Below are 208,207 nucleotides of genomic sequence, written 5' to 3'. Positions count from 1 at the left end.
GTGCCAGGGGCTGCACTTTGGCCACAACAACCCCAGGCAGAGCTACAGGCTGGGGTCAGAGTGGCTGAGAGCTGCCAAACAGAGAGGGACCTGGGGGTGCTGATTGACAGCTGCCTAAACATGAGCCAGCAGTGTGCCCAGGGGGCCAAGAAGGCCAAGGGCATCCTGGCCTGCATCAGGAACAGTGTGGCCAGCAGGAGCAGGGAGGTCATTGTGCCCTGTACTCTGCACTGGTCAGGCCACACCTTGAGTCCTGTGTCCAGTTCTGGGCCCCTCAGTTTCAGAAGGACATTGAGAGACTTGAAGGTGTCCAGGGAAGGGCAACAAGGCTGGGGAGAGGCCTTGAGCACAGCCCTGTGAGGAGAGGCTGAGGGGGCTGGGGTTGCTTAGCCTGGAGAAGAGGAGGCTCAGGGGAGACCTCATTGCTCTCTACAGCTACCTGAAGGGAGGTTGTGGCCAGGAAGGGGTTGGTCTCTTCTCCCAGGCAAGCAGCACCAGAACAAGAGGACACAGTCTCAAGCTGTGCCAGAGGAGGTTTAGGCTGGAGGTGAGGAGAAATTTCTTCCCAGAGGGAGTTGTTAGCCATTGGGATGTGCTGCCCAGGGAGGTGGTGGAGTCCCCATCCCTGGAGGTGTTCAAGAGGGGATTGGATGTGGCACTTGGTGCCATGCTCTAGTCATGAGGTCTGTGGTGCCAGGTTGGACTCAATGATCTTTGAGGTCTCTTACAGCCTTAGTGATACTGTGATACTTGAAACTGGCTGAAAACCTCCCTCCCAAGCTGGCATTTCATTCTCTAACTTGACTCCAAGCTGCAAAAGGGAATCTCTTGGTAGGTGATTTCATTTTCTTCTAAAGTACTAAAGGAGTGTTAATCATAGAACCACAGATTGCTTTGGGACCTTAAGCATCATCTAGTTCCAAGCCTGCCCCACTATGGGCAGGGACAGCTTCCACTAGACCAGGTTGCTCCTCTAGCCCCATCCAACCTGGCCTTGCACCTGGAGAATGCTGTCCTTCAAGACCTTTCCTAAACCCCTTTGTCCTTCAAAATGGCTCCCATGGGATCCCTGCTCCCCTGCTCTGAGGCAAATCTAGTTTCTGAGGAACTCTTGTCTTCCCAGGGCAGCACAGCCCACCTAGCAGCCTCAGAGAGCAGGAACATCTACCCAGCTTTGCAGAAGCACAGAGTGGGAGGGACAACTAACAACAATCCAAGACAAACATAGAACCATAGAATGGTTTGGCTTGGAAGGGACCTTAAAGCTCATCTAGCTCCAACCCTCCCCCCATGGGCAGGGACTCCTGCCAATAGACCACGCTGCTCAAGGCCCTGACCCTTGAACACCTCCAGGGATGGAACATCCACAGCCTCCCTGGGCAACCTGTTCCAGAGTCTCACCACCCTCACTGGAAGGAATTTCTTCCTAATTTCCAGTCCAAATCTCCCCTCTTCCAGCACAAAGCCATTCCCCCTTGTGCTATCACTACAAGCTGTTGTAAAAGGTCCCTCCCCAGCTTTCCTGTGGGCCCCCTTCCTGGCACAGTGTTGCAGGAATCTCCAGGTGGGACCCACCCTCTGAAGAACTGAAGAAGGGGAACACAACCAAGCAAACCAATCTGTTTTTGTGGAGACTAGGGCTTGTCAAACAAACTTGATTTCACCCTATGATGAGATTACAAATTTGGTTGATAAAGGGAACTGTCCAGATGTAATAGGCTTAGATCTTTGGAGGGCTTTTGACTTAGTATTAAGTGACATTTGGTTTTTCCAACTGCCTACTGCGTAGCATCAATAAGGCATGGACTAAACAGATTAAGATCTGTCTACCTGACAGATACCAAGCAGTAACCAGCCAGGGGGAAAGCAGCATTTAACAGGAGCAGCTCTGGTAAAGTGATAGGAGGAGCATGCCCATGCCCAGGATGGTTTGCTGCTCTCAGCTGTGCTCAGGGGGTTGAGGCAGGTGACGCAAACGCCAGCAGCTCAGCACAGGGCGATGGGAACGAAGCTGCCACACCGAGAGAGCTGGGTCACCAAGGGAGCAGGGACTGCTCACACAGGGGCTGCTTCAGTATGCAGAGTCATGTGTCAGGCAAGCAGCAAAACAGAGCAGAGACTCTCCAAAATCACAGAACTGTCAGGGTTGGAAGGGACCTCAAGGCTCAGCCAGTTCCAGCCCCCTGCCATGGGCAGGGACACCTCACACTGCAGCAGGTTGCTCAGAGCCACATCCAGCCTGGCTGCAAACACCTCCAGGCAGGAGGCTTCCACCACCTCCCTGGGCAACCTGTGCCAGGCTCTCACCACCCTCATGGGGAAGAGCTCCTTCCTAACATCCAAACCACTTCTAGTTTTGCTCCATGAGGGCTGTCATGGCCACAGGACTGGTTGTGACTTCCCACCATGAGGATTTGGCAAAGAGACACAGCCCTTGTCTACCAAGGGAATCATAGGATCTGTAAGGTTGGCAAAGACACCTAAGATCAAGTCAAACCATCGACCCCACAGACCACATGAGAGTTTTTGTGCTATGAGGAGGAGACCAGGAGCCTTCTGGAATCTGAGGATCAAGAAAGCACAGAGAAGTCAAAGAGAGTGAGGGAAAATGCTACCTAAACTATCTAGGGTCTGAGGGGCAGGGAAAGGAGTGCATTAACAAAGAGGCTCAGACAGCTTGAGCTGCCAAGAGCTTTGGGGCAGGCCATCACCACACCTCCTCATTTCTTCTGAGCATTGACCTGCACCTTCAAGGACTCCTCCTTATTCCTACTGGACAGCTAAGATGGTGAGCAAAGGCCATGTCCACGAGCAGCCCAGCTCCCCTGGGCTGAGGGCTGACACAGCCCTGTGAGCATACAGGGTGTGCAGACCAGCCCCAGCCCCTCACACACTGCTCCTCACTGCAGGTAGGGGAAGTCTGCAGATCTTGCTTGGAGTGCCTCAGTGATCTTCAAGCCTCAGCAGTGCGTTGTGTCACACAAGCAGGACAGGGAATAATGGTCTGTGCTGCTTCTCTCTAATTTGCAGCGTGGTAACCCTTCTAATTTGCAGCTTTCCCCAAACGAGACACTGGGATGTCAATTGCCTGTGCTGCCAATTACAAGCTGGGCAGGATGTGCCGTGAAAAAGTAGCAGCAGCCTCTGCTGGGATCATTAAAAGAGAGAGCTGTGATCTCACCCGGGGTTTTTAGGTGCTTAACAAACCACAAAGGGCAGCCTTTCCTCAAGGAAAGCAGCAAGAAGCTGCTAAATGCCTCTTTTAACCCAGTGGAGCTGGCCAAGGTGAGCTTCACAGCCCCATCTCAGGACTATCACGCTGAAATACTTTGAAGATTTCGTTGTTTCTTTGCTTTTGTTACTTTTTCTTTAAGGAGAAAATCAAAAGAAGAAGAACAAGACTAAAATAAAAGAAGAAATGCAGTAAGGATTCAGAGTGGATGTGAGGAAGAAGCTCTTCCCCATGAGGGTGGTGAGAGCCTGGCACAGCTTGCCCAGGGAGGTGGTGGAAGCCTCATCCCTGGAGGTGTTTGCAGCCAGGCTGGAGGTGGCTGTGAGCAACCTGCTGCAGTGTGAGGTGTCCCTGCCCATGGCAGGGGGGTTGGAACTGGCTGATCCTTAAGGTCCCTTCCAACCCTGGCAATTCTGTCTTTGTACAACCCACAGCCCTTCACCCAGAGAGCTGCAGCTCTGATAGAAGTGCAGGCAGGAAGCTTTCTGGAGGATGCACAGCAGCAGCACAAGTTTAGACCCTGAAAACTGTGAAGTGTCCCTTCTGGTGCTGTGCCCCGCTGCCCAGCTGTTAAGCTTCACTTCTCCAGCACACTCTCTACACCCATGTACCCTCCAGGACATGTTTTCCTTGCTTCAAAGCAAGAGGAGTGGAGGAAGGACCCTCTTGCTTTGGGTAGCAGAGCAAGGCTGCATGGCAGGAAGGATGATGTGTGCTTGGGTCCAGCACAGAGCCTACCTGCCTTGCTTGCTTGGGATGTTGTTGCCCCTTGCTCTGTAGAGGAAAACTCAGCTGTGAGGGGACATCCATCTTCCCACAAGGATGGCTTTAAGTTGGGAGCAGCCTTCTCTCCTTCTCCAGGTGCCACAGGGAACCAGGCTTTAGGATCCTCATGTTTGAGGTGAATCTTCCACTCCACTCAGATGCCATGCTCTGCTCCCAGACTCTTGCCCTGCTGGAGAGGATGATGTAAGAAAAATTAGGGCCTCTGTGATCCTCTTAGCAACAGTGGGAGACTTGATGGAGATGGAAGCTGCTTATCAGTGCCTTCTAAAGACCAGGATGATTTTTCAGAGTTCAGCCTGGCTGAGCTCATCTCATCTAAGCCCTGGGCTGTGTGACATTCCTGCTGGGCCAGCTGCTTCCCCAGGAATCTGCAGGTGAGTGTGGCAGCAGCGCTGCAGCTCTTCTTTTGGACTCAAGAGATATAACACACATGCAGCAAACAAAGCTGAACGAGCTCTCCAGCAGCACAAGGAACCAAAATAACTTGGAGTGGCCCAGCAGAGGCTAAAATAAAAGCAGTGCAAATGACAGGGAAAATGAGCACTCTATAGCCAAGCAGCTTCTTCTTCCAATATTTGAGTACAGCAAGGGTGGAGAGGCACTGAAACAAGTTGCCAAGGGGAGCTGTGGATGCCATCCTCCCTGGAAGTCTTCAAGGCCAGGTTGGACAGGCCCTTGGGCAACCTGAGCAGTGGAAGGTGTCCCTGCCCAGGGCAGGGGAGGTGGAACTAGCTAATCTTTTAAGGTCTCTTCCAACTCAAACCATTCTATGAACTAATCTCCTTGTCACAGAGCTGGGCAACAGGAAAAATGAAAGAGCAGAGGAGCTTTACTACCAGGACAACCATGCCCAGGGGGTGTGCTCCTTTAACAGCACAACCAGGGCTAAGGCTCTTCAGGAAGCTTTCCTTGGGGTTTTTCTTGGTCTTTCCTCACCAGCTGTCTGTTTGGTACCCATCAATATCTTTGTCTCCTTTCCCCCTCCAGCACCCACACTGCAGTCAGAGTTATTTATTCAGGCCAAGTCCTCCAGCAGACACCAACCACAGTCTCAGGGAAGGCTAAACTGCAGTTCAGAAGCAAGCAGAGCTCACTGCCCTGCAGGAAGGATCAGGCATCACAGCTTCACAGAATCACTGAATGGGTTTGGCTGGAAAAGACCTCCAAGGTCATGGAGTCCAACCTTCAACCCAGCACCGCCATGGCCACTGAATCATGTCCCACAGTGCCATGGCCACAGGTTCCCTGAGCACCTCCAGAGACAGAGGCTCCCCCACCTCCCTGGGCAGCCTGTTCCAGCGCCTGACCACTCTGGCAGGAAAGAATGTTTCCCTCATCCCCATCCTAAACCTCCCCTGGCACAATTTCAGGCCACTTGCTCTCATTCCATCCCCTGATGCTAGGTGATGACAATCAGGTCTTCTTTGCTGGGTGAACAATGAACTCATCACACTGGAGCATGGGTAGAAAATCTCTCAGAGGCTTTATTAAACTAAAAACCAAACAACCCCCCCCCCCAACATTAGGAAGCTAACAGTTGCCTTATCCCCCACCCACATATCCGCACCCAAAGAGTGGCTGTCCATGGCTCCATGTCCCAGTGGAGGCCAGGGACAAGCAGAGTCCCTCAGGGGTCAGTCCTGGGACCAGGCTTGTTCAACATCCTTGTGGGTGCCATGGACAGTGGCACTGAGTGCACCCTCAGCAGGGTTGCTGATGACACCAAGCTGTGTGGTGCAGCAGACAGCTGGAGGGAAGGGATCCATCCAGAGGGACCTGGACAGGCTGGAGAGGTGGGCACAAGCCAACCTCAGGAGGTTCAACAAGAGCAAGGGCAGGGTCCTGCAGCTGGGTGGAGGCAATCCCAGGCACAAATCCAGGCTGGGCAGGGACTGGCTGGAAAGCAGCCCTGAGGAGAGAGCCTTGGGGGTGCTGGTGGACAAAAAGCTCACCAGGAGCTCTCAGTGTGCACTTGCAGCCCACAAAGCCAATCAGATCCTGGGCTGCAGCAGGAGAAGTGTGGCCAGCAGGGCAAGGGAGGTGATTCTCCCCCTCTGCTCAGCTCTGCTGAGACCCCACCTGGAGTACTGCCTCCAGTTCTGGAGCCCCTATGACAAGAGGGATGTGGAGGTGCTGGAAGGTGTCCAGAGAAGGGTCATGAGGATGATCAGAGGGCTGGAGCTGCTCTGCTGTGAGGACAGACTGAAGGAGTTGGGGCTGTTCAGTCTGCAGAAGAGAAGGCTCCCAGGTGACCTCCTTGTGGCCTTCCAGTATCTGAAGGGGGCCTAGTGTGGGGTGTCCCTGCCCATGGCAGGGGGGTTGGAACTAGACGATCCTTGTGGTCCCTCCCAACCCTGAATGAAACTATGAAACTATGTCTCACAAACTTGGATGCAAGCAGGTCTTCTCCCCAGTGGCCAAGGCAAGTGAAGTTGGCACCAGCACTCAAGGGCCAGGAGATGCAGAAGGGCATTTCACCAGGACTGGGAAAGTCCAGTGGCTGTCCATCAGGAGGTCCCTGGGTGGGAACTGACAGACATCACATGTGAAATCACACAGTGAGGAAAAGCTGTCTGTGGGGATGGCCAGGAGGTCTCCTCTGCTTCTGGAGGAGGGTTGCAATGGGAGCTGTGTGGTGTAGTGCAGCAAGTACTCATAGAATCACAAAGTGGTCTGGGTGGGAAGGGACCTCCAAAGGTCATCTAATCCAACCCCCTCTGCAGTCAGCAGGGACATCCTCAACTAGATCAGGTTGCTCAGAGCCCTGTTGAGCCTCACATTGAGTATCTCCAGGGATGGGGCCTCAACCACCTCCCTGGGCTACCTGTTCAACCACCTGTAAAGAACTTGTCCCTAAGACCCAACCTGAATCTACTCTTTTCTAATTTCAAACCATTGTCCCTCATTCCATCCCTGCAGGCCCCTGTCAACAGTCTCTCCTCAGCCTTCTTGCAGGCCCCCTTCAGGTCCTGGGAGGTCATTCTTAGGTCTCCCCAGAGCCTTCTCGTCTCCAGAAGAGAATGCATGCCTGCATGCTTGGAACCTGACCCACTGCTTGAAGGAAACCTTTGGGATTTTTTTCCTCCCTACCCCTCAAGGGAACAGCACAGCTGCCCTGCAGCCAACCCCAGCTGACACACATCTTCCCTCAGAGACCTCAAAGGTACTGCTGATAGTGCTGAGACAAGAGGTTGTCCTCTGCTTTCAAAACACTGCTTAAAAATTCATCGCAATATTTACAGTGGAAATGTAGAACATAACCATCCCTGCAACCCAGGCCTCCCCTTCTCTCACTCATTTCTTGCTCAGTTTTAAATCTAGCCAACAATATTCACATGGGGAAAATGCCTCAGAGCCACGTTGGAAGTAAACAACTGAACAGGAGCCAGCAGTGTGCTCAGGGGGCCAAGAAAACCACCAGCATCCCAGCCTGGATCACAGCAGGACCAGGCAAGTTAGCCTGGAGAAGAGGAGGCTCAGGGGAGACCTTCTTGCTCTCTACAACTACCTGAAGGGAGGTTGTAGCCAGGTGGGGGTTGGTCTCTTCTTCCAGGCACCCAGCACCAGAACAAGAGGACACAGTCTCAGGCTGTGCCAGGGGAGGTTTAGCCTGGATATGAGAAAGAAGTTCTTCATAGAAAGAGAGATTGGCCATTGGATGTGCTGCCCAGGGAGGTGGTGGAGTCCCCATCCCTGGAGGTGTTTAGGAAGAGACTGGATGAGGCCCTTGGTGCCATGGGTTAGTTGATTAGAGGGTGCTGGGTGATAGGTTGGACTCAATGATCTCGAAGGCCTCTTCCAACCTGATCTGGTCTGGTCTATTCTATTCCATTCCATTCCATTCCATTCCATTCCATTCCATTCCATTCCATTCCATTCCATTCCATTCCATTCCATTCCATTCCATTCCATTCCATTCTATCATGCCCCTGCACTCAGCACTGGTGAGGCTACACCTCAAGTACTGGGTTCAGTTTTGGGGCCCTCACTACGAGAAGGACATTGAGGTGCTGGAGTGTGTCCAGAGAAGGGCAACAAAGCTGATGTGAAGGGTCTGGAGAGCAGGGCTGGTGAGGAGCAGCTGAAGGAAATGGGGTGGTTCAGTCTGGAGAAGAGGAGGCTGAGAGGAGACCTCATTGCTCTCTACAACTACCTGAAAGGAGGTTTGAGCAAGGTGGGGCCCAGCCTCTTCTCCCTAGTATCAGGTGGCAGGAGAAGAGGAAACAGCCTGAAGTTGTGCCAGGGGAGGTTTAGGTTTCCTGAAAGAGTGATCAGGCACTGGAACAGGCTGCCCAGGGAGGGGGGTAGAGCCACTGTCCCTGGGAGTGTTTGAAAGACATTTGGGTGAGGAGCTTAGGGATGTTATCTAACAGTTGTGTACAGGTTGTGGTTGGACTTGATGATCTCAAGGTCTTTTCCAGCCAGGCACCTCTATGATATGATTCTCTGCACATTAGGCACAACTGAGAGTGGCTGCACTGCAGACTCTTCCCCTGCAGCGGCCCCCTGAGAGCCTCCTGAAGGCTGCAGGTTCAGCCAAGCTGAAAATGCCTATTTCTGCCTTTTGTGCTGTTCTTTGCTGCCTGAGGGGGCAGGGGCTGGGCAAAACTGCAGCCTGTATAAAGCTGACTGATGGTCACCCACAAGCAGACAGGACCACAGCTGCTCCTGAGCCACCAAAGAGAGATTGAGAATACAGAATTACAGAATTAACCAGGTTGGAAAAGACCTCTGAGATCATCCAGTCCAACCTAACACCCAACATCATCTCATCAGCTAAGCCATGGCACCAAGTGCCTCAGCCAGGCTCTTCTTCAGCACCTCCAGTGACAGTGACTCCACCACCCCCCTGGGCAGCACATCCCAATGGCCAATCTCTCTTTCTGGGAAGAATTTCCTCCTAACATCCAGCCTAAACCTGCCCTGGCACAGCTTGAGACTGTGTCCTCTTGTTCTGGTGCTGGGTGCCTGGGAGAAGAGACCAACCCTCACCTGGCTACAGCCTCCCTTCAGATGTAGATAGCAATGAGGTCTCCCCTGAGCCTCCTCTTCTCCAGGCCAAGCAACCCCAGCTCCCTCAGCCTCTCCTCACAGGGCTGTGCTCCAGACCCCCTCCCCAGCTTTGTTGCCCTTCTCTGAACACCTTCCAGCAGCTCAACCTCTTTCTTGAATTGAGGAGCCCAGAGCTGGACACAGGACTCAAGGTGTGGCCTAACCAGTGCTGAGCACAGGGCAGAATGACCTCCCTGCTCCTGCTGGCCACACTGTTCCTGATGCAGACCAGGATGCCATTTGCCTTCTTGGCCCCCTGGGCACACTGCTGGCTCATGTTCAGCTGCTGTCAACCAGTACCCCCAGGTCCCTTTCTGCCTGGCCACTCTCCAGCCACTCTGTTCACATCCCTCTCTTAGCAGACAGTTATTTCACTTTCCTGGAAGAATTACCAAACCCACTTTTGGCCACAAACCTCCTTGTACCAGTTAATGTTGATGCCTCCTCTCAAATACACAGAATACATGGATACACAGAACACCCTGCCAGAAACAAGCAGGACCTCCTCAGGTCTGAGGTGCTGCTGGTATTGCAGAGAGGCTGCATCCCACACCACAGCAGTCCATTTGATCAGGGTAAAGACAGTGATGAAAGGAATGGTGGAGGTTTCTGAGCTCAGCATGAATGTTGCACTTTAAATCACTGCAAGAAATTAAATTCTGAGGGAGAGAGACACACACACACAAAATAAAAGGGGCTAGAAGGCCCTCAGCCAGAGTGCCTGAGCTGAAGGGTTGTTTGCACAGTTTCTTTCTTTCAACAAGTTGAGTTTTCTGAGTGAAGCTAAGGCAAATATTCCCTGGAGAAACTAATTTGTAGCAGATCTTGAACGCTATAAAAAACCCCAGCAAAGCAACAAGAGGAAGGCAGAGGATGCCAGACCTGCCAGAAAGAGAGAGCTTCATACAACATCTAAATTATTGATCCACTTCCTTCTGAATCAGCTCTCCAGAAAAATGAACAAAAGGTCAGGCCAGGAAATCCAGAGATGGAGCCTCCCCTTCTGCAGGCTAAGCAACCCCAGCTCCCTCAGCCTCTCCTCACAGGGCTGTGCTCCAAACCCCTCCCCAGCCTCCTTGCCACGCTCAAGTGTCTCAATATCCTTGGAGGGAACCTTTGAGGTGTAAGCTGGCCTTGTTGAACCTCATGAGGTTCCTCTCTGCCCAGCTCTGCAGTCTGTCCAAGTCTCGCTGAAGAGACTTGTCTTGGATGCGAGTCCCTTGAACTTCACTGTGCACACTTGAGTCAAAGTGAAGATCCTAGCAGAGAACAGAGCTCACATGCTAAAAATGTACAGACCTAAGCCAAATGAACAGCTTCTGTGGCTCAGCAGTATTTATGTGACTCCCATGCTCTGAGTGTGCTGAGAACACTCACGCTTTTATGGCCCTAATTATGCAGCCCTCTTCACTGCTTCACTGCCTAGCCCAAGGTTTATGGAGCTCCACAAAATCTGGGGCTGTTAATCCTGGCTCTTAGTTACTGCTTCCATCTCATTTTATCACAATCACAACTGATGGTTATATCTACTACACTTCTCCTGAGGGTTTCACAGCACTTCCTAGGCATGGTTTCAGTCCATCAGCACTGCAAGCAAGCCATCGTCGCTCCTGCTTGGGAGCATCCTTCATGGAATCATAGGATGGTCTGGGTTGGAAGGGGCCTCCAAAGGGTCCAACCATCTCTGCAGTAAGCAGGGACATCCTCAGCCAGAGCAGGTTGCCCAGAGCACAGAACTTCCTAGGCATGGTTTCAATCCATCAGCACTGCAAGCAAACCATCGTCACTCCTGCTTGGGGGCATCCTTCATGGAACCATAGAATGGTCTGGGTTGGAAGGGGCCTCTAAAGGTCATCTGGTCCAACCATCTCTGCAGTAAGCAGAGACATCCTCAACTGGAACAAGTTGCCCAGAGCACAGGACTTCCTAGGCATGGTTTCAATCCATCAGCACTGCAAGCAAACCATTGTCGCTCCTGCTTGGTGGCATCCTTCATGGAATCATAGGATGGTCTGGGTTGGAAGGGGCCTCCAAAGGACATCTAGTCCAACCATCTCTGCAGTAAGCAGGGACATCCTCAACTAGATCAGGCTGCCCAGAGCCCTGTTGAGCCTCATCTTGATTATTGGTTGGACTTGATGAACTTGGAGGTCTCTTCCATCTGGTTGATTCTGTGAATCTCCAGGGATGAGGCCTCAACCATCCTCACCTCAACCATCCTCACCTCAACCTCCACCATCCTCACCTCAACCTCCACCACCCTCATGGTGCAGAACTTGTTCCTAACATCCAGTCTAAATCTACTCCTCTCTAGTTTGAAACCACCTCCCCTCATCCTATCACTGCAGGCCTTTGTAAACAGTCTCTCTCCTGTCTTCATCTTGACAATGGGTTTGGGACTGCCAGCTTCAGAGAGCAGCTCAGATTCCCTATCCCTCAGGGCAGAGCTGCTGGTCAGGCAAAGGCAGTTCACCTTCTTCCACACATTTTGGTGTCCCTGACACTTCCTTTGGATCCAACACTGGGACCTTTTCTTTTCACTTCTGAGATTTACAAGGTGATCTTGAAGGCATCAAGAACTGCTTCATCACTGCTTTGTAAATGGACACTTACCTTTTAATATCATGTGCTGATGGTGTTGCAAACATGTATTGCTCTCTTACATTATCAGCTGCCTCTGATTTATCACCACATTTATTGTAGATCCACAGTGTGCTCAGATTTATGCTCTCATTAACCTTTATGTCTTAAAGGGACCAGCACAGGTTTCACTTCGCTCCTTCCCTGCTCTTCAACTCAAAGGCACTTCTCAGCTGCCTTCCAGAGCTCTCTTCCACACAGCCAACCTCTCCCCTGCTACACACAGAAAGAAACACAGCAACTCAGCACTGTGAGACAAAACTTGGGCTTCACTAACTACAGTGTAATGCTGCTTTTCTGCCCCCAGAAAATCACACAATGGTAGAATGGGTTTGGATGGGAAAGACCTTCAAGAGCAGCTCCAACCATTCTCTAACTCTACCAAAGCCTGGTGTTAACCCATGGCCCTCAGCACCACATCTCTGCCTCTTTTGCAACCCCTGCAGGGATGGGGATTCAGCCCCCTCCCTGGGGAGGCACTTTCAATCTTTAAGAAGGATTGAAGTGGAGAATATTCATCTAATGCACAATCCAAACCTTCCCTGGTGCAACTTCAGGCCATTTCCTCTCACCTTATTGCTTTCTGCTGGGGAGAAGAGACCAACACCCACCTCACCACAACCTCCCTTCAGGGAGTTGTGATGAGTGAGAAGGTCTTCCCTCAGCCTCTTCTTCCCCAGACTAAACCACCCCAGTTCCCTCAGCTGCTGCTCACCAGACCTGTTCTCCAGCCCCTTGAGCAGCTTCATTGCCCTTCTCCAGACCCACTCCAGCACCTGGATGTCTGTCTTGTAGTGAGGACCCCAAAACTGAGCCCAGTACTCAAGGTGTGGCCTGACCAGTGGTACAGCAGCACTGTATCATCAAGGGGTCATCAAGTCCAACCTTTGAACCTACCCTACAAAGTTCACCAAGCTTCTGTTGATGGTGAGAAGAGCTACCTCAACAAAGCACCTTTGCTTTGGATCCTTGAGATGTTTCCTAATGACCTAGGAATGAGGGAGGGCACTCAAAAAAGGGGCCCAGACCACTTCTTGTTTGCTGTGTCTGCTTCATAATGCCAGTACTTGGGGGGAAAAGAAATAACATCATAATCTTCTATGTATTAGATGCTTCAAGGTGAGCCAACTAAATAGGCTGCAAGGACTGCTGCAGGATTTATGATCCAGAAACCTTTTGAGTAGTTGCCAGGTCTGAAGAATGACTTCTAGAAGAGAGCAGATTTAGACTGGGAATGAGGAAGAAATTCTTCCCAGTGAGGGCAGTGAGACACTGCAACAGGTTGCTTAGGAAGGCTGTGGATGGCCCCAGATTGGACAGGGGCTTGGGCAACTTGGGCAACTGGAAGGGGGCCCTGGGCAACCTGTTGCAGTGCTCAACCACCTGTATTGTAAAGAACTTGTTCCTGACATCCAATCTAAATCTGCTCTTCTCTGATTTTAGACCATCCTATCACTCCAGGCCTTTGCAAACAGTCTCTCTCCAGCTTTCTTACAGGCTCCTTTCAGGTATTGGAAGGTTGTTATTAGGTCTCCCCAGAGCCTCCTCTTCCCCAGGCTGAACAGCCCCAGCTCCCCCAGCCTGTTTTTGTAGCAGAGGTGCTCCAATTAGCCTGGAGAGGAGGAGGCTCAGGGGAGACCTTCTTGCACTCTACAGCTACCTGAAGGGAGGTTGTAGCCAGGTGGGGGTTGGTCTCTTCTCTCATGCAAGCAGCACCAGAACAAGAGGACACAGTCTCAAGCTGTGCCGGGGAGGTTTAGGCTGGATGTTAGGAAGAAATTCTACACAGAGAGAGTGATTGCCCATTGGAATGGGCTGCCTGGGGAGGTGGTGGAGTCACCATCCCTGGAGGTGTTCAGGAGGAGGCTTGATAGAGTGCTTGGTGCCATGGGTTAGTTGATTAGGTGGTGTTGGATGATAGGTTGGACTGGATGATCTTGAAGGTCTCTTCCAACCTGGTCTGGTCTGGTCTATTCCCCTCTCCCTCTCCCTCTCCTCTCTCCTCTTCTCTCCTCTTCTCTCCTCTCTCTTCTCTTCTCTTCTCTTCTCTTCTCTTCTCTTCTCTTCTCTTCTCTTCTCTTCTCTTCTCTTCTCTTCTCTTCTCTTCTCTCTTCTCTTCTCTTCTCTTCTCTTCTCTTCTCTCTTCTCTTCTCTTCTCTCTCTTCTCTTCTCTTCTCTTCTCTTCTCTTCTCTTCTCTTCTCTTCTCTTCTCTTCTCTTCTTCTCTTCTCTTCTCTTCTCTTCTCTTCTCTTCTCTTCTCTTCTCTTCTCTTCTCTTCTCTTCTCTTCTCTTCTCTTCTCTTCTCTTCTCTTCTCTTCTCTTCTCTTCTTCCATTCCATTCCAATTCCCTGATCATTTTCATGGCTCTCCTCTGGACCTGCTCCATCAGGTCCACGCGCTCCCTGCACTGAGGGCACCAGTCCACCACCCCCCCCCTTGCCCTATCAGGCACACTTAGATCAGTTAAAATCGTTATGTCAGCCCCTCAGAAGGGGCTGTAGATCTCCCTGCACAGGTAATCCTTCTCCTGCTGAGTGCTGTGCTAACAAATACAGGAGGCATGTGTTAATGGCTATTCTTTGGAGACCACCTACAGCGGTGGGATGAACAATGGGCCTCAAACTCTTCCTGATTTTTATCAACCCAGAAATGTGGCTCAGGGATATTTTTTCCTGAAATGCAAAACCATTAGTCACCCTTAATAGTTTATTTGAGCTAAAACCATCTTATTATCCCCTCATTATTTTACCTGGTGTATTTTAGACCACTTATCTCAGGGGTTGCCATGGCTACACCTGCTGAGTGCCTTTGACTGGAGTGTTTGCAGTAATCAAAGTTAAAGACTTCTTATTAAAGAAAAAGGAGGAAGATGAAGAAGTATTCTCTGACTAAAGAGGAGAACCTGACCTGACTCAGAGCTGCACCTCCTGGGTGAGCAGCAGCTTGGTCCTCCAAAAGCAATGAGTGCTGCTCACCCAACAGATGCAGCTCTGAGGGAAAGAGCACAATTCTGGTCAGGTTCTCCTCTTTAGTCAGAGAATAATACTGCATTCTACTGACCCCTGGAGAATACCACTAGCTACAGGCTACTAGCTTGACACAAGCAAGGTACCTCAGCTTTACAATCCATCCATCCATCCATCCATCCATCCATCCATCCATCCATCCATCCATCCATCCACCCATCCATCCATCCACCCATCCATCCATCCATCCATCCACCCATCCATGCATCCATCTATCCATCCATCCATCCACCCACCCATCCACTCACCCACTCACCCATCCATCCATCCACCCACCCACCCACCCACCCACCCATCCCATAGCAGTGTTTCAGGATACCCTTTGTTTGGTAGGGTTGGTTTTTTTTTTTCCTGTGTAAAGAAGTGAGAGGAAGAAACTTAATACTTTGGAGAAGACATCAGTTTAATCAGAGCTAGCAGAAACCACTGGAGTCATCCAAATCAACTGCAGGCAATTAGACAACTAAAAGGGAGGTCACTAGAAGTCCACACCAAGCAGCCACCCTGGCAGAGCACTCAAGTACAGGAGAGCTGGATACTGCAATTAGAGCAGTGTGCACAGGCAGGGCTCTGTTGGACTAGGGATTGACTCCTCTAAACCCTGCAGGAATAAATCAACAAGGCAACAGGATTCACACTGCTCACACTCAGAAGACTGACTTCTGCCCTGCTGTGGCTAACAGCAGGATTAGGATTTAGTGTATTGGAAGGTCATCAGCTTCTCCCTGATCTACACCACACTCCCAACTCCTACAGAGGTGGAACATCATCTCCTAGCAGGGAAGTTCCTATTTCAATTCCCAATTCCCATCATTTCCTATCAGAGAGATTCCTATTTCTAATCCAAATTCCCATTATTCCCTATCAGGGAAATTCCTCTTTCAATTCCTAATTCCTATTATTTCCTATCAGGGAAATTCCTGTTTCTATTCCAAATTCCCATTATTCCCTAGCAGGGAAGTTCCTATTTCAATTCCCAATTCCCATCATTTTCTATCAGAGAGATTCCTATTTCTAATCCAAATTCCCATTATTCCCTATCAGGGAAATTCCTCTTTCAATTCCTAATTCCTATTATTTCCTATCAGGGAAATTCCTGTTTCTATTCCAAATTCCCATTATTCCCTAGCAGGGAAGTTCCTATTTCAATTCCCAATTCCCATCATTTCCTATCAGAGAGATTCCTCTTTCTATTCTAAATTCCCATCATTTCCTATCAGGGAAATTCCTATCTCTATTCCCAATTCCCATCATTTCCTATCAGAGATATTCCTGTCTCTATTCCTAATTCCCATCATTTCCTATCAGGGAAGTTCCTATTTCAATTCTAATTCCCATTATTTCCTATCAAAGACATTCCCATTTCAATTCCCAATTCCCATCATTCCCTATCAGAGATATTCCTATTTCTATTCCCAACTCCCATTATTTCTCATCAGAGAAATTCCCATTTCAATTCCCAGTTCCCATCATTTCCTATCAGAGGAATTCCCATTTCAATTCCTAATTCCTATTATTTCCTATCAGGGAAATTCCCATTTCAATTCCCATCATTTCCTATCAGAGAAATTCCCATTTCAATTCCCAGTTCCCATTATTTCCTACCAGAGGAATCACTTGCAGCCCAGAAGCCCAATCCCATCCCTGGCAGCATCAAAAGCAGTGTGGCCAGCAGATAGGGAAAGGTCATTCTGCCACTCTGCTCTGCTCTGCTGAGACCTTACCTGTAGTACTGTGCCCAGCTCTGGGCCCCTCGACATAGGAAGGACATGGACCTGCTGGAGTGGGTCCAGAAGAGGGCCACAATTGATGGTTGGACTTGCTGATCTTGGAAGTCTTTCCCAATTGAAACAGTTCCATGGGCCTCTTAATCAGGAGCCAGGATGCTGCTGTGCAATGCATGCAGGCACCTTCCAACGAAGCAAGAGAGCTGCTATGGTCTCCCCTGGACAAACACAACTGGTATCCACGGAAAGACCTCCACAGGCACTGCCTGCATCTATTAAAGCAGCAAGATGTGGAGCTGGATTTTGCCCTCTCCCATTCCAGATCAGCTTGCCTTTGTCAGAACAGTTATCCTGCCCAAGCACCTAGGAAACTCCTCTGCAGAAGCTACAGAGCACTGCTGTTTGCATCATCTCAGCCACACTCAGCCCCCTGCCTGCTTGAAATCTCTCTGTGACAGGCACAACCAATCTGACAGAAACACAGAAGCCTGACAGACACCTGGCAAAGGTCTGGGGCTTGCTAGAGGCTGACAAAGATCAGCTTGGCACCTCTCAGGCATCAACTGGCACTTCCAGACCCAGGCTCTTACCCTGCCTTTTGGTGGCCTTGGCCCTCCAACTAATTAGAACTGACTACACTGCACCCTCAACTTATGGTATAAAAGGAGTCCTGCTACAGAGACCTTTGGAATTAGTCTCCTTGAAGGAGCTGAATCCTCTCCCCTCTATGATGGGTCCTTGTGTGAGTTCTCCCCTCCCCTCTGGTGTGTGTATATTTTGGGTGCCCTGGAGTGGGAGGTTTTCCCTTTGAGAATGAGTCCAGGGACATTTTGGTTCCTTGTCATAGAAAGAATATTCCTTAAAGCCTAAGGTCACAGCTGGACTGGTTGTGCAGCACCACAGCAAGGGCAGAGTAAGAGGAAGTGTGCAGTGCTGCAGCTGGAGAGGAACAGCCCCATGCACCAGCACACATTAGGGGTTGATGTGCTGGAAGGCAGCTCCACGAAGAAGGAGCTGGGAGTTCTGGTGGACAGCAAGTTATCCATGGGACAGGAGTAGCAGAGTTGGCAAAGGATGGAAGAAGGACCTCTCAAAACCAAAGGTTTGAAAGGGACAGCTGTTCAGCACCACCTCTGGAAGGCACACCTGGCAGCAGCAGGCTGGTGGAGAGCCATTGTAGAAGCTTGTGGCCATGGCACTTCTGGAACCAGAACACCTTGTGCCCACACCTGTGCTGTGAGGGCTGCAGTTGTGCCTCTTTACACTCCTGTACTCTCACACCCAGATAAGGTGCAGGCATACTCCAGCAGATGGGCTGCTTGGCTTTGTTTGTGGTGTCTGCTGTCTCACAGCCTCTGTTCTTTCCTGCATCAAATCATCCCCTTCTGCTCCAGACACAGAACAGTGTCTCGACTGGCAAGCTCAGGCCTGGCAGCCTGGTCTCTAGTACCCTCATGCTGCCCTCCCTCACCCTTTCAAAGGCCTTTTTTTCACTGCACAACTGAGGTGTGAAAAAGGGAGCCCTCCAAACAGTGCAGCCAGAATCTTCTCATAGAACCACAGAAAGTTTGGGTTGGGAAAGACCTGTAAGGTCATCAAGTCCAGTCACTAGCTAACCATGCCAAGGCTGGTGCTAAACCATGTCCCTCAGCACCACATCTGTGCCTCTTTGAAACACCTCCAGGGATGGGGGTTCAGGCTCTGGGGAGCCTGTTCCAGCCTTTGAGAACCCCTTCAGAGAAGAATTGTCTTCTAATATCCAACCTAAACCTCCCCTGGTGTAACTTGAGGCTATTGTCCCATCCCTTGTTACCAGGCAGAAGAGTCCAGCACCCCCACCTGGCTCCAAGCTCCTTTCAGGGAGCTGTAGAGAGCAGTGAGGTCTCCCCTCAGCCTCCTCCTCTCCAGACAAAACCACCCCAGTTCCCTCAGCTGCTCCTCACCAGCCCTGTTCTCCAGCTTCACTGCCCTTCTCTGGACCAGCATCTCAATATCCTCCTTGTAGTGAGGGGCCCAAAACTGAACCCAGGACTCAAGGTGTGGCCTCAGCAGCTCTGCCTACAGTGGGGGGGAAATCACTCCTTCAGCTTCCTGGCCCTGTTGGTCACACTAAGCACTTCAAGCACCTCCCAGATTTGCTTTCTGTTGCACAGTCTTCTCAGAAGACCTTTTGGCAACTGGAGGAGGGGGCAGTGTGAAGGGTTTCCTGGGTAATGACAGCTTTGATGACACACTGGCTAACCAAACACTGAGCTGCAGGAGGGAATAACCAACACAAATGAAGGCATTCATTGAACCCCAGGTAAAATTCAGCTGCTGAGTGTTCTGTGCACAGGACAAGAGCACTTCATAAGAATAAATGACACAAGAGTCAGTGGGGGACAAAAAAAAGCCCTATAGATTTGCCCTGGATTCCCAAAGCAAAAGTCTCTCTGCAGTTCAGAAATCACCCAGGTCAGCCTCAGCCCCCCCCAGAACATAAATCAGGTTTTCTCCCCACTTCCAGGGCCTCTGCTCTTGAAGGAGCTGGATCTAATGGCTAATCCTTAAAACAACCTTACACATTTCTCTTAGGGCCCATCACCACAAGCACTGAACCAAATGGCTTTGGAGTGAAACAGAGCCCCTGAAAATCAGCCAGCAGTGGCCCTGGTGAACTGCCAAATGGCATTACCATGGCACTGATCTCAGGGACATTATTTTCTAGTAGTACTACCACTGCAATCTCATCTTCATCAGTTTGTTTTGTTCCACCTCTTGGCTTTCAAGGACAGCAACACATCGAAGTGATTCACAGGGATGGTTATGGGGAAAGAAGTATTGAGCTGCAAAATAGATGGCACAGAGGCACATTTGTTTTCTGGGATGCCTTCCCAGGAGCTAAGGGTGTTCAGCTCAGCTGGGCTGGGATCTGACCCCAGTAGGCCCAGGATCATAGAATCATACACATGTCAGGGTTGGAAGGGACCTCAAGGGTCAGCCAGTTCCAAGCCCCCTGCCGTGGGCAGGGACACCTCACTCTAGAGCAGGTTGCTCAAGGCACTGTCCAACCTGGATTGAACACTTCCAGGGATGGGGCATCCACAGCCTCCCTGGGCAACCTCTTCCAGTGTCTCACCACCCTCAAGGAAAAGAATTTCTTCCCAATCTCCAGTCTGAATCTCCCCTCTTCCAGCTCAAAGCCATTATTCCTCATCCTATCACTACAAGCCCTTGTGAAGAGTCCCTCCCCAGGTTCCTTGTAGGCCCCCTTCAGGTACTGGAAGGCTGCTGTAAGGTCTCCCCACAACCTTCTCCTCTCCAGGCAGCCCCAGCTCCCCCAGCCTGTCCCCATGAATCTGGTCTCCAGCTGTGGTGAAGATCCCAGGAGAAGAGCAGGATCATAGGCTCACAGCAGCACTGCTGGGAAGGACCCCTGCAGGTCTCTACTCCCAAAGCAGCACTAACACCAAACCTACATGGGCTCAGTCACAGCTTTCATAGTTTCATAGTTTCATAGTTTCATTCAGGGTTGGCAGGGACCACAAGGATCATCTGGTTCCAACCCCCCTGCCATGGGCAGGGACACCCCACACTAGATCAGGCTGGCCAGAGCCTCAGCCAGCCTGGGCTTAAACACCTCCAGGGACGGGGCCTCGACCACCTCCCTGCACAACCCATTCCAGGGCTTCACCACTCTCATGGGGAAGAACTTCCTCCTCCCCTCCAGCCTCAATCTCCCCAGCTCCAGCTTCATTCCATTCCCCCTAGTCCTAGCACTGCCTGAGATCCTGAGAAGTCCTTCCCCAGCCTTCCTGTAGCCCCCTTCAGACACTGGAAGGCCACAATGAGGTCACCTCGGAGCCTTCTCTTCTCCAGACTGTACAGCCCCAACTCCTTCAGTCTGTCCTCATAGGAGAGGTGCTCCAGCCCTCTGCTCATCCTTGTGGCCCTTCTCTGGACACCTTCCAGCACCTCCACATCCCTCTTGTCATAGGGGCTCCAGAACTGGACACAGTACTCCAGGTGGGGTCTCACCAGGGCTGAGCAGAGGGGGAGGATCACCTCCCTTGCCCTGCTGGCCACACTTCTCCTGCTGCAGCCCAGGATCTGATTGGCTTTGCGGGCTGCAAGTGCACACCGAGAGCTCCTGTTGAGCTTTTTGTCCCCCAGCACCCCCAAGTCTCTCTCCTCAGGGCTTTGCCTTGAAAATCTTCAAAGGAGGAGAACTACATAATTTTTGGGGTCCTTTTCAGCCCAAACCCTCCCATGATTCTCCTGCCACTCGAGCCCTGCCTCATGGGTGCCCCTGAAGCCAGCTCAGCACATGGACATTGCATCTTTCTATGTTGCTGACCCCATCAACCACACACCTGCCCTTCAAGTAGCTGGTTGGGGAAATGTGACAACAATCAGAAAGTGATGCCTGGGAATAATCCTCATTTACCATGAAACAAGGCTTCCTCACCTGTCAGAGGTGAGGTTAGGACGGGGGGGAGGGGGTTCAGGAGAAGAATTAGCATGTGGCAAGCAACAATCTCAAAGCAGCTAAACATTGTGGCAGGCAATCTGCCTGCACAAAAAGCACTTTGTTTGTATCCCAGCATCAGGGGCTGTAAACACCAGCAGTGCTTGATTTGCTCCACAGCAGAAGGAGAAGACAAAACCTGTGCAGCCTGTTAAGCATCTCCAGGAGAGCATGAAAAGAGCACAGGGAGAGGGAGTGGGGATTTAAAGCAGCCTAACTGTGACACAGCACCCAGATCTTTCTGGCTGCTCATGGGAATGGTTTGGGCACCCAGCCCCACCTGAGACATGCTTATGTCACACTTGATTAGTGCTGATGCCAAAAGAAGTTTCTGAAGTGCAATTAGCTTGACTCTTGGAGGGAAAGAGCCAGCCCCTGAGGAAGGCCCACAGGGAACCTGGGCAAGGACTCTTTACAAGGGCTTCTAGCTGGGGCTGCCTGGAGAAGAAAAGGCTCTGGGGAGACCTTAGAGCAGCCTCCCAGTGCCTGAAGGGGGCCTACAAGGAACCTGGGGAGGGACTCTTGACAAGGGCTTGTAGTGATAGGATGAGGAATAATGGCTTTGAGCTGGGAGAGGGGAGATTTAGACTGGAGATGAGGAAGAGATTCTTTCCAGTGAGGCTGGTGAGTCACTGGAACAGGCTGCCCAGGGAGGCTGTGGATGCTCCCTCCCTGGAGGTGTTCAAGGCCAGGTTGGACAGGGACTTGAGAACCAGATCTAGTGGAAGTTGTCCCTGCCATGGCAGGGGAGTTGGAGCTAGACATTCATTGAGTCCTTTCCAGCTCAGACTACTCCCTGCTTCTCTGCAGGACCATGCCTATTAGGATTTCTACCTGAGGTTTACATTCCATATATATATTTAATGTGGTTCCTCACAGATTATTTTGGGAGCTGTACTAAAGAGCTCTTAAAACCATTAGCCAACCCACCAGCTGCTTTTCCTTCATCAGCCTACAAATGATGTCTCCAAAGACCATGTGGAAGTTATGTTTTTGGGTCTGATTAGCCTGCTAGTCTCGTTGCCATGCTTCTCTCAGTGTAACTCCATGACTCATGTCTCTCCTCTAGCAGGCACTTCCCCAGGAGACAGTGGGAAAGCAACGTATCAGGAACCCCCAGACTAACCAATCTAACAAATCACAGAGCCACAGAAAACATCCAGCTGCAAGAGACCTCAAAGATCACCCAGGTCAGCACTAAACCATGGCCCTAAGCACCAGCTCCACACAGCACTTGCACACCCCCAGGGATGGTGATTCCAACACTGCCCTGGGCAGCCCATGCCAATGCTTGAGAATCCTTCCAGGGAAGAAATATTTCCTAGCATCCAGCCTGAACCTCCCCTGGTGCAGCTTCAAACCATTTCCTCTGGTCCTGTCACTTGCCACCAAGGAGAGGAGGCTGCCCCCTCCTCCCTCCAGCCTCCCTTCAGGTAGCTGCAGAGGGCAATGAGGTCTCCTCTCAGCCTCCTCTTCTCCAGACTGAACAACCCCAGCTCCCTCAGATGCTCCTCACAGGCCATGTGCTCCAGGCCCTTCTCTGGACCTGCTCCAGCCCCTCAATGTCCTTCCTGTAGTGAGGAGCCCAGAACTGGACACAGTACTTGAGATGTGGCCTCAGCAGTGCTGAGCACAGGGGGATGGTCACCTCCCTGTCCCTTGCTGGCCACAGTGTTCCTCATCCAAGCCAGATGCCATTGGCTCTCTTGGCCACCTGGGCACTGCTGACTCATGTTCAGTTGACTGTCAACCAACACCCCCAGGCCCCTCTCCAAGTCACAGCTTTCCAACCACACATCCCCCAGTCTGTAGCTTACCATGGGGTTGCTGTGACCCAGCTGGAGGCCCTGGCACTTGGCCTTGCTGAACCTCATACAACTTGCCTTGGCCCATGGGGTCTAAAACCTGTCCAGAAATGCAACAGCCTCAAAGAAAAGTCATCATTTCCCTGTGCCTTGGCTCTTGCTCTTTCCCTCTTCTTTCCCCCAAGCTTCTCCAGCCTATTTGTTGACATTCTTACAGCAATCCAATGCTCTCTGAGAGCAGATGGCATCGAGCTCTGAAGTCTTACACATGCCATGTTACATTAAGCCCTGACTGGCTGGAAGCTATTCCCAGCATGATATCATTGACTTTCTTGGAGTAAGCAGCAAATTCATCTTTGGAGCCTTTCAGGCTGTTACATTAGCAAGAGCAAGCAAACTCTTAAGCCAGCTTTTCTTGGATGCTGCTCTGTTTACAGAGAGTGTATCTCCACATTTTATTTCTTCAAAGAGCAGCTTGGAGAACATTTTGCCTGCTAATTCCAAGCCTACTTTCCCATTCAGTCCCCTCCCCAAAGAGGGTGGTTGGCTTTCTCATCTCATTATTGCCAGGACAGTGAGGTGCCTGCAGGGGGTTGCTAAGAAGAGAGAGTAAGCTGGTGAAGGGTTTGAACAGGAGTCTTGTGAGGAGTGGCTGAGGTCAGCCTTCAGAAAAGGAGGCTGAGGGGAGACCTCATCACCTCCTATCACTACTTCAAAGGAGGCTGGAGTGAGGTGGAGGTTGGTCTCTTCTCACATGCAACAGTGAGAGGACAGGAGGAAACAGCTTCAAGTGGTGCCAAGGGAGGCTCAGGTTGGACATCAGGAACAATTTCTTCCCATAAAGGGCATGGGAACAGGCTGCTCAGGGAGGTGGTGGAGTCACCATCCCAGGAGGTACTTGAGGAATGTGGTGCTGAGGGACATGGCTTAGTGGCAGTGGCTCAGGAGTAGCTGTGGGACTGTGAGCTCTAGGTGAATGGTTGGACTGGATGGCCTGAAAAATGTCTTCCAACCTCAACAGTTCTATGATTTTATGGCTCTAGGCTCTTCCCTCCTTGTCCTCCACCTCTCTCCTCAGCCATGTTCTCTCTTCTCTCCCTCCTCACCCCAAGAGTCCTCAGTTCCTATGCTTTCATCCACCCTAACCTCTGGGTAGGAACCTTCACTCCTTGAGCCATCACTGTGCAGATGTTGCTCCTTCATTTGCTCTCTGAGAAAGATACCCACAGGACACATCAATATCAGCAAGGTCTGTGCTAGCACACAGGAGAAAACTGTTCTAGTCAGCACCTGCTGCAACAGAGACACCTCTGAAAGACTCCCCAGACAGGAATGAGCCTCTCCTCTTTCTTTGTCAGCTCTGGATGGGACTTCTTCTTTCCCCATTAAATTCCAGCTCAGTTATTGCACTTGTCTACATTCTTTTGCACAGGAGCCATCCAATGTAATGCCCTTAGGAATCAGGGAGGTGGTGGAAGCCTCATCCCTGGAGGTGTTTGCAGCCAGGCTGGAGGTGGCTGTGAGCAACCTGCTGCAGTGTGAGGTGTCCCTGCCCATGGCAGGGGGGTTGGGACTGGCTGAGCCTTGAGGTCCCTTCCAACCCTCACAATTCTGTGGTTCTAAGCAGCAAACTACTCCAGCCCTCTGACCTGCTCTAGTTAGTGCCTTACCAGTGCAGCAGCTAGAGCCATGCTGTGTTAGTCCTGATGAGCCCTGGCCAAGGTTTTGAATGCCAGACAAGCATCTAGGCCTGGGCATTCAACAGTGGCACTGAAATGGAAGTGATGAAAAGGTGGTGAGACTCCATGCAGAGGGATCTGGGCAGCCAGGAGGAGGCTGGAGGAGAATGGACCTGCACTTTGGAGGTGTGACCTTTGAGTCTTCCTCCTACTCCATGATTTCCACGCTCCTGAGCTTGGCAATGAGAAAAGCTTTACATCTCTACCATCTGGAGTCTGCACTGTGTTAGCACAGCACCAAAAGCTGATCTGTGCTGCTGCAACAGAAGGTGCAGACAGATGCACCAATATGCACAGAAGAGCAGGCAGGATGGAGCCAGAAATTCTGCTGAGAGCAGTGTATGTGATGCACCACAAGGTACAGACCAACACCACAGCAGAGCAGCTCCAGCCCTCTGCTCATCCTCATGGCCCTGCTCTGGACACCTTCCAGCACCTCCAGACCCTTCCTGCAATAGAGGCTCCAGACCTGGACACAGTGCTCCAGCTGGGGTCTCAGCAGAGTGGAGCAGAGGGGGAGAATCCCCTCCCTGGCCCTGCTGGCTCTGCTTCTCCTGCTGCAGCCCAGGATGGGATTTGCTCTCTGGGCTGCAAGTGCTCACTGCTGGCTCATCCCCCAGCACCCCCAAGTCCTTTTCTTCAGGGCTGCTCTCAAGGCAGTCCCTGCCCAGCCTGTATCACAAGGGACACTGTGCCTGCTTGCCTGACGCTCCTGCCTTTGTCATCCATGATTACTCTTCCCTCTTTCCCCCTCTTCAATCATTTCCTTTTGTTAGAAACTCCCTGCCATCAGGCTTCCAATGGTGTGAATTTCTTCCCAAACACTGCTTGTCATGCTTCCTTTTGAAGCTCCTGTTAGGGATGTGACACAGCTCTGAACTTCTTTTTTCCACCCCCCCTTTTTTTTTTTGAGGGTGGGGCTTAATCATCAGATTTCAGAGCTTGGCTATTAAAAGCCATCAGACAAGGAATGAACCCAGCTAATGAGATAAGGCTGTCACTTTGTAGGAAGGCAGTGTCAAGGTGTTTTACAAGCACAACCCATTTGCAATCCCATCCCCAGAAAGAAGATGTCTGGGCCACTTCTTTCAGTGCCAAACATTGGCCTCCCAAAGACCACCAAACAGCAGGGCCACAGCATGTGCAGGAGATGAACATCAGCTCCCAGCTGAAGTTTGGGAGAGAGAGTGCTTAGACTTTGAGTGCCAAGATTTTGGGATCATCATAGAATGGTTTAGGTTGGAAAGGATCTTAAAGATCATCCAGTTCCAACCCCCCCCTTGTGATGGGCAAGGACACCTCCCACCAGCCCAGGTTGCTCAAGGCCCTCACCTTGACCACTTCCAGGGATGGGACATCCACAACCTCCCTGGGCAGCCTGTGCCAGTGTCTCACCAGCCTCACTGGAAAGAATCTCTTCCTCATCTCCAGTCTTAATCTCCCCTCTCCCAGCTCAAAGCCATTATTCCTCATCCTATCACTACAAGCCCTTGTGAAAAGTCCCTCCCCAGGTTCCTTGCAGGCTCTCTTCAGGCACTGGAAGGCTGCTGTAAGGTCTCCCCAGAGCCCTCTCTTCTCCAGGCTGAACAGCTCCAACTCTCTCAGCCTGGCTTCACAACAGAAGGGTTTCTGTCACTGTCCAGAGCCCATCACAGGACTTTGCACAGCAAGATGAAGGAGCTCTGTGAGAAGACCCAGGTCAGTTGTCTCCATTCGTGTCACAGTGTGAGGCCCCAGACATAACAGGTCCTTCCTGTGCCAGCAAATTGCTCTCAACACCACCAGTCCACATCCAGCACACTCTCTGCACCTTCTTCCCTCCAAACAATGTTGTTTATTTATCTAGCAAACATTCCTGACCCTCACACTTCCTTTGCCCATGGCTGTGCACCACAGCTGAATTCAGATCAGCTGCCTGCCACCATCAATGAGTCCAGCTAACCACTGCTGTCCCCCTGGACTTGCCTGCTGGCTGCAAGGCAGTCTCTCTGGGCCAGAAGCTGATGTTTTTATTCATGGCCATTTCCTCTCCCCACAGCTTCCTGCAGGCACATTGTAATTCTGACTTCTGCTGCTGCACCTCCAGGGGCATCACAGCTCAAAGTGAAACTCGGGGGGGGGAGGATGCTTGTGCAGGAGAAGTCCCCCTGGAATCAGAATACAGCTCCACAGAGGCTCACCATGCAATACAACATTGTGCATGGATAGAAACCCACCCCCAGGCAAAGGCCCTCTGCTGAGCTGCTAGTGCTGTCCCCATGCCATGGCACAAGTGACTGTCCCAGACAAACTACCACATGGAGCTGGCTGGGTCTTTGGGGACACTGCAGACTCTGCTGCCAGGGAACAGAGAGTTAGGGAGTGAGCAGTGTGATCTGCAAGCAAACAGCCCTCTCAGTTTCAGCGAGCCCAGTATGTGCCTGACCACTGGCATTACCAATGGTTGGCTGAAGATGAGCCAGCAGTGTGTGCCCAGGCGTGAGAGGGCCAACAGCATCCCGGTCTGGATCAGGAATAGCGTGGCCAGGAGGATGGGGAAGGGTGTCCTCAAGGTCACACCTTGGGGATTAGCTTCAGTTTTGGTGCCCTCCCTCCAAGAAAGACACTGAGGTGCTGGAACAGGTCCAGAGAAGGACAACAGAGCTGGTGAAGGGTCTGGAGAACAGGGCTGGTGAGGAGCAGCTGAGGGAACTGGGATATTGAGTTTGGAGAAGAGGAGGCTGAGGAGAGACCTCGTTGCTCTCTGCAACTCCCTGAAAGGAGGTTGGAGCCATGTGGGCATGGGTCTTTTTTTCCCCTAGTAACAAGTGACAGGCCAAAAGGCCTAGAGTTGCACCAGGGGAGGTTTAGGTTGGAGATTAGAAGAAACTTCTGGACTGAAAGGGTTCTCAGAGGCTGGCACAGGCTGCCCAGGGGGGTGGCTGAATCCCCATCCCTGGAGGTGTTTACAAACTGCAGAGATGTGGTGCTGAGGGACATGGTTTAGCATCAGACTTGGTAGAGTCAGAGAATGGCTGCACCTGAGGAGCTTGAAGACCTTGCCCAGCCAAAACAATTCTACAATGCTGCTATTTTGAGAGGCACTACAGAACTAGTGAGTAAAAATAACTTCCTTTAGGTCTATTACCATGAACACTTAGAAGGGACTTTATTGACTGGTAGTTACAACCTCACCCCTTTGGGTACAGCACATGGCAGCTGCAGAAGAGGCATTTTCATTCAGGGTATAGAGCCAAACTGCAGTGGTAATAACTGTGGTTTATCTTCCTTGCAATGCCCCATAAAAGATGCAGCTCTTAGGTCTAAACTTTGGGAAAGGCAGCAGTCATCAAAAGCCAGCACAGAGCCTTCCCAAACATTCATTGCAGAGCTGCTGATACTTCAGGACCTGCTTTTGGGTCTGCCTGTTTGTTTTGAGATGATTTACTTGTCTCCATTCTGATGATCCAGTAGTGAAATGGGGATGGAGGTTGCCCAGAGGCTCTCTGGAAGGTTGCTCATTGTGAGGGGCAGAGAGATGCTCTGTGCTGCATGTGGGTCAGAGTGAGGTTTGGAGTTGATTGTTCTCCATGGGGACACATCAAAGTATCACAGAATCACAGAACTGTCAGGGTTGGAAGGGACCTCAAGGCTCAGCCAGCTCCAACCCCCTGCCATGGGCAGGGACACCTCACACTGCAGCAGGTTGCTCACAGCCACATCCAGCCTGGCTGCAAACACCTCCAGGGATGAGGCTTCCACCATCTCCCTGGGCAACCTGTGCCAGGCTCTCACCACTCTCATGGAGAGAGCTTCTTCCTAACCCAATCTGAATCTACCCATTTCTAGTTTTATTCCATTCTCTCCAGTCCTATCATTACCTGACACCCTCACAGTCCCTCACCTGCCCCATTTTCCCCCTTTTCCCCCTCAAACCCACAGCACCTGGCCTCTGCTGAGTCTCCTCCCACCCCAGCTGTGGCCACTTGGCCCTCCCCACCCACTCCCCTATTTAATCCCAGTAGGAAGGGCTGAAGCCCAAGCTGAGCCCTTCGGGGCTGGAGGATCCTCCTCTGATCACAGGTGAGTGCCCCTGGTGCACACTGGGTGATGGTGGTGGTGACACCAAAGGCCGGGGGGCCTGCTGGCCCCCCGGTTGTTAGGGCTACAATTCATGACTGCTCCCATCCCATCCACGGGTGCTGGCTGGGGCTCCTGCCTGGGGCTGAGCTCCTCTGGGCTGGCTGAGGGTCTTGCCCCTGGCTCTGGGATGGATGGGGGAGCAGGAGCTGTGTAGGCAGGGTGCAGGATGGGGGAGCAGGAGCTGTGTAGGCAGGGTGCAGGATGGGGGAGCAGGAGCTGTGTAGGCAGGGTGCAGGATGGGGGAGCAGGAGCTGTGCAGGCAGGGTGCAGGATGGTGGAGGGGGAGCAGGAGCTGTGCAGGCAGGGTGCAGGATGGGGGAGCAGGAGCTGTGTAGGCAGGGTGCAGGATGGGGGAGCAGGAGCTGTGCAGGCAGGGTGCAGGATGGGGGAGGGGGAGCAGAAGCTGTGCAGGCAGGGTGCAGGATGGTGGAGGGGGAGCAGGAGCTGTGCAGGCAGGGTGCAGGATGGTGGAGGGGGAGCAGGAGCTGTGCAGGCAGGGTGCAGGATGGTGGAGGGGGAGCAGGAGCTGTGCAGGCAGGGTGCAGGATGGTGCAGGGGGAGCAGGAGCTGTGTAGGCAGGGTGCAGGATGGTGGAGGGGGAGCAGGAGCTGTGCAGGCAGGGTGCAGGATGGTGGAGGGGGAGCAGGAGCTGTGCAGGCAGGGTGCAGGATGGGGGAGCAGGAGCTGTGTAGGCAGGGTGCAGGATGGTGGAGGGGGAGCAGGAGCTGTGCAGGCAGGGTGCAGGATGGTGGAGGGGGAGCAGGAGCTGTGCAGGCAGGGTGCAGGATGGTGGAGGGGGAGCAGGAGCTGTGCAGGCAGGGTGCAGGATGGTGGAGGGGGAGCAGGAGCTGTGCAGGCAGGGTGCAGGATGGGGGAGCAGGAGCTGTGTAGGCAGGGTGCAGGATGGTGGAGGGGGAGCAGGAGCTGTGCAGGCAGGGTGCAGGATGGTGGAGGGGGAGCAGGAGCTGCTTTGGGAAGGTGAAGTGGGCTGGTGGTGGGGGCCAAAGGCCTGGTGGCTCCCAGGCTGGGTAGAAAGGCTTTCTGGAGGGAGAGCTTACTGAAGGGAGAAAAGGAACATTGAGGTAGTGCTGAGCTTACAAAGGACTCTTTGCCTCTGCTGCTGCCTTTCCAGCACTTTCTGCCTTCCTGTCTGCTGAGCAGTTGAGAGCCAGCTGCTAACAGGAGTGTTTGAGCAGCAGCTGGAAGCTCCATTTGCAATAACCTTTGTTAGTTTTGTCTGTAGGTATCACTGCACTCTGAGAGGGTCTTCCCTTATGCTCTTCAAACTGCAGCTGGTCAGACACTGCTCTGACATGGAAGTCAGAGTTGAAGTTGAGACCTCAAAGGTCATTCAGTTCCAACCCCCCTGCCATGGGCAGGGACACCTCACACCGCAGCAGGTTGCTCACAGCCACATCCAGCCTGGCTGCAAACACCTCCAGGCAGGAGGCTTCCACCACCTCCCTGGGCAGCCTGTGCCAGGCTCTCACCACCCTCATGGGGAAGAACTTCTTCCTAACCCAATCTGAATCTACCCATTTCTAGTTTTATTCCATTCTCTCCAGTCCTATCATTACCTGACACCCTCACAGTCCCTCACCTGCCCCATTTTCCCCCTTTTCCCCCTCAAACCCACAGCACCTGGCCTCTGCTGAGTCTCCTCCCACCCCAGCTGTGGCCACTTGGCCCTCCCCACCCACTCCCCTATTTAATCCCAGCAGGAAGGGCTGAAGCCTAAGCTGAGCCCTTCGGGGCTGGAGGATCCTCCTCTGATCACAGGTGAGTGCCCCTGGTGCACACTGGGTGATGGTGGTGGTGACACCAAAGGCCGGGGGGCCTGCTGGCCCCCCGGTTGTTAGGGCTACAATTCATGACTGCTCCCATCCCATCCACGGGTGCTGGCTGGGGCTCCTGCCTGGGGCTGAGCTCCTCTGGGCTGGCTGAGGGTCTTGCCCCTGGCTCTGGGATGGATGGTGGAGCAGGAGCTGTGTAGGCAGGGTGCAGGATGGTAGAGGGGGAGCAGGAGCTGTGCAGGCAGGGTGCAGGAGGGTGGAGGGGGAGCAGGAGCTGTGCAGGCAGGGTGCAGGATGGGGGAGCAGGAGCTGTGTAGGCAGGGTGCAGGATGGTGTGGGGGGAGCAGGAGCTGTGCAGGCAGGGTGCAGGATGGTGGAGGGGGAGCAGGAGCTGCTTTGGGAAGGTGAAGTGGGGTGGTGGTGGGGGCCAAAGTCCTGGTGGCTCCCAGGCTGGGTAGAAAGGCTTTCTGGAGGGAGAACTCACTGAAGGGAGAAAAGGAACATTGAGGTAGTGCTGAGCTTACAAAGGACTCTTTGCCTCTGCTGCTGCCTTTCCAGCACTTTCTGCCTTCATGTCTGCTGAGCAGTTGAGAGCCAGCTGCTAACAGGAGTGTTTGAGCAGCAGCTGGAAGCTCCATTTGCAATAACCTTTGTTTGTTTTGTCTGTAGGTATCACTGCACTCTGAGAGGGTCTTCCCTTATGCTCTTCAAACTGCAGCCGGTCAGACACTGCTCTGGCAGGGAAGCTGACGCACTGAACTTAGGGAGTGCAATGCTCAAGCGATGCTCAGCTGATGGAAGGAAATGTTTCAGCCCTTGTAGGCCACAGACCTTGGGGGGAAAATCTGCAACTGTGTAGAGAGGAAAAAAAGCCTTTAGCTGATTACCAACAGGCATTGTGACTCAGGAAGCCACAGAACGACCTGAGAATTAGAGCTGGTAAACATTGCAAGAGTCCTTTGTTGTCTCTCTGAGCTTGGCTAAGAGACGCTTGATGGTTTGCCTTTTGTCTAACACCTGCCTGAGCCTTGCCCGGCGGTGTGTGTGCCCTGGCATTTTCTCCGCAGCCCATCACCCATCTGTAACTGTCGGACGGACACATTTGATTGCCAATCACGAGCTGCTTTTGATTATGTCAGCCTGTATAAAGAACAGACTTTGTACAATAAAGCAGACACTTTGCTTGCACCAAGCTTTGTCTCTGTCTCTCAGTCGCGGTAGGAAGTCAGAATTGTCAGGGTTGAGGTTGGGACCTCAAAGCTGCAGAAACGGTGGTGGTGGAGCAGGAGCTGTTTGTGCAGGGTGGAGGAGGGGGTAGAGGGGAGCAGGAGCTGCTGTGGGGGGATGAAGGGGGGTGGAGGTGGGTAGGAGCAGGAGCTGCTTTGGGGGAGATGAAGAGGGGTGGAGGTGGGAAGGAGCAGGAGCTGCTTTGGGGGGATGAAGGGGGTGGAGGTGGGAAGGAGCAGGAGCTGCTTTGGGGGAGATGAAGGGGGGTGGAGGTGGGTAGGAGCAGGAGCTGCTTTGGGGGAGATGAAGGGGGGTGGAGGTGGGAAGGAACAGGAGCTGCTTTGGGGGGATGAAGAGGGGTGGAGGTGGGAAGGAGCAGGAGCTGCTTTGGGGGAGATGAAGGGGGGTGGAGGTGGGAAGGAGCAGGAGCTGCTTTGGGGGAGATGAAGGGGGGTGGAGGTGGGTAGGAGCAGGAGCTGCTTTGGGGGGATGAAGAGGGGTGGAGGTGGGAAGGAGCAGGAGCTGCTTTGGGGGATGAAGAGGGGTGGAGGTGGGAAGGAGCAGGAGCTGCTTTGGGGAGATGAAGAGGGGTGGAGGTGGGAAGGAGCAGGAGCTGCTTTGGGGGAGATGAAGGGGGTGGAGGTGGGAAGGAGCAGGAGCTGCTTTGGGGAGATGAAGGGGGGTGGAGGTGGGAAGGAGCAGGAGCTGCTTTGGGGAGGTGAAGGGAGGTGGAGGTGGGAAGGAGCAGGAGCTGCTTTGGGGGCATGAAGGTGAGTGGCAGGGGGGGTTAAACTAGATGAGCTTTAGAGGCCACCTCCAGCTCTGTTGATTATTGGGGAATGAATTCTGCCATGTTCAGTGAAAGGGAAGAGTTGTCTGCTGCCATCTGATTTTAAACCTTCCCAAATGCTTTTTTCTCCCTTTTATGAAGCAGGCCTCTCCTCAGACCCTGCCCGCAGAGTCCAGCTCTCCCATTTGCAAAGCTAAGGTATTGCTACCAATAAAAACAAAGAGTCTGCAATTACTAAGGAATTACACTGAGACCAAGGGGGGAGGGGGGAAAGACTGAATTTATTACTCTGTAAATGTGCACAGAATCAAATGCAGCAATGCAAAAGTTTAGGGAGAAAAGGTGGGCAAAGGAAAGTTCTCTCTCTTTTTAGGAACAAGCTGAGCTCAGACCATAAGTGAAGCCTGAAGCTGTAAGTCAACAGCATCTCTCCAAGCACACAGGTCCTGCACAGATCACAGAATGGTTTGGGTTGGAAGGGACCTGAAAGATCTTCTAGTTCCAACTCCCCTGCCATGGGGAGGGACACCTTCCACCAGCTCAGGGTGCTCAAAGCCCTGTCCAGCCTGGCCTTGAACACCTCCAGGGAGGGGGCATCCACAGTATTTCTTCCTAATCTCCAGTCTAAATCTGTCCTCTTCCAGTTCAAAGCCCTCCCTCCCCTCATCCTATCACTACCAGCCCTTGTCTAAAGTCCCTCCCCAGCTTTCTCACAGGCCTCTTTCAAGTGCTGGAAAGCTTCTCTAAGGTCTCCCCAGAGCTTTCATAGTTTCATTCAGGGTTGGAAGGGACCACAAGGATCATCTAGTTCCAACCCCCCTGCCATGGGCAGGGATACCCCACACTACATCAGCCTGGCCACAGCCTCATCCAGCCTGGGCTTAAACACCTCCAGGGACAGGGTCCCAACCACCTCCCTGGACAACCCATTCCAGGGCTTCACCACTCTCATGGGGAAGAACTTCCTCCTCACCTCCAGCCTGAATCTCCCCACCTCCAGCTTCATTCCATCCCCCCTAGTCCTATCACTACCTGAGATCCTGAGCAGTCCCTCCCCAGCCTTCCTGTAGCCCCCTTCAGATCCTGGAAGGCCACAATGAGGTCACCTGGGAGCCTTCTCTTCTCCAGACTGAACAGCCCCAACTCCTTCAGTCTGTCCTCACAGGAGAGCAGCTCCAGCCCTCTGCTCATCCTCCTGGCCCTTCTCTGGACACCTTCCAGCACCTCCAGATCCCTCTTGTAATAGGGGCTCCAGAACTCTCAGCCTGTCCCCCCAGGGGAGGTGCACCAGTCCTCTGCTCACCTTTGTGATGATTCCTCCTCTGGACCTGCTCCAACAGCTCCAAATCCTTCTCGTGCTGGGAACCCCAGAACTGGACACAGTACTCCAGGTGGGGTCTCACAAGAGCAGAGTAGATGGGGAGGGATATTAGAGCAGTTCAGCAAGTGGTACAACACAAAGAGATCAGAAACAACCAGGCATGAAATGAGGATACCAGGCTGGGAAAGGTCCCATGGGAGAGCTGCTTAACTTGATGCTCTACAGCCAGCAGGCTTCATCCAAAGCTCTTTGCACTGATGCACCCTGCCTTTGGCAGACACAAAACTCTTTGCTTTGCCTATTAGGTCTAATTCACAGGATGGTAGGGGTTGGAAGGGACCTCTGGAGATCATTGAGTCCAACACCTCTGCTAGAGCAGGAGCACCCAGAGTAAGTCACAGAGGAACACAGCCAGGTGGGTTTGGAGATGCCTGCAGGGAAGGAGACTCCACAGCCCCTCTGGGCAGCCTGGTCCAGTGGGAAGGGTAAAAGGGCAAAAGTTCTTCCTTTATGTTTACATGGAACCTTCTGGGCTCCAGTGAGTCCTCACTGCCCCTTGTCCTGCCACTGGACACCACTGAGAAGAGTCTGGCTCCATCCTTCTGACACTCACCCTTTAGCTACTGATAAGTATTAACAAGAGCTCTCCTCAGTCTCTCCTTCTCCAGGCTAAACAGCCCCAGCTCTCTCAGTCTCTCTTCATAAGGTAGATGCTCCTGCCCCTCAGCATCTTAGTGGCCCTCCACTGGACTCTCTCCACCAGTTCCCTGTCTCTTTGGAACTGGGGAGCCCAGAAATGGACACAGTATTCCAGCTGAGGCCTTATCAGGGCAGAGTAGAACAGGAGAAGAATCTCCCTTGACCTGCTGGCCACCCTCTTCTTGATGCACCCCAGCATGCCACTGGCCTTTTGGACAAGGCTATCAATCCCCAAAGCACTTCCAACAGCATAATAGGGCCCCTCCAGCTTCAGGAGGCCACAGCAACCATTGATCACTGCATTAATGCCTGTGGGCACCGAGTGCTAGCCAGTAATGTGAGCCAAGCAGTGATACACTCCCACACAGGACAGCTCAGGCCACTTCCAGGTTCATAACAGCAGCTTCCAACACTCTGGGGGTTGGTTTAATACAACAGTTCTAAAACACTGTAGGAATTATATAGAGATATATATATATGGGTGGGGGGGTTTTAAGAGCATCTAAAAGCTGGGAGATTTTTAAATGACAGCTCCTAAAAGTGATCTCTGAAGCTCAAGCTCTCTGCAGGCTTCATCTGGCTGCTGTAGATGGTAGGAGACAAGTGTTTCTCCCAGATGAGGATGGCTTCCTGGTCAGCAGTGGCACTGAAAGGGCTTCCAGGATAAAGATAGAACAGAATAGACCAAACCAGGTTGGAAGAGACCTTCAAGATCATCCAGTCCAACCTATCATCCAACACCACCTAATCAACTAGCCCATGGCACCAAGCACCCTGTCAAGCCTCCTCCTGAACACCTCCAGCGCTGGGGACTCCACCACCTCCCTGGGCAGCCCATTCCAATGGGCAATCACTCTCTCTGTATAGAACTTCTTCCTAACATCCAGACTAAACCTCCCCTGGCACAGCTTGAGACTGTGTCCTCTTGTTCTGGTGCTGGTTGCCTGGGAGAAGAGACCAACCCCCACCTGGCTGCAGCCTCCCTTCAGGTAGTTGTAGAGGGCAATGAGGTCTCCCCTGAGCCTCCTCTTCTCCAGGCTAAGCAACCCCAGCTCCCTCAGCCTCTCCTCCCAGGGCTGTGCTCCAAACCCCTCCCCAGCTGTGTTGCCCTTCTCTGGACACCTTCAAGTCTCTCAGTGTCCTTCTTAAACTGAGGGGCCCAGAACTGGTGGAAAATGATGGAGAGTGGCTTGGCCAGCTCATCTGACAGCTGTCTCAGCACCCTAGGATGGATCCCATCCGCTCCCATGGACTAGGTGGTGTTCCACACAGCACTCCCCTCGACTCTCCAGACAGCACAAGTGCAGAGCCAGCAGGTTCACCTCATGTGAGCCACACTTTCTTGTTCTTGTTTCCCCACTCCAGTCCTGAAGGGTGCCCAGGGAAGAGCAACGAGACTGGTGAGGGGTTTGGAGGGCATGGCCTGCAAGGAGCAGCTGAGGGGACTGGGCTTGTTTAGGCTGGGGAGGAGAAGGCTAATGGGAGATCTCATTGCCCTCTACAACTACCTGAAAGGAGGTTGGAGTGAGGCTGGGGTTGGTCTCCTGCCCAAGCAACAGGACAACAGGAAATGAGCTTAAGTTGTGCTAGGGGAAGTTTAGGCTGGATATTAGGAATTTAGGATATTCTTTCCTGCAAGAGTGGTCAGGCTCTGGCACAGGCTGCCCAGGGAGGTGGTGGAGTCACTGTGCCTGGAGCTGTTCAAGAGGGGGGCAGATTTGCTGCTTCATTATATAGCTTAGTGGTAAGGGTAGCTGGATTAGGGTTGGACTCAATGATCTCAAAGGTCTTTTCCAGCCTTAATGACTCCGTGATTTCTCTCCATTACAGCTCTGGTGTGTTGAAAGAACAATCTCTTCTCTATTAAGCTGATTATCTGCTGTTAAAGGGGAAGAAAGAAGCTGAATGCAGGGAAAATGCTTTTCCAGCTTGCAGGGGGAGCAGAGAGAAAGGAATGAGAGCTGCAGTGAAACAGCTCCTGTGGCATTTTCGGCAGGTAATTAACCCTTGACTGATTCCTCACTTTTGTTGCTGTAGAACTGACTGGAGCAGGGATGGATTTCAGCAGGCAACACTTGTGTGGCCTTTCTGGCCTCTGCCTGAACTGCAGGGGGATGCAGGGTGGGTGGAAAGGGAAGGGGGACTTCATATGCTGCCTTGAGCCTGGGCACCCACAAGTATCCCTCACAGGAGAGGGGCAGCACAAAGCTGTGGCCCTGCCTAGGGTCCTGATGTGCTTGATTTAGATTAGATTCAGGACACAACCATTCTCTGCTCTCTGCAGAACACCACCTTCCACACCTTCCTCCTAGCCCAGGGGTGCATTTTGCACGCATTAACGTTGCCACCACTATGAAATCATAGCTCAGCCTCCCCTCAAAGCAGCTCATGGCTGCTCCTCACAGGTAAGAGCTGGCAGTGGTGCCAGAAGGGGACCCAGCACAGCAGAGGCATCTCAGGGCTATCAGATCCAAATCCCAGCAGTGCTGAGTACCTGGGCCCCTGCCAGATGGAGAAGCTGCGAGGAGTTGTGAATGGGATTCTCCAACAGAGCTCTGGAGAGCAGAGCTTTGCCTTTCCCCCTCCTGGCAGACCTGCAGCACACACTGCATTGCAGGCACAGGCTCACGCTGCAACACCAATCCACCTCCCCCTGCCCTGCGCTTGCCTCCACACAGCCTGTGCCAAGATGAATCACAGAAAGCACTGGGTTGGAAGGGACCCTCAGAAGTCATCTTGTCCAGACCCCCCAGTAGTGAGCAGGGACATCTGCAACTACATCAGGCTGCTCAGGGCCCCATCAAGCATGACCTTGAATGCCTCCAGGGACGGGGCCTCCACCACCTCTCTGGACAACCTGCTCCAGCATTTCACTGCCCTCATTGTGAGGAGCTTCTTCCAAATGTCCAACCTAAACCCACCCTGCTCCAGTCTAAAACCACTGCCCCTCATCCTCTCATTACAAGCCCTTCTAAATAGTGCCCCCCAGCACTCCTGTAGGCCCCCTTCAAATACTGGAAGGCTGCTACAAGGTCTGCCCAGAGCCTTCACTTCCCCAGGCTGAACAGCTCTAACTCTTTCCATCTGTCATAGAATCAACAAGGTTGGAAAAGACCTCAGAGATGATCAAGTCCAACCTGTCACCCAACACCTCCTGACAGCTAAACCATGGCACCAAGTGCCACATCCAATCCCCTTTTGAACATCTCCAGGGATGGGGACTCCACCACCTCCCTGGGCAGGCACATCCCAATGGCCAATCTCTCTTGCTTTCTCCTCATCTCCAGCCTAAACCTCCCCTGGTGCAGCTTGAGACTGTGTCCTCTTGTTCTGGTGCTGGGTGCTAGAGAGGAGACCAATCCCCACCTGGCTACAAGAAGGTCTCCCCTGAGCCTCCTCTTCTCCAGGCTAAGCAACCCCAGCTCCCTCAGCCTCTCCTCACAGGGCTGTGCTCCAGACCCCTCCCCAGCCTTGTTGCCCTTCTCTGGACACCTTCAAGTCTCTCAATGTCCTTCTTAAACTGAGGGGCCCAGAACTGGACACAGGACTCAAGGTGTGGCCTAACCAGTGCAGTGTACAGGGGCACAATGACCTCCTTGCTCCTGCTGGCCACACTGTTCCTGATGCAGGCCAGGATGCCCTTGGCCTTCTTGGCCACCTGGGCACACTGCTGGCTCATGTTCAGCTCCTGTCCACTAGTACCCCCAGGTCCCTTTCTGCCTGGCTGCTCTCCAGCCACTCTGACCCCAGCCTGCAGCACTGCATGGGGTGGTTGTGGCTGAGAGGCAAAAAAGCCTCTCCTTGGCACATCCTTCATTAATGCAAAGGGAACTAAATTGGCTGCCCTGGAAATAAAAAGACTAAAGGCAAACAGGCCCAACTCTTGACACTGGTAAATGTGCCTCACTTAAACCTTTGGAAAGCATGATTTGAACACACCCCAGTCATCCCCCAAGTCCCTGCAAAAACTTAATGACATCAGTTTTTCTTCCAGTCCCCCCACTGATCCATGAAGTGCAAAAGGGGAGTCAGAAATGAAAATGGAAGGTTGGAGTTGCAGAGCCAGCTGCTGATTAGATTTACAGGAGTGTCACTGCAACACATCCTCCTGCACACCCCACTGGCACTACTTCAGGAAGCCATGGTGGTGACTGCTGGGTTGTGCTGTGTGGCAAAAGCTCTGCCTTGAATGTCAGGAGCAAAACATGATGCTCAAGAGCTCTCCCTGATGCAGCAAATCAGGGGCAAAGAGTGATGCTCAAGAGCTCTACCTCATGCAGCAAATCAGGAGCAAAAAGTGATGCTGAAAAGCTTTACCCGATGCAGGAAATGAGGAGCAAAGAGTGATGCTGAAGAGCTCTACCTGATGCAGGAAATCAGGGGCAAAGAGTGATGCTGAAGAGCTCTACCTGGTGCAGGAAATCAGAGGCAGAAAGTGATGCTCAAAAGCTCTACCTGATGCAGGAAATGAGGAGCAAAGAGTGATGCTGAAGAGCTCTACCTGATGCAGGAAATCAGGGGCAAAACTGATGCTGAAGAGCTCTACCTGATGCAGGAAATCAGGGGCAAAGAGTGATGCTCAAGAGCTCTACCTCATGCAGCAAATCAGGAGCAAAAAGTGATGCTGAAGAGCTATACCTGGTGCAGGAAATGAGGGGCAGAAAATGATGCTCAAGAGCTCTATCTGGTGCAGCAAAGCAGGGGCAGAAGTGATGCTGAAGAGCTCTACCTGATGCAGCAAATCAGAGGCAGAAAGTGATGCTCAAAAGCTCTACCTCATGCAGGAAATCAGGAGCAAAAAGTGATGCTCAAGAGCTCTACCTGGTGCAGGAAATCAGGGGCAGAAAGTGATGCTGAAGAACTTCAGCTCCTTCATCAAATGTAATGAAGATCAGTCTTCAGGTAGTGTGGGTTTTGCTGCTTCAGTAGAAAAGGGGAGTATGAGCACACCTTGGCTGTAAGGCTAATAAAAGCTGGGTTTGAATGCTTGGGTACTGGTGTTGTTTTAATCCAAACAAGCTGGGCATGCTCCTGTGCCACCTGATCTGGGTGACTCTGCTTTAGCGTGGGGAGTTGGGAAGGCGTTCAGACGTCCTGTGAAACAGGACCAAAACCCCCAGGGTCTGTAGCCACTGGGGACAGCTCTGCTCTGCGTGAGGTTTGCACTTGCCTTTGGCATCCGGGCAGAGGTACTGCGACAGCAGCTGCTCAGGATGCTCGGCGGGTGCCCGGACCAAGCGGCCTGGGCTCCGGCGCCGTGAATTACCTTCTGGTGCCCTCTAGTGCCAACAGCTACGGAAGGTGGTCTTACAGCTCTGGCACTCAGCCCTCCTCCCACCCGGCTCTGTGCACCTCACCAACCTCTCTGCCTTCATCAGTCATCCTCTCCCCTCACACCAAACCCCACCAAAGGGCTGCTAGTGCTGTCCCAAGGCACCTGTTTCACAACCATAAAATCATTTAAGAGCACAGAGTCCAACCACTCTCGAACTCTGCCAGGCCTGCTGTTAAACCATGTCCCCCAGCACCACATCTCTCTTTTCAACACCTCTGTGGATGGGGATTCAACCTCCTCTGTGAGGAGACTCTTCCACTCTTTGAGAACCCTTCCAGTCCAGAAGGTTCTTCTGATCTCCAACCTAAATCTCCCCTGGAGCAGCCTAAGGCAAGGAAAGAGTCTGTGCTTTAGAAAGGTCTCCCCCAGATCCCTCAGCCTGGCACCCCCTTGACTCAGATCAAAAGGCTGTGAGCTCACCAAGAAGCAAAGAGAGGAGGTCCTGTAGGAAGCTCTGTTCTGAAGCATCATGTGGCAGGATGACAGACAGACTGTTGCAGCACACAAGAGATGCGTTCAGCTCTGGTGACAAGGGTTCCAGCCACCCCTTTCTTGTATGATGAACTCAGCTCCAGGCTCACAAAACCCCTCCCCTCCTCCAGACACTCTCAGTGGGGTCAGAACTGCAGAGTACAGCTCTTGAGGAGAAAGGGAGGGCTGATGATGCTTGATTCAGTCCCTGCCTGTGCCACAGTTCAAGGACAAACTTCTGTGAGAGCTTAAAAAGAAAGTGGAGGAGGAAAGGTTAAAAACCTCCCAGTAGAGCCTCTCTCACTCTCTCTCTCAATGTTTTCCACAGGCTTTGGGGTCTGATTCAGGTGGTCTGCACAAGCAGGTCTGAGGTTAGCTGTGACTCACCATGCTTGCCCCACTCCTTCATGCAGGGACATTTCAGCTGAGGGTTTACCTCATCCCTCCCTACAAGAAAACATTTTCCTCCAGGTTCTTATGCAGCACCCACACTGCCCTGCACCAGCACTCTCCTTCAGGTTATAAGATGCCTTTGCTCAGGAAGGAGGAGTGTTCATTGCTGGGGCAAGTGACAGGCAACCTTTCTGCTCACCTGACACCACTGAGGCCCAGAACTCTCAGGGGAAAGGGAGAAAAAGAAAAAGAAAGGAAGGAAGGAAAGGAAGGGAGGGAAGGAAGGGAGGAAAGGAAGGAAGGAAAGGAAGGAAGGAAAGAAAGGGAGGACAGGAAGGGAGGGAAGGAAGGGAGGAAAGGAAGGAAGGGAGGAAAGGAAGGAAGGAAAGGAAGGAAGGGGAAAGGAAAGAAGGAAAGGAAAAGGAAAGGAGGAAAGGAAAGAAGGAAAGGAAGGAAGGGGAAAGGAAAGAAGGAAAGGAAAAGGAAAGGAGGAAAGGAAGGAAGGGGAAAGGAAAGAAGGAAAGAAGGAAAGGAAAGAAGGAAAGGAAAGAAGGAAAGGAAAGAAGGAAAGGAAAGAAGGAAAGTAAGAGAGAGAGAGAAAGAGAGAAAGAAAATAGAAGGTGAAACAAGACACTGGCCCCATCTTCTCTGCCAGGCTTCTCAGCAGACAGCCACTCACCTAAGCCCAGAACTCCATCCCCAGGGCTCACTGCCCCCTTCTCAGGGCCTGTTTCCCCAGGACTCTTGCAGCACAGGCTGCAGGTCACAGGACTGTTCTCACCCCCACCCCACCGCTCGCTGCTACATCACACTTCTGCCTGTGCTGCTGGCACAACCCCCGAGGGCCAGGAAGCAGAAGTCCCTTGTCTGATGCAGAAGTGGTGCTGCTATCACCCAGCTAGAGCTCTGTGGTTGGGCTTCAAGGAATGTGGTCATCAGCAGGAGACAAAGTCCGCATCAGAGCTGTGATGATTCACGGGGGTTTAGGGTGATGTTTTCTCTCTCCCCCCAGCCAATAAGAGCACTGCCAGAGGCAGATCTGGCCCAGCAGGAAGCAGGGGGGGTCACTCCTCTCACTGGCTCACTCCTGAGGTGGTAGAGATGGCAGGCAGCTTCACCTGCAGCTTCGCAGCTCTTTGCTGCTTAGCCCTTTGGAGCTGCCCCAGGACTTCAGGAGGTAAGAGTGGGAAAGGATTTTGGCTTCCTTTGGGCTTTAGGTGCTGTGAGTGTGGGAGGCTGCTGGCAAGTAACAGCCCTTCTCCAGCTGCAGGGTTCAGACTGCAGCTGCAAATCCAACCACTGTCTCATGAGGGGCAGCTGAGGGAACCAGGGATGTTTAGTCTGGAACAGAGGAGGCTGAGGGGAGACCTCATTGCTCTCTACAATTACCTGAAAGGAGGTTGAAGCGAGGTGGGGTTGATCTCTTCTCTCTAGTATTAGGTCATAAAATGAGAGGAAATGGCCTGAAACTGTGCCAGGGAAGGTTTAGGTTGGGTACCAGGAAAAATTTCTTTATGGAAAGACTAGTCAGAGACTGGAAAGGCTGCTCAGGGAGGTGGTGGAGTCACCATCCTGGGAGGTGCTCAAAAAGCTGTGGGTATGGCACTCTGGGACATGGTTTAATGGCCATGGTGGTGTTGGGTTGACAGCTGGACTTAGAGGTCTTTTCCAACTGAAACAGTTCTGTGTCTCCCCTTCTTGTGAACCCTGTTGTCCAGGGGCATCATCTGAGGACATTAAAGCCAGCTTCTGGGTCTGCTCTATTCTGCCAGTGTTTGAACTCTGTATGACCTTGATCATTACATGTAAAGACCATGGGTACGATCTGACTGCCAAGCACAGATCATAGAATCATAGAACAGCTTGGGTTGGAAGGGAACTTAAAGATCACTTAGTTCCAACCCCCCTGCCTTGGGCAGGGACACCTTCCACTGCACCCGGTTGCTCAACCTGGAATTGAACAGTTCCAGGGAGGGGGCATCTATGACCTCCCTGGGCAACCTGTTCCAGTGCCTCACCACCCTCACTGGAAAGTTTCTTCCTAATCCCCAGTCTACATCTCCCCTCCTCCCTCTTGTCCTATCACTACAAGCCCTTGGAAGAATTCCCTCCCCAGCTCTCTTATAGGCCCCCTTCATGCAGTGGACATTTGAGTGCCAGTGAGTTGACTTCAACAAAACATGACTGTCTGCTTCCCCTCTCTGCTGAGCAAGGAAACCCCTGGCTGCAGCTGCCTGCCAAGGCTTGAGAATGGAAGCTACAGCAGGAGCGTTTTCTCTCGGCAGGTTTTAGCTCTGCGCCGGCCTGACTGCGGCTCCCACCCGGAGCAAAGCGCTCAGGGATGGCACTGGGTTAGCCAAGCAGCTTTTTATTTCAGCTGTGGTTTCCTTTGGGGGTTGCAGAGGCATGCAGGAACTCTGTGGCGGCTGAACTGTGAAGATAAGGCCTAGGCTTGCTTCTGAGAGCGGGGAGGAGGTTCTGAGAGCACCTCGCGCTGAAGGAAAGCAACCCGATGCAATCTACCTATACACCTCACTGCAGGCTGCCAGACAGCATCCCCAGGGCTGCTCTCTCCCCCTGCAGGAACTGGGCCCCCAGATTATTCCTCGTTGAGCAAAGCAACAAAGGCTCTGCATCTTCTCTGCAGGAGCAGCCCTTGCTTGCTTCATAACAGGCAGAGAATCACTTCAGTTGGAAAAGACCTTAAAGGTCACCAAGTCCAACCATTCCCTCGCTCTGCCAAGTCTGGTGCTAGACCATGTCCCTCAGCACCACCTTTCTGCCTCTTTTCAACACCTCCAGGGATGGGGATTCAACCACCTCCCTGGGGAGCCTGTTCCAGTCTTTGAGAAGCCTTTCAGTGCAGAATTCTTTGCAGTGAGGGTGGTGAGACACTGGAACAGGTTGCCCAGGGAGGTTGTGGATGCCCCTTCCCTGAAAGTGTTCAAGGCCAGGTTGGACAGGGTCCCCAGCAACCTGGAGTAGGGGAAACCCCCCATGGCAGGGGATTTCTACCTAGATGATCTTCAAGGTCCCTTCCAAGTCAATCCATTCTATGGTTCCCCCTGAGTCTCCATGTCCTACACACCTTGTTCCTCTACTTCACAGCTGTGACAACAAAATGTTCCTTGGCAGCTGGGTCAGAGAAAGAGCAGTTCAGCACCCACAGCAGCCTGTTCTGTAGGATGGGGGGGAGCTAGTCCAAGTTCTGCCCCAGGCCCTTCCCCACCCAGCTGGAGAACAGGGACACCACATTCTTTGCCAGCCTGTTTAAAGAGCTTTCCCTCAATTTTATCCCCACCTAAATCTCCCTGAAATAAAACTGTGGAGATGCCATCAGAGGCTCAAGAGAGGGTGAGAAAGACTTAATGCCTGCAAGAAAGCCTTGGCATGCCAGGCAAGAGCAGCAGGGCTCTGCCAGCCAGTGTTTGACTTGTTATCAGAATTATTCTGTGCTCTCCACAGCATGACCAAGCTTTACAGCTATGCTCAAACTCAGGCCTCCTATCAGCTGGGAGCTGTGCCACAGAATGGGTTTGGTTGGAAAACACCTGCAAGATCAAGTCCAACCATCAACCTAAGACCACCATGGCCATTAAACCACATCCCAAAGGGCCACAGGGAGGTGGTGGAGTCTCCATCTCTGGAGACATTCAAACCCCTCCCTGGATGTGTTCCTGTGTGACCTTCTCTAGGTGAGCCTGGCTTGGCAATGGGGTTGGACTCTAACTCCAGAGCTCCATTCCAAGCCCTACCATTCTGTGAAGCTGTGAATTCCTGGGGTGGTTTTGCCCCCAGGAAGGACAGGTTCTAAATATTCCCAAGCCCTCATTTGTCCTCCCATCCCAGAGTAAGCACACCACCACCCAGGGGATACAGCAAGCCTCTCAGGAGCTCTGTTGTTTCTGCAGTGCATTCCAGAGGTTCAGTCTGTGTTTAGAACCACAGAATCACAGAACTGTTTCAGTTGGAAAAGACTTCTGAGTCCAACTGACAGCCTAAGGCCACCATGGCCATTAAACCATGTCCCCAGATGCCACCTCCACACGGCCAGGCTGGAGGGGAGGAGGAAGTTCTTCCCCATGAGAGTGGTGAAGCCCTGGAATGGGTTGTGCAGGGAGGTGGGTGAGGCCCCAGCCCTGGAGGTGTTTAAGACCAGGCTGGAGAGGCTCTGGCCAGGCTGAGCTAGTGTGAGGTGTCCCTGCCCATGGCAGGGGGGTTGGAACTGGATGATCCTTGTGGTCCCTTCCAACCCTGACTGATACTGTGATACTATCGCTATGATACTATCACGGCTCTTGAACGCCTCCAGGGACAGTGACTCCACCACCTCCCTAGGCAGCCTTGTTCCAATGCCTGACCACTCTTTGGAGACATTCTAAATAACATTTCATTGTGCTTTGGCTTCTTCAAAGTCAATCTGAGGTCTTCTGTCACTCCTAGCAGCACCTTTGTACATCATTCTCCAGGGTTGTGTCACCGTTCGAAACACAGACAGGAAAAGGCATGAGAGCACAGCGAGGAAGCAAGGAGGTTTAGCATCTGTTCAGGGGGCTGAGGCTTCCACCAGGCCCCTGGGATGTGTTGTGCTCACCTTTTGTGTCGTTTCAGCTGCATCTGTCCCACCACCTCATTCAACCATGAAGCCTGGCTCCCCTGTCCCGATGGGCACCGACGACCCCGGAGTCCGCAGGGCAGCGCGCTTGGGGGTTTACAGATACAACAACAGCTCCAACGACCTCTTCCTCTTCAAGGAATCCCACATTAAAACAGCCATGGTACAGGTAAGAAAAGCCCAGGCTTCTGATGGTCCTCCAAGCCATTTAGCAACTGGCCCTTCCTGCAGGGTACCCACGGCATGACAGCCTCGATCCCCCTCAGGCTTGCTGTGCGTGCCCAAAGATAACCAGCACCAGTCCCTCTGTCCCAACCCACTGCTCTGCACTGGGGCAGTTCTGGCCCTTCAGATTAGGAAGGAGGTTGACTTGCTGGGGTGTGTCCAGAGAAGGGCAACAAAGTTGGTGAGGGGCTTGGAACACAGCCCTGTGAGGAGAGGCTGAGGGAGCTGGGGTTGCTTAGCCTGGAGAAGAGGAGGCTCAGGGGAGACCTCATTGCTCTCTACAACTACCTGAAGGGAGGTTGTAGCCAGGTGGAGGTTGGTCTCTTCTCCCAGGCAAACAGCACCAGAACAAGAGGACACAGTCTCAAGCTGTGCCAGGGGAGGTTAGGCTGGAGGTTAGGAGGAAGTTTTACACAGAGAGAGTGATTGGCCACTGGGATGTGCTGCCCAGGGAGGTGGTGGAGTCACCATCCCTGGAGGTGTTCAGGAGGAGACTTGATGGGGTGCTTGGTGCCATGGGTTAGTTGATTAGGTGGGTGTTGGGTGATAGGTTGGACACGATGATCTTGAAGGTCTCTTCCAACCTGCTCTTCTCTTCTCTTCTCTTCTCTTCTCTTCTCTTCTCTTCTCTTCTCTTCTCTTCTCTTCTCTTCTCTTCTCTTCTCTTTCTCTTCTCTTCTCTTCTCTTCCTCTTCTCTTCTCTTCTCTTCTCTTCTCTTCTCTTCTCTTCTCTTCTCTTCCTCTTCTCTTCTCTTCTCTCTCTCTTCTCTTCTCTTCTCTTCTCTTCTCTCCTCTCCTCTCCTCTCTCTCCTCTCCTCTCCTCTCCTCTCCTCTCCTCTCCTCTCCTCTCCCTCTCCTCTCCTCTCCGAACCTCTCCGAACCTCTCCGAACCTCTCCGAACCTCTCCTCTCCGAACCTCTCCTCTCCGAACCTCTCCGAACCTCTCCTCTCCGAACCTCTCCTCTCTTCTCTTCTCTTCTCCTCCTTCATTTCAGTGGGAAGAGACCCTTCAGATCATCAAGTCCAACCAGTACTCCAGACCCTTCCCCAGCTTTGCTGCACTCCTCTGGACACACTCCAGCACCTCAATGTCTCTCTTGTAGTGAGGGGCCCAAAACTGAACCCAGGATTCAAGATGTGGGCCTCACCAGTGCTGGAGTGCAGGGCAGCAATCCCTTCCCTCCTCCTCCTGGCCACATTGTTTCCTGATCCAGGTCAGGATGCTGTTGGTCTTGGCCACCTGGGCACACTGCTGGCTCCTGTTCAGCTGGCTTTACAACACACACACACCACCCCCAACAGGTCTCTCTCTGTCAGGCCACTTCCCAGCAACTCTGCCCCAAGCCTGGAGCCTTCACGGGGGCTTTCTGACCCAGGTGCAGGATGCAGCACCTCAATCCACACCACCCACACACAAGTCACAGCTGTAATATTGGATTGGGGTTTTTTTTTCAGCCAAACTGTTGGCAACCCTTTCCCCTGGCCCTGCTGTAAAGGGGGCCCTGCTTCCTCCCTAGATTGTCAGAGGGCTGAGGTACATGCTCCACGTGGACATTGGCCGCACCGTGTGTGAGAAGAGGGAGAGCTCCAACCTGGACAGCTGCCACTTCCAGAAGAAGAAGAACCTCCAACAGGTTTGTGTCCAATTCCTTTGGGAGCTACAGGTGACTCTTGGCCATCTCCAGGTCATGCAGTCACCCTCCAGAGCAGCTCTGCCACGTCCCCATAGACGTGCAAGCCTCTGCTGCAGAGTCAGCCGGGGTGAGGCAGGGAGTGGTACCGGCGTGGAGCAGCGCTGTACCCCTCCTGCACCCAAGGCCAGCTCCTTTCTGCAAGGAGGTGAACCCTCTCCACAGCCACCCAGCCCCACTCCTGGGTAAAGCCTGCACAAACAGAGCAGGTGCTAATGGAGAGATCTCCTGGGTGAGGGGAATACTTACACTCAGTCATGGAATGGGTTGGGTTGGAAGGGATCTTGAGGACCATCTCGTTCCAACGCCCCCTGCCATGGGCAGGGACACCTCACACTAGCCCAGATTGCTCAAGGCCCTGTCCAGCCTGGCCTGAACACCTCCAGGATGGGGGCATCCACAGCCTCCCTGGGCAGCCTGTTCCAGTGTCTCACCACCCTCACTGCAAAGAATTTCTTCCTAACATCCAGCCTAAAGCTGCCTTCTCTGACCTATGTCCATCCAGTCCTCCAGGGGAGCTTTCCCACTCAGAGGTGGCTACCTAGCAAACAGCATCTTTGCCTAGGGCCAAGGGGGCAGACAGGAAGATGTTGCTCTCTCCTGCCCCATCATGGACCTAAATGCTGAGCCCAAACCAGCAGCCACCTGATCCTCATCACTAACCTCCCCTTTTATTTGCAGATGCTGAGATGCTATTTTGAGGTCTGGATAACACCTTGGTTACACACAGCTCGTGTTCCTGTTGCTCTCTGTTACTGATTCACCTTGCCCCATGGGAGCCTGACTCACAGGAGATCTATCATCATGAGTTTTTGCCTTGCCTGGACTGTTGAGGCCAAAACTGAAGTGAGGAAGAGCTGCACAGGATCTCCCCAGAGCTCTCCTCTCGGAGCTCATGGCTGCTCTTCTCCCTGAGAAGGATGCTCCAAGGTGACAAAGCTCTGCCTTGCCTGAATTTCTTGCTGTCCAGCTGTCTATCTGTGTTTTTCCCCCAAACTAAAGTGCAGATGAGGCCAATGCTGTCCTTCATTCTGTAGAGGCTGAGTGCCCAAGGCAGTGTGAGCACACCCAGGAGCAGTGCTGGACCTGTGTCACTCAGGGATGAATCCTCACACAGCTAGGACGTGAACAAGGCTAAAGCACAGCACATGGAGCCACAACACTGAGGCAAGCTTCACAGCACAGGGGTAGTTTGCCTGAGGATACACACTCCCAAGTCTTTAAAGAGTCTCCAGTGCTAGAGGAAAGGTTAGACATCTGTGTCAGGAAGGTGGGAGGTCAAGTTGTTCTTTCTTGAAGATCATCTTGTCAGCTCAGATCTGTCACAGAATCACACAATGGCTTAGGTTGAAGGGACCTTAACCATCACCTAGTTCAAACCTCCTGCCATGGGCAGGGACACCTGCCACCAGCCCAGGTTGCTCAAGGCCTCATCCAACCTGGCCTTGAACACCTCCAGGGATGGGGCATCCACAGCCTCCCTGGGCAACCTGTTCCATGTCTCACCACCCTCACTGGAAAGGATTTCTTCCTAATCCCCAGTGTAAATCTCCCCTCTTCCAGCCTCAATCCATTCCCACTCATCCTATCACCACAAGCCCGTGTCAGAAGTCCCTTCCCAGCTTTCTTGCAGACCCCCTTCAAGTACTGCAAGGCTGCTCTAAGGCCTCCCTGGAGCCTTCTCTTCTCTGGGCTGAGCAGCCCCAACTCTCTCAGCCTGTCCCCAGGGGGGAGGTGCTCCAGCCTCTGGTCATCTTTGTGGCCCTTCTCTGGACCAGCTCCAGCAGTTCAGTGCATTTCTGGTGCTGGGGCCCCCAGAACTGGATGCAGTGCTCCAGGTGGGGTCTCAGGAGAGCTGAGCAGAGGGGGAGAATCCCCTCAGCTGTCCTGCAGGTCAGAGTACTTTCCAACGAAGCACAGCCAAGAACAGGGAACATTCTCTATCAGCAGTGGGCACCAGCCCCTGCCTGCCTGTGACCCCCACTCCCAGAACTCCTGCCCACTCTCAGAGCAGAGCCTGCCTTGGGCCTGCCTGCAGTTATGGCTCAAGCAGCTGTAGGTACAGCTGGAGGGCTGTGCCCAGCAGAGCACCCACAGCCCCAGCCAGAAAGGGGTAGTGACTGACCTCCCATGAGATGCCAGAGCCAACAAAGAAGCCAAGTGCCCAAAGCAATAGCTCAGCTTTCTCTGTGCTACAGCTCTAGCATGATGCAGGCACCCTGCTCCCCACAGAAGCAGAGAGCTCTAGTATCTTCATGGTGTCCAGCCTCATTCCTTGGCTGTGGCCCTTGACAGAACAAGCCTGCCTGCTACCACAGGGTTAAGAGAAGAGCTGAGAAGGCAACAGCCCCAGTGAGCAAGGGCATTGGCTACCTTCAGGTTAGAGGAAATCTGCTTCTAAGCTTCTGCTCTGCCATGATGAACCATTTCTAGCTCAAGAGCTCTCAGCCCCTGGCTTGTACAGAAACAAGTCAGCCTGATCCAGCAACCATCAGCTCTGTGCCACAGGACCACTGCAGCCTAGCAGGAGCACAGAACAAGGTGACAGAAGCACTGACAGAAAACACTCACTTGCTTGGTGCTTTTCAGTGTACATCAAGCAAAGCTTCCTTATTTCCTTCTCCAAAGGGAGGAAAGTGAGCAACAGCATGTTTAGGTTTGACTCTCACCCAGTGGCAGGGGAAAGAGAGAGCAGCAGCCTTCAATCCCAAAGCACAAAGCAGAATCAGAGAACCACTGACACTGGAAGAGACCTCTGAGCTCCTCCAGCCCAGCTGCTCACCCAGAGCTCACAATCCACCACTGCTGCTAAGCCACTGCCACTAAACCACAGCCCTCAGCACCACAGCCCTCAGCACCACGGCCCTCAGCACCACAGCCCTCAGCACCACAGCCACACAGCTTTTACACACCTCCAGGGATGGTGACTCCACCATCTCTCTGGGCAGCCTGCTCCCAAGCCTGTACCAAGGTGGAAACAAACTTTGAGACCATCCAGTCCAACCTATCACCCAGCACCATCTAACCAACCAAACCATGGCACCAAGGGCCTCATCCAGGCTCCTCTTAAACACCTCCAGGGGTGGTGACTCCACCACCTCCCTGGGCAGCACATCCCAATGGCCAAGCTCTCTTGCTGGGAAGAATTTCTTCCTCATATCCAGCCTAAACCTCCCTTGGTGTGGCTTAACACTGTGTCCTCTCTTTCTGATCTCCCTCAGAGATCTCTAGAACATAGAATCATAGACCCATAGAGCTGCTAAGGTTGGAGGAGACCTTTGAGCTCCTCCAGTCCAGCTGCTCACCCAGAGCTCACAATACACCACTACTGCTAAGCCACTGCCACTAAGCCACAGCCACACATCTTTTACACACCTCCAGGGGGGTGGTGACTCTACAAGAGGGGATTGGATGTGGCACTTGGTGCCATGGTTTAGTAGTCCTGAGGTGTTGGGTGACAGGCTGGACTTGATGATCTCTGAGGTCTCTTTCAACCTTATTGATTCTATGATTCTATGATCTCTCTGCCTCCCATGCCTGAAATCAAGCCACTAAATCACACAGCTGCTGAAGAACCCCTTCAGTCCTTCATGATGCAAACCTCCCCATGTGAAACAGGACAGCACAGCTTTTCCTTCTGGGACTGACAGAAGAGCATTCCCTGGATTTCCCAGGCAGAGTATCTGCTATCAGCAGTAGCAGATGCCAGGAAGCATCCATTAGCTTCTGCCCCATTCCCAAACCTTCCACAGAAGCCTTCATCATCCACTGTTGCTGGATTTCATAAGAGCCCTTTCAGTCCACATCCACCTTCAGACACCAATCTTCCCCCAGACCCCAAGCATTCCCCATGAAAGCCATGCTGAAGAGGATCATCTCTCTCCTGGGGACAGCCTGAGAGAATTGGGTCTCTTTGGTCTGAGAAAGAGAAGACTGAAGGGGGATTTCATGAATGCTTGGGAATACTGAGAGGGGGAGTGTCAGGAGGATGGCAGCAGGCTGCTCTCAGGGGGAATGGGCACAAACTTGAACAGAAGCTCCATCTGAACATGAGAAGGATGTTCTTCAGTTTAAGGGAGGATGTTCTTCAGTTGAAGGGTGAAGGAGCACAGGAACAGGCTGCCCAGAGAGGTGGTAGAGACTCCACCTTTAGAGACATCCAAAACCAACCTGAACATGTTGCTGTGTGACCTTCTTCAGGTGATCCTGCTCTAGCAGGGGTGCTGGACATGAGTCCAGAGGTCCCTTCCAACCCCTACCACTCTGTGATTCCTGCAGCTGTCCCTCTCTGTCTGGAATGGCCACCTACATACTGAACAGACTTGCAGGACCTGGTAAACACAGAGGGAATACTGCAAGTGACCCTGTTTAAACTCCCTGGAACTACTCTTTAGTAACAGGTTCAATAAGAGGTTCAATAAGAGCAAGGGCAGGGTCCTGCAGCTGGGTCGAGGCATTCCAAGGTACAAATCCAGGCTGGGCAGGGACTGGCTGGAAAGCAGCCCTGAGGAGAGAGCCTTGGGGGTGCTGGGGGAGGAGAAGCTCACCAGGAGCTCTCAGTGTGCACTTGCAGCCCAGAAAGCCAATCAGAGCCTGGGCTGCAGCAGAAGTGTGGCCAGCAGGGCAAGGGAGGTGATTCTCCCCCTCTGCTCAGCTCTGGGGAGACCCCACCTGGAGTACTGCCTCCAGTTCTGGAGCCCCTAGCACAAGAGGGATCTGGAGGTGCTGGAAGGTGTCCAGAGAAGGGCCAGGAGGATGAGCAGAGGGCTGGAGCTGCTCTGCTGTGAGGACAGACTGAGGGAGTTGGGGCTGTTCAGTCTGGAGAAGAGAAGGCTCTGAGGTGACCTCATTGTGGCCTTCCAGTGTCTGAAAGGGGCTCCAGGAAGGCTGGGGAGGGACTGCTCAGGATCTCAGGCAGTGATAGGACTGGGGGGAATGGAATGAAGCTGGAGGTGGGGAGATTCAGGCTGGAGGTGAGGAGGAAGTTCTTCCCCATGAGAGTGGTGAAGCCCTGGAATGTGTTGTCCAGGGAGGTGGTTGGGGCCCTGTCCCTGGAGGTGTTTAAGCCCAGGCTGGATGAGGCTGTGGCCAGGCTGATCTGGTGTGGGGTGTCCCTGCCCATGGCAGGGGGGTTGGAACCAGATGATCCTTGTGGTCCCTTCCAACCCTGACTGATACTGTGATACTATGAACACAGAGAAATGCAGCCTTGGTTCTTCATCTGACTATAAAGGAGCACAGGAGTCCACAGATGAGGCTCAGATTCGATTCTGCATGTTGAGTAACAGTTAATTGCAGTGTCTGGTGGGGGTTACACAGGCTGGAATGGAAGAAATGCTACCACTGGATGTCCAGGCACGTTCTGGATGCTGCTGCCTCTACCACAGCACCATGGTGTGACTTTGGAACATGCACTGCAGCCACTCCTGAGGGGGGGAGGCTCTAAACCATGAATAAACACATGCAAGACACCACCCTCTTCCATCCAAATCACACACAACCAAATGCCATCCATCACAGATCCTTCCAGTTGCCAGGAGACATCCAGTTGCACCCCAGGTGGCAGGTGAGGTCTGGTTAAGGTGACTCCAGAGCAGGGCTGGGCATGGAAGGGCAGTGGCTTTTCTCTAAGGAGCACATAACCACATGGAGATGTCCCACCACCTTCCTCAGCTACTGATAATGATGTGTGCCAACTCCAAGGAACAAGGCTGCAGGGAGGGACTTTGTGCCCTTGGTCACACTCTTCCTTGGTACCTCAGGAGGGCTAGAGGCAGTGGCACTGGGTCATGGCTGGGCAGCTAAACATGCTGGAGGTTAAGTCTGCAGAGAAACGGAGCCCGGAAGGAGCCCAGGTACAGGTATCCATTGTGCTCATGTGCTTCACTAACATAAGCTGCTGTCAGCCCACTGGGATCATGGAAGCTCCTCCTGTAGGATCCTGTCTCACTCAGTTCAACAACCAGGCTGTACTTGGGCACCAGCTTGGTCACCGTTTCCTGGCTCAGCAGCTAAGAGAAGGAGGAAATAAGAGAGGATAAAATTAACAGGGAAAGGTTTTGTTCTCAGATCTCAGACCCTGAAAGCACAAAGAAAATCACTCCCCTTGGAAGAATCACTCCCCTTGGAAGAATCATCCCCCTTGGAAGAATCACTCCCCTTGGAAGAATCATCCCCCTTGGAAGAATCACTCCCCCTTGGAAGAATCATCCCCCTTGGAAGAATCATCCCCCTTGGAAGAATCACTCCCCTTGGAAGAATCATCCCCCTTGGAAGAATCATCCCCCTAGGAAGAATCATCCCCCTAGGAAGAAGCAGCTAGGAGCACAAGCACACAGTTTGAGTGAACAATATTACACAGGCCTAACACCTCAGTGCCTGCAAAGCCAGCTTTAAAACTGCACTAAACAAACCAACCAGGCCAGCAGAAGCAAACTCTGCTCCAGCACTAGGCTGAGAGGATGTCCACACAGCAGATGTCCACCAGCTTGTTCTTGTGTCCTGCAAGCAGCAGACATGGTGCTCTGCTCCCCAGAGCAGCTCTCTGAGCTGGGGTAGGAGCTGGCTGGAGGCTGAGCCCAGAGAGTGGTGGTGAATGGTGCCACAGCCAGCTGGCAGCCAGGCACCAGTGGTGTGCCCCAGGGAGCAGTGCTGGGCCCTGTGCTCTTTAACATCTTCATTGATGATCTGGATGAGGGCATTGAGTCAGTCATCAGCAAGTTTGCAGATGACACCAAGTTAGGAGCAGATGTTGGTCAGTGAGAGGGCAGAAGGGCTCTGCAGAGGGACCTTGCCAGGCTGGGCAGATGGGCAGAGGCCAACAGGATGGCATTCAACAAGTCCAAGTGCCAGGGGCTGCACTTTGGCCACAACAACCCCAGGCAGAGCTACAGGCTGGGGTCAGAGTGGCTGAGAGCTCCCAAACAGAGAGGGACCTGGGGGTGCTGATTGACAGCTGCCTAAACATGAGCCAGCAGTGTGCCCAGGTGGCCAAGAGGGCCAAGGGCATCCTGGCCTGCATCAGGAACAGTGTGGCCAGCAGGAGCAGGGAAGTCATTGTGCCCTGTGCTCAGCACTGGTTAGGCCACACCTTGAGTCCTGTGTCCAGTTCTGGGCCCCTCAGTTTAAGAAGGACATTGAGAGACTTGAAGGTGTCCAGAGAAGGGCAACAAGGCTGGGGAGAGGCCTTGAGCACAGCCCTGTGAGGAGAGGCTGAGGGAGCTGGGGTTGCTTAGCCTGGAGAAGAGGAGGCTCAGGGGTGACCTCATTGCTACCTGAAGGGAGGTTGGGGCCAGATGGGGGTTGGTCTCTTCTCCCAGGCAAGCAGCACCAGAACAAGAGGACACAGTCTCAAGCTGAGCCAGGGGAAGTTCAGGCTGGAGGTGAGGAGAAAGTTCTTCCCAGAGAGAGTTGTTAGCCATTGGAATGTGCTGCCCAGGGAGGTGGTGGAGTCCCCATCCCTGGAGGTGTCCAAGAGGGGATTGGATGTGGCACTTGGTGCCATGGTCTGGTCATGAGGTCTGTGGTGCCAGGTTGGACTTGATGATCTGTGAGGTCTCTTCCAGCCTTGGTGACTCTGTGATACTGTTCAAGGCTCCTGTGCTGCAGCACAAGAGACAGCAGGTTTCAGAGGGACAGCAGAGTTTCAGCTGCAAGGGCACTTCCACTGCAGACACTGCTTGGTGATTGTATTCTCAAGTCCTTGTTTGAAGGGCACCACTGCTGGCTGGAAAGCACCATTCCATTTCTTCAGCACCTTAGGCCTCAGGGATCCCTTACACAATACAGAACTCCTGCTTGCCCTCATCCCACAATGGGGTGTGACATGAGACCAAGCATAATGATGCAGGACAAAGGGTCAGCTAGCAGCACACATGAGACACACATTGCCTCCCAGGATGTCCAGGCCAGTGTGTAGAACAAGGCAGATGCCTCAAACCTTCTCCAGACACCTGGCAGTAAGTAGTTCAGGTACTTTGGGTACAAAGGTGAAGCCTTCATGCATCCAAAATGCAGATCCTGTGCTGCTGCATGGCTAGGGCTGAGAGAGCCTCTTTTTCTTCCCTGACATCCAGATGGGAGGCAACTTAAGAGATGTGGACCTGCTAGTCAGAGAAGCCAATGTAAGTTTTACTACCTAAGAATATAGAGGGAACTCTTCCACCTGGAGACAACCACAACAGCTTTAACCAAGAAAGCCAATGGCATCCTGGCTTGCATTAGGAACACTGCACCCAGCAGGAGCAGGGAAGTGATCATCCCTCTGTCCTCAGCAATGGTGAGGCCACACCTTGAGTAGTGTGCTCAGTTCTGGGCCCCTTGCTATAGGAAGGACATTGAGGAGCTGAAGAGTGTCCAGAGAAGGGCAGTGAGACTCATGAAGGGCCTGGAGCACATGGCCTACAAGGAGGGTCTGAGGGAGCTGGGGGTGTTCAGTCTGGAGAAGAGGAGGCTGAGGGAGACCTCATTGCTCTCTACAGCTACCTGAAGGGAGGTTGGAGCAAGGAGGGGGCAGCTTCCTCTCCTTGGTGTAAAGCAACAGGACCAGAGGAAATGGTTTCAAGCTGCACTGGATATTAGGAAACATTCCTTCACTGCAAGGGTTCTCAAGCAGTGGAATGCTCTGCCCAGGGTGGTGGTGCAGTCACCAGCCCTGGAGGTGTTGAAGCAGCCTGTGGAGCTGCCGCCTGGGGCCATGGTTTAGTGCTGACCCTTCAGTGCTGGGCCAAAGGTGGGACTGGATGAGCTTTGAGGTCTCTTCCAACCAGATGTGTTCTGTGATTATGCAACCAAAAAAAAACAAACCTCAAAACATTTCAAAGTCTTCCTGTGCAGAGGAAGGAGCAGGACAGAAGAAGCAGGGGGGGGTTGGAACTAGATGATGCTTGTGGTCCCTTCCAACCCTGAGTGATACTATGACCAAACAGTACCTATCACTCCCATCCCTGCACTCAAGGTGATTTCTAACATGTTTGTTGGATTGCTTGGTTTTATTTTTACCTTAAATATCAGCCTTTTGATCCATGGCTTCTCAGAGAGGAAATCCAGCACTGAAAATCCAGGATTGGGACGGAGAGCTGACAGAGCCACCCAGTAGCCTCCAGAGCTGCTCAGCCTGATGTTATCTGGAAGGCCAGGGAGATTCTCCACAAAGATATCTGCTCCACCTTTCATCAGCCCAGACACATAATACCTGAAAGTTACAGACAGCAGGGATCAAGACAGCTCCCATCAAGCAGTTTGCATAATAAAAGACCCCAAAAAGAATTCACTTTACAGAAGGAAAAAGCCAACCCAACCCCAGCCCCAAGCCATTCATTTCTTGCCTTATCTGGGTACAGCCACATGCCTCCCCCCAGACAGCATCAGCTTACTCCACTGTTTCATAGTTTCATTCAGGGTTGGAAGGGACCACAAGGATCATCTAGTTCCACCCCCCCTGCCATGGGCAGGGACACCCCACACTAGATCAGCCTGGCCAGAGCCTCACCCAGCCTGGGCTTAAACACCTCCAGGGACAGGGCCCCAACCACCTCCCTGGACAACCCATTCCAGGGCTTCACCACTCTCATGGGGAAGAACTTCCTCCTCCCCTCCAGCCTGAATCTCCCCACCTCCAGCTTCATTCCATTCCCCCCAGTCCTATCACTGCCTGAGATCCTGAGCAGTCCCTCCCCAGCCTTCCTGTAGATCCTGGAAGGCCACAATGAGGTCACCTCTGAGCCTTCTCTTCTGCAGACTGAACAGCCCCAACTCCTTCAGTCTGTCCTCACAGGAGAGCAGCTCCAGCCCTCTGCTCATCCTCCTGGCCCTGCTCTGGACACCTTCCAGCACCTCCAGATCCCTCTTGCAATAGGGGCTCCAGAACTGGAGGCAGTACTCCAGGTGGGGTCTCACCAGAGCTGAGCAGAGGGGGAGAATCACCTCCCTTGCCCTGCTGGCCACACTTCTCCTGATGCAGCCCAGGAGCTGATTGGCTTTGTGGGCTGCAAGTGCACACTGAGAGCTCCTGGTGAGCTTTTTGTCCCCCAGCACCCCCAAGTCCCTCTCCTCAGGGCTGCTTTCCAGCCAGTCACTGCCCAGCCTGGATTTGTGCCTGGGATTGCCTCGACCCAGCTGCAGGACCCTGCACTTGCTCTTATTGAACTTCATGAGGTTGGCTTGTGCCCACCTCTCCAGCCTGTCAAGGTCCCTCTGGATGGATCCCTTCCCTCCAGCCTGTCTGCTGCACCCCACAGCTTGGTGTCATCAGCAAACTTGCTGAGGGTGCACTGTGCTCAGGGAGCCCATGATGTGACTACACCAGTGGACAAAGGAAGACCAAGAGATGTCCTCTACCTGGACTGCTGTGAAGCCTTTGACACAGTGCCCCCCAACATCCTTCTCTCTAAGCTGGAGAGAGATGGACTGGATGGGTTCAGTGGCTAAAGGGTAGTGGTCAACAGCTCAATGTCCACTTGGAGATGGGTGACAACTGGTGTCCCTCAGGGGTCCATACTGGGAGCAGTGCTGTTCAGTATCTTCATCAATGACACAGACAGCAAGACTGAGTGACTCTCAGCCAGTTTGCTGAGGACAGCAAGCTGAGTGGTGTGGTTGATGTGACTGAGGGACAGGATGGCATCCAGAAGGGCCTGGACAGGCTGGAGGGGTGGGCTAAGAACCAGGTCCTGCACCTAGGTCAGGGCAACTCTTGGTATCAATACAGGCTGGGGGATGATGAGACTGAGAGCAGCCCTGCAGAAAAGGACTTGGGGCTGCTGGTGGAGGAGAAGCTGGACATGAACCAGCAATGTGTACCTGCAGGCCAGAAGGCCAAAGGCATCCTGGGCTCCATCAAAAGAAGTGTGGACAACAAACTGGGAGAGGTGATTCTGCCACTCTGCACTGCTCCAGTGAGAACTTACCTGGAGTACTGTGCCCAGCTCTGGGGCCCTCAGCACAAGAAGGGCATGGACCTGACAGAGCAGGTCCAGAGGAGGGCCACAAAAATGATCAGGGGGCTGGAGCCCCTCTCCTCTGAAGGCAGGCTGGAAGAATTGGGGCTGTTCAACCTGGAGAACAGAAGGTTCCAGGGAGACCTAATAGCTGTATTTCACCTGAAGGGACCCTACAGGAAGGCTGGGGAGGGACTGTTTAGAAGGGCCTGTGGTGACAGGATGGGGGGCAATGGTTTGAAACAGAGAAAGGCAGCTTTAGGTTGGACATGAGGAAGTTCTTTGCAACGAGAGTGGTGAAATACTGGCACAGGTTGCCCAGGGATGTGGTGGAGGCCTCATCCCTGGGGATATTCAAGGTCAAACTTGATGGGGCCCTGAGCAACCTGATCTACTTGGAGATGTCTCTGCTCACTGCTGGGTGGTTGGAAAGGATGAGCTTTGAGGGTCCCTTCCTATCCAATGCCTTCTGTGCTGGAAAGGTTATGCAATCCAAGTGTTTACAGTGAAGGGAAAAAAATGCAGTACTGGGGGAGGCCATGGCTGACTAGGCATGAAGAGAGTGCAGGGCTGCTTCTGTCACTCAGGTCATTTCCTAGCTGACAGCAGAGACAATTTCAGCAAGGCCCTACTCACCTTCTGATCCTGGCCATGGTTGTCTCCTGCACGAGGACAAAGTCTTCTGCAGGTGAGAGCTGGACACCATTGGGAAATCTCAGTCCCACCATCAAGACCTTCACTTCTTTTGTTACTGTGTCATACTCCAGCAAGCTGAAAAGCAAGCAGTGCAGATGGTCTTGAGTGAGGGCATTTTACTCATCTTGCTTTCATCCTCCAGGCATTCTGTCTCCTCTCACATGCACTTTGCCCAAGTTAAAAAGGCAGAATAGCCAGGGAGGGTTTATTTATGGAGACAAGGGAAATATGAAGCCACTTGAGACTGGCAGCATTCAGGAAGGAGTTAGGCTGAGTGTAATGCTTACACCTTCACACAGAACCACACATGACAGCAGGGGTAGGAAGGGACCTCTGAAGATTAGAGAGTCCAGCCCCCCTACCAGAGCAGGATCACACAAGAACAAGCCCAGGTGGACCTTGAAAGTATCCAGAGACAGAGACTCCACCATCTCTGGGCAGCCTGTTCCAGTGCTCTGCCACCCCCAAAGTCAAAAAGTTCCTTCTCATGTTTAGACCTAACCTCCTACATTCAGCTTTATGCTCATTACCTCTCGTCCTGTCACTGGAGACCACTGAGAAGAGTCTGGTTCCATCCTCCTGACACCCACCCCTTAGATATTTGTAAGTATAAGATCCCCCTCAGCCTCCTGTTCTCCAGGTTAACCAGCCCCAGCTCTCTCAGCCTCTCCTCATGTGATGGATGTTCCAATCCCCTCAGCATCTCAGTGGTCCTGCACTGGACTCTCTCCAGCAGTTCTTTGTCCTTCTTGAGCTGGGGTGCCCAGAGCTGGACACAGGACTCCAGGTGAGGCCTCACCAGCACAGAGTAGATGGAGAGGAGAACCTCCCTCAATCTGTTTGCCACACTCTCCTTAATGCACCCCAGAACACCCTTAGCCTTCTTTGCCACAAGTGCAGACCACTGGCTCACAGTGAGCTTCTTGGGTACCAGCATTCCCAGGTCTTCACCCAGAGCTGCTCTCCAGCAAGGCAGCCCCCAGTCTGGGCTGTTCTTCCCCAGATGCAGGTCTCTACACTTGTCCCTGTTGAATTCCATTGGGTTTCTCCCTGCCCAGCTCTGCAGCCTGTCCAGGTCATGGTCTAGCCATGAGGTCTGTGGTGCCAGGTTGGACTCGATGATCTGTGAGGTCTCTTCCAACCTTGGTGATGCTGTGATGCTGGATGGCAGTGCAGCCTGAGAGGGCATCAGCCACTCCTCTCAGTGTGGTATCATAGTATCACAGTATCAATCAGGGTTGCAAGGGACCACAAGGATCATTTAGTTCCAACCCCCCTGCCATGGGCAGGGACACCCCACACTACATCAGCCTGGCCACAGCCTCATCCAGCCTGGGCTTAAACACCTCCAGGGACAGGGCCCCAACCACCTCCCTGGACAACCCATTCCAGGGCTTCACCACTCTCAGGGTGAAGAACTTCCTCCTCCCCTCCAGCCTGAATCTCCCCACCTCCAGCTTCATTCCATTCCCCCTAGTCCTAGCACTACCTGAGATCCTGAGCAGTCCCTCCCCAGCCTTCCTGTAGCCCCCTGCAGATCCTGGAAGGCCACAATGAGGTCACCTGGGAGCCTTCTCTTCTCCAGACTGAACAGCCCCAACTCCTTCAGTCTGTGCTCACAGGAGAGCAGCTCCAGCCCTCTGCTCATCCTCCTGGCCCTTCTCTGGACACCTTCCAGCACCTCCAGATCCCTCTTGTCATAGGGGCTCCAGAACTGGAGGCAGTGCTCCAGGTGGGGTCTCAGCAGAGCTGAGCAGAGGGGGAGGATCACCTCCCTTGCCCTGCTGGCCACACTTCTCCTGCTGCAGCCCAGGATCTGATTGGCTTTCTGGGCTGCAAGTGCACACTGAGAACTCCTGTTGAGCTTTTTGTCCCCCAGCACCCCCAAGGCTCTCTCCTCAGGGCTGCTTTCCAGCAAACTTGCTGAGGGTACACCCTGTCCCTGCATCCAGGTCACTGATGAACATATTGAATGGTGCTGGATCCACTGCTAACCCCTGGGGGACACCACAAGCCTGCCTTCCCTTTGGATGCAGGTGCTCCATGCAAGTTCCCCTGAAGGAAGCAGAGGTCTCATTGGAATCAAAGAATCACCTGGGCTGGAAGGGACCCCTAAAGCTCATCTAGTCCAACCCCCCCTGCAGTGAGCTGGGACACTCATACATTCTCTCAGCCTTCCCTGAGCAGGGCAGTGTTTGCAGAGGGGGGTTCCTGAAGTGCAAAAAGCTGAAGATCCCTCAGGGAAGTGGTGCAGCCCACTCCCAGTGCCCTGGGGAGGAGATACTTGCCGCCCATCGTCTGTGCCCTCCATAATCAAGTACAGGTAGTCTCGTCGTTGCCACTTGCTGCTGGAGTCAGTGAAGTAGATCTTCCTCCCATCCTGGGTCACTGTAAGGTCATTCAAGAATGACAGCTTCTGACCTTCAATTGGTGTCTTGGTGGACACAAGCATTTTCGTTTCCCCTGCTCACACAAGGAGAGAGAAACAGAGGCACACATGAGGCAGGCTTTTGTCATGTCCTTCCCTGGAGGTGAGTCAAAGACTGGCAGGGAACCAGCAGGCACTGCACCTTGTAGCCATCTGTGCCTCTGTGAAGTGACAAGGTTTGGGGGTGTAGTGGAGCAACTCCACATTGAATAGATCTTTATCAATGGCCAGGCCAGGGGACGGAGTGCACCCTCGGTAAGGCTGCAGCTGACACTGAAGTGGGAGGGAGCACTCATCTGCTTGAGGGATCTGGACAGGCTGGGTGGATGGGCCAACACCAAGTGCAAGAGCTCCAACAAGGCCAAGTGTTAGATCCTGCACTTGAGTCACAACAACCCCATGCAATAATGCTCCAGGCTTGGGGCAGAGAGGCTGGAAAGGCACCAGGCAGGGAGAAACCTCAGCGTTGATCAACAGCCTGAAGAAGATGAGGCAGCAGTGTACACAGGAACACACCCAGGCAGGTTTGGAAAGTCTCCAGAGAAGGAGACTCCACAACCTCTCTGGGCAGCCTGCTCCAGGGCTCTGGCACCCTCAGAGCAAAGAAGTTCCTGCTCATGTTGAGGGGGAACTCGCTGTGTTTCAGCTTATGCCTGTTGCTCCTTACCTACTGCTGGGCACCACCAAAAAGAGACTGTGACCTTCTTCTTGACACCCACCCCTCAGGTATTGATAGGCATTGATCAGATCCCCTCTCAGCCTGCTCTTCTCAAGAATAAACTGCCCCAGGGCTCTCAGCCTTTCTTCATAGGAGAGATGTTCCACTCCCTTCATCATCCTCATAGCTCTCTGTTGGACTCTCTCCAGCAGGTCTCTGTCCCTCTTGAACTGGGGAGTCCAAAACTGGACACAGTATTGCAGCTGTGGTCTCACCAGGGCAGAGTAGAGGATGAGAACCATCCTGGACCTGCTGGGCACACTTTTCTTGATGCACCCCAGGGTGCCATTTGCCCTCTTGGCCACAAGGGCACATGGCTGTCCCACGGATCACTTACTGCCCACCAGGACTCTGAGGCCTTTCTCCACGGAGCTGCTTTCCAGCAGCCTGACCCCTAGTCTGTGCTGGTGCCTGCTGTTATTCCTTCCCAGATGCAGGACCCTGCACTGGTCCTTACTGAACTTCATGAGGTTTGCCTGCAGCCAGCTCTCAGCCTGTGCAGATTGTGAGGGTTGGCAGCACAGCCTGGCAGGTGTCAGCCACCCCCTCCCAGTTTGGCATCATCAGGAACTTGCTGAGGGTACTCTCAGTTCCCTCATCCATGTCAGGGATCTTCAGCTGCACCAAAATACATCTTTCTTCCCTTGCTATAGATGGAGGTCGCAGTGAGAAGCTCTTAACTTCCCCATCACACCCTGAGATCAAGGCCAAAAGAGAAGTACAGCAAACATGACAAGGAGTTTATGTAACAACATTCCCCCAGCCTGCTCTGCGAGAACTGGAACAGACAGAGCTTTATCCACAGATCCTGAGGCACTCATTTTGACAGCCAGAAGTCTTGTGCAACCAGAAAACAGGCCACTCACCTCTGATACAGACAGAGAGAGGAAATCATTGCTACAAGAAAATGAACACCAAGCCCTTGTATGCCATGTTTCATCCAGACAGCTCCAACCCACCTCACACAGAAGGCAGGCAGCACTCTGCCTGCAGTGCCTGGCAGAGCTGCCAACAACACCCAGAGTTCTCAGTGGAGGAGAACTACTGAGCAGAAAAGTCTTACCTGTGCTAGGGTTGACCTCATAGAGTCCATAATAGGCATCTGCCACGAAGAGGGTGTTATTTGGCCCCACTCTGATGCCCAGTGGCCTTCCACAGGTCGGCTCATCCTCACGGCTCCCTAAGGAAACAATTCGCAACTGGTTCTCCAAAGAGCAATAAACACAAATCACTGAGGCTGCCAACACAGGCAGCCAAGCTGTGGCCTGAAAAATCCCCATGCCCAGCACCACACACATTCACAACAGAAATTCTTCTTGCTTTCAGGGAGTGAGACAGCCCCATGTGTTCACAGAATACATCTGGCTGGAAGAGACCTCAAAGCTCATCCAGTCCAACCCTCGACCCAGCACCGAAGGGTCAGCACTAGACCATGGCCCCAAGCACCAGCTCCACATGTTGCTTAAACACCTCCAGTGATGGTGACTGCACCACCACCCTGGGCAGACCATGCCAATGCTTGAGAACCCTTCCAGGGAAGAAATATTTCCTAGCATCCAGCCTGAACCTCCCCTGGTGCAGCTTCAAACCATTTCCTCTGGTGCTGTCACTTGCCACCAAGGAGAAGAGGCTGCCCCCTCCTCACTCCAACCTCCCTTCAGAGAGCCATGAGGTCTCCCCTCAGCCTCTTCTCCAGACTGAACAACCCCAGCTCCCTCAGACCCTCCTCTTAGGCCATGTGCTCCAGGCCCTTCTCCAGCCTTGCTGCCCTTCTCTGGACCTGCTCCAGCCTCTCAGTGTCCTACCTGTAGTGAGGGGCCCAGAACTGAACACAGCACTTGTGTGTGGCCTCACCAGTGCTGAGCACAGGGGGATGGTCACCTCCCTGTCCCTCCTGGCCACAGTGTTTGTCATCCAAGCCAGATGCCATTGGCTCTCTTGGCCACCTGGGCACTGCTGACTCATGTTCAGTTGACTGTCAACCAAACCCCCCCAGGCCCCTCTCCAAGTCACAGCTTTCCAACCCGAGGTCTGTCGCTTACCATGGGGTTGTTTCACCTGTCACTTCCCAGGCTGGTAGCTAGCTAACAGTTGCCCTAAGTAGGGCTGAATGCCAGAAAATTGGATTTATCTAAAGGCTGCTTCTCAGATGGAATCAGTGTTAGTGTGGGGTGGTTCTTCTTTTCTTTTTTCAACACAAAATAAATATGCAGACATACCTTGGAACTTTGGGGTTTGTTCTGTTATGAAGCAGTTTCTCAAGACACAGGCAGTGAAGACTTCTTTGTGACAAGAAAGAGGAACACTCTAAATCTGAAAAGGTCATTTACTTGAGTCCTGAAGAAGTAAGAACATCTCTGGATAGCCAGGATTCTTTCATATGGCTGTGCTATGGGCATTTGAGGAGGATGGCAGGGATGTGAGGGCACCATCCCAGTAAGACTGGGTCCCTGAGCAACCTGGTCTAGGGGAAGATGTCCCTGCCCATGGCAGGGGGGTTGGAACTAGGTGATCTTTAAGGTCCCAAACCATTCTATGATTCTATGATTTGTAGTTTGAAAGACTAGTGAGAGAAACCTCTGAGTCACCTATGGCCTTTTCACTTCCACCCCCAAGTCAAGGAGGACAAGACAGAAGTCCAGGTTCCCCACTGCTGCTTAGGACCCCCAGAGAAATAAAGCAGAATACTCTTTCCACCTCTCCCAAGCACACCAGAAATCACTGATGCTTCATACCCAACTCAGATTCATAGGTCTGCCTTTGAGTGTAGCAGATCACAGGCTGCCCAGAGAGGCTGCAAGGTTTCCTTCTCTGGAGGCTTTCAAAAGCCACCTGGACATGTCCCTGTGCAACCTGCTTTAGGTGTTGGACTAGATGATCTCTGGAGGTCCCTTCCAGGCTCTACAATTCTGTGATCTTCTACAGACAAGCCATGCATGCTGCAGCTTCATTAGAGTGCAGGCTTTGCAGCCACTACAGAAAAATCCCTTACTACTAAATTTCACTGCTGAGAACAATGTCCTTTGTTACCAAGAGCACCTATTCCCTTCCTCTGGCCTTTTCTTCTGCAGCTCCTTCCAGTGCTTACATACATACCCCCACTCATACTTCATTCACCCAAATATATCACTATTTGTTACAACTAGTCATGAGGCCTTGGGTGCCAGGTTGGACTGGATGATCTCTGAGCTCTTTTCCAACCTGACTGATTCTATGAATCACCTGCAGAGGAAGATATGCCCTTGCAGAAGCAACCCAGACAGAACACCAGCTTAATCAACACAACCCAGACGTTTTCAGGTATGCTCAGGAGCTGGCACTCACCACAAGGCCCATGGCCAATTCTGGCTATTGTTTCTATCTCCCCATCTTCAATCTTGAGAATCTTCCCATCAGCTGTCCCAGTAAACAGCACATCTGCAAAAAGAAAGCTCCTGTCAGTAGCTTGATGGCAAAATTGCAGTGGTAATCATTCTTCTACACAACCCTTCTGCCAGCATGAAGCAGAACTCATGGTTGAGATCCAGGGAGGCAATGGTTTTCTTCAAAAGAATAAAGAGGGAAGGGAAAAGGCAAAGGCAAATAAGAGTATTCAGTTAAGAGCTCCTCCAACTCAAAGAGAAGATGAAGGATTTAAACCTCAGGAGGTAAAATATGGGATATGAATCTTTTCACCCATGAGTTGTCCAAATCCTTGGTTAAAGGAGGAGCAGCTGAGGCAACTGGGGTTGTTTAGGCTGGAGGAAAGGAGGCTGAGGGGGGACCTCCTTGCTCTCTACAGCTCCCTGAAGGGAGGCTGGAGTGAGGTGGGGGTCAGTCTCTTCTCCATAGGCAGGACAGGGAATAGGAGTGGAATGGAATGGACCAGGTTGGAACCAGCTTGGAAGCAATAGGATGAGGGGAAATGGCCTCAAATTGCAGCAGGGGAGGTTTAGACTGAGTATTGGGAGAAATTTCTTTAGATTAGAAGAAACTTCTTCACTGAAAAGGTCCTCAAAACCTGGACTAGGCTCCCCAGGGTTGAATTCCCATCCCTGGAGGTGTGGAAAAGACACAGAGATGTGGTGCTGGCAGACATGGTTTTGCAGCAACCCTGGCAGAATTAGACAGTGGTTGAAGTGGATGATCTCAAAGGTCTTTTCCAAGCAAACTGAGTCTGAGACTACAGACAAGCACAAACAGGTATTTTATTACTGAACACACACACAGAACCACAGAATTACACAGCAGCTGGAAAAGACCTTCAAGACTTTTGAGTCCAACCACAAGCCAGCTACCACAACCACTAAACTACATCCTGAAACACCACATCTACACTCTCCTTGAACACCTCCAGGGATGGTGACTCCACCACCTCCCTGGGCAGCCTGTTCCAACACCTGACCTCTCTTTCAGACAAGATTTTTTTCCTCCTATCCAACCTTAACCACCCCAGCACAATTTCAGGCCATGTGCTCTTGTTCTATCACCTGATAGTAGGGAGCAGAGACCAAACCCCACTTCGACCTCCTTTCATGGAGTCGTAGAGAGCAGTAAGATCTCTTCTTAGCCTTCTTTTTCCCAGACTAACCAACCCCAGTTCCCTCAGCTGCTCCTCATACAACAGGCTCTCCAGACCCCTCACTAGCTTAGTTGCTCTTCTCTGGACACTCTACAGCACCTCAATGTCTTTCTGATACTGTGACACTCAAAACTGACACCAGCACTCAAGCTATGGCTTTACCAGTGTTGAGTACAGGGGCCAATCACTTCCCTGCTCCTGCTGGCCACACTACTCCTGATCCAGACCAGGATGCTGGTGGCCTTCTTGGCCACCTGGGCACACAATACACACACACAGAGATAAAGTTGTTCCCATGCCATTTGTGTATGCAGCCACCTTGTTAAGAACCTGCTCAGAGGTGGCATGGGTTTGCCTTCTGTGGAGAACACACAAGAGATAGGAGAGAAATACAGGGTGGCATTTGTAATGCATGCAGCAGCACCAAAATGGAGATGTGCTATCCATCAGTTTCAGGTTTATTTCTGCCATACAAGCAAAAATTCACACCACAAACCTCAGCCTCCTGAGGGCCAATGGCCACTAGAAGAGCAGCCAGCAGCCTCTAAATATCAATTCCCAGGTAAGAGCTGGCTGCGTGTTGCAAACAACTTTCAGAGCTTGTTCAAAAGCTGTGCTGCTGAACAAATCCTCACTGATGGAACAACAGTGGAAGATCCTTCTCTGCTAGCTTGCTTTGTCAGTGCTTACCCCCAATATTGACAATGGACTCTGGCCCAAGCACTTGATTTTCCCATAGCCTCTCAGCTTTCCGTAGCTTGACGTTGGGCTCAAGCGCGCCCGTCAGCAGGGGAGGCTCCTTCAAGCTGCAAAACACAGCACAGACCTTGCACAGACCTGCAAAACACTCTTGAGTAACACACTGCAGCACTTTCTTGCTGGCTTGGCAACTCCTGCAAACCTGACCCATGCTTTATATTCAGCATATCTCCAAAGAAAGCCCAGTTGACAAGCTGAAAGGTTGACTCCTGCTCAGCAAGGATCACAGTCTCATAGACTCAGAATTATTAGAGCTGGAAGAGGCCTCAAGCAAAGAATGGGATCCTGCCAAATAAGCCAGGAAACAGGCAATTGCACTAAGGTTCAGTGGCCCCAGCTTCAGTTTGTTTCTCCTTCTGCTGAGAAAATATCTGAAAAGCCAGGCAGGGAGCCTGCTCTGTCATCTGTTTTTAACCACATCCCATCTGGTCAGCTATAGAATCACAGAATTGGCAGGGTTGGAAGGGACCTCAAGGAGCATCCAGTTTCAACCCCCTGCCACGGGCAGGGACACCTCACTCTAGAGCAGGTTGCTCACAGCCACATCCAGCCTGACCTTAAAAAGCGGTGGGTAGAAGGCTGGACTTGATCTTAGAGGTCTTTCCCAACTTCAATGATTCTATGATCATCTCTTAATCCACTTTACACAGACAACACTTATTTGCTGCAGAAGGACAAAAAAACCCAGAACACAAGGAAGTTTTGCTTCAACAGCATTGCTTTCCAAACAAACTTACCTTATAGGCTGAGGGTCTATAGGAGAGTCCAGCAGGAGACTTACTCCAAGCAGGGGCAGGGTCAGAGATGCAGCCAAAGTTAAGAAGGTAACACGGAACACCTTGCTGCTGTAAGTGCTGCCAAACCCAGACAGGAAACAGGATTAACATGCTAAGCTGGCTGAAGACACAACAGTGTTTAGACACCCTTTAACAGCTTGCTTTCTTCACTTCTGCCCAACTACCATCCCAAATGCCCTCTATAAATTAGAATCATAGAATTGTTAGGGTTGGAAGGGACCTCGAGAATCAGCCAGTTCCAAGCCCCCTGCCATGGGCAGGGATACCTCACACCACAGCAGGTTGCTCACAGCCACATCCAGCCTGGCTGCAAACACCTCCAGGCAGGAGGCTTCCACCACCTCCCTGGGCAACCTGTGCCAGGCTCTCACCACCCTCATGGGGAACAACTTCTTCCTAACATCCAACCTGAATCTACCCACTTCTAGTTTTGCTCCATCCCCCCCAGCCCTATCACTCCCTGACACCCTCAAAAGTCTTGTAGCCCCCCTCAGATACTGGAAGGCCACAATAAGATATCCTTAGAGCTTTCTCTTCTCTAGCCTGAACTGCCCCAGCTCTCTGTCTGTTGTTCAGTGGTTTGAATCAAGGCCATGTTGCACCAAATCCCATTCAGCCAAGGAGGACTGGGGAGAGCATTTTGCTGTTTGTATTTGAGTTGCACAGCCACAGGAGTCTCCTGTCCCCTTTTCACACCTCAGTAACTGGCTCAAATGCTGCTGCTGCTGGAGTGGCTGCCGTCGACCTAACAGGAAGCTACACTGTGCTCACCAGGGCAAAGCCTGGGTGGAGGCCAGAGCAGTCACCTTTACAGCAGCACTGGGGACTGAGGAAGAATATTAAGGAGATGGAAATAAAAATCATTGCTTGACCATGAGCCTCATTTTCCATGTGTGACAGAAAACCTAAACTAAGCCCCTGATGGTCTCCTCAGAAGCAGAGAGCCACAAGCCCACAGGAAGGGAGGTAAGACCTGTGGTGGCTTGGGGCTGCTGCTGACCAGGCTGTGTGTCTCCCAAACAGGAGTGTCCTGCAGCGAACACTGCTGCTGAGGAAGTGCTCTAGGTTCTGGGCTTCCAATAATGGTTGAAAGGTTCTGCAGCCGCAGACCTGACGCTCAGTTCTCCTTCTCTGCGTCTGCCCCCAAATGGAGCTGGAATCACAGAGGGGGTTGGGTTGGAAGGGACCTCAGACATCATCTACTCCAACCCCCTGCCAGGGGCAGGATGCCTCTCAAGTAGACTTGGCTGCTGGAGGGCTCATCCAACCTGGCCTTGAACACCCCCAGGCAGGAGGCATGCACAGCCTCCCTGGGCAGCCTGTTCCCTGTCTCCCCACCCTCACTGGAAAGAATTTCTTCCTAATCTCCAGTCTCAGTCTGCCCTCCTCAAGCTTCAACCCATTGCCTCTCATCCTGTCACTACTAAGCCTTTGTCAAAAGCCTCTTCCCAGCTTTCTTGTAGGCCCCTTCAGGTACTGGAAGGAGTTGGAAGAAGAACTCTTGTAGTAAAAGCTTACATCACCACTGTATCCTGGTTTGGCAGCTCCCAGTCGGTGAAATTGCCAGCGTGTGCCACACGGCACCCAGGAGGCAAGCAGCTAAAAGCTCGGCGTCTCCAGTAAGGATGGATGCCGCTGCGTGCTCTGCCCGCGGCACGCGCCAAGCCTCCCCGCAGCGCTCCTGGCAAGGTCAGGGTCTCTGACCCTGTATCTCTGTGTAAAATGTGGTCAGCTTGAGTCACCCTCACTAGATGGGTGGGGCATCCACTTGGGAAGATGTTTCCCAGGTGAGCTGCATTTGCTGCTGGAGTATGCTTGGCACCATCTGCTAGCTGAGAGATTTTGAGGGGCTAGGAAGGGCCTGGACTCAGCTCTGAGGTGTGGTGGTTTGAGCCTTAACTGAGAGTTAAAAGCTCAAATGGGGAAAAGGCTGAGCATCTCTTCCCCACTCCCCCCCCCCCCTCCTCCCTCCAAACAGGGAGAGGGAAAAAAAAAGGGTAAGGAGCAAATCCACTAAACAACAATCTGGAGTCAGCTTGGAAGTAGAGAGGCAAATAAATTTTTTCTTCAAATTATATATATATAACAATAACAGGGGGAAAAAAAGTTTCACAAGGGCAAGGAACAAGAATGGATGGGAGTGGGACAGAAAAGAATAATACAAAACCAGTCTTTCTCTGAGGAGGCGCAGAGGCAGCAGGGAGAAGGATCAGGTCCGGCCACGTGGCTGAGGAGCAGGAGGGCAGCTGCAGTAGCTCTCCTCCAGCAGAGGCAGGAGGCAAAAAGGAACTCCAACAGCTATGATGTCCTGCTTTTTATACCCTAGCTGGGCAGGGAGGGGGGAGGGGAACAGAGGGAGGGTAAAATACCCACAAGCCCTCCCCCCTGCTTTCTCCTTTTGTTTTCAGAAAAAGGCGTTAACCCACCACGTGAGGAGATAAATCAATTCAATTTGCCATGGGCCCACCACCAGATGCCGCAAGCAGGAGCAGGGATTTCAGGTAGGTGTCCTGCTTGGCTGGGACCAGCGCAGGCCAGCCCTGGGCTGCAGACCCCAGCACAGCTGACTGCAGTTGGCTACAGGTGGCGCTTGTTGCGCCGCAGGCAGTATAAAGGGGGAAGTGTGCTGGGAGGGGCAGCTTGTGCTCGCACTTCCTGCCGGGGCTCCTCCTCAGCCTGCTCCTGCGGGCTGTGCCTGCTGCTCCTCCCTACTGTGAGTATCGCTTTTTCTAGTCTTTACCTTGGCGTTTGTTTAGGGAGTTTGTTAAGTCCCCTTTCCTTTTGCCTTGTGGGGCTTCTCTCCTGCCCCCCTCTCTGCTGGGAAGATGTCCTTAGGGGATAAGGCAGCTGCTGGAGGTCAGCCCCAGGCACAGGCTCAATGCAGGCACTAGGAGCCCGGGGCCCTGTTTATACCTCCGCTGTCCTGGTGCGGAGGGTGGCCAAGCTGCTGTGCCCTTAGCAGTTCCACGAGCACTTGGAACTGCCCTGCGGGTGCTGGGTGGAAGAACTGCTGCACCTCCCCCCCACCCCGTACCCCATTCCCTCCCGGTGCCATAGGAGCAGAGGGCAGTAGCTGCTCCCCCAGCTCTGTGCCTCCTTCCCCCCCGGGTGCTGCTAATGGATGTTAGTTGTGTGCTCAGCCCCTGCGTTGTGCTCCAAACAGCTGGGGAGAGCCCGCAGGAGCCGGTGCCTGTGGGGGCAAAAGGCAGTGCGGGGCAGGCTGCCGGCCCTGGCGAGGGTGGCTGCGGTGCCCCAGGGGCAGCGGCTCCCACCCCCTCTGCGCCAAAGCTCCAAAGCCTCGGGGCAAAGAGCTGCTGGAACACAGTTTGTAAAGCAACTCTCAAGAGGCAAAGGCACTGACGGGAGGGCAGAGAGCTTCCACAAGGCAGATAGGAGCCAGGGTGGAAGGAAGAACATTGCCCCTGGGGGCCAAATGATTTGCACCTGGACAAGGGTTTGGAGGATCACACTTTGTGGTTTGCCCTCTTAGGAAACTGAGAATCTGTCCCTGCCTGGCCTGGGGGGAGAGGAAGAGTTGTCCTGTAACTGTTGCTCTTTTCTTTTGCAGCCAGAAGAGTGTGGGCAGCAGGGCAAGCCAGGAAATGCTGCCCCTCAGCTCTGAGCTGCTGAGCCCTCGCCGCCAGCACTGCCTCCAGGCCTGGTGTCCCAGGCAGGAGAAGGACACAGAACTGTGGCAGAGAGTCCAGAGGAGGTGATGCAGGGGCTGGAGCCAGGCTGAGGGTGCTCAGCTGGGAGAAGAGTTTGGGAGACCTTGCAGTACCTGAAGAGCTGCCTACAGGAAGGCTGCAGAGAGACTTTCCCTATGCTCTTGTGAAGTGAAGCTAGGGCAGCACAAGTGTAAGGCTAAGAGAAGTTCCACACTGGAGGAGCTCAGGGTGAGATTCGAGCTGCTGTGAAACTGCTCTCTAAACTACTTTGCTGCTTTTCTGTGTCTGACTCTTTTTTTTTTTCACAATTTGTGCTTATATTGGGGAAGAGGTTGGGCTCCTGCTCCCGCCACCAGGGTTGGGCTGGGCTATATGGGAGCTCGGAAAGGCAGGGTGGGGGGTTGCAGGAGGCTGGGCGTGCAGGGGGAAGGGCTGGGCTGGAGTTGCACAGTGTCACAAACACTGGCCCCAAGCTGAAGGAGGGTGGGCTGGAGTTGGGCCTCCCATGTCAGGAGGCGATGTGCACTGCTGAGGGCCAGCCTGCAGGCACACCACCATGCACTTGAACCTTCTGCGTTTGGGGGTGGGACTTGCCCCTTTCCCCTTCCCGGCGGGGCGGGACTTGCCCCTCCCCTTTCCCCCGGGGCAGGGTGGGACTTGCCCCTTCCCCTTTCCCCTTCCCTGTGGGGCGGGACTTGCCCCTCCCCTTTCCCCTTCCCCTTCCCCCCCGGGGCGGGACTTGCCCCTCCCCTTTCCCCCAGGGCAGGGTGGGACTTCCCCCTTCCCCTTTCCCCTTCCCCCCCGGGGTGGGACTTGCCCCTCCCCTTCCCCCCCGGGGTGGGACTTGCCCCTCCCCTTCCCCCCCGGGGTGGGACTTGCCCCTCCCCTTCCCCCCCGGGGTGGGACTTGCCCCTCCCCTTCCCCCCTGGGGCGGGACTTGCCCCTTCCCCTTTCCCCCTCCCCCCGGGGCAGGGTGGGACTTGCCCCTTCCCCTTTCCCCCTCCCCCCGGGGCAGGGTGGGACTTCCCCCTTCCCCTTTCCCCCCCCCCCCCCGGGGCAGGACTTGCCCTTCCCCTTTCCCTTTTCCCCCCCGGGGCAGGGTGGGAGTTGCCCCTTCCCCTTTCCCCCTCCCCCCCGGGGCAGGGTGGGAGTTGCCCCTTCCCCTTTCCCCCTCCCCCCGGGGCAGGGTGGGACTTGCCCCTTCCCTTTCCCCCTCCCCCCGGGGTGGGACTTGCTGCTTCCCCTTTCCCCCTCCCCTGGAGCAGGGTGGGACTTGCCCCTTCCCTTTCCCCCCGGGGCAGGGTGGGACTTGCCCCTTCCCCTTTCCCCCTCCCTGCGGGGTGGGACTTGGCCCTTCCCCTTCCCCCTGGGGCGGGGCAGGACTTCCCTTTTCCGGGCAGGGCGGGACTTGCCCCTTCCCCCTGGGGCACTGTGCAAATGCAAATCTGGCACCATGCCAAACGCAAATCTGGCACCGTGCCAAAAAATTCCCGCGAACGCAAATCTGGCACCGTGCCAAAAAATTCCCGCGAACGCAAATCTGGCACCGTGCCAAAAAATTCCCGCGAACGCAAATCTGGCACCGTGCCAAAAAAATTCCCGCGAACGCAAATCTGGCACCGTGCCAAACGCAAATCTGGCACCGTGCCAAACAAATCCCGCGAACGCAAATCTGGCACCGTGCCAAAAATTTCCCGCGAACGCAAATCTGGCACCGTGCCAAACGCAAATCTGGCACCGTGCCAAAAAATTCCCGCGAACGCAAATCTGGCACCGTGCCAAACGCAAATCTGGCACCGTGCCAAAAAATTCCCGCGAACGCAAATCTGGCACCGTGCCAAAAAAATTCCCGCGAACGCAAATCTGGCACCGTGCCAAAAAATTCCCGCGAACGCAAATCTGGCACCGTGCCAAAAAATTCCCGCGAACGCAAATCTGGCACCGTGCCAAAAAATTCCCGCGAACGCAAATCTGGCACCGTGCCAAAAAAATTCCCGCGAACGCAAATCTGGCACCGTGCCAAACGCAAATCTGGCACCGTGCCAAACAAATCCCGCGAACGCAAATCTGGCACCGTGCCAAAAATTTCCCGCGAACGCAAATCTGGCACCGTGCCAAACGCAAATCTGGCACCGTGCCAAAAAATTCCCGCGAACGCAAATCTGGCACCGTGCCAAACGCAAATCTGGCACCGTGCCAAAAAATTCCCGCGAACGCAAATCTGGCACCGTGCCAAAAAAATTCCCGCGAACGCAAATCTGGCACCGTGCCAAAAAATTCCCGCGAACGCAAATCTGGCACCGTGCCAAAAAATTCCCGCGAACGCAAATCTGGCACCGTGCCAAAAAATTCCCGCGAACGCAAATCTGGCACCGTGCCAAAAAATTCCCGCGAACGCAAATCTGGCACCGTGCCAAAAAAATTCCCGCGAACGCAAATCTGGCACCGTGCCAAAAAATTCCCGCGAACGCAAATCTGGCACCGTGCCAAACGCAAATCTGGCACCGTGCCAAAAAATTCCCGCGAACGCAAATCTGGCACCGTGCCAAAAAAATTCCCGCGAACGCAAATCTGGCACCGTGCCAAAAAATTCCCGCGAACGCAAATCTGGCACCGTGCCAAAAAATTCCCGCGAACGCAAATCTGGCACCGTGCCAAAAAATTCCCGCGAACGCAAATCTGGCACCGTGCCAAAAAATTCCCGCGAACGCAAATCTGGCACCGTGCCAAAAAAATTCCCGCGAACGCAAATCTGGCACCGTGCCAAAAAATTCCCGCGAACGCAAATCTGGCACCGTGCCAAACGCAAATCTGGCACCGTGCCAAAAAATTCCCGCGAACGCAAATCTGGCACCGTGCCAAAAAATTCCCGCGAACGCAAATCTGGCACCGTGCCAAACGCAAATCTGGCACCGTGCCAAAAAATTCCCGCGAACGCAAATCTGGCACCGTGCCAAAAAATTCCCGCGAACGCAAATCTGGCACCGTGCCAAAAAAATTCCCGCGAACGCAAATCTGGCACCGTGCCAAAAAATTCCCGCGAACGCAAATCTGGCACCGTGCCAAAAAATTCCCGCGAACGCAAATCTGGCACCGTGCCAAAAAATTCCCGCGAACGCAAATCTGGCACCGTGCCAAACGCAAATCTGGCACTGTGCCAAAAAATTCCCGCGAACGCAAATCTGGCACCGTGCCAAACGCAAATCTGGCACCGTGCCAAACGCAAATCTGGCACCGTGCCAAAAAATTCCCGCGAACGCAAATCTGGCACCGTGCCAAAAAATTCCCGCGAACGCAAATCTGGCACCGTGCCAAAATATTCCCGCGAACGCAAATCTGGCACCGTGCCAAACGCAAATCTGGCACCGTGCCAAACGCAAATCTGGCACCGTGCCAAACGCAAATCTGGCACCGTGCCAAAAAATTCCCGCGAACGCAAATCTGGCACCGTGCCAAAAAATTCCCGCGAACGCAAATCTGGCACCGTGCCAAACACAAATCTGGCACTGTGCAAGATTCTGGCTTACACATAGGCAAACACTCCAGCACAAGCACAGCCCACCCCAGCAAACGCAAGTGCAAGTCCAGCCCACCCCAGCAAACGCAAGTGCAAGCGCAGCCCACCTCAGCACAAGCGCAGCCCACCCCAGCACAAGTCCAGCCCACCCCAGCACAAGCGCAGCCCACCCCAGCAAACGCAAGTGCAAGCGCAGCCCACCTCAGCACAAGCACAGCCCACCCCAGCAAACGCAAGTGCAAGCGCAGCCCACCCCAGCACAAGCGCAGCCCACCCCAGCACAAGCGCAGCCCACCCCAGCACAAGCGCAGCCCACCCCAGCACACGCAAGTGCAAGCGCAGCCCACCCCAGCAAACGCAAGTGCAAGCGCAGCCCACCTCAGCACAAGCACAGCCCACCCCAGCAAACGCAAGTGCAAGCGCAGCCCACCTCAGCACAAGCACAGCCCACCCGAGCAAACGCAAGTGCAAGCGCAGCCCACCCCAGCAAACGCAAGTGCAAGCGCAGCCCACCCCAGCACAAGCACAGCCCACCCCAGCAAACGCAAGTGCAAGCGCAGCCCACCCCAGCAAACGCAAGTGCAAGCGCAGCCCACCTCAGCACAAGCACAGCCCACCCGAGCAAACGCAAGTGCAAGCGCAGCCCACCCCAGCAAACGCAAGTGCAAGCGCAGCCCACCCCAGCACAAGCACAGCCCACCCCAGCAAACGCAAGTGCAAGCGCAGCCCACCCCAGCAAACGCAAGTGCAAGCGCAGCCCACCTCAGCACAAGCACAGCCCACCCCAGCAAACGCAAGTGCAAGCGCAGCCCACCCCAGCACAAGCACAGCCCACCCCAGCAAACGCAAGTGCAAGCGCAGCCCACCCCAGCAAACGCAAGTGCAAGCGCAGCCCACCTCAGCACAAGCACAGCCCACCCCAGCAAACGCAAGTGCAAGCGCAGCCCACCCCAGCACAAGTCCAGCCCACCCCAGCACAAGCGCAGCCCACCCCAGCAAACGCAAGTGCAAGCGCAGCCCACCTCAGCACAAGCACAGCCCACCCCAGCAAACGCAAGTGCAAGCGCAGCCCACCCCAGCACAAGCGCAGCCCACCCCAGCACACGCAAGTGCAAGCGCAGCCCACCCCAGCAAACGCAAGTGCAAGCGCAGCCCACCTCAGCACAAGCACAGCCCACCCCAGCAAACGCAAGTGCAAGCGCAGCCCACCCCAGCACAAGCACAGCCCACCCCAGCAAACGCAAGTGCAAGCGCAGCCCACCTCAGCACAAGCACAGCCCACCCGAGCAAACGCAAGTGCAAGCGCAGCCCACCCCAGCACAAGCGCAGCCCACCCCAGCAAACGCAAGTGCAAACGCAGCCCACCCCAGCAAACGCAAGTGCAAGCGCAGCCCACCCCAGCACAAGCGCAGCCCACCCCAGCAAACGCAAGTGCAAGCGCAGCCCACCCCAGCACAAGCGCAGCCCACCCCAGCAAACGCAAGTGCAAACGCAGCCCACCCCAGCAAACGCAAGTGCAAGCGCAGCCCACCCCAGCACAAGCGCAGCCCACCCCAGCAAACGCAAGTGCAAGCGCAGCCCACCTCAGCACAAGCACAGCCCACCCCAGCAAACGCAAGTGCAAGTCCAGCCCACCCCAGCAAACGCAAGTGCAAGCGCAGCCCACCCCAGCACAAGCACAGCCCACCCCAGCAAACGCAAGTGCAAGCGCAGCCCACCTCAGCACAAGCACAGCCCACCCCAGCAAACGCAAGTGCAAGCGCAGCCCACCCCAGCACAAGCGCAGCCCACCCCAGCAAACGCAAGTGCAAACGCAGCCCACCCCAGCAAACGCAAGTGCAAGCGCAGCCCACCCCAGCACAAGCGCAGCCCACCCCAGCAAACGCAAGTGCAAGCGCAGCCCACCCCAGCACAAGCGCAGCCCACCCCAGCAAACGCAAGTGCAAACGCAGCCCACCCCAGCAAACGCAAGTGCAAGCGCAGCCCACCCCAGCACAAGCGCAGCCCACCCCAGCAAACGCAAGTGCAAACGCAGCCCACCCCAGCAAACGCAAGTGCAAGCGCAGCCCACCCCAGCACAAGCGCAGCCCACCCCAGCACACGCAAGTGCAAGCGCAGCCCACCCCAGCAAACGCAAGTGCAAGCGCAGCCCACCTCAGCACAAGCACAGCCCACCCCAGCAAACGCAAGTGCAAGCGCAGCCCACCCCAGCACAAGCACAGCCCACCCCAGCAAACGCAAGTGCAAGCCCAGCCCACCTCAGCACAAGCACAGCCCACCCGAGCAAACGCAAGTGCAAGCGCAGCCCACCCCAGCACAAGCGCAGCCCACCCCAGCAAACGCAAGTGCAAGCGCAGCCCACCCCAGCAAACGCAAGTGCAAGCGCAGCCCACCCCAGCACAAGCGCAGCCCACCCCAGCAAACGCAAGTGCAAGCGCAGCCCACCTCAGCACAAGCACAGCCCACCCCAGCAAACGCAAGTGCAAGCGCAGCCCACCTCAGCACAAGCACAGCCCACCCCAGCAAACGCAAGTGCAAGCGCAGCCCACCCCAGCACAAGCGCAGCCCACCCCAGCAAACGCAAGTGCAAGCGCAGCCCACCTCAGCACAAGCACAGCCCACCCCAGCAAACGCAAGTGCAAGCGCAGCCCACCCCAGCACAAGCGCAGCCCACCCCAGCACAAGCGCAGCCCACCCCAGCAAGTGCAAGTGCAAGCACAGCCCACCCGAGCAAACGCAAGTGCAAGCGCAGCCCACCCCAGCACAAGCGCAGCCCACCCCAGCACACGCAAGTGCAAGCGCAGCCCACCCCAGCACAAGTCCAGCCCACCCCAGCAAACGCAAGTGCAAGCGCAGCCCACCCCAGCAAACGCAAGTGCAAGCGCAGCCCACCCCAGCACAAGCGCAGCCCACCCCAGCAAACGCAAGTGCTAGCGCAGCCCACCCCAGCAAACGCAAGTGCAAACGCAGCCCACCCCAGCAAACGCAGCCCACCCCAGCAAACGCAAGTGCAAGCGCAGCCCACCCCAGCGCAAGCGCAGCCCACCCCAGCAAACGCAAGTGCAAGCGCAGCCCACCCCAGCACAAGCGCAGCCCACCCCAGCAAGTGCAAGTGCAAGCGCAGCCCACCCCAGCAAACGCAAGTGCAAGCGCAGCCCACCTCAGCACAAGCACAGCCCACCCCAGCAAACGCAAGTGCAAGTCCAGCCCACCCCAGCAAACGCAAGTGCAAGCGCAGCCCACCCCAGCACAAGCACAGCCCACCCCAGCAAACGCAAGTGCAAGTCCAGCCCACCCCAGCAAACGCAAGTGCAAGCGCAGCCCACCCCAGCACAAGCACAGCCCACCCCAGCAAACGCAAGTGCAAGTCCAGCCCACCCCAGCAAACGCAAGTGCAAGCGCAGCCCACCCCAGCACAAGCGCAGCCCACCCCAGCACACACAAGTGCAAGCGCAGCCCACCCCAGCACAAGTCCAGCCCACCCCAGCAAACGCAAGTGCAAGCGCAGCCCACCCCAGCACAAGCGCAGCCCACCCCAGCAAGTGCAAGTGCAAGCGCAGCCCACCCCAGCAAACGCAAGTGCAAGCGCAGCCCACCCCAGCAAACGCAAGTGCAAGCGCAGCCCACCCCAGCACAAGCGCAGCCCACCCCAGCAAGTGCAAGTGCAAGCGCAGCCCACCCCAGCAAGTGCAAGTGCAAGCGCAGCCCACCCCAGCAAACGCAAGTGCAAGCGCAGCCCACCTCAGCACAAGCACAGCCCACCCCTGCAAACGCAAGTGCAAGTCCAGCCCACCCCAGCAAACGCAAGTGCAAGCGCAGCCCACCCCAGCAAATGCAAGTGCAAACGCAGCCCACCCCAGCAAACGCAAGTGCAAGCGCAGCCCACCCCAGCACAAGCGCAGCCCACCCCAGCAAACGCAAGTGCAAGTCCAGCCCACCCCAGCAAACGCAAGTGCAAGCGCAGCCCACCCCAGCAAACGCAAGTGCAAGCGCAGCCCACCCCAGCAAACGCAAGTGCAAGCGCAGCCCACCCCAGCACAAGCGCAGCCCACCCCAGCACACACAAGTGCAAGCGCAGCCCACCCCAGCAAACGCAAGTGCAAGCGCAGCCCACCCCAGCAAACGCAAGTGCAAGCGCAGCCCACCCCAGCAAACGCAAGTGCAAGCGCAGCCCACCCCAGCACAAGCGCAGCCCACCCCAGCAAACGCAAGTGCAAGCGCAGCCCACCCCAGCACAAGCGCAGCCCACCCCAGCAAACGCAAGTGCAAGCGCAGCCCACCCCAGCACAAGCGCAGCCCACCCCAGCAAACGCAAGTGCAAGCGCAGCCCACCCCAGCACAAGCGCAGCCCACCCCAGCAAACGCAAGTGCAAGCGCAGCCCACCCCAGCAAACGCAAGTGCAAGCGCAGCCCACCCCAGCACAAGCGCAGCCCACCCCAGCACAAGCGCAGCCCACCCCAGCAAACGCAAGTGCAAGTCCAGCCCACCCCAGCAAACGCAAGTGCAAGCGCAGCCCACCTCAGCACAAGCACAGCCCACCCCAGCAAACGCAAGTGCAAGTCCAGCCCACCCCAGCAAACGCAAGTGCAAGTCCAGCCCACCCCAGCACAAGCGCAGCCCACCCCAGCACACACAAGTGCAAGCGCAGCCCACCCCAGCAAACGCAAGTGCAAGTCCAGCCCACCCCAGCAAACGCAAGTGCAAGCGCAGCCCACCCCAGCACAAGCGCAGCCCACCCCAGCAAATGCAAGTGCAAGCAAAGCCCACCCCAGCACAAGCGCAGCCCACCCCAGCAAACGCAAGTGCAAGCCCAGCCCACCCCAGCGCAAGCGCAGCCCACCCCAGCAAACGCAAGTGCAAGCGCAGCCCACCCCAGCACAAGCGCAGCCCACCCCAGCAAACGCAAGTGCAAGCGCAGCCCACCCCAGCAAACGCAAGTGCAAGCGCAGCCCACCCCAGCAAACACAAGTGCAAGCGCAGCCCACCCCAGCACAAGCGCAGCCCACCCCAGCACACACAAGTGCAAGTGCAGCCCACCCCAGCACAAGCGCAGCCCACCCCAGCAAACGCAAGTGCAGCCCACCCCAGCACACGCAAGTGCAAGCGCAGCCCACCCCAGCAAACGCAAGTGCAAGTCCAGCCCACCCCAGCACAAGCGCAGCCCACCCCAGCACACACAAGTGCAAGCGCAGCCCGCCCCAGCAAACGCAAGTGCAGCCCGCCCCAGCACAAGCGCAGCCCGCCCCAGCAAACGCAAGTGCAAGCACAGCCCACCCCAGCACAACTCCAGCCCACCCTAGCAAACGCAAGTGCAAGGCCAGCCCGCCCCAGCACGCAGAGGCGCAAGTGCAGCCCACCCCAAACACAAATGCAAGTGCAGCCCACCCCCGCCTGCCGAGGCGTAAGTCCTGCCCAGCCCACAGCGGGGCAAGTCCAGCCCAGCCCACAGCGGCGCAAGGGGCCCACAGCTCCACACGCAGAGGCACAAGTGCAGCCCAGCCCATCCCCACAAGCAGAGGCGCAAGTGCAGCCAAGCCCACCCCCACAAGCAGAGGCGCAAGTGCAGCCGAGCCCTGCCCCGCAAACACAAGTGCAGCCTACCCCAGCAAGCAGCGGTGCAACTCCAGCCCAAGTCCAGCGAGCACCGGCAATGCAACTCCAGCCCAGCCCAAGTCCAGCCAGCGGCGGCAGCGCAGCTCCAGCCCAGCCCAAGTCCAGCGGCGGTGGCGGCGCAGCTCCAGCCCAGCCCAAGTCCAGCGGCGGTGGCGGCGCAGCTCCAGCCCAGCCCACAGCAGCACAAGGGGCCCACAGCTCCACACGCAGAAGCACAAGTGCAGCCCAGCCCTGCCCCGCAAAAACAAGTGCAGCCTACCTCACCAAGCAGCAGTGCAACTCCAGCCCAGCTCCAGTCCAGCCAGCGGCGGTGGCGCAACTCCAGCCCAGCTCCAGTCCAGCCAGCGGCGGTGCAAGCCTGGCCCATGTCCAGCCCAAGTCCAGCCAGCGGCGGTGGCGTGACCCCAGCCCAGCCCATGTCCAGCCAGCGGCGGCGGCGCGACCCCAGCCCAGCCCATGTCTGTTGGGGTTTGTTTTGAGCAAGAGGGGACTTGGGTCCCAGGAACACCTGTGCAATCCAGGCCTTGAAGGATTCTCTGTTGATAATATAGTGGTGGAGCAGGAGCTGTGAGAAAGCGCTGATTGCTTGGTATGCTGAAGTCCAGCTGCCCCTGAGAAGGGAGGCAAGCAAGATAAGGAGGAGGCGAGATCTGGGAAAGAGCGCAATTAGGCCGGACAGAAGAATTCCACAGAGTTGTGAAAACAATGATGTAACCTTTTAGAGAGTAACCAATAATATGTCGCCAAGTGGGCATAATTATAGTAAACCGTATATAAGATGTGTCTGATGCTCAATAAAGTTGGATTCCGCTGATCACATTGGTCGTATAGCGGCCCCTTCTCGCAACACATGTCCAGCCAGCGGCGGCGGCGCAAGCCCAGCCTATGTCCAGCCAGCGGCGGCGCAACTCCAGCCCAGCCCGCAAACAGCGGCGCAACTCCAGCCCAGCCCAAGTCCAGCCAGCGGCGGTGGCGCGACCCCAGCCCAGTCCGCAAACAGAGGCCCAAGTCCAGCCCAGCCAGCGGCGGCGCAAGCCCAGTCCGGCGCAAGTCCAGCCAGCGGCGGCGCAAGCCCAGCCCAGTCCGCAAACAGAGGCCCAAATCCAGCCCGGCCAGCGGCGGCGCAAGCCCAGCCCGGCGCAAATCCGGCCAGCGGCGGCGCAAGTCCGGCCAGCGGCGGCGGCGCGACCCCAGCCCAGCCCGCAAACAGCGGCGCGACCCCAGCAGCGGCGCAAGTCCAGCCAGCGGCGGCGGCGCGACCCCAGCAGCGGCGCAAGTCCAGCCAGCGGCGGCGGCGCGACCCCAGCCCAGTCCGCAAACAGAGGCCCAAGTCCAGCCCAGCCAGCGGCGGCGCAAACCCAGTCCGGCGCAAGTCCAGCCAGCGGCGGCGCAAGCCCAGCCCAGTCCGCAAACAGAGGCCCAAATCCAGCCCGGCCAGCGGCGGCGCAAGTCCGGCCAGCGGCGGCGGCGCGACCCCAGCCCAGCCCACAAACAGCGGCGCGACCCCAGCAGCGGCGCAAGTCCAGCCAGCGGCGGCGGCGCGACCCCAGCGGCGGCGCAAGTCCAGCCAGCGGCGGCGCAAGTCCAGCCAGCGGCGGCGCAAGTCCAGCCAGCGGCGGCGCAAGTCCAGCCAGCGGCGGCGGCGCAAGTCCAGCCCAGTCCGCAAACAGAGGCCCAAGTCCAGCCCAGCCAGCGGCGGCGCAACCCCAGTCCGGCGCAAGTCCAGCCAGCGGCGGCGCAAGCCCAGCCCAGTCCGCAAACAGAGGCCCAAATCCAGCCCGGCCAGCGGCGGCGCAAGTCCGGCCAGCGGCGGCGGCGCGACCCCAGCCCAGCCCACAAACAGCGGCGCGACCCCAGCGGCGGCGCAAGTCCAGCCAGCGGCGGCGCAAGTCCAGCCAGCGGCGGCGCAAGTCCAGCCAGCGGCGGCGGCGCAAGTCCAGCCCAGTCCGCAAACAGAGGCCCAAGTCCAGCCCAGCCAAGCCCAGCCCAGCAAGCAGCGGCGCAAGTCCAGCCCAGCCCAGCTTACCTTGCCATGTCCACAGAGGCCCGCATCCAGCTGGGCTTGTAGAATCTTCATTGAGCCTAGGGCTAGCCTCCAGCAGCTGCCTTATCCCCTGAGGACATCTTCCCAGCAGAGAGAGAGGGGCAGGAGAGAATCCCCACAGGGTGAAAGGGGATTTAATGAATTCCCCAGATGAAGACCAAAGTCTAGAAAGTGATGCTCCCAGCAGGCAGGCAGGCAGTCCTCAGCAGGCAGGCAGGCAGTCCTCAGCAGGCAGGCAGGCAGGCAGTCCTCAGCAGGCAGGCTGGCAGTCCTCAGCAGGCAGGCAGGCAGGCAGTCCTCAGCAGGCAGGCAGGCAGGCAGTCCTCAGCAGGCAGGCTGGCAGTCCTCAGCAGGCAGGCAGGCAGGCAGTCCTCAGCAGGCAGGCTGGCAGTCCTCAGCAGGCAGGCTGGCAGTCCTCAGCAGGCAGGCTGAGGAGGAGCCCCAGCAGGAAGATGTCCCTCCCTAGCAAACTTCCCTCTTTATACTGCTTGTGGTGCAACAAGCGCCACCTGTAGCTAACTGCAGTCAGCTGTGCTGGAGTCTGAAGCCCAGGGCTGGCCTGTGCTGGTCCCAGCCAAGCTCTCTGACACCTACCTGAAATCCCTGCTCCTGCTTTCGGCATCTGGTGGTGGGTCCATGGCACATTTAATTGATTTATCTCCTCAGAGCTGAGTCCAGGCCCTTCCTAGCCCCTCAAAATCTCTCAGCTAGCAGATGGTGCCAAGCATACTCCAGCAGCAAATGCAGCTCACCTGGGAAACATCTTCCCAAGTGGATGCCCCACCCATCTAGTGAGGGTGACTCAAGCTGACCACATTTTACACAGAGATACAGGGTCAGAGACCCTGACCTTGCCAGGAGCGCTGCGGGGAGGCTTGGCGCGTGCCGCGGGCAGAGCGGGCAGCGGCATCCATCCTTTCTGGAGACGCCGAGCTTTTAGCTGCTTGCCTCCTGGGTGCCGTGTGGCACACGCTGGCAATTTCACCGACTGGGAGCTGCCAAACCAGGATACAGTGGTGATGTAAGCTTTTACTACAAGAGTTCTTCTTCCAACTCCTTCCAGTACCTGAAGGGGCCTACAAGAAAGCTGGGAAGAGGCTTTTGACAAAGGCTTAGTAGTGACAGGATGAGAGGCAATGGGTTGAAGCTTGAGGAGGGCAGACTGAGACTGGAGATTAGGAAGAAATTCTTTCCAGTGAGGGTGGGGAGACAGGGAACAGGCTGCCCAGGGAGGCTGTGCATGCCTCCTGCCTGGGGGTGTTCAAGGCCAGGTTGGATGAGCCCTCCAGCAGCCAAGTCTACTTGAGAGGCATCCTGCCCCTGGCAGGGGGTTGGAGTAGATGATGTCTGAGGTCCCTTCCAACCCAACCCCCTCTGTGATTCCCACTGCATTTGGGGGCAGACGCAGAGAAGAACTGAGCGTCAGGTCTGCGGCTGCAGAACCTTTCAACCATTATTGGAAGCCCAGAACCTAGAGCACTTCCTCAGCAGCAGTGTTCACTGCAGGACACTCCTGTTTGGGAGACACACAGCCTGGTCAGCAGCAGCCCCAAGCCACCACAGGTCTTACCTCCCTTCCTGTGGGCTTGTGGCTCTCTGCTTCTGAGGAGACCATCAGGGGCTTAGTTTAGGTTTTCTGTCACACATGGGGAAGGGTCTGGAGAGCAGGTCTGGTGAGGAGCAGCTGAGGGAGCTGGGGAGGTTTAACATGGGGAAAAAAGGAGGTTGAGGGGAGACCTTCTCCTGTTCTCCACATCTCCCTGAAAGAAGATTGGAGGGGGGGGGGGGGGGTGTGATCTCTTCTCCCTAGGAACAAGTGATAAGACAAGAGGAATTGGCCTCAAATTGCAGCAGGGGAGGTTTAGGTTGGACATTAGGAGAAACTTCTTCCCTGAAAGAGTTCACAAAGACTGGAACCTGGAAAAGAAAGCATCTCAATATGCTTCTTGCTTTCTCTTTGAAGCATGCCATTGTCTCTTCAGCTGCTCATAGTTTATCACCACAGCAGCAGAACTCCCACAGGAGGGCATTGCAACAGGCTGGTGTTATGTGGAGGGCAATCAGTCATCCCTGGCTGGAAGGAATCCCAATTTCATTTCTAAGTCTGATGAAGCTGGCCTCTCAAATCCACTTGATGTATCTACTAATATTATGCTTAGATAGAAACATAAGACTTCTTCCTCCAGAGCTGTCATGATCATTTGAATCAGGGTTTAGAATAGAAGAAAGGAGGTTAGAAAAACAAAAAACACACACACACCCCCAAAAAAAAAGGGAAAAAAGGGGAATAGGAAACCGTTTCAATGACACCAAAACCCGCTGGAATGAGGAAGGAAATCATCTTGGCCTTTATGTGCACAGCAAACAGGGAGAAGAAATGAGTGTTGGTGAGACCAAAGGCACAGGATACAGAAAGGGGCTTTGGGTTAAAAAATAAACCAGCTTGCAATGACAGAGATAACACTCCGTGGTCACAGAATGCTGACGGAGAGCGGCTTGGCCAGCTCCTCTGCCAGCTCTCAGCACCCTAGGATGGATCCCGTCCGCTCCCATGGACTTGTGGGGATCCAAGCGCCTGAGGAGATCGCTACTTCCTCCTGGAACACAGGGGTGCTATACTGCTCCCTGCCTCCATCTGCCAGCTCTGCAGGCCGGCTGTCTGGAAGACATTCTGTTCTGCTAGTAAAATTTGAGGCAAAGAAGGTGTTAAGTACCTCTGCCTTTTCCTCATCCCTTGTCACAACGTTCCCCTCCGTGTCCACCAAGGAGTGGAGGTTGTCCTTGCCCTTCCTCTTGCTATTAATGTATTATAGAAGGACTTTTTGTTGTCCTTCACAGCAGAGGCCAGGCTAAGCTCCAAATGTGCTTTTGCCTCCCTAATTTTCTTCCTACATGACCTAGCAACATCCTTAAACATTCCATGGGTTGCCTCCCCTTTCTTCCAAAGATGGTACACCCTCTTTTTTCCCTTTAGTTCTATTAGGAGCCCATTGCCCATCCAGGCTGGCCGTCTGCCCCGGCGGCTCATCTTCCAGCACACTGGCACAGCCTGTCCCTGCGCCTTCAACAGTTCCTCCTTGAGGCAGGCCCAGCTCTCCTGGACCCCTTTGTTTTTAAGGGCTGTTTCCCAAGGAACCTTCTGAGTTAGTTCCTTGAGTAACCTGAAGTCTGTCCTCCGTCAGTCCAGAGTGGAGGTCTTCTTGCTGCCCCTCTTAGCTTGGCTGCATATTGAACGCTCAATTGTCTCGTGGTCACTGGAGCCCAGACAGCCTCCAACCACCACATCACCCACCAGCCCTTCCCTGTTGGTGAAGAGGAGGTCAAGCATAGCCTTGTCCCTGGTAGGCTCTCGCAGCACCTGGGATAAGAAGCTGTCCTCCATGCACTCTAAGAACCTCCTAGACTGCCTCCTCTCTGCTGTGTTGAGATCCCAGCAGATGTCAGGCAGGTTGAAGTCGCCCATGAGAACAAGGTCTGGAGATCTTGAGACAGCCCTAAGCTGCCTATAGAATGCTTCATCAACATCTTCCTCCTGGTTGGGTGGTCTATAACAGACTCCAACCAGGGTGTCTGCCCTGCTGGTCTTCCCTCTAATTCTTACCCACAAGCATTCAACCTGATGGTCCCTGATCTCCAGCTCAATGGCATCTAGTGCCCCCTGATGTACAGGGCCACCCCTCCACCCCTTCTCCCTTGCCTGTCTCTCCTGAAGAGCTTGTAACCATCAATTGCAGCACTCCAGTCATGTGAGTTGTCCCACCACGTCTCTGTGATGGCAACTACATCATAACTTTCCTGCTGCAGCAAGGCTTCCAGCTCCTCCTGTTTGTTGCCCATGCTTCGTGCATTAGTGTACATGCACTGCAGCTGGGCTGCTGGTTTCACCTCTGGCTCTGGCTTATCACCCCCAGACTCCTGCCTCCTGATGAAGAAAGGCTGACAGATGCAGGTCATCTCTTTAGCCTGAGCAGTGGGACTTGATGATCATAGAGGTCTTTTCCCACTGAAACAATTCTATGATTCTATAAATTGACCCACTGGGGGAAAAAAAACCCAAATAACCAAGGCCACAAATGACATACTTAAACATAACAACTCTCTTCCTGCAGCTCAGCAGAAGGTGTGCAGGCCTTCCAAAAATCCTGCTCCCTCTTCTAGCCACCTCCAGCAGAAGAATAGAATAGAACAGAACAGAACAGACCAGACCAGACCAGGTTGGAAGAGACCTTCGAGATCATCGTGTCCAACCTATCACCCAGCACCATCTGATCAACTAACCCATGGCACCAAGCACCCCACCAAGTCTCTTCCTAAACACTTCCAGTGATGGTGACTCCACCACCTCCCTGGGCAGCCCATTCCAAGGAGCACCAGAGAGAGAAGCATCCACTGCAGAGCTGGGGTGCCACTGACCGAGCAAGCCGAGGAGCCAAGGCCTCACTGCCCACAGCCCCAGGCCAGCCAGCAAGCTCCTTCTGTGTCACTTCCCTCAGGCCAGCCTGACCCAGACCTGAGCCTCCACCACTGTGCCAGGAGAGGCTCACAGAATGTTATGACTCCATGGGTGGCGTGGGAAGGGAATCTAAAGATCATCCAGTTCCAGCCCTCCCTGCCATGGGCAGGGACACCTCCCACCAGCCCAGGTTGCTCAAGGCCTCATCCAGCCTGGCCTCGAACACCTCCAGGCAGGCAGCACCCTGACCAACCTGGGCAGCCTGTCCCAGTGTCTCTCCACCCTCTATGCCAAGAATTTCTTCCTCATCTCCAGGGGCTTTAGCTCCCCTTCTCAAGATTCCCTCCCCCAGGCTGCTGGAGGCTTTCCACTCCCAGCACACCTCTCAGACAGCCTCCCCTCAGACCGGGCCCCGTGGCCAGCCTACAGCTCCAGATCCGCTCGGGACCCCCTGCCCACCCCGCAACCACCGACCCACACCGGGCCCTTCCCTGGAGGCCAGCCGCACACCCACCCCGCGTGAGCCCGGCCCCTGTCCTTCAGCACCTCGCCAACCACCAGCGCCGTGCGGCACTCCGTCCGCCCTCCTCTCCCCTCCAGCTAGGCCTGTCCCGCTCCCGCCGCCACCAGAGGGCCGCTCGTCCCCTCCCCACGCCAGGGGGACCGCGGCGGGCCCCACCTTCCTTCCTTGGCCACCTGCGCCGGGCTGTCCTCGGTGATGACCTGCGGGCGAAGCGGTCGCCGCTGCCGCAGGCCCTCTGCCTCATTCATGCTGCCGCCGCTGCCGCGCACCGGCACCGCCTCCTCCTCGCTCCCACGCCCCCCCTAGGGAGCCGCCCCTTGGCTGCGGCCCCGCCTCCTCCACGCTCCCACGTAGGGAGCCGCCTCCTCGGCTGCGGCCCCGCCTCCTCCACGCTCCCACGTAGGGAGCCGCCCCCTTGGCTGCGGCCCCGCCTCCTCCACGCTCCCACGTAGGGAGCCGCCCCCTTGGCTGCGGCCCCGCCTCCTCCACGCTCCCACGTAGGGAGCCGCCCCTGGCTGCGGCCCCGCCTCCTCCACGCTCCCACGTAGGGAGCCGCCCCTGGCTGCGGCCCCGCCTCCTGCACGCTCCCACGTAGGGAGCCGCCCCCTTGGCTGCGGCCCCGCCTCCTGCACGCTCCCACGTAGGGAGCCGCCCCCTTGGCTGCGGCCCCGCCTCCTCCACGCTCCCACGTAGGGAGCCGCCCCCTTGGCTGCGGCCCCGCCTCCTGCACGCTCCCACGTAGGGAGCCGCCCCCTTGGCTGCGGCCCCGCCTCCTCCACGCTCCCACGTAGGGAGCCGCCCCCGTCGATGCGGCCCCAAAAGCTCCGCGCAGGAGGCAGCCGCTGCGGCACGTTGCGGGTTACAGCCTGCCCGAGCTCCATCAGCCGCTGCTGGGTACCTTGCCAACGGCTGGGGCCGTCCCCTGCGCGTTCACCAAGCACTCTGCAGCCACGGGCAGCTCGGCCAGCTCCACCGATGCCTCCTGAGCGGGCCGGGGCTCCCGTGGGCAGCGCCGGGGCTTGCAGCCTTCCCTCTCCCCGGCTGCGGCGTAGGCAGGGCGAGCCCGAGCGGCAGGGCTCGGGAGATGGCGCCAGGAAACCACGGAGGAGGAGAAGAGAAACGGAATTAGAATAGACCAGACCAGGGTGGAAAAGACCTTCGAGATAATCGACTCCGACCGCTCACCCAACACCATCTGATCAACTAAACCATGGCACCAAGTGCTTCATCCAGTCTCCTCTTAAACACCTCCAGTGATGGTGACTCCACCACCTCCCTGGGCAGCACATTCCACTGGCCAATCAATTGTCGGGGTTGGAAGGGACCTCAAGGCTCAGACAGTTCCAACCCCCCTGCCATGGGCAGGGACACCTCACACTACAGCAGGCTGCTCACAGCCACATTCAGCCTGGCCTTACAAAAATGGAACCATAGAGATGTGGGGGGAAATGGTCCCCGGTGTGACAGGAAGGCTGTGGGGTGCAGAAGGCAAAGCCCTCGCTGGCTGCCGGAGCCCTCGCTGGCCCTAGCATGTTGCGATTCTGTAAAGCGAGATGGGAGGGGTGGTACCTGCACCTCCCCCTTTCTGTCAGCCCCTGGGCTCCAAGAGCACCACCTGTGCTCCTCTCTCGTTTTCTTTTTTTCAGTAACACGACCTGCTGAGGGTTTTTCTGGCTGCTTTGCCTTGCTCAGGAGCTGCAGCGTTACAGGACTGACCCTGGGTGCCGGCACCGCGGTGTTCCCACAGCTTTGTTAGCCCTGCAACAGACGGGGTTTGGTGAGTGCAGCAAAATTGACGAGAGCTGGAACGGGAGGCCACCCCAGCTGCACATGGTCAAGGAAAGAGAAAGGCTGTTTGGCATCAGACCTAGTAACAAGACGTGTGAGTTTTCCTCGGAGAGGGGCTGTGGCCAGGAAAAGGGGCTGGAGGGGGAAGCCTTTTTTCTCTCTCTCTCTGAATTGCTTTCAGGCAAGGGGCCCAGCAGCTGCGAGAGAGCTTAGCGCTGCTCTCCCCTAAAGGCTCTCGCGTTCCTGAACAGCCAGCCCAGCCCACGACCCTGTGAGTATTCCACAACCTCTCCACCCTCATAGTAAAGAACTTGTTCCTGATAGCCAATGTAGATCTGCTTTTCTCTAGTTTGAAGCCATTTTCCCCTGTCCTGTCACTGCAGGTCTTTGTAAACAGTCTCTCTGTTCCTGTAGGCTCCCTTCAGGTACTGGAAGGCTGCTATTAGGTCTCCATGGAGCTGCTTCCTCTCCAGGCTGAACGCCCCCAGCTCCCTGAGCCTGTCTTTGCAGCAGAGGTGCTCCAACCCCCTGATCGTGGCCCTTCTCTGCACCCTCTCCCTCAGGTCCCTGCCCTTCCTGTATTGAGGGCTCCAGAGTTTGCAGGCTGGTAATTTTGCATAGCCATGACCGTTTCCACCCCAAAAGGAGGTTATGTCCTCAGCTCCTTCTATCCAGGACAAAGCAAGGTGAGGCTTACTGCCTTGAAAAACATGCTGCATGTCTAGACTTAACCAGAAGACAATTCTCTGCCCACAACTCTCTGTTCTCAGGGTGGAGAAGAATCATCTGTTCCCGTTTAGTTAAATAAAAAACACACCAGAAACTTGTTGCTGAAATCAGTTCCTGTGGCTTTAACTGACCACAAGGACAGGCCCTGGATAGAATTGTGTTGGGTTGGAAAACAGTCTCCCTTCTACCAGTAAGTGCTCAGTATTTAATCAGGGCAGCTGCAGCACAAAGTGAGGAGATGGACATCTGCCTTTCTATCTAACCCTTCCCGTGGCTGGTTGGAAACACTTGCCTGAGGGCTGCAAGAGCTGAGAGTGGCAGTGGAAGCTGTCCAGAAGCAGCTGCTGGAGGTAGCAGCCCTGTTCCCTGCAGGGAAGTTGGACTAGATAACCTTTAAAGGTCCTTTTCAACTCAATCCCTTCTGTGATAAGTGGCTGATGAGGATGTTCAGTGCTCAACCCCCCATTACAGAATGGCAGGAGTCAGAAAAGAGCTCTGGAGATCCTCAAGTCCAACTCCCCTGTCAAGGCAGGTCACAGAGGAACACAGCCAGGTGGGTTTTGAATGTCTCCAGAGACAGAGACTCCATCACCTCTCTGGGCAGCCTGTTCCAGTGCTCAGTCAACCTTAAAGGGAAGAACTTTTCCCTTATGTTTAGATAGAACTTCTTATGTTCAAGTTTGTGCCCACTAGCCCTTGTCTTGTCACTGCAAAAAGCCTGGTCCCATCCTCCTGACACCCACCCTGTCAGTATTTCTAAGCATTGGTGAGATTTCCCCCTCAGTCTGCTCTTTTCCAGACTGAAGAGTCCAAATTGCATGTCTCTGCTTGTAAAAGAGATGTTCCAGTCCCTTCAGCATCATTGCAGCCCTTCCCTTTCCCCTTCTTGGCCATTAGAATGTGCTGCCCAGGGAGGTGGTGGAGTCACCATCACTGGAGGTGTTTAGGAAGAGACTGGATGGGGTGCTTGGTGCCATGGTTGAGTTGATTAGACGGTGTTGGGTGAGAGGTTGGACATCTCTGAGGTCTCTTCCAACCTGGTTTATTCTATTCTATGTCTTCTCCAGCAAGTCCCTGTAGTGCCAGCCATCTGGTATGCAGAGGGTGAAACAGTCTTTCTCACTTCATGGACAAGGTGGCCTGCAGAGGATGAGTTCCTGACGCTGACAAATGATCCATGGCACCTGGAAACAAATTTCTGCTCAGCTGCCTGGCTCTGGGTCAGCTACACACTCCCCTCCTGCAAGATGCTGCCTCTGCTGTTCCCCAGACACCTCCCCTTTTCACTCCTTCTCTGCCTGTGCACACTGTAGCTGAACTGTCCACATCAACTGATGGCAATTAATCCTCCCCACTAATTGTTCTCTGCTTGCATCAGGCAGGAAAGTGAGTGCAGAGCAGCAGGACCTTGGGATTTACAGGAGACATGCAGCGTAGTGCCGTGCAAATGCTGCCTCTTCCCTGAGTTGTTTGGCAGTGGCAGTTTTTTGGCAGCCACCCATTTCCTGTGAGCTGTTCTTCAGAGAAAAGCAGCACAGCAAAAACAGCAATTTGGACCTGACTTACCCAGAGCTCAAACTGCTTTGGACTATGTTAGCAACCTCCAGTAATCAGGACAGGCAGAACCAAGTCGAAAGAGCAGGAAAAGTCCCAGACCCCTTAGGGAATGGAGGTCTGGACAACTGACTCAAAGTCAATCCATCACACAGGGAGGAAGGAAGATGAAAGCATGAATGCAGAGATCATTCCTTAAATGAAAACATGAATACAGTGATCATTCCTTAAATGAAAACATGAATACAACCAGAACAGAACTTCCAGCATTGAAGATATTCTACAGAAAGCAATACAGAGATCATTGAAGAACTGTTTGGTCAACTTCCTATTTTCACTGAATGCAGAGATTCTGCATTCAATTCTGGTCAGCTTTAATGAAAATATGAATATTGAGATCATTGAAGAACCTTTTTGGTCACCTTCAGTGAAAATATGAATACTGAGATCATTGAAGAACCTCCTGGTCAGCTCCAATGGGGATGTGAATACAGAGATCACTGAAGAACCTTCTGGTCAGCTCCAATGGCGATGTGAATAGAGAGGTCACTGAAGAACCTTCTGGTCAGCTCCAGTGGGGATGTGAATAAAGAGACTGAAGAACCTTCTGGTCAGCTCCAATGGTGATGTGAATACAGAGATCACTGAAGAACCTCCTGGTCAACTCCACTGGAGATGTGAATACAGAGATCACTGAAGAACCTCCTGGTCAGCTCCAGTGGAGATGTGAATAAAGAGATCATTGAAAAACCTTCTGGTCAGCTTCACTGGAGATGTGAATACAGAGATCATTGAAGAACCTTCTGGTCAGCTCCAGTGGAGATATGAATAAAGAGATCATTGAAGAACCTTCTGGTCAGCTCCAATGGAGATGTGAATACAGAGATCATTGAAGAACCTTCTGGTCAGCTCCAGTGGAGATGTGAATACAGAGTCATTGAAGAACCTTCTGGTCAGCTCCAGTGGAGATGTGAATACAGAGTCATTGAAGAACCTTCTGGTCAGCTCCAATGGAGATGTGAATACAGAGATCATTGAAGAACCTCCTGGTCAGCTCCAGTGGAGATATGAATAAAGAGATCATTGAAGAACCTTTTTTGTCACCCTCAGTGAATAAAGAGCTCATTGAAAAAACCTTCTGGTCAGCTTTAATGAAAACATGAATACAGAGGTCATTGAAGAACCTTCTGGGAAAGGGCAATAATTGTGTTTAAAGCATGATCACAAGAAAGCAAGCCTTTCATTTCCTTTTCTAGGCTGTACAACACCTCTAGAGAGATTAGCTTTCCCTTTTTAACATCAAGACAATCATAGGCTTTGTCTCCAGTGGAGGGAAAAGACACCAGGAGTAAAACTGGCAAAAGCAAGTGTGGGGGTGAAAAAACCCAACCCCTACCAAACACATTTCCCCTTTGCAACAAACTGCAGCAGGTTAAAAGTGGCTCTGGATCTCGGTTAGTGAAGCCACAAGACCAGGCTGCCCAGGGAGGTGGGGGAGTCCCCAGCCCTGAGGGTGTTCAAGGCACGTGTGGACATGGCACCTGGGGCACGGTTTATTGCCCATGGTGGTGTGGGGCTAATGGTTGGACTCTGTGATCTTGGTCTTTTCCAACCCAATGAAGCTACAAAGGGCAAGCTGGCAAATAACCCAGAAGTTCCTCATGAACACACAAAGGTTTGGAAGAACTCAAGAGCTCAGCTTTTCCAAACAAAGCAAGCCCAAGTTTCTCCCATAATTCTGCTGTAAAGTAGTCCCTGTGTTGTTGCCAGCTCCATAATTAGTGAAGATCAGTTCTTAAGACTGGTCTTAGCATCACAGAAGGGTTTGGGTTGGAAGAGACCTTAAAGATCATCTAGATTCAACCTCCCTTCCTGGAACAGGGACACCTTCCACTAGCTCAAGTTGCTCAAAGCCTCACCCAAAATGTCCTTGAATGCTTCCAGAGAAGTGGGCAACCACAAGTTCCCTGGGCAAACTGTTCCTTTGTCTCCCCAGTTCAAAAGGGACAGGGAATGAATGGAGAAAGTCCAATGGAGAATGATGAGGGACTGGAACATCTGTCTGATGAGGAAAGGCTGAGCAGCCCAGGGCTGGACAAGAGAAGACTGAGAGGAGAGGCTGTCTCATTAATGCTTGGCAATATCTGAAGGGGGGGTGTCAAGAAGGTGCCAATCTCTTTCCAGTGGGGGAGCAATGCTTATCAATATCTAAAAGGCAGAGGTCAAGAAGGTGATGTTAGCCTCTTTTCAATCATGTCCTGTAATAGGACAAGGGGCATTGATGAGGTCACCTCTCAGTCTCCTCTCCAAGCTAAAGAGCCTCAGTCTCTCCTCACAAGGAAGATGTTCCACTCCTTCAACCATTTCTAGACAGACTAAGAACATGTGGGACCTGACCCCTCCTACACAACTTGCAATGCATTGTGGACGTGGAGGAAGCCCAGTGATAGGCTTTATGGCTCAGATTTGCAGCTGGAAGTACTGGTGCTGGTTTGCCTGGGTGGGACAGCTGGGGACACAGGCTCACCATCACTGGCAAGTCCTAGGACATTCAGTGGTAGGAAGAGATCCTCACATGGAAAGCTAGAGGAGGTATTAGAACAACAGGGCAAGCACAAGAAAGAGTTATCAGACTAGCCATGACACAGAATTGTCAGGGTTGGAAGGGACCTCAAGGAGCAGCCAGCTCCACCCCCACTGCCATGGGCAGGGACACCTCACACTACAGCAGGTTGCTCACAGCCACCTCCAGCCTGGCTGCAAACACCTCCAGGCATGAGGCTTCCACCACCTCCCTGGGCAGCCTGTGCCAGGCTCTCACCACCCTCATGGTCAAGAACTTCTTCCTCACATCCAATCTGAATCTACCCACTTCTAGGTTTTTTCATTCCATCCCCCCCAGTCCTGTCACTCCCTGACACCCTCAAAAGTCCCTCCCCAGCTTTCCTGTAGCCTCCTTCAGATACTGGAAGGCCACAATAAGACCTCCTTGGAGCCTTCTCTTCTCCAGACTGCACAACCCCAACTCTCTCAGTCTGTCTCCACAGCAGAGCAGCTCCAGCCCTCTGCTCATCCTCCTGGCCCTGCTCTGGACACCTTCCAGCACCTCCAGATCCTTCCTGTAACAGGGGCTCCAGAACTGGACATGTTCTTCTCACTTCCCTCCTAACCTTGACCTTCATGTGGAACATCTACCAGAACACCCAGCACTGCTGAAGAGGCACCACACAGGCTGCAGTGACATACAGCTGCTTCAACTCAGATATCCAAGCTGGAGAAGGTACAACTGAAGAAGAGAAACCCACAGCTTCTTTCCAAACAGCAGAAATATGGTAGAAGAGCATTTCCCTCTGCACTGACATTAAAATGAGAAGCATCAAACATCTGCATCCTGCCTCAGCCAGTATTACATCCCATCATAGCTAATGGAAGCTGCCAGCAACTGCTCTGCACCAGCCCTAAAGCAATGAGAGGCAGCTCAGTGACTGTGCAGAACTGCAGCTTGCTCCTTCCTCTCTGCACCTCAAAATACACTGGAGTGGAAAATGTTGTTGCCCTAGAAGAAAAGACCCCAAGAGTTTAATACAAAGAAACCCAGCAAGAGAAGTCTGTCATTGGCATGGCTGAGACCTTCCCCATTGCCAGAGGGCAGAGGTTCCAGAGCTGCCTTGTTATGAGGAAGCCTTCTCCTTGTATTTCTGGTAAGCATCCAGTATCTCCTTGACAACACTTGGATCATCCAGCGTGGTGGTGTCTCCCATGCTGCCTGACTGCTCAGTGACCACTTTCCTCAGCAGCCTCCTCATGATCTTCCCTGATCTGGTTTTGGGGAGCCGTTTCACCACCTGCAGAGGAGGGGAAAAAACCAGAGCTGGGTGCTGCACTTTGGCCACAGCAACCCCAGGCAGTGCTGCAGGCTGGGGTCAGAGTGGCTGAGAGCTGCCAGGCAGAAAGGGACCTGGGGGTGCTGGTTGACAGTAGCCTGCTGGGCCCCATCCTCTTTAACATCTTCATTGATGATCTGGATGAGGGCATTGAGTCAGTCATCAGCAAGTTTGCAGATGAGACCAAGTTAGGAGCAGATGTTGGTCAGTGAGAGGGCAGAAGGGCTCTGCAGAGGGACCTCGACTGACTGGGCAGATGGGCAGAGGCCAACAGGATGGCATTCACCAAGTCCAAGTGCCAGGGGCTGCACTTTGGCCACAGCAACCCCAGGCAGTGCTACAGGCTGGGGTCAGAGTGGCTGAGAGCTGCCAGGCAGAAAGGGACCTGGGGGTGCTGATTGACAGCTGCCTGAACATGAGCCAGCAGTGTGCCCAGGTGGCCAATGGCATCCTGGCCTGCATCAGGAACAGTGTGGCCAGCAGGAGCAGGGAGGTCATTGTGCCCCTGTACTGCAGCTGCATCACTCAGGCTTGATATGGGGGCAGGGGGGAGGCATTTGAGGCCTGAGTTTTTGGCCTAGTTTGGAGGGAGGTTGTGTAAAGCTTTAGCCTAATGAGGTGGGTTTGTGTGGACTGAGGAGCTCTGTGTTTGATAGACTTTAGTGCTGCTGTTTGTAGTTCTAGATAATGCTTCCATTTGAACTTCCAATTCTTTCCAACCCTCTGTGGAGTCTTTTTCTTTACTCCTTTGGGGGAGGAGGTTAAAGAGCATCTGTCTTGCTCCCTATAAACCCAGGACACACTGGCACCAGCTGCCTGTGCTATCAGTTGTGCTCCTAAGTGGACTTTGTTCCCCACTTCCTCATTGCTGATATCTCCAGGCACAGCCCTCTGAAGAATGAGGGCCTGCTAAAGCTGTTAATTACTGAGCTAGAAAGCTAGTTACACTTGAAAGCTCAGGCACTGAGGGTGACACAGATCTCAGTGTGCTACCAGAACAGACAGGCAGACATGTTCCCCTTCACAGGGTGGGAATATAGAGCACACAGTGCTGCACACCAGCTACAGGCTCTCCTATTCAAGGCATAACTCCTGTCTGCTGAGGTTTCTCTCTGCCTGACTACCTCTGTCAGCCTACACACTTTCCTTCATCACCAGGAGAATGTTACATGTCTTGGCTATGCTCAGCCTCCTCTCCCTGCTAACAAGTGACAGGAGAGGAAATGGCCTCAAAATGCACCAGGGGAGGTTTAGGTTGGAGATCAGAACAAACTTCTTCACTGAAAGGGTTCTCAAGGACTGGAACAGGCTGCCCAGGGAGGTGGTTGAATCCCCATCCCTGCTGGTGTTTCAAGGAGGCAGAGGTGCTGAGGGACATGGTTTAGCCCCAGGCTTGGTAAAGTTAGGGAATGGTTGGATCTGATGACCTTCAAGGTCTTCTCCAACCCAAACTATTCTATCCTATGCTTCCTGCAAAGGAGAGGGCAGCAGGTTCAAAGGCTTGAGCACAAGCAGAGCCTGGAGCTCACCAGTGCTCCCAGGGTCAGCTCAGCAAGCTGTTAGTTATGCAGCAGCAACAGCCAGTGCTTTGAGACCTGGGGTGAATGCAACTTAGCAGCCCAATAGAGCTGGGCAGTGGGAAGTGTCACTGCCTCCCAGGGATGCTGAAGGTTGTGGTGTTCCTCTACATTTGGATGGGGTTTGAGCTGATCCATGGCATTAGGCCGCAGAGAGCAGTGCCACCTCGCTTCAGCAAGAGGTTAGGTGAGGGCAGGAACTGTATGGAGCAGCTGTAGCATCCCAGGCACCCTCTGGGTCACTGCTGATCCTCAGGCATGGGGCAAGGAGCACATGCTCACCCCTGCACCCACCCTGGCCTACCTAGGGATCCCTCCAGCTAGCTCTGTTTTCCTGCTGCTCCTTCAGGCCAAGGGTGGCCCACAGCAGTGCTGCAGGCAGGAGGGGGAAGCTTGCTGGACATGAGGAGGAACTTCTTTCATTTAAGGGTGATGGAGCACTGGAACAGGCTGCCCAGAGAAGTGGTGGGGTCTCCATCTCTGGGGACTTTAAAACCTGCTTGGAGCTGTTCCTGAGTGACCTTCTCTAGGTGACCCTGCCTCAGAAGGGGGGGTTAGACACGATGATCTCCAGAGGTCCCTTCCAACCCCTACCATTCTGTTATTCTGTGGCTATTCTGTCCCCTGGTACCTGGGACAGTCTCCCACTTACCAGAATGTGGTCAGGCACAGCATATTTTGCTATCTTGGAAGCCACTATGGCTTTGAGCTCTTCTTTGACACGGTCTGTATCAGCTGTCTGCTCCTTTAGCACTATGAAAGCAAAGGCACCTGGAAGACAAGTGAGCAAAAGCCACATACTTCATGTCAGATCCTGGCTGGCAAGGATCCAAGGCAGGTTTCAAATCATTCCTGTGTGCAATCTAGGACTGCCAGCCCCCCCTCCCATAAATCCTGTTTACAAAAGGATGGCAAGAGTGCAGCCCTCAAATGATGGCCAAGCCTCTCCTTGGCATTTATGGACCAGACTGATCTCAGTGACAATGACAGCTCAACACAAACAGTGATCAAAAGCTAGCCAGTGCAGGTCAGCTGTTCCCACTCTGCTCAAAGGACATGAACCTTTTAGCTGAACCTCTACCACATACATGAGTGGTGTATGAGAACAGTTTGGGGAGCAACCTTTGCCCCAGGGTTGGAAGCACTCTGTGGGTTTCATGGCAGTCTTTGCATCTTGGGGCTGCAACACCAACCAGCCTAAGGAAAACTGCCCTCCCCTTCCCCAGGCACCTCCTCACACACAGCTCAGGTGAGAAATCCAGGAAGGGCAACAAAGCTGCTGAAGGGTCTGGAGAACAGATCTTAGGAGGAGCAGCTGAGGGAAACTGGGATTGCTTAGCCTGGAGAAGAGCAGGCTGAGGGGAGGCCTCTCTGCTCTCTACAGCTCACAGGAAGGAGGCTGGAGGGAGGGTGGGGGCTGGCCTTTTCTCTCTAATATCAGGTGATAGAATGAGAGGAAGTGGCCTGAAATTGTGCCAGGGGACCAGGTGTGGGTTGGACGTCAGGGAAATACTCTCTGTAGAAGGAGTGGTCAGGCACTGGAACAGGCTGCCCAGGGAGGTCTTCAAGAAATGTGGCCAGGGCTCTTTGGGACATGGTTTCATGGCCATGGTGGTGTTAGGACTCCATGATCTGAGAGGTCTTTCCCAACCAAAACATATATCCACCTGTGGACATACATCCATAGATGTCATACCAGGACACCGCTTCCCACCTACCTTCTCCTTTGATCTTGTGGGGGTACCCAATCACTGCTGTCTCAGGGACCTCAGGGTGATCAGCCTTCAGCAGAGATGGAACAGAAATACACAGAGTGAAGAGCTGCCTTAGGCCCTGCAGCACCTGCACCAGCTAGGAACAGCACATCTCAGCTTCCCCTGGCAGACCCTGCTGCTGGGACAGCAGGCGAGCTGGCTGCTGCCTTGCCACTGGATGGACAGCTGCTGCCCATGGCCATGGCCATGCCTCTGGGAGCAGCACTGCCTGCATGAGCCCTGCTTCATGGTGCCCATGGCCATGCCTCTGGGAGCAGCACTGCCTGCATGAGCCCTGCTTCATGGTGCCCATGGCCATGTCTCTGGGAGCAGCACTGCCTGCATGAGCCCTGCTTCATGGTGCCCATGGCCATGTCTCTGGGAGCAGCACTGCCTGCATGAGCCCTGCTTCATGGTGCCCATGGCCATGTCTCTGGGAGCAGCACTGCCTGCATGAGCCCTGCTTCATGGTGCCCATGGCCATGTCTCTGGGAGCAGCACTGACTGCCTGCATGAGCCCTGCTTCATGGTGCCCATGGCCATGCCTCTGGGAGCAGCACTGCCTGCATGAGCCCTGCTTCATGGTGCCCATGGCCATGTCTCTGGGAGCAGCACTGACTGCCTGCATGAGCCCTGCTTCATGGTGCCCATGGCCATGGCCATGTCTCTGGGAGCAGCACTGCCTGCATGAGCCCTGCTTCATGGTGCCCATGGCCATGCCTCTGGGAGCAGCACTGACTGCCTGCATGAGCCCTGCTTCATGGTGCCCATGGCCATGTCTCTGGGAACAGCACTGCCTGCATGAGCCCTGCTTCATGGTGCCCATGGCCATGTCTCTGGGAACAGCACTGCCTGCATGAGCCCTGCTTCATGGTGCCCATGGCCATGCCTCTGGGAGCAGCACTGCCTGCATGAGCCCTGCTTCATGGTGCCCATGGCCATGTCTCTGGGAGCAGCACTGACTGCCTGCATGAGCCCTGCTTCATGGTGCCCATGGCCATGCCTCTGGGAGCAGCACTGCCTGCATGAGCCCTGCTTCATGGTGCCCATGGCCATGGCCATGTCTCTGGGAGCAGCACTGCCTGCATGAGCCCTGCTTCATGGTGCCCATGGCCATGCCTCTGGGAGCAGCACTGACTGCCTGCATGAGCCCTGCTTCATGGTGCCCATGGCCATGTCTCTGGGAACAGCACTGCCTGCATGAGCCCTGCTTCATGGTGCCCATGGCCATGTCTCTGGGAGCAGCACTGCCTGCATGAGCCCTGCTTCATGGTGCCCATGGCCATGCCTCTGGGAGCAGCACTGCCTGCCTGCATGAGCCCTGCTTCATGGTGCCCATGGCCATGCCTCTGGGAGCAGCACTGCCTGCATGAGCCCTGCTTCATGGTGCCCATGGCCATGCCTCTGGGAGCAGCACTGCCTGCCTGCATGAGCCCTGCTTCATGGTGCCCATGGCCATGCCTCTGGGAGCAGCACTGCCTGCATGAGCCCTGCTTCATGGTGCCCATGGCCATGTCTCTGGGAGCAGCACTGACTGCCTGCATGAGCCCTGCTTCATGGTGCCCATGGCCATGTCTCTGGGAGCAGCACTGCCTGCATGAGTCCTGCTTCATGGTGCCCATGGCCATGTCTCTGGGAGCAGCACTGACTGCCTGCATGAGCCCTGCTCCATGCACTGCAGTGCCTGCTGCACACCCCAGGGAATCTGCTCTGGCTGGAAACCTGCTGTCTCTTTGTTGTCTGTGCATCCCTACAGTGCCAGGTGGTGACTGGCTGTGGCCACCAGGATGCTGAGGAGACTGGAACCTTATGAGGTGAGGCTGACAGCCCTGGAGCTGTTCAGCCTGGAGAAGAGGAGACTGAGGGGAGATCTCATTCATGCTGATCAATATCTAAAAGGTGAGCATCAGGAGGATGGGGTCAGACTCTTCTCAGTGGTGTCCAAAGACAGGACAAGGGGCAGTGGACCCCAACTGGGACACAGGAGGTTCCACTTAAACATAAGGGTGGCAGAGCCCTGGGCCAGGCTGCCCAGAGAAGCTGTGGAGTCTCCACCTCTGGAGGCATTCCAAACCCACCTGCATGTGTTCCTGCAGTGGCAGGGGGGTTGGGCTAGATGATGCTCAGAGGTCCCTTCCAAGCCCTACCATTCTGAGGTTCTCTGATCACAGTCCACATTTGACTGGTGTTTGTAAGTGCCCAAAGCACAGCAGAAGGCAGGAAGTATCAGACTCCTTCACTGGTGAGGCATCACCTCGAGGACTGTGCCAAATTTTGGGCACTGCAATATAAGAAAGACATCAAGGTGCTGGAGTGGGTCCAGAGAAGGGAAACAAAGCTGATGGGGGGTTAGGAGAACAAGTCTTCTGAGGAGAAGCTGAGGGAGCTGGGATGGGTTAGCCTGAGGAAGAAGAGGAAGCCAAGAGGAGACTTCATTGCTCCCTACAGCTACCTGAAAGGAGGTTGCAGTGAGGCTGGCACTGGCCTCTTTTCCAAAGCAACTAAAGACAGGACAAGAGGCAATGGCCTCAAGCTGCACCAGGGAAGGTTCAGGTTGCATAGTAGGAAGAATTTCTTTCCTGCCAGAGAGGTCAGATGGAGACCCCACCAGCATCTAAAATTACAACTGCAAGGGTTGAGAGACAGAATAAGGCCTTGATCAGCCTGGCCTAGCAGAAGGTGTCCCTACCTATGATGGGGAGGTTGGAGCTAGATGATCTCTTAGATCCCTTCCAATCCAAACCATTCTATGATTAGAATTAGAATCAACCAGGTTGGAAGAGACCTTCAAGATCATCCAGTCCAACCTATCACCCAGCACCATCTGATCAACTCAGCCATGGCACCAAGGGCCTCATCCAGGCTCGTTTTAAACACTTCCAGGGATGGTGACTCCTCCACCTCCCTGGGCAGCACATTCCCATGGCCAACCTCTCTTGCTGGGAAGAATTTCTCCCTCACATCCTGCCTAAACCTCCCCTGGCACAGCTTGAGACTGTGTCCTCTTGTTCTGGTTGCCTGGGAGAAGAGACCAACCCCCTCCTGGCTACAACCTCCCTTCAGAGAGTTGCAGAGAGCAATGAGGTCTCCCCTGAGCCTCCTCTTCTGCAGGCTAAGCAACCCCAGCTCCCTCAGCCTCTCCTCACAGGGCTGTGCTCCAGACCCCTCCCCAGCCTTGTTGCCCTTCTCTGGACACATTTGAGCTACTCAACATCTTTCTTGATCTGAGGCAACACAGCTCTGAGCGTGTGCCCCAGGGGCTGCCGACGGTGACTCTTCTCTCACCTGCCCATTTTATTGCCTCCTCCATTGAGGGAGCTGTTTGCTTCTGCAGGCTTCTGCAGGCCAGAGACCTTGCATTCATTCTAATTCATAGCATTTCTTTGAAAGGATCACCCTGCCCCAGAAAGAGGCCCAGGCAAGGGACCTCCACCTGCTTGCCACTTACCATTGCATCTTCCACCTCCGCCGTGCCGAGCCTGTGGCCGCTGATGTTGATCACATCATCCATGCGCCCTGTGATCTGGTAGTAGCCTTTCTTGGTCCTGTAGGCACCATCCCCAGTGAAGTAGAAACCTACAGCACAGACAGGTGGGTACTCAGCAGCAGGAAGTGTGCTGGGAATCAGAATTGTCAGGGTTGGAAGGGACCTCAAGGCTCAGCCAGTCCCAACCCCCTGCCATGGGCAGGGACACCTCACACCACAGCAGGTTGCTCACAGCCACCTCCAGCCTGGCTGCAAACACCTCCAGGCAGGAGGCTTCCACCACCTCCCTGGGCAACCTGTGCCAGGCTCTCACCACCCTCATGGGGAAGAATTTCTTCCAGTCTATATCTACTGATTTCTACTTTTGCTCCATCCCCCCCAGTCCTGTCACTCCCTGACACCCTCCAAAGTCCCTCCCCAGCTTTCCTGTAGCCCCCTGCAGATACTGGAAGGCCACAATAAGATCTCCTTGGAGCCTTCTCTTCTCCAGACTGCACAACCCCAACTCTCTCAGTCTGTCTCCACAGCAGAGCAGCTCCAGCCCTCTGCTCATCCTCCTGGCCCTGCTCTGGACACCTTCCAGCCCCTCCAGATCCTTCCTGTAATAAAGGCTCCAGAACTGGAGGCAGTACTCCAGGTGGGGTCTCACCAGAGTGGAGCAGAGAGGGAGAATCCCCTCCCTGGCCCTGCTGGGTGAGGTTCAGTGATGCAGGAGGTACTTTCCAATTAACTTGTGCTTATTTCCAAGTGAGACACAAATGATCCCCCCCCAAAAAAACCCAAACAACTTGGATTTTAAAACTTAGGCTTATAGTGTGCAGTGCCAGCTGCCTTCCCTTGGCACTCTCTTTACCTGGGTAGGCTTTGAAATAGGCATCAACAAATCTCTGGTGATCTCCATAGATTGTCCTTGCCATGCCAGGCCACGGCTGGGCGATGCAGAGGGCACCAGACACATCATTGCCCTCTATAACCTTCCCCTGCAGGTTCAAGCACAGCAAAGATGATCAGGTGAACACAAGAGGAACAAGTAAGGGCTGGTGTGTCATCCACCCACCTGGCAAGAGTCACCCTGGTGCTTTCTGCAGACTGGCAGCAGGGAGCCACAGGTGGAGAAAACTAATTCCCTCCCTCCTGGAGCTGTCCCACACAGTCTGTACCAAACCTTCCTCACAGAGTCAGCCAGGTTGGAAAAGGCCTCAGGGATCATCAAGTCCAACCTGTCACCTAATAACTAACACCTCCTGACAACTAAACCATGGCTCCAAGTGCCACAGCCAAGCCTTTTTTGAACACCTCCAGGGACAGGACACCTCCCCAGGCAGCACATCCCAATGGGCAATTACTCTTCCTGGCAAGGACTTTCTCCTCACCTCCAGCCTAAACCTCCCCTGGCACAGCTTGAGACTGTGTCCTCTTGTTCTGGTGCTGCTTGCCTGGGAGAAGAGACCAACCCCCACCTGGCTACAACCTCCTTTCATGTAGTTGTAGAGAGCAAGAAGGTCTCCCCTGAGCCTCCTCTTCTGCAGGCTAAGCAACCCCAGCTCCCTCAGCCTCTCCTCACAGGGCTGTGCTCCAGACCCCTCCCCAGCCTTGTTGCCCTTCTCTGGATACATTCAAGAGTCTCTCAATGTCCTTCTTCAATTGAGGAGCCCAGAACTGGCCACAGGAATCAATTTGTGGCCTAACCAGTGCTGAGCACAGAGGCACACACTGTTCCTGATGCAGGCCAGGATGCCATTGGCCCTCTTGGCCCCCTGGTTACTCTGCTTGCCCATATTCAGCCAGCTGTAAACCAGCACCCCCAGGTCCCTCTCTGCCTGGCTGCTCTCATCCCCTGAGGCCAGCAGCACAACACAAAAACAGGAAAGAAAAGGGAGTCCTGTGATTCTCCAGAAGGCAATGCCAGCAAAGATGTGCTAAGCAGCCAGAGGATGCCTGGGGGAGGCTGGCAGGCAAGTGCCTGGGACTCATGCCTTCCACTTGGGCTTTTGTTAACTGCCACGTTCCCTTAGCAAGGGAAGATGGCAAGCCTTACTGCTTTCCAGGGCACTGAAGTACACATGAGCATCACCTTGCACAGCTTCACAGGCCAGTGCCAGTTTCCTCACAGATACACCAAGCTGCAGGACCTCCTGCCTGGTGCTGTCCTTTGGAAAACTCCACCAGTCCCTGCTGGCTGCTCCAGCCTTGCCATACCTCCAGGTGTTCCATGCAAGGCTCCAACAGCTCAGCTCCTTGGTTGCCAGGAGCTGTGTGACTTCTCTCAATCAGAGGCAGCAGCTCTTAACCAGTACCACAAAAGTGGTGCTGAAAATGCAAACAGCCTCCAGAGCTGTGCAGACAACTTCCAACACCCAGCTGGCAACAGGCATCTGAGATGTGCTCACAATCCAAACTGCTCATCTGTCCCACCCTACTAATGGAGGGACAGATATCCTCTGCATCATAGTGTCACAGTATCAGTCAGGGCTGGAAGGGACCACAAGGATCAGCTAGCTCCAACCCCCCTGCCATGGGCAGGGACACCCCACACTAGATCAGCCTGGCCACAGCCTCATCCAGCCTGGGCTTAAACACCTCCAGGGACAGGGCCCCAACCACCTCCCTGCACAACCCATTCCAGGGCTTCACCACTCTCATGGGGAAGAACTTAGAATCATAGAATCAACAAGGTTGGAAAAGTCCTCAGAGGTCATCAAGTCCAACCTGTCACCACAGACCTCAGGACTAGACCATGGCACCTCCAGCCTGAATCTCCCCACCTCCAGCTTCATTCCATTCCCCCTAGTCCTATCACTGCCTGAGATCCTGAGCAGTCCCTCCCCAGCCTTCCTGTAGCCCCCTTCAGATACTGGAAGGCCACAGTGAGGTCACCTGGGAGCCTTCTCTTCTGCAGACTGAACAGCCCCAACTCCTTCAGTCTGTCCTCACAGCAGAACAGCTCCAGCCCTCTGCTCATCCTCCTGGCCCTGCTCTGGACACCTTCCAGCACCTCCACATCCCTCTTGTCATAGGGGCTCCAGAACTGGAGGCAGGACTCCAGGTGGGGTCTCCCCAGAGCTGAGCAGAGGGGGAGAATCACCTCCCTTGCCCTGCTGGCCACACTTCTCCTGCTGCAGCCCAGGCTCTGGTTGGCTTTCTGGGCTGCAAGTGCACACTGAGAGCTCCTGGTGAGCTTTTTGTCCACCAGCACCCCCAAGGCTCTCTCCTCAGGGCTGCTTTCCAGCCAGTCCCTGCCCAGCCTGGATTTGTGCCTGGGATTGCCTCCACCCAGCTGCAGGACCCTGCCCTTGGTCTTGTTGAACCTCCTGAGGTTGGCTTGTGCCCAGCTCTCCAGCCTGTCCAGGTCCCTCTGGATGGCCTCCCTTCCCTCCAGCTGTCTGCTGCACCACACAGCTTGGTGTCATCAGCAACCCTGCTGAGGGTGCACTCAGTGCCACTGTCCATGGCACCCACGAAGATCCTGTGCCTTTGCCATCACCAAGGTCATGAAGGCAGCAAGAGCTTCTCTTTTGGGCATGCAGCAGAGCCTGCACTCACATTCTCATCCATCAGCACTGGTATGATCCCAAAGAAAGGCCTCATAGCCATGGCTGGAACGATCTCAGCGCTCTCCTCTGCAGGCCGTGGGGCGATGCAGATACCTCCAGTTTCTGGAAGAGAGATGAAAAGCAAAACATGTGAGGTGCATTCAGTGCTAGGTGAAAGCAAATGCCAGCTTTACTCAGTTTAAAAAGAAAAAGAGAGAGAATACCAAAGGCACCTGGCAAGAAAAAGCCATTGGGAAGGAACCACAGAACCATTTTGGTTGGTTAAGATCTGCAATATCAAGTCCCACCACCAGCTAAGCAAACCAAGTCTGGTGCTAAACCATCTCCCTCAGCATCTCATCTCTGCAAACACCTCCCTGGGGAGCCCAATGCAGCGTTTGAGGACTCTTTCAGTGAAGAAATTTCTTCTGCTATCCAACCTAAACCTCCCAGGGTGCAGCTTTTGGCCACTGGGAGTTGCCCAGGGCGAGGTCTCCCCTCAGCCCCTATTTCTCCAGACTAAAACAACCCCACACTTCCCTCAGCCACTCCTCACCAGACCTGTTCTCAGACCCTTCACCATGCTACCTGTGCCCATGCTGCCACCACAGTGGCAGATCCACCCAGACTTTAAGCACAGCAGAGACTGAGCTGAGAGGGCGATGCACCGCAACGAGCTCCCTGCTGCCACGAGCGAGGGGCCCTGGCAGCAGGGTGGAACATGTGCTCCCTCACCTTTGTCTTGATCAACACAGGCTGGCCTGCCAGCTTCAGGAGGAATCCCTCTCAGAAGCACTGCCTCAGACTACATTTCTGTCTTCCAAAACCAGCAGCCAGCTTTTCTCCACAGCTGCCTGGAGCAGCTGTACTTTGGCTGTTTTCTGTAACCAAAAAGCCCAACAAAGGCAGAAGTGCCTCATCCATGCTGGGAAGGACCACACCTGAAGCTCACAGCTCTGATCCCACTGCTGGCACAGCACTACCTAATATTTTAACAGTAAGAGCCACAGGAGGGTTTTTTGTCTCTCTCATCTGCTCATACCTCACTCCTTAGAGTCATAGAACAGTAGGGGTTGGAAGGGACCTCTGAAGATCACCAAGTCCAACCCCCTTGCCAAAGCAGGATCACCAAGGGCAGGTGAGACAGGAACACATCCAGGCAGGTTCTGAAAGTCCACAACCTCTCTGGGCAGCCTGCTCCAGTGCTCTGGCACCCTCACAGCAATGAAGTTCCTCCTCATGTTGAGGTGGAACTTGCTGTGTTCCAGCTTGTACCCACTGCTCCGTGTCCTATTGCTGGGCACCACCAAAAAGGGACTGTGACCTCCTTCTTGACACCCACCCCTCAGATATTTATAGACATTGAGCAGATCCCCTCTCAGGCTTCTCTTCTCAAGAATAAACAGCCCCAGGGCTCTCAGCCTTTCCTCATGAGACATAATTTCCAGTCCCTTTGTTATCCTCATGGCTCTCTGTTGGACTCTCTCCAGCAAGTCTCTGTCCCTCTTGAACTGGGGAGTTCAAAACTGGACACAGTATTCCAGCTGTGTTCTTACCAGAGCAGAGGGAGAGGAGAACCTCCCTAGACCTGCTGGACACACATTTCTTGATGCACCCCAGGACACCATTGTCCTTCTTGGCCACAAGGGCACATTGCTGTCCCATGGAGCACTTACTGCCCACTAGGTCTCCAAGGCCTTTCTCCATGGAGAAAGGAGACCCCTAGTCTGTACTGGTGCCTGCTGTTATTCCTTCCCAGCTGCAGGGCTCTACCCTTGTCCTTATTAAATTGCTTCTTGTAGTTGAGCTGTCAGTGCTCATCCAAAGACTTCTAAGTGGCTTCTGAAGTGACCATTTGCCCACCTTGATGCCTGCCAGGCTTCGCTGCCTGCCAACACACGACTGCTTCAGAGAGTCACACACCCTGGAGGACACTGCACACACCACCACACTGAAGCTGGGGGTGAGAGGTGAGGCTGCAGGACCACCAGCAGCACCCACCCACCTGCTCCTGTGTCCTCTTTAAATTCCAGTGGCAGGCAGCACCTTCCCAAGGTTGTTTGCCCAAGGATGCTTTTTACCTGTCTGCCACCACGTGTCCACGAGGGTGCAGCGCCCTTCTCCCACCACCTGGTACAACCACTGCCAAGCTTCGTTGTTGATGGGCTCTCCCACTAGGCCAAAAGAAGAAAGGAAGTGTGGTGGGTTGAAAATTCCTCCCCACCCCACCCCCAACAGGAAATTGGCAGAGCAGCTCAGCTGGAAGCAAATGAAGCTGCAGTTACAAGCAAAGCTACAATCTAGAATGACATGCAATGGATAGGTACAAATACACAGCAGTTACAGTTCATAAACAGCACAAGGAAAACCCCCTGGACAAACCAGGGGCTACTAATAGCTTCCCCTTCCCTGCTCCTTGTGCTTCTTGAACTGGGGAGCTCAGGGCTGGATGTAGTGTTCCAGATGCTGCTGCACCAGGGCAGAGCAGGTGCTGGCCACACTCTTCTTTGTGCACCCCAGGAGACTGCTGGCCTGCTTGGCCATGAGTGCACGTTTGGCTCTTGGTGAACTTGTCCATCAGCACTCCCAGGCCCTTTTCCCCAGAGCCTGCTCTCCAGCAGGCCATCCCCCAACCTGCACTGACCCCTGGGGCTGTTCTTTCCCAGATGCAGGACTCTACACCTGCCCTTCTTGACTTGCATTGGGTTTCTCTCACACAGCTCTCCAGCTTGTCCAGGCCTGGCTGGACAGCAGCACAGCCTGACAGGGTGTCAGCCACTCCTCCCAGTTCTTTCCATGAGAGTACTGCAGAGCTTTGCACACCCCAGCAAAAGTGCCATTAGCCCTCTGCTGAAGGGTCATGCACACAGTGTGATGTGTGCCAAAGAGGGGGCTGAACAACTGGAGAGAGCCCCTAAGATGCTGAGGGGACTGGAGCATCTCTCAGCCTCAGGAGAGCCTCAGGAGAGGCTGAGAGAGCTGGGGCTGTTTAATCTGGAGAAGAGACTGAGAGGTGATCTCATTCATGCTGATCAGTAGCTAAAGGGTGAGTGTCAGGAGGATGGAGCCAGACTCTTCTCAGTGGTGTCCAGGGACAGGACAAGGGGCAATGGGCACCAGCTGGAACACAGGAGGTTCCATGTAAGCATAAGGAAGAAGTTTTTCACTCTGAGGGTGCCTGAGCACTGGACCAGGCTGCCCAGAGAGGTTGTGGAGTCTCCATCTCTGGAGGCATTCCAAACCAGCACAAGCATGGACCTGTGTGATTGACTCTGGGTGATCCTGCTCTAGCAGAGGGGGACAGTCTAGATGATCTTCAGAGGTCACTTCCAACCCCTGCTCTACTGTGACCTGAGGACTGATTTTTAGAGAAAGACCAAAAGGCAAACAATAAATATCCCTGAAAGCAACTAATTAATGCAGAGCATGGGCAAGAGCCTCCAGAATCCCAAACAATGCAGGGAAATGCTGCTTGGATCCAGCAAAATGCCAGCAACATTCCAAGTGATGTCATTCACCATTGGATGAATCTTTTCAGCAAGGAATGGGATCCTGCCAAATAAGCTAGGAAACAGGCAATTACACCAGGGTTCAGTGGCCCCAGCTTCAGTTTGTTTCTCCTTCTGCTGAGAAAACATCTGAAAAGCCAGGCAGGGAGCCTGCTCTGTCATCTGTTTTTAACCACATCCCATCTGGTCAGCTATAGAATCAGATAATTCTCAGGGCTGGAAGGGACCTCAAGGCTCAGCCAGCCCCAACCCCCTGCCATGGGCAGGGACACCTCACACCACAGCAGGTTGCTCACAGCCACATCCAGCCTGGCTGCAAACACCTCCAGGGGTGAGGCTTCCACCACCTCCCTGGGCAACCTGTGCCAGGCTCTCACCACCCTCATGGGGAAGAACTTCTTCCTCACATCCAATCTGGATCTACCCATTTCTAGCTTTGCTCCATCCCCCCCAGTCCTATCACTTCCTGACACCCTCAAAAGTCCCTCCCCAGCTCTCTTGTAGCCCCCTTCAGATATTGGAAGGCCACAACAAGGTCTCCTCAGAGCCTTCTCTTCTCCAGACTGAACAGCCCCAACTCTCTCAGTCTGTCTCCACAGCAGAGCAGCTCCAGCCCTCTGCTCATCCTCCTGGCCCTGCTCTGGACACCTTCCAGCGCCTCCAGATCCCTCCTGTAAGAGGGGCTCCAGAACTCGTATCACCACCTACAAGTCCTTGTGTCTCCTTCTTTCTTTGTTTGGGTTTGGTTTTGGTTGTTTGTTTTGGTTTTTCCCTTCAGAGGAAGATCTCCCACCCCTTACCTGACCCCAAGGTCTTCAAGGAGGATCTGTCGTATTTCCTCACCCAGTGCTCGCCGTGGTGCAGCAGCAGGCGGACGGCCGTCGGCGCCCCGTAGAACTGGTTAATCTTCAGCCTCTGCACCGCTTCCCAGTAACGACCTGCAGCACCACAAGCACCTCTTTTACCTCCCAGCACCGAAATACTGGCAACACAAGCTCAGCAGGCAGGTGAGCTGCATCCCAGGCTCACAGGATGGTAGGGGTTGGAAGGGACCTCCAGAGATCACCGCGTCCAACCCCCCCCTGCCAGCGCAGGACCAGAGGGGCAGCCAAAGTCAGAGCTGTGTCTACAGAGAGGACAGAGCAAAAACAGTGGCAAGTTGTTTGGTTTTCCCTCCCACCCCCCACCCTGGATACTCCTGAACATCACAGACAAGATGATCAGGCCTAGCCAGCATGGATCCATGAAGGGCAGGTCCTCCTTTGGCAAACTCCATCTCCTTCTGTGGCGAGGTGACATGCTTAGAGGAGGAAAGAAACCCTGTGGCTGTTGGTTAGTAAAGCCTTTGACACCACTTCCTACAGCATCCTCCTGGAGACACTGGCTGCTCATGGACTGGATTGGTGGAGGCTTTGCTGGGTGAAAAACTGGCTGGCTGGCTGGGCCCAAAGAGTGCTGAGAGTGGAGTTAAATCCAGCTGGCAGCTGGTCACAAAAGGTGCTCCCCAGGGCTCAGTGCTGGGGACACTTCCATATCTTTGGTACTGATCTGGATGAAGGGATTGAGTGCACCCTCAGTGAGTTTGTAGGTGACACTAAATTGGGTGGGAATGTTGATCTGTAGGAAGGCTCTGCAGAGGGATCAGGGCAGGCTGGATCAATGGGCTGAGGTCAGTTGTATGAGATGGAACAAGGCCAAGTGCCAGGTCCTGCATTTGGGTCACAATAACCCCATGCAACACTCCAGGCTTGGGGCAGAGTGGCTGGAAAGCTGCCTGGCAGAAAAGGACCTGAGGGTGTTGATTGGCAGCCCTCTGAATATGAGCCTGCAGTATGCTCAGGTGGCCAAGAAGGCCACCACCACCCTGGCCTGGATAAGGAATATGTGGCCAGCAGGACCAGGGAAGTGATCATGCCCCTGTGGAGCTGCACCCTGAATACTGGGTTCGGCATTGGCCCCCTCACTCCCAAGAAAGACATTGAGGTGCTGGATCAGGTCCAGAGAAGGGCAACAAAGCTGGTGCAGGGTCTGGAGAACAGGGCTGGTGAGGAGCAGCTGAGGGAACTGGGGGAGTTAAGTCTGGAGAAGAGGAGGCTGAGGGAGACCCCACTGCCCTCTACAGCTCCCTGAAAGGAGGTAGAACTGAGGTGGGGGTCAGTCTCTTCTCCCTAGTATCAGTACCAGAATGAGAGGAAATGGCCTGAAATTGTGCCAGGGGAGGGTTAGGTTGGATATTAGCAAAACACCTCTTTCCTGCAAGAGTGGTCAGGGATTGGCACAGGCTGCCCAGGGAGGTGATGGAGTCACCATCCCTGGAGGTGTTCAAGAAGCATGTGCCCATAGCCCTTGGGGACATGGTTTAATGGCCAGGGTGGCCCTAGGTTGATGGCTGGATTTGATCTCAGAGGTCTTTTCCAGCTGAAATCACATCCTGTGATTCAATTCTATAGACACCTGCTCCAAAGCAGTGGAGCTTCCCTTCCCTGAGCAGGCAGGTTATGCTGAACAGTTGTCTAAATCTCCTTTGTCACACTGCCATCTCCAGCCAAAGCTTTGTTGAGCACTTCCTCACCTGGGTCAGGGTACACTGGAGTGCTTTCAAACAGGACAGAGGTGGCTCCATTGCAGAGTGGTCCATACACAACATAGCTATGTCCCGTGATCCAGCCAATGTCAGCCACACAGCCAAAGACATCACCTTGCTGGTAGTCAAACACATACTGCAAAGATAAATGTAAGGCCAGCTGACTTCCCCTTGGCAGGAGCAAAGAGCTTCAAAGGTCAGGTGCTGGGACGGACACCTAAGTGGGAGCAAGACAGCACACAGGGCAAGTGGAGCCAAGCACACAGCACAGCAGCACAGAGGCCAGCCCAAGGTGAGGAAGCAAGTCAGAAGGAACAGTACCCGGGCTCCCAAGCTCCTGACTGCTAGTACCAACATACAGAGAGCATGGCTGTACCAGCAGCTCCTCAGATTGGAGCAACCAAGCTACAAGCAAAGCCCAGAGCCCTAGGTACCTCAGGCAGTCTATGTAGGAGAGCTGAGTCTGAAGGGGCAAGGCTCAGCAGCTCAGAGACCTCGCCTGTATCAGCAGGTTTCCATGAGGGAGTTGGAGAAACTGAGAGATGCCCAAAAGCTGGAGAAACTGAGAGATGGCCACAAAGGAGCTTCTGAGAAACATTCTTAGCTGCCCAGCCTCTCTGTCAGTGTACCACCTGCCAGATGCTGCCCTCTCCCTGCTCATCAGATTTCAAGAGAAAAACTTTGGAGGCCCCAGGATTTTTTGTCTTGGTTGTGGAAAATGCTTCCCACGGTAAGCCCAACTCCTCTACCACGTGGTGAAGAGGTTCTAGCTCACAAGGCAGAGTCAGCTTTATGTTTTAAATGGCAGAAGACTGCATCAGAACTAAAAGAAGACCTCAAGAAGGTGTGAGAAGACTGTCCCAGGTGAGTGTGGAAAGGCCACAGAGGCCAGAGGAGCCAGCTCTCATCCTAAGTTTGTGAGGGTCTTTCCCTCCCAGGCTCTGGGGTAGCCCTAGAGAGACAGCAGCTGCATAAAGTGTCTCCCTCTCTGCCTGCACCAGGGTTCAGGATCTACCTTCTGAACTAAGAAAGAGAGAGATGCCTGCAAGATTAGGCTGCCACTTTAAAAAGCTGATGTAACAAGATGCTGGAGAAAAGTCTTCTGAGGTGCAGCTGAGGAAACTGGGATTGTTTAGTTTAGAGGAGGCTGAGGAGAGAGCTTCTTGCTCTCTACAACTCCCTAAAAGGAGGTGAAGTGAGGTGAGTGTTAGTCTCTTCTCCCTAGTAACAAGTGACAGGAGGAGAGGAAATGGCATCAAGCTGCATCAGGAAAGGAGTAGAAGAAACTTCTTGGCTGAAAGGGTTCCCAAAGACTGGAGCAGGAGGTGGTTGAATCCCCATCCCTGGAGGTGGTTAAAAGAGGCAGAGATGTGGTGCTGAGGGACCTGGTTTAGCACCAGCCTGGGCAGAGTTAGAGAATGGTTGGACTATGTGATCTTAAAGGCCTTTTCCAGCTGATGGTTCCATGAAATCTCCTTCATGCAGAGAACTCTGACACCTGCACATTCAAACCTCATAGAAACTCCACTCTCAGCCTCAAGAAAGAAATCCTCTGCCTGAGTTCCATGCAATCACAAACAGGGTGATACCACTACAGCCAGGTGGAGATCTTCCACCACAGCCCTCCCTCCCTACATCTCACTGCTGCCTTTTCATATGCAGAGCTCAGAGCTGAAGCTTCCTGAAGCAGCTACCTTGGCTTTTCATTGTTGTGAGAGAGAAGGTTCAAATATCTAGCTTAGATAGCACAGGAAAGCAGCAAAGGTGCAGCCACAGGGTGAGAATGTAATTGCTGATGTTCAGGTAACTGCTATGCAAAGAGGTTGTTTTAAGAGCCCAGATCCTCTCAGAAGCAGAAGAGGCTTGCAGTAGGATAAACCCCAACACTACAGCAAGATCCACGTTGCCAACAGCAGTAAAATACTCACCTCAACTGCATCACTTTAACATCTGCAAGCTCTAGCCTGCAACACCAGCACATTTTACATGCCTAAGTAGCAGCAGAACTGCAGTTTCCTTCCCTCCTTTCACAGTATCACAGTATGGTAGGGGTTGGAAAGGACCTCTGGGGACCAGCAAGCCCAACCTCCCCTGCAAAAGCAGGTCACACAGGAACGTGTCCAGGAGGGTTTTGAATGTCTCCAGAGATGGAGACTCCGCCATAGCTCTAGGCCCTGGTTTGCACAGGGTTAATTAGGCCTTCTCAGAGAGTTTTCAGTTCACACCCAATAAGGTTTGTAGTGATAGGACAAGGGGGAATGGCTTTAGGGTGGAAGAGGAAAGATTCAGACTGGAGATGAGGAAGAAATTCTTTCCAGTGAGGGTGGTGAGACACTGGAACAGGCTGCCCAGGGGGGCTGTGGATGCTCCCACCCTGGAAGTGTTCAAAGCCAAGCTGGATGAGGCCTTGAGCAACCTGGTCTAGCAGAAGGTGTCCCTGCCCATGGCAGGGGGTTTGGAACTAGATGACCTTCCTTCCAACCCAAACCACTCTATGATTCTATGAATAAGCCAACCAGGCAGCAAAGAGAATCCAGCACCCTCCCCAGCCCCAGTCCCTCTTGTTCATACTGATGGAAGGTCAGGGAACCCCTTCCAGGGGCTGCAGCTGAGTTACCTTGTGAGTGAGAGCAGCATACAGCAGGTAGCCAGCCTGGCTGTGAACAATTCCTTTGGGCTTCCCTGTGCTGCCCGAGGTGTACAGCATGAAAAGTGTATCTTCACTGTCCATGCTCTCTGGAGTGCACACAGGAGCTGCCTTGGCCATCTCCTAAGGAATAAAGAGGTGGTGAGGACAGAAAGCCTTTTTGAGCACACGGAGCCAGCCCCGCTGCAAGCAGGGCAGCAGCATCCAGAGGCAGGACCCACTGTCAGCTGCTGGCCCCTCACAAACACCCATGCATGTGTCACAGCTCACATGTGCCCACCTAGCAGAAGGGTTGCTGTGGAGGCAGAGCACCCAGCCTCTCCACCAGCAGCTCTCCTAGGACAGGGCAATGTGGCAGTTCAGGCTGGGTGCCTCCTGTCACTGCCACATAAGTTACACCTCCAGGAGGTGGACACAGGAAACAGCCTATTTCTATCCACACATCCTGCCCCCTATAAATCCATCTGCAAAGCCATTCTCTGCCTCTTTCTTCCCCCCCTGCTCCCAGGAGAGATGCTCCCTATAGGGTAATGGGGGGGGAGTAGGCTAGGCCTAATGCCAGGAGGAGAAGGGAGGGTTAGTCTCAGACCTGGCCAGCCTGAGACCAGCCTAGCAGTGGAGGGGAAAAGAACCCTGGGGGTTTTGGGTATGCCCTCAGGTGGGGAGAAGGGAAGTGTTGGGGGCCTTTGGGTGTGGTGTAAGGGACTCTGCAAGCTGTGGGATGTCTTTGCCTCTATGCTTTGCAATCTCTGTAAACACCAATTGCTTTTCCATTTAAATTCTCCATCACTTCACAATCCATCTGTGTCATTCTTCTGCCCCTTCCAGGGGCAGGAGAGGATCTGTCTAGACTCAAACCAGGACAAGGAACTGGCCAGATAAAACAGTATTTCAGGGGAAAAAAACAAGCAAAAGACCAAACAGCTGTGTCCCAGCTTACATGTCCAGCTGCTGGTGGAAAACCACACTGTGACTGCAAGCATCAACCACCCTTGACAGCAGCAGCAGGGCTGCCTGCATGCTGTTTGGAACCTTCCTCTTACCTTTTCAAACTACAGTGCTGCTAGAGCTGAGCTGTGCAGTCAGCTCCCTTCCCTGCCCCCAGCAGGGACTGTCCTCCCCATCTGATCCTCAGATCCTAATTGCTTCTACCCAGGAGAAGGAGAGCACTTTACTCCCTGCCTCTGTCACCCTCCTCATGCTCCACCTTTTAACCAGTGGGGAGAGAACCTCTCCTCATCCCTAGGGTCAGAACCACGGGAGGGAAGGATGCAATGTCCTCCTAGATCAGAACTAACTCTTGATCCAGCTTGTGTGCCCCCTCCAGCAGAGGAAGGGAGAATACTCATAGAACCACTTTGAGTGGAAAAAAACAACTTTAAGATGAGAGAGTCCAACCATTCTCTAGCTCTAGCAAGGCTGGTGCTAAACCACATCCTTCCACACCACATCTCTGCAACTCTTAAACGCCTTCAGGGCTGGGGATCCAGCCACCTCCCTGGGGAGCCTGTTCCAGCCTTGGAGAACCCTTTCAGTGAGGGAGTTTCTTCTAAAGTATGCTTTGGAAGAGACATTTGTGGCCACTAAGCTTTGCAGCAGCAGAGGGTTTGTTTTCCCACACTGTAAGCTTATCAGGACGAGGCTGAACCATTTTCTTATCCACGTTACACAGACTTGCAACAATCTCTGTGTGTTTCAGAGGATCAACATATGGCTGTAATAAAAGCACAGCTGGCTTGTTTCTCTTAAGCTCTGTCCTGTCCTAGATGAGTGATGAGTTCTGCAAGGGGTTTTAAGTGGCTCCTGAAAGGCATTTCCAGATACACACTGCACTTACAGTGGCCAGCGGGAGCAGAGATGCGATCGTGCCCTCGGGCTCAGCACTGGTGAGGCCACTCCTCAAATACTGGCTTCAGTTTTGGAGCCCTCACTCCAAGAAAGTGCTGAAGTGTGTCCAGAGAAGAGCAGCAAAGGGGCTGAAGGGTCTGGAGAGCAGGTCTGATGAGGAGTGGCTGATGAAACTAGGGGAGTCTAGTCTGTGGAGAGACCTTACTGCTGTCTACAGCTACCTGAAAAGCAGTTGGAGTATCAAGTGATAGAACTAGAGGCAACAGCCTGGAACTGTGCCAGGGGAGGTTTAGGCTGGACATTTGGGAAGATTTCTTTCCTGCAGGAGTGGTCAGGCACTGGCACAGGCTGCCCAGGGAGGTGGTGGAGTCACCATCCCTGGAGGTGTTCAAAACACCTGTGCCCATGGCACTCTGGGACAGGGTTTAGTGGCCATGCTGGTGTTGGGTTGAAGGTTGGACTCAATGACCTTAGAGGTCTTTTCCAGCCAAAGAAATGGTAAGACTCTATGATTCTGCAAGTGAACACTACCAATGGCAGGTCCAGCTGTTTAGAAGTGTCTGGCAAGCAAAACTGAACATAAGATGAAGAGATGATAGGGTCAGAGAGAGCTCCTGGCCTCCAAGTTCCAGCAGGCCTGGTCATCTCAGGTGTTTACTGGGACATTTCAGCACTGTCACATCACTGTCACAACTGACTTGCCAGTTTTTGCAATGAAGATGGAGCTGGCATAGGCTCCATTGCAACAGGAGCTCAAATCCACTGCACAAGGGCTGTACACCTCAGTAGTGACAGAGTTAACAGCACTAAGGGTTTCACACCCTACCACTAACAATGGGCTGAGCTCAGCTCTTGGCTCAACGAAACCCCTCGGGCTGCTTGTAGAAGGGAGAAAGCTGTCAGAATGTGCTTGGTGGAGTGAAGAGGAGCAAGACAGTTTCCAAACAAACTCTGCCTTCTCTGCTTACCTTACCCTGATAGTTGGCCCTATCTCCTGTGAGCAGTGCAGGGACTCCTGACTCCTTCTCTTGGCTGCAGACTGGTGATATCCAGGCATTTCTGCCACGAGTAGCTTCTGCTTGCTGCTGCCAGCAAACTGATAAACCTACCTCTGCATCAGGCTGCAGTCCCACAGGGCAGCTAAACACACTAACCAGCTGATTAAAAAGATGCTGAGGAGACTGGGACATCTCTCTCATGAGGAAAGACTGAGGAAAGGGTATTTTGAGTCTGGAAAAGAGAAGACTGAGAGGGGAATCTCATCAACACTTAGGAATACTGACAGGCTGGGTGTCAGGAGGATGGGAGCAGGCTTTCTTCAGTGGTGCCCAGAGGTAGGACAAGGGGTAACAGGCACAAACTTGAACATAGTTTCATCTAAACATGAGGAGGAACTTCTTTAAGGGTGACAGAGCACTGGAACAGGCTGCCCAGGAGGGTGGTGCAGTCTCCATCTCTGGAGACATTCAAAACATTCCCCTGAATGTGTTGCTGTGTGACCTTCTCTAGGTCAGCCTGGCTTGGCAGGGGGGTTGGACTCAGTCTCCAGAGCTCTATTCTAATCCCTACCATTCTGTGAACTGCTGGATTTTTCCCTCAGGAAGGACAGGTTCCCAAGCTGTCACTTGTCTTCCCATCACAGAGTAAGCACACCACCATCCAGGGGTTACATCAAGCCCCTCAGGAGCTTTGTTGTTTCTGCAGTGCACTGCAGCAGTTCAGTCTGTGAGTGTTTAGAACCACAGAATCACAGAGCCTCTAAGATTGAGTCCAACTGACAGCCTAACACCACCATGGCCATAAAACTATGCTCCCAAATGCCATATCCCCAAGTTTCTCGGGCACCTCCAGGGACAGTGACTCCACCACCTCCCTGGGCAGCCTGTTCCAATCCCAGACCACTCCTGCAGGAAACAAATTTTTCCTCTTACCCAAACTAACCCTCCCCTGGCACAAGTTCAGGCCATTTCCTCTCATTCTATCACCTGATACTAAGGAGAAGAGACCAACCCCCACCTCACTACACTCTCCTTTCAGATGTATGTAACAGCACAGCAGGGTTAAGGTCATTAAGGGGTAGGGTCAGGGTCATTAAGGATTGGAGTTTAGGGGTTAGGGCCATTAGGGTTCGGTTCATTAGGATTAAGGTTAGGTCTGGGGGTAGGATTTAGGCTTAAGGCTGTTAGGTTCAGGGTCATTAAGGTCATTATGTTTAGGGTTAGGGCCATTGATGTTATCACTGTGGTTTGCCTCCTCCCTGGGACAAGGCCTTTGAGAAAGTGCCCCTGGCCATGGCAGGGGGATTTGAACTCGGTGATCTTTAAGGTCCCTTCCAACCCAACCCATTCTATGATTAGGATGAAGATCCAGATGCCATAATGGGCATCTCCTTATTATCTGCAGAACTCAGGTCCAAAAAGCACAGCTGGAGAGAAAGATGGCCTAGCCAACACTCAAATCTAAAAGGAGTTGTGCAGAGGGCTGGTGGACATCAGCAGAGCTAGGTGGCAGATGCTGTCACTGCAGCATGGCTTTATCCCTCAGCCCACTGGGGTACTGTGGCAACACTGGAAGAGAAGCAGACTCTGAAAGCCTGCTCCAGTTGCAGCACAAAGGCCAACCATCAGTGGTGCAGCTACAGGAGAGTGGAGCCAAGCCATGGTACCATGTTGTGCATTACACACACAAAGCAAGCATGGAGATCCTTGGCTGGTAGTTCCCAGTGCTGTCTACAGCAGATCAAAGTCCAGAAGCAAAGAGCAGGATGCACATGACCTACACATTCAGCCAGACTCTCCTGTCCATGTTAAGTGGGTCTCTCAGAGGTGTCTGTGCTAGCTGATGCCTGCATTCCATCTTTCTCTCCTCCAGCACAGTAAAGCATCACATACATCAAGAAACATCTGAACACCCAGGGGAGATTTGCCTCCACCAACATACCTCCTCAAGGGAAATATCCCAGTCACCCATCTGGACTGGGTTATCTGTCCTCTGAGCCACAAAAACATGTTTGATGCTTGGACAGTTCTTCACAGCTTCATCCACAGTCTTCTTCAGCTCTATGATTCGACCTCCTCTGACTGCCTGGTTGTAGGTGATAAGTGCTTTGCATCCAGCTAAAGAGAGGGAGAATGAGCAGACTTAGCAGCCTTGTCTGGCAGGCTAGCAGGTGGAGCCTGCTTTCACCACCTTTGGAACTGGGGTATAGGCCAGCAGATACTCAGAAGGTCTGTCAGTCAAAAGGAGTCAGTGTCACAGATGAAAACACTTTGAAACCTGAGGCCCACACAGACCAGGGCTAGCTGGAACCTCCATAGGGTTTAGTCCATCTCCTCCACCCCAAGGCAGGGTGCACTCCAGCTAAACCATTTCTCACAGCTGTCCCAAAATGCTCCCCAGCTATCTACCCTCTCCCCACCACTCCACTCCAGTGCCTACCACAAACACAAGGAAGTCTTTCCCAGTGTTTAGCCTAAGCAGTAGAGAATCATAGAATGGTTTGGGTTGGAAGGGATTTCCAAAGGTCACCTGGTCCAACCTCCTCTGCAGTCAGCAGGGACACCCTCACCTCCATCAGGTAGTCCAGAGCCCTGCTGAGCCTCACCTTGAGTATCTCCAGGGATAGGAATCTGTTCCAGAGTTCCATCACCCTCACAGTGAAGAGCCTTACCTTGGATATCTCCATGGATGGGACATGGAACTGTTGGAGAGGGCCAGAGGAGGGCCACAAAGATGATCAGAGGGCTGCAGCACCTCCCCTATCAGGACAGACTGCAAAAGCTGGGGCTGTTCAGCCTGGAGAGGAGAAGGCTCCATCCAGGGAGACCTTATAGCAGCCTTCCAGTACCTGAAGAGGGCTACAAGAAAGCTGGGAAGAGACTTTTGATGAGGGCTTGCAGTGATAGGACCTAGGGGAGTAGATTGCAGCTGGAAGAGAGGAAATTTAGTCTGGAGATTAGGAATAAATTCTTTCCAGGGAGGGTGGTGAGACACTGGGACAGGTTGCCCAGGGAGGTTGTGGATGCCCCCTCCATGCAAGGTGTTCAAGGCCAGGCTGGACAGGGTCTTGAACAATCTGGTCTAGTGGAAGGTGTCTCTGCACATGGCAGGGGGATTGGAACTAGATGACCTCTAAGGTCCCCTCCAACCCAAACCATTCTCTGATTTTAAGGCCAGAGAATACTGCATCTGTCACCCAGGAAGAGAGCTTTCCCAGTGCTGCTTTGCAAAGAGTGAATTGTCCCACCACCTGAGGAGGAACTTCTCCTCTTTCTGCTGAGCAAACACACAATGAGAATAGATGCTGGGAGCACTGTCCAGGGGGGTTTGCTCCCAGCTCTGCATCTACTTACAGTCCATGATCCTCCCAGCCAAGGCCTCCGCACTGAATCCAGCGAAGACCACGGTGTGAACGGCGCCGATCCTGGCACAGGCCAGCATGGCTGCCACAGACAGGGGAGACACAGACATGTAAATGGCCACCTTGTCCCCTTTCTCTATCCCATATTTCTTCAGGGTGTTGGCAAGGCGGCATGTCAGATCCAGAAGTTCCCTGCGGCACAGAAGCAGCCTTGGTTAAGCGAGCACACAACCTGCTCTACACAAAAGGATGAACAGGAGCCAGCAGGGTGCCCAGGGGGCCAAGAAGGCCAAGGGCATCCTGGTCTGCATCAGGAACAGTGTGGCCAGCAGGAGCAGGGAGGTCATTGTGCCCTGTGCTCAGCACTGCACTGGTTAGGCCACACCTTGAGTCCTGTGTCCAGTTCTGGGCTCCTCGGTTTAGGAAAGATGTTGAGCTGCTGGAAGGTGTCCAGAGAAGAGCAACAAAGCTGGGGAGGGGTCTGGAGCACAGCCCTGGGAGGAGAGGCTGAGGGAGCTGGGGTTGCTTAGCCTGGAGAAGAGGAGGCTCAGGGGAGACCTTCTTGCTGTCCACAACTCCCTGAAGGGAGGCTGTAGCCAGGTGGGGGTTGGTCTCCTCTCCCAGGCACCCAGCACCAGAACAAGAGGACACAGTCTCAAGCTGCACCAGGGGAGGTTTAGGCTGGAGGTGAGGAGAAAGTTCTTCACAGAGAGAGTGATTGGCCATGGGAATGTGCTGCCCAGGGAGGTGGTGGAGTCACCACCACTGGAAGGGTTTAAAATAAGACTGGATGAGGCACTTCAACTCAAGGAAAAACTTCTTTCCTTTGGGGGTGCTGGAGCCCTGCATGAAGGTTGCTCAGAGAGGCTGTGGAGCCTCACAGAGAAACTCAGGAACACCAACAACAGTAACAAAAGCTCTTTTCACAGGGCTCTCTGCTGCAATGTGCTGACTTAATAGCAGAAACATTCCTCTAAGCAACACAAAAGCAGTTGGTAGAGAAGGGCTTGCACGTAGCTTACTCTGCTGCCTGCACAGGGAGCAATGCAACTGCAGGCATGCCTCAGAGCAAGCTGCTGCCAGGGCCTGAACAGCTCTGTGTGCCTGCCAGCTGTGCCAGGTGAACACCAAGGAAGGAGGTGGCCCTCCCAAGGGGCAGCAGAGCACCCACTACTGATGCCAATCACAGAATCTTTATGGTTGGAAAAGACCTTGGTGATTCAAATCCAACCATTCTGCTCTACTCATCCTACTCCCTCATCCTGTCACTACCAGCCCCTCTCAAGAGTCATAGTATCAGTCAGGGGTGGAAGGGACCACAAGGATCATCTAGTTCCAACCCCCCTGCCATGGGCAGGGACACCCCACACTAGATCAGCCTGGCCAGAGCCTCATCCAGCCTGGGCTTAAACACCTCCAGGGACAGGGCCCCAACCACCTCCCTGCACAACCCATTCCAGGGCTTCACCACTCTCATGGGGAAGAACTTCCTCCTCCCCTCCAGCCTGAATCTCCCCACCTCCAGCTTCATTCCATTCCCCCTAGTCCTATCACTACCTGAGATCCTGAGAAGTCCTTCCCCAGCCTTCCTGTAGCCCCCTTCAGATCCTGGAAGGCCACAATGAAGTCACCTCGGAGCTTTCTCTTCTGCAGACTGAACAGCCCCAACTCCTTCAGTCTGTCCTCACAGGAGAGGTGCTCCAGCCCTCTGCTCATCCTCCTGGCCCTTCTCTGGACACCTTCCAGCACCTCCAGATCCCTCTTGTCATAGGGGCTCCAGAACTGGAGGCAGTACTCCAGTGGTGAGGAAGCAAAACAAGCCCCTCTTATCTGCACTGGAAAACTTCCAGTGCTAACACTGCTCTATTCCAGACACTCAGCACCCTTCATGCAGGCATCTCATCTGCATCACTTCTCAGCACTAAGCCCTGCGAGGCTGTCCCTCCAGCAGAGCCCACACATCACTCTCCACGCCAGCACCTCTGGTTAGTCTCACAGATGCAGCACTTCTCTCCCTACCTTTATGACTCTGCTCAGAAACTGACAGGCCATATTTCTCCCAGATCCCTGCCCTGATACAGCAGTGCCTGTGTTTCCAAAACTCACCATTCAATGTCTGGAACCAAGACTCCTGTAAAACCCATCACCAAGCCGTGGCATTTTCCCTGACGCATTTTCGGGGCTGCCTGGCAGAAGCCTTGTCCCCAGAAGCCCTGATGCAAGACAGCTTGCAGCTTTCCAAACAAGTTAATCCAGTTCTTTTTACACCCCCCCAAAAAAAACCCCAAGACCTTTAGTGGGAATCAGTCCTTGGCAAAGCATTTCCAGGCATTTCTCAGATGACACCAAGCTGCGTGGTGCTGTCAATAGGCCAGCGGGATGGGATGCCATCCAGAGGGACCTGGACAAGCTGGAGAGCAGGGCCCAGGTGCATCCCTCAACAAGAGCAAGTGCAGGGTTCTGCATCTGGGCCAGAACAATCCTCACTGTCAATGCAGACTGGGAGAGGAGGTGATAGAAAGCAGCCCTGAGGAAGAGGACTTGGGGGTGCTGATGGATGAGAAGCTGGACAGGAGCAGGCAGTGTGAGCTTGCAGCCCAGGAGGCAAATCACATCCTGGGCTGCATCAAAAGATGTGTGGCCAGCAGAGCCAGAGAGGTGATTCTGCCACTTTGCTCTGCTCTGGTGAGACCTCACCTGGAGTACTGTGCCCAGCTCTGGAGCCCTCAGTACAGGAAGGACAGAGACCTGATGGAGCAGGTCCAGAAGAGGACCACAATGATGATCAGAAGGCTGGAGTATCCTACAAAGACAGGCTGAGAGAATTAAGGTTGTTCAGCCTGGAGAAGGCTCTGGAGAGACTAAATTACAGCATGTCAGCATCTGAAGAGGGCCTACAGGAAAGCTGGGGAGGGTCCTTTTACAAGAGCTTGTAGTGATGAGACAAGGGGCAATGGTTTCAAACTAGAGCAGGGTAGATTTAGGTTGGACATAGAGAGGAATTTCTTCACATTGAAGGTGGTGAAATGCTGTAAGAGATTGCACAGAGAGATGTGGTTAAGGCCCCATTACTGGAGACATTCAAGGTCAGATTTGATGGGGCCCTAAGCATCCTGATCTAGTTGGAGATGTCCCTGCTCGCTGCAGGGAGGTTGGACAAGATGACCTTTGAGAGTCCCTTCCAACCCAATGCATTCTGTCATTCTGTGATGGAAGCTTTCCCCTTCCTCAGGGAGGAGGAAGCCTGTTCCAGCCCTTTTCCTGCACAGCCACTTGCTTCCTTTGCAGGCTGTGATGGGAAAAGGGCCAGGACTCAGCTGTTTTCTTGCCCCTGACAGCTGCCCAGAGGAGAAGGGAGAGCACAGCACCCATGACAGTGAACATGCCTTTCCTTGTGCCACCCAGGGCTTATCTAGGAGGAGAGGCTCACAGCAGCAAGCCTTGCAAAGCAGATAATACAACACACTAGTGCCTTGAATTTCTCTGCAGGGAAACCCTGCACACCTCCCAGCTGAGATTCCAGGCCCTTTCTCAAAGCTGACCCATTAGGCAGTGGCCACATTAAAGTCTTTGCCTTCCTAGAGCACAGCTTCAAGGCTGCTGTCCCATTAGCAGCACAACCAGCTGCTAAGGAAAAGGGCACATCTCCCAGAGCTTGGGTCCTCCTGATGTCCAGCATCCCTCTCATCCCCTCTTTACACTGGAGTTGTCCTGCAGAGCCCACAGGGATCTCAGAGGATTACTCAGCCAGCATCACAGCTTCTGGGCCATCTCTTTTTTCCCCATGTGCTTCCCAGGAAAAATTCAAGCTAAAATATTATGCTACTACTAGGGGCAATGGTTTCAAACCAGAGAAGAATAGATTTAGATTGGATGTTAGGAACAAGTCCTTTACCATAAGAGTAGTGGAGCCCTGCAACAGGTTGCCCAGGCAGGTGGCATCCCTGGAGAGATACAAGGTGAGGCTCAACAGGGCTCTGAGCAACCTGATCTAGGGGAGGATGTCCCTGCTGGCTGCAGAGGGGGTTGGACTGGATGACCTTTGGAAGTCCCTTCCAACCCAGAGCATTCTGTGATTCTACAGAAGTTTCCACCTCAGCTTAGCCTCCAGGGGAGGTCAGTGCCAGCACACCTTGGGAAACCTTACTGCCCCCTCTGAAAACGCAGCCCAAAGATCCCAGAGAAGGCAAAACTGTGGATTCTCTCCTTGTGCACACACCCACATAATATGGCTGTTTTCAGCAAAGCTAATCTTGACTTAATGAGATAAGCAGAGAACCAAGTGACCCTTTGACCCTGTCAGAGGGCCAAAGTCTCTTGGGAAACTGTCACTCGCAGCAGTCACCTCTCACCGAGAGGAGCAGGAACACAGCTCTCAAACCCAAGCATAAGTTGGAAGGTAGAGGTTATCAAGGTTATCTCCCACTTTGATGTCCTTTCTGGTTGTTACTTGCTGCCTGTTAGTGCAGCCTTACAAAGATAAGTTCAGTTTGGGGATGTCTGTTCCTTGACTCCAGCAATCACAGGTCCACAAGCTGCAAATATGCTTTCTGCCAAATGTTTTCTCAAGGCCAAGAGAAAAAAACCAAACCCAGCTCTGTTGCTGTTTGGAAATGTCTTCTCCTATCTCCAGAGATCCCAAGAAGATGGTCTGAGAGTCTGGAACAGCTCAGCACATTTCAAGCAGCACAGCCTAAGGGGGGAGGCTAGAGTTGTGTTGATGGAAGCTATCTGATAAGCTGCCCTCCTCAGGTTAATCACAGCACAGTCCCCTCCTCTGACCTACCCTCAGGTTCACAGATGGGAGCAGGAATCTTGAAATGGTTTGGGTTGGAGGAGACCTTGAAGATCATCTAGTTCTAAGCCCCCTGCCATGGGCAGGGACACCTCCCACTAGACCAGGTTGCTGCAGACCCTGTCCAGCCTGGACTTGAACACTCCAGGGAAGGAACATCCACAACCTCGCTGGGCAGCCTGTTCCAGTGTCTCACCACCCTCACTGGAAAAATAATTCCTCCTTGTATCCAGCACACATCCCTCTCTCCCAGCTTCAAAGCCCTGGTAAAAAGTCCCTCCCCAGCTTTGGTGCAGACCCCCTTCAGGTGCTGGGAGGATGCTATAAGGTCTCCCCTGGAACCTTCTCCAGGCTGAACAGCCCCAACTCTCCCAACCTGTCCTCACAGGGGAGGTTCTCCAGCCCTCTGATCATCTTCATGGCTCCCTCTGGACCCACTCCAACAGTCTGATGTCCTTCTGCTTGGACCATGACAGGGCCCCACAGCTGGACACAGTACTCCAGGTGGGGTCTCACAGGAGCAGAATGGCAGAATCCCCTCCCTTGCCCTGCTGGTCACACTGCTTGTGATGCAGCCCAGCACACACTTGCCTTCTGGGCTGCCAGTGCACACTGCTGGCTCACATTGAGTGCTTCATAAACAGACACCCCCAAGTCCTTCCCTTCCAGACTGCTCTCAGGCCACTCCTCTCCTAGCCTACATTTGTGCTTGAAAGAGTGAAGAGAATCACACACACCACCCTGAGCTCTGAAAGAACTTTTGATTCCATCTCCTTTTCTACCACCACTTGAATGGCAAAAGCCAACACTCAGAGCCCTGAGCCAGGCTACTGTGTTGTCACACCACGTGTACATCAGAAGGTGCTACACAGCCTGCCAAACAACACCCCCCAGACAACCCACTCCTTCCACAGCTGCAGGGCAGGCAGTGCTGATTTCTGCTGCATGGGGCACTGACTTCTCCCAAAGCTATTTCTATCCTCACAGCTCCCTCCTGACCAGCTCTGTCACTCCAATGAATAACGTCTGCTGGAGGTGAACCAGACCACCGGAATCTACTTCGACTCAAGGAGCTCCAGGAAGGGAGAGAAAAGGGTCAGATGCCAGGACCTCCTCTGTCTCCTGTGTTCTGATCCAGCAGATTAAACACCTGCCTCCCTAAAAGATGCATTGAGGAACATGGAAGTGTGGGAAACCTTTAACTCCCTCTGGAGAAACAGATGACCTAAAAGGCATTTTTGCAGGCAGGCCTAGCTCCTAAATGAGGCCACAGAGCAGAGGGAAGAGAAATGTGCTTGAAAATTACTGGAGTCTAACAAAGCCTACCAATCACAGCAGCAATTACAACTCACTGCCACACAGAGCACTTGCTCAGTCTGCAAGGAGAGTGGGAAAGAGGAACACAGGGAGTTTCACATCCCCTCTCCAAACAGGACTTGGTATCATGCTATTGACCAACACCACAACAAATGCCACAGGTCAAGCCACACCTTGAGTACTGGGTTCAGTTTTGGGCCCCTCACTACAAGAAAGACATGGGGGTGCTGGAGCATGGCCAGAGGAGGGCTTCAAAGATGGTGAAGGGTATGGAGAACAGGTCTGGTGAGGAGCAGCTGAGGGAACTGGGGGTGTTTAGCCTGGAAAAGAAGAGGCTGAGGAGAGTCCTCAAGGCTCTCTACAACTGCCTGAAAGGAGGTGGGAGCCAGGTGGATACCAGTGTCTTCTTCCTAGTAACAAATGGGGAATGAGGGGAAATGGTCTCAAGTTTTGCACCATCAAGGGTTTAGGTTGGACATTAGAAGAAATTGCTTCTCAAACACTGGAACAGGCTCCCCAGAGAGGTGTTTGAATTCCCCATCCCTCTAGGTGTCATAGTATCATGGTATCAGTCAGGGTTGGAAGGGACCACAAGGATCATCTAGTTCCACCCCTCTGCCACGGGCAGGGACACCCCACACTTGATCAGGCTGGCCAGAGCCTCATCCAGCCTGGTGTTTCAAAGACACAGAGATGTGGGGCTGAGGAGCATGGTTTAGCACCAGCCTTGGTAGAGTTAGACAATATTTGGGCTTGATGACCTCCAAAGCCTTTTCCAGCTGAAACAGTTCTAGGATCACAAAACCAGAACCCAGCTGCAGCACTGCCTCTGCCTGCTCTGTGTGCTGGAGTAGCTCAGAAGCAAGCAGAGTTCCACAGAGGCCTGGTTTCAGAGCAGCAGCCCATCTTCCTGACCTTGCCAGGCATCACAAAGCATCATGAGAAGGTGCCATACCTGTATGTGACATGCACTTCATCACAAAGCATCAAGAGAAGGTGCCATACCTGTATGTGACATGCACTTCATCACAAAGCATCATGAGAAGATGCCATACCTGTATGTGACATGCACTTCATCACAAAGCATCAAGAGAAGGTGCCATACCTGTATGTGACATGCACTTCAGTGCCAGGCTCATCTCTCTCCCAGATCAAAGCCACCCTGTTTGGAGATGTTCGGACGTGTTGATCCAAGCAATTGACTGCAAGAAAAGAGGTTTCAGCAGAGCCTGCTGGTGTGCAAGGTGCTCTGCAAACATGGCCTGCTCAAGCTGGCCACATGGTGTGGGCCAGAGTGGCTGGAAACCTGCCCAGCAGAAAAAGACCTTGGGGTGCTGGTTGACAGCTGGCTGAACATGAGCCAGTGTTTGCCCAGGTGGCCAAGAAGGGCAACAGCGTCTTGACCAGGATCAGGAGCGCTGAGGCTGGCAGAGTAGGGAAGCAATCATGCCCCTGCACTCAGCACTCCTGAGGCTACACCACAAGTAGTGGGTTCAGTTTGGGGTCCCTCACTACAAGAAGAACATTGAGGTGCTGGAGCTTGCCCAGAGACAGTCAAAGCAGCTGGTGAAGGGTCTGGAGAGCAGGGCTGGGGAGGAGCAGCTGAGGGACCTGGGGGTGTTCAGTCCGGAGAAGTGGAGGCTGAGAGGAGACCTCAACGCTCTCTACAACTCCCTGAAAGGAGGTTGGAGTGAGGTGGAGGAGGTCATAGAATAAGAGGAACTGGCCTGAAATTGTGCCAGGGGGCACCTAGGCTGGGTTATCAGCAAAAAATGTTCTTGTGGCAAGAGTGGTCAGGCATGGGAAGAGGCTGCCCAGGAAGGTGGTGGAGTCACCATCCCTGGAGGCGTTCCAGAAACCAGCAGGTGCAGCACTTCATGACACAGATTAATGGCCATGGTGGTCTTAGGTTGGTGGCTGCACTCAATGATCTTTGAGGTGATTTCCAAGCAAAACAATTGTGTGGCTCCAAGTGTAACAGCAAGCCAGCACACGATGCCCCAGCATTTGCTAGCTGCCCAGCCCCAAGCTCCTCTATAGCCCTGGCAGGGACAGTGTGTGCAGCACTGACAAAGCTGCCCTTTGCCACATCTGTAGCATGCAAACACTGCAAACACTCTGCACTCAATTGCTACAGATGCTTTAGACAGGGCACCCCCAGGAGAGCTCTCAGATGATTCAGCTCAGCTTAGCTGCGCTGGCTATGTTTAACCCAGCCCAAACCTCTCCCCTGCTCCCAGCAGCACTAAGACAAGACATACTTTTGATGGGTTTTGCTCCCCAGAGCAGCATTTCACTTCATACATCTGACAGACTGGCATTTAGAGCACTGCACCACTTGAATCTTCCAATTAAAGCTCCTGTGAAACAACTTTCTGCCAGGGAACGTTGGAAGAGCTGAATCTCAGACAGCCAAAAATAACCCAAACTATAGATCCCAGGGTGGGCTCAAGGCCTTAAGTCTGTGCAGATCATCTTGAGTGCCATTATGCAGCAAGTGCAAGGCAAGCAGGTGATCAAGGCATGGCCTGAAGTTGCACCAGGGGAGGTCTAGGTTGGACATCAGAATAAACTTCTTACCTGAAAGGGTTCTGAAGCACTGGAACAGGCTCCTCAGGGAGGTGGTTGAACCCCCATCTCTGGGGGTGTTTCAAAGAGGCAGAGATGTGGTGCTGAGGGGGCATGGGTTTGCAGCAGACTTGCTGACCTTTGAGGTCTTTTCCAGCCCTAACCATTCTGTGAGCCTAGCTACGCATCACCAGGCATCTGGGAATGCGGAGCGTGCCCCAAGCTCAAACTTAAGGGGATAAAAAGTACCTTCTGGAGGTGAACTGCAACAACCTGTGGTAGAGGAAACCCTATCTATGCAGGATGCCCAAGTTAACCCAGGGGAGCACCCACCCTTGAGGAAGCAGGGAATGCCCCCAAGAAACCTGCCTGATGGTTAGAGATTGGCCTGGTGGAGGATTAAATCCAAGTCTAATCAACACTTATTTTATACATATATATATAATTATCTTGTAGAAGGAGCTGCTTGACTTCAATGGACAACTATTAAACCCCAGTTGCACAACTCAGAGAGCAGCCTTGCACAAATTAATGAGGTTCAGATCACATTACCAGGAAATGTCAGCAATACTCGTGGGAAAGGCTTTCATTTCTCCACACAAGTGCAACAGGAGCTGCCTTCTGCTGCCCCAGTCGGTGGGCATTTAAGGGACACTGCAGACTTGGGAGTCAGCTTGGGCTGGTTTGTGATCACATCAGGCTGTAAGACATTCCTAGGGTGGGGAATTGAGCCCCTAAAGGTCCACAGAGTGGGAAAGCCCTCAGAATTCCAGACAGTCTCACAGTATCACTGAGGTTGGAAGAGACCTCAAGGATCATCAAATCCAACCTGGCACCACAGACCTCATGACTAAACCATGGCACCAAGTGCCACATCCAATCCCCTCTTGAACACCTCCAGGGATGGGGACTCCACCACCTCCCTGGGCAGCACATTCCAATGGCCAATGACTCTCTCGGTGAAGAACTTTCTCCTCACCTCCAGCCTAAACTTCCCCTGGCACAGCTTGGGACTGTGTCCTCTTGTTCTGCTGCTGGCTGCCTGGGAGAAGAGACCAACCCCCACCTGGCTACAACCTCCCTTCAGGTAGTTGTAGAGAGCAATGAGGTCTCCCCTGAGCCTCCTCTTCTCCAGGCTAAGCAACCCCAGCTCCCTCAGCCTCTCCTCACAGGGCTGTGCTCAAGGCCTCTCCCCAGCCTTGTTGCCCTTCTCTGGACACATCCAAGTCTCTCAATGTCCTTCTTAAACTGAGGGGCCCAGAACTGGACACAGGACTCAAGGTGTGGCCTAACCAGTGCAGAGTACAGGGGCACTATGACCTCCCTGCTCCTGCTGGCCACACTGCTCCTGATGCAGGCCAGGATGCCCTTGGCCTTCTTGACCACCTGGGCACACTGCTGGCTCATGTTTAGCCAGCTGTCAATCAGCACCCCCAGGTCCCTCTCTGTTTGGCAGCTCTCAGCCACTCTGACCCCAGCCTGTAGCTCTGCCTGGGGTTGTTGTGGCCAAAGTGCAGCCCCTGGCACTTGGACTTGTTCAATGCCATCCTGTTGGCCTCTGCCCATCTGCCCAGCCTGGCAAGGTCCCTCTGCAGAGCCCTTCTGCCCTCTCACTGACCAACATCTGCTCCTAACTTGGTGTCAGCTGCAAATTTGCTGATGACTGACTCAATGCCCTCATCCAGATCATCAATGAAGATGTCAAAGAGGATGGGGCCCAGCACTGATCCCTGGGGGACATTTCAGGGAGGGCATCTGTCAGTCTCAAAACCACCAGGAAGCACTCTGCAGCTGTTTGAAGTTTGATTGGTTTTTGAGGGAAATGCCTGCAGCCACACTACAAAACCTCCAGCAGTTCAAGCTCTTATTCTCCTGAAACAACACAGGGAGACAAAGCCTCTAACTGAGAGCACCTTAAGCAGTCAGCACATTGCTTTGCACTCCCCATCCATACTGAAAGTGATTTGCTGTGATCCATGACCCTCAGCAATCCCCACCCCTAAGCTGACTGCAGCAGCACCCTCACATATTGTGGCACACTGCAGTAAATCACATTAATGGGGATCCACTGCTCCAGCAGCATTTCTTACTCGTGAGCAGGCTTTAGAGGGGAATTTCTAGAGCAGGAAGCCCCATGGCTGAGCTAAGTGAGAGCTTTAGCTCCCTGCTAAGTAAGAGCCAGGAGCTGAACCAGGCCAAATGCTATTACTTCCTTCCTGATCTGAGGCTTACAGGAGCCTTTTGCTCATTTCACACTAGGGACTTTAGTTACCTTCCCCTCACTACTCACAGAACATTAGGGGTTGGAAGGGACCTGGAGAGATCATCCAGTCCAACCCCCCTGACAGAGCAGGATCACCTACAGGTCACACAGGAATGCATCCAGGTGGGGTTTGAATGTCTGCAGAGAGGGAGACTAAACAGCCTCTCTGAGCTCCAGTGTTTGGTCACCCCCACAGTGCAAAAGTTTGTCCCTAAGTTCACATGGAACCTCCTCTGCTCCAGCTTGCACCCATTGCCTCTTGTCCTGCATCTCTGAGCAGAGCCTGGTTCTGTCCTCCTGACACTTGACCTTCACATCTTTATAAACTTGACTGAGGTCACCTCTCAGTCTCCTCTTCTCCAAGCTAAAGAGCCACAGCTCCCTCAGTCTTTCCTCAGCAGGGAGATGTTCCACTCCCTTCAGCATCTTTGTGGCTCTGCTGGACTCTGCTGTACCCTACTCATCTCTCCATATGTTTCCTTGCCTCCTCAACAAGGTTTGGAAATGGTTCATTTCAGTAAGACTTGCTCACTCTGTGGTAGGGGCTGGAAGGGACCTCCAGAGATCCTCTCATCCTGCCCTCCTGCTAAAGCAGACTTGCCTAGATCAGGTTGCACAGGAATGCATCCAGGTGGGGTTTGAAAGGCTCCAGAGAAGGAGACTCAAGTTGGGAGCAGGGCTGATCAGTTAGAGGGCAGAAGGGCTCTCCAGAGGGACCTTGACAGGCTGGGCAGAGTTCAACTTAATGACATTCAGCAAGCCCAAGTGCCAGGTGCTGCACTTTGGCCACAACAACCCCAGGCAGAGCTACAGGCTGGGGTTGGAGTGGCTGGAGAGCAGCCAGGCAGAGAGGGACCTGGGGGTGCTGGTGACAGTAGGCTGAACATGAGCCAGCAGTGTGCCCAGCTGACCAAGAAGACCAAGGGCATCCTGGTCTGGATCAAGAATAGTGTGGCCAGCAGGAGCAGGGAGGTCATTGTGCCCTGCACTCAGCACTGGTTAGGCCACACCTTGAGTCCTGTGTCCAGTTCTGGGCCCCTCAGTTTAAGAAGGACATTGAGAGACTTGAAGGTGTCCAGAGAAGGGCAACAAGGCTGGGGAGAGGCCTTGAGCACAGCCCTGTGAGGAGAGGCTGAGGGAGCTGGGGTTGCTTAGCCTGGAGAAGAGGAGGCTCAGGGGAGACCTCATTGCTCTCTACAACTACCTGAAGGGAGGTTGTAGCCAGGAGGGGGTTGGTCTCTTCTCCCAGGCAAGCAGCACCAGAACAAGAGGACACAGTCTCAGGCTGTGCCAGGGGAGGTTTAGGCTGGATATGAGGAAGAAGTTCTTCATAGAAAGAGAGATTGGCCATTGGAATGTGCTGCCCAGGGAGGTGGTGGAGTCCCCATCCCTGGAGGTGTTCAAGAGGGGACTGGATGTGGCACTTGGTGCCATGGGTTAGTTGTCAGGAGGTGTTGGGTGACAGGTTGGACTTGATGATCTGTGAGGTCTTTTCCACCCTTTTTGATGCTATGATTTTATGATTCCACAACCCCTCTGGGCAGCCTGGTCCAGTGCTCACACACCCTCAAACTGGAAAAGTATTTCCTTATGTTTACAGGGAACCTCCTGAGTTCCAGTTTGCTTCCATTTCCCCTTGTCCTGTCCCTGGACACCACTGAGAAGAGTCTGGCTCCATCCTCCTGACACTTGCCCTGTAGATACTGGGCAGTGTCCATGAGATCCCCTCCCAGTCTCCTCTTCTCCAGGCTGAGCAGCCCCAGCTCTCTCAGCCTCTCCTCATTAGAGAGCTGTTCCAGTCCCCTCAGCATCTTTGTGGCCCTCCACTGGACTCTCTCCAGTGGTTCTCTGTTGAACTGGGGACTCCACAACGGGATGCAGTATCCCAGGTGAGGCCTCACCAGGACACAGTAGAAAGGGGAACAAGCTCCCTTGACCCCCTGGCCACTCTTCTTTTTGCAGCCCAGGATACCACTGGCCTTCTTGGCCATGAGGGCACATTGCTGGCTCATAGCAAACTTGTCCACCAGCACTCTCAGGTCTTTCTCTCACTTGGGATCTACTTCTGGCCATTATCTCCTGGGAGAAGATGCTCCCTGGCGTTCTCTGGAAGACCTGAAGAGAGTTGGCTCTTGCAATGACAGGGTGAGGGGGGACAGCTTTGAGCTAGAAGGGGGGAGAATCAAACTGGAGATGAGGAAGAAATTCTTTCCAGTGAGGGTGATGAGACACTGGAACAGGTTTCACAGGGAAGTTGTGGATGCCCCATCCCTGGAAGTGTTCAAGATCAGGCTGGCCAAGGCCTTGAGCAACCTCCTCTCACTGCAGAGAGTCCTACAAAGGACTGGCACTCCTATCTTTGCCTCATGGTATCAGTCAGGGTTGGAAGGGACCACAAGGCTCATCTAGTTCCAACTCCCCTGCCATGGGCAGGGACACCCCACACTAGATCAGCCTGGCCAGAGCCTCATCCAGCCTGGGCTTAAACACCTCCAGGAGCAGGGCCTCAACCACCTCCCTGCACAACCCATTCCAGGGCTTCACCACTCTCATGGGGAAGAACTTCCTCCTCACCTCCATCTTTGTGTCAGCACTGTGGAGTCCACCAGGAGATCAAGCAGCACCCCACAGTCAACCACTGGGATAGAGGGCACCACAGCCAAATCAAGGTATCCCTGGCTAAGGGCTGAGGATGGCACAACTGAGGTCAGGGCCTCCCTGCCTCAGGGATGCCACACTCTGGCCGAGGGGCTGGGGCAGAGCAACAATGGCTGTGCCAGGGCAAGAGGCTTAGCCAGAGTAATCTCCAGCTTGGAATTTTCCTCCCACTACTTACTTGCCTGCATTTCACAGAAGCATTGAATTGTTTGGGCAGCAAAAGGCATTTTAGATCACCAAGAGCAAGCTTTTGCAAGCTGCTGGTGGAAAACCACACTGTGACTGCAAACATCAACCACACTTGACAGCAGCAGCAGGGCTGCCTGCATGCTGTCTGGGACCTTCCTCTTCCTCTTCAAACTACAGTGCTGCTAGAGCTGAGCTGTGCAGTCAGCTCCCTTCCCTGCCCCCAGCAGGGACTGTCCTCCCCATCTGATCCTAATTGCTTCTACCCAGGAGAAGGAGAGCACTTTACTCCCTGCCACTGTCACCCTCCTCATGCTCCACCTTTTAACCAGGGGGGAGAGAACCTCTCCTCATCCCTAGGGTCAGAACCACGGGAGGGAAGGATGCAATGTCCTCCCAGATCAGAACTAACTCTTGATCCAGCTTGTGTGCCCCCTCCAGCAGAGGAAGGGAGAATACTCATAGAACCACTTTGAGTGGAAAAACAACTTTAAGATGAGAGAGTCCAACCAGTCTCTAGCTCTACCAAGGCTGGTGCTAAACCACATCCTTCCACACCACTTCTCTGCAACTCTTAAACGCCTTCAGGGCTGGGGATCCAGCCACCTCCCTGGGGAGCCTGTTGCAGCCTTGGAGAACCCTTTCAGTGAGGGAGTTTCTTCTAATATCCAACCCAAACCTCCCCTGGTGCAGCTTGAGACCATTCCCTCTCCTCCTGTCACTTGTTACCAGGGAGAAGAGACCACCCTGCTTTCAGGGAGTTGCAGAGAGCAATGAGGTCTCTCCTCAGCCTCCTCTTCTCCAAATTAAACCACCCCAGCTCCCCCAGCTGCTCCTCACAACACCTGATAGGATATTTCGCAACACTCCGCAGACTTTCTCGAAACAGTGCCCAACCGAAATCCTCGGGGTTGGCACTCAAAAACAGGGACGCTGGCAAAGAAATGTGTACATTTATGTATACCCCCGTGGGTACCCCCGGGCGTGCCGCGGGCAGCAGCAGGCAGGGCCGGCGGAGGGGCTTGAGGAGATGCGCGGTCCCGGGGAGTCCTTACCTGAGACGTTGAGGCGGCCCCCGAGGAACCAGCGAGCGGTGCCGGCGGGCCGGGCTGGCTGGCAAGCCGTGTGGAAGGGCTTGTCCCAGCACAGCGTCCCCCGCGCCGCCTCCGCCCAGAACCCCGCGGGGTCGCGGGCCGCCCGCTCCTGCCAGGCTCCGTAGCCGCCCGGCGGCAGCTCCGCGGAGCCCCCCGCGCCGCGGCGGCAGCTGCGCCCAGCCACGGGCAGCCGGCCCGGCGGCGGCCAGCGGCTCAGGGGGCGCAGCACCCGCGCCCGGGCGGCTGTCAGAGCCATGGGGGTGCTGCCCGCGGCTGCCCTCCGAGCCGCGCCCGGACCCCGCCAGCCACGCACCCGCCTCCGAGCCCAGAAGCGGCCCCCGCCCGTCCCTAAGAGACCGCCTGCGGGGAGGGGCTGGGGCCGGCGGGGCGGCTCCGGGACGGCTGCGGAGCACCCCGCAGCCTGGGCAGCTTTCCCGCAGCCAGGGGGAACCCCTGGCCCCGCACGGCCTCCGGATCGTCCTGCACCCTGGCACACAGAATCATTAACCTTGGAGAAGACCTCTGTGAACATCCAGGCCACCGAACACCTCCATGACCAATAGACCACGGCCCAAAGCACCACACAGTTATTTTAACACTTCCTGGGACGGTGACTCCTCCATCTCCCTGGGCAGCCTGTTCCAAAGCCTGACCACTTGGTAAAGAAAACTCTTCCTAATCTCCAATCTAAACCTCTCCTGGCATAGCTTGAAGCCCTCACCTTTTGTCCTAAGTTATATGGGAGAGGAGAGGCCAACACCATCCTCACCACAACTCTGAGCCACAGAATCACAGAATCATTAAAGTTGGAACAGACCTCTCAGATCATGAAGTCCAAACTCCTACCCAGCACTTCCACAGCTGCTAGACCAGACACCCAAGGTGCCACATCCATAGGCTTCAAGCTGTGCCAGGGGAGGTTTAGGCTGGAGGTTAGGAAGAAGTTCTACACAGACAGAGTGATTTGCCATTGGAAGGGGCTGCCTGGGGAGGTGGTGCAGTCACCATCACTGGAGGTGTTCAGGAAGAGACTGGATGGGGTGCTTGGTGCCATGGGTTAGTTGATTAGATGGTGTTGGGTGATAGGTTGGACTTGATCTCAAAGGTCTCTCCCAACCTGGTTTATTCTATTCTGGAAGGCTCTGCCAACAAAGAAAAACTTCTTTCCTGTGGGGGTGCCAGAGCACTGGAGCAGGCTGCCCAGAGAGGTTGTGGAGTCTCCTTCTCTGGAGAGATTCCAAACCCTCCTGGATGCATTCCTGTACAACCTGCCCTAGATGAACCTGCATTAGCAGCAGGGTTGGACTTGATCTCTGGAGGTCCCTTTCAACCCCTATCATTCTGTGATCTGAAGGCAGCTGCTAGTCCAACAAGACCAAAGACTGGGGTGCCTTTATTTCCACACCCTGTTAGACCTCTGCATCCTTGCTCTTGGCCCCACTGCAGAGTGCATTAGCTCCCTGCAGCTGGTTTCATGATCCTCCTTCCTCCAGTGTCCTCAGCCCACTGATCCATGCCCATGGCAGGGGGGTTGGAACTAGATGATCCTTGTGGTCCCTTCCAACCCTGACTGATACTATGATACTTCCCTGGAGAGAGAGACTGGGTGGATAGCAAAGGCTCTTTTATTGACAGGCGTGAGCACAGCTGCTTTGCAGTCCTGCTTGGTGGCTGTGCTGCCGAGCCCCTCACTTCAGCAGGGACTGCAGGGGCATGCCTTTGGCAGCACTGACTTGAGATGACCCTTTCATTCTGGAAGGAAAGAAAACAAACAAACAAACAAGACATGTTTGTGCTGCTGGCCAGAAGAGCAGGAAGCCTGACAGCCCCGAACCCCACTGGGCTGGTCCTTCCTCTGCTGCTCCCCGCCACAGATGGGGAATTACAGGCAGCGAAGAGGGACGTCCCCAGCCTCTCTTGGCAGCCTGCCCCTGCAGGGCTGGCCAGAGCTGACTCACGGAGCCTTCTCGACGTCCTCGATGCCCTCGGGCAGGCGCGCGTTGAGCGTCTCGGGCAGCAGGAACGCCGCGGAGCCGCAGAACACTGCCACGCCGCAGTAGGTCACCTCAGGCAGAGACCTCCACACCTCATCCATCAGGAACACAAGTGGGGCCAAAGACCCTCCCAGGCGTGCCATGAAGGCGGTGTACCCCATCCCATTCTGCCTGAAAGAGTAGGGCACCGTGGGGGTGCAGACCACCACGAGAAAGAGATGGATACCTCATCACATGAGCCCTTGGGGGAAAGCTCAGACCTTTTACCCTCTACCCCCCCCAATTTTTTTTTCCACTGCCAGATTGATTTTTTTTTTCCCCCCTAGGAGCTGTTTTTCCTTTCCTCTGATCATCCTACAATGATATTCCCCAGAGAGCAAACGTAGCTGCTGTGAGAAGTAGATTTATGTCATGATGAGAAAGAAGCTGCAGGTCCACAGCAAAAATATCTGCTCTGAAGTTGTTTCATCTGTAAATGCCTAAAACCCTGAGTGTGTTTTCTACCCAGGCCCGAGGACGCCCTCTGATCTGCTGAGAGCAAACCTAAGAGTGGCTGGAAAGCTGCCCAGTTATAAGAAAGACCTGGGGGCATTGATCAACAGCTGGCTGAACATCAGCCGGTGTGTTCAAAGGTGGCTAAAAAGGCCAGCAGCATCCTGTCCTGGTTCAGGGCTAGTGTGACACAAGCAGGACCAGAAAAAGGATAGTCTCCCTGGGATCAGCACTGGTGAGGTCCCATTCTGAGGACTGAGTTCTGTTTTGGGACCTCCGCTACAGGAAAGACATGGATGTGCTGGAGTGGGTCCAGAGAAGGGCAAAGAAGCTGCTGAAGGGTCTAGAGAACAAGTCTGGTGAGGAGAGGCTGAGGGAGCTGAGATTGTTTAGTGCAGAGAGGACAGGGCTGAGCAGAAACCTTCTTGCTCTCTACAATTCCCTGAATGGAGGTTGGAGTGAGGTGGGTGTTGGTCTCATCTCCTGGTAAGAACTCATGGAATGAAGCAGGGCATCAGGGCAGGTTGAGGTTTAGGTTGGGTATCAGAAGAAACTTCCTCCCTGAAAGGCTCTCAAAGACCAGAACAGGCTGCCCAGGTGGGTGGTTGAATCCTCATCCCTGGTCATGTTTCAAAGAGGCAGAGATGTGGTGCTGAGGGACATGGTTTGGCACCAGCCTTGGCAGAGTTAAAGAATGGTTGGACTTGATGATCTTAAAGATCTTTCCCAGCCCAAATGATATGGTGAGGGATTGTTCAGACTGTCAGAAGGAAACCAGTGAAGCAAATTCCTTCCACCAGTCCCACCTATCACCCAAACAACACTGATGCTTAACTGGGGTTTATGTTACCATCACCCAGTTGTTTGTAATAAGCTCTCCTTTTCCCTCCTGAGAGGCTATCTAGTCTCTGTTTTAATATCACCTCAGCTCCAGAGGATTGTCAAACGTGGTTGTGTGTGTCTCTTACACAGCTTGTGATTTCAACTGATTGGGTTTTGGGGTGTATTATTGGCAGGTTATCACAGGAGACTAAAACTCTGGACTTCAAAACTCTTCCCACACAGAACAGTGCTCACCTTTTGATACATCTCCCTGCCAGCATAACCTAACCACACAGACCCCACATGAAAACAGCACAACTTTCTGCCCCTTCCTTGTGTGGTTCCTAGGGCCTGCTACTTCTAGAGGCAAGGCATCAGTCCTGCAGTCCAGCCAACAGCACAGACAGTGCTGATGTGCAAGGCCTGAGGGTGAGGTCCCACTGAGGCTCTGGCTGAGCACTCAGGTGAGTGGCATCTCTTACCTGAGTACAGTGGGGTAGAGCTCAGAGGTGTACAAGTAGACAGTAGTGAATGCAGCTTCTGCGAAACCTTTGCCCATAATGGCTACTACAGAGCGCAGGGAGGTGAAGGCTAGGAGGAGAGAAGACATTTATCATAGAATCAGAGAATTGTCAGGGCTGGAAGGGACCTCAAGGATCAGCCAGCTCCAACCCCCCTGCCATGGGCAGGGACACCTCACACTACAGCAGGTTTGCTCACAGCCACATCCAGCCTGGCTGCAAACACCTCCAGGCAGGAGGCTTCCACCACCTCCCTGGGCAACCTGTGCCAGGCTCTCACCACCCTCATAGTAAAGAACTTGTTCCTAATATCCAGTCTATATCTGCCCTTCTCTAGTTTGAAACCATTGTCCCTTGTCCTATCCCTACAGGTCTTTGTAAACAGCCTCTCTCCATCCTTCTTGTAGCCTCCTTCAGGTCCTGGCAGGCTGCTATTAGGTCTCCCCAGAGCCTTCTCTTCTCCAGGCTGAACACCCCCAGCTCCCTCAGCCTGTCCTTGTAGCAGAGGTGCTCCAACCCCCCTGATCATCTCTGTGGCCCTCCTCTGGACCTGCACCATCAGGATCTCTAAGGCCTCTTCCAACCTAAGTCATTCTGTGAAGAGCATCTCACGCTTAGGGATGAGGATGTTGGCTCCTATGCACGCTCCGGTCAGGATGAGGGTCCAGGCCTGACTCTGTCGTCGTCCCACTCGATTCACCAGCACGTACATGATCATCTTGGCTGGGATCTCAATGATGCCAAAAACAAGCTGGGAGAGGTACATGTTGAGCCCAAAGCCAGTTAGTTTCAGGCTCATGCCGTAGTAAGAGAAGGCGACACCAAACCTGCAAGGAGTGGTGGAGGTGGAGATGGGCATCAGGGAGATGCATCTGAGGAGCTGCAGCCCAAATCCCCTGTTGGGCTGGGTTGAAAATTCCCCTCCCACCCCCCAACATAGAATTGCCAGACCAGCTCAGTTGGAAAGCAAATGAAGCTGTGTTCACAAGCCAAACTACAATCCAAACCCCGGAATGCAGTGGATATGCACAAAGCACACAAGATCTACAGGTGCTTACAGTCTATAACCAGCTGGAGAACGCCCCCTGCACAAAACCAGGGGACCACCAACAGCTTCTCCTGCTCTTCCCCAGGCAAGGGAAAAAGAAAGAGGAGGGGAAAAACAGAGAGCAGAGAGAGTGGCTTGTGAGTACTTAGCCACAACAAGAACACAGCCCAGGTCAGCAAAGCCAGAGCCAAGGAAGCCAAAATGAGGAGAGAGAGAGAGAGAGAGTTTACAAACTACTTTTATGTTGGTTTTCAGACCAAGGGAATTATTGAGACCTTATCATTATTTTCCTTTTTTCACATCCAGGGGCATTTCATTTCCTTTCTACTACTTTCTGTTCAAGATCTGTGGAAACTTCTCCTAGGCACAGCCTGAAACTGCCAGGCTGACAACACGGCTTACCACACGGCCCCGGAGCACAGGGAGATCTTCCGTAGCACTGGTGTCCTGAACAGGCTGATGTAGGAGTAGCTCTTCCCTGGGTTTGTGTCTATTGCCATCTGTCTGAGGGCCTGAGAGAGGTGGAAAGAAAGGAAATGGTGACCTTCCAGTATCTGAAGGGGGCTACAGGAAAGCTGGGGAGGGACTTGTGAGGGTGTCAGGGAGGGATAGGACTGGGGGGAATGGAGCAAAGCTAGAAATGGGGAGATCCAGATTGGATGTGAGGAAGAAGCTCTTCCCCATGAGGGTGGTGAGAGCCTGGCACAGGTTGCCCAGGGAGGTGGTGGAAGCCTCATCCCTGGAGGTGTTTGCAGCCAGGCTGGAGGTGGCTGCAAGCAACCTGCTGTAGTGTGAGGTGTCCCTGCCCATAGCAGGGGGGTTGGAACTGGCTGATCCTTGAGGTCCCTTCCAACCCTGACAATTCCATTTAGGACCCAGACCTGAAAACCTACACAGGATGGGCCCTGTGCCCTTCCCAGCTCCAGCTTGCTTTTTTCTCACACATTTCCATTGCAGAATGATTCTCTGGGCATACAGTATCAGAAACATGTCTTGGGACCAGGGGAGGCTTAGGTTGGATATCAGAAGAAACTTCTTCACTGAAAGGGCTCTCAGGCTGGCACAGGCTCCCCAGGCAGGTGGTTGAATCCCCATCACTGGAGGTGTTTGGAGGGTGCAGAGTTGTGTTGCTGAGGGACACAGTCCAGCACCAGCTGAGCAGTGCCTCTGCCTCATTTTCAGCCGGCTGTGTTTCCCTCTTGCTGCATCTTCAGTCCAGTGCATTGAGGCTTCTGGTCACAGCAATGGTGGAAAGACTCTACCAAGTGAAGAGGGTTTCTGGCCCCGTGGAAGCTGAGCTGCTGCTTCACCTTTAGGGGTGAATGTAGCTGCTTTCTAGGGTAAAGTAGAGCAGGGCACCCTGTGGGCCTCACCGACCACCCTGCAGGCTGAGCATCGCTTCAGCTATCAAACAGAAGCAAAGCAAAGAGAAACATCGGAGAGGGGGAACATGGGTCTGGATCTTGAGTCTCTCACCTCTGGTGAGACAGTGAAGTCTTTCCTTCCATTCATTCTTGCACACCTAAGCAGGTGCCTGTGAGCTTGTTTCACTTTGCCATTGGCTATGAGCCAGCGGGCAGACTCTGGGACCCACCTGGAGTGAGGAGAGAAGACAATGTTCCTGTTGGCATCCCCTGTTTTCCACCCCACAGGCATGGCTCTGGCCACAGACCCTCCAGGAAATTCCAACTTCAGGGAAGAAGAGCAGCTGTGGCTCATGAGCAGAAGAGTGATGGGACCCCCTTGGTACAGGTACAAGCTGTTCTACCCTTGAAGGAGCACAGGCTGCTGTTTGAAGTCTGCCTAGTCAACAATGTCATCAGGTGGTCTTTGATCAGAGCCTTGAATTTTCTGACCTGGTTAAAGTTGCAAACTCTTGCCAATTCAAATCAGTTCCAGGGAGTTTATGCTTACAGTTTCATGGTTTTCTTTGGGGGGGAGAGGTACTCTAAACTTTGAAATCATAGGATGTAAAAACTTACTGTGCAGAAGGAATGTAGTAAGCTCTGTACTTAGTTTGTTCATTGCTAATCTTACTCAAGACCACCATCAGGGGGCTGGGTCGTTGTGGCTGCAGCCCCCAGTCAAGTGTCTGTGCCAGTCACTGAGTGCCAGGTGATGCTGTACTGCTGCAGAAGCAAATTAGCACTTGTCATAAACCAGCATCTTGAACTGCCTCTCCTTGGACTTCTCCCTGCTCTTGTGTGTGCTTGCAATTCACCCCTCCGTGGCTGCAGGTGGCAGTGCAGCCCATCCGGCCCGGAGGGCACCTGGTGTTCTGTGGGTTAGCATAGCAGTCGGGCTCCAGAAGCTGTTTGAAACACCCCACAGTGGCTGCATCCTAGGGCAGCAGCTAACACCCTGCCTTATCCTGCTCGAACCTGTCCCCTGGCAGAAGTGGAGAGCAGAACCTGCCTTTCTCATGGAGGCTTTCTGCTGGGCATCCTGTGCAGGCAGTGGGAAGCCAAGGGACCTTGGAGAAGCATGTGGCTGTGAGGTCTGCTGAGGTCACAGGGTTGTCAGAATCTCTCATGGGAACGGTTCAAGGCCAGTTCCCTGCAAGCTGTTGATGATTAATATGCCCTGAAGCAGGTTACCAAAAGACCTAATGAACAACTGCTGTCACTGCTCAAGCAGTAGGTGAAAAGTATGTGTAGAGCAAAAAACACTTGCAGAACTGCTCTTCTGCATCTGACAGTTTTCAGCTCCTCCACACAGGCTTCTCATAGAATCCATCAGCTTGGGGAGGACCCCTGGGATCATCAAGTGCAGCCATTGCCCCTACTCTGCCAAGTTCACCCCTAAACCATATCCCCAAGCACCACATCTAAGTGAGCTTCAAACACATCCACTCAAGCACCTTCCTGGGCAGCCTGTGCCAATGTCTGACCACTCTTCCTCTGAAAATGCTCTTCCTAGTTGTCAGGGCTGGAAGGGACCTCAAGGATCACCCAGTTCCAACCCCCCTGCCATGGGCAGAGACACCTCACACTACAGCAGGTTGCTCACAGCCACCAAGCAGAGCCTGGCTCCATCCTCTGGGCACTCTCCCTTTACATGTTTATCAACAGGAATGAGGTCACCTCTCAGTCTCCTCCTCTCCAAGGTAAAGAGCCTCAGCTCCCTCAGTCTCTCCTCATAAGGAAGATGTTCCACTCCCTTCATCATTTTTATGGCTCTCTGAAGCAGTTCCCTGAGGTCCTTCTTGGACTGAGGGGCCCAGAACTGCACACAACACCCCAGATGCAGCCTCACCGGGGCAGAGGCTATCCTATCATCAGCATTGCAACGCTTGCCACGCTCACAGAGCAGGAGAGATGAACCACAACCTGCTCCCATCCCCACCAGCTGGCTGGCTGCAGGGTGCTGCACTCACCACAGGCAGACAATGCTCAGAAGACAAGGTCCTGTGACAGCTACTAGCAGCCAGTGCCATTGCCTCACCAAGAAGGCTACCATGGCCAGCAGCATGTTCCCGACGCTCCAGAAGACGCTGATCAGGATCCCGATGAAGGTCCGGTGCTCTATGTCCACCCACTCCATCCCTGCGAGAGGGAGGGATCATTCAGCTGGGAGACAGAGGACTCCTACATGAAGGGGTCTGCAGGGATTTTTAACAAGGGCAAAAGTGAAGTAGAAACCCCTGGGCACCTCCTCCAGCACAGTTCCACTCTTTGGCCAACATTTGGCTGTAGGCAACTAAAATAAAGCCTTGAAAGAAGCACAGTGGACATAGAGTGACACATCTTGGGGGATGCTTCCTTTTGGACCCCCTTCCCATCCCAGAGACATGGGCAAGCCAACTATTACTAAGTGGCTGTCTTAATTTGATTCCATTTAATACTTTTAAAGCATTAATTAAGCTAAAGGAAAATTGCAGCTCTTGGAGCTGCTTCCCAAGAGGGAGAAATTCCTGGGTTTGGACCAGCCTGGTATCTCACACTGAACAAGAATCAGGTGGCATGAACTGCAAGCATGAGTGCCACAACAGAACTACTGCTAAGTGTCTGCCTTAATTTGATTCCATTTAACACTGTTAAAGCATTAATTAAGCTAACAGGAAAATTGTAGCTCCTGGAGCTGCTTCCCAAAAGGGAGAAATTCCTGGGTTTGGACCAGCCTGGTATCTCACACTGAACTAGAATCAGGTGGCATGAACTGCAAGCAAGAGCATGAACTGCAAGCATGAGTGTCACAACAGAACTACTGCTAAGTGGCTGTCTTAATTTGATTCCATTTGACACTGCTAAAGCATTAATTAAGCTAACAGGAAAAAATAGTAGTTCTTGGAGCTGCTTCCCAAGAGGGATGCTCTTTTGGCTGCCTGGAGTGAAGTTGCTTGCACATCAGTTTCCAAACTCCTGCTGCTACCAGCTCTGCCCTGCCTGCTAGACAAGTCCCCCTGCTGCCTGCTGCCTGCCAGAGGTGCCCCAGTGTGGCAGCTTTAGGCTGATGCCTCCAAGGTTTTCCACAGGTCTATGAGCAGAGTGTGGGAGGATGTAAATAAATCACCCTTGGAGGCAGAAGGAAAAACAATGAGAAGGTCTAAATGATGGTCTGAGACCTCACACAGTTGGATAAACTAACTCCTTGGGGCTTCTTTGCTCCACCAGCTGGTTGCTTCTGGTATAAGATTGGCTGTACCAAAATAATTCTCTTTCTGATCTCTTCTCTGCTTGCTTCACTCAGGAGAGAGAACAAGAGGACACAGTCTCAAGCTGTGCCAGGGGAAGTTTAAGCTGGAGGTGAGGAGAAAGTTCTTCCTCAGAGAGAGTTGTTGGCCATTGGAATGTGCTGCCCAGGGAGGTGGTGGAGTCACCGTCCCTGGAGGAAGAGCCTGGATGGGGTGCTTGGTGCCATGGTTCAGTTGATCAGATGGTGCTGGGTGATAGGTTGGACTCAATGATCTCAAAGTTCTCTTCCAGCCTGGTTAATTCTATTCTGTTGTACATTTTGTACATGTTCACTGCATTCCAGTGCAGAGTGCAGTTTTGCTTGTAAATGCAGCTTCCATTTGCTTCATATTGAGCTGGTCAGGCAAAGTTGATGTGTGTGTGTGTGTGGAATTTCATCCCACCACATCTGTGCTCTTGTTGTGGCTAAGTAGTTTCATAGTTTCATTCAGGGTTGGAAGGGACCACAAGGATCATCTAGTTCCAACCCCCCTGCCATGGGCAGGGACACCCCACACTAGATCAGGCTGGCCAGAGCCTCATCCAGCCTGGGCTTAAACACCCCCAGGGACGGGGCCTCGACCACCTCCCTGTACTAACAAACTACACTCTGCTCTTTCCCCCCCCCCCCCCCCTTTCTTTTTCCCTTTGCTGGGAGGGGGAGAGAGGGGGAAGCTATGGGCAGCCCCCTGGCTTTGTGTTGATTGTAGATACATGTAAATCTTGTCTATTATTTTGTCCCTGCATTCCATGTTTGTAGATTGCAGTCCTGCTTGTGAAGTGCAGCTCCGTGAGTGCTTTCCGACAGGGCCGGGCTGGCAGTTTTATGTTGGGGGGTGTGTGTGTGTGTAATTTCAACCCACCACACCAGCCTGAAAGTACAAGTGGGCACCCACAAATCCCCATGGACTTACCCAGAGGCAAGACAATGATGGAGACCCCACTCAGGGCCACCCCCGTGAGGGTCCGTGTGACGGCCAGCATGACGTAGGAGACGGAGGCAGCGCTCAGCATCCCGAACACCACAGAGCAGAGGAGGGAGAGCAGCAGCATGGTCTTGCGTCCGAACCTGCCGCGAGCACAGGCTGGGTTACGGCAGCTGCAAACCTGGCTCAGGAGCAGGGCTTGAGAGGGGGCAAGGCAAAGGCTCCAGAAGGAAGAGGGAAAGAGTGCCTGCTCTGCAAAGAGGGCCAGGCACAGAACCCACCAGCTTGGAAGAGAACTCCAAGATCATCAAGTCCAACTGATCAACCAGCCCTAACTAACCAACCAGACCATGGCACTGAGTGCCTCAGCCAGGCTCTTCCCAAACACCTCCCGTGATGGTGACTCCACCACCTCCCTGGGCAGCACATTCCAGTGGCCAATCTCTCTTGCTGGGAAGAACTTCTTTCTAAGATCAAGCCTAAACCTCCCCCTACACAGCCTGAGACTGTGTCCTCTTGTTCTGGTGCTGGCTGCCTGGGAGAAGAGCCCAAGCCCCACCTGGCTACAACCTCCCTTCAGGTAGTTGTAGACATCAAGGTCTCCCCCAAGCCTCCTCTTCTGCAGGCTAAGCAACCCCAGCTCCCTCAGCCTCTCCTCACAGGGCTGTGCTCCAGACCCCTCCCCAGCTTTGTTGCCCTTCTCTGGACAGGTTTGAGCAGCTCAACATCTTCCTTGAATTGAGGAGCCCAGACCTGGACACAGGACTCCAGGTGTAGCCTAACCTAACCAGTGTGCTCCCCAGAGGAGGAGACAGCTCTGGAGGTCTTGAGCAACCAGGGCTAGTGGAAGGTGTTGGTGCCCATGGGAGAGGGGTAGGAACTAGATGATCTTTAAGGTCCAATCCAAACCATTCTATGATTCTAGGGTACAGAATTGGGCACAGGGCTCTCCAATGGAGAGAGCATCACCAATCAGAACAATGTACTCACCATCATTATCAAAAGCAGTGGTGCCAGCCTGAAATCCCATGCTGCTGACACCTCAATCCCTCTCATGTCTGTCCCTGTGGGTCTGGCTCAGCATTTCCTCCTCCCAGGGCTCAATCACATTTCTGTATCTTTTCAACACCTCCTGGGATGGGGTCTCAGCCACTCCCTGGGCAGCCTAGTTCGGTGTTTGAGGCCTCTTTCAGTCAAGAAGTCTCTTCTGCTACCCAAACTCTCACTCCCCCAGTACAACTCAAGGCTATTTTCTCTCATTCTGTGGCTTGTTACTAGGAAGCAGAGACCAACATCCACCTGGCCACAACCTCCTCTCAGGGAGCTGTGGAGAGCAATGAAGTCTCCCCCTAGGGTCCTCTTTTCCAGACTAAACCCCAGCTCCTCCAGATGCTCCTCACCAGGCCTGCTCTCCAGACCCTTCACCACCTTCTTTGCCTGCCTCTGGGCTCTCTCCAGCACCTCAGTGTCTTTCTTGAGCTGGGGGTCCCATAACAGAGCCCAGTCCTCACCAGTGCTGAGCCCAGGGGGACTATCCCTTTTGTGGTCCTGCTGGTGGCACACTATCCCTGATGCAGGCCAGGATGCTGTTTGCCTTCTTGGCCTGCTGGGCACACTAATAGCTCTTATTCAGGGGAACTGCCTAACAAATGAGATTGTCTTTCCCCCCATTAATGTTTTCCTTGCAAATGCAGTAAGAAGGATATAAGCCTATCACATTCCCTGCAGGGTGCCAGCCAGCTATTCATGGAGCCATTGCTAGAATCTTTCAGCAAACACAGGCCACCTGCTAAGGAAAGCAGAAGCAAGCTGGCAGGGTTGAACTGCAGGCTGCTGGAAAGAATGCTGTTGAGATTGTCTGCAAAGGGAGGGGGTAGGAAAGCACAGCCCCTGAAAGATTAAAGGGAGAAATTCCAATGAGGGGAGCAAGCTGAACAAGCCTGGCAATGAATGACAAAAGCCATCTTAGTCTGCAGAATGCATCCTGAAGCACCACAGCCACACAGCTTTTAACTGCCTCCAGGGATGGGGACTCCTCCACCTCCCTGGGCAGCCTGCTCCAGTGCCTGAGAGCCCTTTCTGGGAAGGAATTGTTCCTCATATCCAACCTGAACCTCCCTTGGCACAACTTGAGGCTGATTTCCTCTTGTCCTGCCACTTGCTGCATGTGAGGCCAACCTCCACCTGGCTGCAGCCTCCTTTCAGGGAGCTGCAGAGGGTGATGAGAAGTCTTCTTTCTGAAGACTTCCCCCCTGCACCTAGTGCATGCATTTACTCTGAAGCCCTCACTGAGGTGTCCTTAACCAGCTTCCATATAACCTGCAAGGAATTAACTACTCTTTTACCCTCTTCTTTTGGTTCTGCTTTAGCCAGCTGGCTCCCTTCCTTTCTTTACTTACTTATTGTGGGACATTTGTCTTTTCTGAAGTCAATCTCACAGGCAGTGGAGCTCTCTTTCAGCTTTCCCTGCTGCAGCAGCAGTGCTAACTGTGCTCATTGCTGCAGTGCATCTTACTCCTAATCCAAGGCCAGAGCTGCTTCTCTGGTGGGTGGCTGAGTTTCTCATCCATGGAGCATTTAGCCCCTGCAGTGCTTTCTAGGAGGAGGAGGAGGAGCAGGGAAGTCATTCTGCTCCTGTACTCAGCAGGGCCACACCTTGAGTCCTGTGTCCAGTTCTGGGCTCCTCAGTTTAAGAAGGACATTGAGAGACTTGGATGTGTCTGGAGAAGGGCAACAAGGCTGGGGAGAGGTCTGAAGCACAGCCCTGTGAGGAGAGGCTGAGGGAGCTGGGGTTGCTTAGCCTGGAGAAGAGGAGGCTCAGGGGAGACCTCACTGCTCTCTACAACTACCTGAAAGGAGGTTGTAGCCAGGAGGGGGTTGGTCTCTTCTCCCAGGCAAGCAGCACCAGAACAAGAGGACACAGTCGCAAGCTGCACCAGGGGAGGTTCAGGCTGGAGGTGAGGAGAAAGTTCTTCCCAGAAAGAGAGATTGGCCATTGGGATGTGCTGCCCAGGGAGGTGGTGGAGTCCCCATCCCTGGAGGTGTTCAGGAGGGGATTGGATGAGGCACTTGGTTTAGTTGATCAGGAGGTGTTAGGTATTAGGTCACAGGTTGGACTTGATGAGCTCTGAGGTCTTTCCCAGCCTGGCTGATTCTGTGATTCTATGACTTCAGTTTTCATGTGAGCAGCTGACCTCTCCCTTTACAAATCTGCTTTCTCCTTCCTGCCTGCCTTCTGCAGGTCACAGGTTTTGTGAAGCTGTCCTCATGAAACCCAAGCCCTGGAGGAACAGCCTGGGAGGAGTCAAACCTGTCTGAGAGGTATCCGAATATCACAGCCCCCAGCGTAACGCCAACGAAGAAGAAGGTTGCGGTTGCCTGGTTCAATCCACGCTGCTCACACACCAGGTCCCACTGAAACACAAGGCCAAGAAGTGACACTCACTGCTCCCTTCAGTCTCTGCTGCCTTTTCACATCCCTCCCCTCTGCTGGCCAGCCATTGTGTCCTGCCCTGGATATTAGACAAATCTGACTGTGGGGGTGGAATCCAGCACTGCGCACAGGACAGTGCTGAAAAACAGGAAGCTGCATCTCACAAAGCTCAGAGACCTCCCAGTTATCCATCCCTAGCTGTGACAGCCTCTTTCTGGACACCTGTTTGGCACCAGAAAGCTTTGCTGGCTGTGATTTATCACAGAGAATTCCCCTTTCTCCTTCCCTGACCTCTGTCATAGCTGCTCTCAACCTGCTTGGGTGCACCTGTAAGGAAGGTGGAGCGAGTGTGGTCTTTCCTCCTTGGTACCAGGTGACAGAAAGAGAGGAGGTGGCCTGAAATTGTGCCAGGGAAAGTTTAAGTTGGAGATTAGGAAGAATTTCTTTGCTGCAAGGGTGGCCAGGCACTGGAACAGGCTGCCCAGGGAAGGGAGGTGGTGGAGTCACCATCCCTGGAGGTGCTCGAGAATCGTGTGGCCACGGCACCTGGGGACACAGTTTGATGGCCGTGGGTTGAAGGCTGGACTCAATGATCTTTAAGGTCTCTTCCAACCAAAACAATTCTATGATTCAATCATCAACCCAGCCTCACAGCTTCTATGAGAAGGCCAAGCAGACCTTGAACAACCTTTCTTGCTGCAACAGCAAAAAAGCCCTGAGTGAGCCCTGGCCCCTGGGACGTGTCCCGAGTCCACCGCAGCGTGGGTGGAGCGTCAGGAGGCTCCATGCTCAGCATCTGGTGTGGGGAGCACCTCCCCTGCCTTGTTCCTTAAAGGTGCCTTTCTCCCTGAAACACTGCAGAAATTGGCTACAACCCTGGTGCACCTCTGGGACTCACATTTGTGCCTGCCAGAAACAGGGCTGGCAGGGTGGTGGGGAGGAGGCATCGGCTCTAGATTAAGACTTGGCCCTGCTCTCATGGACACAGCCAGCACTACCAAGTGTCCTGAGGAGCAGCTGAGGGAACTGGGGTGGTTTGGTCTGGAAAATAGAAGGCTAAGAGGAGATCTCATTTCTCTCTACAGCTACCTGAAAGGAGGTTGGAGAAAGGAACAGGGGGGTTGGTCGCTCCTCCCTAGTATCAGGTGATAGAACAAGAGGGAATGGCCTGGAATTGTGCCAGGGGAGGGTTAGGTTGGATATGAGGAAGAATTTCTTTGCTGCAAGAGTGGTCAGGCATTGGAACAGGCTGCCCAGGGAGGTGGTGGAGTCACCATCCCTGGAGGTGTTCAAGAAATGTGTGGCCATGGCACTCTGGGACAGGGTTTAATGGCCATGGTGGTGTTGGGTGGATGGTTGGACTCACAGAGGTCTTTTCCAAACAAAACAATTGTATGACTGTGACTCTATTTTCACAGAATCACAGAGTCACCAAGCTTGGAAGAGACCTCAAAGATCATCAAGTCCAACCTGTCACCACAGACCTCATGACTAGACCATGGCACCAAGTGCCACATCCAGTCCCCTCTTGAACCCCTCCAGGGATGGGGACTCCACCACCTCCCTAGGCAGCACATTCCAATGGCTAACAACTCTCTCTGTGAAGAACTTTCTCCTCACCTCCAGCCTGAACTTCCCCTGGTGCAGCTTGAGACTGTGTCCTCTTGTTCTGGTGCTGGTTGCTTGAGAGAAGAGACCAACCCCTTCCTGGCTACAGCCTCCCTTCAGGTGGTTGTAGAGAGCAATGAGGTCTCCCCTGAGCCTCCTCTTCTCCAGGCTAAGCAACCCCAGCTCCCTCAGCCATGCCCCTTTCTCCCCTAGGACCTCCTGTGACTTGGCTTGCTGTCCCAGGAAGGTAAAGCATTAACACCAGAGGTATCACTTTTAGCCCTAGGAGTGTTTCAGAAGGTGGGTGGTTAATGTTTGCTGGGCAGGGACCTCGGGCAGGCTGAAGGTTGTGACTGGCCAGCACACTGCCCTGCAGCAGGAGAGCACATCTGCCTTGGCAGCAAGAGACACTGAGGCTACCAGAGAAGAGAGGCAGCATGATCTTGGGGAGATCACCTCCTCAGTTCAAGAAGGGCCTCAGAGAACTGCTTGAAAGAGTCCAGCACTGGGCCACAAAAATGATGAAGGGAGTGGAACATCTTCCTTATGAGGAGAGCCTGAGGGAGCTGAGGCTCTTTAGCTTGGAGAGGAGGAGACTGAGAGGTGACCTCATTGCTGTTTATAAACATGGAAAGGGAGAATGCCCAGAGGCTGGAGCCAGGCTCTGCTGGGTGATGCCCAGTGACAGGACAAGGGGCAGTGGGTGGAAGCTGAGGCATAGAAAGTTCCATGGAAACAGGAGGAAGAATTTTTTCCCTGTGAGGGTGACAGAGCCCTGGCACAGGCTGCCCAGGGGGGCTGTGGAGCCTCCCTCTCTGGAGAAGTTCAAACCCTGCCTGGATGCATGCCTGTGAGATCTGCTCTAGGTGCTCCTGCTCTGGCAGGGGACTTGGACTGGGTGATCTCTTGAGGTCCCTTCCAACCCCTAATATTCTGTGGTCCTTTGATGAGGAGGAAGCTGGTGGCCAAGGGAACAGGAGTTACAAAGTCTGGAGGATCAAGAAGTCAGTCATGGGCTCCTGTGAATTTCTACTGGAGTGTAATCCAGTGTGGATGCCACGTGGCCCAAGCAGAGAAAATCCTCTGCATGTGTCTTCCCCCAACCCTTCCTCACCTCTCAGTCACCTGGAGACATTAAGATGCTGGCTTCTAACCACCAAGCTGAGCGCGGTGCTCGCAATAACGTTACTAAGTGTTGGCTTCTATGAGCTGCAGGGAGCTTCCCCATCTGAGGAAACCTTCTCTAAACACTGGCTAAAAGGTGAAGGTTCCCCTTCCCTTCTGATTCTGTGCACCCAAGTGAACACCTTCCTGCCTGCTCCTCAAGGCACTGAGCTAAGTCCATCCTTGGCTAGCTCACAGGCCAGGCGTTACCTGGGTGGAGATGGTGGAGGTGAACTGCGAGCGGTCGTAGACCCATCCGTGCTGGCACTGCTGGGTGCTGGAGCTGTTTTCTGGCTGCAGGGAGGAATTGAGCAGCAGGTGAAACTGAGGCTGTGAGAACATCTCACAGGACCTGAAAGTGCCATCAGGCTCCCGGGGGATGCTGACGAGCAGAACTTCCTCCGCCGTGAGGTTCACAAAGGCCTCCCGGTGCGGAATGGCACAGCGGTGGGAGGGGGTAGCAGCCAGAAAGTTGTGCAGCAGGAAATGCATGGGGAGGTTGATTCTCAGGAGGCAGAGGCTAAACAGGATCAAGGCCTGGAATCTGCCAAAGCCACCAACTTCCAGCAAGAGATCTTCGAATTTCATCTTGTCTGTGGAGTTTGCTCATTCGGAGCAAGCTACGTGCAAAGGAGCAGCACCATGAGCTCCAGAAGCAGCCTCTGTCCTTAAGAGCTCAGCTTCCCATGGCTTTTCATACAGCTGCTTTGTTGGACTTTGGGACCTCACTGAAAGGTTGCCAGAAGTCACACTGAAACCCTTCACTTGGGGCAGAGCCAAAGACATTGTCCTGCGTGCACACAGCGCACCCGCTTCACGGGGACCCAGCACAAGCTGCCTGCTCTTGGAGAGTCCCTTCCTCCCGTGCATAGGCTCAGAGAACTGGGTCACTTGGCAAAGACCTGCAAGAGCATCCAGGCCAACCACAGGATCACAGCATCACAAGACATGAGAGGCTGGAAGGGACCTCCAGAGATCACTCAGTCCAACCCCCCTGCCAGAGCAGGGTCACCCAGGGGAGTCTGCACAGGAATGCATCCAGGTGGGGTTTGAAAGGATCCAGAGAAGGAGACTCCACAACCTCTCTGGGCAGCCTGCTCCAGGGCTCTGGCACCCTCACTGTAAAGAAGTTTCTCCTCATGTTGAGCTGAAACCTTCTGTGTTCAAGTTTGTCTCCATTGTTCCTTGTCTGCACACCACCAAAAAGAGCTTGGCCCCCTCCACCTGACACCCACCCCCCAGATATTGATAGGCATTGATCAGATCCCCTCTCAGCCTTCTCTTCTCCAGACTAAACAGCCCCAGGGCTCTCAGTCTCTCTTCACAGGGGAGATGCTCAAGCCCCCTAACCATCCTCATGGCCCTCTGTTGGATTCCCTCCAGCAGGTCCCTGTCTCTCTTGAATCATCAGCCTAAGACCACCATGGCCATTGAATCATGTCCCAAAATGCCACATTCAGACATTCACTGAACACCTCCAGGGATGGTCACTCCACCACCTCCCTGCACAGCTACCTGTGGTAGTTTTTGAGAGGGAGATCCCTGTTGGGAAAGGAGGCTATGGAAAGGCTGCTGTGAAAGCACTGTTGGTTTAGGGGGGGTGGGGGGTGTTAATATGCAGTCTCAGGTGATGCAACAAACTCTGTCTAGTAGGAGCTGAGCACCAGACAGCCCAGTGGCACATGAAACAGCACCCCCACCCCTCCACCCCCCAGAAGAGTGGGGGTTGGCTCACTCTGTGGGGCTGCTCAGGGGCACCAAAGTCTCCTTGCTGTGGTATTGCAGTTTAAGCTTTTCCCAAAGCCCAAATAGAACAGACTGAGGTGGCCTCCCCTCTCCCTTTTCTCCTCACAGGGTAAAAGCAAATTAGGCAGGAGAGAGGAGAGGTAAAATCACAGGATAAAGTGTTTGGAATCAGTTTGGAAGCAAAGAAAGGTAAGTTTAACAACACAGATATGGCACCTGAGCAACAGGGAAAGTGGCAAAGGGAGAAGGAAAAGGAGGAATAGACAAATATACAAACCCAGGCCCAGCTGGCAGAGGATTCCCTTGATGTCATCCTGGATCCTCTGAGGATGAAGTCCTTAGGAGTGTGGATGCAGCAGGGAGGCAGCCCTGCCCCCTGGCAACTGCAGGAGCAGAGGCAGCAGAGGTGGCTGTCGAGCAGGCAAGACAAAGAACCAAACAGATGGCTCCCCTTAAATAGGCCTTGCTGGCCAGGAAGGGGGAGTGGGATAGACCTCTCTGCCCACCTGGGTCAGGTTTCTTTGCCCACCTGGGGGCTGGGTTCTTTTCAGCCCCTCCAAGGATGGGTGTAACCTGACACATGTGGTTCCATCAGCTGAGAGGTTTTGAGTATGGCTTGTGTCAAGTCATGATCTGGAGGCTGGGAGTGTGGAGAGGGTGCCCAGAAGGGAGGAGAGATGAGTTTGGGGATGGATGCAAACAGGGCAGGAGAGAGAGTAGGCTCCCAGAGTGCCATGGCCACAGGTTCCTTGAACACCTCCAGGGACAGGGACTCCACCACCTCCCTGGGCAGCCTGTGCCAATGCCTGAACACTCTTGCAGGAAAGAAATTGTTCCTCATATGCAACCTAACCCCCCCAGGACAATTTCAGGCCATTTCCTCTCCTTCTATCTCCTGATATGAGGGAGAAGAGTCTGACCCCCACCTCCTTTCTCCAAGCTGTCCTTCTGGGGCATGTTGTGCTTTAAAGCAGCTCTTCTGTGGCCATCCAGCTAGAGAGTGGTGACATTTGGTGTTGGGGTGCAGGCACTGGAAGAGGCTGGGCACAGATGAAGTGCACATGCCACCAAGAGCTGCATGTCTGCATTGCCTTGGCTGGGGATGGCCTGCCTCAGTCCCTGCGGGAGAGAGGTATCGAGCAAGGGCTGCAGAGCAGCAAAGCAGAGCTGGGGAGGTCTGGGAAAGCTTTTGGTAGGGCCTCCTGCTGTGGATGAATGCCCAGAGTGAGTGTCACCCAGATACCCAATGCTCAAGGGTACAAAGCCCGCTGAGAAGGCTACCACCGTGGGCTCAGGCTGACGAGGCAAAGGACGCCGTGCTGTGACCTTAGGAGATCTTTCAGCAGCATTCCTGGTGGCTCATGTTTAACTAATCCACTGCCCTGGTTTATGCTACAGACCATTTGGGTGCTCATCCTAGGGCAGGCCTGAAGGAAGCACAGAGGAGTGGAGCAGGGCCACCTGACAATGCTGTGCCTCCAGAGTTACAGTTTAAGCTGGAGTTGGACTCAAGGACAAATTGGTTTTCTTCACTGCTGGTCTTCTAGCAGCCATGAACAGAAACTCTCCTCAACAGCCTCTTGCAAAAAGTGCTAAGCAGTGCCAGCCTCTTTAGGGGCTGTGGATGTCCCCTCCCTGGAGGGGTCCAAGGCTAGGGCCTCGAGCAACCTGCTCTAGCAGAAGGTGTCCCTGCCCGCAGCAGGAGGGTTGGAACTAGACAATTGTTAAGGTCCCTTCCAACCCAACCCACTCTCTGAGTCCATGTCAGGAGTGAGGTCCTTGCTCTGCAGCTTCTGCTGTTCATGCTGCAGTTGCTTAAGATGCAGATCAGTTGACTGCTCTGCTTCTCTGACCCAAATGTGTCCATGCAGCCAGGCACCAGGTTTAGTCACCGACCGCTCGCTCCGTGTGCAAACACTGACTAACCATGGCCTGGTTTAATTAGACCTAGAAACTGACCCAAATGGCTTGGGCTCAGCCCAGCAGTACAGAGTTCTGGGCCCCTCAGATCTTGAGGTGCTGGAAGGTGTCCAGAGAAGGACAACAAAGCTGGGGAGGGGTCTGGAGCACAGCCCTGGGAGGAGAGGCTGAGGGAGCTGGGGTTGCTTAGCCTGGAGAAGAGGAGGCTCAGGGCAGACCTTCTTGCTGTATACAACTCCCTGAAGGGAGGTTGTAGCCAGGTGGGGGTTGGTCTCTTCTCCCAGGCACCCAGCACCAGAACAAGAGGACACAGTCTCAAGCTGTGCCAGGGAAGTTTAGGCTGGATGTTAGGAAGAAGTTCTTCCCAGAAAGAGAGATTGGGCATGGGAATGTGCTGCCCAGGGAGGTGGTGGAGTCCCCATCCCTGGAGGTGTTGAAGAGGGGATTGGGTGAGGCACTTGGTGCCATGGTTGAGTTGATCAGATGGTGCTGGGTGATAGCTTGGAATCAATGATCTCAAAGGTCTTTTCCAACCTGGTTAATTCTAATCATAAAATGGTTTGGATTGGAAGGGACTTAAAAGATCATCAGGGTCCAACCTCCCCTTCATAGGTAGGTACACCTTCTACTAGACCAGGCTGATCAAGGCCTTGTCTAACCTGGCCTTGAACACCTCCAGGCAGGGGGCATCCACAACCTCCCTGGGCAACCTGTTCCTGTGTCTCACCACCCTCCCTGGAAAGCATTTGTTCCTAATCTCCAGTCTAAATCTCCCCTCTCCCAACAGATACTAAATTATGGCTGCTGCTGCCCTTGGCTGTGTTTTTTGTTGTGGTTAAGCACTAACAGCAACTCTCTGCTCTTCTCTGTCCTTTACAGGGAGAGGGAAGGGAGCAGGGAGAGGAAAAGGAGCAGGGAGGGGAAAGGGAGCAGGGAGGAGGAAGCTATTAGCCCCTTGTTTTTTGTCCAGGGTGGTTCTTGTGTTGTTTATGAATTGTAAATCCCTGCCAATATTGTCTATTTCACACCTATTCATTGCATCTCATGGTTTGGGTTGCAGTTTTGCTTGCAAATACAGCTCCATTGGCTTCCCAACCGAGCTGGTCTGGCAATTTTATGTCAGGGGTAACTTCAACCCACACCACAGAACCACAGCCAAGGTCTCTTGCTCGCCATTCAGCTGGCATCTCTGCTTCACTGGTGTGACAGTTTCAGGCTGTGCCTTTAAGGCAAGGGCAGCTACTGAATTTACCAGCTGAGTGTTTTGGTGTCAAAAGGAAAACAAAGGTAATTCTGAATGAATGTCACTGGTAGCTCAGTGGGAATGTAGCTTGAAGAACTTAGTTGGAGTTTGGTCTGCTCAGTCAGTCTGTGCAGCTGTTTTCTCTGCTCTATCATAGTATCACAGTATCAGTCAGGGTTGGAAGGGACCACAAGGATCATCTGGTTCCAACCCCCCTGCCATGGGCAGGGACACCCCACACTAGATCAGCCTGGCCAGAGCCTCATCCAGCCTGGGCCTTAAACACCTCCAGGGACAGGGCCCCAACCACCTCCCTGGACAACCCATTCCAGGGCTTCACCACTCTCATGGGGAAGAACTTCCTCCTCACCTCCAGCCTCAATCTCCCCACCTCCAGCTTCATTCCATTCCCCCTAGTCCTATCACTACCTGAGACCCTGAGCAGTCCCTCCCCAGCCTTCCTGTAGGCCCCCTTCAGATCCTGGAAGGCCACAATGAGGTCACCTCAGAGCCTTCTCTTCTCCAGACTGAACAGCCCCAACTCCTTCAGTCTGTCCTCACAGCAGAGCAGCTCCAGCCCTCTGCTCATCCTCATGGCCCTTCTCTGGACACCTCCCAGCACCTCCACATCCCTCTTGTAATAGGGGCTCCAGAACTGGAGGCAGTACTCCAGGTGGGGTCTCAGCAGAGCTGAGCAGAGGGGGAGAATCACCTCCCTTGCCCTGCTGGCCACACTTCTCCCGCTGCAGCCCAGGCTCTGGTTGGCTTTCTGGGCTGCAAGTGCACACTGAGAGCTCCTGGTGAGCTTCTCCTCCCCCAGCACCCCCAAGGCTCTCTCCTCAGGGCTGTTCTGTTCTTGGCCAGTGCTGACCTTGGACTAATGAGATGAGAAACTAACTTTCCCTCCCCCTCCCACCCCCCCCCTTTAACAACTGCTTAGAACTAACCAATTTTCCCTCAACATCCATTTTCTCTCTGTGTATTGTGTACCTGTTCCTTGCATTTCGTTCTGCTGGTGCAAACACAGCCTCTCCCACTTGCTTCTCTGACTGAGCGAGCTGTGGATTGGGGGGTGGGGGGGAGAGGAGGGGAGAACTGAACTTCCTCACTACCACAACAGGTGGCAAGGCCAAGACACAGGGGAGAAGACACCAGTGCAAAGGTAGCCAGGCTTTTAATGGCATGATGAAGGATCCCCTGGCTAGCAGACCCCAGGACGGCCGTGCCTGCTGCGCACAAGAAACGGCATCACCCTGTTCATCTCTCGTTTTTATTGGTGGGGGGTGGGTTTGTTTGCTGTGTCTGTCAGAGGTGATCTGAAGTGATGACAAGTGCCAGGTGGCTCTCTGTACATGGATGGGGGGGGCCTGTCTGATGCATGCCAGATTTTATGGCCGAGATAAACGCTTGCCATGCAGGCGACCCGCAGCCTGGCCCCTCGGTGGGGGCCGTACATTCTGTCTGCGGCGGGTACACATTCTCCTGCCGCCGCCCTAAAGGATGCAGAGCAGGGATGTGGAGGGCCGTGAGCCGGGGAGCCGGCTGCTCTTGCAGGCAGGCAGTACCGAGGAGCAGAAGTCCCGTCTCCAGGCCGAAGAGAGGCTCTCAGCGGGCTGTGCCGGGGGCGGAGGGGAGGGAGGTGTGCGCCGGGAGGGAGGTGTGCGCCGGGAGGGAGGTGTGCGCCGGGCGGGCGGGCGGGCGGACAGTCACATCCTGCCCTGTGCAAAGGAGATGTACAAAACGCTCTGTTTGCAGCTCCAGTTCCTCTTTGGAGACGCAGCAGCCCAGCTCCCGCAGCGCAGGGGTGCTGCTGACGCTGGTTTTCACCCAGGCACTCGGGCCTGGACTTCTTGCCCCCACCTCCTGCCGGGCTCATCGCAGCAGCCTCTGCGGGCAGCGGTGCCAGAGCCTCTGCCTCGTCCCCTGGCAGCCGTGCACCCAGGGGCCGAGTAAACATCTGCCACTGCCACCTCCACTGACCCTGTGTCAGACCTGCTTGCACTTCGGGCAGAGCCAAGCCCCATGCTGATATCACCCCAGCAGTACCCTTGCCAAGGCTCACCCCTGCAGACCCCCTCTGCCTTTAGGAGCTGAGAGCAGGAGGAGCTCTCCCCTTGTTCTCTACCAGGAGCCCACCTCTGGATTTGCTGTGGTAGCTGGAATGGAATGGAATGGAATGAAGCTGGAGGTGGGGAGATTGAGGCTGGAGGGGAGGAGGAAGTTCTTCCCCATGAGAGTGGTGAAGCCCTGGAATGGGTTGTGCAGGGAGGTGGTTGGGGCACCGTCCCTGGAGGTGTTTAAGCCCAGGCTGGATGAGGCTCTGGCCAGGCTGATCTAGTGTGGGGTGTCCCTGCCCATGGCAGGGGGGTTGGAACTGGATGATCCTTGTGGTCCCTGCCAGCCCTGATACTATGAGCTCCCTTCCTCCTTTCAGCACAGAGGACATCCCTTCCTCCTTTAGACCTGCTTTCCAGGCCTTTGCAGCCCCAGAAACAGGAGGGACAATGTTCCTGCTCACAAGCTGGAGCACCAGCCTGCAGGGTGCAGAGCCAGCTGCACAGGCTGGAGGCCAAGTCTGCCTCAACCTTTGCAGAAATCCAGGAAGGCTTCAGTCCCCCCCAGCCAGAGAGGGACTGGCCTGCAGGGTGGCCACAGTGACTCTGAAGAGAAGGTTTGCTAGAGGAGGTCTGTCAGAAAGGAGGAGAGGGGAGAGTTTGGGCATTCCATGGGGGTCTGGCTGTGCTCAGGATCGCAGCTCCCTGCAGCCTTCAGCCAGGACTGGCCTCTGGCCTCCCAGAGCTGCCAACCCCGATGCTCACAGCGATGCTGCTCACCTGCCCAATGCCAGATGGCTCTACTGTTATGGTCAGCATGGTCCCAGCTGCTTGGAGTGCAGCAACAAGCTGAGGGAGAGCAAACCAGGGCTCTGCAGAGGAGCCTAGGGGCACCCACCCAGTATCAGTGGTATGCACCACAAGAAGAAAGGGCCTGAACAGGAGCCCAGGCTTGCTCCCTTGCATGCAGCTGTAACAACATCTGGCAAGCAGATGGAATCAAAGGTGGCTGCAAACTGCCAAGTGGTTCCCATGTCCTCTGTGGGACCAGCTGGACCAGGGGCCCACTTCAGTTAAGCCAGAAGAAATCCTGTTGAAACCAGGCTTGTGTCCACAGCTGGACTTTTACTGTGCTCAACAGGATTAAACTGCAGTGGATCCACGTGTGGGGCAAGGCCATAGGTGGGGATTGGTGTCTGTGCACATGGACTAGTGGTGGGATCATGCCATGGCCCAGCAAGCTAGAGAGAGAAGAAAGAAGTGTGCTAAGGGGCTCTCAAGCTGCTACTGAACCTGGTCAGGCTATCAAGAGGTACTCAGCCACCTTCTCCCACAGCATCCACACTGAAAAAAAGACCTCTGTGCTGGAAAGGAGAAACCAAAGAGTTTCTTGCCCCAACACCACTTTGTTTGGACTGCAGTGTTTCACTAGCAAACAGCCCAGGCTTGTGTTAGCCCAGGGCAGCCACCTCAGCAGGGACTCCCCAGACCCTGATACACATCAGACAAAGCTACAGAGTCACAGAATTGTCAGGGTTGGAAGGGACCTCAAGGATCATCCAGTTCCACCTCACCACCACCACCATGGGCAGGGACACCTCACACTACAGCAGGTTGCTCAGAGCTACAGCCAGCCTGGCCTTAAAACCCTCCAGGGATGAGGCTTCCCTGGGCAACCTGTTTCTCACCACCCTCCTGGTGAAGAACTTCTTCCTAAGGTGCCTATGTGGCACTCCAGCAGTTCTTACCAACCTGGTGGCAAACATGATGGCTGCCAACCATCCCAGCCAGGGTGTTTTGCCCCTGGCTCATACTTGGGCAAGTAGAACCTCAGAGCTCCAGGTAGTTCCTCCATCCACATCTACTCCATCCACACAGAGGACTCAGCTCTGGGCACACCAGAGGTCACACAGCCCCAGAGCACTTCGTTGAGGGCACAGGATCCTCTCCAGCCTTTAGCCACCATATATAATGGGCACTACCTATATTATACAGTTATCATTATAGCTATAACAATATCCTTTACTTAGGCAAAGCCTCCTGCCTCTCAGAGATTCCCCAGGCAGCTGACTCCAAGAAGCCTGCTGCTGAAACACCTTCTGCCCCAGGACAAGCAGAAGTGTCTGTGCTGCCCACCAGACGAAGCCCTTAAGCAGCTCCATCCTATGGACCTGCTCAGGCTCCTCCAAGGCATTAATCTCAACAGGTTCTCTCTGTTCCTGCCCCTCATGCAGAGATGGAAGCTCCGTGGCAGCCTGCCCCAGGTGGTCCCTCCATACACAAACGGGCACAGCCCCCTGCAGCTGGCTGGGACAGACCCTGCAGCCGTGACACTGATGGGGAAGCACAGAGTGTCAGCCTGCTCCCAGCAGCTGTCAGAAGTGTGGCAAAGTGCTGGGCAGCCACATTGCCCTCCCCTGACTGCAGCACTGCTGCCATCAGACAGCTTTCACAGCCCACTCTCACCCAACATGACTGAGGAGCACCACGCTGTTGATGCACTGCCCTGCTCTCCTCTGGGGGAAGGAGGCTTGTGCTGGGGCAGGGAGCCTGGCAGCACAGCCACAAGCAGAGACAACTTATGCCAGCCCCAGCTGCCCAGGCTTTGTTTTCCCTGCTGAAAACCTTGCCTTGGGTTTCTGAAACCTGTGGGACCTGTCTGGTGGCTCTGCAAACTGTGACAGCTCTGGCACATGTCCCAAAGGACCAGGAATCTACTTCATCACAGAGAGAGGTGATACCTTGGTGTCACTGGCATCCTGCCTGCTGCTTGTGGTTGGGTCATGGTAGGTCAGCTCTCAGAAGGCAGCTAGGGCTTCTCTGCAAATCTCTGGGCAAGCCCCCAGGCTTCTGTGAAGGATGTCACTAGACAACTGCTACACAACCAGCAGCCTGCCATGCTCAGCTGCTCCACCTCCACTGCTCAGAATCACACAATCATTTGGATTGGAAAAGAGCTTTAAGATCATCATGTTCAACCATGCTCTAACTCTAAACCATGTCCCTCAGCCTCTTTGAAACACCTCCAGGGAAGGGGATTCAAACACCTCCCTGGGGAGCCTGTTCCCAGTCCTTGAGAATCCTTTCAGTGAGGAGATGTCTTCCAATGTCCAACCTAAACCTGCCCTGGTGCAACTTGAGGCCCTTTCCTCTTGCTCTATCACTTGTTACTTGGGCAAAGAGACCAACACCCATCTCACCACAGCCTCCTTGGAGTGAGCTGTACACAGCCAAAAGGTCTCCCCTTAGCCTCCTCTTCTCCAGGCTAAACAACCCCAGGTCACTCAGCTGCTCCTCACCAGACCTCTCCTCAAGACCCTTCACCACACTGTTGTCCTTCTCTGGACCTGCTCCAGCACCTCAATGTCTTTCTTGTAGTGAGAGCCCCAAACCTGAACTCAGTCCTCAAAAGTGGTGCCTGAGCAGTGCTGAGTACAGGGGGACCAGCCCCTTACCTGGTCCTGCTGGCCACATTATTCCTGAGACCATCCAGGTTTCTGCTGGGCACTGACTGGCTCACATTCAGCTGGCTGTCATCTTTCTTGTGCTAGATGGAAGACCTCTGCCCTGCAGCTTCCTTCCTGAGATGAGTATAGCTGGGCCACAGAAAACTCTCCTTTGGACCTTCTTCTGAACAAACACCTTGATTGTGCTTCATTCACCAGCCAAGCTAAGGCAGGTTTGCTAACCCTGTCAATAGTCCTGCAGTCCTCTTTCCAAGTCCTTTCCATACCATTTTGGGGCATGTGCAACCAAGATCTGGATGGAGCATCTGGTAAAGGCTTCATGACAAGGTCTTAACCATCCACCAGTCCCCCAACAAATCACAAGGAGTGCCATGAGGGTTTGTGGTTCTGGAAAGAGTCAGTGTTTGGCTTTATTGTGTTTTCCAGCAGGGCATATTCAAAGTCACAGCAAGTTCTACTGCCACTGGAAGAAGAGGTCACACTCTCTGTCCTCTCCTTCCCCTAATGCTGAAGCAGATGAAAACCCAACCCAGCAGACCAGAGTGCTTGGTGGGTGTCATGCTGGATCAGCCTTTCCAGCCACTGCACCGAAATAGCTGCCTCAGTGTAAGGGGCTGGGACAGTGCCACGGAGCGGCGGGAGCCTGGAGTGACCGCTGCTCCTGGCAGCAACCTCAGCTCATCAGTCCATCCAGCCACAACTTGGCCTTGGAGTTCCTACTGCTGCTCTGCAAAGGTGAGGGCACTGTTTGCAGGCTGTAAGCTGTGCTTCTTATTCTGCCAGGGCCAACAGTGTCAATGGAAACCAGGAAAAGCTTGGAGCGTTGGAATAAAGTCTTAGCACTGGCAACAGGGAGCCATAAAGAGGTAAATCCTGTCACCTGCTTCTAGACATGGCCCTCTCCAGACATCCCTTGAGCTCTCCCAACTAGCCTCTCTCCAACTATCCAGCTCTCATCTGACTTTCCAAAACACTTCCTGTAGATGTGGACAGCTTCAGTGTTCCTTGGGCTCAACAGCCATCAGCATTGAAGGGCTCTGTGCTCCCAGGAATCAAGGCTCTTACTGCTGGGGTTCCTCTACCAAGCTTTGTGGGCTGCAAACAGCAAACATCTGCAGCTAAGGCTGCAGCTGTGGGGATGGGGGGCACGGAGCAGCTGTGGGAATGGGGGTACAGAGCAGCTGTGGGAATGGGTGTATGGAACAGCAGTGGGAATGGGTGTAGGGAGCAGCTGTGGGAATGGGGACATGGAGCAGTTGTGGGAATGGGGGTATGGAACAGCAGTGGGAATGGGTGTAGGGAGCAGCTGTGGGAATGGGGACATGGAGCAGTTGTGGGAATGGGGGTATGGAACAGCAGTGGGAATGGGAGTACAGAGCAGCTGTGGGAATGGGGGTACAGAGCAGCTGTGGTCTTGTTCTGCCCCATGCAAAGCCTCTCTCAGGCATGTCAGTGGCATGAAGCCCAAAGTGTTTGAGTCTAGAGTGTTTCCCTCTGTGAGGTGCAGGGAAACTCCTTCAAGATCTCATCAAGCTCAGACAGGTAACAATCCTCCTGGCTTTCACTTTCAAACCTTCCTAATTAGTCTGGGGTGGGGAGGCTATAAAAGGAGGTGGATTTAGTCCTAGCCAAGCACTGAGCTTCTGCTCTGATGACTTGAAGAGCACAGCCCTTGCTTCCACCTTCCTGTTGCTCTCATGCAGGGTGTGGAAGAGCTGAGCACTGAGGAAGAGAAAAACACAAAGCTAACCTCCAGGACTCAGCCCAAGGTACCCAGGGTGTGCCAGCAAACCTCTCATCACACAGCAGCAGCTTTGGACTATACTACAGGATAATCATTTCCCACACTGCCATGTCAGAGAACTTTCAACCCAAATTCACAAGCTTCACCAAGAGCATGACAATAAAGCATGAGGAATTCAGGTGCAAGGGGCACCCAGGCCAAAGGCATCCAGTGACTGTGCACATCTTCAGGCTGGAACTCTGTTTGGTGGAACAACCACGCCTGGGTGGAGAGGAGCCACCTATGCTGGGACATGTGGCCTCCACGGATCAGTTTGGCATTTGAGACAGAAGCAGCTGCAGTGTGCCCCCTTCTACATCAGTTAGCAAGCACTCCTGACTTCCCAGCAAGCTGCCAGGACAGCCCTGCTTCCATCTAAGTACCCAACACAGGCATCTGCTGGAACAGCAGCAGTGTCACTGAGCAGCAGTGCCAGGTGGGGCAGGCTGGAGCAGGTGAGAGAACCCAGCAAGCCCTGCCTGTCTCCCATTCCCATCTCTTGCAAGGAGAGCTCCCTCCACCCTGACCCTGCTCCTGTCTTGGGACACAAGGACGCCTCCATCCCTCTTGGCTACGATGGTGACAAGCCCCTGCTGAGCCAGGTGGCACAAGGAGAGGCAGCTCTCAAGCAGATGTTGGTGGCCAACGCTGGAGTTTTGGCCAGCGAGGGGAGCGGAGGGAGGTGCCTGGGGGACAGGAGCCCTCCTCTGCAGCAGGCCTCGCTCTCCTCACCTCTGCTCCTCCTGACAAAGCCACGGGGCCAGTGTCGGTGACAGTATTGCTAAGAGAGAGGGGGGACTGCCTGGGGAGGGAGGAGGGTCAGGCATGAGGCAGGCTGCCCGGGGAGCCGCTTGGCGCTGCGCGTAGCAAGCGTGAGCTGCAGGCCGGATGTCTCCCTTGCAGACGGCTCCGCGGCTCAGAGGCTCTCAGGGAGCTGATCGCATCGGTGTGGGGTGAGAGTGAGTGAAGCATTGAAGTACAGCTACTGCTCTGCACTCCTGGGTCCAGCGTGGGAGGCTGTGCTGCAGCATCTCCAGTGTACACTAGATGCAGAAGTTACCCAGTCTGCTGGGCTGGCAGAAGAACATTATCTGGCAGCTGCCTTGTTTTCCAGGGACACCTGCTTTCCTTTGGTTGCTGGACTCTGAGTCTGGGGTTTGCCTCTTTGCCGTTTTTTGGCCACACCAGGAGACTGCAGGGGATCTGGGGCCTGAGGTCGGGGGGAAGGAGGAACGCGCTGGAGAGCAGTCCCCGGCTTATGCTGCCGGCAGGGAGAAGGACTTTCCCCCCGGGCTGGCAGCTGGCTTCTGAGGGAAGCGCTGGGGTTTCTTGAAGGGAGGACAGGACTCCGAGGGGAAGCGCTGCTGGACCTCCGAGAGCTGCTCCGCGGAGGAAGAGAGGCGGAGCTGGGTGAAGGAGGAAGCCGGCCTGGCACCGGCGCTGTCCGGCACTCGACGGGGGTGCTCCCAGCTGCTCTCTGTGCCTGCAGTCTGCAGGGGAAGAGAAGAGAAGAAGGGAGGTCAACAAGGGGCTCTGGGCTTCTGGCAGGTTTGGTCTGAATGCTGCTGGAGTATCTCTGGAGATATTCAAACCCTGCCTGGATGTGTTCCTGTGTGACCTGCTCTAGGTGACCCTGCTCTGGCAGGGGGCTTGGACTGGATGAGCTTTGGAGGTCCCTTCCAGCCCCTAACACTCTGTGATTCTGTGATCCCTCTGCAGTGGCAGAGAAGCTGAAAATCCTTCTCCACACACTAACCCCTCACCCTCTCTGGAGATACTCAAAACCTGCCTGGATGAGTGACCTGCTCTAGATGGTCCTGCTCTGGCAGGGGGGTTGGACTGGATGAGCTTTGGAGGTCCCTTCCAGCCCCTAACACTCTGTGACTGTGTGAAGGAGTCTGCAGCACCAGGACCATGGCAGCTATGAAGCAGATGGGGCACTGGTTTGACCACCATCCTCCTGATGCTGGTAACTAGCATTTGCCCTGATCCTCCAGCACCCTCTGGGACAGTGTGCAGGCATTGTGTGGCCACAGTATATCTGGGCCCCACGTATCTGGGACTCCTAACCTGCAGTATGGATGCAGCAAGCTCTTTCAAGGCAGGAGATACAGTCTGGGTACGTGGCCATGAGCTGGACTGCACCAGTTGGCCTCAGACTGTAACTGTCTCCAAAGGCAAACCAGCCCACAGGGACTCTCTCCTTTCACCCCATTCCCTGACACAGCAGAGTTTGCTGGACCTGTGACAGAGTCACAGCAGCAGCTCTGCTCCTGGGCTGGGCCTGCAGGCCCAAGGCCAGGCAGAAAAGCCAAATACAGGTGAATTCAGGAAGTCCACCCACAGTTACATCTCTGTCCTTATGTATCTCCAAAAAGATAGCAAAGCACAGGGATGTGTAGGGAATGCAGATGACATGGAGGTGGCCCACGCTGTCCCAGGTGACTGCCAGGTGTGTGCACCTCCCTCTCTTCAGCTCCTTGCATGCTGGCCATCTTCTGAGGCAACCTCACAGCCCTCGCAGCTCTAATCTCGAAAGTCAGGCTGGTGGCTGTGCCAAGCATGCTGTTAAACTCAGAGCTCAGCACTGGAGGGATCTGCTGTTAGCAGCATCACACCAAATGTTACAGCTTGTGGAAGGGAGGAGGGCCTCAAAGCCAGGGCAAGCAAAGAGGAGCTTGGCCCTTTGGCCAGGCTGAGCTGAAGAAGACAGGGAAGTGCAAATGTCACAGGCTGGCGAGGTGGAATGACCACAGGAAACAGTGATGGACCAAGCACTTGAGCCAGGAGAAGGGTAAAGCAGTGGGAGGGGAACAAAACCCCAGCTGTGCTCCTTAACAAGTCCAGCATTGCCCATTGCTCACCACTCTGGGCTTACCTGTGGGCAACAGCTGCATCCTGTGGGGAGTTCCCCAGCACGGCCACGGAGCCCTCAGGCTTCACCACCTCTAGCAGGGGTTTCACCGGCGTGATGGGCCGAGGGATCCTGCTCTTTGTGCTTAAGACTCTCTCTTCTTTCCCCAGGAGGAGAGCCTTTTCCTTCCCAGCTTTCCTCGGGATGGAGTCATCAGAGTCGTGGGTGTCCTCCTCGGAGCCGGTGGCCGACAGGGTCTCCGAGGCTCGCCGCCTCTCGTCGCTGGAGGATGCGGAGGAGGACGGCCCCGAGGCCAGCCGCAGGAGGCGGTTCTGCCTCTTCTCCATCACCAGGCGAGCCAGGTCGGGCTGCTTTGCCCTCTTGTAGAGCCTCTCTTTGGCCGAGAGCGAAGTTGAGAGGTCCGAGCCGGTGTCCTCCTCCGAGAACAGAATGGGTATCCGACTTCTGTACCTGGAGCCCGGCGGCCTCCTGGGGCCCTGCTGTGGCGGCTCGAGGAGGGGCTCTGCTCGCTTCAGCTGCTCCGCCGCCAGCGCCGGCTTCTCGAGGTCAGGGGCCCTTGGCACCCCCTTCTCAGGCTCTCCCAGGTCCAGGGAGAGCGCCACCTTTTCAGGTGGCTCCGGCTGGTCCTCCGGAGGCTTCGTGAGGCCGTTGGGGAGGGGCAGCTGCTCCCCCACCGTCTCCGAGGCGGCCTCGGCGTGGTTAGCCGACAGCGCGCAGCTCTCCGTCTCTGCCCCCTCCAGCCCCGAGTGGATGCTGCCGTTCTCCAGCAGGGCCAGGTTGTCCTCCAGCTCCTCTTCGATGATGACCTCCTCAAACTGGCCCAGGGAGCAGTACTCCTCGTGCCTCACCAGCTGGCCGCTGGAGGACATGACGTTGAGGTGCGTCTTCTCGGCGATGTGAACGAAGGTGCGCTCCACTTTGGTGAAGGGGGAGGAGGCTGCAGCCACGGCCACCGGGGGCTTTGGTTCAGACTTCAGGACTGAGGAGAGGGTCCCCGGCTCGGACACGTCCAGCTGGCTCCCCATAGGCTGCGGCCGCTCGCTCTGCGGCGTCACCGCGGCCAGAGTCCCCAGATCCACCTCTGGAGGCAGCTCCGTGGCCATGGGAGACTTCTTCAGGTCTCCTGGTGAGAACAGGACTAAGGTTTTGGAGCCCTCCTCTAGCTCCAGGTCCCCTTCCGCAGTGGACGCTCGGCCCTTGGAGCCCTTCTGGTCGTCCGCCAGGAGCGTGGAGGGAGCGCACTCCTGGCTGCGCTCTGTGCTCTTCTGGCTCAGTTCGCTGCTGGAGCCGCTTTGCATGTCGATCTCATTCCCTTCCTCCTCCTCCTCCTCCTCATCTTCCTCCTCCTCATCCTCTTCCTCATCTTCCTCCTCCTCCTCTTTCCCATTGACTTCCAGGTAAGGCTCCAGAGGCTTGCAAGGAGCAGTCAAGACGACGTTTAAGAAGTCCACCTTCTTGATGCGCTGGGACACCTTGGGCTTTTCCCAGTAGCCTGATACATCCTTCCTGAAGTCTTGGTAAGGCAAACTTAAAGGCACCGCCTTGGGCAGACCATTCATCTCAAATGACTTCAGCAGGTAGGCCTGGAAGAAGGCAGAGGTGAGAAAAGCAGAGGGTTAGTCTCTGGACACAGCACTGAGAGGGAAGGCATCAGAATTAACAGCAGAGGAAAGCAACTTTGTCCACCACACCTCCAACATCACTGCCTGAGCAGTGATCACTTCACCTGGGTGCTGGAACAGGTTGCCCAGGGTTTGTGGAGGTGTTCAAGGCCAGGCTAGACAGGGCTTTGAGTGACCTGGTCTAGTGGAAGGTATCCCTGGCCATGATGGGAGGGGTTCCAACCTTTAAGGACCTTCCAATCTTTAAGGACACTTCCAACCCAAACCATTCTATGTTTCTACTCATACAAGGACTGGAGGTGTTTAAGACCTAATTGTGGCCTTCCAGTATCTGAAGGGGGCCTACAAGAAGGCTGGGGAGGGCCAATGGCATCCTGGCCTGCATCAGGAACAGTGTGGCCAGCAGAAGCAGGGAGGTCATTCTGCCCTGTGCTCAGCACTGGTTAGGCCACACCTTGAGTCCTGTGTCCAGCTCTGGGCCCCTCAGTTTAGGAAAGATGTTGAGATGCTGGAAGGTGTCCAGAGAAAGGCAGTGAGGCTGGGGAGGGGTTTGGAGCACAGCCCTGTGAGGAGAGGCTGAGGGAGCTGGGGTTGCTTAGCCTGGAGAGGAGGCTCAGGGGAGACCTCATTGCTCTCTACAACTACCTGAAGGGAGGTTGTAGCCAGGAGGGAGTTGGTCTCTTCTCCCAGGCAAGCAGCACCAGAACAAGAGGACACAGTCTCAAGCTGTGCCAGGGGAGGTTTAGGCTGGATGTTAGGAAGAAGTTCTCCACAGAGAGAGTGATTGGCCATTGGAATGGGCTGCCCAGGGAGGTGGTGGAGTCACCATCACTGGAGGTGTTCAGGAGGAGACTTGACAGGGTGCTTGGTGCCATGGGTTAGTTGATTAGATGGTGTTGGGTGATAGGTTGGACACAATGATCTTGAAGGTCTCTTCCAACCTGATCTGGTCTGGTCTGGTCTGGTCTGGTCTGGTCTGGTCTATTCTATTCTATTCTATTCTATTCTATTCTATTCTATTCTATTCTATTCTATTCTATTCTATTCTATTCTATCCCAGAGTCTAATAATCACAGGGTTGTTTTGGTTGGAAAAGACCTTCAAGATCATGAAGTCCAACCATTCTCTAAGTCTACCAAGGCTGGTGCTAAACCCTGTCCCTCAGCTTTCATGACATGCTTGTTGATCATATTAGTGAAGGCAGAAGCCTGTAGAAGACAGAGTTAGGAGCTGCTGGAGAGACATGGGAGCAGAGGAGAGGGGTGAAGGGCCCTGCATGAGAACACCAGAGCACTACAGAGACAATCATAGAATGGTCTGGGTTGGAAGGGACCTTTATGATCATCTAGTTCCAGCCCCCCTGCCATGGGCAGGGATCCCTTCCACTAGACCAGGTTGCTGAAGGTCCTGTCCAGCCTGGCCTTGAACACCTCCAGGGAGGTGGCATCCACAACCTCCCTGGGCAACCTGTTCCAGGGTCTCACCACCCTCACTGGAAAGAATTTCTTCCTAATCTCCAGTCTAAATCTCCCCTCTTCCAGCTCAAATCCATGTTCCCTCATCCTATCACTACAAGCCCTTGTCAAAAGTCCCTCCCCAGCCTTCTTGCAGGCCCTTTAAGGTACTGGAAGGCCACTATAAAGTCTCCCTGCAGCCTTCTCTTCTCCAGGCTTCAACAGCCCCAGCTCTCACAGCCTGTTCCCTAAGGGAGGTGCTCCAGGCCTCTCATCTTCATGGCCTCCTCTGGCTTGGCCTATTCACAATGGTGAATGGTACTGCACATTGAGCAGGAAATTCCCCTGGCACAGAGGAGCTCCTTGAGCTCACTGTGGCCTGAGCAGAGCAGAGAGTTGCTGAAGGGCTGCAGTAAGGAATGAGTGACTGTGTAAGTTATACACATGCAGAGCAATGTTGGTAAACATGAGCAGCTCCTGAGGAACTGTGTGCAAGCAGCTCTTTTGAGTCCTGCTGGAAGGCTCTAATGAAGGAAGTCCTTTGGCACCTTGGCTTTTTGTCCTTTGTTGATAGCTATCTGTGATTCTCTTCTCTCTAAGCTTTGTAGTATGGTGTAGTATCAGTCAGGGTTGGAAGGGACCCCAAGGATCATCCAGTTCCAACCCCCCTGCCATGGGCAGGGACACCCCACACTAGATCAGCCTGGCCAGAGCCTCAGCCAGCCTGGGCTTAACACCTCCAGGGACAGGGCCTCAACCACCTCCCTGGACAACCCATTCCAGGGCTTCACCACTCTCATGGGGAAGAACTTCCTCCTCACATCCAGCCTGAATCTCCCCACCTCCAGCTTCATTCCATTCCCCCTAGTCCTATCACTGCCTGAGATCCTCAGCAGTCCCTCCCCAGCCTTCCTGTAGCCCCCTTCAGATCCTGGAAGGCCACAATGAGGTCACCTGGGAGCCTTCTCTTCTCCAGACTGAACAGCCCCAACTCCTTCAGTCTGTCCTCACAGCAGAGCAGCTCCAGCCCTCTGCTCATCCTCATGGCCCTTCTCTGGACACCTTCCAGCACCTCCAGATCCCTCTTGTGCTAGGGACTCCAGAACTGGAGGCAGTACTCCAGGTGGGGTCTCAGCAGAGCTGAGCAGAGGGGGAGGATCACCTCCCTTGCCCTGCTGGCCACACTTCTCATGTTCAGATGGAGCTTCCTGTGTTCTAGTTTGTGCCCATTACCCTTTGTCCTGTCACTGGGCACCCCTGGAGAAAGCCTGGTCCCATCCTCCTGACACCCCTTCAGTGTATCTAAGCACTGGTGAGATCCCCCCCAGAGTCTTTTCTTTTCCAGACTAAAAATACCAAATCCTCCCAGTCCTTCCTCATGAGAGAGATGTTCCAGCCCACAGCTGCTTCTCTTCTCCCATTTCCTGAGGCTGGTCCTGTATTAGTCCTGTATTAAGCATTCACTGCCCCATTCTGCCTTTGGCATCAGGATGACAGGTGTGGAACTTGGACTGGCAGGATGAACTTACCCACCCTTGGTGAAGGACATTACCCACCTGGCTTCCTCCCCCAGGCACTCCTTGGAAAGGACTCCATTCAGAAGCCTGAGAGTGGGTTCTGCCTGTTGGCTGGACTTGCTTTTCCCACAAAGGCAGCCACAGGGCTTTCCCTGGAGCCCTGATCAAACAGACATGCTTTCCCAGGGAGACTGGCACCTGCTAAGCCAGCCCTGACCAACACCTTGCTGTGTGCTGGACTGGGAAGAGTCCCTCATTCCCAGGGACAGTTCCCCTGCTGCTCTACTTCATCCCATTTGCTGGATGCTGTGTTTGATGGTCAGGCTGGAGGAGCAGGGATTCCTCTCTGCATATCATAGTATCACAGTATCAGTCAGGGTTGGAAGGGACCACAAGGATCATCTAGTTCCAACCCCCCTGCCATGGGCAGGGACACCCCACACCAGATCAGCCTGGCCAGAGCCTCAGCCAGCCTGGGCTTAAACACCTCCAGGAACAGGGCCCCAACCACCTCCCTGCACAACCCATTCCAGGGCTTCACCACTCTCATGGGGAAGAACTTCCTCCTCACCTCCAGCCTGAATCTCCCCACCTCCAGCTTCATTCCATTCCCCCTAGTCCTATCACTGCCTGAGATCCTGAGCAGTCCCTCCCCAGCCTTCCTGTAGCCCCCTTCAGACACTGGAAGGCCACAATTAGGTCACCTCAGAGCCTTCTCTTCTCCAGACTGCACAGCCCCAACTCCTTCAGTCTGTCCTCACAGCAGAGCAGCTCCAGCCCTCTGCTCATCCTCCTGGCCCTGCTCTGGACACCTTCCAGCACCACTGCTGTCCCTGGAGGTGTTCACAAAATGGCCTGGATGTGGCACTTGGAGCCATGGTTTAGTTAGCAGGGGGTGTTGGGTATTAGGTAATGGGTTGGACTTGGTGGTCTCTGAGGTCTTTTGCAACCTGGTTGATTCTGTGATTCTAAGCAATTAGGGATGGCATGGAGCTGGACAACATGAGCTGAAGAGCAGACAGAATCACAGAATGCTGGGGGTTGGCAGGGACCTCTGATGATCCTCCAGTGCAACCCCCCTGCTAGAGCAGGCTCACCACACAAATCACACATCCAGATGGGTTTGGAATGCCTCCAGGGAGACTCCACAGCCTCTCTGGGCAGCCTGTCCCCAGTGCTCTGCCACCCTCAAAGTGAAGAATTTTTCCCTTCTGTTTACACAGACCCTCCTGTGTTCCTGCTTGTGTCCACTGCCCCTTGTCCTGTCCCTGGACACCCCTGAGAGGTGACTGGCTCCATCCTCCTGAGGCTCCCTCTTCAGATATTCATATCACCCAACATGGACAGCAGCAACGTTCCCACACCCCAGAGGTGAGGCAAACACAGCAAAAATCAGCAAAGATGCCATCTCCACTTTGCTACAGCAAGGCTCCAAGCATGCACTGGAAGTTCCCAGCTTCCCTTGTAGTGAGGAATGGAGCCACATCTCTTCTCAGACAGCAGCACGGAGCAGACCCCTGCTGGTGGCTGCGGGAGCAGCGCTGGCACCCAGCTCATCATTGTGCTCATCTCTGTCCTGCCCCATGCCAAATCACTGCTCTCTACAGCTCCCTGAAAGGAGGCTGGAGTGAGGCGGGGGCTGGTCTCCCCTCCCTAGTATGAGGTGATAGAGTGAGAGGAAATGCCCTGGAATTGTTTGAGGGGAGGGTTAGGTTGGAGAGCTGGAACAATGTCTTTGCTGCAAGAGTGGTCAGGCCTTGGAACAGGCTGCCCAGGGGGGTGGTGGAGGTGTTCAGAATAAAGCACACAGGCACAAACCAAACCAGGTTGGAAGAGACCTTCAAGATCATCAACCAATCCAACCCACCCGAACAACTAACCCATGGCACCAAGCACCCCATCATAGCTCCCTGGGACATGCTTCACAGGGCATGGGAGCTGGACTTGATGATCCCAGAGGTCTTTTCCAACTTTACTGACTCTGTGATTCTATGCACACCCAAAGCAGGTCCTTGCAGCAATGAAGAGTGCTGACAAGGACCCTGCTCTGCCTGGCTGGCTTTCTGGTGAGGGCACAGAGAAGGTACCCCAGAGCCTGCCGGTGCTCCTGCAGCCAAGCAGTCTGTGGCACGGCACACAGCAAGGCTCAGTGTCCACCAGCACAGCCTGCTGTCCTGAGGAGCTCTCCAGTGGTGCAGGGCAAAGGGAACACCTTCCCTTACACTGCACAAGTGGGGAGGTTGTTTCTCTCTCCCATCTCTTCAACTTTAAAAATGCAGTAATTTGGTGAAAACAAACAAAAAGCCACCAGGTATGGGGGTGGGGTGGGGGGAACCCCACAAAGCACAAGCAGCAAATGCCACATCTCTTTGCTCTGCTGTTTCAGACCATGCTCTAAACCATGTCTCAGACTGTGATGACCACAATGGCATCAGTGCATCACAGAATTGTTTTGGTTGGAAGGGACCTTTAAGACCACTGAGTCCAACCATCAACACAAGGCCACCATGGCCATCAAGCCCTGTCCCACAGTGCCATGGCCACACCTTCCCTGAACACCTCCAGGGATGGTGACTCCACCACCCCCCTGGGCAGCCTGTTCCAGTGCCTGACCACTCTTGCAGGAAAGCAATATCCAACCTAACCCTCTCCTGGCACAGTTTCAGCCATTTCCTCTTGTTCTATCACCTGATACATGGGAGAAGACATGAACCCCCACCTCACTACAGCTGTAGTGAGCAGCCTCTCAGCCTCAGCTGCCTCATCTCCAGACTGACCAACACCACTTCCCTCAGATGCTCCTCACAGACCCTTCTCCAGTTCTGTTGCCCTTCTCTGGGCCTGCTCCAGCACCTCAATGTCTTTCTTGTAGTGAGGGGTCCAAAACTGACCCCTGAGGTGCAGCCTCACCAGCACTGAATACTGGAGGACAGCCAGCACCCTGGTCTTGATGGCTACACTACTGCTGATCCAGGCCAGGCTGCTGGTGGCCTTGACCAGCTGGGCACACTGCTGGCTCGTGTTCAGTTGGCTGTTAAACAGCATCCCCAGGCCCTTCTCTGCTGGGTAACTTTCCCACCACTTCCTTCAGTGGGGTTTGACAGATCAACACCTGCCACATACAGCCTTACAGAGGTATTGAGGTATGCACCATGGAGCAGCTGGACTCTGCTAAAGGCAGTCTCAGATCAGCCTCCTGATCCCAGCCTTCTTCCAGGGAGCTGTAAAGAGCACTGAGGTCTCCCCTCAGCCTCCTCTTCTCCAGACTAAACAGCCCCAGGTCCCTCAGCCACTCCACACAAGACCTGCTCTTCAGATCCTTCATGTGACAAACTGTTTCTGCAGTGTCTGTAGGAGTTGAATTGCACCAGCCTAGGGCAGTTTGGATGCTGGTAACCATCTGGTGGTAGCCAGCACAGCAGAGCTCTAAAAGCTTGCCTAAGTCAGGGTTAGCAGCAACCTGTCCAAGTTGGTGGCTGACTGGTACTAGATTAAATTCACATAAGCTGAAGTCACAGTCTGGCCCTTCCTGAACTACATCACAGCATCACCAAGGTTGGAAGAGACCTCAAAGATCATCAAGTCCAACCTCTCACCACAGACCTCATGACTAGACCATGGCACCAAGTGCCACATCCAATCCCCTCTTGAACCCCTCCAGGGATGGTGACTCCACCACCTCCCTGGGCAGCACATTCCTCCCTGGGCACCAAACACATCACCATTGGCCACCAAGCTTTGTTGCTCTTTCCAGACCTGTCCCAAGTGCCAGCTTCCAGTGACCACAGCAGCAAATGATAATTAAAACTCTCAGTTCCCTACCAGAGTTCACCTCCCATGTGCCTGAGGATGGGCAGAGGACACCTTCCTGGGGCCAGAAAGCAAAGGAAGGAGGAAAGTGTCATAGTATCAGTCAGGGTTGGAAGGGACCCCAAGGATCATCCAGTTCCAACTCCAAACTCCACCAGTCCCTGCAGGCTGCTCCAGCCTTGCCATACCTCCAGGTGTTCCATACAAGGCTCCAACAGCTCAGCTCCTTGGTTGCCAGGAGCTGTGTGACTTCTCTCAAACAGAGGCAGCAGCTCTTAACCAGTACCACAAAAGTGGTGCTGAAAATGCAAACAGCCTCCAGAGCTGTGCAGACAACTTCCAACACCCAGCTGGCAACAGGCATCTGAGATGTGCTCACAATCCAAACTGCTCATCTGTCCCACCCTACTAATGGAGGGACAGATATCCTCTGGATCATAGCATCACAGTATCAGTCAGGGCTGGAAGGGACCACAAGGATCAGCTAGCTCCAACCCCCCTGCCATGGGCAGGGACACCCCACACTAGATCAGCCTGGCCAGAGCCTCAGCCAGCCTGGGCTTAAACACCTCCAGGGGCAGGGCCTCAACCACCTCCCTGGACAACCCATTCCAGGGCTTCACCACTCTCATGGGGAAGAACTTCCTCCTCCCCTCCAGCCTGAATCTCCCCACCTCCAGCTTCATTCCATTCCCCCTACTCCTATCACTGCCTGAGAGCCTGAGCAGTCCCTCCCCAGCCTTCCTGTAAAGCAAAGCAAGAAAAGCAAACAGAGGAAAAACCCAACCCAAAAAGCAACCCCAAACACCAGCCATCACCAAGGTGCTGCCTTTTGATTCTTTAATAAGATTTTGGTAGTATACAAGCTTTTTTTTGTTGTTGTTTTAATTATTATTATTGTTATTATTATTTCCCCCTTCCCCTCCCCTCCCCCTCCTTTCCCCCCTCCCCCTTTTATTTGTTTCACCTTTTTCTCTCAGATTGTCTGGGTTAACATACATGGATTTAAAAAAGGCACAAAATCCATTGCACAGCTTCTCTTTTTGTTTGTTTGTTTGTTTGTTTGTTGTTGTTGATGCCATTGCCTGTTCATTGTGGTTTCAAGTGTAGGATTTGTACAGTACTCTGCAGCATTTACAGCGTGGTCTACATACAAGGTCAGTCAAGGCATGCTTTTATACAAGGAAACAGCTTTCCAAACCCTCTCTGGGTGGTTCTATGTACACAAATCATACAGTGGGGAGGGGGGAAAGAAAATGAAAAGCTTCCAATTGGTCTTGCATGCTCAGTGTGCCAGAGGAATTAGTGCAAGCATATATTACAGTGTTATTGCAGTACAAAAAGAAAGGGGGGGACCCTAGGCTCTCAAGGGAGTAGATACAGGAAGAATAAAAAGACTCAAGGAAAACAAGCTTTGGATCCTTTCAGTTCAACTCTGTCCTTCCCAATGGATCCCTACTCAGTACCTCCTTTAAAGCTATGGCAGGCTGCTTCCCCTCCCCTCTCCCTGCTGCCCTGCACCTGAGACCAACTGCCGCACCGCCCTCCAACCTCCTGTCCCGAGCAATCCGTGCGGGCTTCTGGCAACTTGAGGAAGCCCTTCTGCTGTGCCTCCTAGCACTGGAGAGCTGCTCAAAGGGGACTCTCCTGAGATCAGCTGCTTCAAGTGAACTCAAGTCCCAGCAGATGAGGTTTCTCAAGCAAGCCAGGGAGCACACCAGGTGACCTACAGCTTCTGTCTCCTCTCAGTCGAAATTCACTACAGGAAGCCACGCTCACCTCCTGCTCGAGCAGCAGTGGCTTAAGCATGGCTTGAATTCTCTCCTGCTTAGCAGCAACAGAAGTCTAACAGGTGACACAAGGTAATGAAAAGGAAGGATATGCTGGTCCCTGAGATTCTTCATGGGAGCTGGCAAGTCTGAGAAGCAGAAATCAAGTTCCCCACATGACGTTAATTGTTCCCCTGGGAATGGGAAGAGGCCTTAGTCCTGAGAGATGCAGACAGCAGGAGCCATAGTCTGGTCTTCCCTCTAACAGCTTTGATTTGGATGCTATCAGGACCTTAGCATATCCTGTAAGTGACATTATCCTCTGCCAGCATAGACTAAGCTTGGTTTGGAGCGGGAGACCTGGCAGGACTGACCACAGCAAGTGGTACAGAAAAGTAAACCAACAGAATCCGAGGTTCTGCAGCAGCTCTTTCTTCAACACCAGCATCAGATGAGGTAAAAGTAGCAGGGGTCTTCAGAGCTGCCACACTTGCTTGCAGGATCTCTGTGTTCCAAGGATCAGCACCATAAATGTCAGAGAGATGTTCTTCTTTCCAGCATCTCACCATCAAACCCTCCACCACCTTTCTCTTCATTGCTGTTGGGTTTGGGTGGTTGTGGTTGGTAGGTTTAACCCAAGGGGAATAGGACAGCCCAGTCCTATGCTGGATAATTGCTCTGCTCCTCCCTATTTGTGCTTTCACAGGGTGTTGGGTTTGTGCCACTTCTCCCAGCATCTTGGATGGAAGCAACAGCTCTGTAAAGGTGGTGTGCCTGCCACTTAGGTTCCCACCTCTGCACCCACCAGGGCCTCCAGCAAGAGTCAATGCAGAGCATCCCTGTCTGAAAAGACACGGGGCAGCGGGGGGGGGGGGGAGGTACCATTTCATGCTTCTCACTCAGAAGAGGCTCAGGAGATGCCAAGCAAAGTGGAAGGAAAATGATAATCCCAGAATTGTTCTAGTCCCTAATTGTAAAGGCAGTTGAATAGCAGCAAGAAAGAAGGAAAAGAAGGAAAAGGGAAAAACCCAACAAAAAGGAGAATCTGAAAGCTAAACATCTTTCTTAGTCACAAAAATAAGCACAGGTCAGCAGTGTAAGAACCTGATCTGGCTTTTGTTTCTTTTAGGAAGGATCAAGCTGAAGGGGCAAGAGAAGTCCCATGGAAGTCTCCTTAGCTGACTTGTTCAGAGGCAATTTGCCATTCCTCTCTTCTCAGGTTGCCAGATCGATTCAATTGCACTCCTTAGCGACACTGAGGAGCTGGTGGGGAGGCGCTGGAGGAAGCCCTGGGGGTCCTTTCTGAGGCAAGTGCACTGGGATGAGGTAAGCAACTTTGAAATACTTTTGCATATGAAAAAATAAAAACCTCCAAAGAATAAAGCATTTTCCTTTCCCAACCCCAAGAGAGAAGATGCAGGTCGGTGCAAGGTGGGGATCTCTCCTCCGATCCCCAGGCTACGTGGATAGCAGCTTGGTTGAAAGGTACATTCATTGTGACATCGGTTTTCTCTGCTTGCTTGCTCGTTTTCCACAGCAGGCCTCACACAGAGAAGTTGCAAACACAGCAAACCACACTCAGAACACCCTTTCCCAGAAGAGAACTGTTGCCCTGTCCTGCAGAACTGGGTGTTGCAATGACTCAGACACAAAAGGCGTGGTACAAAAGTGCAAGCCGAAGGAAGGCAGCGCCGTGACCACCGCCAGCCTTTGCACGGTTTATTGAGTGCTTGAACAGTACCCAAAACAGCTCTTGGCATACTAAGAAGTTCCATCCCAGGTGGCAGCAGCACCCTTCCTGTCACCAGAGCGCTCTGCCACCAGCTGATGGCAACTAGAGGGACACTTGTTCCACACTGGATTGAAAACTCCCGGGCCGGCCGATGTTGCTCAAGTCAGACCCGCAATGTGCAAAGGTGGCCAAATGTGCCAGCCCCACCAGACACCACAGGGATACTTTCTGTCCCTGATCAGAGATCTGTTCTTTGCACCAACCTTTTGGGCACTTGGCTGTGTGCACAGGGGCCCATGACTGGCATGAGAGATGCTTCTGTAAGGCATGACCACGCGCGGCCGTTCCCGCTCTGCGTGTGGGTCACGGACACATACAAACGTGCATACAATCAGGAATGGAAGCTCCAGCACAAAGCAGCCCAGCACCACCCTGGGGACAAGAGTGAAATCAGGAAGCACATCTAACTTAACTTTGGTCAGTCTCTCCAGAGACTGGCACCTCTGCCAGTCACTCTGGGGAGGGCTGGCAACGTGCAGGAGGAAGCGGGGCAAGACGAACAGCACCCAATCTCCTCCAGCTGAGAGCTCTCTGGGGCAATTTATTCACTGTCAGCACTAAGAGGAACTTAGGGGGTTGCAAATTACTCATGAGTTTCAAAGCTTCAGACCTTGTCTGCTAGGAAATGCAGTTTTATTCAGCTAGCCTCTGGAAGCCTTAGCCCACCTGCCCTAGGTGATCCTGCTTTGCCAGGGGGGGTTGGACTTGATCCCCAGTCCCTAGTCTAGCGGTGCTTGGAGCTCTGCTCTCCAAGCTTTAACCCTTCAGCCCTACCTTTCTGTGATCTGTTACTGCCAAGGAGAGCTAGACAGACAGACAACAGCTATCTCCAAACAGGTCATCTGGCACCAAAGGAACCCCAGAAACATAAACAATGCAAACAAAACCTTCCTTGGTTGGTTGGTTTGGTTTTTAATAGAATGCAATAAAAGAGCCCTTGCTTATTCAATGTCAGAGCTACAAAATGGTCTCAGATCCAGGTGAAGGTCAAAGAGTGGTGTGAATAAATCTCCATTGACAACCAGTAATGAAATTCATCTAATCCAGCAGTTTACAACCAAAATAAATCCAATGATTGGCTCAGTGTTATGTGGCTGTGACACAAATGTGAGTGGACACCACCTGGCCTAAGGAAGAGATGCTAGAGCCCCTGCACAAACACCCTGGGTTACCTGTCACCACTCCCTCCAGATGAGCAGTAGAGAGTCTCCTTGCATTCTCCCAGATTAATCCTGTGCCCCTGCCAAGCACTTAGAAGTTCCACAGGTAGACATCATGGAAAACTGACTGGTGGAGGTGTGAGAGGGAAGGGCATTAGAAAGCAGGGAAAGGATGGAGGACATCTTCCCACGCTCCCTGCTCTCCCGTCTCGCAGTGCATCCTATGGCTGAGCTGCTTTACAGCGCAGGACTAAAGCAGCACTGCTAAAGATTTTCCTGCCTTGGTTTATTTACACCAGATCACAGCACCAGACCAGAGAGTGCATTTTACCATGAGAGAAGTAAAGTTCCTGGTGATCTGTAGCCAAAGAAATGCCTGGAGGACACTGTAGGAGATACTATTTGGTATAGAGGTCCCACCTGGCAATTTGCAGAGGGTGAAGCAGTGTTCTGGCCTCCTAAAGTTCTCCCTGTGCAATCAAACCCTCGTCTTGGGCTTCAGCCTGATGTGTTCAGAGAAGGCTGCATTCGCTGCTGACTTCCTCCAGCAGCCCCCACAGGTCAAACAGCAGGGGAATGACTCTCACAGGAGAGAAAATAAAGCACTTGAGGATCTTTTGGGTTGAGAGCCCGCAGGAAGGCGTGTGAGTGCTGTGACTGTTCAGTGTTGTTTCTGAATAAACTCTGGCAAGGCTAAAGAGAGGTGTTTGCCCTGGGTTTTCACCTGACTGCAGAAGGAGTCTACTACAAAACAAATCCTCAGTTCTCTCAGAAGAGGCTGTGATAAAGATGGCACCAAAGCCTGGTGGATGCTACTGAAACAACAGACAAATGAGGTAGTTAACCGCTCCAAAGGGAGCCCCTTGGAGGAAATGTTTGAAGCACAGAGCAGAGCAATCTCCTAATGGCATTTGTTTTGTTTCTCATCTCCAAGAAGCTGCAACCTGGAGGAGTGAGTAAAGAAGAATTCTGTTAATCAGCTTTAGAGTAACCTTTGGAAAAGACAAGCAGCTCAACTCCTGGCAAGTCATCACTCAACCAGCACATGGCCTGAAATTGTGCCAGGGGAGCTTTAGGATGGGTGATAAGAAATGTTTCTTTCCTGCAAGAGTGGTCAGGCCTGGGAACAGGCTGCCCAAGGAGGTGGTGGAGGGGAAGTGGTCAAGAACCATGTGGCCATGGCACTTGGGGACAGGGTTGAATGGCCATGGTGGTCTTGGGTTGATGGTTGGACTCAATGATCTTAGATGATCTCTGTGACTCTCTAAGTCGTAAGCAGGCTAGGGGAGATGCTGAGGACACCTTTGCTTGTTATTGCTTATCAGTCAGAAAGAACAGAGCTCTTCCCAGAAATCCTGTGTGCAAAAACAAAAACCTATCCAAAAGTGCATTTTTATTGGGTTTTTTTCCACCTCAAAAAGGCAGAAAGACCTTGGAGTGCTCCATGCAGGCAGGCTGCCTCCTCCGGTAACACCTGGGGCTGACTGCTGCAGAAGCAGCCGGGGAGAGCCGGCTGCCAACAGTGGCACAGGCTGGGTGAGGGAAGAACTGCCACTCTGTGAGCCAAAGTGGAGAGCAGCAACCCTCAGGAAGAGATCCACTGCTCTGTGACACCTCCAGAGCAGGCAGGCAGCGAGAGGCAATGCTGCTGAGGAAAAGTTTAGAGCCAACCACCAAAGGCTCAGCTCCGGTGCGCTCCAAACTGCCCTGTCCTGGCTCTTGGAAATGCCCTGTTGATTTCTGGGTTTATCTGGATCCATCCCATCCCCACAACCCCCAGGCTGGAGAATGGGGGACAGTTCCTTTTGCCAGCCCAGAAAACATGCAGTTGGAAGAGCTTGTGTTGAGACACCTTCTCCTTCACAGAGACCAGGCACCAACTCAAATGGAACTTGGAGACAAGCTCACACCACCAGAAGTGGTGTTGAGCCAGCTACTGCCATGTTTTGCAGTCACAGATGGTGGCTGTGTCTTAAGGGAAGGAGTATGGCCAGCTCTCAAAATTTAGCTGCTCATGTACACAATCATTTAGGGGAGTCTGCTAAGCCCTAAGGGCATCAGGATCTGGAATTCATGGAGCTGTCCTGGAAAATGGAGGTTGTCTTCCATTATCCTCTTTGAAATCAAACTGCCTTGGAAAGTGTGATCACTGTTCCTCACCCCGACTCCACATAGAGCTGAGACTGCTCTGAGTGCCAAAATGTGCCATTTTTTCCACTGTTTCCTCCAAGGAAAACAGAAGGAGAGAAGGCAAGAAGCTGAAGGAAGCGCTGCGGGGACTGCAGGGTGCGGGGTGAGACACGCAGCGCATAGGAAACTGGGGCGGGAGGCAAGCCTGGCAGAGCCTTGGGAACAGCAAAGGCAGGAGGTAGTGCAGGCAGCCAGGGACACACCAAGGATGTGAGGGATGAGATGCCACAGCTGGTGACAGAGGCAGGCCACAGGGACAGGAGACTGTGTGGAGCGGGGCAGGCGCTGGTAACCCGGGTGGAGAAAAATGGCTTTGAGCCACGGAGAAGAGACAGGGAAGACAGAGGGGACCAGAGAGGCAACTGGATCCAAGGCAGCTTCTCAAGCAGCAAGCTGGAGGTGAGGGGCTTCTCCCTCCTCACTGCATTGTATGTGATGCCCACCTACAGCTGACTGCTGCTCTTGCATCTAGAGTCAGACTTAAACACAGCAGCTGAGCCTGGAGCAATGGAGAAGATGCCAGAGGAGAAACTCAGCCAGTCCTGGAGGCAGATGCCTCATCTCCACTCACTCTGGGGGCCAACTGTCCACACACAGCTGCTCCATCCTGGGCAGTGAAGGTGGCAACTGCCAGCATCCTTCACAGCTCAGGTGCTGCCCAAAGTCTCCCAACACTGGAAGAGAGAAGGTGCACTCAAACTCTCCCTTAGGTGAGTACCTAGTACCTGACAGGCAGCTACAACAGCTTCCTATACACTCCTCAGAAGCCATTTGGACACAGGGTTTGAGAGGTTGGCTGGCCTGCCTCTGCCCTTGGGGACCCTCGAAGAATCATCACATGAACTACAGGGGAAGAGCTGAAGGAAAGGTCTTGGAGGCAACACCTGTCATGCAGGATGGAAAGCATCCCTTCAGGTTGGGAGTCTCTAGGAGCCACAAAGACACTTAGCCTGGCAAACCAAACCTTTGAACTGCTGTGTCCCTTTCAGAACAACAGCCTTACAGCAGCCTTGACCACCACAACGTGCCCACAGCAGCAAAGAGAAGGAGTGGAAGAGCAAGAGATACTTTTCATCACAAAGAGGTAGCAGAGGGATGGGTTTGTATCACCCTTATGGCTGTCTCACAGGCAGCTCTAGCTTACATTCTGTCATCACTGCAATAAAAAATACTTTAAACACAACTCTTTCACCTCCACACAGGCAAAACCACCTGGGAATGGTGGACAAAGGTTCACACCAGGGACTCTGTCAGCAAAGGTATCTCAACAGGATGCTCCTAATGCAGATGCAGTGGCAGCTGCAAACTTGCACCTTTGTCAGGACAGCTTCAGCCAACCCCCCCCCCCCCCCCCCAAAAAAACCTTCCCTGGCATAAATACCTGTACCCAGCTCAGGCTGGCTTCACTCAAGCCTTTACAGTACCATTTTCACAGCAATCACATCCCATTAGCTCCTTCCTGTGGGAAAGAGGCTGGGGAGAAGGTGATGAATTGGAAACATCTCCCACAGTGCATAGAAGGAAAGTGAGAAGAGGCAAGAGAGCAAGATCTCAAGAGATGGCTTTTGTACCTATACACAACTGATGTGCATTTGCTCACTGGGGTGGAGAATGAGAGCCCAGCAGCAGCTACCTGACCTTCTGATGCTGATAACTGCCACAGCCCAAAGGAGTGGCAAATGCTCATTTCAGTCCTCACTTTGTATGCTGAGAAGTTGGATGAGGCCTTGAGCAGCCTGGTCCAATGGAAGGTGTCCCTGCCCATGGCAGTGAGCTTGGGACTAGGTGACCTTCAAGATCCCTTCCAACCCAAATCATTCTGTGAATCTAGGAATCTCTTTTGGGATGGAAGCCTTGCTCTTGGACCCTTCTGATCAACACAAGTTGCCTAAGAGTCTGATGCTGAAAGGGGATTTAATTTCACTAGAACTGATTTGCAGTGACTTACCCCAGCTGAAGAATGGAAGCAAAACCAAGCAGGGCAACCAACTTCTCAGCCTGCAGCCCCCCTCAGCCCTTCTTGTGCTGACACCCCTTCCTCACTTGTTCCCTTCTCCCTGCTGCCCCTTGCCAGCTGTGCAGAAGGGCAGTGAACCAAAGTGGGGAAATGAACCACAGCTGAAAACAACTTCTCTTCTCCTTGTGCAGGCCCAAGCAGCCACACCAACACTGGCAGAGGGGAGAGGGCTGGATGGGATGGGGTTGATGGGGTGCCTCTCAGAGCATCATCACTTCTGTTCCTCTAACTCAGCCAGGGTAAATGAAGACCTCAATGGGAAATGGTTGCTTGCTGCCTCCCTTGAGCTTTCTAGCTGGGGCTTGGCTCTTTGGTCACATTTACATTTACAGTTGCAGTCACTCTAAATGAAGCACAACAAATAAATGCAGTATAAATGGAACCTCCAACACAAATGCAATCTTTTTTTCCCCCCCTGTTTGTTTTGGGGGTTTCTAGAGTTGCACTGTAACTAGTTTTAATATGAGTGTATAACATTTCCACATGTATAGAGAGAGAGCTGTTTGCACATGTCTTTAATTCACCCACTGCTCCTCAACAGTAGGGGGGTTCCATAGAAATTATTACAGCATTAGATGGAAAGGTTAAAAATAAAGCTGCAGATGGACTAGTGCTTAAAACACTCTCTGCACACTCCTGTGTTAACATCAGGACCCCAGCCATTAGCACCAGTGAATTTGTTCAGAGTTAAATGGTAAAAGTCATCTTGATCAGGCAATAGAACTTCCCAGAAGAGCCAGGTGACAGCAACAAGCCCAATTACTCTGGTGTACAGCCCAGCTTTGATGGTTTAGAACCCAACACCCCACCTTCCAGCACCTGAGCAGCAAAGCCAGGGGCTTACTTCAGTGGTTTGCCATCCACCTACCCAGGTCCTGCAAATGGACATCCAGTTTGGCCCTTGTTACTTATCTGCCAACAGCCAGCCTCCTCCTTCCACTTGGTGGATTAGAAAGCCCATCTTGTTCTGTTCAGGCAGGCTCCCCTAACAAACAGCACTCACATCACTTTTTAATGACAGGCTGAGACACTGGCACAGCTTGCCCAGGGAGTCTGTGGATGTCCCCATCCCTGGAGGTGTTCAAGGCCAGGCTGGATGAGGCCTTGAGAAACCTGGGCTGGTGGGAGGTGTCCCTGCCCATGGTGGTGGTGGGGTTGGCACTAGATGATCCTTCAGGTCCCACCCAACCCCAACCATTCTGTGCTTCCATGACTTCTTCCATCCCATTCCACAGGGCAGGTTTTACAGGCTCCAACAATCCTTGTTTCAGGTTTTGAAAACCTTGGGGGGGGAAATTCCACATAAGACTTGGAGCTGGTGCCTGGCAGTGAGCTCACCAGTACAAAAGATCTCTCCTCTCTGCTCAGCTCTTACAAAAGCTCTCTCCTCTCTGCTCAGATCCTCATTTTCCTGCTGATTACATCTAGGAATACCCTTTTTGGTCTGGGGGGGTGGGGGGGGTGGGGGGCAGGCTCTACAGCAGCATAAGGAAAATGTAGATGCAGCTCATTATTTGCCCTAACTTTCACCTCCCTGTGGCAGACAGCACCTCCCAAGGCACAGCTTCTCCCACTCTGTGCATGACCTATATTCTTCCTATCTCAAATGTGACTTGTCCCTGGCTGAATGTAATGATTACTTTGAATGCAAGAAACTGATCCAGATGTTTCTGCAGAGCTGGCCTACCAGGAGAATACATTAAGCCACTGATCTTCCTGTCACTGCTAAATCACTCAGGGACTTCCTTTTTTCTTCCTGACAGTCACTAAAGGCATGGAACAGTGCTGAGCTGCGGGCAGGAGATCAGGGGGCCTTTCACTACAAGACAGACATTGAGATGCTGGAGTGTGTCCAGAGAGGAACAATGAAGCCAGTGAAAGGTCTGGAGAAGAGGTCTGGTGAGGAGTGGACAGGTTGGACACGATGATCTTTGAGGTCTCTTCCAACCTTAGTGATACTGTGAGTGGCTGCTGAGGGAAGTGGAGAAGAGGAGGCTGAGGGGAGACCTTCTCATTCTCTACAACTCCCTGGAAGGAGGTTGGAGCCAGGTAACAAGTGACAGGATGAGAGGAAATGGGCTCAAGTTGCACCAGGGGAGATTTAGGTTGGAGATTAGAGGAAAATCCTTCACTGAAAGGGTTCTCAAAGCCTGGAACCGGCTCCCCAAGGGAGCTGGCTGAGTCCCCCTCCCAGTAGGTGTTCAGAGAGGCAGAGGTGTGGTGCTGAGTGCCATGGTTTTGTGGCCAGGGTGGTGTTAGGCCAACAGTTGGACTTGATGATCTCAAGATGCCTTTTCCAACCAACATAACTGTGTGATTCTGTGGCTTAGCATCACACTTGGCTGATTCAGAGAGTGGCTGGGCTCCACGATCTTAGAGGTCTTTTGCAGCCAAGAAGACTGGGTGAGAAACATCCCCACTTGTGACACCAACAGCTCAGCTGCTTTTCTTTGGTTAGGTGCTTTCCCATTTCTTCATAAGTTTATCTGCAAGGAAGTCTTGACTGGAGCCTAAAAACCAACCCTCTTTATCAGTTAGACTTTTGAACTTAGGAGGAGGAGCACAGTACCAGGTTTGCTTGGTAAGAGCAGGTCTGTAGCATCAGAGAGGTTACTGCCCTGTAAATGTCATGGATGGAAATGGACTGCTCTGGGTTTTGTGAACTCCTCATCAGCCACTCACTGGTTTTGTCTGCAACAGGCTGAGGCTGAGTCAGATTGGATGTGAGGAAGAAGTTCTTCCCCATGAGGGTGGTGAGAGCCTGGCACAGGTTGCCCAGGGAGGCAGTGGAAGCCTCATGCCTGGAGGTGTTTGCAGCCAGGCTGGATGTGGCTGTGAGCAACCTGCTGCAGTGTGAGGTGTCCCTGCCCATGGCAGGGGGGTTGGAACTGGCTGAGCCTTGAGGTCCCTTCCAACCCTGACAATTCTATGATCTTCATTCCTAGAATTGACCTTGAAAAGCAAATATTCTGGAGACTATGACCTAAAAATTCTTGAGAGCTACTGACTCTAAATCCTCCTGGCTGCCCAAAGTCAATTTTTCCTCCTGATTCTGCTGCTCTATTCAAGTCTCTCCTGAACACTGGAAAAACACCAGCAGAGCAGAGTCTGCTTAAGGAAATCCTCCCTTCTCATGTCACACTGAGAAAAAGCAAAGCTCTGCTCTTCCTAGGTTCTGTGCTTGCCAAGGGCAGTGGTGCCAAACAGGATTAGGTTACTGCCTAATTGGGTCCAAGGATTCCTGGCAATGCCCAGTGCCCTCCTGTGGAAATAACACTGACCAACAAACTGTAGGCAGAAATGGTGACTGGGCAGTAAAGTGCACTGGGGGCAAATCCAAAGGAATTGATGCCACTGAGGCTTGTAGGAAGAGACTGGCCATGCATAAGCTCAATCTTCTCAAGGGGGGTATGTTGCCTCCTCCACCTCCATCCTTATACCTACCAGGATTCACTGTGGGCTTGCAAGAGGCAGAGCCCACCCAGCCTGCCTGAGCATGTCTGCCCAGGGAGGTTGTGGAGGTGTTCAAGGCCAGGTTGGACAAGTCTAATGGAATGTGTCCCTGCCCATGGTGGAGGGGTTGGAACTAGATGATCATCAAGGTCCCTTCCAACCCAAACCATTCTATGATGTCCTGAAGCCACTGGGGCAGGTCCTATGAGCTTCAGAAAGCACTACCCCACCCTGCCTGGGGTTGCACAGTCTGAACGTGGCTCTGGCCAGCCTGATCCAGTGTGAGGTGTCCCTACCCACGGCAGGGGGGTTGGAACCAGATGATCCTTGAGATCCTTTCCATCCCTGACAATTCTGTGATAGAAGGGTGGATCTGACATTAAGGAAGCCTGGGGTGGGGTAAACATAGCTACAGAGATCAGTACTTGAAAGGAAGTGCTCATTGCAAGTGATGAAACACTCTGCCTGTGCAGTAATACTTCTGTGTCACAACTTCCTTCCAACTCCTTAGCCCATGCTGGTTTCACATCTGCCTCAGCTTTCCATGTGTTTGCTTGCTTGTGTCCTGCCTTTGCATCCTCACATAATCTCTGCAGAGTATTTGACTTTGGACTCACACACCTTGCAAAAGCCCTGAGCATCAGCAAGGACCCCTTCTTCTTTAGCCTTAACATCCATACTGCCTGCTCTCCCAGAAGACTGGGCCAAAGGCTCATGTCAGCAGAAGACACTTACTACCTTCACTTAAGTACTGAAGGTCTTTGTACAGCCTGGCATTTTACACTGCAGTGATGCTGACAGACCTGGGAAACAAGGATATCTCTGACAGTTTCAATAGGAGCTCCCTTTCCTCTGAGATTCAAATCTGGTCTAGAGAAGGGCTCCAGGGGGCTTTGTATACCAAGTGCTGAGGCCAGTTTATTTCTCAAGGGAGATCCCTCATCACAGGCATTTCCAAGCAGGGCCAAGAAGCAGGGCTGCTCTGTCACTGGGAACTTGCAGGGGCACTAGAGTTTCTGGAGTTTAGAAAGAGTGTAGCACAAAGCTGGATCAGTAAGAAAACCTTTGCTCTCCAGCTCTTGACAGTCAGTGCCTCTTGGGGAAGGCAGGTAGATTTGGAGCAGCTTAGGAGTGGAGAGCAGACAAACAGGCTCACTGTCATGTAACAGGTCAACCCAGAGAGACAGAACCAGGTGGTCAGGGTATGGAAGCCAAACTGCTAGAGAGGCAAGGGGGCTGCCAGGGTCGAAGCAACAGAGAGATACACGAGTGTAACTCTGTAAGAGGGACAAATCCTGAGGGCCTGCCTCAGGTGAGCTTCCAAGGGGGAGTCTGCCTAGATCTAGATGGAGTAAAACTGCCTCCAGCTTTGACCCTGGTGTAAGGTACCGGCGAGGCCGCTCGAACCGCGTTGCCCGGGGAAGGCAGCACTCGCCGATGCCCCCGCGGCCTCTCCGCTCCAGTAACCATTTGACAGCATTTGTGGCTTGGTTCCGTGCGCTCCTCGCAGCCTGCAGCCCTGCCCTTCCTACCCCAAGGCCGCAGGACACGTGAGCAAGGGGCTGGGGTGAGCCCTGGCATCCACCTCTTCCTCCAACACACCACACGTTCCCCCTCTGCCTTCTCCTCTTCGGCCACGCTGCCGCCCCTCGCCCGCTTTTGCTGGGAGCCTTTAGAGAGGCAGAGATGGTTGCTTGGTTGCTTGGGTGGTTTTTCCAGGCTCTCCTGGGGGACGTGAGGGTTGGGGGCTGGGGGGAGGGGGGTGGGGGGGCAACTTTGGAAGTTACAGTACCTTAGGCCAGCGTTGTCTGGGAATTCAATATTGCATTAAAGTGGCGAGACATTGTGGGCAAGGTGGGATCTATTATTGCATTACAGAGGCTGCTGCTGCTGCTGCCCTGCAGGGGCTATGTTTTGTGTGTGAAGCGGGCCCACACCTGCTGGAGCTGGGACCTGGAAATGCGGAGGACGGAAGGCATGAGTCTGTGGTTTCCTGCCGTGAGGGGCATGTGCCTGCGGTGGGGCATGCGCACGGGGCTGCTCTCCGCCGAACGGCTGCGCTGTATGAAAGTGCCACCAACGTGAGGGTAGTGTTCTGTCTCCAGGGTTGAGGAGGAGAAAACGGAGGACGCCAGTCTTCTCAGGGGGCTGTACCTCGGGAGGGAGTGCTGAGAAGGCCTGTCCTCCTCCAACTGAAAAAGACCAAGAAGAGTGGAGGAAAAGGTGTCAGGCAAAGACGTGACTCGCCCCTGCTTTGTGACGTGCATGCTCGCAGACATCTTCGCTGGCGGATGAAAAATGCTCCTTGCTCTACCGGCTGGGGCTGCCCTACTGCTCTGGGCCTAAGGAGTTCCCTAGGGGCACCACGGGAGCCTGCTGCTACGAGGGGGCCTGCAACGCTCTCCCCAGCCACACGCCGACACCAGCGACGCCAGCGGCGGCGGGCTGCGCCGCCTCAGTCCCCTCCTCTGGCTTTTCGTCTCTGCCCCTCTGGCACTGCTCAGCTTGGGCTGGCATCAGACTACTCACACAGCCTGCATACAGCTCACAGTAAGCTCTGACCACGCTTGGAAACCAGGGCTACGAGGGAAGGCGAAGGGCCTGGGGCTAAAACGATTGGATGGATGTAAAAAGTGAGGGGCTCTCAGGGGGCCTTTCACAACGAGGCTTTATAAACACCTGCTCCAGGGATCTGCAAAGGCAACTCAGAGGGCTGTCAGCAGACTCTCCTTGTCTCACACTTCCACTGCTGGCCTCTCTGGTACGCTTGGCTACATGGAGTGCCGGCAGGGGGAGTGTGAACGCTTCCAGTTTGGGTAAGCAGCGGACAGGCAGCAGCTGGATAAGGCCGGCAGAACCTTGCAGGGCAAAATTCAGAACACAGTGACACGGGAGGACACGAGGAGAAGATGCACTCTTGGGTCCCTTTTCTGCTTATGTGATCCTGGGATGGCCAGGAGAGGGAAGAGTATACTCACAGAGGAACAGCTTGTGGCAAGATGTGATCGCAGTCCCTACCTTCCCTTTACACACTGAATGGAAGAGAGGTGTAACAGGAACGAGTTCAGGCTCTTCACCCTGAAAATGCTAAGCCCTGCCTCCCCTTTCTGCCTCTGCTACGAAGCCAGCACTTTCACTGGGGGCAGCAACCTCCATTTCCAAACACCAGAGCAGCCTCTCTGGCATTACATGTTCACAGCCATTCCCTTCCTCGCTCTGCATTTCCTTGCAGGAAGTCTCTGCAGGTTTCAAAAGGGAAGTGGGAAACCTGAGAAGGCAAGATTGCATTTTCTCCAGCCAACACTGCTCTCCCAGAATCACACCTCCCTATCCTCAGGCAGATCAATACTCCCACCCAGTTTAGTGTCAGCTGCAAACTCTCTGTGGGAGCACGCCATTCCCTCACCCAGATCACTCACCAGGATGTTAAAGAGAGCTGGCCCCAGTGCTGAGCCCTGGGGAGTACCACTTGTGACTGGCTGCCAGCTGGGTTTAACTCCATTCCCCACCACTCTCTGGGCCTGGACAGCAGCCAGTTTATTACCCAGTGAAGGATCCACTTATCCAAGCCACGAGCAGCAAGTGCAGGTTCAACCCTGTCACCCTCCCCCCACTTTCAGTTATTTCTACAGCTTTATCTGCAGATTACTGCATAAAAAGGAGCAGAGATTAGTGAATAGCTTTCTGAACCATGCACACTAAAGCAAACTCCAAGAGCCCTGAGAAGCAGCTTGCTGGGTGCTTGGTGCTGCACTGAGCAGCACAGAGATGCAAGGGCTTGAACACTTTCATGGTGGGTATGGTCTCACTCTCTACCAGGGCTCCTCATGAGCTCTCAGGCTCCACTACAGCTGGCCTCTTGTCAGCTGAAACCTGGAGATATCTAACATGTGAGAATATTTGTGCCACAAATCCCCCCAGGCTATTCAGAGCTTCCTCTGTATTGGTATTTCCCAGAGCAGCATCCATTGCACAGTCACAGAATCAGAGTGGCAGGGCTTGGAAGGGACCTCTGAAGAGCATCAAGTCCTGACAAAGCAGGATCACCTAGAGTAAATCACACAGCAACACATCCAGGTGGGTGTGGAATGCCTCCAGAGAAGGAGGCTCCACAACCTCTCTGGGCAGCCTGGGCCAGGGCTCTAGCACCTTCACAAAGGATAAGTTTCTCCTTCTGTATACATGGAACCTCCTGTGTTCCTGCTTGTGTCCATTGCCCCTTGTCCTGTCCTTGGGCACCACTGAGAAGAGTCTGGCTCCATCCTCCTTTAGATATTCACATCACCCAATGTGGGCAGCAGCAGCAGCAATGTTCCTACATCCCAGTGGTGCTGCAAATGGCATCTTGGCTAATTGTTGCTGTTAGCTCCACTTTGCTGCAGCAAGTTTACCACCATGCATTAGAAGTTCCTGGGTTCCCAGAGGGTATTTCACAATATAGGATGGGGGTGGGGGGGAAAGCACAGTCTGGTGGAGAACAAAGGCTTTCTGACATATCAGCAGTGATCAGCCACAATTCCATCAATATAGCTTTCCTTTAGCCTGCAGTGACAAACAAGTCTTCATACTGCATCACACCAGCCCCCAGCCACTTCACACAGCAGTGTGATGGCCAGAAAGGCACTTCCAGCCTTCTTCAGCTACCCTAACTATGTCAGCAAATTGCTCCTGCTGGCTCTTACCAGCTGACTCTTCTCATGCTCACTGCATTCTGCAGATCTTGCACAGAGTATCATACAATTGTTGTGGTTGGAAAAGACCTCTAAGATCATTGAGTCCAACCATCAACCACCGTGGCCATTAAGCCCTGTCCCAAAGTGCCATGGCCACAGGTTTCTGAACACCTCCAGGGATGCTGACTCCACCACCTCCCTGGGCAGCCTCTTCCAGTGCCTGACCACTCTTGCAGTGGATAAGTTTTTTCCTGATCTCCCACCTAAACCTCCCCTGGCACAATTCCAGGCCATTTCCTCTTGTTCTATCACCTGATGCTAGGGAGAAGAGACCAACCCCAAATTCACTCCAACCTCCTTTCAGGGAGTCAGAGAGAGCAATGAGGTCTCACCTCAGCCTCCTCTTCTCCAGACTAAACAACCCCAGTTCCCTCAGCTGCTCCTCACCAGCCCTGTTCTCCAGACCCTTCCCCAGCTCTGTTGCCCTTCTCTGGACATGCTCCAGCACCAAAATGTCCTTTTTGGAGTGAGAGGCCCAAAACTGAGCCCAGCATTTGAGGTGCAGCCTCACCAGCGCTGAGTACAGGCGCAGGATCACTTCCCTGCTCCTGCTGGCCACACTCTTCCTGATCCAGGCCAGGCTGCTGGAGGTCTTCTTGGCCACCTGAGCACACTGCTGCCTCATGTTCAGATGGCTGTCAACCAGCACCCCCAGATCCTTTTCTGCAAGGCAGCTTTCCAGTCACTGTGCCCCAAGCCTGGAGCACTGCAGGGGTTAAGTGCCCATCTTGCACTGAGCAGCCTACCAAGGGTATAGGCAGAGCAAATTCAGACACAGACCCTTCCAACTTGGCTAATCTTGCCCATGGAGTCTCCAGATACCTGGGGCATTCAACCTGCTGGCTTTATACAGCAAACACCTCCCTCTGGGAACCTTGCAAGTGGACAAAGTCTCCATGAGAAGCACATCCTGCCACTATTCCATGCTCAACAGGGCAACCTCCAGTGCCTGTCTTTCCTGTACACACAGCAGCCTCACTCACCTCTGCCTGGCAGGCAAAGCTTTGCTTTGTTTCTTTTCATACAGCTTCTTGTATTTTGCTGATAAAATTAATAGTCCTTTGGGTTTTTTTGTTAGTTTTCTTGTCTCTCTCTCTCTCACCAAGATCCAGAGAGGAATCTGGCCAAGGCCTCAATGGAAGGATGTTCTTTTAACATGCTCCAGTCTAGTGATCACTCTTCTAGAAAGTCAGCTCAAGGGGGAATGGGGAGATGGAGTTGCCATCTTCCAGAGGGGATTAAGAAGCCTGCTTGAGTACCTGCCACAGGAGGCTATCACTTGTGCATGACAGAGACTTATGCTGCATGTATGGATCCCAATGAGAGACCTTCATTAACATACAAACACAAAAGGCCCTCAGGAGAATGGTTTTCTTGTCTCTTGTAGTGAACACTCTGGTACAGCCTTCCTCTAAGTGTCTGAGAAATGAAGATTAGATATGACTGAGGAACTCTGAGCCTAGAAGGTAGGCTCAAGGTAATCCCATTAATTACCTCCAGGTCATCCCATTAATCACCTCCCACTCAAAACTGAACTTTGGTGTATCTTTAGAGGACCACAGAAAACTAAACCAGCAAACAAACAAATAAATATCATAACTGGAAGGGAAAAAAAGCCCTCTACAATCACCTAGGCAAAACACAGCAGGTAAAGGCTATTTCTGTGAGTCAATACTTGGTGACAACTCTGCCAGTCACTCAAGGAAGGTTGGTGGGATGTGTGTGCTGGTTTCTCTGAGCTTTTCATGAGGAATGCAGGAGCAAATTTCGTTTCAGGGAGTTGCTTCATGATTTGCATTGCTGCAGGCCTGCCCAGTGCTAATGCACCATTAGATGAGAGGACATTCTCTTGCCATACACTGCTGTTGCTGCTGAGAAGCTACACGGAGGAGCCTGGCTAGTGACACCTCCACACAACTAAGCAGCTGCTGTTAACAAACCAGTGTGGGAGAGCAGTAAGAGAACTGATTCAAGATACCCACAACTACAAGTGTGCTCTTCACTTGTCCCTGTGTGGAAATGGCTGCAAAACCTTGGCAACAGCACGTCCTTAGTAGGGGACAAGGTTACTAGCTATAGGGAGTGCTCCTAAGGTGTTCGCAACAGTTGCAAGCACTGTCAGGAAGAATTTCACAAGAGCATCCATGCTTGGAATCACAGACTTCTCCAGCACAGTTGAGCCTCCTAAGATGATGCTACACTAGGCAAAAGAAGTACAGACCCAGGGATCTTACCTGTCTCTGAGGACCAGTAGGTTCAGATTCTCGTCTCCTTTGTCGGATAGCTGGTGCTGAATGGAGGGGGGAGTGGGCTGGACTTCCTGTCTGCTGTTCGTGTTTACTGTCAGATACTGTTTGGGAAGGTCCCTCGTGCCTGTGGGAACTGTCCTCCTCAGTCACAGGCTGCATGCCCCGACTTCGCCCGTCGTGCGTCTTCGGCCTGACTGCAGCATCCGCCCCCAGGCGCCTCCTCTCCTCCCCATCTTCAATAGGTCTTAGCTCCTCAGGCTCCTCATCCGTGGTGCCAGAGGTGCTCGGTTCAGCCCCTGGGTGGAAGTCCTTCAGCTCTGTCTCCTTATCAATGATAACCCACTCCTTGCTGTCAAAGTCTTCCTCCTCCGCGAGCGGCACCGAGCGGAAGGCGTTGCTGAGAGCTTCGTGCTCCACCGAGGCAGACACATCCATCCTGCCGCTGGCCTGCCGGTCAGCCTGGCCAGTGTCGATGGACAGCATCTGGGCTGGCTGGGAAGAGCACACAAGCCGTGATGGAGAGCCAGGCAGATCCATCCGAGACCTAAAGGCAAAGCATGAAGCCATTAACAGCACGTCAGGTCGGTGGCTACGGTTAGGAATGGCAAGAGCTGGGAAGAACACCTGCAGGGTTCACCTGGCTCATCGCTTGGTGTGCTGCAGAAAGACAGGCCCAGGCAAAACCATTCCTTTAGAGCCTCCAGTGGCATGAAGATGTTCCCCTTAGGGTGCTTTAGCGTCCACAAATTCCTTGTGGACAACAGGATCACAGAACCATAGAATGCATCAAGTTGGAAGGGACCCTCAAAGGTCATCTTGTCCAAGCCCCCTGCAGTGAGCAGGGACAGCTCCAACTAGATCAGGCTGCACAGGGCCCAATCAAGTTTGACCTTGTATGTGTCCAGGGATGAGGTCTTCAACACCTCTCTGGGAAACCTCTTGCAGTATTTCACCACCCTCATTGCAAAGAGCTTCCTCCTAATAGGACTAGGGGGAATGGAATGAAGTTGGAGGTGGGGAGATTCAGGCTGGAGGTGAGGAGGAAGTTCTTCCCCATGAGAGTGGTGAAGCCCTGGAATGGGTTGTGCAAGGAGGTGGTTGGGGCCCTGCCCCTGGAGGTGTTTAAGCCCAGGCTGGGTGAGGCTCTGGCCAGGCTGATCTAGTGTGGGGTGTCCCTGCCCATGGCAGGGGGGTTGGAACTGGATGATCCTTGGGGTCCCTTCCAACCCTGACTGATACTATGATACTATGATAATGTCCAACCCAAATCTACCCTGCTCTAGTTTAAACCATTCCCCCTGATCCTACCACCACAGGCCCTTCTACACAGCCCCTCCCAGCCTTCCTGTAGGTCCCCTTCAAATACTGAAATGCAGCTGCACATCTCCCCAGACCCTTGTCTTCTCCATGCTCAACAAATCCTACTCTCTCAGCCTGTGCTTGTAGCAGAGGTGCTCCAGCCCTCTGATCATCCTCATGGCCCTCCTTTGGACCTGCTCCAGCAGGTCCATGTCCTCCTTGTGTTTGGGGCCCCACAGATGGACACAGTACTGCAGGTGAGGTCTCACAGAGCAGTGGAATCACCTCTCTCAACCTGGTGGCCACGCTTCTTTTGATGCAGCCCAGGAGGCCACTGGCCTTCTGGGCTGCTGCTGCACACTGTCTGCTCAGGCCCAGCTTCTTGTCCATCAGTACCCCCAGGCCCTTTTCTATAGGGCTGCTCTCAATCTCATCATCCCCCAGCCTGTATTGGTGCAGGGGATTGCCCTGACAGAGGTGCATTACCTTGCACTTTGCCTTATTGAACCTCCTAAGAGAGATATCTACCATAAGAGCTTGCTCCCAAAACAACTGCCCTTCTCTTCTCACTGCTTTGCTCTGGGAAGAGATACTAACTCACTTCTGCTTGACCTTGGCTGCACTGTTTTGGTATTAACTTCTCTACTCCTTTCTCTCATTCCTTCTTTTGTACAGGGGGGTCAGGGGGAGGCAGGGAGGGGCAGGCTTCCCCTGGTCTTTGGCCAGGGGGGTTCTTGTGCTGCTTTTTAATAGTAAGTACCTGCAAATATTGTAACTGTTGTATATTTGGTACATACTCATTGCATTCCATTGTAGATTGTAGGTTTGGCTTGTAAATGCAGCTTCCATTTGCTTCCAACTGAGCTGCTCTGGCAAAGTTAATACTGGGGGGGGGAAATTCCAACCCACCGCACAAGCCCAGCGCTCAGCTTGGTGTCATGCTGAGGACTGGCCTCAACTTCCCTGCCCGTATCACTGATCAAGACACTGGACAGGTATCAAATGCTCAGTCCTAAGGACACATCTAAAAGCAGGAGGAGGCCAGAGGTTAGCAAACCTTCGCTCATGCAGATCTCCTTTGCCATCAGCAGTGGAGAGGCGTTCCGACTCGGGGCTGTTCACACGGCGGTAGCGGAGGGAGCGCACTTGTGCGGTGGGGGACTCCGGAGGCACACGGACAGGGGAACTGGGGCAGACACCGTTTCTCTGCTCCTCTTCCACCATGCACTGAGTCTGTAGCAGGGGGGGTAAACAAAGAGAGCCTCAAAGTTTGACCAAAGACATCAGAATCATAGAATCTTTTCAGTTGGGAAAGATCTTTGAGATCATTGAGTCCAACTGTCAGCCTAAGACCACCGTGGCCATTAAACCCTGACCCAAAGTGCCATGGCCATAGCCATGGGTTTCTCAAACACCTCCAGAGATGGTGACTCCACCACCTCCCTGGGCTGCTTGTTCCAATGCCTGACCACTCTTGGAGGAAAGAAATTTTTCCTCATATCCAATCTAACCCTCCCCTGGCACAATTTCAGGCCATTTCCTCTCATCCTATCACCTGATAGCAGGGAGCAGAGACCAACTCCCACCTCACCTTCTACTATTTTTTAACCTTAGCAGCAAGCAAGCAAAAGCAGCTAACTAACACAGCTGCCTTCTGCCTTCCATTGTGCTCCTCTGCCCTGGCAGAGAAACTCTCCCCCTCTCCTCTGCCCTGGTGAGGCCTCACCTGCAACATGGCATCCAGTTCTGGGCTCTCCACATCAAGAAGGACAAGGAACTGCTTGAAAGGGTACAGAAAAGAGCTACAAAGATGATTAGGGGACTACAACATCTCTCCTATGATGAAAGGCTGAGGGACTTGGGACTTTTTAGCCTGGAGAGAAGACTGAGGGGGAATCTCATCAGTGCTGTCAGGAGGATGGGGCCAGCCAGTGGTTCCCAGTGACAGGACAAGAGGTAATGGGCACAAACTTCAACATAGGAAGTTCTATCTAAACATGAGGAAGAAATTCTTTACATTGAGGATGGTGGAGCACTGGAAGAGAGAGGTGGTGGAGTCTCTGTCTCTGGAGTCATTCAAAGCCTGCCTGGATGCTGTACTGTGCAACTTGCTCAGGTGAACCTGTTCTGGCAGGGGAGTTGGGGTCCCTTCCAAGCCCTATCGTTCTGTGATTCTCTCTGGAAGCATTCCAAACCTTCCTGGACTTGTTCCTGTGTGATTTACTCTGGGTGATCCTGCTCTAGCAGTGGGGCTGGACTAGAAGATCTCCAGAGGTCCCCCCCAATCCCCACCACTCTGTGAAGACCTGTTTGGGCAAAAGCACAGAGGCAGAATGGTCCAAGGGCTTACAGCAGCAGTCTGAGATTTGCATTCGACCCTGCTGTGCTGGCAGCTCTGCAACATCAGCCACTACACACTGCCTCTGTGTACACTGAGAGACCAGCTCCTAGGACTGAGAGTGTTTACCCTTCTCTGCAGCATGGCCTACATTCACTTGTCCTCTCTTAAGGCCAGAGGCTCTGAATGTTAAGCAGGCATCTCAGTAACCTGCTGCTGATGGAGCCATGCCACTGTGCACATCCTGTGTATAGGGCAAGTCAGCCAGTGTCCATTCATCAGAAGGTCTAAGCCATCCAGTCTGGACTTGGAATGCACAAGTGAGGAGCCTGTGCAGCTAGGAAGAGTGGAGGAGAACTTTCAGGCATTACAGGGAGAGCAGAACAGGTGCTGATGATTTAGTCTGTCATCCATTCCAGCCAGGAGATGGTTAGTGACAAAGGAAGGCCACTGGGTGTGTATGTGAGAGCAGCAAAGTGCTGACAGGACCACAGGGTAACAGGCAGCTTGTTAAGATCCAAGAGCAGGGAATTGAGCAAGGGTGTGGGAGAGATGGAAGAGGCTCCTTCAAAAATACAGAATGACAACTTTGATCCAGTGGAGGAAGGAGAACCAGAAGGAGGATGGAGAAAGGTCAGTGACAATAAGCAAGGAAACATTAGCACATAAATGGGAGGAGTGGGATAGAAGAAGATCTAAACTGTGTGAGCAGAGAACTAAGGATGACCTTAGAGAGGACCTCAGGGGAGAAAAAAACCTGGCAAGATCTACTCATTAACTAAAAACAAAGAGTGAGACAAGGAAACCCAGAGTTACTTCTGGAGCTACAAGACTGGAAGATGAAGTATGGTGAAGCTGTGAACAGAGGAAGAGTATTTTAGACACCAGCTGCCCTTGCAGTAATGAGAGGCACAAGGGATGCTTGAGATTGCAAGCAGAGGTGAAGCTGTGCCCTTCCATGTGAAATCTGCAGCCTCCTTTTCTTCCTCTGTGTGGTGATTGCATCTTAAATAAAAAATGATACTCAGAGAACAGTCAGAGTAAAGATCACAAGCCTTGCACAGTGAAAGCACAGGCAAGAGTCAGACTGGAGATAACAACCCTCACAGCAAGGACAGACTTCTTCAGCTCTGGAGAGCATGATGCCCTTGGGCTCTGTTTCACAGACTGCTGCACAGTTAGGGAGTTTGTCAAGACTGAAGAGCTCACAGACATCCTGACTAACTCCCCAGGCTCAACCAAGCTGGACTGACAACAAACAGCATCTCTCTCTCAGCAGGAGAGTCACCTGGTCATGCTGTGGATCCTGCAGAAACCTCTCCTGCCTCTAGCTGCTGCTAAGACAGGGCTTGTGAATCACAGCAGTGGGTACTTCAGACATGATGTACAGCTAGGATGCAGACAGGACATTTAAGACTCCCTTGTGCACATCCCAGACTGACTGGAGAGCATCAAGGTGCCTGGTGGTTCAGCAAAACACAGAGGAGTTGCCAGAATTCCTCTGCAATGCTCCTTTGTGTGTGGTGTGCTGTGGAGGTAGAACTCTCCCACTCTGCCAAGCTTTGCTGCTTTCATCCTGTCTTCCAGTGAGAACCTCTAGGAATGCACACAGTTTATCAGTGAGAGATGAAAAAGGGGTTTGAACTTGGTTTGGAGTTTTTGGTGTTGGGGCATGCTGCTGGTGATTTCCCATACTTGAGCCAAGTTGTTTGCTCAGATGAATTTTAAGCACCATGGAATCATTTTGATTGGAAGAGACCTTTGAAATCCAGTCCAACCATTCTCTAGCTCTATCAAGGATGGTGCTAAACCACAGCCCTCAGCAACACATCTACACAGCTTCGAAATACCTCCAGGGATGGGGATTCAACCACCTCCCTGGGAAGCCTGTTCCAGTCTTTAAGAACCCTTTCAGTCAAGAAGTTTCTTCTAATGCCCAATCTAAACCTCCCCTGGTTCAACTTGAGGCCATTTCCTTCCATCCTGTTGCTTGTAACTAGGGAGAGGAGACCAATCCCCACCTGTCTCTGACCTCCTTTGAGGGAGCTCTAGAGAATGAGAAGGTCTCCCTCCCCCTCAGCCTCCTTTTCTCCAGACTAAACACCCCCAGCTCCCTCAGCTGCTCCTCACCAGCCCTGTTCTCCAGACCCTTCACCAGCTTTGTTGCCCTTCTCTGGACACACAATGTCTTTCTTGTAGTGAGAATCCCCAAACTGAACCCAGTAGTCAACAAGTGGCCTCACCAGATCCCAGTCAGATGAGATTATTTCTTGCTCATGAATAATTTCTACTAAGATTAAGGATAGGGGAGACATTGACAAGGCTGAAAGGAGGAGTCATCCTGTGCCAGTAGAATTCTGGTCTGACCCAGAGGGCTGGTAGATTTAACATGCTAGTCCACGAATGTCCATTAAAGACAGGTTTGTAAAGTGACTTCAGTACACCCTGGCAGTGCTTTGAGCCTGTTTGATGAAGGTTTCTCTGCTAACAGATTCTGTACCTACCTGATACCACACCACATGACACTCTGATTTTGATACAACAATTGAGGCTGGCACAACAAATGCTAATTTCCTTCCAATAGCTAATAAATAAACTCCTAGGCTCTCTCCAGGATCATCATGCAGTGGGGATGCCTCTAAGGAATTTACAGTCGAGGACTGAGAAACTTTCAGGGATTATGAGGAAAACCAAAAGCTGTGGCCATGGCACTTTGGGACATGGTTTAATGGCCATGGTGGTCTTAGGCTGATGGTTGGACTTGATGATCTTAGAGGTCTTTTCCAACCAAAACCATTCCATGATTCTATGATTCTAAATTCAGGAGACACTAAAGCTAAAAAGCCCTACTATGAATGTGGACTGCAGAACTGTGTGAGAACATTGAGGGACTCTCTCTCTCACTCCTCACAGGAGTGAAACCATCATCAGATGCTTCTTATAGCTCGTGCTACCCTTGGAAAGGGAAGTGTGAAAATGGAAGAGAAAAGTTAGTGAGGCTCCAAGATGTAGAAGAAGATGGCTTAGAGCATCACTGAATGGTTTGGGTTGCAAGGGGTCTTTAATGATCATCTATTTCCAACCCCCCTGCCATGGGCAGGGACACCTTCCACTACTAATTGTGGCCTTCCAGTATCTGAAGGGGGCCTACAGGAAGGCTGGGGAAGGACTTCTCAGGATCTCAGGTAGTGATAGGACTAGGGGGAATGGAATGAAGTTGGAGGTGGGGAGATTCAGGCTGGAGGGGAGGAGGAAGTTCTTCCCCATGAGAGTGGTGAAGCCCTGGAATGGGTTGTGCAGGGAGGTGGTTGAGGCCCCATCCCTGGAGGTGTTTAAGCCCAGGCTGGCTGAGGCTCTGGCCAGGCTGATCTAGTGTGGGGTGTCCCTGCCCATGGCAGGGGGGTTGGAACTAGATGATCCTTGTGGTCCCTTCCAACCCTGAATGATACTATGATACTCTGATACTCCAGCTTGCTCAAGGCCCTCTCTAACCTGGCCTTGAACGCTTCCAGGAAGGAGGCAAGAAATCTCTGATCAAACTGATTGACTCAAGAGGTTAGGACACAACAAAGTTTTGCTTCATAATTTCCAACCCTGGGACATTTCTGACCTATGCAAGGTCTCAACTCCCACTGCTTGAAGCATCTAGACCCTAGCTAAGGATGTGGTGATTGTATAGAGGATTCACTCTGGCATCACAGGCCCCCAAAATGCATCGAGATCTAAATTAATCCCAATGGCTTTTACTCTGTGATTTGTTTGTCATTTCCCACTTCCATGGGGAAAGTCCACAGTGCTTTTTGGGATGCTACATCAGTGGATGCAGCTGGCACCTAGCAGTCTGGGAGAGAGACTGTGGCACCCAGCAGCCACAGGAGAGAAAGAAAATGTTCTTTACTTTGCTGATGCTGATCCTGAGTTTGTTGCGATTCACATCTGTCTCCTCCCACACTTCAGCCTCATTGAAAGCAGTGTTTGGAGCCTGACCAAGCCCTTCTGCTGGCCTGCCTGACAGGATGGGAGGAGCATTCTCTTGGTCACTCAGATGTTCACCCTGGAGGACATCCTCAGTGTTCTCTCGAAGCAAGTCCCCAGGTACCGGAGTGACGTTAACCACCCTGTGGATGAGATAAGAAGGAAGGTCAAAGTATTGGCACTTAAAGCAGGAGGCCTAACACTGCCCCAACACAAACTCCTCAGCAGCTTTTAGGGTGTTACCAGACTGAAACAAACCAGGCAGTCCAGCATTGTCCTAGCTGTGACAACCTGAAACAGAATGGGAGCATTCCACCTGACAGTCACAAAGACAAGGGGATGGGTAGGATCACAGAGGGTGGAAAAGACCTCTAAGGTCATCAAGTCCAACCTTCTGCCCAATACCTCCATGACCACTAGACCACAAAGGCTGCAAATGGCTTCAGCAGTGCCCATTAAACAATATATAACTTGGAAGACACTTCTCTTCTTTGCATGAGCTAGTGAAGCTTAATAGGCACTGGCGTTCTTGTCTTCTTTTATGTTCAGGTTTTGTCTTCTGTAGTCACAGAACTGTGAAAAGGCCTTTAAGACCATCAAGTCCAACCACTCTCTAACTCTGCCAAGGCTGGTGAACCACATCTCTGCCACTTTGAAACACCTCAGGGATGAGGATTCAACCATCTCCAACCTCTGAGAACCTTTCAGTCACGAAGTTTGCTCTAATCTCCAACCTAAACCTCCCCTGGTACAACTTGAGGCCATTTCCTCTCCCTCGCAGTTTCCTCCTCCCTTCAGGCAGTTCTAGAGAGCAGTGAGGTCTCCCCTCAGCCTCCTCTTCAACCCACCACACCCCCCAACCCTGGAACACAGCCCCCACAGTTTAAGAAAGATGTTGAGTTGCTGGAAGGTGTCCAGAGAAAGGCAGTGAGGCTGGTGAGGGGTCTGGAGCACAGCCCTGTGAGGAGAGGCTGAGGGAGCTGGGGTTGCTTAGCCTGGAGAAGAGGAGGCTCAGAGGAGACCTTATTGCTCTCTACAACTACCTGAAGGGAGGTTGTAGCCAGGTGGGGGTTGGTCTCTTCTCCCAGGCACCCAGCACCAGAACAAGAGGACACAGTCTCAAGCTGTGCCAGGGGAGGTTTGGGCTGGAGGTGAGGAGGAAGTTCTTCACAGCAAGAGAGCATGGCCATTGGAGTAGGCTGCCCAGGGAGGTGGTGGAGTCACCATGTGTTTAAAATAAGACTGGAGGAGGCACTTGGTGCCATGATTTAGTTGATCAGATGGTGTTGGGTGATAGCTGGACTTGATGATCTCAAAGGTCTTTTCCAACCTGCTTACCTCTGTACTCTGTGACCTTTCCAAAATGAACCTGCTAGGGAGTTTGCTACTGAGGGTGTCTGGAGGCTCACTGGCACGCCTGCAGTACTCACCCAAACATGGCTGCTGTCTGCCTGGTGTTTTGCTGTGGTGGAGTAGAGGTGCTAGTGGATAACAAGATGTCTGTCCCAGCCTTCTCCCAGTCAAAGGCTTCATTCTCAGTGATGCCTCTTTCCTTCATGCTGTTCTCGAAAACGGACATGATTAACTGCAACAAATGTACACACACAGAGGAGTCAATCCTTGTTAAGGAGCTAGGGCTGGCTCTCTCCAAAAATCCCAAGCATGAGCATAAGGACCCAAGGTAGCTCAGAATCTCCACCTTGCCTATGAAAGGTGCCAAGAAATCAGAGCAAATAGAGGCTGAGGGAGCTGGGGTTGCTTAGCCTGGAGAGGAGGAGGCTCAGGGGAGACCTCACTGCCCTCTAGAACTACCTGAAAGGAGGTGGGGGCTGGTCTCTTCTCCCAGGCAAGCAGCACCAGAACAAGAGGACACAGTCTCAAGCTGTGCCAGGGGAAGTTTAGGCTTGAGGTGAGGAGAAAGTTCTTGCCAGGAAGAGTAATTGGCCACTGGAATGTGCTAAAAGTACTCTGTTGCCTGGGAAGAACTTTGTGGTCTGGAGTAGAAGATTATTCTGAGCAAAATGGTGGAAGGAGAAGAAAATAAAACCTGTGAGATGCTGAAGAACTGTACAGTCCCACCTTTGTTCTCCTGGTCCTGGTCAAGGTACTCCTCAGCCAGGTATAAACACCTGCATGGAAATGTTAGGAAATCCCATCAGCCTGGTAAGCAAGAAAGGCTCCTACCTGATAGTCTGGCTTGGTGAAGTAGTCAAGGCTTGCAATATGATCCAGAAAGAGGTGGAACTCTGAAGGCATGTGTTTTAGCAGCATTCGGTGCTCATACTTCTCCTTTATCATCCCAACCTGCTCCTGGGAAAAGACAAAAGGAATAGAATAGAACAGAATAGAATAGACCAGACCAGACCAGGTTGGAAGAGACCTTCAAGATCATCATGTCCAACCTATCATCCAACACCACCTAATCAACTAACCCATGGCACCAAGCACCTCATCAAGTCTCCTCCTGAACACCTCCAGTGATGGTGACTCCACCACCTCCCCAGGCAGCCCATCCCAATGGGCAATCACCCTCTCTGTGTAGAACTTCCTTCTAATATCCAGCCTAAAACTCCCCTGGCACAGCTTGAGACTGTGTCCTCTTGTTCTGGTGCTGGTTGCCTGGGAGAAGAGACCAACCCCCACCAGGCTACAACCTCCCTTCAGGGAGTTGTAGAGAGCAATAAGGTCTCCCCTGAGCCTCCTCTTCTCCAGCCTAAGCAACCCCAGCTCCCTCAGCCTCTCCTCACAGGGCTGTGCTCCAGACCCCTCCCCAGCCTTGTTGCCCTTCTCTGGACACCTTCCAGCAGCTCAACATCTTTCCTAAACTGAGGGACCCAGAACTGGACACAGGACTCCAGGTGTGGCCTAACCAGTGCAGTGTCCAGGGGCAGAATGACCTCCCTGCTCCTGCTGGCCACACTGTTCCTGATGCAGGCCAGGATGCCATTGGCCCTCCTGGCTGCCTGGGCACACTGCAGGCTCATGTTCAGCCTACCATCAACCAGCAAGAAAATGTCTCAGAGCCAAGAATCTCTTCCATTGCTCCCTATTCATGCAGCCTTACCCTTCCTGGAACACCATCTCATCATACAATTCCTGGAACATGGCCTCTTCTTCAACCCAGCACTGTGCCTCTGCACTCCTCTTTGGTCTCCCTAGCCAAGCAAGGTCAATCACTGCAGGCAAAGGCCAAAGGGGAACTCTGAGTCATAAACACTCTTCAGAAGCTGCCCCTGCAGCACAACCCTCTGCACAAGTGACCTATTTCTTTTCAGGGATTTTATTTTCTCCCAGGAAAACAGGAAGGGTTGGTTTTATTCTGGTGTACTTCCCAGCTGCAGGTCCCATGTGGCTTGTTTAACATGGCAAAGTGCTGTCCTCCCACCTTTCCAAAGGCTCTTTGTCAGGAGGCCAGCTCAGCCTAGCCACTTTGTGAACTGCTTTGCAAGAAGTCAAACAGGAGCTCAAATGGGATTAACAACATGCATAAGGAACAGCCCAGCTACTCCAAGTAAGACAAGCCCCAGGCTGGTCATCAGAATACACAAAAGCAGGGAGATCTGATGAAAAACAGGCTCTGGCTTCACTTCAGCAATAAGATGCAGTGAGCTGCAGGAGGAATGGCTGGAGAGCAGCCAGGCAGAAAGGGACCTGGGGGTAGTGGTTGACAGCCAGCTGAACAGGAGCCAGCAGTGTGCCCAGGTGGCCAAGAAGGCCAATGGCATCCTGGCCTGCATTAGGAACAGTGTGGCCAGCAGGAGCAGGGAAGTCATTGTGCCCCTGTACACTGCATTGGTTAGGCCACACCTTGAGTCCTGTGTCCAGTTCTGGGCCCCTCAGTTTAAGAAGGACATTGAGAGACTTGAAGGTGTCCAGAGAAGGGCAACAAAGCTGGGGAGGGGTCTGGAGCACAGCCCTGTGAGGAGAGGCTGAGGGAGCTGGGGTTGCTTAGCCTGGGGAAGAGGAGGCTCAGGGGAGACCTCATTGCCCTCTAGAACTACCTGAAGGGAGGTGGGGGTTGGTCTCTTCTCCCAGGCACCCAGCACCAGAACAAGAGGACACAGTCTCAAGCTGTGCCAGGGGAAGTTTAGGCTGGAGGTGAGGAGAAAGTTCTTGCCAGGAAGAGTAATTGGCCATTGGGATGTGCTGCCCAGGGAGGTGGTGGAGTCCCCATCCCTGAAGGGGTTCAAGAGGGGATTGGATGTGGCACTGGAGCCATGGTCTAGTTGTCAGGAGGTGTTAGGTATTAGGTCATAGGTTGGACTTGATGATCTCTGAGGTCTTTTCCAGCCTGGCTGATTCTGTGGCTCTCTGAGTAGTGAAAGCCTCAGCAGTGGAGCTGCAGCCCCATGTGAAGGGCAGACTCTGGGTTTCCTACCTTGTCTTTGATCTTCCGCCAGGGAAGCTGGCCAACGGCAAACTCCACCAACATGTAGAAGAGGGACCACAGATCATCATGTCGACCCATCTCCTGGAGAAAAGAGAGATGGAGACTGAGGAGCAAAGTCCCATTCTGCTCAGGTGTGCTCTCCAGGGGAGCTGCCTCATTTCAGGAAGCAGGAGGAGCAGCCCTGCTTCCCTCTGAACGACAGAAGGAGACAGAGCAAAGACTAAAGGAGGTAAAATAACTTCCTGTGCTTAATGACTTCAACCTCATCCCTGTGCTTCAATTTCTCATTTGCTAGGCCAGGAGGAGAGGAGGGATGTACAAACCTTCCAGATCTGTCCATTGGTGTGGGGCTTGGTGAGAAGTGTTTGGCAGAAGCAAGCCCTTGGGTAAAAATGCTGCCTTGGGAGCAGGTTGAATGACATTTAGCTTAAACCCCCCAAAACTACAGAACACTTCCTGCAGACTGTTTGGGTTCTGTGTTTCCTTCACCTAGAAGAAGAAATTAATTCCTAGAGTTGCACTTCATGCTACCTCCCACAGCAGCCTCCTGGAGAAACTGGCTGCTCCTCCTGGCTTGGATGGATGAATTTCTGGCTGGAAGGCCAGGCCCAGGGTGTGGTGGGG

General features: G+C 53.6%; 5 protein-coding genes and 1 long non-coding RNA gene across 8 annotated transcripts; 2 read left to right on the top strand and 4 right to left on the bottom strand.

The window, feature by feature from the left end:
- Positions 1 to 41,668: 41,668 nt before the first annotated feature.
- Positions 41,669 to 48,213, top strand: CST7 (cystatin F). Its single transcript, XM_068169751.1, has 4 exons — positions 41,669 to 41,842; positions 45,277 to 45,449; positions 47,023 to 47,139; positions 47,878 to 48,213. Exons 1-4 carry the CDS (start codon positions 41,767 to 41,769, stop codon positions 47,953 to 47,955), a joined length of 444 nt encoding a protein of 147 aa, XP_068025852.1. The 5' UTR covers positions 41,669 to 41,766; the 3' UTR covers positions 47,956 to 48,213.
- A 4,235-nt stretch (positions 48,214 to 52,448) lies between these two features.
- APMAP (adipocyte plasma membrane associated protein) lies at positions 52,449 to 88,200 on the bottom strand. 2 transcript variants are annotated; one of them, XM_068169759.1, is made up of 9 exons: positions 88,068 to 88,200; positions 68,033 to 68,149; positions 67,227 to 67,342; positions 65,300 to 65,392; positions 63,039 to 63,155; positions 61,118 to 61,292; positions 58,770 to 58,904; positions 56,197 to 56,389; positions 52,449 to 53,207 (listed from the first exon to the last, which is right to left on the bottom strand). In XM_068169759.1, exons 1-9 carry the CDS (start codon positions 88,157 to 88,159, stop codon positions 52,998 to 53,000), a joined length of 1,248 nt encoding a protein of 415 aa, XP_068025860.1. In that variant the 5' UTR covers positions 88,160 to 88,200; the 3' UTR covers positions 52,449 to 52,997. The 2 variants fall into 2 exon arrangements, with proteins under 2 accessions (XP_068025860.1, XP_068025861.1); XM_068169760.1 differs by lacking the exon at positions 88,068 to 88,200 and adding an exon at positions 82,918 to 83,053.
- Positions 70,746 to 72,037, top strand: LOC137458090 (uncharacterized). Its single transcript, XR_010991567.1, has 2 exons — positions 70,746 to 70,805; positions 71,661 to 72,037. It is a non-coding gene; the product is annotated as an uncharacterized lncRNA (long non-coding RNA).
- Positions 88,201 to 93,107: 4,907 nt separating the features above from the next.
- On the bottom strand, positions 93,108 to 136,326 carry ACSS1 (acyl-CoA synthetase short chain family member 1). 2 transcript variants are annotated; one of them, XM_068169757.1, is made up of 14 exons: positions 136,008 to 136,326; positions 128,383 to 128,479; positions 121,158 to 121,357; positions 119,746 to 119,921; positions 114,928 to 115,080; positions 112,299 to 112,446; positions 110,527 to 110,664; positions 108,299 to 108,391; positions 106,228 to 106,340; positions 103,538 to 103,664; positions 102,646 to 102,773; positions 99,162 to 99,225; positions 98,096 to 98,214; positions 93,108 to 95,827 (listed from the first exon to the last, which is right to left on the bottom strand). In XM_068169757.1, exons 1-14 carry the CDS (start codon positions 136,300 to 136,302, stop codon positions 95,654 to 95,656), a joined length of 2,025 nt encoding a protein of 674 aa, XP_068025858.1. In that variant the 5' UTR covers positions 136,303 to 136,326; the 3' UTR covers positions 93,108 to 95,653. The 2 variants fall into 2 exon arrangements, with proteins under 2 accessions (XP_068025858.1, XP_068025859.1); XM_068169758.1 differs by lacking the exon at positions 108,299 to 108,391.
- Positions 136,327 to 137,653: 1,327 nt separating this feature from the next.
- On the bottom strand, positions 137,654 to 153,408 carry SLC22A7 (solute carrier family 22 member 7). The gene is made up of 10 exons (XM_068169753.1): positions 152,938 to 153,408; positions 149,833 to 149,936; positions 146,511 to 146,665; positions 144,300 to 144,468; positions 142,400 to 142,517; positions 141,326 to 141,435; positions 140,488 to 140,702; positions 139,837 to 139,945; positions 138,005 to 138,211; positions 137,654 to 137,798 (listed from the first exon to the last, which is right to left on the bottom strand). The coding sequence occupies exons 1-10, from the start codon at positions 153,313 to 153,315 to the stop codon at positions 137,735 to 137,737; spliced, it is 1,629 nt and encodes a 542-aa protein (XP_068025854.1). The 5' UTR covers positions 153,316 to 153,408; the 3' UTR covers positions 137,654 to 137,734.
- A 5,390-nt stretch (positions 153,409 to 158,798) lies between these two features.
- LOC137458086 (tau-tubulin kinase 1-like) lies at positions 158,799 to 207,664 on the bottom strand (the record flags this gene model as incomplete). Its single annotated transcript, XM_068169754.1, has 8 exons — positions 158,799 to 166,430; positions 167,819 to 169,398; positions 195,567 to 196,125; positions 197,938 to 198,113; positions 203,117 to 203,336; positions 204,624 to 204,778; positions 205,378 to 205,503; positions 207,572 to 207,664. Coding segments are annotated over 8 exons (3,312 nt in total), but the record flags the coding sequence as incomplete, so codon positions are not given.
- Positions 207,665 to 208,207: the final 543 nt, after the last annotated feature.

The sequence above is a fragment of the Melanerpes formicivorus genome, unplaced genomic scaffold, assembly GCF_026170545.1.
Source record: "Melanerpes formicivorus ecotype bairdi unplaced genomic scaffold, bMelFor1.0.p_v2 SCAF_220, whole genome shotgun sequence".
In the NCBI taxonomy this organism is placed as follows: domain Eukaryota; kingdom Metazoa; phylum Chordata; class Aves; order Piciformes; family Picidae; genus Melanerpes; species Melanerpes formicivorus.
The sequence above is the reverse complement of the archived record's forward strand: the minus strand, read 5'-3'. Positions and strand labels throughout refer to the sequence as shown.

Coding starts and splice junctions, on each gene's coding strand:
- CST7 (XM_068169751.1), top strand. CDS start 41,767: ATGGCAGGCAGCTTCACCTGCAGCTTCGCAGCTCTTTGCTGCTTAGCC. Junction 45,450..47,022: donor TTAAAACAGCCATGGTACAG/GTAAGAAAAGCC, acceptor CTTCCTCCCTAG/ATTGTCAGAGGGCTGAGGTA. Junction 47,140..47,877: donor AGAAGAAGAACCTCCAACAG/GTTTGTGTCCAA, acceptor TTTTATTTGCAG/ATGCTGAGATGCTATTTTGA.
- APMAP (XM_068169759.1), bottom strand. CDS start 88,159: ATGAATGAGGCAGAGGGCCTGCGGCAGCGGCGACCGCTTCGCCCGCAG. Junction 63,156..65,299: donor AATTGGCCATGGGCCTTGTG/GTGAGTGCCAGC, acceptor TTGTTTCCTTAG/GGAGCCGTGAGGATGAGCCG. Junction 56,390..58,769: donor ACCATGGCCAGGATCAGAAG/GTGAGTAGGGCC, acceptor TGTAACTTTCAG/GTATTATGTGTCTGGGCTGA.
- ACSS1 (XM_068169757.1), bottom strand. CDS start 136,302: ATGGCTCTGACAGCCGCCCGGGCGCGGGTGCTGCGCCCCCTGAGCCGC. Junction 98,215..99,161: donor CCACAAGATCAAAGGAGAAG/GTAGGTGGGAAG, acceptor CTTGTCTTCCAG/GTGCCTTTGCTTTCATAGTG. Junction 95,828..98,095: donor CTGTGCCTGACCACATTCTG/GTAAGTGGGAGA, acceptor CCTCCTCTGCAG/GTGGTGAAACGGCTCCCCAA.
- SLC22A7 (XM_068169753.1), bottom strand. CDS start 153,315: ATGAAATTCGAAGATCTCTTGCTGGAAGTTGGTGGCTTTGGCAGATTC. Junction 140,703..141,325: donor CTGTGCTCCGGGGCCGTGTG/GTAAGCCGTGTT, acceptor CACTCCTTGCAG/GTTTGGTGTCGCCTTCTCTT. Junction 137,799..138,004: donor GAGGACGTCGAGAAGGCTCC/GTGAGTCAGCTC, acceptor CTTTCCTTCCAG/AATGAAAGGGTCATCTCAAG.